At 27.1% G+C, this 248,377-nt stretch overlaps 10 protein-coding genes across 14 annotated transcripts; 4 read left to right on the top strand and 6 right to left on the bottom strand.

Annotated features, from left to right (window-relative positions):
- The first annotated feature begins 42,237 nt into the window (after nt 1–42,237).
- On the top strand, nt 42,238–61,553 carry LOC129976146 (phosphoglucomutase-1-like). Its single transcript, XM_056089570.1, has 10 exons — nt 42,238–42,701; nt 45,767–45,929; nt 48,014–48,274; nt 50,211–50,401; nt 50,650–50,804; nt 52,630–52,761; nt 53,903–54,022; nt 56,211–56,394; nt 59,114–59,248; nt 61,177–61,553. The coding sequence occupies exons 1-10, from the start codon at nt 42,453–42,455 to the stop codon at nt 61,264–61,266; spliced, it is 1,680 nt and encodes a 559-aa protein (XP_055945545.1). The 5' UTR covers nt 42,238–42,452; the 3' UTR covers nt 61,267–61,553.
- A 4,564-nt stretch (nt 61,554–66,117) lies between these two features.
- LOC129976690 (probable serine incorporator) lies at nt 66,118–86,039 on the top strand. Its single transcript, XM_056090395.1, has 12 exons — nt 66,118–66,322; nt 70,846–71,010; nt 72,945–73,096; nt 74,813–74,895; nt 76,903–77,040; nt 77,132–77,208; nt 80,086–80,185; nt 80,742–80,828; nt 82,214–82,307; nt 83,071–83,150; nt 83,487–83,625; nt 85,089–86,039. The coding sequence occupies exons 1-12, from the start codon at nt 66,287–66,289 to the stop codon at nt 85,231–85,233; spliced, it is 1,296 nt and encodes a 431-aa protein (XP_055946370.1). The 5' UTR covers nt 66,118–66,286; the 3' UTR covers nt 85,234–86,039.
- Nucleotides 86,040–86,122: 83 nt separating this feature from the next.
- Nucleotides 86,123–113,761, bottom strand: LOC129976689 (uncharacterized). Of its 2 annotated transcripts, none has more exons than XM_056090394.1 (2): nt 113,268–113,761; nt 86,123–92,483 (listed from the first exon to the last, which is right to left on the bottom strand). In XM_056090394.1, exon 2 carries the CDS (start codon nt 92,460–92,462, stop codon nt 88,590–88,592), a length of 3,873 nt encoding a protein of 1,290 aa, XP_055946369.1. In that variant the 5' UTR covers nt 92,463–92,483; nt 113,268–113,761; the 3' UTR covers nt 86,123–88,589. The 2 variants fall into 2 exon arrangements, with proteins under 2 accessions (XP_055946369.1, XP_055946368.1); XM_056090393.1 differs by lacking the exon at nt 113,268–113,761 and adding an exon at nt 112,528–112,624.
- A 4,213-nt stretch (nt 113,762–117,974) lies between these two features.
- LOC129975754 (dihydrolipoyllysine-residue acetyltransferase component of pyruvate dehydrogenase complex, mitochondrial-like) lies at nt 117,975–143,543 on the bottom strand. Its single transcript, XM_056088949.1, has 11 exons — nt 143,314–143,543; nt 140,353–140,447; nt 134,871–135,361; nt 133,964–134,101; nt 132,901–132,986; nt 130,216–130,356; nt 129,962–130,043; nt 127,267–127,347; nt 123,137–123,211; nt 122,974–123,038; nt 117,975–118,343 (listed from the first exon to the last, which is right to left on the bottom strand). Exons 1-11 carry the CDS (start codon nt 143,424–143,426, stop codon nt 118,214–118,216), a joined length of 1,497 nt encoding a protein of 498 aa, XP_055944924.1. The 5' UTR covers nt 143,427–143,543; the 3' UTR covers nt 117,975–118,213.
- A 4,662-nt stretch (nt 143,544–148,205) lies between these two features.
- LOC129976359 (40S ribosomal protein S8) lies at nt 148,206–152,054 on the bottom strand. The gene is made up of 6 exons (XM_056089887.1): nt 151,937–152,054; nt 151,610–151,716; nt 151,326–151,425; nt 149,618–149,793; nt 149,396–149,525; nt 148,206–148,356 (listed from the first exon to the last, which is right to left on the bottom strand). The coding sequence occupies exons 1-6, from the start codon at nt 151,938–151,940 to the stop codon at nt 148,247–148,249; spliced, it is 627 nt and encodes a 208-aa protein (XP_055945862.1). The 5' UTR covers nt 151,941–152,054; the 3' UTR covers nt 148,206–148,246.
- A 14,598-nt stretch (nt 152,055–166,652) lies between these two features.
- On the top strand, nt 166,653–178,148 carry LOC129975830 (tRNA-splicing endonuclease subunit Sen34-like). Of its 4 annotated transcripts, none has more exons than XM_056089063.1 (6): nt 166,653–166,924; nt 168,189–168,326; nt 169,335–169,429; nt 171,366–171,777; nt 173,310–173,465; nt 177,199–178,148. In XM_056089063.1, the coding sequence occupies exons 1-6, from the start codon at nt 166,873–166,875 to the stop codon at nt 177,387–177,389; spliced, it is 1,044 nt and encodes a 347-aa protein (XP_055945038.1). In that variant the 5' UTR covers nt 166,653–166,872; the 3' UTR covers nt 177,390–178,148. The 4 variants fall into 4 exon arrangements, with proteins under 4 accessions (XP_055945038.1, XP_055945039.1, XP_055945040.1 ...); XM_056089064.1 differs by having other exon boundaries at nt 166,653–166,991; XM_056089065.1 differs by having other exon boundaries at nt 166,653–167,022.
- Nucleotides 178,149–187,803: 9,655 nt separating this feature from the next.
- On the bottom strand, nt 187,804–192,253 carry LOC129976044 (F-box only protein 43-like). The gene is made up of 4 exons (XM_056089394.1): nt 192,136–192,253; nt 190,520–191,271; nt 189,709–189,876; nt 187,804–188,499 (listed from the first exon to the last, which is right to left on the bottom strand). Exons 1-4 carry the CDS (start codon nt 192,158–192,160, stop codon nt 188,278–188,280), a joined length of 1,167 nt encoding a protein of 388 aa, XP_055945369.1. The 5' UTR covers nt 192,161–192,253; the 3' UTR covers nt 187,804–188,277.
- Nucleotides 192,254–197,201: 4,948 nt separating this feature from the next.
- LOC129976373 (RRP12-like protein) lies at nt 197,202–232,765 on the bottom strand. Its single transcript, XM_056089906.1, has 35 exons — nt 232,548–232,765; nt 226,299–226,446; nt 225,139–225,265; nt 224,794–224,870; nt 223,879–223,984; nt 223,679–223,783; nt 223,455–223,581; nt 222,927–223,060; nt 222,302–222,394; nt 221,946–222,037; nt 219,638–219,749; nt 219,368–219,517; nt 219,106–219,141; nt 218,157–218,299; nt 217,903–218,018; nt 215,391–215,455; nt 215,255–215,305; nt 214,052–214,151; nt 212,854–213,008; nt 212,675–212,742; nt 212,473–212,566; nt 211,521–211,679; nt 210,711–210,791; nt 210,503–210,611; nt 204,090–204,197; nt 203,808–203,965; nt 203,325–203,416; nt 203,070–203,219; nt 202,715–202,887; nt 201,805–201,918; nt 200,934–200,986; nt 200,640–200,706; nt 199,538–199,611; nt 197,520–197,599; nt 197,202–197,436 (listed from the first exon to the last, which is right to left on the bottom strand). The coding sequence occupies exons 1-35, from the start codon at nt 232,678–232,680 to the stop codon at nt 197,322–197,324; spliced, it is 3,765 nt and encodes a 1,254-aa protein (XP_055945881.1). The 5' UTR covers nt 232,681–232,765; the 3' UTR covers nt 197,202–197,321.
- Nucleotides 232,766–233,033: 268 nt separating this feature from the next.
- Nucleotides 233,034–237,882, top strand: LOC129976535 (DNA-directed RNA polymerases I, II, and III subunit RPABC4-like). The gene is made up of 4 exons (XM_056090156.1): nt 233,034–233,207; nt 233,324–233,376; nt 236,349–236,441; nt 237,778–237,882. The coding sequence occupies exons 1-4, from the start codon at nt 233,062–233,064 to the stop codon at nt 237,798–237,800; spliced, it is 315 nt and encodes a 104-aa protein (XP_055946131.1). The 5' UTR covers nt 233,034–233,061; the 3' UTR covers nt 237,801–237,882.
- Nucleotides 237,883–238,192: 310 nt separating this feature from the next.
- On the bottom strand, nt 238,193–246,743 carry LOC129976534 (biogenesis of lysosome-related organelles complex 1 subunit 5-like). The gene is made up of 5 exons (XM_056090155.1): nt 246,602–246,743; nt 245,443–245,525; nt 245,221–245,350; nt 243,838–243,896; nt 238,193–240,275 (listed from the first exon to the last, which is right to left on the bottom strand). The coding sequence occupies exons 1-5, from the start codon at nt 246,636–246,638 to the stop codon at nt 240,087–240,089; spliced, it is 498 nt and encodes a 165-aa protein (XP_055946130.1). The 5' UTR covers nt 246,639–246,743; the 3' UTR covers nt 238,193–240,086.
- Nucleotides 246,744–248,377: the final 1,634 nt, after the last annotated feature.

Genomic DNA, 248,377 nt, shown 5'->3' with positions numbered 1-248,377 from the left:
TTTTTATTTATTTATTTTTCGGTGCCTTTAAGGTGAAGATTCTCTATTAATCTTTTATATTAAACGGTAAATTCATCAAACAGAACATTTTTTAATATTGCTGGGTATGAGATGAGGTATACGGAAAGAAGTTGCGCCTGCTTTTAGGTGAATAAATTCTTAACGACAAAGGTATTTTAGACATCTTAAAACTTTTATTAAAAAAGACTAAAAAATAAAACGGAAAAAGAAAAGGGACGGAAATTTATTGAAAATGCAAACATGATATGAATATAGTTAGTGCAAAGAGCAGTTGTATTACCAGAATAGCTTTATAAAAATGACAAAACTTATATTACTTAACTGAATTGCGTATACTCTCTCTCTCTCTCCGTGTGTGTGTGTGTGTGTGTGTGTGTGTGTGTGTGTGTGTGTGTGTGTGCGTGTGTGTGTGTGTGTGTGTGTGCGTGTGTGTGTGCGTGTGTGTGTGCGTGCGTGTGTGTGTGACAGATCGGTCTACTTTGGACCTAGATTTACTAAATTTGATTCAAAATACTTAGCCAAGAATGAATGTGCAAGTGTGTGCATATTTTTTTTTATTTTAATTCAATAGAAACAAAGCAACTTTTGATGGTAGCCTGTAACAACAATATTTTGAGGATGCCTGTCATATTGGCGGGCATTTATTTTTCCTAGTTTTATTAATTTCTAAAAATTATTTTTGTCCGTCATTTGCAACAGTATTTTCCATTGCTGCAGTGAATTTTAAACTATTTGCCTCTGTTCTGCAAAAATTTAAATAGTATATTTTTCTTACATTGTTGAAAACTAACGAATAAAAATTCCCTTTATTTATTTACTTTTTTTTCATATCCTAATTTTGATTATTGTGGTAAATTTTTATTTCTTAATTTTATCTCCTCTAATTTTTTGTGGAATACAATAAGAGAATATTTTAAGATGCAATGCAATATATCTTATATGATGAAAGAATATATTTATTATTCTTGAATTTCCTTATCATCACGTTTCGGTCCGTTTGACATCTATAAAGTCGTAAACTATTTTTAATCATTTTGATATTGGAATCAACAGTGCATTTTACATGAGAAATAAGAAAGTGAACCAGTAATGCATAAAACAAAGCGAAGTTAGTTACTAAATAGACAGTATGGTTAAATTTATCATGCAATTATGCAATCTTGTTAATTTACGCCACTGATGAGATTCATGTGCACAATAAATAGAATAGGTGCAAGACTGCCAAAATAACACAGTTTGATGTTCAAAAAAAACTTTGTTAGAGGAACCCTGAATGTTAAATTATTCACAATAAATTTTATTTAAATAAAATATAATCAATATTTCCGATGAACAAATTAGTCTTGAAAGAGGCTAGTTATAAAATAAATGCTTTTTTTAACATCGTTGTTCTTTACTGATGATCTTAGAATGTGAAATTAAGATAATTAAGTGCGTTTTTCGCACTTCTTACCTTTTCTGCTTGATTTATTTGCAAATTTTTATTTCTAAGAAAAGAGAACTTTTCTTAAGAGCACTTTTTTATCTGTCACACACTGTCACATAATATCGAATTTGGTATTTATTATTAAGATGCAAGCTCGAAATCTTTTACACAAAAAGTTCATAGTAAATGCTCGTCTAATATATAATAAAACGTTTATAATTCGAATACTTTCATTTGATGCTAATGGGTTGTGGAATTTTGAAGAACGCGTCTTGATGTTAAGCGCAATTCAAAATAAGGAGACACTCACAGCCTTTATAACTTCTTCTGAAGTATCAAAATAGGACAGTATGAAACAGGAAACTATATTTAACTAACTACTATATATTAACTAAATTCTAGATATGCCAAATGTATTGACAATGAGAATGGAATTAGTTTTCTGCGCAATAAATTATTTAATCATTAATTAATTTAGAAATATGAAATTCAGAAGGAAACTCCAGTATATGTTATTAGATTAGTCAAATTTTCCATATTTTACAAATCCATGTTATGCGAAATTATTGAATTCTGTACAAACTTTTTTAATGAAAAAAATATATATCATTATGTATTCATAATTCAAGAAAAAAACTACAATATAAAGTAGAAAAATGCATGCGTATGCTTCTCTGTCACTAGACCTCCTTCTAAAAGCTGAGGAATAAGAACTTGAAAAATACACACGTCATTCTGCAGTTCATTTCTAAATCAGTTAAGTTGCTTTCTATTTTATAAATAATTAAGTAATAAAATTAAAATATTTAATTAAATAACATAAATGAAACCCAACTTCTGCATTTTTTTTTTTTTTTTTTTTTTTTTTTTTGTAAATCACCTTTGATTGTCGCAAGAAAATAACTTATATATAGCCCCAAAGAACAACAATTGTCTTTCTAATGACGTCAGTTTAGCAACAGTGTCATGTTTCATTAAACTTTCAATAATTATTAAAGGAACCTGATACTGAATTCCATTTCTCCCGACTTAAGGAGAAAAAGAAATGAACACCATGTGATGTTTTTCCAATCAAGTACACAAACATCAAAAGAAGAAAATAATACCTTGAATGATTATAATGAAATCCTTGATATTGTTTTGAATTTGTAATATTACTTCCATGTTCATTTCTTTGGAAGGAAGAGAGTTTTTTCAGGTATGCTGATGGCTACTGAATGGATATCGAATCAGTAACTTCTGCCTTGGTGACAAACTTAACGACGAATTTGGCGACTTAGCACTAAAAATGAAGGGTCTGGAATATTCCAGAATTCTGGTGACTGTTTCAGTAAGAACCCGAATTCTGGCGTTTATTCTAGAATAATCGATATTCTGTCACGGAGACCATGAAACCTCGTAAGAAGGAGTCAATCAACAGACTCAAAAAACGTAAGTAATTGAGCGAAGTCTCTCCTTAGAGTGGTGATCCCATGTGTATCCTATATGAGCTTTTTATGTTGTTGCAGCTTTTTATTACTGATTTTCTGATTATAGATTGTTTTCATGCAGAATAAAGTGCCGCTATTCATTACTAAGTATATCGGACTTCCTATTAAACAGCTCACGAGGAGGTTTCGGATTTTTTTCTTAACAGTGTGTAGGAAATTCTATTGTCGTCGTAACAATGATGAGAATTTAAAATTTACAATGTTCCTACCAAGTCATTAAAAGTCTGAAAGAAAATAAAGAAGAAAGGAATTTAGCTTCTGGTACGTGAGGTCAGACAACACAACGATCAAAAAAAATCAAGAAAAGACGTGAAAATTTAAAAAAAAATTACTAACTTTCAAAATATGTTTAAAATTATTTTTATACCGAGAAATCAGGGGATATCAACTAATTTAAAATAAAAATTTCGTTACTCTATTTGAATAGAATATCAAATCTCAAGAATTAATAGGAATGTCAAATTCGGTCTTGTGAGATTAATAAAATCCTCATGATTTTTAATTATCTGGACTAATAATCACCTGATCCTGAATATTAAAATCCTAAAATCTGATATTAATTAAAGATAAAGGTGCAGGCACATGGGTATATCATAATTACGTTTTCAAATTTTTTTAATTATTTTTCAGTTTTTACAAGTGAATCTGGGCATTCAGATGCAGGGTGCATCAATTGATATCTTTATAAAAGAAGTTTTCATCAAAAGTGCAACAGTATGATAGTCATTAAATAGTATTTTCTTTATCATCAATACTATGTACTTTCAGCCAAAGACGTTTTCATCCTGTCCGGTATCTTCATTCTCTTTATTTCCAAAACCATTAATATGACATCTGTTCTATATCTTTTCAAAAAGATCTTCTGTTTTAAAGGCCTTGATTTTGGTCGGAGAATTTTTTTTATAAATTCCTATACATAGGCCAAAGCTCTTACGCTACGTAAAACGTGCAGGTTAGGATACTTAAAATGGCATCCTACAATGGATATTAGTAGGAACGAGTTTCCATATTTAGCTGTAAAAACTGACAGGAACTAAAAAAAAGTTATGAAGCACTCATGTATCTCTATCGTTTCCTTATATTAAGATTAGATTTTACAATCTAAATTATTATTTTCATAAGGCTAGTTAAAAACAAGTCGCTTCTATTCACCCCCCCCCCAAAAAAAAGGAATGATATTTCCATTCTCTCCATAAGATAAAATGAATAGAAGTAGTAATGCAGTTCTTTTAAATTAACTGATATGTTCGGCATTAGTCGGTATAAAAATATTTTGAATCGGAATACTTATAACTCTTTGGAAGTTAATAAAACACTTTTTTACTTTCCCATCCTTTGCACATTTTCGGTTGCTCTCTCATGTATTACCTAGTCCTCAGAAATATTAAATAAACTCTTTTTTTTCTTTTTGTTTCCGGACTTTGAACCACTTGGCATGAATCTTGCAAACCTTGAATTCTCACCATTGCTAAGGACGTTCCAAAAGTTCTTACATAACAAGATTTTCATTGCCATCGTTCAAAGTACAATTATCTTTCTTTTTCTTTTTTTTTTCCTTGTTTATGAACCTGATTGGAAAACCACGCACAGTGTTCCTTCTTTTTCATCTTAATTGTATCGTTTCGATGGGAATGGAATTCCATTACTTTAAATAATTTTATTTATTAATTAGAATCTTTTAATAATTAATTAAGGTTAAATGATTTATCACATAGATAAGATAATTTATGCTCTTTAAGAATTTGAAATTGCTGGAGAAGAACTAAATAAAGGAGCCACGATCTGACTTAATTATTGTTATTTACTCAAATAATTAGTTTTGAAAAAATAGAAAATAGTGAAATTGGTTTAGAAAAAAACTTCAGAAAAAATTCATTTGTTGTCACTATTGCGGATCGTTTTGGTGTTCTTATTATATACTAGCCGCCTTTGGCGACCAGCCGGTTCGCCAATCTTAATGTTCGTTAAAATTTTAATAATTAAATATTTTATGCAATTCCTACTTTAATAGCTTCTTCATCAAAATATTTTAAAACTTCAAATTTTGATTGTCATATAATTCATTCATAATATTATAAAGGCCTTCAGTCATAATGTAATATGTATCTCTCTAATTTTCTGTTAGCACCCGTAGAATTTATGCTTTAAATTAAAGTGGAAAGAATTAATCTTCAATTAATATAATAATATTTTTTTACTGAAACAAAGCATTTTTTTTTTTATAATCTGATTACTGAAAATAGAGTCACTCAGCGTTTAAACTTTATGGGCACTAAAGAATATCTTTTTTAATTTATTTAATATCTCAAGAATTTGTCAACAAAATTTTCTTGGATTCATTATGAGCAGATCGATTAATTAACAATGTTTTATTTTAAATGCATCAAACACTAAGAAAATAAAACGAATCGTAGAAAATAAACGGTTGAAACAGGTTTTAAAAAAACTATTTAAAAAACGATGTACTTAAAACTATAAGCATATACAAAAAATATATAACTAACATAAATACATTTTAATTACAAAAGCATACAACGAACCTAAAAATAATTTAAATCCAGTCTGCATCCGTTGAAAATATTTGTCAACACAATGCGGAATTCAGAACACAATGCGCATGTGTGAATTTTCAACGCCAGTTACGTAACGCAAATACGTGATTTTTTTCTACGCCAGTTGGGGTAACGCTATACGGATTAGAAATTTTTAATTTCCTTTATTCTGTTTTATTTTAATTCAAAAGTACTTCAGAATGAATCTGAAAGATCGATTAATTAACAATGTTTAATTTTAAATGCATCAATTACATTAAGAAAATAAACAGAATCGTTTGAAATAATCCGCCGAAAAATGTTAACCCTAGCCTCATTACTGTTGGGAGAAAAAAAAACTGAAGCCTTACTCATTTGGGGAAAATGGAAGATTTTTTTGGCGGAAAAGTTGGCGGTGGGGAAAATGGAAGATTTTTTGGCGGGAAAGTTAGTTTTTAATTAATAATTAAAATTCTAATTAAAAATTTGAAAAAAGGAACCCCAGGTGCACATTCCCGACCTCCAAGGTATACATGTACCAAATTTGGTAGCTGTAGGTCAAACGGTCTGGCCTGTATTGCGCCAACACACACACACACATTGAGCTTTATTATAAGTATATATATATATATATATAGTAGTTTTTGCTATGTATATGTGTGAAATTCAATTTTCTAATTAAGAAAATGTATAAAACATATCATTAAGTTGTAAAACCTTTTATTTTGTAAACTATAGAAATATTGCGTAAATTACCGTATTAACGCATTTAAAATATATCCTAATACAAAATTAAGCCTAAGCATTATCATGCCATCAAATTTTTTCTATACTTTCTTTTAAATCATTGTGTTACTGGTTTCTTATTATATTTTTTCAATGATTTTTCAAATATAGTTTTGTGTTGCTTCATTCAATTTTTTACTTATGTATTAAGAGGAAAAAAATGAATAACTTTAAGCAACCAATAGTTAAATATTAATTTATTTTTTATCATCAGTGCTTTTCCTACAATAACAAAAAATTCCAGGTGTGTTTTTCCCTTTTACTAAAATGGCTTAATATCTATTAAATTTACGTTTATCTATTGTCTCGGCACTTTTTTTTAAATTAGGAATATAATCATCATTTTCTGAATAATAAGAGTTGTATTCATATAAATGAACACTTTTAGCTTTACTTTTTGCTTTTACAAAAAAAAAAAAAAAAAAAAAAAAATGGAATGAGTTACTAAGCCAAATAGCTTTACCTTAAGAACACGAAACTCTTGGTCATCTTTCAAGGAAATTGAATCAATTACTTGGGTCAAAACACATTAGACTAATTACGATTCATCATTTATCTTTGAACAAATAAGTGTTTTTCTTACAATGCGGTTATTAGAAACACTAATAGTTGTTAATTTTTCTACCCACAAGTTCAAAAAATTCTACACTAAAAGAATGTCCTTGAATTTCAGTAAACTGTACTTCGGTTCAGAAATACTGAAGGCTTATTTTACATGTAATTGCTTAAAAATGTCATGTATCAAATAGCACTTAGCAAATAGAAGCTTACTTTTCTGTATAATACTTATAAAATAAAGTTTATAAGTATTATACTGAAACATTGTATGTACATGTGTGCGTGTTAAATACTGTTATATAATTAAATTTTATATAATACAAAAGTAAAGCATCGAATTCTACTTATAGATAAAAATTTATCTTTTCAGAGAAGAAAAATTACGAATTAATTATACTCCAAATCATTATTTTCTTGCTACGTTTGTTCTTTGCAATAATTTACTTGAAATTTCCATTTGCTTATTTTATTAGAATGTTGCATAACGTTTTTTGAAATTCTATTTCCATCCATCACCATTTTTCAGAGCATGTTATTCGACACATTTTCAAATTCCGAATAAGATATTGTTAGCTCATGTAAATCGAATAACTCATACCTTATTGTTTGAAAATTTCATTTTTTTATCCATGTTAAATTAAAATCCTATTCTAAAATGCCATGTTAAACAGGTTTTTTTTTAATTCTTAAAATTAGTCGGCGAAAAACGGTCTTAGAGAGATTATAATAGAGTTAATTGTATTATTTTTCGTTAATGAATAATATTAGATAGTTAAATTATGAGGACAGCAAAAGTTTTGAAGTTTTTAGCTGTTAATGCACTTCAATATTTCTTTTCCGATCTATTTGAAACTTCATATTCTAACAAAAATTAGCATTATTTAAAAGTCTTACTTTAGAAATCTTATAAGTGTCACATCCTTAGTACCCATAGCCCTAAAAGGCTTATCAATTAGCAAAAAAGATCACGATTTAATGAATTTGAAACCGTCTACGAAAAAAAAACCCGACTAAGTTACTAAAATAAATTTTAAAACTTATGTCTGCGGAATCCTAGCAGAAAGAATAGGAATAAGGAAAATTAGCCTTCACTTATTTATCTTACATAAGGTAGAACTGATTTATAAGCAATAATCCAACAACGAAAATCTGTTCGCAATTGTTGATGGCCCATTTTCAAGCTATTTCGAAGGATTTGGATTGGCCGAATCGAACAACTGTGGTTACGATCAAGAAGGTCCAACTATACATAGATCCTATCTCACTATCCATTAATTATACCTTCCTATTTCTAAACTCCTTCAAGTATTCATAAAGTAGCCTAGTTCTGAATCCTTTGATTTTAACTGGCATGAAGTTCCCATACAAGTAGAATATTCAACGTCTTTATATAGTTCAGGCAGTACAATGAGCTTCTGCTTAAGCACTGAAACCTGAATTAATCATCATCATCTAGATATAAATCTAATAGAACATTGAACCTTCACAGATGCTGCTGCCTTTGTTTATATCTCATCGAAAAAAAAATCTCACAATTTTATTCAAGTTTCCTTAATATGCTCATTTTTTATTATAGTTATAGTTTCGGTATACTAATTTTAAAACATTGATAGTGTAAAAACAAATACACGTAGCTTATCTACTATAATTCTCTACTGCAGAATTTTTACAGCTTTTAAAGAATTTATGCATTTTTAAATTTCTTTCTTTATAAGAACCTGTTTCTGCTGCTTGAACCTTGTTAACCTATATATAGAAGAATTTTAGGTTTTACACTCTCCTTTAATTCTTTCTTTATTTATTTATTTTTACTAAATATTGAAAAATTATTATTGATTTTTGCATATCATGTTATTCTAGAAAATATGCTTAACCAATCTATATTATATTTGTATGTGTATTTGGATTTTCCTTCTCTGGCTAAATTTTGTACTTAATACTTGCATATCAATTCTGTAATAAAATCTCCATATTTGCTCTTCTACATCGCTAGATGATAATCTACGAAAAGAAAAGAAACTGATGTGAAATAATAGTTAAGAATAATTTTGATGCTGAATTTATCGTATGAACTAAAAACAATTCTATTCTTTTGAATTTTAGTTCTAATAATTTTAAATATTTCTTCTTCCAGATTCTACTTGTAAGAACTTTTTTTTTTTTTTAATTATCGCTTTAGACCTTATTTTCATTTATATCCACCGCAAACTGATCAAGAGTGATCTAAATGCTAGGAACGAAGATGTGACGTGACATAGTAATAGTATCTACATACTACTACGAATTGAACTAAAATATGAAAGTAATTTTTCGAGTTAAAAAAGCGATTTTATATTTTTATTCATCAAATTATGCAGCTGGAAAAAACAGAAGATAAAAGAAATGGAAAATATTTAAAACATTACCTACTTTTTTTACCTTTAAAACAGCACTGAATTTTCTATTCTCACTTATTGTTATTGTTAGGGGCTGTAAATCTTAGGCGGACAGTTAATTCTCCTCTTTATAATTCATTAAATCAATAAAATTTTAAAGTTTCACGTTGTCTTAATAGTTATAATTGTATTTTTTATTAATTGTTTGAAATTAAGAGTATTTAAAAAAATTAAAAGGTAAATTTTGATTTAAAATTGAAAATTCTGGGCCAAAAAAAAAAAAACTGTTGTTGTTGACTGAAAAAAAATTTGCAATTCAAGCTTATTACCATCTTTATTAAAAAGACAAGACTGAAAACAGAGAACATAAAGGAAAAGGGAAATTATAAAAAAAGAAAAAACGATATGTATATATGTAATGCAAAGAACAATTGTATCAACAAAACAGAATTTTCGAAATAACACATGTGGATATGTAGTACTAGATTACATCGATTCTCTCTCTCTCTCTTTGTATGTGAGTGAGTATGTGTGTGTATGTATGTAATTTGTATGTGAATATGTGTGCATGCGTGTGCTTTAAAAGTGAGTAGTAATTTCAAGACTTTTTTTTTCCCTTTTGTAATATATTGAAAAATGTCTTGGCGTATTTTCACGGATATGACATGAACAAATAGGCCTATAATATGCTGAATGCTTAAGAATAATTGCTTTATTTGAAAAGTAAGAAAATCATTCAGCATTAGATTTATCCCAAATATTTTTCTTAATGTGCGCAATATCTTCGAGGGGATTTTGCTCATTGATTCTATAAAAAGTTCGATTCCTTTAGATAAGAAAGGAAACTTTCAATATAACTGAACAATTATATAAATTCATGTTCAAAATCATGTAACAAGTAAAGCCAGTAGCCTTTAGAATAGGCAAAGAATAAAAGAAAGGTCACCAAACAAGAATTATGGAAAAGAAAAAATTATTTCTTAAAAATTAAAGCATCCAACAATTGAAATTGTATTGAACTTTAATAAGTAATAATTTTGTTTCGTTTCTTTTTTATATATGATGTAGAGTATTTTGAAATTCGAAAATAAACACAAAGAACAATCACCGTTTAAGGCAAGTAACACAAAGTTGTTTTTAATTGCAAAATCCAGGGATTAAGAAATATTTAAATTGCATACTACATATCTATTATGTTGAATCAAAATAAAAGAAGGCCGCTTTTAATTTAATTGTAAAAATATAACTCTATTTTTATTCTAGCTTTAACAATGTGAATATCTTAATTGTTGTAAATATCTTCTATCAGTGTTCAAATCAATTCCTTAAAATTTTTATCCGAAACCTACTAACCAAGAGAAAGGAATTAATTCCTTAGTTTAGTTTATCATAAGGCATATGAGTTACAGTAAAATCAATTTATACTCACAAATGATACCGAAGTTCAAAAATTTTGAATCCCATTCATACCACAAAATTTTAACAAATCTGCTGGCATGGATCTGTTCTTAAATCGTATTTTAGGAACCGATCCTTTAGTTAATCTTTCATATCACCTTTTTAATCTGCAATTTTTTTTCCCCAAAGGACTGTGAAATAGCCACAATTTTCCCAAAGACAAATTCCGTTCTTACTTCAACAAGAAATTACTATTCTTCTCACACTACTTAGCATTTCGAGTACGAGTAGTTCGAGTCTCATACTGTTCAATAGCTCCAATAAGGTATACATATCTGCGTTTTTTGAACGTCAAAATCAACAATGGATGATAATATAATCATACCAGAACTATTCGATTTCAGGAGAAGCATAAGTACAACTCACCAGTTGCTACAAGCTACAGAGCTGATTTACGGTAGCTTTTGGCGAAATCTAAAACCACCATGGGTGCATATTTTCAGAATAAAGCCTTTGATAAAATTTGGTACAATAGTTTAATTACCAAACTTGTACGACTTGAATTTTCGCCTCAACCCATCGAATTTTTTCACTTTTATTTTGATTCTTGTAATTTTTGAATTCGAATCGCAGTTATTATTTCTTTTTCTTGACATGCGGCCCAAGAGGAGAGGTCTCTGCCCCTTACTCTCCAAATTTAACTCAACTTAACTGCCATTTCAATTTAGTAATCTCTTATGATGATACTTCAATCATATTTACATCTTCCAACCCATGTTTTATTCAACAAAATATTATAAAACTATTTATTCCCTATAGATCTCAAGCTCATTGACTACAGAATCAAAGTTAATTCTAATAAATATTCCAGGGACATTTTTAATAAAAGTACCACACGCCACCATTAGAATAAATTTAACTTTTGGTGCATGACTTTGTTATTAAATTTTAAATAAACAGTTGAAACTCTCATCAAAGTAGCCATCAATAAAACCAAGCGATTCTTGGCCAAAATTAAAAAGAAAAAAATGACCTCAGATTCACAGCCAATTCCTTCAAGGCATCAAGCTTATAATTCTGCTATAGCCTATTCTAGAAAGAGGCCTTCTGCCATCTTGGACTTGTAGATTTTTTTTCTATAGTTAAGAAAAGATGCAGGAATCTTAATTACAATTCAAATTTTCAAAAACTTTATTTTCCTGGACTTTTCGAGTCAATTTTGAAGCTCATTGTATTGTATGCATCCTAATCATTGGCATGAACTCTTAATTAGTACGAAAGCTTTTTATGTTTCAAAGAATTTTTTCTGTTTTTAACATCGAGGTAGGGAATCTTTCTTTCCTGTAATCATTTCAGTTTTGTTTTCATTTAAGAAAACTAGCTCAATTCATTGAATACATTTACTGTATTTGGCTCAAAATTTGATAGTTTGATTATTTACAGTATAGATGTTAAATATGTGTACCGAATTTTTTCCATCTAGCTTTCTTCCTTTTGCAATTATCATGTTAACTTATGTTCGAACAACCGGACAGACTTTCTCAAAATAGATTTTGCTCAAAAAATTATAGAATTCTACAAATTTAGTGTAAAGACTATGTATCAAATTTCGTCAGTCTAGCTGAAAGAGTTTCTGAGTTATCTTTGTCACAAACACACAGAGAAGCCATAATGGCAAAAATGTTTTTTCGATCATTCACAACTGTTTAATTTTGGATTTTGAAATTTTCATTGAACATTTTATAGAAGGAAAAAAGGCATTTTATCAAAACATAACATGAAATAAAATGAAAGATATTAAATGGCATTCACAATTATATTTTTCAGATACTGTGAGATCACATTCTATTGTCAGGATAAGTAAAAATAATATCACAAAAACCTTGTTACAGGTTATACATGCTGCTTTCATAAGAGTGCTGTACTTTTAGAGGATTTTAAACAAATCGTTCAATTTTTATGAAAGAAAATTATTTGGCAAATTAAAATATATAGTGAAAAGTTTTAATTTATAACTTCTCAAAACCTCTCTATTTATCGTTGGAATGTTGTTGGTGAGATAGCATATGAAAGAACATCGTTTTACATCATTTCACTTTTTAGCATAATGGATTCCAAATCTCATATTCAATCGTATTCTGAAGATCTACTTTAACTTTATCCGACAAAAACTTAAATCTGATCTAATAAGATTCTTTGCTTATTTTCAAAATGATTTCAAGGTAAGGAAAGCATTCCTTTTTTTTTTTTTTCAAAATTTTTGGATCCTTTGCATTATTTCTGAAAATTTTTTCAAGAAAACATTATTTATTTGATTCGTTTTCCGTTTTCTTTTCAATAAACAAACGAAAATAGATTCTCTGAAACTTTTTTGAATACTCTGTGTAAAGAATTAAATTGTCATGAATTAAATTGTAGGTGTTGGGCAAGGCCATGATATCTGAGAGTTACAGATTTTTATTTTCAGAAAAATGCCCATAAAATTTTTATGTCAATTAATATATTTAAGAAAACCAAGTATGGAATTTGGACACTTTTTTGGCAATTGATTGAATCCATAATTCAGCACAGAACTACAATTTTAGTAACAAAATCACATACTAAATTTCATTTATTTAATTTGCGTTTCGAATTATGTGTTTACATGCGGGAAAAAGTACAGAACTGATAGATGGTCAGCAACTTGATAGATTTTGTTCTAAATCTATTAAGGAACTAGATATTTGAGGCTCTTAATTTTTGTAATTGCAAGTTTAACTCGTTAATGTTGCAGTTGTAGTTTTGCAGTTATTCTAACAGACAGAATTTCTGAATAGATTTCTTTCAAAAGTATATACAAATCTATAAATTTGATCTAAAGACCACATATCAAATTTCGTTAAACTTTCTACTCATATTGAGTAGCTAATTTTCCTTGTATACAGGCAGATAATGCGAGAAACAGACATATTTCCAAAAATATGCTTTTCAGATTCAGATGAAGTATAAAACGTGGAGATTTCTCAAAATCTGGAACATTTTTTGACGATTAACATATTTTTGTATGCTTTATTTACAAGGTAGTTAAAAAATTCGACGATAATTCTGCATTATAATTAAAAAAACTATTCTATGTTTATAAAATATAATAATAAATATTCATGATACGTTTATTGATTACTTTTTACACGTCTTTAAACTAATTTAATTTTTTGTATTCACATTAATTTATTTGATTTGTCCGTTGTGGATTTATATTTAGAGGAACTTTCTCTTGAACAATGATGATACATTGAACGTGAATAAACTATTAATCTTTTTGTCACAAACCGCAAATTTATATGATCATTCCTGTACAAAAAAAAAAGAGATAAAAAAAGAACAACTCATTGACCAAAATATTTATCTACTCAAAACCACACATGGGCCTGAAATCTAATCTCAAATCAACTGATCAATCTTCTTATGTAACAAACAAGTTTAAATAAGAAACTCTATCTATTATTCCAGATCTCTACGATTCAAATGCGGAATAAAGATTAATCATCCGCATTAATACGAAAATGCAACAAAGTTTCTCCCAACAAAAATATATAGAAAAAGAGATACAAACAAGCGAGATTGGTCTTCCCAAAACTTTCTCGCTTGCTCTCTAAAAAACGTGTCATGATAGAGAATACTTGGCGTACAATAGTTACGACATATTTTTTGGCTTGAATTTAACATTTTTACTGAATCTATCGTGTCATCCTTGGCGAATTATTTGGCGATTAATTCCTGGCATGCGGTTAATAATATCCGAAAATCGAATTAGTGTTTTAGACACGTTTTTCCCAACCGATTGAAACAAAACTACTCTTGTAGTCACAAAATTGCATTCCAAATGTGATATATTTAAGTCATTGCATCTTTGAATTATAGCTTTTACCTGTTTCTGAAAGTACGGAGCGACAGACGGTTAATGCTTCGTTCGATTTGGCACAAAATTTGATAAGTGTCTAAACTATAGATGTTAATCTGCGTACCCAATTTTATTTATCTAGATATTTTCATTTTTTTATTATCGTGTTGATTTATATTCGAAAAGTCGGACAAACGGACTTCCTCAGAACAGATTTTACTCAAAATTTGATAGAAATCTGCAAATTTCGTGTAAAGACCGTATACCAAATTTCAAACGTCTAACCCAAAGCAGTTTTTTTTTCTTTGTTACAGGCAGACCGACATTTTCTAAAAAGGCGTTTTTCGAAAAATTGACTATTCTAGAATTGGTCGTCAAAATCTCGAATTCGATTTTTTTTGACGACTACTACTCTTTTTCTATACTACATATACGAGAAAGTAAAAGTATGTAAAAAAATTAATAATGGTTCAAAAATATCTAAATGCAACAAAAGTGAATTTTGGAAAAGACATTTTGCTCAAACCTATCAAAGAAATAAACGTTTATACTGGAAACGTTTATACTGGAATAAACGTTTATACTGAATTCCAGTTTCGGGTAAAAAGAGTGACGAATGACTCTGCGTGCTTAATTTATACGCATTAATGAACGAATGAGATTGCACATATAGGTAAAGTGTTTTAAATCTACATCTTTGCCTTTTGAGACAACGAGTTTGTCTCTTGGATTTGATGAAGAAAATTCTCTTAATTTTAAAAGACAAGTGAAACAGATCTTGAAATGAATCTGAAATTTTTGTTTTATCTTTTATAAACAGTAAGTTGCGCTGTTGGAGATTCGGTCGTATCAATTAAAAAATTAGATTATCTAAGCATTCATATAATTTGAAATGAGAAACAAGTTATTTGACAATTGTTTTTGAATCGTGATAAAACAAATCTGTATTAAATCGCAATTAACTCTGGTGTATAACTTCTATTTTCGCTAATTCATTAAAAAATTGTCTTAAATCAATTTCTATTGCAAATAATATGCAAATTAAATTGAAGTATAATACCTTTCAGCCTTTTCATTATTCCTATTGTGACTTAAGCATAACTTTAAACTCAACAGACAATTACTTAATCAATACGATAATTGTTCGACACGTACATTTAGTCAACATCTAAACATATAAATTTTGTAAACCTCTTTTACATTATAACTTATTAGTTAATATAATTCTCCCTTTTTATTAGAATAGATCTAATTTTAAGATATAATTCAGAATTTAACATTATGACAAAGACTTCCCGAATATTTCCATGGCAGGCAGGCAAATATTATTGTGATTAAAAATACTCGGACAATGATGATGTAAAATAAAAAATTATAAATGTATTGATCAAAGTTTATTGCAATGCATTTCTGCCAACGTTATTTATTTTTTTTTTTTTTTTCATTTTTCAAAACATTTCTTATAATCAGTTTTGTGAACCCCTTCAGAGTTCGTAGCCAATTTTATTTTATCAAATTAATGAATTCAAAACATTGATACGAAGAGGCTATTTAAATTGTAGAAATAAAAAAAGTCCCATGCTGCCATATTAGATGAACATTGTACCTTGTGGAGCTGTATCTTTTCAATATTTGATTAAAAATCCGCGAATAGTAATTGCACTTTGAGAAGGCGCATTAGCGTGGTGCAAAATCCATGACTTTTTTAATTATTATTTCAAGCCGTTTTTTGGTAAATTTCTTCTCACAAACGGCGCAAAACGCTCAAATGATGATTATATTTGATTAATCTTGACTAGTTAGTAAGAATTCATAATGCAAAATACCACGACAATCAAAGAAAACAATCATCATTATATTGATTTTCGAATGACTTAGATGTGATCTTTTCTATTTTGTTTCATTTCTCAAGCGCTATCTATTATTGTTGATCTGTTTCTGTATTAAAGCAAAAATCCAAAATCCCTCATCATTAATAATGCGTTTTAGAAGGAATTGTCTTATGAAAGCAGCTCCTGGGTTCCTGAAAACTTTTTTAATGAATTTAAAATTCTTGGAGCAACTCGAGAAGCGACGCATCATACCCCTAAATGATGTTTTTTTTATTCCTTGACGGGAACTATGTAATATAAAAACGCTCAATAACTTTGCTTGATATCAAATGACAATCTCTAAATACCCCTTCTCTGACCTAATCGATGTCTAGATCATTAATAATTTGATAGATGACTTGATTGAAGTGGGTCTAGCAGATTCTATGATGGATTTTCAATCATCTTCAAACTTTTTATACCAATCAAATATTGTTATTTTCGATAAACTGTCATATTTAAAAGCTTTTTGCATCATTTCAAATTCTTTTGTAAGAGAAATTTCATTGCGAAAAAAAATTTAATGCATGTTCTTTGCTCATTAACATTCACCATTTAAGATAGTCAATTATTTAATTTATTAATCAATTATTTTCAGACGAAATTAGCAGAAGTAGTCTCCCAGAAACTTTTTTGCTTATTCTTTAATAAAGGTTTTATCACCCTATTTCCGCATAAATTTATGGATCTTGGGTAAAGCTACTCGGCGTTTATTTTTCCACTTATGCGATTTGCGTGCTTCGGTGTATAGTAAAGAAAACCGAGCTTATGTATTAGCTGCATCATATTGGCGAACAATAATGATGTAAGATTGATCTTGGACATGAATCTGGTGTGCGATTTTAGGCAATTTTCAGTTTATTAATCGTTGATATGCTATTAGTACACAAGTACCAGAAAATAGAATAAGTATTTTGAGCACTTTTTTTCCAACCAATTGAAAACGATATTTAATACAGAATTACAATTGTAGTCACAAGATTAAATTTCAAATTTCACTTATATAAGTCATTGCATTTTATATTTGCTGCATTTACATGCCACCAACTAACGGTCAACCTATAATTGATTTGATTCAAAATTTGAAAAGAATCTCCGCTTTAGATGCTGAAACTTGAACTAAATTTCATTTTCCTAAACATTGTGGCGTTTTTCAACTATCGCGTTTATATGTGTACAAAGTACACACCGCCAGATAATTAAACTTGACGAAATTCGATACAGATGTACAATCGACAAATTCGATAAAAATGTACATTTTAAATTTCTCTATCTAGCTCTTTATGTTTTGCAGCAATCGTGTTCCCTTGTTATCGAAACGCCGGACAGACTTACTTTCAAAGGATTTTGTTCAAAATTTGATTTTAAAAAATTTACAAATACAAGTTTTAAATTCATATACTAAATTTCATCCGTCCAGCCTTAAAAGTTTTTGTATTACCCAGTTCATAGATATGATTCCAAAAGTGTCTTTTTTGACTCAGGGGGAATTGAAACGTAGATTAATCAAAATTTCGAGTCCGAATTTTTTGACGATTACAATACTTTCTGTTTGTATTCTTCGTATATGAGTAAGTAAAAAGAATTGTTTTCTACTTACAACACCTCAAATGTTATTTCAGTTTAAGGTATTAAAGCATGCTTTATGTTTACAAATTAATTTAAAAAGAATCTATTTTAAATGCAGATTATTTAAGGTCCATAGTTTACTGAAAATATTTTGCTTAATATTAAACAATAGAAAAGTAATTTAACTTTACTTTGAATCACATTTTTTTTTAATGAAAGTACAATATAATAGAGTTTTTTTTTTAATTTAATCGAGTCCATAGTATAAAGAAAGAATTCTATGCGTTTGTGTATCTTCGAAATCCTGAATTTTAATATTTTCTATAATGAATAAATGTTCGAAAAATCAAAATAAATGTAATATAATTGGAATTTTTAAATCAAACATAACATATTTAAAAAGTGAAATAAATTTTATAAATTTAGCTCAATATAATGCGCAAGCTTCAAAATAAAATTAATATAAATTAAACATACTAATATAAATACAAAAATAAGCAAAATGCACATAATGCATAAGTACCTAATGTAAGTTCAATTGCAATAAGTTAATACATAAGTACATAATATAAGTTAACATAAATACAAAAACATATTCATTTGAAGCTATTGTAAGCTAAATGGGTACCAAAAATTTGATAATATTTTCTGTGCAATATATGACTATCAGATTTCAAAATTTTTGTTTAACAATTAAAAAAAGACAGATGTTTTTTATTAAAAATTTATCATTTGGAGCTCTTGAAAACTTTATTGTCATTTTTTTAATGTTTACATATTTTAATTATTACTTTTTGCTTTTATTTATTTATTTTGCTTTATTAACTTTTCTATTATTTGATAAAAATTTTCGAAAAAGTGAACAACAATCTAATCATTACTTCTAATTGAAGAATCTAAAAATGATATGAATCAAATATTGTTTTGTTTCAGACATACTAAGAGGTCATTTCATTATCATTTCACGCCACAATATATAGACATTTCTGGGAAATATTACAGAGAATTTTAAATAATGAGAAATCTTATCAACTTATTAGCAGAATAATAATATTTAATGAAATTTAATGTTCATAAAAATACTATCAGAAAATTCTACAAATTTCAAAAATAATCGAAATGCATGTTTAAAAAGCTATTAAGCTATTTAATATTCATATCTTTCACAAATAATTCGTTTGAAAAAAAATGATACGAACCTTTGGCGATAGTTCTCTGTAATTTCATATTCGTATTCTTTTAATTTTTAAAGAATGGATTCAATTACAGATGCTTTTGTTTTTTTTTTTTCAAAAATATCGATTTACTTTAGGAATCTTATTTAAAAGCTGCCACGGGAAATTAATTTTTATTATTCTACTGGAGAAAAATGCATAAATAAGATGCCAACATTTCAAGATAGATTTTCACAAGATAGAAATATTCAGCAAACGATTAATAATTTTATTAATATTTCTAATCGTTTGGGAAAATCTTGAGATCGTTTCGTGAATTCTTATTGCTGAAAATCGATATTATTTCAGCTAATGTTCTTATTGATTTCTAATAAAATCAGGGATATTATTCATTAAAAAAATTATTGCAAATTTTAAATTTGAATTTAGAAAAATTGTTTATTCTTTTATTGAAAAATGATGTAGCTCATAAAAAATGCAAATATATATATATATATATTCTTCTAGTATAAACGAGTTTAAAAATGCTGAAAGGAAATGGAAACATTTTGCAAACGATATTTTTCAATGTAAAGTTAAATCTAAAATCATGCAAAAAGACTTTTAAATAGAAAATAATTTTTAATAAGACAAATGTTTGATGCTTCGACTTAGTGAAGCAATTTCTTCAAAATTATTTTGTAGCTTGATCTTTATACATGACTTATTTTAATATTTTAAGGAAATTTTTATCTGTCTTTTAGTTGAAGCTACAGTCCGCTTAATTTACTTTTTTTACATGAATACAAATGGCTGTGTGTTTTACCGAGTTCCATTTATATCTTTATAGAAAATAAAAAAAAAGAAAGAGAGCATTTTTTTATCCTTTAATGCATTCATTATCAATTAAGCAATTTCTAAATCAGATATCATCAGAAAATTTCTAAATATAATTCTTGATTACTTTTTATGGTGCACTAGGTAATATCAGCAGATAATGTGTTAATGAACTCGGGAAATCTGAATGATTTATTTCATATTTTTGAGAGTAAAAATTGACCAGAAGGTTTCAAATAATCTTGAAGTATGGATTTTATTTTTGCAACATTATTAGCTTGAAACATAATTTAGAGATGAGATTGCTATTAAGAATATAACTCTAAAATTTAAATGCATCGATATTGCCTTGTTTTTGATATCTTTGTAATGATACCACACTCGAAATACAGGTATTGAGAATAAATGAATAAATTCGGAGTTTTAAAGCAAAAAAGAAAAATGCTTTTCCTGTAAAAGGTAAAAATAGTATCTGAAACGATTTTTGAATTCATAATGCCGATTTGTTTCCAGAATTCAAAAGGATTAATTAGTTATACTTTTTTTAACTCTAATAATTTAACTCACCTTAGATTCCTAGGAATAAGAATTGATTCATTTTTAAATATAAAAAAAAATCATAAATTATATTTAGGAAGTAACTTTCCTACGACTTTCCATAAATTTTGACATTGGAAAATTGCCAGTAAATAAAATTAAACTGAATTCTGTTACTTAACTTATTCAAAACATAGAATGTCCGCTTTAATCGTAGCCTTATAGCTATTTTCTATTCTGTTTTTATATTATATGAAAACGCATATTCAAATTTGTCATTTTTTTTTAAGCTTGATGCATTATTACAAATTTATAACTCAGTTATAAATTTGTAATAATGCTCTAAATAAAAATTGCTTTAAATATAAATTTTTAAAAATTCTTATAATATTACGTTCTGTTACATGAGATAACAAAGAAAAAGTACTTTGAAATTAAATTATTTGAATACGAAACAAACTATTCTCCCGAAAAGAGTTTTAGTGGTCTCCCAAAAAGTTGCCTGCATATTTTTAAAAAATTTATTTTTAAAATTATTTTTAAAAATTTTATTTTTTTCTCCGACTCTGCCTCTTAAAAAATTCTGAATTTATAAACGATTGGAATTTTATTGTGACAATGAAAAATTACTGTCTAAATTATGTAAAAAAAATTGCTTTTAAAAATTTGCTTAAAATAAGAAAAAAAAATTTCGATGACAACTACTAAATTGGTATCATTAAAAGGATAATATTTTAAAGAAGTAACATTTTTTGTGCTCATTGTTTTCGAGATTTATCACTAAAAGTGGGGAAATTTCACTAAAAGTGGGGAAAGGGGGCTCAATTTTTAATTTTGCTTAATTTTAATGAAGTTTTCAAAAAATTGCTCTGAGGTACACATTCCCATCTTCCAAGGTATATTTATACCAAGTTTGATAGATCCATGTTAAACAACTGCTATATAGAGACACAGGACACACTTTTATTTATATCTTTTTGCATTCTACAGAGCAAATCCAATGCGATTTATTTTATTATAGTTAGGATTTTACTATATTAGAAATAAAGCGTGATGTCGATGTTTTCCCTTGATATTTACAGAAAACATTTAATAAAAATTATTTTTAGATTATCTAAAAATTCAAAGAAAAAACTATATTTTCTTTGGTACCAAATTTGCAGCTATTTTTCTCTCTAATTTTAATAATTTTTTGCAAGTATTTTTTAGCGTATTCCTTAAAATTATTTGCAATGAATTTAATGAAATTTAAATCATTTTCATTATGATAAATATTTTATCCTAGAATTTTCTTCTATTGCTAATAGTCAAGTTCTGACGATTTAGTATTTTCTTAGATATATTGAATAAGCTTTTTTCTTTAATTCATAGTTTTGATCAAGCTTCTTTTTTTCTTTAGAAAATTGAAATAAATCAGCTTTAGTTTCAACAGTCAGAAGTGATGATAATTTTGAATAGTTTGCCTGTTTCTGCTCTTTTCTAACATGTTATTGAATGCACAAAATATATATTAACATGTTATAAGATTAAAAATTTGATTCTTTATTGTTATACGCTAAATTAATTAATGAAACATTAAATAAAAACACGTTAAAATATTGCAAAAGTTTTGAAAATATTACTTTTTATACAAAAAATAAATAAATAAAAACTCCAATATTGAGTGATTTCATTTATTATCTTTAAAAAGGCCTGTTACAATTCAGCAAGCAATTTATTGAATTAATATTTGAAGCTAAATCATTTCTGTTTCAATTTTAGTTCAAATTTTCAATGAAAAGGCAGATAGAAAGAATCAAAGAAATGAATAGTGTAATACATAAAGCAGATGAAAAGTTTTTAAAATAATATGACTTACATGTCTATCAAAATTCGAAATTTAAAAGTACTTGCTCGGTAAAGAATTAAGACAAGTTATACATAGATATTTTTATTGAATAATCCCGACGAATCAGCTAGTCGCTCAAGGCGGCTAGTATGATAATATTTAAAAATAATTCTGAAAAGTTCATAAATGAAATAACATTTATTGCACATCATATCATTTTATGTAATATTTTTTTAAATTAAAGTAAACAAAAATGAAAGCCGTTTCATTGAAAAATGTTTAACCATCTGTCCTAGCACAAATCACTATCTTAATTTGTAACAGGTGGAGGTAAAAGTCTAAATTATAACATACCTGCCGCTATTATACTAGGTGTATAAATATGACCCCGTCATTGTTTAAGTTAAAAACGACACAACGACACTAGTGTTTTATAAATAGTAAAGATCGATTTATTCAAAATATTCACCCTTAGAAACTACAGTATTTGTCCATCTTTTGGCCAACAAACGATTTAACGTCTGATTATTTAGAAACTATGAGGCTAATTTTTGACATCTACTTAGGAACTGATTTTTTTTTTTTTTTTTTTTTTTTTTTTTCAGAAAAGGCGCTTTACATAGACGAAACAATTAGTAATCCAATGAGCAATATCTGGTGAACACGACTAGTGGAGTAATACATCCCAATAAAATAATTCTAAAGTTTCTTTCACTGGTTGGGTAACATTTGGATGTTGGAGCATTATTATGTTGGAAGATAAGATCTTTCGCCGTTTTCTAGATGTTTCTACTTCAATACTTCGTTCAAATTGATCAATTGTTCACTATTGATGGTTTCATCAAGAAATGGTGTCATGATTTATTTATTTTTTTGGTAGCTTACAATATTTTTGTCATGCGTATTGAAATCGTCATTTTTAAATCGCTGAAACCATTCTTTACAATTTGTGTTCAAAGGAGCATGTTCACCATTAATGTCGAAAAGCAACCAATGAATTTCTGCTTCAGTTTTAACATATATATATATATATATATGTGTGTGTGTGTGTGTGTGTGTGTGTGTGTGTGTGTGTGTGTGTGTGTGTGTAATGATATTTTAATTTAAACCAAATTAATTTCCAATCCTTTACCTTAATTTAGCCCATAGTAAAATATTCTCTTATTTTCTGATAGAATTCCACTTTCTGTTTAATTATTTCCACTGAAGCTATGTAAAAATTACTGCGCAATCAAATCTACGTATCAAATGAAAGTGATACTTCCGTTGCCCTTCTCGAAAGTCACCACGTGTATTGAATTGGCGCGTGGCCGGAAATCCCATGTTATATAAGACTAGTGATCATTTGTTTCGCCCCTTCTTCCCTTCTTTACTTCTGCTTTTGTTCCGCACTGCGCCTTCTTGTAAATAAATCATGCCTGTCACCCGAGAGAGAATAAAACGAAATTAAAAATACAAAATCTCCTAGAGAGAATAAAAAGAAATTAAAAAGTCTCTTCACTGCTTGATGAACCTGCATTCTGCTTCAAACAAAAAAAAAAATGTTACATATATATATATGTAAATATTTTGATTGAAGTAGAATGCAGGTTCGAAACAGTGAAGAGACTTGGTATTTTTTATTTCGTTTTATTCTATTCCGTGTGGCAGGCATAAATATATACAAGAAAACGCAGCGCGGCACACACAGAAGTAAGAAAAGGGGGAAAAAGGCCGGACAGATGATCACTAGCCTTATATAACATTGGATTTCTGGCCAGGTGTCAATTCAATACACGTGTGACCTTTGACACCTTTTGAAGGGTAAAAGTATTACTTTCATTTAATACGTAGTACTGATGGCGCATTATTTTTACAAAGGGATTAATTAAACCGAAAGTGGAATTGGATCACGAAATAAGAGAATATTTTAGAATGAAGTTACTATGGGCTAAATTAAGATAAAATCTTGGAAATTAATTAAATTGAAATTAGAATTAAAATATCATTACATATATATATATAAAACTTTTAATTTAAACCAAATTAATTCATAAAGCTTTATTGTAATTTAGCCCATAGTAATTTCATTCTCTTATTTCCTAATCTCATTCCACTTTAATAATTCAACTGAAGCAGTGTAAAAATTGCTGCGCCATCGCCCTTGCCAAGGGGCCAAGGTCAACACGAGTATTGAATTGACACGTGGCCGGAAATCCCAGGTGATATCAAGACTAATGATCTTTTGTTTCGTCCCTTTCTTACTTCTGCCTTTGTTCTGCGCTGTTGTGGACGTGTTCTGTCAGCGTCTGTTCGTAAATAAATTGCTTTCTTGGGATGGATTAAAATGAATTTAAAAAATGCAAAATGTCTCTTGTCAAAATAAGCTTACATATATATTAATTCACATTCATAATAAAAGTTGTCAAACTTTCCAAATACCTTTCACGATATATTTGCAGGGAAGTAGGACTCCTGGCGCCATCTATTAATAATAGGTGGAGTCATATTTATACAATTGGTATCGGTATTATTCCATGAAAACTGAATATCTATTTATTGAAAAATTTTCGTATGGTACAGATTTTATTTGGTGTTGTGTGGAGTTATTACGAAAATCTACCCAAGATTTTTTTATTTTTACAATTTACAATAAAAATGGAAAAGGTTCCAACAAAGATTTAATTGATTGGATTTCCAATAAAAATTTTGAAATCGGTACAGTAAATTACTGAAAGTTCAAAAAGTTTAACAAGAGAGCCTATGATATTGTAAAAATTAGAATTCTTATACCTTTTTAACTCGTCAATATACAGATTAAAATTCGCATTTGAGAAAAATCAAAATGATTATACAATTTTTTTAATGTATTATATTTTTAATTCTTTGCAAAATGTAATTTGCTTTGACTTTATCAGAACTTACATAAAACTTTTTTTTCGCAACTTTGATCGATTATGGCTGATACATCAACTAATAGTCTCTTTACTTATAATATTTTTTAAAAATCGTCATTCGGAATTAATTTCAAAAAAAAAATATTTTTACATTTTAAAAATATAATGCATTATATTTTTAATTCTTTGCAAAAATGTAATTTACTTTAACTTTATCTAAACCTACAAAAAAAATTTTTTTACAAATTTTACTCTATTATGTATCTAAAACTTCTATTAGACTATTCAATTATATTTTTAAAAAAATCTTCATTCAAAATTTATTTCGAAAAAATTTAATCTTTAGCATTACCATCCCGCCATCCCATTACCACCAATCATAGCATTATGATCTTTATACCATATTTGTAAATTTATTTAAAATTTTGAATGATATCCTTACACAGAAAATCTATCTGACGAATATAAATAAGTTAAACACAATAACTACAAAACGAAGAAACCTAGATGAATAAAATGTTATATGCAGGTTTGATATCTAAAATGTATATGCCTAAATTTCTCAATTACCAAGCCTGCCAAAGGGTTGACTTTCTGTCGGTCTGTATTTTCATAAACATACAAATGCGACAGCTCAAAAATCAAATTAAATCATATCAAATTTCATATGTGATTTTGTGATTACAACGAATGTGAATATTCAAGTGGACCCAAAAGTGTAATAAAATACGTATTTTCATAAGAGTTTTGCTTATGAATGAAGAATTCATATTTACATAAATAATAAATAAACATAATTATGTTTTTAAAGAAAATTATTTTTCTCCGATGGTGCAAATATCTCCCAACTCTCTACTAAAAATGCTTTTTCAAAGATAATTATTCATAGTTTTAATTTATTTAAACTTTACATCTTCAAAAAAAAAATATGTAAATTATTTTTCTTTAGAAATTGACAGGAAGAACAGAATTATTATCTGTATTAAAACAGGGAAAAGATGCCAAACGATATTGTTAAAATGCAAAATTTCAGAAGAATGTAAGATTAAATAAATATTCCAAAGAATATGGAAGAAATTTGAACAAAATAGATATTTAAAACATAAGAAAAGAGTTTAAAAGATTTTTTTTTTAATTAACGAGAATTTTGACATCTTTCCAAATAAATTTATATTTTAATTTAGATTAAATTAAGACAATGCCGATACAATACAGAATGTTATTCGCATGAAAAATTATTTCATTGAAATATGCTCGTATATATAAAATCGGTATTTATGAAAGAAAATAAATCAGCTAATTAATATTTCAATCTTATTTTTATTCATTTAGGATACCTATTTCGACGCTGTACTTAATAAAATACAAAGAAAAGCCATCATAAGCAAATAACTGTACATGCTCTATTATTATTTCTCATGATTTAACGGCCGGCTATTTCAATCATAATGTTTCCTGTTAATAATTTTTTTAATCAATAAGTTGATTACTTTTCAAAGTCTCTCTTTCTCTGTTTTACCGCTCAATTGTAAATTATGTTCTTTAAATCAAGCTTTAAAATTTTTTCTAAGTCTGATGTGCTTCCATGCGCTTTAATTAAAGGAGAATTGTTCTTTTCTCTTACATCCACTTACTGCATGTAAATAAAAAGAATTTTTTCTATATCCGACGAAATATTCTTTACTTACGTGAAATTCTCTATATACATTTAAAAAATTTTATCTTTCTGAATAATATTATCTGCTAAATATTCCCTACATACATAAAAATCTTCTAAAAGTATCCAAAATTACCTTTTTCCTTTCTTAATTTTTTTTTCGGCCATGACTTTGAAAGCTATTGCCTGTATCATTACAACTTTAATAGCACTCATTTTTTATTCCTCGCTATTTTAAAAACATTCAGTATAATTTCGCTTTTACAATTTTCAAGGGACAAGCGGACTAGTGGCGTGAATCAACATGTAGATAATCTCTAAGAATAATAAAAATAAATGTACATGTGTCTGCAAACGATATTTTCAAACTAAAGTTAAATCAAAAATCATTCAAAATCATTCTTTTACAATAGAAAATAATTTTTAATAAGACAAATCTTTAACATTTCGATTTTGTAAAGCAATTTCGTTAAAATTATTTTGAAGTTTGATCTTTATACATGAATTATTTTGATATTTTAAAGATATATTTGTCTGTCTTTTTGTTGAAGCTAACTTCCGCTTAATTTACTTTTTTTTACATGAATATAAATGGCTGTGTGTTTTACCAAGTTCCATTTATATTTTTATAGAAAAGAAGGACAGCATTTTTTTTTATCCTTTAATGCATTCATTATAAATTATGTTCTTTAAATCAAGCTTTAAAATTTTTCCTGGGTCTGATGTGCTTCTATGCGCTTTAATTAAAGGGGAATTGTTCTTTTCTCTTGCATGCACGTATACCACCTGAGAAAAAGGTCACTTACTGCATGTAAACAAAAAGAATTTTTTCTATATCCGGCGAAATATTCTTTACTTACGTGAAATTCTCTACATAATTATAAAAAAAAAAATTATCTTTCTGAATAATATTCTCTACATACATAAAAATCTTCTAAAAGTAATTAACCAAAATTACCTTTTCCCTTTTTTAATTTTTTTTTTCGGCCATAACTTTGAAAGCTATTGCCTGTAACACTACAACTTTAATAGCATTCATTTTTTATTCCTCGCTATTTTTAAAAAATTCAGTATAATTTCGCTTTCACAATTTTCAAGGGACAAGCGGACTAGTGGCGTGAATCAACATGTAAATAATCGCTAATAATAATAAAAATAAATGTATGTGTGTCTGCATGCTCAGAGACCATTTAACTTAGAGCTACCGAACTTGGCACATATATAATTTGGAATGTTCGAATGTGCATAGTTTTCTTAGTTAAAATTAATTGAAATTTTTCCACGATAATTTCCAAAAATATGATTACAAAAAAAAAAGTTTTTCGTTTTATTACATCATTTCAAAATTCAAAAAATTATCTTTTTAGTTATATCAATTTACGAAATATTTAATCGCTTAATTTCTTCCCATAATTGAAAATCGAGAAATTTGAAGTTACAATAGTGTAAAAACTAAAGATAGATGAACCAGGCATTTACTTCTTTAATAAAATTGTCTTGGATTTAAATGTCTTGGGATTGGTTTCTATTAAAAAGATCCTTGTATCCAATGAACAGAACATATGTAAGATAATCGAAATAACAGCGTTTTAATGTCTAACAAGTCGAAAGAATCCTGGACATAGAGTTATATCTAAACGATTTAATAAAAATTAAATAAAGTCAATATCCTCGGCGGATCAGTTGGTCGAAATAATCGACTAATAATACAAAATTTCGCAATAATAGAAAAAAAAAGAACTAAATGTTTGAGAAATGTGCTTTATCAGTATTATAGAATCAATCAATCTTTCCTTATTGCTTAGCTGAAATGAATATCCAAAGTAAATCAATTACTGATACTACTCTATCTTTGTTAGCGTGCCCGTGATCTGGGAGTCCCGTGTTCGAGTCCCGGTTCGGGAATGGTTGTTCTTCTTCTGTGTTATATCTGTGAGGTGTGAATGTGTCCCCCTGTAAAAAGGGGTTATGCAAGCGAATGTGACGCATGTAAAAGCTAAGTCGTTCTCTTGGCCCTAGTTGGCGCTACTGAAAAAACAAGAGTCGCTCACTCGGCTTAAACCGCTGAAAGGTCTGTCAGCGGGTTTGTAAAGTGCCATAAGTAACAACAACTCTATCTTTGTAATTATACTTATCTACTGTCTAAAAGAAAGGTTATTAAAATATTGCTCAAATATTCATGGAATTGAACAGTATTTAATAATAAGAGCATGCAATCACCAAAACAGCAATACATTTTCAAATGACTAACATTTACACCGTTAATGACCATTTATGTTACAGATACAAAGCACCTTAGTGTATCTTATCGAAATATGTAATCCAAAATTGATTTCTTTTTGCATGTCTTATTCGTTACCAGCTGCCTTGAAGACCATTTAGTCCGTCAAGAAAGTTTGTGTTTACTTTCAACTAAATCTCTTTTGAATAACTTATTGTTTATGATTGTTTTAAGTGTGAAAATATTCTTCAAATCAAATAAATTATATCTAAATAAATCTTCTCATCTTTAATGGAGCTCTTGCCCCGATGCCTTTACGGCTGTCGATTCAATTAAAAGACGCAACGCTTGCTAAAAAACAGAGCAGTACAGTTACAGCTTAATTTAGAAATAACAAGATATGTATACATGGAAACAGTAATACTTCGCTAGGCAACGGCGCTATTTAAAAACAACAAAACATAGAAACAGTCGCTAGGCAACGGAGCAGTTGGAAACAATTATTCAGCTCATTTTAGTTCCCAACAAATTGCTTCTGGGAAGTATTTTTAAGCACTAAATCCTGACAGGTAATAAAATCGTGTTACCTTACTTTACTTTAAGCCCTGCTGTTACCTTGCACCTGTTCTTTTCATTATATTTATGATCTCCTAATAGAATCAAATCCTATGACATCATATTGATAATAAAAATGTAACTGTTGGAATAATCTATCTTGGAATTTTTGTGCTAGTGTAGCTTCACAATATTTTTCCTCGTATAAACTTAACAGATTATTTTTTAAAAAAAAAATATTTTTCTTTAGCTTTCAACGACGGAAAAATAATCAAGCAATTTGACAAAACAATGAAAAAATTTAGAATTTCAGTTCAATAATGAAGTCTGTAAATTTATATCACTAAAGAGACGATTTGTAAAATTTTTTGGTGACATAAAAATTATTTTTGTACAATAATATAATTTTTGGACGTTGTCGTGTAGAAATGTCACAATTATATCTAATTTTTCATTAATTAAAATTTTTAAAAAATATTTTAAGCTGTACATTTCCACTTTTTAAAGTATATCTGTGCCAAATTTGATAGCTCAAAGTCAAATAGTTTGTTCTATAGAATGTCAGCAACACATCCGCATTCACTTTTATTATAGGTAGAGACTCAAATATATTCTCTACTTATATTTCACCTTCATAAAAATTATAAAAATTGTTTCCACCTAGCTCAACAAATGACTTGTGAAATATTTGTGTTGGTTGCGGCTCTATTTATCTGCAATTTTTTAATGATCGAAATGCTTAGAGAATTATAAATGAGAGAAGCACAAAATTTCAAAAATGCATATTTGAAGACTTTAATACATAGTAAGAATAGGAAATCTTGTGGCGAATTAAAAAAAAAACTGTTGTAAAGAACTTAAAAAAACGTCAGAGTGGTACATAACTAACAACAGTAGTCTCTCCGAAGCTTTTTCACATACTTCTAGTTTTCCCCACATAAAATTTCGAAATATTGGCAAAGTCGTGAACTCATGAATGCTCAGATTTTTATTTTCAGAGATTCGCAGGTCCACACAGTCTGTGTGTTGCTAATACAGTGAAGAAAACTAGGTACACATTTTGGTCGTCTTTTCTTTTTCGACGAAATGAAAACCCAAAATGTGGTACAAGATTGCAATTTTAGTTACAAAATCACATACAAAATTTAATTTATCTAAACCCCTGCACTTTTCAATTATCACAATCACCTAAATTCAAATGTTCAAACCAATAAACAATACATCTTTAACATATTTGTTTCAAAATTTAATGAAAACCTACAGATTAACTGATAAAATTGTATACCAAATATTCCAAATTAGCTTGAACGCCTCCCCCCGAAAATCTTTCGTGTTGTAACATTCCCCGTTTCATAGTACTGATAAGACCTTTACAGCCAGCTGTGTCGTCGTTGTTAATCACTAAACTCCTCAAGATAGCCAGATGGTGGATCTTTTCACCTGGGTGGTTTCGCTTCTGTTCATTAGCGACTACAGTGAAAGACCACATGTGGGAATTCCTCGTCCAAGAGATATTGAGAGTACCTTCAAAGAGAAAGGAGTGTCCAAACATCTGGATGCTAAATGTTTCTCATTGTGAAAGGACTATGATAACTCCGTGTTCCAGAATAGTCAGTTATGAAAGGTGCATGACTAAAAGGACCTTCCCACGACCGACTGGAGCCGCTGAGGGAGTATATTGCTGAACCTCGATTGGCCAAAAGAGAGCTCAAATGACCAATGTAAATTAAGAAGCGGAGATTGCCGCCGAAATAAAGAGCAGATTTTTTTTTTTTTTTTTTTTTTAGGGAGAAGAGAAGAAACGAATTGAGGCAGACTGTTGGATTACGCCCACGAGTTCGGAGTCCGAGAACTACCCCTGGAGTGGTCGTGTTGACTAACAACCTGTTAGTTTCCTGTGGTGTTGTTTCTCCGTATTGATGGAGAACTGAGTTTCAAGATAAACCTTCGACTTCGATTGCCGGGGGGAGAACCATTATTTATTTATTGAAAGACTTACAGTCATCGTCAGAATATGGGTGGTAAATAAGAGTATACATTATAATTTATTTGACTAAAATAAAATATTTCAATTAAATAGCTAGCAAACCAATTCTGGATTCAAGAGACTAAGTTGAAAAGTACTTAGAGAAAGCAGTAACACACATAAGCATAAAAATAAAATCACAAATGCCCAAAGGATGGAAAACATAGTATACTGTACAGCAATATCAAACAATGTACCAATATCTAAAATCATATATTTATCCCATTATACAAAGTGAAAAATTAGTAAATGACACAAATACGAGGTGAAAATACAAAGCAGATCTAAAATGACAAATACATGAAAAAAAGCACCACTAAAAGGTAAATCAAGAATACGAGCAGAAACATAAAAAGTTTTTAATAAATATAATCCTACTTTTAAAAAAAGCAACAAGGAGCTGCGCCAGAATAATTACATAAATAAAGAATCAATTAAAACAAGACTGCAAACAACCCAAGACACAGATCCATCATCCTAGCCTCATCTGAATTTCCTCACAAATATCTCTCACGACTTCACAAATCTTCCCCATCATCCTTAGTGAAGCCTCGTTCCTGAGTACGCTAAAAAACCAATGATGTTTGAATTCGTCAGAGAAGCGGGTGAGATGGAACTACAGTTGTAATCATAAGCTAATATGTCGATTTCATTAAGTTCATTAAGTCATTTGAATTATTGAGTTCTCAGACAGACAGACAAACATAATGCCAAAAATGGGTTTTTCGAATTCAGGTATGAAAATGAACATGAAGATTTTTCAAAATATCAAGTACGAATGCTTTGACGATTAAAGTACTTGGTGTATACTTCATATTTAATGAAGTAAAAATGCGTTATTAAGGAGGTCCAAAATTTAAAAATTCATTAAAATCTCGAGTTCGAATTTGTTTTGATGATTGGAATTTTTTCAGCTTTGTATATATTTCATGTACAAGAGAATGTAAATGGGGTAATTCTGTAATTTTTGGAAATCTTCTTAATTTCAAACATCTTAATAAAAAGTCCTTAATAACTGGCTTAGACAATCATTTTTTTTTTCATTTTTATCACTAATTAATGCTTTTTCACGGTTTTTTTTTTTTTTTTTTTTTTTAATTTTTATTCATGACCAAACCTTTTAAGTGAAAATAGATTCGTGAAATCTTTTTTTCACTTGACAAATAATTGCGAAAGAAAAAAGTTAAAGAAAACTTGACTTGAAGAATTTGAAAAAAAAAAATCAATACTTAAAGGGGTGGGGTCCAATTTTTATTCATGACCAAGCCTTTTAAGTGAAAATAGATTCGAAAAATCTTTTTTCGCTTGACAAGTAATTGCGGAAGAAAAAAGTTTTAAAAAAATCTAACTTTAAGAATTTGAAAAAAAAAATCAATTCTTAAAGGATTTTTTTTTTTTTTTAATTTTTATTCATGACCAAGCCTTTTAAGTGAAAATAGATTTGAGAAATCATTTTTTCACTTGACAAATAATCGTGGAAGAAAGGAAGAAAAAAGTTAAAGAAAACCTGACTTGAAGAGTTTTAAAAAAAATCAATACTTAAATGGGTTTCTTTTTAATTGCGAATGCATTCAAATGTTACCAAAAGCGAATTATTTGTCAAATGTTCGCAACATTTGTAAATAAGTAAAAAAAAAAGTCAAATTAAAGGAGATTCTGATTAGGAGATTCGTTTTTATATCTTAGGCAGAAATTTGCAAAAAGAAATGTTCAAAACGCCTACATTTTATTTAATGTCAATCAACAGATTTCGAACTTTGTAGAAATGAAAACCGAAGAATTCCTTTAAATCTATAGACTTTTAAAAAATTAAATTTAAGTTTCTAACGATTATGTCATTTTAGATTAAGCACATAGATTTAGACATCCTTAGGTCGGTGCATAAAAACTTTTCAAAATCTTCAATATTGACACTTTTGAAGAGAGGATAATAAGTTGGAAGTTCAAGCAACAGCGACATAAGATTGGAAAGGGTGAAATAAAGTTCTACAGATACGCCGATTCCCTTATATCTTGCAACATAATAACACGTTTGTATCACTTTGTAAGTTGAATATGATCAGGTAATGAAAAAAAAAATGATAATAATATTACAAGAAATCTGTCCTTTGAATACTCAGTGCAAACTCTAGCAAGCTCAATAACGGATAAAAATGCATTATTCCACAAGAAATCACGAAAACACACGCGAAACGTATATAAAAACAACACTTGTTGAAATCTTATTATAAAACCATAGCTCATTTATTACATATTAGCCGCCTTTGGTGACCAGCTGATTCACTAGACGAATAAAACTTTTAATTAAATATTTTATGTAACTTGATCTGCATGGATTCTTCAACAAAATATTTTTAAGCTTCAAACTTTGATAGATATATAATTCATACTATTTTAGGAGCATTATGATATTCCGCTCATTGTACTTATTTTCTGTCAGCTCCGCTAAAATTCATAAAAAATGCTATTTCTATCCTTTTAACAATATAATTTAATTCCTAACCAAAATAACGTCACAATTGACATATTCTCCATGTAAATTTTAAATATAAATTTTTACAGATTCTTCTCAGAATTAAGTAAAAATATCGTTTGCTTTTCCGAAATTTGCTTTGTTATTTATAATTGGTATTAATGTCGGGTTTACACTCGGCCAGTTATAAGATGGCAAGTAGGCAGCGCATGCGTAGAAAGGCTGAAAATTGCTGTTCAGTGGATGATAAGGAATTGTCCCGAAGGGACAACTACAAGCCGCAGCATTTTTTTTTTTTTTTTTTTTTTATTACTGCCCATGCGTTTGTAGAATTTGGCGGTTTTTAATACTTGAAAAAATTGATCACTTATTGTAAATTAATTCCAGCATGTTTTGCTCTTTGTGTTTTCTGATGCGAGGTTGCGCTTTTTATTCATTTTATTTACCTTTTTTTAAATAGTTTTCAAAATTTAGATATGTTGACCTTTTTTTTTATTTTATCATGTTTCTTTGTGCAAAATATCCATCATTTTAATAAGATACGCAACGAAGAAGAAAAATTCAGGGACACCAAAACGGCAATTTATAGCCAAAAATAGAATACCTGAATCTATCTTATGAAATGGTGGCAAACATAAATTAGTCCCTTTCTACGCATGCGCTGCCTACTTGCCATCTTATAACTGGCCGAGTGTAAACCCGGCATAAGGATAAGTTAGCAATTCGGATTTTAAAACAAAAACGAAAGTGGCTTTTATCAATACCTTTGATGTCCTTCAAGAATTCTTCATTTTTTTTATGAATTATCGTTTGTGATATGTTTGATATTCGTTCAGAATTCGTATGTTTTTTTATGTTATCGTTTCGGATACGTTTAATATTCTTTTAGAATTCTTATGTTTTTTGTTTTTGTTTTTTTGTGTTATCGTTCGTAATATGTTTAATATTCGTTCAGAATTCTTGCGATTCTTGTTGGGAAAATATCCCTGATATATTTTTTTTAAATCTATTAAATATAGGAAAAAAATATTTATACGACGAAAAAATCAATGTTGTTGAAAAAATAATTTTTTGAATTTTAAGATGGTGTAAAAATTAGTTTTGTACTGTAATAATTTCTGAAATTATCATGGAAAAACTTTAAAAATTTACTTAATTTTTAATTAAAATTCTAATAATAATTTCAAAAGAATCGCCTTGAGGTGCCCATTCCCACCCTCCAAAGTATGTATACATGCAATATCTGGTAGACCTAGATCAAGCAGTTTTCTAGCCTGTAGTGTGCCAAAACTCAAACACATATTTATCATTGTTATAAGTAAAGATAGAAACACAAAAAATTTGAATTAGAAAATTTATATCTAAATATCACACACTAATTTAGAATCTGACGATAGTAGATAGCTGCGAGCCAGTGATGAACGCTTTGGACGGAGAATCTGAAATCTGTGGTCCTATATGATGAATGAAGAGCTCGAGATGAATGATCCAAGATGAATGAAGAGCTCGAGAAGGAATATGCGGGATTGAAACCATAATTAAGCATGCATTCGTATGCTTGAAAAATAGTACGCCCGCTTCATCCTAACATAATTGTAATTATTTCTAATTAGTCATTTCCTTAATCTGAAAATGCATCGCTAATACTGGTTGTGTTTAATTTTAATTAAATCATTTATGCATAACTTGATGTTTTAAATTTCCTCAACAAAGTACTTTTAAGTATCAAGTCATGGTAAAATTTGAAACCGTGTTATGTTAAAATTTTTAATGGGCTTTATAATTATTCTATTTATTATGTATATGAACTTTCCTAAAGGAGTCAAGTGCCATAAGTTACATTATTAATAAAGATATTTACGTTCTCATTACACATTGTATTTTTCTGCTGTAAACTTCATTTTCTTACTCCTCATCAATCACCTTTAACAATAAACTATTTATCTGGAATATTGTTTGTATTTAATTTTAATTAAATATCTTATGCATAGCTTGATACTCGTAATCTCGGTATTAAATTTTATAGAAATTTAAATATCGTTATTTTAGTATCCATACACCTCACCTGCTCTTCGTTTGCATAAACTTTATGCATAGTTGAACAATAACTGAAAATTGCATAAAAATCGTAACTGCCTACATGATCTAAAATCGAATTGCACATTGTCTTATTTAGTAATGCAACTTCATTGACTGTTGATTTCAACATTAAATTTGTACTGCACAATTAACTTGTATTGTATGAGTGCGTCAAATTATAGATTAACAAGATAGAAATGTACTGACAAAAAAATAAGGATAAGTACATTCATTCGATATTCCAAATTTAGTATTTTGTAATGTACTTAATATCTTATTAGACTCGGCTTAGATTCCATTAAAAAAAAATCTAAATGAAATAATATCAAAAAACAAAAATTCGTAACGATATTGCCAAAGAATATAAAAATATGAGCATAATCTCCATTTTTTAAATCATCTAACAACGGATGGAAATGTTATGATAATGAGGATCTGCTTTTTTAGAAACAGTTGACGAAACAATGAAAATGATATGAATATTATTACAAAAACGCAGAGTAATGTTGAAAATTATGACAAAATTATGAAAATTATGACAATGAAAATTATGAAGTTGACCCTACTGTCAAAATATAGAAGAAAATGGCAGAACTAATTTGGAAATCATTTAGAAGATAATTTAAAAATCATTAAGATAAATTTTTAAAATGGAGTAAAAATTACTTTTTATGCAGTAATATGTTTAGCTGCTTTGTGAATAAAACACTAATATCTCGTTTTAATTTTTCATTATTAAAATGTTTTTTAATTCCCTCGAATGGGCCCATTTTCATTTTTCAAAATATATTTGTGCTAAATCTGGTAGCTCTTAGCCGAACAAGGTCTTACCTGCAATGTGCCAACAGACATATAAAAAGAACTTTGTTATTACAGTATAGAATAATTACACAAAATTACTCCGTCCGTTTACTCATAAGCATACGGATTTAGTTTGAATGAACGGACCACCGTGACAGCACTGGAGAGGACTAAGGTTAAGTCCTAAGGGCCGTCACCGACCATGATACAATCCTCAACATCAGAAGCACATCCCATTATCTGTAGGCAGTAGTCGCCTCGCCCTTCTCTATTTCTGTACCACACAGATATAGAGATGCATTATCCACGATTTTTTGAATAACAAATAATTTTGCTATTGTTATTTTTAAATATTTGTTCCAAATATCTGTTATTTCAATCATATTATTAATTAAAAATTATTACTTAATATTAAATATAAAATTTATTAATTGTAATTAATACTTAATTTACTAATTTAAGTAACGTGTGATTGAATTAATTTATCTATTTCAGCTTACTTCTTAAATTTGATTTTTTTCAAAACTATTTATTTAATTTTTTTTTTATTGTAGTAAACCATTTTTTGAAATATTTGAATTAAATATATATGTCATTTCTTTAAATGGCTTACTTTAGTTCTAAATTCTACCAATAGATGGCGCCAGCAGTAAACGGAATACATGCAAAGTCACAGGCAATTATAAAGGATATGCATGGAATAGTGCATCATCAAATGTGAATATCGGAAAGTCAAGGATACTCTCATGAAGTGGAGCGGCGACTTCACACTTTCCAGTGAAGTCACTGCTCCGGTAAATTTCAGTGATATCGTATCGATTATTACTTTCAATCGTGATCCAAAACCAGTAATCGAAATATCACCAGTATGATCGTATCAAGGATTTGAATCACACCCCTCTTTGAAAAGTATTGATCACTGGTATTTGTGACTTTTTGATATTGATTACGTAATAACCGCTCGTAAAATATTCTTCATCCCTACACGGATATACCGTATCACTTCCATCATGCTCGAATCTTTTCATCTTCATTTCAGATGTGCCCTTGGGTAGGAGTTACGGTAAAGAATAAGTAAACTTCTAAGATAATTACAGATTTCTTTTTCCTGAGTTTGCAAAATTGGAAAAAAAAAATCACTTGATAAAAAGTTAATGAAACAATGAAGATGCTTTAAATCTCAGAGCAACAATGAAATATATTAGTAAAAATTGAAAAAAAAAAATGTAAGTTGTCAAGATTTAGAAAAATGTCGCTCAACAACAAAAAAAAAAACTGATATCTCAAAAAGATTTTTTCCAATTTTAAAACATTGTAAAAGTATATTTCGTTAAAAAAAATTAAGAAAGCTATTAAAAAAAACGCAGCAATTTCAATTAATTTTTAATCTATTAAAAAAAATTAAAAATCACTCTGTGATGCACATTTCTACCCTCTAAAATATATCTCTGCCAAATTTTAGTACTCTAAGTTAAATATTGTACATTGTAATGCGCTTAGAAACAAACACACATTCTCATTTATTATTTATAGAGATAATAAATTCCTATCAATTACTGTTCTGTAAGTGTTATAACTATCCTGTTCAGTTATTATTTTCATAAATTTTCTAAAAGCAAGTATTTGTATTCTGTAGAAATGTTCAGTCATTTGTATTTACTGCATTAAATAACAATTTCTAGGAGGAATAAAAAACAAATTTTCAAAATAATCTCGGTGAAATGAAACCCAATCAGTAAATGTGTTTTTAAAAAAAACCATTGAAGCACAAGCTCAAGTTAAGCGTCTAAAGGATATGAATGTGAAAGTTGAAACATGTGATCAATAGGTTACCTGAATAAGTTGTTAATGTGGCAATGTTCATTGGGAAAAGAATAGTAACAGTAACATTAATAGAATTTAGAAGAATAAGAAGCATGATTTATTAATTTAATGCAACAGTTTTTAAAAATGCATTTTTATTAATGTACTAAAAAAGTAAATCGTTTTCTTTTAATAATTTTCTGCTTTTTATTTTCTCGTCGTATACGAGGACAAAATATTGTAATCGTTAGAAAGTTCCAAATCGAGATTTTGTCAAATCTCCCCGTGTCAGACCTTTCTGAGACAGAAAAACATGTTTTTTTGAAGCCCTTTCTATCTAACTTTGTCTGTGAAAACAATAACTCAAAAATGCGTTGAGCTAGATGGATGAAATTCGGTATGCCATCCTTACACCACATTTGCAGTTTTACATCAAATTCGGAACAAAATCCATTCAGAAGATGTCTGGCTGTCCAAATATAAATTAACATGATAACTACAAAACGAAGAGAGCTAGATTAATAACATTTGATAGACAGATATAAGATTAAGTGTATATATCTTTCAAAAGGGAACCAAATCTGTTAAGTAATTGGCCGTCTGTTTGTCAGTTTGTATTTTCGCAAGCATGTGAACGCGAAAGAACTAAAGGGCAATGACACAAGTACATAAAATTTGGCATGCGTTGTTGTGATTACAATTGTTGTTCTGAATCTAATTTCGGTTTTAATCGGTACTTTTAATCATAATACACATTCGGTTTCCTGGTATTATTTTAACTGCATGCCAGCGTTTAATCGTCAACAATTGTATTCAACAAAAGTTTTCGTTGTCTTTTAAAAATTTATATTATTTAGTTAATGCTAGGTAATCATGTCTAATAACAAAAAAAGCAATATGGATTGCTCCAGAAAGTATTATTACTAGTTTTCCAAATACATTTGTTGTTTTGTGATGGATTCAAGGTGAATTTATGTCAAGAAACTGTTTCTATTGTTAAAAATGAAATGTCATTAGTTTCTTATATTTAAACCGAAATTGATTATTATCAATAATATCATGCTATACCATTGTACTCCTCATTGATTTTTGGTTTAAAAAATACATGTCTTTAGATTGAAAATCAATTTCCATATCAGCATTTATTATATATTTTTTATTTCCAATTTCATTGCTACATGAATGTTTCACTTTTTTTTTTTTTTTCTATTTCTTTAACATATCGATTTTGAATCGTAAAATTTTGCAAAAGTATAAAAGTATTTCTTCCAATTCTTTATATCCTATTTAACTTATATATATTATGACCTTATTCTTGTTTATTAAATTTTGTGCATTGTATGCTTTTGTTTTATTTTATGATATTCATTTAATGTAATTTTTATCAATATAACTTTAGCATTTTAAAATAATTCCAGAAAAGTTCTGCTTTAAAAGTATATTGCTCAACATTATGTTTTTATTGGTGATTAAAAAAAACTGTTCTTTAGTATCTAGGATGTTTCTGTTGAATAAAACTGATTTCATCATTTACTTTGACATTCTTGTAATGCTATGTTTATATTCATAGTGTCTAAAAAAAATGCTGATAAAAAGGTTTTGAGTTTTTTTTAATAGATGAGTACATTGAAACATCCATTTTATCATATTTTTTCAAATAATTATCATATGTATTTTATCTATGTTTTTTTGTAAGTATAAATAAAAATTATGAAAGTATTATTTTGTTTGTTTGTCCATTAATGATTTCTACCAATTAAAATGAAATAACTGATTCATAAGTTGAATCGATTAAAAATTGGTATCTATACTTTTATATTTCATAATTTGAAATTATAAACATAATTTATTTAAAATATACAAATTTGAGTTTCATGTTCTTTCCTCTGAGCAAACTAAAACATCAAAGTCTCAATTTTAATAAAAATCATTGAATAAGAAAAAAAGTAATAATTTTATAAGTAAGCTTCAAAATCTTAACTTATCTAAGAGTAATAATTACTTTTAAAAAATATATTCATAAAATTCAACATTAAATAACATTTAAATAATATGTAAAAATGTAACTTTTCAAAAACACTGCCATTTATCAAAATATATCTTTTGGATAAAAAAAAAAAGGATATGGGGAAGTAAAGAATAAAATAGCACCAAATTAATTAAAAAGCGATATTAATTAATTATGCAAAAACAATAATTACATTGAAAATACTAATTAATATTTTAATATAAGAAATAAAATTACATTACTACGAAAATGTGGAGAAAATAATTCAAAATATTAATTTTTTTTTTTAAAAAAAAATCAAAAGTTTTTAATAATTATTCGGCTACCGTGACGCTCAACTTCAATGCTTTCATCAACGTTATCGGCAGACATCCCGACATGCGCAGAACGGTTGAAAATTGAACAGAAGCGGTTTGCTTGGTACCTGTCACGTGATCATGAATTGACCCCATTGGAAATTCTTTCGTAACTGTTAATTCCAATGGCAAGCAGATAAAAATGCACAAGAAAGTACGAGAAAGTTTCAAGAAAACCATTCTCGCTGATTAATTTTCGATTTGCAATTTACTACTGGAAACATTAAAAATCATTTTTTTTTTCTTAATTTCACTATCAAATAGAGTAATTACTGTTCATCAACGGGTTCTGAGCGTGACCTCCGACTTTATTTGGCGATTTTAAAATTACATCATGCTACACTTCGTTTCAATATCATCTATCAGCTCTATGGAGACTACAACATTTCTACGATTTTATCTCATTAAGGGATGAGACGCGGAGCGATAAGCGCAGTTCCGGTATCCACCTTTGATCTTGGATTTCCCCCATTAGATACTTTTTAGTTCATTTTTTTTTTTTTTTTTCACGTGTGTGCGAGTGTTGTGTTATTTCTGACCGCATTTTATTTTAACTCCAAAATTTCGCATTGATATGGCTAATTCAAGTGGTATAAAAGCTTTCAGGAGTGGTGCGAAGAAAATTTTACATAATATCATTAAATATTGTGACCAAGAAGCAAAAAACGGGGAATTAAAATATTGCCGAACAAAATTTAATGACATATAAAAAGCATTTTAATATAAAAAAGATCATTACTATTTTGCAAAAAAGTATTTACCAGATTTTTAGAACAGAAATTTTGCATTTATTCTTCATAATTTAATGTTTATTCCCCTTATATTAAATAAATGCTCTGAAATATTTTACTGTGCATTGATACATGTCTCCTTCTGTATTATTAATTGTCTGTAATCTTTACGTCTCATAAAATCGCGAGTCTTCAATGTTATAAAGGTAGTGAAAATTAAAAACTGGCAAAACTCATAATTTAAGCTAGAAAAGCTTTTTTTAGGAAAATAAGCGCATAATTTAAACTAGAAATTATACTAATACTTTAGTTGCTCTGCAAAATGGGCAGCACACACAACATTTCTGTGATTCCGGAACTAAATGTATTTCAGAAAGTCGTCTTGGCAACAGGTCAACATTTCTGAAAAGTGACCTTCATTCGAATTTGTTTTTCTGCTTTTATCAACTTCAAAGCCAAAGTCTTCTTTTCTAAAGCCGTTGTTGCACTTGTACCTCTTAAATTATACAATAGATTCTGGGTGGATTCACAATTTGAAGTCAAACAAATCCTTCTTTCTCTACTTTCAATCGTTTCTTTGAAATTTTAGTACAGCAGACGACAGGATGCCGCAATCATTGAAAAGTGTCACTGTTCCCACATCTCCTTTTGAAGGGCAAAAACCCGGTACTAGTGGACTGCGAAAGAAAGTAAAAGTATTCAAGCAGGACAATTATACGGAAAACTTTGTGCAATGTATTTTGACAGCGATGGGCGACAAACTGAAAGGATCCTATTTGGCAGTCGGAGGAGACGGAAGATATTATGTCAAGGAAGCAGTGCAGAAAATCATTAAGATTTGTGCTGCCAACAAGGTCTGTTTTCATTTATTTTATACCCTCTTTATTATACCCCTATTATTATAATGCAAGATGTTCAATATCTTTTGTTGCTCTTTTGTTGTTTGTTACTCTTTTTCTTCCGGAAATTACACATGTCCTACCAGAAAAATATGTTCCTTTGTGTATAGATTCCATGTGGGATGGATCGATTGTTTGCTTCTGAAGGAAAATGAATATGGAATCTCAATCGGCGATATGCTTCATTTAGTCTCTTCGGTAAAACTAAAAAACACAGTACAGATTTTTTGACAGTCTCTGCCAAACAGTAAAAAACTTGCTATATATTAACTAAAGTATGCAGTTAGTATACCAGTTGTGTTAATTTATGGCCTTTAAAAACTTACATTTTGATGATTGTGCCATATTTATTAGTTTAGAAGTGTATAATTGGGTTTGATGTACTTTCAACTTGCATTTGAGGAAGCTAATTCTTAATTTCTTCACTGTGTAGTTTATTTTATTTTATTTTTTATCAAATTCAGTGACACCTTCTATTTGGAGATGGGAAGTGTCAAAATTGATAGATAGGAATAAAGATTTAGATATAGATAAGAGATATTTCAAGATTTATATTTGTGATATATACAGTGGCTTAAACAATTGAGAGCACACCTTACTTTTACTTGATAAATCCTACGTTCAATATAAATAATACATTACCAAGAAAAACAAAATGTTTTTATTTTTAAGCATGGCAAATGGTTTAATTTAAAGCAAAAATAAAGAACAATCAACAAAAAAAACTTCTAAATTGAAAAGTTTCAAAAACATTTGAAATAAAAATATGCAGATTTTTGCCTCAAAAAATCGAGAAAATGCCAATGAAATTTTTGTAATATCTTGCATACAAATGAAGATCAATGTTGCATGTCCTTTGACTTTTATAATGGCCTCTAAATGTTGTGGTACCGATTCGACCAACTTTTTGTAGTAGCTGAAGATATTTTACCCCATTCTTCTTGCAGCACTTGTTTTAAATTGGTTTTGCTTTTAATTTTGTGTTTTTGAACCACTATTTCAAGTGTGGCCCACAGATTTTTAATGACATTGATGTTGGGGGAGTGTGGTAATGTGTGCAACTGCTGTTTACAATGAAAAAGACACCACATTTTGATGTTACAAGCAGTGTGTTTCGGGTCGTTGTCATGCTTGAAAATAAATTTCCATTCAAAACCAAACTTTTAGCATTCTTCTTTATGCCGTTGCAAAGTAAATCCTAGTCCATGGACATATGGTTCATAAAGCCATCTATAAAAACTAAATTTCCGACCCCGAAGGAACCATATTACCCGAAATCATGACGGAGTCACCATCATGTTTAACAGTGGAATGTAAATTTTTTTTGGACCCAAAGCAGTATTGGGCTTTCTCCATATGGTGCGATGGCATCACTGCCAAAATTGTTGAATTTACTTTCATCACTAAGTATTACTTTCTTCCAAAAGTTATTGGTCTTCAATTGATGAGTTTTTGCAAACTCCAAATGCTTTTTCTGACTTTCAGGGGTGTTTGTGCTCCGGGGAAACCCCGGAATTCCGGGGATTTTGAACTTCGATACCCGGAAATTCCGGGGATCGTCGTTCAAAAGGAAGTAGGAATAATAATGAATTATTTATTTTGATCTGGGTAATTTTGTTTGCTTTGAAAGCAGAAAACGCAAGGTCAGTGTCTGTGGTGAAAACTTTTCCTTTCTTTCTCCAAAGGCAGTGATAATGCGTGAAAAGGGGGAAAAAACTTCTTTTTTGTTCTTTCCTTATTGCGAGTTATGACTCATTCCCCCGGTTCTCGGACATTCTCTTCTGGATTCTTTTCGGCAAGTAGGCGCGGCAGAAAAAAAAAGGGAGAGACTTCGTTCGACCAGATGTGCGATCACGTGACCTGGGTTCAAAGGTCTTAATTTTTCAAAAAAAGTAATTCATTGAACTTTTATAATTAGGTCATTCAATACTTCATAATTGTAATTTTTCATTTCTCCCCCCCCCCCTTCTCGAAACTCCAAAATGTCGGTAGTAAGTCCGTAAAAGTTTCAGGGGATTTTTTGGGGTCCCACAAACACCCCTGGACTTTGCAAGTTGATGAATAGTTTCTTTCTAGCAACTCGACTTTTATTTCCATCTTGTCTAATTACATTTCGCACAGTTTCAGCACATACACTTCTGCCTATAATTTGAGAAGTTTCTGCAGCAAGTTTTGATAGTACTTACTTTAGGATCAATCTTGATTTCTTTCAAAATGTTTCTTTTTGCAACATGACTCAGAATACCTTTCCTTCCTCTTCCATATTTATTTTCAATCTGTCTATCATTTTTTAATTTTACAATGATTTTCTGAACACAAGTGGGGTTTCTACCAACAATTTCAACTATTTCATGATAATATTTTTCTTTTTTAAATAAAATTAATATGAATTTCCTTAATATCAATACTGGTTTCTCTTCAAAGGCGCATTTTCCAATTAAAATTTTGGCTTTAAGATCATCTAACAAACTTAATCACACAAAATGATTGTTGAAAAGGTTTAAGATAAGATTATGCAAAATTAGATTAAAGTAGCAGTCAAGTAAAAAATATTTAATAATGGTTAAAAATGTGCGAACATTCTCACATTTTGTTTTCTCTGTTTTCTCAATTTTTTTAGGCAAAACTCTGCATCTGTCTTTTTAAAATGCTTCTGAAACTTTTCAGTTAAGAAATTTTTCGTTGATTGTTCTTTGTTTTTATTTTAAATTAAACCATTTATGTGTAAAAATAGAAAGATGTTTGTATTTCTTGGTAATGTGTTATTTATAATGAAATTTGGATTTATCAAGTAAAAGTAAGGTGTGCTCTCAATTGGTTGAGCCACTGTAAAAATATTCTATGTCATTTTTGTATAAAATGATAATACTTGTGAATGACTTAATTTTACTTTGTTCTTTAATGAAATATTATTATATTCATGAGTGGTATTCAATGACCACAGTTAAATGTTTATTTATTGTTTCTGTTGTTAAAAACACTTATCAATCTTATAAGATATTGATAAATTTTCTTTTTAGGTGAAAAAACTAGTTGTTGCTCAAAATGGAATCATGTCCACTCCTGCCGTATCTTGTTTAATCCGAAAGAAAGGATGTGATGGAGGTATCATTTTAACTGCCAGCCACAACCCTGGTGGTGAAAATGAAGACTTTGGAATTAAATTTAATATTTCTAATGGGGGTATGTAATATTATTGAATTTTATAAAACTTTATTTTTCAGTTTTTTTTCAAATAAAGGTTTTTTAAAAAAATATTTTTTAGTGATTAAATTTATCTCATACTATTTTTTAAAAAATGCTTATTTTATTGTATTTTACTTCTCTTCAGATTCACGCTTATTTAAAATGAGAAAATTATAAGGGTCCTTTGCAATGTTGGCTTATGCTTCTTATGACTTCTCCCACCTGCTACTTTATAATATTATTATTGATAAGAAAAGTGGGGTATGGAAATGTTTACTTTATTGCATATTATTTATCATGATTTTTTTCTGCATTGTTTTTATTTTTTTGATGCTAAATAAATAACATGCCATGGTTTGTTAGAAATAGTGGCCATTTAAAAAGCTTCCTACAAGAATCTTCAAAAAATTGGATAAAAGAGATAATGCTGCTATTAAAGAAATTAAAACATATGTATACAAGTCACTCAGAAAAAAAAGAAGGAAAAAACAAAAGCAGACTCAGATAATCACTGTATTATTAATTCTCTTGTGACTTGATGCCGTACTACACCAACATGATTTTGTATGAAAGAGAATATACCAATAGATCTTATTAAGTAAGCATTACAAATGCTTTTGCAAATTTTTTCTTTTTTGTTTTTCATAACTAGTATCTAAATAGGTTCATATAAAGTACCCATTTATGTTCATAAAGATATTTTCATATTTAATAAGTACTTGAATTATTATTTCACTTTATTTCATACCAGAGATTAAGAACCTATATATTTAAATACTCCATGAGTCCACTGCACTTATTGTTAGATATCTTCCATTTGAAATTTGTATTATTATATAAAAAATTTAATTTCTATGAAAGCATGTTTAAATTTCAAACTAACCTTACAAAAAAGTTTATACTGATAGAAAAGTTGACTTTTCAAAAGGTTTGATTCTTTTATTCTCTTTTTTACATTAATAAGAATCAATTGTCATTTTTTAATATAATAATTATCATGTAGAATCATCCAAATGTATCATCTTATTCCAAATTTAGTGTTTAATGTTTTGATGTGGTTGAATTGTTTCTATAGCATAGAAGTTTAGAAAGTAGAGTGCTGACTCAAATATCTTCTTTTCTAACCATATCTCAAATATTTGAGGTTTATCTTTTTAACTCTTATGTAAGCAAAGAAGGGAATTTTATCAAACTTTAATTAAATAAACATCCTATTTCGTTTATTAAAGTTTTTCTGTTATTATCTAATAGCCGGCTTATAGCATCAGTTTTTTTTTTTATTTAGTTTTTAGTTTTTTTCTAAATGGCTCTTTCTACTTATTGAAATTTTCTGTGGTCCTTTATTCTGGGAATATACCAAAATTTTTGTGTCAGTTTAGTAATTAGTTATTGGCAAGTATCTCAACTATTACGAACTATTCTGTTGATTATTTTCTGATTAAGTTAGTACAGTAAGACTTACTTTGGAATGTATCTGCGATAGCTAGTGTTTGAATTTAATATCCATTTGTTTTCAAATTTTTCATGTAGTTTAACAGGAATAATTTTTTTGCAGTAATCAATAATTCAATATATTTTGTTATGAAATTTGAATTATATCTATTCAAATACTTTTGATTTTATAGCGTATAGTTATTTTTATATTCTGTAGATAATGTATATAGAAATTTTAATAATATGATCTTCATCCAAAAATTATTAAGAACATTGGTACTTGTTGAAATTTATGGCCTCTCTAATAAATTGCCAAAAAATTAAAAACATTACTAACCAAAATTGCCGCAAATAAATCACCAACAAATGAAACTTTATTGTGACCGCGTTAGGTAATTCTTTGTATCTTATTTAAAGCAGAACTTTGTATAATCTTAAATCGTCACGTAAACTGGGAAGGGAAGCTGTGAATATCACCAAGTCCCAAAATAGTTCAGGATTTTTTCTATATAATTTCTGTACATTCGAATTTCTTAAGTTTTTTTAATATTTTAATACATATCCAGTTAATTTAAGAGGAAATGCATTCACAATCCATGACTATATTATTATATTGTTACAGTACAGTTTTATTCTTTTTAAAATAGGCCCAGCTCCAGATGGTTGTACCAATAGTATCTACAAACTTTCAACTGAAATAAAAGAGTATTATATTTGTCCTGACTTAGAATGTGATATTTCCAAAATTGGAATAAATGACTATTTAATAGAAAATGAACCATTCAGAGTTGAAATTATTGATTCTGTTGATGATTATTTGGAGCTTATGAAAGAAATCTTTGATTTTCCTGCCCTCAAATCACATATATCTAGTGGGTTCAAAGTTCTTATCAACTGTATGCATGGAGGTAAGTTTAACTTTACTGAAAAGGTAAAATTATGTATGTTTTTATTTTGTTGATACAAATTTGATTGATGGAACTCTTTGCTCCCTTCTTATCATAAATATTATCAACCACTATTTATTCTCAACTAAATAGTGGTTATTTATGTATATACCCGATTGAATGATAAGACATTGCATTTATATTTGCTTCCAATTCAATCTCATTGAATGAATAATTTAAATTAATATTTGTATTGTATGTTAGCATTGGGGGACTTGACTTTCTTCGACAATGACCAAATCCTTATATACTATAAAAGAAAGTAGATTTCAATTCAATGTATAAAGATTTGGTACATAAAATATATGAAAATCTGGTATAAAAAGCATGAAGATTTGGCACATAAAACCCTAAGATATTAACAATATCATTTTTCAAGTATCATGAATATATATTTTCTTAAAAGCCTTTGTTTATACAAACAAATTGCCAAAATTTACCAGTTTTGGCAATTTAATATATAGTCTATTATATATATACACTATTAGCACTTTTGAACATATTTTGCAATATTTTGTGAACCAATAGCACTGTTGAAATGATGGAAGTGATTTTAAAAAAATCTTAGAAATATATTATTACACTGTTTTAACCCTTTAAAATTCTCCACTCATTGAAATCTAGTTCTTTAAAAATCCAAAATGGTCAAAAAGTAAAGAAGAATGAAGATTAGCATTCTCTCCCCTACATGTATGAGGTTCTTGTATAGTTATGTATCTAATATTCAAATCCTTATTAATGCAAAAGAATTATAAGCAAATTATGATAATAATATATAATTTCACGAGAAGTTCCATTTTCCACTGTTGTTTGTGCTAATAACTTGTAGTTTACTAAAAAACAAATATGATACAGAAACATAACTTAGAATTTAATGAGACATGCAGATACCATTTTAAAATAATCACTGCATCATAAAAATTTTAATAATTTAAATGTTTTTTTTAATTTAAAAGGTTTATTAATCTAGATAATTCATTATGAACAATTCAGCATGCTTAAAGAATTTTTTAATTTATTTAAACTCAAATAAATTCATTTGCAGATTGATCTGCTCAGATTTATATTAGTGTCTGAAAAAGATTTAAGTTTTTGATCTAAAAACTCAAGATATATGTAAGTATGTAGAAAATAAAGTTATTTCTAAAGTAAATATAATATTACTAAAAATTTCAGAATGACAGAGGAGCACAAGCAGTAACACAGGTAAATATTTAATTGCAAAAGATATTCTTGTGCTAACTCATATTTGCTACAAATATTGTAGATATAGTGCTAAGAGTTACAAAATTAAAATCTCTCATTTCCCTTTCAAATATCTCAAGGGTGGCACTTTGTAGTTGAGGAAGAGAAGCTTCCGATGTAGTGGCTAGTTTTTGCTTACCTGGTGGGTACAGAGAAAGGTGGGAGCGTTGGCTTCTCCCATTGATATACTTCCCAAAGGAAGGATCGTACCATGGCTGGCAGTGGCCCTTAGGACTCAACTGCAATTCCGACCTGTGTTTCTGTCACAGTGGTCTGGTGCTTCAGATATGTCCTTGTGCCTTCTGCTGTGTTTGGAGTAGCCAATTTAAAGTTTCCCTTTCAAATTCCTTTTACAAGCCTAGAATTCTTATTAAACACAAAATATAAATGCTACAAAACATATGTAGAATTTTAATGAATTGGAAAATACCTTATATTTTCTAATTAATGGGAGCTTTTAATAATTTCTTTTAAGAAATTGTTTTTTGACTTAAGAGTACATCAAAGACAAACTTCAAATTAAAGATTTTTTTTTTATATAAAATAATCATTTATCTAATTATCTTTTTAATTAAGAATGTTTCAAGTTCTGGCAGAAAAAAATGAACTATGAATGCTAAGCATTTTGAACTTTTTTTTTCCCCTTCCTTAGTTACTGGACCTTATGCTAAACGAATTTTTGTCTCTGAACTTGGGGCCGATGCTAACAGTGTTGTGAATGGAGTACCATTAGAAGATTTTGGTGGCCATCATCCAGATCCTAACCTAACATATGCTGCTGATTTAGTTGAAGCTATGAAAAAAGGTGATTTTGATCTAGGAGCTGCATTTGATGGTGATGGTGTAAGTTTGTAATATTTAATAGATGATCATAGGAATGCATGACATTATTAATTAATAAAAGTAACATTGATAAATAATAACATAAAATGAAATTCATCATTACTGATGTAGTTATGAGGTTTGTTTTGTTCAAATAATTTGAGACGTAATCTATTTTTATTGTCTAATACATGTCATAAACTGTATTTCTACTATTTTTCTTTGTTATATGCTTTTCATTTTGAAAACAAATTTTATTTATTTTACAGGATCGTAATATGATTTTGGGCAAAAAAGCATTTTTTGTGTGTCCATCAGATTCCTTGGCTGTCTTAGCTAATAATTTAGAATGCATTCCATATTTCAAAAAAAGTGGAGTGAAAGGCTATGCTAGGAGCATGCCAACTGCAGGAGCTGTCGACAGGTATAGGATTGTTATTTATTTTATTTTATTTTTTTATAAATGCTGATAATGTAATAATTTCTGTTTATCTGTGTGCTTGAAATTATTTCCTAATCATATATTTTTAAATTTCACAATAATTTTTTAATTGTTCACAGTTTCTCCACACACCTTGGAATAAATGCTTTATCAACTAAATTTTTATTAAATTTCTTTTGAAGCTATCTAAGCTCTGAATGCATTTCCACAATCTCATTTTCCTGCTATTTTCTTATTCTGTGGTGTAATTCAGTGGTCATGGATTTAATAAAGAACTCTTAATAATTGCTATTGTTCAATTCTTTAACTATAAAAAAAAGGAGTAAAGATGTGATTTCCAGTTACCTTACTTTTGTGCTTTCTTTCTCCGTGAAAACATTTCAAATATATAAAACACTTATTTTCTTAATTACTAATAATTTTATTATGCAACAGTGTTAAAAATAATTAGATAATGAATGGAAAGTCTTCAGAACATAGAATGTTATATATTTTCATTTCATCCAAATTGCCAACCTTTAATATTGGCAATGATTATTTATTGTTTATTGGTTAAAATTTATTATTAAAAATTAAAAATCGTCTGGTTAAAATGTTCATTTATTATCTTTTAAATGCCATGAAATTTGATTCCACAGAAACAAATTCATGAGATTTTTTTTTCTGTATAATATATTTGATAATAAATCTTGATCATAGTAGTATCAAATATTAGTTAATAATAATATGAATCATTCTATTCAAGATAAAAATTACAGGTTAGACAAAAAAAAAATTAGTTTATAAAATTGCAGTGTTATCTTAACTATATCTGTGTTATTTCATATAATAAATCAACTTCTTAATTATAGTAAAACTTTTTGTAACCTAATCATTGTATGTATTAGTATATACTTGTATGAAAAATTTTGTAAAAAAATATAAAAGTTGAGCGAACAATAATTCTTTTTAAGTCTCATAAAATATAAATAATTATTTTTTCAAATAGTATGTACCTTGTAAGAGTATTCAATTTCCTTTTTGATTTATAAATATATTAGCTGCTGTACCCACAGATTTATCTTCATTTATTTGTTCTTTATGTAGATAAGGAGAAAAAAAAATAATAAAACATATTTTTAGCTACTGCAAGACCATCAACTATAATTTCTTATTCTAAAGGTTTCAGGTAAATAGCACTTTTGCCCCAAATTTGGCATATATATATATATATATATATAGAGAGAGAGAGAGAGAGAATGTTCATTACAAGTATGTGTAAAAAGTAAATATGATTGAACAGAAAAATGGATTTAATATTTTGATTTAAAAAAATAGAATTTATGCAAATTTTGCTTTTTTTAAACTTTAAAGAATTGATTAAAAATTAATAAAAAAATGTTAAAAAATAAAATTAGTAAAATGTAAAAATATTTCTCTGATCATGTGCTTTGAAGTTATGACAGGAAAATGTAATATCACTTCACCCTATGTCACTTGTATTAGATACATAGAAAGGTTTTGTTACTTTAATTGGCCCTTTCAGGTCCTAAAGAATATATGCTCATTTTTTTTTTTTTTTTAATCCTTCCATGGCTGTAGAATTTTTTGTGAATCAAACAAATAGATATTTATGTATATAAATTAAAATGCAATTTCAGATTTCATTACCTTCAGTAAAATGCAAGACAGTTCAATATATAATAACATTGAGAAGGAATATAAAAAGAAAAATCTGGTATTGATGCTTATATTGTAAGAATAAGTTGTATTGGTTAAAACATTGTTTAACAAATAGTGTATGATAATTTTTAATTTTATTTTATAGAGTGGCTGAAGTAACTGGCAAGAAGATTTATGAAACTCCAACTGGATGGAAGTATTTTGGAAACCTTATGGATGCTGGAATGTTATCACTATGTGGTGAAGAAAGTTTTGGAACTGGATCAGATCATATCAGGTATTCAATTTTTATATATTTCTTATATGGAAAATAAAAAAAGGATGGATAACAAATTTAAAATTTTCATTTTCCTCCTTTCGTTTATTCTTCATTATTAAATTGTAACAAAAATGTATATGAAGCCTTGCAAATGGTGGAAAATATGGTATCATAAAAAAAAATTATTCATTCTGCTTCATTTATTAAATATTTTTACAGATGCATTAAATTCAGTGCTTTGCTCAGCAAATGAATGGAGCTGAATATTAGAAATACTCTGGAGATGTTTTGCCATCACAATTAAAAGTGCATCGCATTCAGTCAGAGGAAAGAAAATATAAATGAAATAAAGAAATGGACTTCAAACAAAATGTTTAATCGAGCGCAAAAATAGCTTAACCATCTTGAGATAAGTAATCATGGTAAGATGGTTTTAGATTAATTAGAGAATTCTTGACAAGCACATCAAAATTGTGTCAGTTATCTAAAAACTTTTTTAAAAACTGCTATTCTGGATGGATACCAGAAATGGTAACAAATGGTTTTTAGAGATTGCATAAAAATTGGTGACAAATTGTCTCAAAATATTCAATTTTGATGACCATACATTAATTTTAAATCTAGTTGCATCATTATGACTTCCCTATGGAAATTGATATTCATATTTTTCAAAACGATTTATAAAAAATTACCCTTGTATTATCTGAAGTCTTGAAAAATTATCTTTTTAATGATATCAATTTCATTTCTATACAATTTCCTCTTTTGAAAGAAATAATAATCTTAATTCTATTTGATATACTGTCAGAAAAATTTTTTTAAAATTCTATGAAGGAATTCAAACTTTACATCACAACATTCAATTACATGGTTTTAGCAATTATTAACTCAGTAGTAGGATTTTCACTTGTGCTTTTATTTTGTAATATATATATTTTTTAATCTGAAGTATACTGATTGGATTCATGTTTTTCAGTTATATCGAGTAATAAATTAATGATGTAATAACCTAAAAAGTCGATAAACTGGGTGAACGAATTGGTCGCCAAAGTCGGCTAGTTTATTCAATGATCAAATGTAGATATGATCTATAGTTTTTGAAATTTGATATGGAAGTCTTTATAGAAGCTAATTCTGTTTTGCTCTATTTTTTATACAGGGAAAAAGATGGCATCTGGGCTGTCCTTGCTTGGCTATCAGTTCTTGCAAATAAGAAGATGAGTGTTGAACAAATCCTTTTGGAGCATTGGCAAAAATTTGGACGTAACTTTTTTACAAGGTATAATTTTATTAAAATGTTCATGTTTAAAAAAATATAATTTATTGCAGCATGCTTCAATTTGATATTCCATGAGTGTAATTTAAAGATATAATAACATACATGATTCAAATTTATTTCAATTTAATTTTTTTGCATCTCGTAGAAAAATTGCTTTAAAAAAATTAAGTTTAATTTGAATAGCTAATAACTTTATATCAACATTCAAAGTGTTAGTTGCACATCCAATATTAATTATATGACATGCGATCTTTTGTACTTTTAATGACAATATGCAGTTTTAGCATCTGTATAATGGAAATAAAATATGTTTAATTTTTTTATTTAACTTTCTTATACTGAAAATGCAATTTTTTCAGGGTTAATTTTGAATTTTGTAATTTATTTTAAATTTTATATGTTTTGTACAAGTAAATCTGAAAATTTATAAATATATTATTGTTGTAACAAATTCTAAAATCATTACACAAATAATACAAAAGTAATCTTTCAGTTTTTTTAAGAATTGTAGAACTATTTTAAATTAATATAAATTTTTACTTTATTATATAAATTGCATTATTCAATTGATTTAAAAGCAAAGCCTTGTTCTGTCATGATGAAATCATCTATTAAAAATATATGAAGAAATTGGCTTTTAAAAATAATTTTAATTTATCATGGAATATAAAAAAATGTGATTAATTTTATGTAAATATGATATGGCGAATCTGAACACTTGTTTTCTATTTGACTGAGAATTAAATTGACCTAATGTTCACTGTGTGAATGCAAAATAAGTTTTCAAAATTTGCTAATATTTAAAACCTATATGCTATTGTTTAACATTTGAAAAAGAATAAACTTATTGTTATTATTTTCTTTGACAATTCATGAAGACTTCAGAATTTTAAAATTGACTGACAGTTTTGGTTAGATTTTCCCTTACTCTGTGTTATTTCTAGTTTCTTCTGAATTTTAATTGTTGCCTTTTAAATATTTGTATTTATGAAAATCTACACTGTATAGAAATCATTACAATTGCACATAAATTATTAAATATTTGCCTTTTGAATTTGTAATTAATTAGATGATACTCTTTTAATACTTTTTAATTTTTAACTCCTGTATCAGAGTACATCTAATAAAAAATAATAGTTGGTAAAGTCCTTATTACAACAATGTTAAAATTCAGAATGAAAAGATGACTTCTTTTCTTGTGCAAGTTATAAATTGATGATTTCTGATATTTTAAAAATTTAATGCACAATACTGTTATCTTACAAATAATTCACTTACTATCAGTTGATTTTCAGCAAAAACTGACATTATGCAAAATATTTTTCTGTTATATATATATTAACATAGGTATAAATAAAGTTATAAATCTGTACCTTCTCGCTCAATAACTATATATATACATATATATATAGTTATTTAGAGAGAAAGTACAGATTTAAAATATTTATTTCCAATGAATGGCAATACATAGAAACCATATGATACATCAGTGAATACAGGACTATTCAAAGTTTCATTTTTTACATTTAAATAATCCCCGTATAAAATCATTACTATTATTTGTGTCCAGTAAAATGGTAATGCCCCCCAAAAAATCATTTTGTGTACTGCATTATGCAAAAAGTGAATTTATTGTTGCATTTTAACTTGCATTTTCTTTGTAAGTGAAACAAGTATCTTGTCATAGACAGATTTACTGTTAATATAAGAAATTTGATGTAGATAATTGCATATAGAGAAGGAAAAACTCTGGTCATCCTTGCTTGACAGATGTTTAATCTATGTTTCATGCATTAAGCATATTTGAACTGCATTGAGTTTAATAACCTGGGTATAATTATTCACATGTGACAGGAGATAAACTTGATTTGATGTCTGTTGCATAATAAAATGAATTATATAAAAAACTTAAAAATGCCTGCAATATTAATCTTTGATGGTATAGATTTAATTTTGATAGAACTTCTCAAGTAAAATAAATTGCTTTAATTGTTTTTTCTGAGTTTAAACTGAGTTCTTATTCATTTTTTATGAATAATTTTAAACAGTAAAACAACTAAATGGTTTTATAAGTTTTAAAATCATACAGTGTGAATGAAATTGAAATGTTTGTTGTAATTCTGTTTTATGAAAAGAAATTCCTTTTTATTTTAATAATATGCATGAAAAACAAGCTTAATATTTCTAGGTATGATTATGAAAATTGCGATGCTGAGCCTTGCAACAAGATGATTGCTGAACTGGAAGGAGTGATGCAAAGTCAAAAATTAATTAAAAAATCATTCACATCATTAAATAAAACTTACATTGTGTCAAACATGGACAATTTTGAATATACTGACCCTGTGGATAAAAGTGTTGCTTCCAAGCAAGTAAGCTATTATAAATAAATAGGACACTTTGAATAATTGAATTTTATTTTAAAAAGTGTATTTGATTTCATATATTTCCCTTTTTACTTCCTTTTAATCCATAAGTTTTTTTAGACAATTTTTTTGAAAACTTTTCCAGGTTTCAACTATACTTCTGTTAAAAAAAAAAAAAAAAAAAGATTAATTGCAAAAATCATGATTTTTTTTTTGATAGATTATCTTCTTTTTTGTGAATTATTTGTTTTAAAAATAGTAATTGGACATTGCATTTCCTGGTCGTTTTGTTCACCAATCCTTAAGAATCACTTTGTGATTCTTTTTATATCAGTATGTCATCGTACTCGCTGTTTCACTCTCACCATATAATTAAACACTTTTGCTTCTAATAAAAAGATTAAAATCCATCCATTATTAAGAATAAAGTTATTTTTTTAAATTGTATGAATTGCTAACATTAATTTTTCATCAATTATTAAAAACTGAATCATCAGTTTCTAAAATTAAAATTAGCAATACAAGTAAATGTCAAATATATATATATATAATATAATTTTAAGGTATTTTAAAATCAAAATTGATTTTATTTCTTTTTCTTTATTTTAATAAGATTTATTTCACCAAAATTGGTCAACATAATAATAACATTGAAATAATCTCATCAATCAATTTTGATATACTACATCTTGACACAAAATCCATATTACTTTTATATACATATTAATAATACATATTACATATATATACAATAATACATATTACATATATATACAATAATACATATTCATAATACATATAAATATTATAAATACATATTACATATATACACAACTAGCCGCCTTTGGCGACCAGCCGGTTCACCAATCTTAATGTTCATTAAAATTTTAATAATTAAATATTTTATGCAATTCCTACTTTAATAGATTCTTCAGCAAAATATTTTAAAACTTCAAATTTTGATAGTCATATAATTCACTCATAATATTATAAAGGCCTTCAGTCATAACGTGATATGTATCTCTCTAATTTTCTGTTACCACTCGTAGAATTTATGCTTTAAATTAAAGTGTAAAGGATTAATCTGCAATTAATATAATAATATTTTTTACTGAAACAAAGCATTTTTTTTAATAATATGATTACTGATTTCTACGCCAGTTGGGGTAACGCTGTGCAGATTATACATTTTTAATTTATTTTATTCTGTGTTATTTTAATTCAAAAGTACTTCAGAGTTACTGAGCGTTTAAACTTTATGGGCACTAAAGAATATTTTTCTTAATTTATATAATATCTCAAGAATTTGTCAACAACATTTTCTCAGATTCATCATGAACAGATCGATTAATGAACAATGTTTCATTTTAAATGCATTAAACACTAAGAAAATAAAATGAATCGTTTAAAATAATCGGTCTAAAAGAGGTTTAAAAAACTACTTAAAAAACGATGTGCTTAAAACTATAAGCATATACAAAAAAATATATAACTAACATAAATACAATTTACTTACAAAAGCATGCAACTAACCTAAAAATAATTTAAATCATCCGTTGAAAGTGGTTGTCATGACAACGATCAGAACAATGCGCATGCGTGAATTTTCTTCGCCAGTTAGGTAACGCAAATGCGTGAATTTTTCTACGCCAGTTGGGGTAACGCTATGCAGATTATACATTTTTAATTTCCTTTATTCTGTGTTATTTTAATTCAAAAGTACTTCAGAATGAATCTGAAACATGGATTAATTAACAATGTTTAATTTTAAATGCATAAAACATTAAGAAAATAAACAGAATCGTTTAAAATAATCCGCCGAAAAATATTAACCCTACCCTCATTACTGTTGGGAGAAAAAGCCTTACTCATTTGGCGGTGGGGAAAATGGAAGATTATTTTGGCGGAAAAGTTGGCGGTGTGGAAAATGGAAGATTTTTTTGGCGGGAAAGTTAGTTTTTTATTAATAATTAAAATTCTAATTAAAATTTCAAAAAAAGGGACCCCAGGTGCACATTCCCGACCTCTAAGGTATACATGTACCAAATTTGATAGCTGTATGTCAAATGACTTGGCCTGTAGAGCGCCAACACACAGACACACACACACACATTGAGCTTTATTATAAGTATATAGATAATACATATTCATAATACATATACATATTATAAATACATATTAATAATAATAAGGCTTTCTGCTTGATTAGCTATTCTTCAAAATTGCAAAATTAATTGAATTTTATTAACTGAATTGAAATTTAGCAATATTCCTATATTTAGAAAATGTTGTTCTATACACATTTAACACTTCTTTTTGTTTATTCTGACAGGATCTTCTTATGAATGATTCTTTAACTTTTTCATTTGCCCTAAATTCTCATTTTCAATGATTTCAGTTTATAATCAGAACTATTCAACTTACTTTTTCATATTATTTATCTAATAAAATTAGTAAATTCATCCTAATTTTTCATCTATATTATTATTTTATACATATAGGTGGTTTGTTTGGTTTTTGCAAATACGTTTTTAAAAATTTAAATGCAATAAAACAAAACATCTTTTAATAATACCATAATATTTATAACAAATATTTATGTTGATTTTGTATTGATTGATATGTATTGTTGATTGATATGTATTTGCATTTATGTTGATTCTTTATTATAATTTATAAACACAAAAAACATAAAAATGTTATTATTATTGCTCTTTTTTTATAGGGACTTCGAATCCTATTTGATGATGGTTCTCGAATTGTTTTAAGATTGAGTGGAACTGGAAGCAGTGGTGCTACTGTTCGTTTGTACATTGACAGCTATGAGAAAGATGCTGAAAAAATAAAGCAACCTGCTCAAGTAATTACATTATTCATTAACTTTATTAGAACTTTTTTATAAACTTTCTTTTTCCATTTGTTAGCTTTATATTTCTTATCATTTTATTAGTTCTACATTCTAGTAATTTTCATTTGTCTTCTTTTTTAAAAGTATTATAAATCTAAAAGCAGATTTGTATTATTTGGCTTCTGTTGGTTGATTTCTTTTTTATTTCTTAATTATATTTTAAAGTTTATGATATGAATAAATTTTACAATTCATAATAATAATACATAGGAATCTTCTCTAATTGTAACTCAGTGGCTAATTTGTAAGCCATTAAATATTGATGCATGCTTCCAGTTAAAAAATGCTTTACATGATATAAAAAATTATATTTTATGCTGGTTAAATCAAAATGCACCGCTGAGAAAAATCGTCTAAATTTTAAACCACAAATTATCTCTTTTGACTAAAACTGAACCAAATTATGAAATTTAGAACTTTATTAATTTAATTTAATGAACAGTTGCTTAGAACATGCATTGCCTGTTGTTTAGCTGATCCTGCTCAAGGTGGCTATTGAAATCATTTAACATAATATAGTATATTTTTAAATCTCTTTGCAAAATATAGTTGGTTGAGGTTCAATTCTATCCCCAAATAATGCCACTTTGGTCATTGGAGAAAATTGAGATGTTTTAAGAAAATACTGATGGATAAGTTGAAGCATCAGAAGGCATTAGATAGAAATAAGATGATTCACCCAATACTTCATATAAAACTTGACCTAATAATTGTTAAATATTTCTAGGCTGAGTTATGGAAATCTATAAGTAGGGATTTTTTTTTTTTTTTTTTTTTTTTTTTTGATTCTCAAATTGAATTTTCAACATCTATGACTAATATTGAGTCTTTGGTTAGTAATATCTCTTTTTAATTAAGATTTTTTTGGGGGAGGGGATGGTTTCCACAAAACGAGACCAGTGAAAAATTGGATATAAAGACAATAGATCAATAGACTGAGGATATAAAGACAATAGATCAAAAATATCATATTATATATACATATATATAAGAAAATATAATTAGCTATTATAGAAGCATATCTTTATTGCTGGAATTTCTAGTGCAAAATCTTTTCTGCACATGAAACAAAATCATTTAAGTGTTTTCCCATAAGTTTAATTCAACAACTTATTTAATTTGTATATTGATTACTCTTTAAGATTAAATTCATTTATTGTATTGATTTAATTTTATTATTGTTTTATGTTTAAAGCAATTCCAATGATATTCATTTAAGAGTTGTGTACAATATTACTGAAATTTAATTTCAAAATTAAATTATCATTTTATGTAAAAAACTAGAACTGGTCATACAAAATACAATTCCAAATTTGGAATCATTACCATGAAATTATCCCAAAATCACTGATGTAATAAAAGCATTATGATAAAATATGCGATTTCTATTTTCACATAAATTTTATAGCATAGTCAATTTTCTGTAATATTATTTGTTAAACTTTATTTCTTAAATTAAAATTAAGCAATTTTTTATTTCAGTTTTTTCAGTTTAATTGTAAACTGTATGTAATCAGCCAAGTTTCCTTATATCTACTGATCGTAATTTGATTTGAGTAATTGGAATTCTATTGTATATTCATATTAACACATTCATCTTTTGAAAATATTGTAAAGAATGTATTTAACTTTTTAAAACTGAGTGAACTGAATAAGGTTCAGTAGTTACATATCTGAAACTTTTATAAATATGTAGATAAATAATTCATTTTAAAGGGCAGGAGTTTTCTACTTGCAAAATAAGTTTTTAAAAATTCCTGCCATAATGATGTCTTAACTTTTATCTCTCTTATTTATGTTATATAGTTTTATGTAAACTTAATAAAACTAATTTAAACATAATCTCTAAGTATATATATAAATATTTTTTCTCCTTGCAGGAAGTATTGAAGCCTTTAATCAACATAGCATTGGAGATCACAAAAATTAAAGAGTTTACCGGACGAGATGATCCTACTGTTATTACATAAATACTTCATGTATATAAAACTGTCTACTTTTTTTGTTTTGTTATTACGAATTACAAACTATTAAAAATGGAATTACTTGTTGACTGTTATATTTTTAAAATTTACTGTAGGATTGTTTATAGAATTTCTAAATTTGTTATTTTAAATTTTGTCAAAAAATATGTATTTTAAATTTACCAAATATATTACAGATATATGTTATTGAAAATTCCATTAATGTGTTCATTTCTTTCCTTTTTAAACAGATTTATATGATGGTGCTCAAATAAAGTGTGTATTCATATCTTTATTGGTCTTATTTCTCTCTCATCTGTACTGATATTTAACTTAAATACAATCTGTTGCTATGAAACATCAATTGCTTTAACACAAAATTGTTCTGTAAAGCTTTTTGGCATTGGATAATGCTTTATTAAGTTTGCATAGTATCATTTTTCTTTATATTTTTAGATTTTTGAATGTAATATATGTTTTTGTCTTTGATTTGGGCTTTTAAATCAATAAAATCTATTACTTTGCCTAAAATTGAAAATAAAAATTTTCTGCATTAAAAGTTTGGATTATCAATTTTACTGTATAACTCAGTGTTCAGTTCAAATCGGATTGCATTGAAAATATGATTTATAACCTGATTTCTATCATGGATAGAAATAATTACTCTTCATTTAAAGTAAAACTGTAAGAAAAATAAATAACTGTGTGGCACAATTCAAATATTTTAAACAAATTTATATATTTTAAACATTTTTATAATCTGTCATTGAAGTCAACAGGGTTTTAAAAGCGTTCTGTTCAGAAAAAGCATTTGTTATCCTATTAAACTTCAAGAATGATGGCAATAAGAATTTGAGGTATAGTTTGAAGTTTTTATAGTGCCATTTCTATTGTAATAAAACTGACTTGCATACTGAATATCAGATATTTATTGTTAACAAAATACAATAAAAGTACACCTAGATGAAATGAATCTTTTTATGAGTTCTGTCTCTGGAATTCGTTTGTATTCTTTGATTTTTCTTATAGATATTGACACATAAATACTTTTGAACCACTTTACTTAATGTCTTGTAAATCAGCACCATGTTCTTATTTGAATCTAGTAGTGCAGAGTTTGTTTGTTCGTTTTTTAGAATTTTTATTATAAAAATATTTTTTACCACTCTTCAAGGAAAAAGAGAACTTCACCAAAGTTCTACATAAATGTCTTTGTCCTCTTATTAGATATGTCATAAAATTCTAATTGTGTTGTCAAAATAATTGAAGTAGTGACTAGGAGGCAAAGGTTGAGTACAGATACTTCGTCATGAGGATAAAACATTAGTGTGTTTTATTACTGTTTTTTTTTTTTAAGTGAAATGTTCCGATTAAGGGTATGGGGACTAATGTCATGCCCTGGGTGCCCTGTTTTACTCTTTCTAACTCGCAATATAATAGGGAAGGGGGCAAAAAAAATATTATACAGTGGGTGCTAGTATTTTCCCTATGCTACTGACAGTATCTAGATATTTGTAATATTTCTCTCCCAACTCTAATTTAAAAAAATTGTCTTGTTAATCTGAGTTTGCATTAAAAGATATGCATTACTGTTATTTAGTACTTTGGGGGGAACAATAACTATCACAATTTCTGTCAAATAAGTAAAATAAAAATAGGTAATATTTTATCCAGACTTTACAGAACTTTATTCAGTTTAAATGCTGGCATGACTTTCTACTTTCTCGTTTACAAAGTATAGAGGAAGTATTGTAATCCTCAAAGAACTCGAACTTGAAATTTGTTAAATTTCCACTTTATAGACCTCTCTGAATTTGGAAAATGTCCATCTGTCTATGACAAAAATAACAAAAGCTCTTTCAGCAAGATGGCTCATATTTGAAATACAATCTTTACACTAAATTTTTGTATATTTTTAATAAAGTTTTAACAAATTCCATGAAGAGAAAATCTGGCTGGCCACCTGTTCGAATAAAAGTTAACACGATAATTGCAAAACAAAGAGGGCCAGATCTATAAAATTCAGTGTACAAATTTAACATCTATAGTGTAACACCTATCAAATTGTGATTTAAAACCAACAATTGGTTAACACTGTGTTGGGCTGTACTTTCATAAACATGTAAACGCGATAGCTCAAAAATGCTGTAATTTAAATATATGAAATTTGGTAGGGAATGTTTTAATGCAGAGTATTTGTGCCTCGTAGTATACTGAACAAATCTGTGTATGATAGTTGAACATCTTTTCAAATTATTTCAATATAAATCTACAATTTTGGTCATAAAATTTCCAAAACAAGTTTCGTTTGTTTAAGACATATTTTTTTTTAATATCGTAGTCACATACATACATACGAATAAACAGACAGACCATTTTTTGAGTTTTTCAGCCGTTGAGCTTATAATGCACATCAACAGATAGATTTCCTTTCAACGCATTTCGCTCAAAATTTGGTGGCAAGATCACATACCAAATTTCGTAATTTTAGCTTATTGCTATTTTCAGTAATCATATTCACAGACTCAATTCCAAATATTTATTTTTCAGATGCTGGGGAATGTTAAACGGGAAGATTCATCTAAACCGTCTGGTCGAGTATTTTGAGAGAAAGAAAAGGACACATATTATGATACCACATGAAAGCGCTCTTAAATTAACGAAAAAAATTGATGGATGGTTTATAACCAGGAAGCGATCACAATGAACACAACATAGCATATTTTGGGTAGATTGAAAATAATATAGAAAGGGAAATCAGTGGAAATGGTGTTTCCAGAATTACTCGCATAGTACTTGATAAAGGTGTTATGATCCCCTCTTAAAGTATAAAAACTGTAGGCTTTGGGCAATGCACTGAATTTCACTTTTGTTCATTACATTGATTCTCCAACTTCAATGTTTTATTCGTAGTAGTAGAGAGAAGAATATTGAATATGCATTTGGAACTCCTTTTCAAGCGATTTAAACCATAACTTGATATAGAACTACAATTTTAGTTGCAAGATTGCGTACCAAGTTATAGAATTTCTGAGATCGCGTTTACAGGTATTCATCTGTGCAGATTGACAGACAGTCAACCAGTTTACGAGTTTGGTTCAGAATTTGATACGACAGAACATTTTAGAGAGCCGGATTAAATCTTATAACGGTCCTTAAACAATACAAGTCCCGATGGCCCTTTTTGCTCTCTAACTTTCTTTATCAGATTTTGTATTATTATTATTATTGGTTTCAATTATCTAAGTAAGAAGTTTTAAGTAACAAGTTTCTATAAATTGGCAAAACATTTAAGTAAGATCCATTTCGAGAAAGAGGATTTTAATATTGTGATGAAGCCGGTCCCTCCATGCGGCTGCTTACCATTGAGCACGCGCAAGCAATTCAATCGCCTGGCGAAAGCAGAAGTTGTGAATAAAATTACGGATTTTAATCTGAATGAATTCTTGGTGCTTTTATGTCTGAAGATTAATATTTAACGATTAGACTAATGACAATCAACAACCATCTGATTACTGCAATTATTTTTTCATAGTATTTTACACTTAAAAAATATAATAATCAAAATTAAAATTCAAAAGCAATTTTAAATGAACGATAATAAAGAAAATTTAAAGCAACCTTTTAATTATATTCTAAATACTACTTAATAATAAAATAATATATAAATATATTTATTTATTTTAAAACAATATTGTTTTAGTGTTTTCGAGCAATACCTAATGTAAAAGTTAAAGGAATATTAAAATAATATTCTGATATTCAATTTGATAATTGATTTTAATTTAAGAGTTCGAGGACTCGGTCATTATAAATTAATTCAAAATAAAAAATTGATATACTCAGAATACAAAAATTTTTACAAAATGTATCGAAATTTCGAAGCCTTCTTAATATTACGGAGTCTTTAGGCAGATATCTATTTGATAATTTGGCACTGATTTTAGATATTAAACTACATGTCAATTTTTTTTATATTGAGTTTTTTACGTTTTGAAGTTGTAATGTTCTTTTGCATTTGAATTGATCGTCGTCTTCGATAGATAATGAATAGATGCATCGGTGGTGCCGAATAAGTAGACAAACAATAGTCTGTTTATCTATTAGGTTTTAAACTTTCCTGAGTGGGCTTCGTTCAAAATTTGATAGAAAACTACAAATTGATACAAAATGTCACACACTAAATTTCATTTACCGGTATCAAAATTTATCCACATATCTGCTTTGGATTGATAGGATTTCTCTATTTTGGATCCAAAATTTCATCCATCGTATTTATAGACAGACAGAAATAATTATAGAAATATGTTTTTCGGACTCAGGGATATCTAAAACATAAAAATTTATTAAAATCTCAAGGTTGAAGTTTTTGAAAATGACTATATTTTCTTTTTGTATACTTCACCATCATACACAAGATCGAAAGCACAAAAAATTCTCAAATGAACAATTCAAATAAGATTCAACAAAATTATCGATTCCCAAATGGAAGTTGAACATTTCAGGACATGCTAATTAATAAATTTAAACAGACAATATAGAAAATCTATTATCAAATATGCATTATAACAACAGTCAAAGTAATGCACTTGAAATTTGAGCAGCTCCTCCAATGCGTATTTAATTAAAGTTAGTTTCAAAACATTCATTATATTTCTTCTAGTGATAAAATAAATATTATTCTTGCTTTTACTCAGTAATGCAAGATTATTAATGAGAAAAAGTTGGTCTTTACCGTTTGATTCTCATTATTTATGTAAAACTCTAGTATGTTTAGAATTAAACAAAGCAAAAGTCTCATTGTTTATTGCAGTGAACATCGCAATTTCGTCATGTGTTTTGACATGTCACTTCTCAACTCAACCAAGTTTTCGTTTTGTTGTGGTTTTGTTCTCGAAACCTAGAGATAATTAAATCATCGAAGGAAATCTTAACGTAATTTTCCAACAGAAACTGCGTAAGCTCGCAGTAGTTAGTGTTGAAATTTAGAGCATATTAGCAAAGATAATAGCTTTCTATTTCTAAGATGGGTGCAGTTCTTGGAGCCTTGACTGTAGGGCAGGTATGATTATTTTTAATGGAGTTTGAAAGATAAACAAATATATCTTTATCTTGTATTTCATTGTAATATTCGTTTTCAAACTTAGAGATAATGCTCAATACTCATTTTTTTCTTGAGTCTTAGTTTTTCAATAAAAGCTTTTTAGATTAATTTTAATTAAGACTGGAATTTCATTATTTATTTTAGAAAATTAATCTTCCTTATGCGGGTAAACATTGAAACGCTGATAAAAAGTTGCCTTATGGTGCCATGCAAGTTTTTGTACCATAAAGAAAGATATTGTAATGCGATAAAAAAATTCATTAAATTTTTTTTATTTTTGAAAAAATAATTGCTATTGGAATGTGCTTAATTTTTTTAGGAAATACAGAAATTTATTTTATAGATATCTTTAATAAAAAATTAGAAGCAAAATGTAATACCAGATAATTTATTCTATTTATATGTTCCGAACTATAAATATTAATATACCACCATACCATTTCAGGAAATTGTAAATTACAGAAAAAACGCAAACTCGTGACATTTACATATAAGAAATGTTTGTGTGTTTGTTCAATTTCTATCAATTTGGATAATTTTTAAAACAAGTTTATTAAAGATTACTTTTTGAAATAATTTTGAGTATCTGTTTGGAATAAAATTTTTTGCCATATTTTATGTATAATTCTTTTACAAGCCTCTTTCTTTATTACATTAACCATAACAGCTGATTAACATTTTGATACTGGATTTTTATAGATTTTTTTAAATATTTCTCCAGGATCCAAATAAAAATTTAAATTATTTGTATGTAATAAAAACAATCAAATGATATTCTGAATGAAATAACAGCTATTGGAAAATAAAGTAAAAAAACTAATTTCAGCAGTTTTAAAATGATAATGATTTGATACTTTTTCATTACTTTTACAGCAGGCAAAATCTATACTAAATACATTAATTAAAAGAAACGATTTGTATTTTATTTAGTTGACAGCTATTAAATTTTACTTCAAGTATAGTAGCTGAATAAAAATTTATCACTTTTAACTAATTTTGCTGTCACTGTACTTATTACAGTGTTCATATTTATATATGTAGAAAAGTGTAATTTAACTCAAACATTTATGCTTTGCATCTTTAATTTTGAGTGTTTTAATTGTTTTTATTTTATTTTTTGATCAAAAAAACTTTTGGCATTAAATTTTAGGTTGTGGTTGTTTTATTCCTGTGTTTATGAAAGAAATTCAAGGAGGACAATTATATATCTTTTGAATATGTTTAATTCATAGTTTCTTCAAAATATTACTGATAAGCTAAACTTACTAATAAGTTATGGGATGATCGGCATAATTAGTTCTATATTCAGTGTAATTTAAATAAAATTTCTGGGATTCTGTTACTTAAGTAAAATACACTTATAATGTGGTATTGGAAGTAATTTTTCCCTAATTTTTAAAGATTATAAAAGGACTCTTATAATATTCTTTCTTGATAAGAATCATCATATCATATTTTTGGTATTTTTAATTGAAGCCTAATGACCTAGAGACATTGAATAACTATTATTTCTTGTACATCTTCATCAGTTTAAACTGTTCTGTTTGAATTATCTTTATTTATTTGCTGTTTAATTAAATTATTATAAATATTTCTTTCTTTAATTCTGTGGGATATCAATAAATAACAATAAGTATGTTCATCTCTGATAAAGGTAAAATCATGTTAAAAATTGTCATTTTTGAATTTAGCTTCTAATTTAAAGTTGAAGGCTTCTGACATTTGTGCTATCCTCGAGATGATATTATTGTACACTTACTTGTACAAAACTTATTAGCTGTTTCTAATATTTAATTTGCAATATGCTATTTCAATCCACATCCTACCGTTTTATTTACAATGGGTAAAAATAGTTTCCGTACGGGAGACTAAAATAAAAATAAACTAACATAATTTCTAATCTTTGCTTTTTATTTTTGTAAACTACTTATATTTTTTTTAATATGAATCTTTAAAAGGTGTTTCATAATAAATTTCCTTGTTTTACAAAATGCAGCAAATCTTCTTACAATTTTTAAGATAAATGATGAAGTGCTATGCAAAAAAAATGTTTCTGTATGCAATATGCAAATTCTTTCTGATGCGTTCTACAGTTGGCCTGCAGTAAATATTTGAAGTTTGATGATTTGTCAGAGTGAAGAACATGACTTAGCAACAGTTATTTAATCCAGTTTATTGCTGATCATCTTAAAAAGGAAGTTCAGAAAGCCATTCGAGAGTTAGTGATTCAGTTTGGAAAAGATGAATTATCTACGGAAAAAAATCAGTGAAATCACCAACAAACCAAAGTCTACAGTGAAGTATATTATTTAAGGATACCGTGAGCAGTAAACATTTAAGGATAGAGATGGATCCGGAAGACCTCCGTAGTTAAATTGCTTGCCTAAAAGAACTATCATGTGTAAAGTGCAAGATAATACCATGCATTAGTGTACCTCAATTTGTAGTTGATTTAACGGTTGATTACAACATTAAAGTCGTACCACAAATATTGAGAAATGTCATTAAGAAATATGGTTATAATGGACATGCGTCCCGTTAGAAGCCTATTATCAGTCTCTGCAACAGAAAAAAGCCTTTCAAGTTTGCAAAGGAGCATGCGAACAAGCCTCTATCTTTTTGGGAATCTGTCTTTTTTAATGAAGAATCAAAATGTAATATCCAGGGGTCAGATGGTCGAGTTATGATCTGGAGGAAATCAAAGCAGCATATGTTAATTAAGAATTTAAGTGGAAATGTGAAGCACGGTCATGGCAAGAATAAAGTATGGGGGTGTATGAGTGTTTCTTGTGTAGTAAATTTATGTTTTATAGAAGAAAATATGGATATGTACATGTATATTGACATTCTAAAACAAAACGTTTTTTAAAAATGCAGAAAAACTGTCCCTTGGAACTCACTTTACTTTTCAACAGGACAACGATCCTAAGCACACCTTCAAGATTTATCAAGAGTAATGTCTTTATCATGTTAAACAATTGCTTCTTAGCCCTCCCCAGTATCCTGATTTAATCCCTATAGAACATTTATGGGGAAAAATCAGTTGTGAATTTAAAAAATAGGACACAAAGAGCAAGGTTGAACTCAAAGGCATTTAAGGCATTTGGAGCAGTATTTCTCCAGAAACAAAAAAAAAAAAACTTGTGACGGTTATGCCATAACATTTGAGAGAAGTGATAAAGGCCAAAGGAATGCGTACCGATCATCAAATGCAAGTTGGTCAGCAATGAAAAGATCTTTCATGTAACATGTAAATACCGTACATAAATTTTTTTTTTTCCTTATTAGTAACATTTTCTGATTCTTTCAATTTACGCATTTAATTTTCTCAATAGTTTTTTTTAATATTATATTCACAAATAATCAATGAAACTGCGTTAAATCAATTTCCAAATTTTCGTTCTCATAACAAAATATTTTGTGGCAAAAATTAAACTTTCAGTAACAGTCATAGCTGCGAACGGAAACTTTTTTACCCACTGTATATCATTATAGACAGTCAGTTTATGTGAAAAAGAACAATCTAAAATGTTAGTTGGAAACATCATTCAGTATCCTAATATTGCAAATGTATACTTAAGATTAATTTTTAGCTATTTTTTCCTTGTATTTTATCTACTTAATGAAATTAAGATTGATAATAATGATTAATGACATTTTCATTATTATCATTTTAGAAAATTGTATAAAAATATATCAGGATTTGTTTTTATTCCCTCACACCCATGAAAAATTTGAACTGAAATGAAAAAAGATGTCATTATGTGGAAATGTAGTAATATTATTTATCTACACATTCCTTGAGAGCTCCTTATTTTATCCTTGATTTTTTGAGAGCTCCTTAATATCTTAAAGTAATTGAGAGCTCCTTAATATCTTAAAGTAATTGATATTTTATAACTATTGATAATGCTGTTCTAAAAGAAAACTGAAACTCCAATGCCATATTAAAAGAGTGGGGATTATTTATTTATTTAAGTAATGACATTGTTTCAAAAGGGAAATGTAATTGTGAACAGTATGTGTGAACAAAGCAGTGACTGGATAATTTTAAGCTATTTAAAAAAAAATGAAAAAGAATAGAAGGGTTTTTATTTAATATTTAATTTGATTGAATTATTTAATAATTTATTAGATTTTTATGTAATTCTTTAAAAAAGAATTTTAATTAAAAATTTTAAGTTTCACAATCAATGAATAAAGTCATTTTTTATGTAGGATAAAATATTAAAAAAACTTATTTCACTGAATTATTTTCTTGCTGTTATGAGTGGCTATCTAAAAAGATTTTATTTAATAGTAATCTATATATTTTTCAGGGCAAATGTGGCTGTTGTGCATTAGATGTTAATATTTTTCTGTTACAAGTTCTGTTTGAATGAATCATTTGAAAGAAATGTTTGTTTTTAATTATTGAAAATGTTTAAAAACAAACATAACATGTTTGTTTAAATAGTTCATTCGTGTATTATATTTTACAGTTAGCTTGCTGTTGTGGAAGTGCAGCTTGTAGCTTGTGTTGCTCAGCATGTCCATCATGCAAAAATTCAACTTCTACTCGCATCATGTATGCTTTGATGCTTCTTCTGACTACTGTAGTATCCTGCATTATGTTAAGTCCTGAAATAGAAAAGAAATTAAAAAGTGTAAGTATTATACTTAAGAACAATTAAGTCTGTGAATTACTACTTTTAGGAATTTTCTACTGTTATAAATAATATCATTAACTATTAATGCATAAAATTCTAATTATTTTCTATGTAAAGCATTGCTCAGAAACTAAATTTTCTGCTAATAACTTATTTTTAACTCATATAAAGTATGAATATGGAACATTTCATTAGTATTTCTTAATCTCCTGGAAAGAATGCATTAGGGGTGTAAATTGCTCCTCTGAAATTTTTCACCATTTAATTCTAAAAATGCTGCTTTGTATTGTTTTCTTTATAAGAAAATTTTTAATTAAAAAGATTTAATAAATTAGGATGTTTTTAACTTGATCTTATTTTCACTACCAAAATAATTTTAAAAAAATCTTGTCTGTGAACAAACAATTATTTTGGAATCCATATATGTTTATATTAGGGGAAAAAAAAAAAGGAAACATAATTATACAATCAAAAAGGTGCATTAATTATTATTAAAAAAAAATGTTTTTTTTTTTTTTTTTTTTTTTTTTTTTTTTTTTGCTATATTTAATATGACAAATTTAGTGAAATCTTTAACCCTTATCAGTGACTAGATGTTTTCATGGCATAACTAACAAAATTCTTGTCACGTGAGAGGTGACGTATGACTTAAAAAGTTAAACCCTTTCAAATTTCCTCAAATCCAATTCTTGCTCGCCGTCCCCATAAAAAAATTATTTGAACTTATGCTGAGTTAGAGATTAAATGCTCAGTAAAGTTCATATGAAAAAGTTAGTAAAACTCTTTATTGATGTGAATGTTTTTACAGTATTACCTCTGTGTTTAGAATATTTGATGTAAAAATGCAATAATTACATTTTTTTTTATTATTATTATTTTCAGCATTTGACACAAAATATAAATTTAGTGATCTTTAAATAGATTATTTGGAGTTGTCTTTGAGTAAATACATTATTTGGTCAATGTAATGTAGTTTTTTGAAGCATTTGTCCCTGAAACTTATTGATATAGTCACTGTAAAGGTAATGTAACGTCCTTGGAATTTTAATTTTACTTAAATTTATAACAAAGAATATGTATTATATAATTGAGTATGCTATGTTTAAAGTCATTTAAGAGTCTTATATACTAATTTTATATTTAACACAGTAATCTTTGTATTATTTAAGAAGGAGATTTAACAAACAAACAATTTATATATAATATTAAAATATTATACATGAAATATATATTAAATAATATATATAATAACACTATAAATAATATATAGAATTGGATATAGTTGGATAATGCTATAGAATATTAGTAGTCAAAATAATTTTTAAAAATATTTTTATTTATAAATGTTAGCAGAGGTCTTGTATAGTCTTACTTTTCAATGTTTTCACTATACCCTTAAATTTATGCTCACAATGGCAAGCATGATTATGGCTTGCTAAATCGTTTGGGATAATTTAGCTATATTCCCCAATAGAAGAGGTTTTATGTAATTATTTTAGACATGTTGTTTTGCAAATTCCTTTGGAGCAATGCAGCTTTTATATTTTTTATTTATTTATTTATTTTAATTGATGCCTAATTTTGCGATCTGAAATATTATAAATTTTTGAGAATCAGTTGATAACTTCTAAATCTTAAAATTCTTTTGCATTAGAGAATTTGGAGTAGTGTACTTATATTTCTACATTCAATTCAAAAAAGAATCATCTACTTCATAATAAGTTCAATTGTCATACTGAAAATCATTGTAGTTCCTCCCTCCCCTATTTTCTCATTGTGATATCAGTGAGAGAAATTAATAGTTTTGTAATGATCAGGATTCTAACAATTTTTAAGTAAATTTTTTTAAAAAATGATGTAACATTTTAATATTTAATATGTTCATTTTATTGTTTTAATTGCTTGTTAAAATTCTTGTTATTGCTTTTTAGTTGCCATTTTGTGACGAGAAATGTGATAGTGCTGTTGGATATCTGGCAGTTTATCGCCTAATATTTGCTTTGACATTGTTCTTTCTGCTGTTCTCTGCTTTAATGATTGGGGTCAAATCATCAAGAGATGCCCGAGCTGGTATACAAAATGGGTAAATATATGTATTAGTTTCCATGCAGTTTTAATTTTTAATTTTATTATATAATAAATGATTATAAAAAAAGATCATATTGATATTTTTTACATTTTTATTACAATTTTCATCTACATTTTTACATACAATTAATAGAATAATCAATTTCTTAAGAGCAAAAATTTTTATAATATGAAGTAACTTGTACTGTAGATTTATAAAGTAAATATCATGAAGATACTGTAGATTTATAAAGTAAATATCATGAAGATAATATTACATCAGTTATAAAATAAAACAAAAACAATTTTTTACTATCATTTCAAATAATGTTTTGTTTATAATTGAAATAATAGTACTGGTTTACATCTTTTAATTAAAAAAAATAGCTTGTAAAATTATTTTTGACATATATCAAAAATTTTATTTTATGACCTAGAATAAATCAGGATGGGTGTATACAGTCTAGAATATGAGGTAATAAGGGTGAGGTGATCTAAAACCAGAGCCTAATGTAGCAAGGTACATGTACACTTGCTTTTAATTTCTGTCTTCAGCTGTCAATTCATACAGTTGATGCTTAAGATTGACCACTTGTTAAAATTTAATTTTGTTCTGTGAAAATCTTGAATGTATGATGCAGTATGACATATTGGCATTTGAAGAAAAGTTGCAAATAATTTCAAAAATCTTAGAACTAAAATTAATACTGCTAAAAAATATAGGAAATCTCAAATGACAATATATTTTTTTGTTTGGTGAGAGAGATATTAAAGATTTATTATTCAGTTAAAAGATTTTGTATTGAAATCATAAACTCTGTATTTTATTCTGTTATAAAACTCTATGAGAAATACAAAATTTTTGCTATATCAGACCTTAATCAGACCAGTACTTACCTATAACTCAGACCAAAGCTGGAGAAAATAAAATAGCCATTTTTGAAAGAAAAATTCTGCGAGCTATTCTTGGTGGGATAGAAATCAACAATGTTTGGAGAAGATGATAAAACTTTGAGCTATATAAAATCTATAGAGAGCCAGATATTATAAAGTTCAAAAAAATAAATCGGATGAACTGGGCGGCTCATATATTTAGAATGGATGAGGATTCGATATTTAAAAAAAATTCTTCTACATAAATCTCTAATAAGTAGGAAAGAGGATAGACCCAAAATGAGATGGATGAAGTCAGTGGAGACTGACTTCCTGGCTAACCAGGAAATAAACTTGCGCACAAGTGTCAAAAATAGAATGCGGTGGAACATAATTCAGAGGCACTGGCCCACCCTGGGTTGTGTAGCTAAATATGATGATAAAATTACAATATGGTCTTTCAATGCATATTTTATCAACTATCTCCAAATATATTTTCTCCTAACTTTAAAGGTTGTAATGTTTTTTTTTTAAATTATTATTTGAAGAAAGAATTAACGTTTAAAAAGTTTAACCTAGCTAAAAATTTAATAAGTTTGTTTCTAAAAATGTTTATCCTAGTTTTGTTTTGATTAATATTGCTAATTGATGTTTATTTACTTTTATTTTGATTTTTTTTCCCTTTTGTCTTAGTTACTGATGTGTTTTATTGATGAAAGTCTTTTACGTACTTGTCATTTTGCACTTTTTTCGATGTTTATTTCAATAAAATAAACATGTAATAATTCCTTTTATCTGAAAATATATGACATAAAACATGCCAAATGAAAGTTTGGTGTTATTTTTATTTATAATCTAGGTTTTGGGGAATAAAATATCTAATATTAATTGGTGGAATGGTGGGTGCATTCTTCATACCTGAACAAGCTACTTTTGGATCAGGTGAGTACCAGTGAAAATATTTTTGAAATTTAGCAAGATTAGTTGTATAATTACATCTAATACAATATTGAAATTGTCTTAAAATATTAATATCCATTCAATATAACATCATTATAATTTGCAGAAGCCTTGAATATTTGAAACAGTTCTGATTCTGTTGTTGATTTGAATAGTGCAGTTTATTGTTATGAAAATATATGTAGCAATTGAATAATTAACTATGATTTTTTTTTTTTTTTGTTTGTTTCCTTGGGTTAGGAAATTATTCTATCTCAATGTAAACATCTATGATTATGATTTAATTCTTTAAAGAAAAGGACCAATTTCTGATATTTGCTACCAAATAGTGATAGACCACTCTATTTGAACATCAACAAATTTGGCTCTTCTTCAGATTATGATTTCTACTACAGGAGATAGATTAGTATTATTGTTGTATTAGCTGTAATTGTGTTGTTGTTTTATTAATTCCATCTCGTATAACTGTAAAGTTGCTTCTTTTTTTTCAGTTTATGTAGTTGATCCGCTTTATCTCTTAAAGGATATCATTTTGTTTTATAAATAAGTGTATCCGTAAAAACATTTTATTGGTAGTTTAAGAGTTATTATACAAGTTAATGGATTTATTAGATTAACATTCTTTATTTTGAAATTATTTGAATTCTCTAGGAGACAGATTCTGAATTTGAACTTTAAAGCCTCTGTTCTTAAAGCAAAAGAAGAAAAGTTATTTTGATAAGCGAAACATTTAAATATTATTTGTGATTGATTTTGACCTCCATTTTAATAATTCTAAAAATTGTTCCAGAGTAAAAAATTTTGACGGAATTTACAAACAATTTGATACTATGGTATTGAACAAATATGCCTGCATGCATATTTTAACATTTCTTTTTGTATAGACCAAATACAGTGATAAAGAAAAAAATATTGCAAATTAAATTGGACTGCATTTTATCATATGGCAAGGAAGTTTACTTTTCAAGTTTTTCAACTTTTCAGATATGAATAATTGCTGAGTTTGTAGAAACGCTTAGGGAATTGTTAAAATTTTTATAATTCTTTTCTTTAAAAATGCAGAATAAATAACTTTTAAAAGCACTTCAAATATTAAATTGGAGCCTGAAGTATTCACTTGGAGCTTTTGATTCATAATTAATTACTAAAATAAAAGTTTCTTTTGCACGTCTAGTTGCCAAAAATATTATTGTACAGACAGATTTAAATTATTAGAAAAATAGATAATGATAATCTTTAATTTATAGACAAGATAATCTTTCTCTTATTGTGAAATTCTTTGTTGAATGTGACTTCAATATAAGAGGTGATACTAATGCTATCAGAAGCCCAGTGACATAGTTGTAGCTCTTTGTGCTCCCAATGCACAGGTTTGAACATCGGGCTGGGCAAGGTCGACTCAGCCTTTCATCCCTTCAGTGGGTCGATTAACTGAGGACCAAGCATACTTAGGAACTAAACACTGGGGTTCCATGTTAGGCTGACTAGCTGACCGGGACTTATACCTCGCACACCAGGGCCCTTGGTCAAGAAAGCAGATATGGGCACTTTAGGTCTTGGTCCACATTGGGCTGTCATGCCACTGAGTTTAGTTCTTTTTACTAATGTTATTAGTGTCTGCTGACATTGGCTGTTATTAGTGTCGGCATCTTAGTACTAACGAGCAATGGAGAACTGGCAATAGGAAGGGAATGGTTCGTCGAATGTATAAGATGACTCTAACAGTATTCTCTAATTCAGAAATGTCACTTGCATTTTTATTAAAATGAACAAATTACAAATTATTAAAAATCTAGTATAAATTTTATAATTTTTTTATATTTTAATGGAACTTTTCAACTGCTGATATATATGATAAATTTGTTTAAATTAAAATTAGGAAAAAATAAATCTACTTTTCTGAAGAGATTCTTGATTTGAGTTAGTGAAAACCCTAATTCTTTATACAATTGTTTCTAATTAGTCCATATTTTCATTTTTTATTTACAGTTTGGATGTATTTTGGCATGATTGGTGGCTTCCTTTTCATTCTTATTCAGCTCATACTGATCATCGACTTTGCCCATAGTTGGACAGAGCGATGGCTGGAAAATTATGAAGAGACGCAGTCCAAGGGGTGGTATTGTGGTGAGTTACTTTGTTATGTTTTTGTAAATTCCACTTGTCAGATAAAATGAATTATTGTATTAATTTTTTTTTTTTTTCTTTTTCATTATAGCTCTAATCTTCTTTACTCTTCTTCATTATGTACTTGCAATTGCTGCAACAGCATTGCTATTTGTGTACTACGCATCAGTATGTATTCTATACTTTTCATTAAGTGAAAAAACTCATAATGTTTTTTGATTTTTTTTTTTTTTAGTGTTATTGATATGTAATAGTTTTAGAACTATGGAAAAAAAGACTTGGTTTAATTATATTTCCTTGTAGTTATTGCTTATTATAGAAAAATACGATAACAAATTCATTATTGTTTATATTAATATAATATATATATTTGATATAATAATGTTGTATTTTTTCAATGAGAAATATCTACTAAAAAATTCAGCTCATTCCTGCTCCCGTGCTTTATTTCATATTATAAAATCTGACATGATATATTTCACAGATATGTGGATTTTAACATTTTTGGACCTGAATTTTATCATTCTTGACATCAAGTATTTTCTTTTATGTAATAATTCAACCAATGTATTTAATATGTCAAGCAATTTTATATAAATATTCATTTTTTTGTGTGATTAATCATACTTAATTTAATTCCTGGTGTTTGTTTGGCATGACTCATTGTTTTCCAAAGCTAAGCTTTTGTCCCAGCTGATCATGTCTGTAAGATGTAAACTGTGCTTAAAAGATTTCAACTGTAGTTTATAATAGGCAAAGTCTGTTTAAATACCTTTTGAAATGGATTTATTGTGAATATTTGTATTTTAAGCTTAAGTTGTGATAAATACATAGTTTCCTTTATTCCCTAAATAATTTTCCATAGAGAGTTGGAAATTATGAAAATTAATCTAATTTTACTAGGGAATGAATAATAAATTTTTTCAGAAATTATCCAGGCACTTTTCATTGTCTTGTGTATGAAGCATAAATTATTGCAATAAAAAAAAAATGACAAATTTTCATTCCCCTGACCTCCCTGAGTTTAAAAAATGCAGTTTGAGAATTGTATCTAAGAGAATGCTAATTAAAAAATGCCTTAAGCTAGATGGATGAAATTAGGTTTGCTGTCTGAATACCAAAGTTTGATTGAAATTCATTCAGAGAAACTCTGGCAGGCTGCTTAAGTAAAAACGAACATAATAATTAAAATATAAACTGCCAAATAAAACTTTGATCAATGAATTTAGCATTTAAAGTGTAGATCTTTACCAAAATATTTCTAAAGTTTGGCCATCTGTTGCTCAACCTTTAGTAAGCACTTTCACATACATTTAATCATGATAATTTAAAAATATAATGACTTAAATAAATGAAATTTAGCATGTAATCTTATTATCAAAAGAAAACTAAATACACCCAAAATGTGTATTTAGTTTTCTTTACTTTACTACAATAAATGAACTTTTATGCATGGGTGTTTGAAGACCAAAATTCTGAGCAGTTCTTGACTCTTCATGGTTTTTCCCAATGTTCGCAGTTTTATTCAGGGAGTAGTGGTATTAAAAATTATTCAGAGAGTATTTAAGAAAATTTTGGATGTACTGTTTCTGCGAATTTTCTATGTTTTGTATGATTACATTTTTATGTGTCTTTTAACAGTAATTTGCTTACTAAAAGCTCTATCAAAATTTTGGGAAATATTTAAATTAAGATAATTTTTTTTAATTCATTGCAGCTCTGCTTGTTTCATTATATTTTGGTTATTTTAAAGTTAGGTAATGTATATACAAGAGGTGTTCAAATGAAAAATTACGAAATGACACTGTGGGTATAAATGAAGATTTTATTCAAAGTATACGCCATAGGCCTGAGCACAATGATTCCATTGATTAACGAGCTGAAGGATTCCTTGTTCTCAGAACTCCTGTGGCCCTGACGAGATCCAGTCTTTCACAGCGTCCTTGAGTTCTCCGTCCAAGGTCTGCTACTTGTTGAATCCCTCGATCACAGAAGAACCATGAACTCCGATGTGTACTGTGAGACACTCCGAAGACTACGCAGGTCCATCAAGAACCAAAGACTGGGACTACTCATGGAGTGTGTGGTTCTGCTCCACAATAATGCGTCAAGACGTGTCCAGGGTCACGCATGCTGAACTGGCCAAGTTCAAGTGGGAACAGCTTGACCATCTGCTCTACAGCTCGTACATTTCGTCCTGCGATTTTTATTTGTTTAATCCTCTGAAAAAACAACTTAAAGGGAAGTGCTTCAACTCGGACTGCGAACTCAAGGATGCTGTGAAGGACTGGGTCTCGTCACAGCCACAGGAATTCTGGGAACACGGAATCCTTTGGTTCATTAATCAATGAGATCGTTGTGCTCAGGCCTCTGGTGTATATTTTAATAAAGTCTTCATTTATACCCACAGTACTGTATCGTACCTTTTCATTTGAATTGTATATAACATTGTATACTTCTCTTAACTTTTTTATATTTCCAAAATGTGTCATGATTTTTATGAAGCTTTTGTTGTGTATTTGAAGAATCAATACACAACGACTATTTTGGATGTACTCTGCAATAACCATTTTTATTTCAAATGTGACATAGTTCTTTGATTTTTGGTGATCAATACATACATAAAATTTCTTCCATGTTATTAAGTATTTTAAACAATTGTGTTCAAAGATACAATACCAAAAGAGTGTCTTAAGAATCTAAGAAGTTCTGAATATGTAATGATTCATCAAAATATGATATCACATTTTTCATATTTATAATAATTTCTTTTTCTTTATTTCATATACAAGAATATAATAGATAATATTTGCAAAGGTAACTTTAAAAATTCTATTTAAAATTTTATTATTTGTAAAAAATATATATATATATTGTATTTTTGACTAAAAAAAATATATCCATCCTTCAATCTGGACCACGATGTTTCCTTTTATTGTGACCAGTTCAAATTTTATAAAATTTAAATTTTTTTGAGTTCCTTTTTTTTTTTTTTTGCTAATGAATAAAAACATTTTATTTACCAATAATGTTTATTTTTCGTAGGATCCAGCAGGCTGTGGTGTGCAGAAATTCTTTATCAGCTTCAACCTTATATCCTGCATAATCTTGTCGGTTATATCTGTTTTGCCGAAAGTTCAAGATGGTAATTTATACAATTTTCTTTGCTAATTATTAATTCTATTGTAAATTCAAATAAGTACTCTTTTTGATAGACTTCAAATTTTTTTATGAAAGAGATAATAGAGAAATTAAGTGACCTTTATATTTGAACTACAAATAAAACTTGATTTCAGGACAAAAAATACAAGTGTCATATTAAAATTGATTTTATTCTAAATGTATTTCTGAGAAGGATATGTTTTCAGAGTTTTGTTTGAATATATTGCTGGGATTATATGTTTTGCTACATTCCTCTGCAATTTTTTTTGGGTCATTTTCCGAAAAAATAAGAGTCTTAAAAATATAATAAAATTAATTTATCAGAAAATGTATGTTCTTTTAGTGAGTGTTTTAATTAATACTTATTACTGTCTTCCTTTTATTCATTTTTATGTAGAATAATTTTTTAATCAAATTTTATTTTTAATTAAGGGAGATCAAATCCTACTGACCATACTGTATCCATTTCCACATAAATATTATTATGACTGATGCCTCAAAAGTTTCCTCAAAAATCCTAAATATATTTAATTTTATAGCTTTACCTAAATCTGGACTTCTTCAGTCATCTGTTGTTACATTGTATGTCATGTATTTGACATGGTCTGCCTTGAATAACTCTCAGGGTAAGTTTATTATTGATAAAACATTACATTGATTCATAATGACATGTAAATAAGTTTTGTTCCATCATTTAACAGTTAGAAGTATTTAATCCTTAATAGTAATCATCTCTTTTATAATTTATAAATTTCTTTATATTTTGATATTTAAACTATGACTTAAATTTCTGAAAATCATCTTAATGTTAAAATGCATGTCTTGTAAAATCATATTTTTAAAGTATACAAAATATATATATATATATATATATATATATATATATATATATATATATATATATATATATATATATATATATATATATATATATTGTTTTCAAAAAATTTGAAATTGAAATTTTATTCAATTTCCATCTTCTAGAACTCCTTGAACTGGAAGAATATATTTTACGAATTATATTTGTCTGGTAACTTGAAAATGTCTTGAACTAGACGGATGATATTTAGTTTATGGTCTTTACACCAAATTTGTTGATCTCTATCAATTTTTTTAATGAAATCCATTCAATTGAAGTCTGTCTGTCCTGCTGCTCAAACATAACTAGATAACTACAAACTGAAGAAGGATAGATGAATAAAATTTAGTACAGAGATTTGACATCTCAAATGTAAATATCTATCAAATTAGGAAATAAATCCATGAAAAGATTGATTTTCTGACATTCTGTACTTTCACAAGCATGTAAATCTGATAGTTCCAAAAATGTAATGACAAATAAGTCATATATTTTTTTTAATTGGAAAAAAAAATGCAGATGGCACATTCAGTTTAACCACATCCTTGTGATTAATTGTCAAAGATTGCTACTAATAGCTCTTTTGTAACTATTGTTCTTCAATACCATACAGTTAATAATGCACAAATATATTTATTAGAGAATATACAAAAAAGGTTAAGAAGGCAACTTACATTATTTCCTTAAAGTTTACTTAATTTATTATGTATTTTCTTAAGATTTACTTAATTTATTATGACATCAAAATTCCTCAAGAATTGAGATTTATTGTTAGAAATAATAATAGTGCATTCTTATCATTGATATATTTTAATACTCAAAAATGTATTTGTTGCTGTTTACTTTTATTATTTTGTAAATATTGCTGTGTGCTAAATAAAGCAAATCAAAACTCTACAAAGAATGATATTTTTCTTTTAGTAAGATATATATATATATAAATGTTTCCATAATTCATTTCTTGATTTATCTAATTTTTAATTTTCTGAAGCAAAATAATCAGGAACTTTGTGCATATATATAAATCATTGAAAATGCTGAAATAAGCAACATTTGTGCAAGCTCTATTAACATTTTTTTCCCCCTCCTATGCGTTTGTTTCCAAACGTTTGTTTTTCATTTGTCATCAGCTTTTATTTCTTCTTTTAACAGATTGCAGACCTTCATTTCTTCAGAAGTCTCATACTTTTGATGCCCAAAGCATTGTGACATTACTTATCTGGTTTGTTTGCGTTCTTTATTCCAGGTAAGTTTTTGAATATTTTACACAATTTTAATCAATTAAATGAGAAATTTTATATTTCATAGTACTTTAAATTTAATATCAGTTTTAAATTCTATAAAGAAAGGTGACATTTTAAAGAAAGTTTTAGATTTATAAAAAAATTTAATCAACAGGATATATTTTTTAAAAATTTAGAAAGACATTTATTGGCTTATTTAGTAGATTTGTGGGAATTTCTCAAACTTAATAATTTTGTGATATTGCAAATGTTTTCCTAAAATTCTTGTACTGATTTGGATAAAAATCAGTTGCTCCTGTAAGTAACTTTAGTAAAAAGCCCTACTTTCGTGTTGTTCTTGTTAATAGATTTTATTTTAAAAACTTTTTAATATAAGATCTATAAAAGAATTCTTTTAATATAAAATCAATAATGAAAGTTGTATAATCGTTCTTTAATAATATTTTTGTTGTGCAATTGTTCTCTAATATAGTTTTCAGAATTGGGACTATTCAAAAATTTGTTTTTAGTTATTCTCTTTGAATATATACCAAATATATATTTTAGAAGGTATTAGTTATTAATATATTTTCATTTTGACTAGTTAAAATTTATACGTTTAGAAAACGTTTTGTATAACAGAATGCTTTTCTGAAAATTTTGTCAATCAAATACCAATTTAATATTCTAAGTTAATTGCCAACATTTTTTCATTATATTAGTATGACTGAAAAGTGTATGTAAAAATAATACCTTGATTTTAAGTTTTTATTTCTTACATTTTAGCATCCGAACAGCTAGCAATTCTCAAGTTAGTAAGCTGACTATGTCTGAAAAAATTCTTGTTCAAGATGGAGATTCAGGAGGTAAATTTTTCTAATTATTCTTAATGCAATAGCAATTTGAAAGACAAATTTTTGCTTCATTAATTAAATATTACTATTATTATTTTTCATTTCAAAATCTTGACCGTTTCTGGTGTTGTCTAAATGAATCATTTAAATATTTTAATTTCAAACCTATTATAGAAATCTAGAATTTGACTTATTATTTTAAATTTGTCAAATCAACAGTACTTGTCATAATTAAATTAATGACTAATTGTGTGTTTTAAATTTGAATTTCAAACAAATTACAAAATTCTGTTATTTTTTAAATATAACTTATGAGAATATCGGCAAATTAATGCACATTTTATATAGATTTTGGAAAAGGAGATGCAGAATCTGGTAAAGCCTGGGATAATGAAGATTCGGAGGTTGTATACAGTTGGTCATTTTTCCACTTTATGTTTGCTTTGGCTTCATTGTATGTGATGATGACACTCACCAACTGGTATGAGTAAGTATGAGATTAATATAAATTTTATGGCTAAGTTATTTAACTTAAGCTTTATTTCCATTAAAAGTCAGTTTCAAATACTTTATCAATTTAATGTATAGTGATAATTTGTGATACATTCCTGAAATCTTTTGGTTTTGAACAAGAACAAAAAATTGAAAAGTTGTCATGCATTGGAGTTACAAATATAATCTTATCTGTCTTGCAGTGCCAATTTTATAAAACTTTTTTTTTAAAAATCAGTCACTATGTGCAAAGGAATATAGAAATTTAACTGAAAAAGAAATGGCTCACATTAAAATATTCATCTTATGGGTATAATTTTTTATTTTTTATTAAGGTTTTTTTTTTTTTTTTTCATTTTAATTTAGGCAGTGAAACTTTTTTATCCACAATATTTAATTATAAGTACTGTTAACTTTCACTTTCTCAACTTGATTGTTTCTTGCTAATGAGTCTTGCAAAGCCTCTTAGAAATGATGTTTTCTTATTAATTTTAATGAAATTATGAGCAGTTCAGCTATTGATTTGGCATTATACTTCTATCAATAGATGCTTATCATCAAATTTTTCAAATTAACAAGATTTTCTCATGCACAATATTTCCAAAATAGTCATGAGCTGAAATCATTTCAAATATAATGTAATCATTTATCTTTCTCATAATTTTTAAAACCATTTGAAGTTTGTGAATAATAATAATAATAACTTTGCTTTTAGAATTGAAAATGTCTTCAAGGATGTGGAGATTACATTATTATTTTATATTTAGTTGTGCATGCAGTCAAAATGAATTTCTTTATTTAGTGTTAATATAAAATATATTAAAATTTTAAATAATCAAAAATTTGGGGGAAAATTGTGTGAGTATCTATTTTTATGAAATAGCTATTCAAGATCTGTTTATATTTTTGTAACACTTATATAGCTTAAGAAATGAATGTTTAATTTGTAGTATTTAAGTATTGTTAAATTGCAATTACAGTAGTGTGTTACTTAATAGTTTATTTTCATAGTATTTTGTTGAAAGTATGTAAACAAATTAATGTGTTGCAAAAAACAACGTAGTAAATAACCTTTATAAATGCATTAAGAAGCAGTTTATAACTATTTTCATTCATTAGGGAATTGAATAAATATTTTGATCAAATAGTTACAATATAAAGAAGAAAAAAAAGACATTGTCTTTGTGTACAATTATATATTACAAAAATAGGCCTCAAAATTGGGTCAAAATGAGATATTTATCTACTAGTAATAATAAATGTTTTGTTTAACTTCATTAAAATTGAAGAATACATGCTTTAAATTTTCAGAAATAAACAATTTCATTAGCTTTTATTTAAGACTATAATGGGCATATGTATTTCATATTTATTGGTTAGTGAAATCATGATTTTTGTATGCTTCATGTATATTCATGCATTGTGTTGATTTCCACATTTTTATATTTTATTTAACAGTCCACTGACTTCCATGCACGATCAACAGGCTGCTAGCAATACAGCATCCATGTGGGTAAAAATAATATCAAGTTGGCTCTGCATTCTCCTCTATCTTTGGTCTCTTATTGCACCGATTGTTTTGAAAGATCGCGATTTCAGCTAAAAAGTTCAGATTTTTCAAAAATGTTCAGTGTTATATCCCATTAAAATATTGATGGTATAGCTTTACTGTTTTGTACAATATGTGATTTTCGTAGTTCAGTATATACTACACATCAAAATAGCTGATACAGGATCAAGATAAAAACTATGCTTTTTGTGGAATTAATTTGTTTATAATTTCTTATTTATAATTGCATGTAGCAGACCATATATAAGATAGTTGCATGGGTTATTTATTTTGTGTACTTTAGTCATTCAAAACTTGGTTATGTATATAGTATTCTAAAGCACTTGTAAATATTTTTGATTCTTATCTGTAATGTACTTGTAATATTTACTTAAATTACTAAAAGTACTTTACATATTTTGTTTCCATAGCCTAGATATTATATTAACAGTGCAATTTTATTTTTGTCCTTTGAATTATTTTAAATCTTTGTATATTTGCTTTATTTTTTTTTTTAATTATGTGGAAACATATTTTGTTCCTCAGAAGAAAAAATTTTATACTAATACCCCTCCCCCTCCTTTTGTAAAAATGAGAACCATTACTTAAAATTCTTTCTAAAACAGCGCTGTAGTATTGGAACTGGAATGTGACGTTCAACTATACTTAAAGCTGATCTTTTAAAAAAGCAGTGCATTTAACCTTAAAAATGTATTGTTTTAAAACATTTTGTTGCATACATAAAGCAGCTTTATTCTAATTCGTTTCCCATAGAAGTGTTATATGTTGTAGTAGGACTGATTCATGTGTACTTTAAGTAGTCATTACTTCTGGATGTAATTAAAATCATTTTTAAACAAAATTAAAAGACTTTCTTTTTATTTCAAAACAACACTTTATTCACACAGTATTTTTTACTATACAAAGGAGAATAAATGCACAATTACATATAGTTTCCTTCTTGTAAAACAGTATATACATATTTATATGTGTATTATTTGAAATACATGAGCTTAAACACTTATACAGAGGAAAGCAAAATACATGTTTTTACATATGTTTATTTTTCAAAAGTTGAAAATATACACTATTCCAGTGCTTTGCTTCGTTAAAAATAAATTCTCCCAAAGTAAACTATAAAGAATTTAGATTGCTATATTTCATTAAAGGAAGATATTTCAAATTTCTATCAATTCTAAGGAGTTTGGAAAATCTTGCCGAAAAAGTTTTTATTACTTTAAGTTCTTTTGTTTGTACTTTTTTTAACTTCCTGCTAACTTATGAATTTAACTGTATAAATATTCAAACCTGACTAGAAAAGGTTTGATGCAGATAACTATATACAACGTATTACATAATAATCAAAACAAAATTTAAGAAAATAATATAAGTTTTTCAATTTAGACTTATCTAACTATAAAACCATTATTCAATTAGTATACCTGACAGATAGGGATAATCAATTAAAATATATAAAATGTTTTTTCACAGTTTCATTGTTTAAACAAAACTAAGTAATAAAAAGATTTAATAATTAATGAATTTGTTAATTGGAAAATAAAATAATTTTCAGATGATAATAGTCACATGAGGAATAATTTTTCAAATCTGTATTTCATGTTCCATTAGGGCAGAATTTATTCCAATATAATTTTTGATAGGATATGTCATAGAGCATATACTACCTAAAATATAAATTACAAGTCAACAGCCTTTAAATGATTTGACGTATAATTATTTTTTTATATACCATGTAATTTCAAAAATGTTATTCTATTTTATACAAAACTTGGAGAAACTATATTAAACTGAAATAAAAGCCTAATGTATTATTTTAAAAATATGATACCTGAAAACATTTGAAATTATTCAGTTAAACTACATATTTCTTTGAATCCTCCCAAAACTTAATCCTTTTAAAAAGCTTATTTGAACTGAAGTATTTTGAATATTAACCAGAAAAGGCTGTAATCATTAAGGCTAATATACAAATGCTTGTTCTTAAGAATGCTTTGAGAATCTTAAGGTGGCTTTAGAATGACATTTGAAACTGTTTTTCTCAGAATATTGTATTGCATGTAACTAAAATTTAATCATATTTTGAATTGTTAAAAATTTATATAATACTGATAATTGATTTTACTAAACACTCACTGGGCTTTTAACTAGTCCCCCACACACATAAAAATTTATTTAGACATAAACACCTGAGATTTATGTTTAAGCATGCAGTAACCAAAGCATTTTTTCTTAGTAAAATATGATAAACTAAAAAATTTCTTTAAAATAAAAAAAAAAATGTAAATTGCTCAATTGTAATATTTCGAAATTATTCTTAGACTTAGAATAAAAAAAATTTGTATATTGACTGTCACATATATTTCTTCATTCTTTAAACCAATGCAATTAACAAAGCATGAGTTAAAGAGTTCTAATGAATAGGGTGCAAAATTCCAGGGAGAAAGAAAAAAAAAAACTGTAAAAGTAACGTTACGTTGCAAAAATTCAATTTTCACATCTAACCAAAACTTTCAATCCAATACCAAATGAAATTATAAACTATTACTTACACATAAATGAATATGTGTGTTAGATCATGTTAAAATTAAAGAATATTTTCCCTCACAAAAAAAAACTGTTCATATAAAATTAAAAATTGCATTTATAAATTCACATTATCTTTTATTTAATATAATTCTGAGAAAGTTCAACTTCAAAATGAGGATTCAAAAATTCCCTGTAGCCCATTTTAAAGTTAATCTAACATTCTAAAAGAAGGGGGGATTTTAATAATCAAAAAGAGAGATTTAAAACTATCTGAACTAAGAAAAAATGAAATATAAATAATTTGATGACAAATTATTATATTTGATAGAAGTGAAACAAATATGAAAATACCTAACCTGTTTTTTTAATGGCAAAACAAAAAAGAAAAAAAATTCAATTAATCATTATTTAATACAGCATTTTTAACATCATGATTTAAAGAAATAAATAATATATTCTGACAGTAATTTAGCACAAATCTGTCCATTATTAATTAATTACTATTAGTAATTATTGAAAGCACTGACAATGGTTGAGAACTTGGTAAGTCTGACACTGCAAAGCTGTTTACCAAGCAAACACACAAATAAGTATTTATAATATTGATTAGTAGATTCTAAAAATGAATTTTCCACGGCAAATAACTTATCACAATTCATTTTAAGGAATGTAAGCATACAAAAACAATTGTAAATGAAACAATTGTACTTCATTTAGTTGTACTAGATGCCAGAAAAATCAACATCATCTACGAAAAAAAGTCCTTCAAGTTCGAAGCTTCCATTTTCACAGTTTTCTGTTAAGAATAATCGTGCACTTAACAAAAATAAGTCAAGCAGTAAGCATCTGAATAGGAAATGAAATTAAGAGTTACTTTTTTCATAAGAAATCGCAGGGTTTTTGCTTCCAGAATTTGCAGCTGGAACTAAACCAATGATCAAAGGAGCAGATTCTCGTCTAACACTGTTCGAGTTTAAATCTTTTTTTGGAAACCATTCACTGATCAATCTGTCCTTTTTGGCATAGGTCTTTTCTGATAACTGTGGCACACTCTTTTTAACCTCTTCATCACTAGGTGGTTTAATAGTCATTTTGACTTGCAGAGGACCTTTCGTATAAGCAGTAGATCTTGTCACAAGAGTTGTCATTTTATTTTCTTCTGGAGTTTTGGACTCAATTTTCCGAGGGGATGAACGCAAAGAAAAAGTTTTAGTGGAAGACAATGATTCGGGAGAAACGGTCACAAAGGATTGGACGGATGGAGTTGGAAATTTCTTGGATAGTATAATTGTTGTAGGATTGCTGGTTGTCACAGACTTATAATTGCTGGCCTCTTTTTTATATTCAGGTATACTGCATTTAAAAATTGGACCAATGGAATGAGTTCTATCTCTTTTAATATCCTGAATGTTAAATTTGTTTTCTAAAATTATACTCTTATCTTTTTTTACATCAGATATTTCTTTAATTTCTGAATACTGGTTTTTTTCTTTTTTAGCTTCACTGTCTTTATTCTCTGCATTCTGGTTTTTCTCCTTTTTAGCTTCATTGTTCACTTTTTTGGAATCTAAATTTTGATTCTTCTCTTTTTTAGCTTCATTTACCTCCTTCTTATTTTCTGCATATTGAATTCTATCTTTTTTTAAGTAAGAAATTTCTTTCTTTTCTTCATATGTTTGATTTTTCATTCTTTTATTTTCTTCCTTCTTATCCACTTTTTTGACTGCTGAGATTGTTTTTTTATCAGAAGAAAGCCTTGAATAATTGTTAGTTATCCTCTTTCGACTAATTTTTACTTTCGGTATTCCATTGGCTTTAGTAGGAATTTGTTTCACTTTTACATCTGAAGCATTCTTGCTGGAGAGGTTACTTTGTGAACTTGATGCAGCCTTTCGACCAGGAGAAGTAGTGTTAAGACTGACAATTGATTTTTCCAAGTCCACCTCATTTACTGCATGAGCTTTCTGAACATGGACCCAACACTGAGATTTATTGTAAGCTTGATATTCACAATACTTGCATTTGAAACGAGTCCAACCAACATGAATTGCCACATGCCTTCTTAAATTAGAAAACGATGAAAAAACTTTATTACATTTTATACAAAGTAAGTTTTCAACATCCATTATGTTCAAAACTTTTTTCTCGATACTTTTTGCGTTGGCTTTTTTTGCTGATTGCGCCGTTTTAGCGTTAGTGTCCACTCGATTTGCTGACCTCCATTTTAAAGTCTGACTATTAACAAAGTCTTTATGCATCTGTTTCTCTGCTCCCCTTTTAGGACGAACATTAATTCTTATATCAGAAGGAGGCTGTTGAATTTGATGTATAGGTTTAGGAAAATTTGGGTCAACCATTGCTGTTTTTGACGACAGGGATAAAAAAGAAACATTTGGCGGTGGGCTGCCACCCAAATCACTTGTGTCCGTTTTCATTGCGTTCATTATACAAAATTTTTCATGGCTAACTTGAGACGACTTTCTACCAAAAACTCTACCACACTTTGAACATTGATGCAGTGTTAGGTTTTTGTTTAATTTTATAATAGTCTTCAATGTAGAATGTTCAGCACCAATAGTTGAAGACGAAGCCTGTGCTTTGATTTCAGGTTTTGGATCTTCTTTTAAAACTACCTCTTCTATTCTTGCAGATGAAATTTCATTTGGATCAACTTTTTTCCATACACTTTTCTTTTTAATTACCTCACGTAATTTATTTATTTGCTCTTTTGTCTTATTATGTACGGATACTAAATGCCTCGTAACTCCATACATTTGAACAAAGGAGGTCTTACAAAATGGACAAGGGTAGTACAACCTTTTCTTTGAATGTATTGACAGCATATGAAAATAAAGAGTTTTAAGTGAGGTAAATTGAGTATTACAGGTAAGGCATCTAAGCTCTTGTACATTGCAGTCATCGCGGGCTGAAAGTCTTTTTCGTCTTGTTACTTGAAATTCACTTTGTTCTTTACACAATTTTGCAGATGCTCCTGTAGAATCAGAAGAGGCAGACATGATGGGATCTTTCTTTAAAACAATTATTAATTTTTCATTTTCTGATTTATCTGGTGCAACAGAGTTTTCAATTTTAGTTTTTAGGGTAATACTTTCAGATTTACTTCTCTCAGTAGTCTGGAACACAGCATGTGGGTTGCCATCAATGGTTTTGAAAATAATTTTTGGAAAGCACTGCAAACTTTTTCCAGTTGCATCGGTAATTTTTGTAAATCCTATCTTGTTGGCTGCTTTCATATTTTTCTGAATATTATCTAGCACAGTGCTATTTTTGACATCGAAAGGCTTAGGTCTGATAATTATTTTCTTTAATGGATTATTAAAAGGTGCTTCAGAAGATTTCACACTCATTGTTTCTTTAGGAACTTCATTACTGCATGCCTGATCATTTTCAGATTCAACATCCACAACTGGGGGAACTTCTGAAGTTGATGGTTGAACCTCTGGAAGAAGTGTAGCAGTTTTAGTTTCCTGTCCTGATTTACTTATTTCATCCATCATAGATTTAATACTTTCTTCCTTTTCAAGTTTATTAGTTTCTTCCTTTTCAAGTTTATTAATTTCTTCCATTCCAGGTTTATTGGTTTCTTCCTTTCCAATGCTAGTTTCTTCTTTCCCAGATTTGCTAGTTTCTTCTTTCCCAGGTTTGATAATTTCTTCTTTCCCAGGTTTGCTAGTTTCTTCCCTTCCAAGTTTGCTAGTTTCTTCCTTCCCAGGTTTGCTAGTTTCTTCCTTCCCAGGTTTGCTAGTTTCTTCCTTCCCAGGTTTGCTGGTTTCTTCCTTCCCAGGTTTGCTAGTTTCTTCCTTTCCAAGTTTGCTAGTTTCTTCTCTCCCAGGTTCATTAGTTTCTTCCTTCCCAGTTTTACTGGTTTCTTCCTTCCTAGATTTATTAGTCTCCTCTTTCCCAGGTTTGCAAACTTCTTTCGAAATTTCAACAGACATAGCTTCAGATTCATTAGATTCTTTTGAAAGTTTTGCTGCACCATCATCAGATGATTTTGAGGTTGCACTGACTCGGTTAGATGATTTTGATGCCTTTTTAGGCGGTTCATTATCAACTGCATCTCTCAAAGCCCTTTTACTGGCATTTATGGAATTCTTTTCTCTTGTTCTTCGGGATATCATAGGACTTTCATTTTTGTTTGCCCTGGCAGCTTTTTTCCCATCCTCTTCAAGTTGGTCTTTTGCCTTGGCTCCTTTATTTCTTAAATTTTTGGGCTCTTCTATGGGATTTATTACATTTTTCCCTTGAATATCAGCTTTAACTAATTTAACTGCACATTTTTTCATTGGAGGTAAACTATCACTCTCTCCAGAAGATTTTGGTTGGCCTTTTTCTTGAGGTGGTTCTGGCTGAACAACAACTGTTTGAGTCTCTTCTTCAAAGTTATCAAACAAAAGCATATCTTCACACAGATGTTTCTTGCAGTAGCATCTCTTGTGGTACAGAAAATTGGCTAAGCTGCGAAAAAGATTGGCACATATTTTGCATTCATATATAATATTGCATTCATTTAGGATAAGATCTTTAACCTCCTTTGATGCATTCTGCATACATTTCAGTATCTGTCTCACATTATTTGATCCTAAATTAAAAGGGTGTTGAAGGATTGAATGATCCAAATCTTCAAATGCGCAATGTCCATTCTCCCCATTTTTATCAGAATGATTTGAATCTTTGGCAGATCCACAGGGCATGTTTTCTCCTTTACCCTTCATTTTTTTCCCAGAATAGTTTGTCTGAAAAGGAAGAAATAAATAATTAAACATAACTACAAAGAATAGTACATTATTCAAAGTCCACAGTTCATTTAAAAAAAATCAAGAATATAATTGTTAGAAATAAAAGCATTGGAATTATAGAGAATGTGCATTGCAGAGCTTCTTTCAAAATGTAAATAAAATAATGGCCTAAAAAAAAACTTTGTGTCCTTATTTTATAAGCAATTTTGCAGTGGTACAGAAAAGTGAAATAAATACCCAATGGTTACATTTCTATTAAAATAAAAGACGTATGTGCATCAATAAATGTATGTGCATATCGATCCTTTTCAGAGCAGGCTGTTTAACCTAGATATTGCCAAATTTGATATAAATATACTTAGCGACTTTTTTGAATGTTTATTAAAATTTTAAATAAAAAAAATTGAGATTTTGTTGTTTTACCATGATAATTTTAAAAAATATTATTAAGTGATTGAAACATAATTGATTTCTATATCATTTTAAACATTAAAAAAATTGTCTCTATCATGATATCAGTTTATTTGTGCTGTAATTTTTTTCCTGAATTTTGGAAAACGATATTATATATATTTATTCATGTGCATCAAATACTTATTATTTACTATTGCATCATCTATTTCAGAAAACTAAGGAAAAAGGATATATATTCCTGTAGTTTATATAAGAAAAATAAAGCTAAACTACAAGTATCACAAAATTTAGAAGTGGAAACGACCAGTTACGTTTTTAATTACATTATGATATTTTTTATTTATGATTTTTTTTTTCTTTTTGTCGCTAAACCACAGAAAAATTGCGAAAATAAAAGATGAAGGGGAAAATTAATCTAATTAATTTTTTCTACTTCCGAATGGAATTTTCAAGTCACGGTATAAGAATAGTTAATATTTTATCAAAATCGGTTGCATATTCTCTATAAAATAGACAGAAAATACATAAAATTATTTCATTATGCAATTTCCCATCACTAATCACCATCACACTTATAAGGGTTCGGTGTATAGCATAAAATTATTTAGGTCTTAATATCAACTACATTCATTTTCTTGGTTTATGATAACACAACGCAAAAACACATTCTATTCTAAAACTAGAATATCGTTTGTTAGCAAAGAACGAATATGGAGAATTGTAACAAAAATTAAGGAACATTTAAGAAATTATTGAATCTTCTTGAAATTATTGAATTAAGAATTATTGAATCCTAAAATTTCTTGATGTATTCTTGATGTGGCGCTCTACAGGCCAGACCGTTTGACCTACAGCTACCAAATTTGGTACATGTATACCTTGGAGGTAGGGAATGTGCACCTGCGGTCCCTTTTTTTGAAATTTTAATTATTAATTAAAAACTGACTTTCCCGCCAAAAAAATCTTCATTCCCCCACCGCCAAATGAGTAAGACTTCGGTAATCTTCAAATTTCTAATCTGCATAGCGTTACCCCAACTGGCATAGAAAAATTCACGCATTTGCGTTACCATAATTGGCGTTGAAAATTCACGCATGCGCATTGTATTCTGATTGTTGACAAGTATTTTCAAGGGATGCGGACTTGATTCAAATTATTTTTAGGTTAGTTGTATGCTTTTGTAATTAAATTGTATTTATGTTAGTTTAAGTACATCGTTTTTTTAAATAATTTTTTAATCTGTTTTCGACCGATTACTTTAAACAATTCTGTTTGTTTTTTTAGTGTTTGCTGCATTTAAAATTAAACATTGTAATTAATCGATCTGCTCATGATGAATCTGAAAAAATTTTGTTGACAAATTCTTGAGATATTACATAAATTAAGAAAGATATTCTTTAGTGCCCATAAGGTTTAAATGCTCAGTGACTCTGTTTTCAGTAATCATATTAATTCATATCAAAATGAAAAATATAATTAGATTAATTGCAGATTAATCATTTCCACTTTAATTTAAAGAATAAATTATACGTATAATATTATGAGTGAATTATATGACTATCAAAATTTGAAGATCTAAAATATTTTAATGAAGAAGCTATTAAAGTGGGAATTACATAAAATATTTAATTATTAAAATTTTAACGAGGATTAAAATTGGCGAACCGGCTAGTCGCCAAAGGCGGCTAATAATTACTATGGATGTGATATGAGAGAACATTTTATTTGTGAATATTTACATAGAAAGTTTCGAAAGCATATTTACATCGTGAAAACGAAATCTGAATTAATTACATTGGAGTGGAGTTGAGTTGCAACTGGTATGACACTTACACTAACAAATGATATTTCAGTTTTGGAATTTATTTTAACAATGTGTTATAAAAGAAATATTGATGCATTTTTACTTTCTAGTATAAAAAAAGTCAAGCAATCATCAAAATATTCGAACTCGAGATTTTGATAAATCTGTATGTTTAGAACTCCCCGAGTTCGAAAAAAACATTTTTGGAAAATGTCCGTCTGTCTATCTGTTACAGATAACTCGAAAATTTGAACATAGCCTTTATACCAAATTTGTAGACATCTATTAAATTTTCAGCAAAATCTGCTCAGAGAAAGTCTGTCTGCCCGGTTTTTAAAATACACATTAACACGATAACTACAAAACGAAGAGAGCTAGATAAATAAAATTCGAAACACGGCATTAACATCTATGATCTATACACCTATCAAATTTTGAGCAAAATCAAACAAGGGATTAACTGTCTGTCGGTCTACAATTTCGGAAACACATAAAAGCAATAATTGAAAGACGCAGAGACTTAAATATATCAAATTTGATATGTGATTTTGTGATTACAAGTGTAGTTCTGTGTTAAATTTTTGTTTCAATCAGTTGGGAAACATGCATCTAAAACGCAAATTCGATTTTCGGATACTATTAACCATATGCCAAGGTTTAATCGCCAAAAGACTCGCAGATTCAATGACAGATTCAGTAAAAAAGCCAAATTCGCGTCAATGTTTAATATGTAGTAACTATTGTACGTCAATACTATGCAAGACGTTCTTTGGGATTGTGGAAGATTGTGATGAGCGAGGATAGAACCTGGGACCTTGTGGTTCGGAACCCAGTAACATACCACAATACAAAAACAATTGCTCGGGTAACGTAGCTGTTACCTGGCTTATAAGCTATTCACTACAGGATAACATTTGGATTAGAGAATATTCGAAAACGTTTTCGGGTGCCCACTACCACTGATTAGACTTAAATAACCTTATGTCATGCCATGCATTTACAATAGATGTCGCTGAATGTGATCCTTTCTATATTTTAGAATCTTGATAAAATAAACCGATTGATAACAAAAACGGAATTAAATAAAATTAACTATATTTTTATCATATCGGAGGAAAAGGGGAAGAAATACACTTAACTCAGGACTATTAATGAATTTTTCGAAAATAACAGTTAAAAATATTCATTAATTACCGTTTATCCACAAGTATTCCTTAAAGAAACTGAGGTGTTAACAACAAAAAGTTTCGAGATGTCATTTGTAAATAAAGTAGATTGTTTCATAAAAATTTTTTAGATCCGATAGAAAATTTTGGACATGCAGGATAAATTATTTATTTTAATTGTAAATTAGCAGAAAAATATTTATTTCTTAAAATATTTTTTTATGGCCAATAGAATATGTGTTGTGATAGGATAATTTTCAATTTCACTACCATAAATTGGCAAGCCCCCCCCTCCTAAAAAAATCTGAGTAAAATCACTAAAAAATCAGCATAATATAAGAACACAGGTTTGATCATTACAGTGAACTTAATTTATTACCATATTAATTTACAGTGAACTTAATTAATATGCTTATAATAAAAATTTAAAAAATACTAATAAATATCATATAACGAACATATACAAAATATGTGATATTTTCCTTGATAAATAATCTAAAAATTAATACTATTGCGCAATAAACAATAACAAGTTTCAGAAATACATGTTAGATTGATTATTAAAAGAAAATCTATAAATTTTGGACTTTTCAAAACTATACAAAATATATAGTTCTGTAATCAACGAAATGTCTTTTATTTTATTAGATTAAAATTGAAAATTCAATTTTTTTTTCTCAGTTTCCTCAACGATTCACTTATAAATTGTTCCAATTGTTGTTTGTTTTAAATTTGTTGAATGATGCAACATGTTGAATTTCAAAATATCAAATGCTTGACTCATTTCGGCGTTCGGTGGAGAATACCCTTTAAAACATTTTCAATTTTCATAGCCCATCATTCAATGTTTTTTATTTGAACTTCCTCACAAATGACCAAACGATTTTTCAAGATTATACCAAGTTGTGAATTTTTCATCTGCGCTGAGGTGTTGCATTGATTCATTTTAAATAAACGTTTATCTCTGTTAAGAATTTTATCTTTAAACCTCAATCAGTTCTTTTGTATTCATTTTGCTTTCGCAATTCAATCGCAGGCGATAGTGGTTTGTGGTTTATTAACAGATTTCAAGCCACGTCTGAAAATTAGTTGTCACTTTTAAACCAATTTAGAACACTCCAGTGTAGACAAAAAAAAAAAAAAAAAAAAAAAAAACGTGAAACTCCGTTTCATGGGAAAAATGACTTCCGAGATACTTTTTCACAATTGGGATCAGCCAATTCTCTGCTTCAAACTGATGACATGATGCTCACACTAAACATATATTTTCATTTTTTTTAATACATTTGAATACGCCGATTTCAAACCAGAAGATTTTGATAATATAAAGCGAATGATAATAGTAAGCGTGATCCCATTAAGTAGCCGTCCACTGTACAACGAATTATTATATAATTCATCAACAAGATGGTCGTGAAGACTGTGGAATTATTAGAAACTGAAATTTACATACTGAAATAATTTCAAGTATTTTCGTCTAAGGGAATGTGCTACGGGAGTTATAACTCTATTTTAATTTTTTTTAAATGAGAAGATGTTAATTTTCTCCACTTATAGCAACTTTTAATCACAATTCGAGGGCAAGAAATATCGCTGCATAGCGACATGGAAAAGAAAGAAAATATTCTTTTTAGGGTTACTGTAGAATACAATAAACAGAATAAATGCAAGTTTATTAAAACAGCAAAAGCTTCTATGTTTGTCACACTCTTATGCTTTAAAAAAAATTGTGTGGGAGAGGGGTCATGAACCCCAAATTATGCATAAGAGACTTAACAGCACCAGGCTTCGCCACTATCTATATGTTCTATATATTTGAAAAAGCAAAGTACAGATACTTATTAATCGTACAAAAAACTGGAATTGATGAAAAATTGATTAAAGGTTAGAAGATAAGTGTGTGCTGATGAAATTCATGCCAATATAAGACTAATTTTTTAAAAAAATTAAGGTAATATAAAAGCATTTTATGGCGGAAAACCTAAAATTATAAATTACTTAATCCCATTCCATGCCTTTTAGAAGCGGGCGAAGTTTTTTAAATAGCGCAGTTAACTATTCGAGGTACTAAGGAACACGTGTAACAAATTTCGTTCGATTCTATCAAAGAGAGTGTGGAATTGTATACGGTTTAAATATACAAAAAAGAAAATTTATTTTTAATTTTATATATTTAGATAGATTACAATCAATATTTTAAGCAAGCTGCTATATATCAAACAGTTGCATAATTAGAATGCCATACTACCAGCAGGCGAAAAAATTGTGAAATAAATTAGTTGCATTGAAGGTGGAAAAAATACTCGTCTTCAGCTCTTAATGTCCAGAGTTAAAATAAAATTCTTAAAAACAAAAATGATCATTCCTTTTAACTTTCTCGTACACGGAATATCGAGAGAGTTCAGCAACCGTCAAAAAATTCGAACAAGATTTTGACGAATCTCCACGTTTCAAAACTTCCTTTGCCCGAAAAGCACATTTTTGGAAAATGTCCATCCGTCTGACTGTTTGTGACAAAGATAACTCAAAAACGTTTTAATCCATACAGGTGAAATATGGTACGAAACTTTTATTATAAATTTTCAGATTTCGATCACATTTTGAGTAAAATCTGTTCAGAGGAAGTATGTCTGTCCGGCTGATCGAACATAAGTTAATACGATAATTAAAAGACGAAGAGAGCTAGATAAAATTAAGTACACAGATTCACAATCTATAGTGTAAACACCTGTCAAAGTTCTGGGTCTATAGTTCACACGATTATATGTCAGTTTGTACTTTCAGAAATACGTAAACGCGATACTTCAAAAACGAAATAACTCAAATATATTAACTTTGGTATGGAATTTTTGCGACTACAAATGCAGTTTTTTGAGTCAAATTTTTGTTTCAATCAGTTGGGAAAAATGTGCCTAAAACACGAATTCGAATTTTGGATACAATTAACGCATGCCAGGGATTAATCGCCAAAAAACTCGCCAAGGATGAACGGATAGATTGAGTAAAAATCCTAAATTCACGCCGAAAGGTAATATTTCGTAACAAGTATACGCCAATAACATGTAAGGCTTTCTCTTTTATTAGAAAGTATATGAGACCACTCCGCTGGTTTCCACTTGAATACCTCGGTATATTGAGATATTTCAAAAAGTCCAAAAACATAAACATAGCTTCGAAACATAATTTCCGTTCCGTACACAATTATCATATCTGACATTGGCAATCGAGATGCGAACGTTAGAATTTTTTTTTTTTTTAATTAATAAGCGAAGACAAAATATATCGTTGTAATAAATATAAAAGAATCACACGAGCATATTTCATAAAACTGAATTCATTCTATTCAACAAATCATCACATAACAAAAAAGAAGAAAAAAGAAAGAAAGAAAGATTAATGTTTCGAAGAAATAGTTGATAAATTATCTGCAATTGCAGTAAACTTAACTGAACTGAAAGAGAAAAACCGAATAAATTTCATTAATAATAAAAATGCTCAAAACAGATATTACACACACAAGGAAAAAAAAAACTGATGTGATGAAATAATGAATTTTTGATGAGATATTCCTGCCACTTTTTGAGATTAGAATGAATTTATTTCGTTATAAATCTGAATCCGAACACCATAAAAAAAATGATTCCCCTCCACTGCATAATTTAAGCGTTGAACTTGAAAATGATTTCTTCATTGGGACTACAACTTTTATATACCGATTCAGTGTTCATTCTTAAACTATTATCATATAACTGCTGTATAGTATTTGACATTTAATAATTAAATGAATAACTCCTATACAGTTACATGATCTGATTGGACTGCTATACTGATATAAAGTTAATTAAAATTCAAAATATTTTCAAGTACTCCTTCATGAATTCTTTGTTTTCCTCTAAAAATATGGCGCATTCTAATCTCGCAACCTATTTAATTTCAAAATAATTTTTTAAATTTTTAAAAAATTAATTTAAATTTCTTTATTATTTAGCACAAAAAATAAATATTTTAACCAGTATTCTACACAGATTTTTTTTTTTCCAATACTTTCTATGACTGGATTATTTTTTAAAAATTTAATTCGATGGCAAATTTTGTTTTTGAATGCTTGAAATATATTTTCTTTAATAATAAAGTGTCTTAAAAGTTTGTGTGAAAGCTCGCCTTGGTTAAATCTTCGCCTTAATAACATAGATGGCATTTCCCTTTGTAAGGGATATTATAATGATATACCATAGAAATGTTTTTAAATAGTTTTAAAATTGCTTCGAAGATTTCAAAAAAATCTCGCTACGTTTCCTTAGGAAATGCTTGATATATTTATGCTTTATATTTCTATAAAATATGCTTAAATGAGAAATTCGAATAGTTATGTAAAACTTTAATTATACTATATAACGAATATGTATTTCATTGATCATGTTATGAGTCGAATAAGTTTGCAAGGGCCCCTACGTATATTCCTGATATTCATGTTATTTCTCTGAAATAATCACTTATATATATATATATATATCATAATATTCTAAAATGTAATTTTAAAGGCTTTTATACATTTAAACTATGTATATATATATATATTTGCAAACAATTGCCTTTATAATTGCTGTATTATCTATTTTTATAAACAGTTTAATTAATCTGTATGGATAATTAGATGTATTGATTGAATATTAGGGCATATTAGTACAAAAATGTTTTAAGATATAGTTATTTAGAATTCACTTCAACATAAAGCTTTCCTAGAAGGAAAAGAATACCTGGATAGCAGTTTAAAAAAGAGGAGAGAGGCGAGCTGTTTTGTTACTTTCTCTAGGTGTCATTTTATGTAGGTACGTCTCAGTTGCCAAAGGTGGGTAATCTCGACATATAATATTGAAAACCTATTTGTTACTCGTTTGTATGTTTGAACATTTTACAATTACACACACACATCTGGCGAATTACACGAAAATTTGATACTCATGTTTCTTTAGATCTAGAAGGTTTTACTGATCAATTGAAAAGTTTATTTAAAGAGACTGAAATAAATCATAAAAGAAATTACGGTTATCTGACCCCAAAAATTTTAAAAGTTTAAAAAGTTAGTATTTTAGTGACATAAATTTTATTATAAACGGATATTTATCTGTTTTAATAAATTTTTAAATTAATTTAAACACATTTTAATCAATATATATATATTTTTTTTCATTGAAGTATTAAGTTACTGCTTCATTACAATGATCATTCGCATATTTTTACCAATGCAGACGATATTTTTTTCGGACATTTTTACTTTTATTTTTTTTAGTTGAATTTGTTACGTTATATCTTTTAATACGCATTTTAAAAACTGCTTTTTAAAGTTGCAGCAGTTCTTCTTGCTGGTTGACCTAATTTTGTCTCATGTTTTAGTAATTTTTAAATTTTAATACATCCAATTAGAATACCATAAATCTTTTTCCACTAGTTTTTAGTTTGAATTTATTGAATAATATTCTGTTTGAAAATAAATAAAATGAATTAAAATATATTTTTTAAAAATTTATGTTTACATATATGTGTGTTGGCATTCCCAACACTCACACTGATTCTTACACGGTGAAAATTATTTGCTTGCCGATTATCTTCATTATGTATTACCTGGAATTCTATTTTAGTAAACTGATATTAAAATGCATAATTATTGCAACTAAAAATTTAAATATTTCAGTTTTATCAAATTTATCCATTGATTCCGTTTTTACGATCGAATCTTTAGGGCACCGTCAAGCTACTGACGGCTTCTCAGTTCCAGAAAAAATAATTACTGTTGCTAACAGAACAATGTTTGTCTTTTAAATCTTGAAAAGATTATTTTTCAAACCATAGAGTTATTCAAAGAATACCTAAAAATTTAATAAGTGAAAAAAAATCTTACTAGTATCAACTCCAAGGCATGTAATATTTCTTGGAATCATACGATGGATATTACCAGAAAACCTTACTTCAAAATGTGAACTAAACTAAACAAAAAATTAATTTTTTCTGATCTTATTTAATAATTTAGACTAGATCCTAATTTTTACGAAGCATGAAAAGGGCACTGACCATATTCTCTTGAACTGTTTGAAATATTCACCTTATAGAACAAACCTATGAAACAGACATAATCTTAACCATAAATTAATATCACCTGTGAGAAATTGTCTCCAAAAAACAGTTCTTACAAATTCCAACAAGCCATCTGCAAATTCTTATTCGATCATTAAAGAGTTTTGACTTATATTAATTCCAATTTCTTGGAAATCATGACAATCGGATTTCTTTTCCTTTTTTTTTTTTTTTTTTCTAAAAATTGCAATCAGTATATTTAAAAGAAAAGAAACTATTAAGTATCTGAGCCAAAACGTTTTTGTCTGATAATGGTTACTATTAAAGATTTAAAATTAAAATTTAATCTTTTAAAAACATTACTAAGGATCTAGAAACTTCATGTTTCTCCCACTGCCAATCATATGTAGCCAGATTCAGGGAGGGGCATTAAAAAAAATTTTAATGTATAAATGAAACGCTCACACTAACACTTTTTTTATCCAGATTTTTTAGAATAATAATTATTAAAGTTGAGAAGCGTAGGTGTTTAGATTTTTCTTATATACATATAAAGCAAATAGATGCAAGCGAAGCTGCGGGTACAGCGGCTTCGTTCGTATGCATAAAAATGCTACGCAAAATTCCTATTTCCGAAGGTCACTTCCACTGCTAATGAGTGGAAAAGCTGATTTTATGGCAATCATATAAAATTTAGTTTAGTTTGTATTAACATCCCATTTTAAAGTAACACTACGGCTACATTGGAGCGGACCTCGTAATTCTGAATTGCGGTCAAATGACGTGGACGAGACTGATCTGGCACCTTCTTCTCTAAACTTCCGCCCTATACCAGGGGGAGAACATTTAGCACAACGGATTTGGTGCGTACCACACCCTCTTGCACAGCTCTTTTTCGGTGGAATCCGGTCTCGAACCAGGAATCCTCCGATCCCAGTGGTATACCTACATGAAATGGCGTCCACAGCAAATGCTAAGATTGCACTCCCTTCTCTATTTCTTTTGAAATGAGATCATAATTTTTTTTTTTTTCTGATCTTTTACACTGAGGAGTGCAAAGATATAAAGTGCAATTAAACGAAAATTATAGTATTATTTTTGATATTAGTATATAGTATTATTTTTGAATTGATATGACTCGCAAATTATGAATAATTTCACAGTGATTTCAAAAAAAAAAAAAAAAAATTATTTGCAAAACAAATTTTTAAAAAGTATTTGAAAATTTTTAACAAAATCATGCTACATTATTTATTTAAAAAATTTTAAATTATAACATAGATTTTTATTGCTTATAATTGCCAAAAGAAGCTCTTTCATTTTCAATGAAAATTAGGTATTAATTAGCAGTGAAAGGGCCAAAACTCGCCAAATGTAGCATCAAAACGCGATAACCTACGAGCGCTTCTAACTTACGAGAAAGAAATAACCATCTGTTTACGCTATTTATAGAAAGTTTGAAGAAAGAAAATCCTATTTTCGCAATCAAATCGCCAATCCCTCACCGATAATTAATAAGCAAGAAGAATTATTTCCAGTTTTTTTTTGCATTCATAAACATAATTCAAAGGATCAATCTTCCAGAATACTTTAATTCTTTTCTTGCTGACTAATAGGGTTTCTAATAATGAAAATAAATTATAGCTTTCGGAATTATTTACATATAGTCTGGTGCTGCCAGTATTTTTTTCCTTTCTTCTAACGTCAGTAACAATAAAAAAAGCTGTAAAATAAAGTTCCCAATCGTTATTTGGTATTTATGCTTTGGGTTTTTTTTTTTTTAAATCAAAACTGTATTTTTTTAACATTCATAATTCAATTTTTAGTTCACTTTTCCAGTTTATTCTAGTTTATTGTGACACTTGAATCAGCGGGTGTTTTTTCCCAAAACTCTCTAATGAAGGTGCTATCTCAGAAAACAACTTCCATGAAATTGGTGAACAACAGCAACAAAATACTAAACTTTGACGTGGATTTATCGCGTCATTCTGGGCGAGTTATTTGGCGATTAATCTCCAGCTTACGATTAATAGTATCCGAAAATCGAATTAGTGTTTCAGGCATGTTTTTCTAAACCACATGAATAAAAAATTTGACACAAAACTACACTTGCAGTCACAAAATCCCATACGAAATTCGATTTATTTCTCACTTGCGATTTTGAATTATCATGTTTTCATGCAAGTACAGATCGACAGATAATCAACCCGTTGTTGGATGCGACTCAAAATTTGACATGTATCGAATTATAGATGTTAAATCTGTTTACCTAATTTTATCTATCTAGCTCTCTTCGTTTTGCAATTATCGTGTTGACTTATATTCGAACATCCAGATTTCCTGTGAACAGATTTTACACAAAACTTGACAGAACTCTGCAAATTTAGTGAAAAGACCGTATACCAAATTTCAATCGTCTAGCTCAAGTCGTTTTTAAGTTAACTTTGTCACAAACAGACAGACTTACATTTTCTAAAAATGTATTTTTCTAACTGAGGGAGATCTAAAACGTGGAGATTCGTAAATATCTCGAGTTCGAATATTTTGATTATTATTATACTTTCTCTATACTACGTATACGAGAAAGTAAAAATCGATTCTTTTATGATATTTTATATGAAATGTTATTTTTAGTTGAAGATTTAGAAATTTATACAGTATATACTTATACTGTATTCGAATGTTCGTTGCTTTCACCAGAATCAGAAAGCAAAACTATTGCTTATCACAAAAAAAAAACAAAAAAAAAAAAACTATCTATTACGAGTTTCGTCAAAATTTACTCTGATTAACACATAAAATAATCAATTAGGCAAGCTTTTGGCTTTACTTAAACGTATCAGTTTTCTCTTACTTTGTTGAAACCGTTTTCATTTTATTTTTTAATTTTGGGAATAAGAATTTCATTAGAAATCTCCTTTCTTTTTAAATATAATGATTTAATTCCTTAATTTTTGCGTCCCCTAGTAACTAAGCCCAAGGCACGTGTCTTGCCTGCCCACCCTAGTTACGCCACTGTCCAGCCCCGAAGCCGAGACCTTACCACCAGGCCACTGCGGCCTCAAACACATAGGAAGAATAATTGTAAATATATATATATATATATATATATATATATATATATATATATATATATATATATATATATATATATATATAGTTTAATTGATATTTGAATTTTAATCTGGCATCGGAATAAAATAAACATTAAATCCCAAATGCCCCAGAAATTTCGAAAATACATAATTCTATCAATTGCTTTTTAGTAAAAATATTGAGAAAATACAATGAAAAAATTTTGATATAAAGCGTTGCACCAAGTTCATCAAGCATTTATTAACGAATATTTAATTAACTTATTTATAATCGTTCAAAGATACACGTGTGGAACAAAAGATAGATGTATTAGATCCTATTACACAATATGGAACCGTAACTATAAATATCTTCTCCCATTTATTTTGCCTAACAATTTTAATTATAACTTATCCTTCAATGTAATTCCCGGAGATTTTAGATGAAGTGATTAATTTTGAAGACAAAAATTTAAAAAGAGACAAATTTAAGACTTTATAGAAAGATCATTAAATAAAAGAAACGTTAAATTTTAGTGCAGTTCTTATTACTTTACAAGTACTTTTTTACTTTCTGGTATACGTAGTTAAGTATAATAATCGTCAAAAAATTCGAACTCGACATTTTTACGAATCGCCACGTTATATACCTCCTTGAGTTCAAAAAACAAAATTTTTTTTTGAAAAAAATCTTTTTGTCAGGGGCAAAAATAACTCAAAAACACTTTGAATAAGATGGTTGAAATTTGGCATATAGTCTTTTCAACAAATTTGCAGATTTCTATCAAATTCTGAGTAAAGAGGAAGTCCGTCTGTCGGCTGTTGGGATATAAGTTAACATATAGGTATAAATAGAATAGAATAAGTATAACATCACGTTAATATAAGTATAAAACGAAGACAGCTAAATGCATAAAAATCTGAACATTGATTTAACATCTATAGAGTAAACACCTGTCAAATTTTGAAACAAAACCAACAACAGGTTGACTGACTATCGGTCTGTACTGTCAGAAACATGTTAACGCGATAATTCATAAACACTATGATTTAAATATATCAAATTTGGTATAAGCTTCTGTGATTATAAGCGAAGTTTTATATTAAATGTTTGTTTCAATCGATTGGGAAAAACGTGCCTAAAACAAAAATTCGATTTTCGGATACTATTAACACATGCCAGGGAATAATTGCCAAATAACTCGCCAAGAATGACAAAATAGAGCCAGTAAAAATACTAAAATGCATGCGGAAAGTTAATATTTCGTAACTACTGTTCACCAGTGACATGTAAGGCGTTCTCTGGCATGACAAGTATATTAGAATAACAATTAATTAACATTTGTTTTGGAAACACATCAATTAATTAACATCCACAATTAAACACACAGTATGTCTTTTTTTCATCCACTGATCACAAATTACACTACATTTAGTTAATGAAATAGAGCCAGAACATAATTTATATTATTTAAATTTGAGTAGGAATAATAAACTTGGTATTAGCAAAAAAAAAAAAAATCAATTTTACTATTTTTATAATATTTTAAAAGTAATTTGCTCATGATAGAGCTCTTGCAATGCAGCAGTTGTGGCAACCCTACAATTATTTTCGAACTTCATTTTATTCTTTTTTTTTTTTTCAATATTTGTTTATATTTATGAACTGAAATTTTAATATCTGAGGAAATTAAGCAGAGCAAGCATTTATTATTATTATTATTAAAATCTTCTTTTATTACTATCACAACTTTCTATTTATTACCTAATTCAAAATTTCTTTATTTTTCTTATCATAAATTATTAATTCAGATAATAGCCTATTGTTGCCTAGAGAGGTGTTTCGTCACTCATCATGCTCCTGCAGCAGAAAAGAATAAACAAACAATAAAATCTGTTTAACATTCTGAAAATGCAGACAATATAAAATGTCAAAGAATGCAAAAATTTTACGTCAGCAGAATTTAATTTCTAATATTATTTAGCAGTATTTTTAATTTTTGAGTGGCCAAGTGACAATTAATAATCTCATATATTAGAACACATTTAAAATAGTCTTTTATTTTCAATTATATTCCAGAATTTTATTTTCAAGAATGATCTAAGCTATAATAAAAACGAAAACTGAGCTTATTTATAATAAAAGCATTGTTTCAAACAATATATATATAATTAATCGAAATATATTGACAAATAATATATATATATATATATATATATATATATATATATATATATATATATATATATATTGTAGCTTCTGACAGATTTAAAAAAATTTTTTGTGATATTCGAGTTTTGATTTTTGTGAACCCGGAACAAGCTAAGAATCCGTTCAGGAGCATACGCCGGAAAACAAACCTCATTCCTTCCTTCCTATATATATATATATATATATATATATATATATATATATATATATATATATATATATATATATATATATATATATATATATATATATATATATATAATCGTCCACCATCGTCTCAAATTCTGTTTTGATTACAAATAGTGACTAATGATTTATCGCTGTGCAAATAAACCTGAGCATAAATAAATAGAAAAAATCAATGAGTTAAGTCTCCCATTTCATTATTCTATATGGATGGCGATTTATTAAATTCACTCTTCAGAGATCAAATAGAAGATAATCGCTATTTTCTTTCAGATTTAATCGCTTTTTCTTTTATTTTCTCATACACACAGTATAGAACGATCAAATCTTCAAAAGAATTCGAACTCAAAACCTTACCGAGTTAAAAAAAAAAAAAAAAAAAAAAAAACTTTTTTGTCTATACTTCCAGAAATATGCGAACGCGATAACTCAAAAACGCAATGACTTAAATATATCACATTTGGTACGTGATTTTGTGACTTTAATTGTAGATTTATTACAAATTTTTGTTTCACTAAGCTGGGGAGAAGACGTCTGAAAAAAAATACGATTCATGGATATTTTTGATTGCATGCCTGGATTAATCGCCAAAACATTCGTTCGCCAAGGATCACACGATAGATTCAGTAAAAACGCTAGATAATTCATGCCAAAGGTTAATATTATATGTATGCTTAGGGGTAATCTAAACACCCCGAAATAGCTTTTTTATTTTTTCAACTTTCACTCAAAAATAGCATTTTTAGCTCAAATTTTTATGTATATCTTTTTAAAATTTCATAGATAAAATATTTAAGACTTTAACCCTTATCGTAGCAAAATTGCTTTTTTGAAGAAAAGAAAAAAAAATGTATATAGGTAGCTATACATTTTGTATATTATACCTCATTTGTATAGCATCTCATTTTGTATAGTATACCATACATACAACTTTATAAAAATTATTTTATAGAGGTAGTATATTTTTATAAAGTTGTATGTATGGTATACTATACAAAATGAACACAAGGGTTAAAAATTCTATCAAAGACTTAAAAAAGATTTTGATTTATTTTTTTTTATGAACAGGGCACAGCTTTATAACTTTAAAACTAATAGAGCTTTAAAGTTATAAAATTGTTGAACCAATCAAAGTTTAAATTAAATATAAAAAAGAAAGAAGAAGAAAAGCGTGCTGAATTAGTTTAAAAATAGTCAGTAAATAACAGAAGACCCTTTTTTTAAACTGGCAATAAATAATGAAAAAAAATGTTAAATTGTTTTAGATATATTGACAAAGATTGTTCACTGAAAACTTCTAATTAAAAATCTTTTAGTTAACATAGCAAACTAAAAGAAATCGTGTGGTATGAGAAAATGTAGATTCCATCTAGTTATGAATAATTTTCCACAATTAATCATTCATATGTAAAGAAAATTATTTTAAAAATTTAACGGATGGAAAAGAATTTTTGTTTTTTTAAATTTCTCTGCCATAAGCATTTGTTTTATTGATTTTCATGACATAAATATTATCACGAATTGTTTCAAATTTATCAAAACATAAAATCATATTGCAATATCTATTTAAAATCCTAATTCATGAGTTATTTTTACATAACAATTTTATCATATGCCTTGTATTAAGGTTTTGTGAAACCTTTTACAGTGAACTTTAATACTGATCCTATTTCTAAGAGAAAAAGAAAAACTATCACAACTCTTAAAAATGAAAGCAATTACAACATAGATTAATACAAAGTAGTAGTTAATCAAATTATAATAAAATATTTTAAGAGAAGAACAAATTTTTAACGAGTTTCATTCACAAATGTTAAAGAATCTCTACAAACAAAGACCTATTTTAATCTATGTAACCAATATTTTAAAGTATCATATTTAATATGTCAATAAATTATTTTCCAATATCAAGATTTTTTATACTCTCTTTCCTTATAAAATATAAATAAATAAAAAAGTTTTAATTAATTCCATATTTTTTTTTACAAAATATTGAGTTTCTAAAGTCAGCTAAAAAAAAACTATTGTGAAGCAAAGCTTAAAAATATAAAGAAAATTACAAAAGGAATTATAAATTTAACACACACACATACACACAAAAAAAAAATTCGAGCATGATCAACTTTCACTGAGTCTTTAGAATGTTACTTCTAACTCAGAGTTACTTTATACTTTTTAATATTTTTTTAATGTTTTTGATAAAGATTTTATTTTATAAAATCAATCACAAAGACACTTCAAGAAAAGAGAAAGGAATTGAAGGAGTTCTAAAAAGAGATTCTTTAAAATCTTGAAATAGAGCATTTTGGCCATTATAATACTTTCTCTCTGCATATTTCAAATTACATCTGCTGTGGTGCTTTTTAATGTGAATGCACTTACTAATGCTCCTTAAGTAGCTGTATTCATTAAAACATATTTTATTCAGCATTTGAAACACAATGTGTGATACTAGAATCATACTATATGATATATTTTTATTTAAGTTGAATTTTGAAAATTAGCCATATTTATTTATTTTAACTTCTTTTGTGATCTTAAACAGGATCACAAAATAATATTGGACTTATATAAATTTTGAAAGCACCACCTGTAAGACTTATCAAAATAATAATTTTCAGATACAAAAAAAGATTAATTCAAACATTTAACAATTCGATATTTTTTTAATTATTTTTTTTTATTTATCATTAGTTATTTCTTTATTTTGTTTTCAAATGTCATGTCATAAAAAAAGATATTTGATGCTATGCTTCTGACAGTTCTTACAAGATCATTAGAATGAAAAAAAAGCACAAGAAAATGTATTATAAATGAATATATTCAGCAGGAGGAAATAGAGACAAAAGAAAACAACAATACTCAGCGAAGACTGGATACAGAATAATTTCAGAATTACACAATTCCACCCCCACTCACTCCCAATTCTACTATAAGTGCACTTTTTCTATTATTGGAAATATTAAAAGAAAATTGAACTAAATTGTTACATGATTTAGATATTACACACAAACCCAAATAAACAATGGATGAAATTTAAACACTGACAATTCCACAAACCTTATAAGATCACCCCTCCCAATTAAACATAATAATTCATGAGCTTTTTTTTTTTTTTTTAAATCTATGGCAGCAGTCAGAATTATATTACATTAGGAGATTAGTATTGAAAAAAAAAACAAAAAAACTTCCATTTAAAATGGCTAAATATTGTAAACTAGCTGGAACAATCTGACTTTGCCCTGAAACAAAAAAGTGTATTGGATGTGAATTGAATATCCATGATTATCTAGAATATTAATTTTTAATTAATAAAACATCAAAAACAGAAATTAAATTTAATTCTTATTAAAGTAGGTAAAAAATAGTTATAAGTAAAAGTAAATGAATATTCCTAACTTTTTCTCTACATTTAAGAAAGACCAGATTAGATAATGCAACTATTTTTTTTTTCTTTTACTAATTTTACAGAATTTAAAAATATTTTAAATTTAAATAATATATCCCTAGCTGTCCTTTTTTTTTTAATTCATATTAGTAAATAAGTCAAATTATAAAAGAAGAGAAAATAGATTTAAACTTTTGAAGTTAGCATCTTAAGATTTTTTCCCAATTTTATTTAAAACAAGGACATGAATACGGATGAACTACCTGGAGGGAAAATAGAAGTAATAGCAAAATAAAATTTATATGTTCCTTTATTACTTCCTGCTCTTTAAAAAAACAATTTAGTCATCAACTGTTTCAGGATTTAGTCTTCTTTTTCGTTTTACTTTTAAGATTTTTACAAACATCTTTCTTTTCTGTCTTTTAATCATGACCCGAAACTCGTTTAGAATATCAGGAAACTTATTTTAACTAAATTCCAGGTTAAAAAATTAAAAATAATTAAAAATGGCTGCCAACCAGACTATGTAAAAAAAATATTTCTCTGTAATGAATAATGAAAGATAATTAGACTAATTTACTTACAGTCACAAAGGAAAAGTAGCCATCTGTCAAGGATTTTTAAAAAAATTAAAAATTATCATTTTTAACTCTTTTGCCTTAAACCTACCTTACCCCATTAAAATAATCATTTTCCAATAAATATTTAAAAAATGAGTTAATTTTTTGTAAACAGTTTATCTTTGCTTACTTTAAAGATGTATGTATTCTTATTGTGAATTTTATATTTACATCTGATAAATTAAATAAATAAAATTGAACATACTACTATATTTTTATTCAAGTATTTTTTGGGGGGAGGGGGGGTAAAAATGTTTTAAAAACTAAGAATAAAATACAAACATTTATAAAATACTAGCTTGAATTTGAATATATATCAAAAATATGAGATAGATCAGACTTCGATATAAAAAGGTTTTTAATGGTATTGGTAGCATAAGAAGCAAATATTTCAAGAATTAAGCCAATTCACCTTATATTCAACAAGCCTAACATTCATCATAACAGCCCATATAGAAAAGACTCTGTTGTAAAATTATCAGTCGTGAAGAAAAAAAAATATTATGAATTTTAGGAACAAATAACTAATTATCAAGAAGCTTATACTTTTATCATAAGATATAATTCATACTTATTTCAGAAGTAAAACTAAAATTCATGGTTTTAAATAAAACAATATCTTTTATCAGCATAAAAATATGAAATAAAATAAATACGTTTCAGTACATAGCAAAAATTACAATTCTGATATTTTATACAATAATATTTTTTATTTGATGTGCAATTAAATTATGCTCAGTCTCATTTAAGTAAAATATTCTGTATATGCAATTAAAAGCAATGTAAACTGTAGAACTTAAAATATAAATATTTAAATATTAAAAATATGCCCCATTTTCTGAATCATACTGATTAAAAACCTATGAATTTAACAAGTTGAAAAAAGGATGAGCGTTTTACAAAATTAAATACTTTCAAAGAATAATATATATTCAAAATATTAAAATTAATAATAAGCAACATTATTATTCGTTCAAAAAAATTTAACATTACTCAAAAACTGTTTTTAGGACAATATAGTAAGACAAAATAATAAAAGCAATAAATATATTTAAAAATTTATTTAACCATTTTTGAAATAATACCCCAACTGATATTTTATTACCATAGAGCTTTAACTAAATATCGACCTCATCCTTCAACTGCGCTTTTGGAGTAGCCATTATGATAACAAATACAAACGTAAATAAGACAAAACTCCCCACAATTTACGAACTTCAAGAAAAATGGCAGTCAAATTAATCCTTCAAATAAGCGACGAATTCAGAAACCATATTTACGGCACGTGCCATAAATTTGTCAATATATCAAAACAATAGCCTTAGTTTTAGCGTGTGAAAATGAGAATGAACAAAATTAAATTGCTTAGTTAAAATTTATTATAATTTAAAATAGAATTTCAGACACACACAAAGGTTGCGCATAAACGATCTTACTTAATAAAGATATAAATGCGTTTCGTCGTACCCATATATACAATATTTAGGAAAGCAGCAGGCAGGGCAAACCGATCAATACAGCTTGATTGTTACATGCTACAGAGCAAAAATAATACCACCAAGATATTCCAGGTAATTAGAATTTCCACAATTAATATATCTTATATGTATTAATAGTTATATATGTATATAAATATAAGTGCTAAATATAAGCGTGGGATGCGCCAGAGAAACCCTATAATAAACGTGTAGTAGGAGCATTAAGACAAAAGACGGGGGAGAACCATTAAACGGCACAACAAGCTTCTTCAAAAGAAGAACTCCTTATTTTTAGAAAGTATTGTAAATGATAATCTGCATTAGATTTAAAAAAATACAATAAGAAAGCAAAAATAATTTAAATTACCTGTTAATACTTCTCCATCTTGGGAGCTTAGTATTCTTCGACTCGATCTTGCAGCGTCAGAAGGACGAAAACCCAGATATCACACCTCTGAGCTTCAAGAATATGTCAAAAAATCTCAAAACCACTGAAGAATATCAAAACAAAAACATCTTCTCTAGTTTAAAATATTTTTCAAAATATCTTTTCGTTCTTAATTGGTTCTTAAATATCAGTCGAGATATTAACGATCATGTCCCGATTAACGGAATAGGACCGCAAATCTCACCACTAGATGGCACTACATGAAAAAAGAGCTGTGGTTCCTATGCAATATACTATTCTCCACCAGCAGTTCTCGATTATTACATAACTATAACTATAATGCAGTAATAATGGAAACTATCGCTATTCATCACTGTACGACATTCCTACTTCTTTACATGATAGATTTTCTGAAATATTTTTTTTAATTAAATGCATTTCAGCAACAAACTGCAGGTTTTACGCGTCCTTGAAATACTGCGATGTAAAATCTATTTTTGGAAGTAGAAGTGTTTTGCTAGAACTGAATATATAACAGTAAATTTTTTTTTTCTAACTTAAATTTACACGGTACTTACATAGAATCGTAATGATTTACTCATAAAAATTCTTAATGCTCGAATTTTATGAAAACAGTAAACTAAAAGTTCATCTTATATTTTTTTTAAATCTTAGACCATATATAGAAGATTCATGAATTTTTAAAACCATGAATCGCAAATAATTTGGAAAATAAATATGATCGAATTAGTCCGAAGTAAATTTTTTCAAAATGCCTTTATTCTTTCTATAATTATGATATATTTATTGCATTTTTCTCCATTTATCAAATTTGTTTTAACATGCCCTATAATCCAAGAATTGATGCAATGATTTAAATGTTGAAAATGTTTTTCGTAGACAAATATGTAAAATTATATATATGAAGCATTTAGTGTAAGATCTTTATACGTAAAGATATTTTCATATTCTGATAGTAAATATAATATTTCAATAAACAGGATGATACACTCAAGTTCACTTGAAGGTATTTCCAATAATGCACTGATCTGCATTTGTGAGCATTTTTGTATTTATTTTACGCATAATAATCTGCTGTACGTTACAATATATATTAGATTGTATGTTTCCTGAAATCATATTCTTACTATCTTGATAAATTTCAGACATATATTCTTGAAAAATAGGTTTGAATGTCGAATGAGTGTTTGAAATAATGTCGGGCTATAACAATCCAGAAATAGTGATAATGGAAGAATATTCGAGAAAGGGATAAGAAGATTAGTGATTCAAAACTGAGAATGTAGGTATGCAGGTCTTAAAAGTTTTTCCAAACTGTACTCACTACAAACATTATTAGTGAGCGAAAGAATATGAACTCCACATCAATTATAGCTATTGTAAACTGATACTTAAATGCACATGGATGTTGATCCTCATTTGAATATATTATTTTTAGAAAAACTAAAAATTGCAAAGAAATTTACGAACATTTAATCGAATTTTTGTTATGATATTTTCTATTTTTTTATTTAGTAATATAATTATTGAAGCAATTAAAAGGATTATGAATTATTTTATGAAAGAATTAAACAACGAAATAAGCACAAAACAATAAAGGTACATAATTAAGATTTTAATATTATAAATTAGTAATATAAATATTATTAATTTTTATTTATTATTTTATGTCAATATCTTTATAAACCATTAAATGTACAAAGTCTGAAAAAAAAAACATTGTATTTCTCAGAAAAAATGAGCAATAACAAAAATTGGTTGTGTCATTTAATATAAAGTCTTTCATGTGTTAACAGATTAAGAGACATCAGTTCTTCTTGCATAAATTACCAATGAAATGATGCAGAAATATTGATGAATTCAAATATAAAGAAAATACTTCAAACCTATAATAATAAATTTCGAAATGTTTACAACTTCTCAGATCATCACAGTACTTTGTATTTCACTGTCAGTTTTATGTTTTTCAAATTTTCTTGCCAGATATTTTGAATTTCAGAAAAGAATAGGTATTTAATCCGTACTATTTATAAGGCCGTTTAGTTCATTATGTTGATGCGCCTGCCTTATTACCAGTCTATATGTCTTAAAATTTGAATTTTAATATAAAAATAGAAACAATGCAAAGTTTAATCCATATAAAGTTTTTTGGTGAAGTCTATTAGTGATCGAGTTAATATTTTAGAAAAAATTTGTTTACTAACTCATTAAAAAAGTCAACTATTGTGTAATGTAAAACAACAGGCTGAAAAATTGATGCAATATTTTGATTCATCACAGATATTCATGGGAATCATTTTTATTAGATTCGACTGAAATACAGATATTTTATTTCAATTAAATATATGTATAGCTTCTTCTGTGTATTTCCTTTGTGCAAGGTATTTTAACTCCACACTAGATTTAGTATTTAATTCCATTTAGATGTATGTACTATTTTAGAAGTTCATCTGCCATTTTAATCACCTAAGAATATTACTTTAATGTATAAGCAAAAATAATCGAAATTCGACTAACAACTAATGTTAGTTGGATTGAAGAATAAGTAAAAGAAAAGAATATTAAGTACAACATACAGCAGACTGCATATGTATATTCAATGTCTAAGAGGCTTTTACTTATAAAATTTACAAATGATTAAATAAAAAAAAAAACAAGAATTACAAAAACAAGCAGCATCTTCATATATTATAACTGGCGAAAAATGTGAATAAATATTTGAGAAAATAATTAAAAAATAGCATGAATTTCATTACAACAAATGAAATTTTTGTTGCAAATTATATGTAAATGCATTTTTTTTTAAGTTATAAGAATTAAGGGAAAAAAATGTAAAACAAAATTTATATTATTAAAAGGATAATTTTTTTTTTAATTTTAAGAAGGCATAAAAATTATTTCTGTTCATTAATACTTCTATAATTTCACAGCAGAAAACAGAAAAATTCTGTTTAACTAGCTAAATAATCATTATTAACTCACTGAAATACAAAACCAGCCTGAGTTCACATGGCAGTTTTGTAGAATACATTTGTGTCAAATTTCATAGCTGTATGTCTAATAATCTTCTTTATAAGCACTAACAGAAAGATATATATATATGCTTTTATAATTGGAAAAATTATGTCTATATAACAAAAATTCATGCAAAAAAAAGGCATTTAGAAAGATGATTTTTAAGTAAGGGGGGTGCACATAGGATTTTTTTATTGTATTTTATATTTATTTATTTTTTAGCCTAATATTTGCAAACAAAATTCCTTACTGAAATTTTCTTGATCTTATGTAGTCAAAAATAAAAAAATAAAAAGTCACATTCTTAATTAAATTTAAACACTCCCTTCAAAATGTCTTTAAACAGCTATATATTCATTTCATAAAAAATTTTTAAGTTGTAAAATTTTGAAATTATGATATATCTAATATGCCCTTTATACTATGAAATCATTTATTTGTCATTTAAATAAAAGTCAAATTTCAAAAGTTAAAGCTAATTCTGCCAACCTTCTTTTTATCATCTTAAAATTATTTTAAAAAATTCTGTGAATCGTTACATTGTGATTTGTAAAATTGCGATTTTATTTTATCACCTGCAAATATTGGATAAATACATAATATTAATAAATAAGTAAAATACAGTTAGTTTAACTTCCCTTTTCTGGGCAGAAAACTATTGCAAACTTCAGATAAATCTTATGTAAAATAAAGACTATCATGTTTGAGAAATATTTTTATTTTAAAATTTCTATAAGAAACATATTATTTATACAACTGAAACATATGTACTACTTTTCCAAGCAAAATCAAAATTAAAGTGCATCAAAAAGTTAGCTATAAAATATTTCTTTAAAAATTCTAATAAACATCATCAGCAAAAAAGAATTAATTAATTAAATTGCTTGTATAATTAACTATTCAAAAAGAAACAAAAATTCAATTATTTTTTGAAAATATCATATTTGATGGATAGACAAGAAAAAATTATATAAATTTTAACATACAATAGAATTTTAAGCATCCATATTTAGAGGAATAAAACTGATTCAAATGATCTGCTCAGAATAAAGGTACGAAAAACGTCACAGAAAGAAGAAATTAAATTTTAAGTCATGAAATTAAATTTAACCAAACTAAGCTGTAGAAAACTCACTTAAAAATGAAACTATAAATTAATTCTTCACTGTATACAATATCAAATTGGATACATTCTTTATTTTTCAAGTTAAAAATGAATAGAATTTTTTTTTATACAAAGGAATTTTTTGGGAGTACCCCCCCCCTTTTTTTAGAATTTTTAATATAGAAATTTAGTATAGAAAGTAGAATTTATAAAATAGAAATTTTTCTGTTGTAGTATACAAACTTCTCATGTCAAAAATATTTTTTATTTAAAAATTTTTAAAAAAAATGTATTTTGGAAATAAATCTTTCATAAATATTTAATATTAACATACATGTGTATGCATTCATAGATAATTTTTAGTTAAACCTCCTTTGGTAGGGAAAAGAAATGTCAAATCCACTGATTATGCTCACATTACAATTTTCCCAATTTTGGCATCTTTCCTTTTTTTCTTCAAACAATTCAGAAACTGGAGTTCTACTGTTGTTAAATATGTGAATAAAGTTATTTTATCATAGCAAATATTATTCAAAACTACAATATTTCCAGACACAACAATAAAAAATGAATTTTATTAGAAGATGATATACAAGGTTTCTAATTTTGATAAGCCAACAAATATTCACATGACATAATTTATTTGTACAAAATAAAAATCTATATTACAAATTTTGAATGACTGATGAAGTACCCTTAATTATAAATAGAAACTGAGTTTCAATTGTCAGTCGAACATAAAAAGAAGCATTATCAAGTAACCACATATAATTCAATAAATTATTTATAAAAGCATAAGTTCTGGTTGTTCTAGTAGTTTCTTAAAATGGGCTAGCCACTGAGCTCCAACAGCTCCATCAACAACTCTGTGATCACAACTTAGAGTAACACTCATCACTTTTGCAGCTCTAAAACTATAAAGAAACAAATATTAGCTACATTATATTTAATACATTGATAGTTTCAATTAAAATTCTATGGCAATAAATGTAAAATCTTCTTAAAATTTAAAAGGAGACATGTTTAAACAAACTATTCAGGAACTTGTAGCATGGTAACATTTTAGGCTTGACTTGTCTATCTTTATATAATTTTTACGAATTATATAGCAAAAATTTTGTACACACGTACAATGCATTTCATATTGTTATAATGTGAATGTATAAATCCAGTACTAAAACAACAAAAAATGTTAGAATAAAATAAACTTTAAACTATTTTTTTAATTTATTAAAATCAGAAAAAATATTTGCATGGGAATAAAATTGGTATTATGAAATACTTACTTTTTTAAAAGAGATATTTAAAAACTTGTTTTTTTGTATAATACATTTTCAAAACATTAAAATTGAGAAAATTTAACTTGCTTTCACCTACTAAAAAAAAAAATGCTTTATTTGTCGGTTCTATGCTCAACAGTTGCACTGTAATGTTTTGAAAGAATTTTTCATCATACATATTACATGATGCAACTTATGCATAATACATCAGAATACACATTATCATATTTTTATTTTTAAAGCTAATTTTTTATTAAAGATCTCATATAATATTAAAAATATAGCATATAAGATCAATCAATGTCATGCAACAGGGTGCATAGACTAATTTTAACTTAAGATATAAGCACTTCATAAATACTTTTTAAGCATCTTTAGAGAAAAAATACGAACCAACGTCAATCTAATATTCTTTATTCTAGAATTATAAGTTTTAATGAAAAAAGTTAAGTTGCATTTTAATAAAATGTCCAATTTAAAAAAATTATTATAACTTTAAACGAGCAATTCTTATGTACATATATAAATTTATCTATACATATATAAATGTCATGTATCTCAAAAACAGCTCTAACAATTTGGATCAAATTTTGTATTTAAATAAAGTTTTGCTTTTTAAGTTTATTACATAGGTGTTTTTACTGGGGAAAAAAAGGCAATTTTACACATACTTATACACACAGAAAAAAACCCACACATTTTTTTATAACTAACTATTAAAACCTTTTTCTATCTGCTCTTATGCTGACAGTGTCATATAATGCCACCTCTTACATTTTTGTGATATTTGCATTGGTGCCATTGATGGATATGAGATGAGATAAGATTGAAAAATATTCACATATAATCAGTATTTTATTTGTATCTAAATATTTTCCCTGAAAAAACAATTTTAAAAAACAAAAAAACTGTAGAGTGAAGCTCGGTTTCCCAAGATATTATATATGTTACGCCCAAAGCCCGAAGTTTGGCCAGTTCGCAAATTGGCTGGCAGACCTGCAGCCGAATGCGTTGCCAACTAGGCTAACTCGCACAAGAGCGGTGTGTTCCAAGAAATGTTTCATGAGTGATCGTCAGTCTTTTTTCTGTCCTATAGACCTAATGCTAAATTTTCCAGGTTATATTCTCTTCTGAAATATCAATTCATAAAATATGATTTTTTTTTACAAAGAAAAAAAAAAACAATATTAAGAGTAAATTAAAATAAATATGACATTTATGTATAAAATATAATTGAGGACATGTTGTAGGTGACATTCGACAGATGGCGCAAACAAAGAAATGTCTTTAAATAATATTAGCAACAAAACTATTTTTTTTCTTCATATTTGCTTTAATTAGCACTTATATTTGCTATCTGCCTTTGCAAAAAATTTCATATTTTTTTGAAGCGATATTTCAGGAGACAATGTGATCTGGGATCTTTAACATTAGGTCTATGGAGTAGAAAAAGACTAAGGATCACTTTTAAAAGTAGTTGACAAATTGAGTACTCAATTCATCTTTGTATTCATACACAATACGCAAAGCATTTGCTCAAGATATATATAATTCGTCATTTTGAAGGGCGCAAATCTAATATTCTTCACACTATCACGTTGTTACAGCATATACGTTCATTAAATAATTTTTATTATGGCTTTAATATAAGAACCGAATAATATGAGATCATATTTTTATATATTACAAACTTATTTTTAGCTCAGAGGTGTCACTTATATTTGAACTCATTTCTGAAACAATTGTATAAAAAAAAATCAGTACACAGAAGTACTCATTTTTAAATACTTCATTATTAACAGTGTATAAAACAATCTGCTCTTGATTTATTTCTTCCTATTTTGGCCGACTGTCCCAAGCCACTTCGCGAATTGGCCGGCCAAAGCTCTATGTGGTTACAGATTACAAACTGTGATACATGATATTTTTCATTCAAATTTCCCATTTCAATATCTTAATCCAAATCTCTTTCAATAGATGTTTATACACAAAAAAATAATTAATTTTCAAATTTTTTAAATTTATGATCATCAAATAAAAAATTAAAAACATCTCATCCATTTTCATAATTTTTCAGACAGGAAAATTGAGTAAAGAAAATTTGACTAGGAAATAATCTATAAGCTCCAGAAAATACATCTTCATACCGTCTTTTATCTGTTCTGAAGAAAGTACTATATAGAACATGATTCATTTTTTTTACTTACTTGTTCTCTGTGAAACAACTTTTACCAATACAAAATTTATTGAATTCATTATGTATTCCAATATTTTTAAAACAAGCTACAGATAATTCATACGTGAAAAGCATATAATATTACTGGATATTTTTTTGTGGAATGTAGATTCATTGGTAGAAAAATTTACTAAAGAAATAATTTCAAATGGGATTTTTTTTTAATTTTAAAAAGGACAATTGTTATTTAACTAACTTGTATAAATCATATACATAAAAATGCAAAAGTGGGTCATCCCTGATCTATTTGAAGAAATAGCTTAATGCACTGCAGTAAAAATATGTGAAACCAGCTGTGAATGTCCCACTATTGCTTCATTGCATACCTCCTAATGAAGATTATGTCTCCCTCCACTGCCATACACATTAGACTTTAAGCAAGGCCATGAATGCCACAAATACACAGATTTTTATTTTGAGTGTCTCGATATAGAAAGAAAAAAAAAACGAGTATACTTTAAGACTTTGTAGAATAGCGAATTAAATCCAAAATTTAGGATAGAGCAACAATCTTAGAAATAAGATAGCATAATAAATTTCATTTATCTAAATTGTGTTTTTCTACTACAGTGTTTACATACACATGAAAATACAGACCAACATATGGTCAATTCATTGATGGATTTGGTTTAAAATTTTGTTATTGATCTATACTTAAGATGTTAAAACTGCTATTTTACCAATGTTTTGCAGTTTTAAGTTATTCTATTCACTTGTACTTGGAAAAACAAATAAACAATAGGGAATGGATTTTGTTCAAAATACGATTGAAATCGACAAATTTAGAATTAAGAAATTCCAGATTAAAGCAGTTTTCAAGTATTGTGTTCGCAGATAGACATAATATCAAGAACGTGCTGTTCAGAGGTTTGAATCATGAAGATAGAGTAAAACAGCAAGTTCGAATTTTTGGTGACTAAAATTCTTCCTCTTTGAATAGGTCATATATAAAAAAAGAAAAAAGGAAATTTAATTGACATTAATTTATTTTTGATATCTTTTGCAAGAATAAAAAATGACCTACCTACATGTAACATTTTGCTACATCATGTGTATTTTGCTTCTTTTTTTTTTTTTTTTTTTTAAATTTTTGGAAGCTTTGAATCATTTAGTGTATTTACTTTTAAAAGTCCATAATGAATCAAATGTATATTTTTGAAATATTGTCAAAAAGTTCTAAACTTTTGCATAAAAATTAACTGAAATAAACACTTAACTAATATTCTACAAACAAGTAATCACATGCAAAAAATCAAGGATGAGCTTAAGTTACTGTTAAAAACATTATATGAATATCCAAAATTATTTCTAAAAATATAGGAATTTTCCTTTATCTAAACAAACAAAAGGTGATGAAAGAATAATCAAGTAAATCAAAAGGATATATTTTCTTCATTCTATTATTATGTCCCTAAATTGAGGTAAAACCTTTTTCAGTGAGATCCGGATAATTTAAATCCATTAAACATTGAAAGATCCGACATCGCAAAGAAAATATAGCCTATAATAGGGCAGACCTAAGTTGCGAGATGATTTTTTTCATGGGAATAAAAATATAAGTGCCTGATAAAAAATAAGTACTTTAAAGACCCTTATATATAAGAATATTAAAAATCTGTAGTTTTTAATGATTTTTAAGGACACTACACGCCCTATATAAGCTTAAATCTGAAAAATAAACTGAAAGAGCTATATCTTTGGATACATATTTTGATATATAATTATAGAAATTAAACTAAAATATAATAATTAAATTTTGAGAATGAAGACAAATATATATAATAGTAAACAATAGGCAAAATTTCTGTGCATAAACTAATAAGAATATCCCCTCCCAATTCCTCTGCAACTATGTAGTAGTTATAAATTTATAAAAAGGCTGGATAAGTTATCTCTACTTCCTGCATTCTTTTTATATTCATTTCTGCATTACATTTTCATTACTTGCATTCATCTATTCAGTTAATTTTTAATTTCAAAAAAAAAAAAAGAGAGAGAGAGAGAGAATCTATAAATAAATGAACTTACCCTTTTTCACTACTTTCATCAGGAATTAAAGTACTTTCAGTATTTCCAACAGCAAGAATACAGGACTAGAAGTAAAATTTTATTTAGGCATATGTTATATTTTGAATGACTGTACCAAAAAAAAGAAATTAATATATTTTAACTATATTAATTTGAAACTTACTTGAGGTGGATTAATGACAGCTGAAAAATTCTTAATTCCAAACATTCCTAAATTTGATATAGTAAATGTTCCACCCTACATAAATAAGAAAGGCAAAAATTATTAACCTACAGTGGGATTAAAATATATTTTATCATTTCATATCGCATACCAGAATAAACTTATTGCAAACAACAAAAATATTTATAATAATTTCTTAAAGGCAAATGATAATCATACTTTTTCTTTTGAATATGATTTTTTGCTTTACTTAGGTACCACACGATATAAACAAAACAATTGTTCACCATACAGAAGAGAATACAGTACACTCCCAATTATCCGCGGAATTGGGTGGCGCGGCCGCCGCAGATAACAAAAATCGCGGAGAATCCGAAAAAAGCTAAAAACGGGTATAGCAAAAGAGAAAACAGTCATTCCAACTTTGAAAAATCGTTTTATGTACAATAAAACGTAAAATAAACAGCAGGAAATGTTTAACTAACGCTTAATATTTCAGTATATCAATCAAAATTAACCTAAAATGCATTTTGTTAATGAAAACAGAAAAGTGCTTTGAACTTACGAGAGGCGTCAAGGATACATAGAAAAATTAATACATATGTACTGTTTTAATACTGTAATGTATTATGTAATTACAAAAGCATAACTGCAAAACTACACCTTTTTGAAGAAATCAATCATTTGTGTTTGCTTCTTGGGGGTTTGCTTGAGGGGAAGGTTCCGAGAAGGCCTGGGATATTTTTGCTATAAATAAGCATGATGTTAGCAAATTTAACGTTTCGCTCAGTTTGTGAACATTTTTATTTACTTTGCTTTATGCTTGTACAAAAACCTTTGTGCGGCAGGCGCGGATAACTCGCCGTGGATAATCGGGAGTCTACTGTATTCATAAACAAAATGTGCAAAAAATCTTCTTATGAATGATAGGCATTTTAAAAAAATGAAAATTCATAACCAAATTTTGCAGTTGGAAAAAAAAATTATGATTGCATAATTAAATTTATCTGCAGAATGTATTTATATAAAAAAGAATACAAGACTTACATAAATGAATAATTACTGGTGAAGATTAAATACATAATTACCAAAAAATGAGGCAAAAAAAAAAAAAAGGAAAGCAATAAAGAACATGCATTACATCAATATTATTAATTTTGATTTCCAATTTTATGGTAAATGAAGTAAGTTTATTTATTTTCAATTTTATGGTAAATGAAGTAAGTTTATTTATTTTAACAATGTTATAATCAGTATTTTAAACATTTTTTTTTTTTTAATTTTTATATACTAACTTGGAACATTTCTTTGTTTGTCATTGTTCTTTTTCAGGTGAAAACTAATTTCATCCCTCAATACTTTATTTGATTCACTTTAAATAATTGGATGTAATAAAGTTATTTATTTGCAACAGCAATAATTCGAAAATGTAGTTATGTTTGAGATCAGAGTCATGTTCATAGAAAGTTTACAAACACTGTAATTATCACTTTATTTTTTAATGCTCAAATACATATGTTTATCCACAAAAACTGTAATGAATTTCATTTTTTCTGATAATTTAAAACCTACACACACCAAAATTAGCGATCTTTAATCTATATAGCCCAACTCTGCAGAATCTCTTCAATTTATAATAAAATCCATTTTTCTCCAAGAATTATTTATGCATTTAATTGACACAATTTTTGCAATTGAATTGATTGAAATATAATTGAATTCATTTTTGATTCAATTGTAAAGGTAAAATTAAAACATAGAATTAAATAAATTCAGAGGGTTATTCTATACTAGAGGAGAGGTTTAAATTTTTTGCTAAATTTGATCTCAAATTATATTTTATCAAACTTTGATTTGAAAAATGTTGTACTTTATACAATGCCTTACATAACAGACTTTTTATACTCATTGTAGACACCTCATTTGCCCAAATAAAATTATCTTTTTAATAATATATATGACAGGGTTGTCATTTAAATCTGAAAAGAAAATCCCCAGTTTTTACCTGTATTTTCCCTGTACATTAATGCAATATAAGAGGAATTTTTTTGCAATGCAATATAAGAGGACATATTTTTTTTTTAATTTTTAATATCAGATCTAGCAGAATTTTTTAAAAAATAAAGCTAATATTTGAGGTAAATAAGCTAATATTTGTTGACAAGATTGGTTCAACAAATGACAATTTTCAAAAGGATGGAGATATTTAAAAATTTACACCACAAAAGAAGTCACTATAATGGAAAACATACAACTTCAAATTAAAATGTCATCAAACTAGATTTCCCATGATCAACTAATTAATTACCATCACAATAAATAATCATCAAGTAAAATCCTTTTCTTTTTCCATTCAAGAGATGGAAATCAAGGATGGATGGAGAAAAAAAAAGAGATCAAAACAACATATTAGTGAGAATGATTAAGTGCGTAATCTGCTAAAGGGGCTTCAATAAGAATAAAAGCAGCTGAATATCATATATATCTTTCATGTGTATTTTCTTTTTTTCCCATGTCTGATGCATCTATTTCTTTTGTGCATACTTTATTCTTATTTTTCACCAATTGGAAATCTATAAGAACCCATAAAGGAGTTAAACATAAAGTTACCAGGCATAACTAATATAAATTCTTTGCTATTTAGAACATTAAAAGTAAAAGAAGTTCAAACATTCTTCAAGTTGCAAGAAGTCTGTCATATTTCGTATTTTTTTTCCTCTTTCAGAATAACCATTCCAATACACAGAGGTACCCATTGTTGAAGAAAGAAGTGGGAAAAAGGTTATTAAGCCTTATCTTAATATGGAATGAAACTCATAGATCCTTTCACCAAATTCTTCCCTTCCATTGGTTTCCTTTCTTGATACATCAAAGACAAAAATTTATGGCTGTTTTCGATTTATCGTATTCGACATCTACAGAAAAAAACTTGCACTTTTTGAGAAAATAAGAACTTTTAAAGACCATTTTTCCAAAATTAAACACTCTAAAGGTGCTTTAAAATGTAGCACTTTTCATGGTGCTATAAAACCTGAAAGTCAGGATTGATATTTTTATCTGTATTAAATATGTATTTTGAATAGCTCATTACTAAAAAAAAAAAGATCTAATCCAATGTGAATAACCTCATGATTTCTCAAATAAACAAACCATTAATACATGAGTGACTAAACATCACTGAAATTCCCCACCAGAGAAATTTGTTGTATTCTCTAATGCAGTTATAGCATTCTTGCATTCCTCATAGCTCCAATTTGGGATTCTCATGGGGGGAAAAAAATAACTCTGAGATTGAAATTAGACTGATCTATACAAGAAAAAAGGGGAGCAAATGGGAAAAGGGTGGATTTCTGCGATTACATAATTTGTTTTGTTTTTGGTACAATGGCTACAACTTTTATTCTTGCAATGTTCAGAGATCAGCATATTTTAGACGAAAGACAAAGGTACTAAGAAACTTAAAATTCTCTCTATATTTTTTTTAATGGAAATTTTCAAATTTCCCTGCATTTTCCTTGTTTTCTAGATGATTCTTTAATGTCCAGGATTTTTTAGTTTTCCAGTCAACTGGTGGAGTGACAACCTTGATATGATAAGTAAGAAAATTAAAAAAAATAATTAAAATATCTTAGAATGTATATTTTACTGAGATGGCAAGTAAACATAGCAATAATAAGGATATAACAAACTGTTTTAATTTATCCATTATTATTTCATAAATTCCATGGGAATTAATGAAAAAACATTTGATCATAAAGCTTTCTCCTATTAATCGGACATAAACAAATAAAAATATTGCCATATCCAGAATATTTACCTTACTAATTATTAGGATAAGAAATTATATAAAAATTTATACTCTAAAAATTTGTTCAACAATATATTTTTAATTCAAACAACATAAAATTCTTTATTTCATCAAAAACATTTTTTTCAATTGGAAATATATACTTCTTTTTAATAGCATAGAAATTAGAACTAAGCCACAATTAGAATGCATATCCTGTATATAATTCAGAACAAAATCTTATGTCACAATTAATAAAATGAAAGCAAAAATCTACGCAACAAGTACAATAAAGAAAATTAAAATTAATTTTTCATTATAATTACGGAATTTTAAAAAGTACCTGAAATTCCTCTGGCCGTAATTTGCCCTCTCGTGCTTTTGTTGCTAAGGTTTTAGTGTCTGAACTTATTGTAGACAATCCCTAGAAAAAAATTATTTCGAATCTTATTGCGAGTATAAATTTGGTTAATGATAAACAACATATCAAACTGATAAAATTTTAAACTAGTTAATATCAACAATGAAGTGAAAATTTGTTAATTGTTATTGTTTTTATGTAGTCAGCAGCATGATACTTGAAAAAAAAATTCTTATTACTTTAGCAAGAAATATTTTATGTCTGAAAAAAACTACTACTCGATACATAAGTAAATTATACCTATCAACTTCTTTCACTTTAATCATGGGAATACACTTCATAATATTGCAATAATAACACATATAGTAAAACAGCAATCAAGTTAAAACTAAATTTTTGAGCTACTTAATATGGCCTAAAATTCCGTTAAATGAAAATCAATTATTGTAGCAGGAAAAATTAGAGATTTAATTATATTAACACCTCATCCTTAAAGCAGCACTAGGGCTACATTTTAGGATGGACCTAATAATTTTGAATCCCAATTAAATGATGAGGATGACATCTGAGCTGGTACCCTCTCCTCAAAACTTCGATAATGTGCCAACAGTAATATATTTGGCTCTGATGCATTAATAAAAAAAATTATGTGACAAATAGGGATTGCAATACCGGGATACCGAATACCGGTATTTTGAGCCAATTGTACAATTTCGTAATACCGGTATTCACAAGTTTAAATACCGGTTTTTCGGTATTTACTAGAAATTTTTAAAATTGTCTCCACTATATGTTCAGGTATCGCGAACATAGCAAAATAATATACGTTTTTGTTTTTATGTCTCCATAACGGGCGAAATTAATTAGCTAATTAATGGCTTAATTAATTGCTTAAATCTAAATTAGCGAAACATGGATTATCCCTGAAAGAAAATATTGTATCCATAACGACTGATGGAGCAACAATTATGAAAAAAGTTGGAAAGTTGATTGGTGCAAATCAGCAGTTGTGCTATGCACATGGAATTCAATTAGGAGTAATAGATGTGTTATACCGAAAAAATAAAGAACAGAAGAATCCAAATACTGCAGATATAGAAATGTTGGATTCCAACTTTGAAAAGAGTAAGAGTGAGAGTGATATTGACAATGAAGATAATGACAATGTAATTGTTGAAGAAGATATTGCTAATGAGGATGAAATATTAACCTATCAAGAATTGCTTCCTATAATTTATAAAGTTTGAAAAATTGTTAAGATATTTAAACGTTCCCTTATAAAAACGATATATTACTAAAATATATACTAACTGAAAATAAAACAGAATATATGTTAATATTAGATTCTAAAACACGTTGGAACAGTTTACTCCTAATGATGGAACGATTTTTGAAACTGGGAAATCCAATCAAAAAAGCAATAATCGACTTAAACCTGTAAATTAATTTTTCAGATAGTGAATTCGGCGTAATATTCAGAACTATATCAGCTCTACTTCCAATAAAACTGACTATTGAGGCATTATGTCGGAGAGATTTTAATTTATTAACAGCTAATGCAACAATAAATTTCATGTTGCAGTCACTGAAAGAACAGCACACATCACTATTTGAAGAATTATATATTACATTGAAAAATCTCACAGAAAAAAGGTATACCGAAATAGAAAATGTCTTATGGTATATGCATAATTATAATGATTTTAAAAATGAAAATGAAAAAGAAGAAAAGAAAATAACCAATTCAAATCTGATTAAGTTTAGAGTAAATTTTCTTAAAATTGTTTACCCACAAACCTATCCACATTCGGAAGAATTCGGTTCAATTATTGAAGATTATGATGTCACTACTGTCGATAGTTAAAAGGAATTGTCTCTTGAACAAAAATTAGAATTAGCGATAAATAAAATTTCAACGAACCAAAAATACAATACAGATATCAGTTATATCCAAAACCATCCAACGGGAAATCGATTTATTTGAAGATAAGGGATTTAGAGGTAAATACTTGGAAAAAGTATATCGTGCATTGCTAACAGTACCACCAACTACCGTAGATGCCGAAAGAGCGTTTTAGACAGCTGGTAATTTTTACACAAAATTACTTTTCAGGCTTAATGACAGTACAATGGATGCATTATGTTTTTTAAGATCACATTTCAAAAATTTGTAATAGTACCATAGACTGAATAGTGATATTTACACTTTTTTTGTGATTTAAATAAATAAGATGTTTCTTTACTTTTTTGTGATTATATGCTGTTATAATTTATAAGTTACAAATTATTTTTGTGATATTTACACTCTCTAACAAAGCCGGCAAATAAAATAAAGAAATACCTGTGTTTTCTTTCTTTTTCTAAAATTTCTAATACCGGTATTAAAATCGATATCCCGGTATTAAGATTTAAAAAATACCGAATATCGGTATTGAAATTTTGGTCCGGTATTGCAATCCCTAGTAACAAAGAAGTTGGGAAGATTTTCTTATACATTATTCCCATTTATACAAAAACATATTAAATATTTAAACAAAATGCCAATTAAAAATAATTCAAAAATAAATAAATATATAAATACTAAAAAGGTTACAACCAATTAATCTTTACAAAGTCTTCTTTATAATCACATTTTAATATAATATTAATAAAAAGAAGATTTAGGACAAAAACTTACTTTTGCATCAGCACGGAATACAATCGGTGTAATGAGACCAGCATCTGTACTGACAGCAACACTGACATCAACAGAGTTGTACCTACAAAAATTAATTTAATAATAATTATTATTTTCAAAGGAATTTTAAATAATACCATTATTGTAAATTAAAAAAGCTTTAATGAAAAATTTTATGTCTCAAATCAGATAATATGCAAATGCATTCACAGAAAAATCCATAATTAATTGTATTTTCAATCAATTTTACTTACTGTCGAATAAAAGTATCCATCCATGAGGAATTCACTTCAGGCACTTTTTTACATGCCAAGGCAGCAGCTTTAACAATAAAATCATTTACAGATAATTTTACACCATCTTTTTTTAACATATCATTTAAGTCGGCTCTTAATCTGAAAAAAAAAAAAAAAATTGAAGGAATTAACGTTTATTTTAAGAACAAATACACTAGAAAGTAATAAATACTTCTCAAAATAACAGGAGTATTTAAAAGTAAGTAATCTACATAATTTTAGGTATTTCTAAAATCTAAAGGATTTCATAAAAGGACTTAAGAATAATACCCATAAAATTAGTCCTAGAATTCTAACTACACTGAACAACTTTGAAATATATGTATTTGAGAAATATACAGAATTTGAGAAATATATAAGGACTCAAATTTGAAATAAAAATAAAAATATAAAATATTTTATAGCTTTTGAAACAAACTTTTGAGGTTAAATTTTTTATATTTCTGAAAGAATAAACCAAATCTCAAAACTCCAGAATTAGGAAATCAATTAGTTTTATCAAAAACACAATCATTAATTATAACATTCATCAATACAACTTAAACTCCATGCAATATGTATAAAAAAATGAAATAAATTATAGTTAAACCCACATGTATCGATTTTTATTTTTTTTTAGGAATCTTGATGTGTCATTCAAAAAAAAAATCCTAATACTGAATAAAATGCTCTATAGTAAAAAAAAAAAAATGCTACCTTTTGCAGTTAAAAAATCATACTTATTGCTGCTAAATTTATGCATAGATTTCACTTATAAGAAAGAAGTTGAATTCAACAGGAGAAAAGGAGTATCATCAATTTTTGTAGGAATTCTAGATGCTTCAGAAAGCAGTTCAGGATAAATAAATATATGTGTTTGCCAATGAGTTATATGATTTTCTTCTTTTTTAACAAATCCTTTTTTAAAGCTGAGTAAGATTTTTTTTCATTTAAAATTTTGTTTAGCTTTAGATTTTTACAGTGAAAATGAGCTCTAAAAGAAAATCTTTAAATGTAAATAAGAAATTCAATTTCATAAAAATGAAAAATATTTCTAAAAATTAATAAATATCAAAATTATTTTTTCTTTCTTGGGTATGTATAAATATAGAATTGACCATTACTGTAAATAAATTTGTAAATTACATACATATTTGTATGTATATATATATATATATATTAATTTCTTTGATAGTTTTATTTCTTAAATTGTCTTTCACAAAAAAAATTAACAATGCAATGTTCTTTTTATGTAAGAAAATGGTGAAACATTTGCAATATATGTATTTGCATAAGTGGATAACTGCAAACTGGATAAAGAGAAAATAAGATAATGTTCTGTAAATTGGATAAAGAATTAGAATCATCAACGTTTTAATATCTCTTCTTTACAATCAAGTGCTTTATTTTTTTTTCATTAAAATATTAAAAATTAGAACTCCAATGCCTTTTAATGACCTCTCTTTTGTTCAATATCCTTTCACAAAATTTCTACATAATTTTGGTTTCATATAACTTTAATTATTAAATTATGCATTTATTTACTCATTGTTCAAAAGTATAAATATAAACAGAAGACACCCAAGAAGGATATTTTTGAATACAAGTTTGACATTTTGAAATAATTTATTCACTCATACAAATATATATTATTCCTGCATTTTTACAAAATATTTCATTTATTTACTGATTTAATCCTTTTCACAACATGAAACACCTACTGCACTAACTTCTCAAACCATTAAATCCAACTATAAATATAAAATAATAGATTTAAGATTCATTTTTAACTTTCCGTTTTAATAACTGAAGGCAACACGAATCACACAAATTCAGAATGTTTAGTTACAGCACACTTTTTTCAAGGAATTTTGACTAAAAAGATTGTTCGGGAAAAAAAAAACAATTTCTATGCTTTTTGTTGGATGAATCTTAAACTATTTATTCTACATTTCTTTAAAAATTTGTAAAGAAAATTGCATATGTAAAATCGTTTTAGGTTTACTAAATTTTTCTGAATCACTGAAAATATTTCAAGAATTACCATCAGACAAGGTTCACACTTCACTGCAATCTTTATTTTACTGCACTTTTCATTATTTTAATGGCACAGTATTCCAGTTGAAGAGCAAATATAGAATCAAAATATGAAATTAAATATCTTCATGGAATTTTACATGACTACTCTTTAACGCCTACACTGCCTACAACTTTTTTTTTTGTTTGTTTCTGTTTAAACAGTAATAAGGGTGAGAGGGTTCAATGTAAAAAGCATACCATATTTTGGACAAAGCCTGTGATTTAATGATAAGCTCTGCCAGCAGTTTAAGGTAAACTTATAAGTACCAAAAGACTTTTTCTTTTGTTTATCTTTATCAGAATGATTTTCTTATTGTTATAATCATCCACAATTACAACAATAAGAAAATCATTCCAATAAAAAAAGAAAACTTTAAAAAAAAAAAAAAAAAAAAAAAACGAATTGTAAATAAAATTTCCTTGCTCTTCATGCAGAAAAAATTTGTCAGAAAAATTTGGGCAGAAGAAAAAAGAATTTAAAAGAATGATTATAAATAATGAAAAAAAAATCTTCATTTTGTTTTAATACTTAAAACAATAGCAACAGTTTAAAACCTTATTGACATATGAAAAAAAAAAACTTACCGTAAAATTCTATCCATCTGAACATCAACAGAAAGATAGTAGTGAGGAATTGTCTGCTTAGACTGCAATAATCTGCGAGCTATCACCTTTAAAGTAAGACATACAAAATAAATTAATAGACAGCCTCTCAAATAAATTTATACTATATCCCCAAATGAACTGATTAGTCAAAAGTTAATTTTAATATAAGTTTTTTTCTAAAAAAGAAGGAAAATCTCTATTTAGTACTGTGGTGAATAGCATATAAGCCAGTTAACAACTACACTGCACAGGTAATTGCTTTTGCATAATGGTTATGTTACTGGACTGCAAATTACAAGGTCCCAGGTTCTATTTCTTGCGCATTTCAATCCGCTACAGTACAAATTAGATTAGATTCATAACTTTAAAACTATATTTTCCAGCTTTTTTTTATATATATAAATAGAATGGACAGTTTTCATAATAGAATATTTTTATGAATTCAAAATTTTTTTTGCAAATTTCAGATTTTTCATTTTATTCAGAACTTGAACATAAAACCGTCGAGTCCATTTTAACAACATTAACACAACTGAGAAATAAAACTTCAAAAAAAGTCAAGATCAATTCTCATTTTTCTCTTTAAAAGAAATTCAACATGTTAATTATTCATTTTTAATTAATGCTTAGCAGCAAATACTAGCTATAAATATGAAAACCTGAAAATTGTTATCAAAAAGTAGAGTGTAATAGAAATATTTTACCATCAGAAAATTTGTCACAGTATTCTTCAACTTATATAAACAAAAATAATTTTTGAAAAATAATCATTATTTAAAAATATTCATTGAAATTTCCTCAGGTTAAAAAAAAGGTCAACAATATCAATTCTCAATATAATGGTCTCTTATTGAATTTCTTTTTAACAAACATTAATAATATTTTTTTAAATTTAATTTTGAATTCCAAGGTTGTGGAAAAGTTTTATTGAGAAAAATAAGGTTAAATAGATTTTTTTCCATCAATAAAGATAACAGAGGGGGAAAAATTTTTTAAAGAATTCTTTACACAAATTATCCTATGTTGAAAATAGAGAACCAACCTGTCTAATATTTGTCATTGGTATATCGATAAACTGAAAAGAAGGAGCAGTAGCTGGCATTCCTGCAGGAGCAGCTGGAACAGCTCCCTCTAAATCTTGAGCCCTGATACGACCACCAGGACCAGATCCTTGTACACTCTAATATATAACAATTTATTTTAAAATTTATCCAAAATAACATTCTTATTCACAAGCAACAAGTTTAAAAATTGAGAATATAACCATGAAGCATTGTAAACACATCAAATATTTCAGTCTTCTTAAAATAAAAAAAAACTATTATAGATTGAAAATTGTTCCAATACCTATTTAATGCAAATGAATTATTATAACTATTTCGCCCCAACTATAATTACTTGGTCAAAAGTATTGAATTGGTTTCAAAATTATACACAAAGAATAAAGAAAAGAAAGCACAGCAAAAGTAAACTCTTTAGAAATTTGTCTTTTTCTTTACGTGTAAGCATAAACGTGTTTTAATGTTCAAAATTATGTTTCAGTCTTGTCTCTTGAGGAACATAGTAATTTAAAAGTGCAATAAGCAGTATAAATGAAATTTGGCATATGGTTTTAACATAAATATTAAAAATCAAGTATGGCAAATTTTAAAAAAATAACTGTCAACAAAAAAAACCCACTTTTCCAAAATACAAACAAAATTTTTTTTCATCATATTATGAAACTAATAGAATGGTATTGCAATTATAGATATGTTTGTTAAAGACATATAAACACACACAAATGTATTTTCAATTATTGCATTTACTTGGAGCACATTACCAAAATATCCTTTGTTATCGCATTTCTCTATCATTTCAATATTTTATACCAAAAACAAATTTTACTGTAATTTAAAATGAAATATCTATTACACTTTTATAGAACTTATTATATAGCCAATACTTACACTTAAATCAATGCCTTTATCTCTTGCAAGAGACCTGGCGAGTGGACTAGCAAATATACGAGAAGCTCCAGAGCCAGGAGATGGAGCTGACGGAACTGGCTGTGGAGGATGAACAGGTGGGGCAGAGGACACTGGTGCAGCAGGAGGTGGTGGTGGTGGTGGTGCAGAAGGTTTTGCAGCAGCTGGCTTTACAGCTTCACCCGAATCAACAAAATCTTTAAATGCTGCTATGTCAGCCTCATTAGATACAATAATGCATAAAAGCTTGCCTAGTGGTACATCTTTGCTACCAGCCGGAACTAAAATTTTGGCCAAATATCCTTCCTCGGGAGTTTCAAACCCCATTGTTGCTTTATCTGTTTCAATTTCAGCTAAAAGATCACCTTCGTTTAATTTGTCTCCTTCCTTTTTCTCCCATGACACAATGGTACCCATTTCCATTGTGGGAGAAAGTGCTGGGAGAGGAACACGATGGTGAGGTGGCAAGCCATCTGCAAATACACATAAGACTCCACAATTAGATGAAGAAATACAAGTTGCCTAAATTTAAATAATTATAATTAAGAAAAACACAATTAGCAGTTACTCTACATATCAATAATTTTTACAATTTCATTTACAAGAACTGTGCAGCATTCGACAATTAGGATAATCATATAATATTTTTGACATATATCTCTGATACAGATTAAATTTATTAATTATCCAAGTCTTATTTCTAGATATCTGTCTAAGGGCTGCAAATAAATTCCCAGTGTTTTAGTTGTTCTCTATTGTTCTTCTTAGGAAAAATTAGTTTACAATGAAAAAAAATAACAACTTAAAAGCTTAAGGCAGTATGCCAATCTAATTTCTGAAAAAAATTTTAAGAAAATAAAATATAATGCATGTTTAATAGTACAAAGTAAAGTAATAATGATAGAGCAGCAGAAATTTTATAAAATAGATTATATATAAATTAAAATTTTTATCTTGTAAATATATTGACAAAATTCTCTTATATAAGATAATTTAATTATCAGAAGCATTAAAAGATGTGGGGTGGAGAGTTTGTAACTTTTAAAATGCGCAATTATAAATTTATATGATTTCCTTTTGTGACTTAGAATTATTAATCATAAAATAAGAATTAAAATATGAACAGTAACATGAAATACTTAGATTCCTATAGCTTAATGCAAGAAGAAATGAATTTCCAAATAATATAAATAATATTATTTATATCGGTTGGTAAAAATAGTAGATAAATATAGAAAATAGTAGATAAATATAGAAAATAGTAGATAAATATAGAAATGTTATTACTGTCTATTTTATTTGTTATAACAATAAAAAAGAAAAACCTGTTACCTTTGTCATGAAATTAAAGGTCTCCAATTAATTTAAAGTTTTAATTGAATGCTAAATGTTTATTATTAAATAACTCCAAATGAAATTCAATAATATTCTCCGATAAAGAAATTGAGTAACATTGGCAACACTTTGAATTCCTTATTATTTAAAAAACATTTAAGCATTAAGGAGTAAAGAGAAAAGTACTTTTTACAAAAATGTTTGTTTTTAAATTTAACTCCATATTGATGATTTGAAAAGTCTCAAGTGATAAGTACTTTTATGTTCAAGGAAGCCTGTATCTGATATACAATTATACTAGAAAGGAAGGAATTCTAAAATAAATGAAACTGGGGATAACAGCCTTTGCTTTTCTAAATTCCTCAACCTATTTCTGAAATGAAACAAATGTAAGGATTGACTCGATTCAGAACTGGTTGCCTTATTAGAGACTTCTATCTGACTAACTATTATTTCCTGGCTTTATGCAATAAAAAACTTAGCAGCATTTACAAAAAAAAAAAAAAGTTTTATACTGAAAAATTACTAGGATATTGAAGCATTGTAATGAAAGTTTAATTATTTTGAAAAATAAGAGGTAAAGGGCTGCTTAAAATGGTTAAGTCCACCTAATGTCTCATATTTTCAAAAAGTTTTAGTATTGAAGAATGGAGCAAGGGATAAAATCAACCTTAAGACATTAGTAAACAGTTGAGCATACTATAAAATATTTTATTCACTTTTCATTATATAAGACATTAAATAATTAAATAGTTTAAACAGCTTCCATTGATAGTTTAATTCTTAAGATGAATAGATTGTTTAGAACAATCTGACAAGTTATAAATTATTAAGATACAGAATTAAAACAAAAATATTTATGAAATAAAAATTTTATCAGCACTTTAATGTATGAATTAAAAATGCAATGCTTTGCTATGAATAATAAATTAATCATCAGCAATATTAAAGGAATCAGTGGCTTCAGAAACAAAATTATACCACAACTTTTTTAAATTCCATAATATCTCAAATACCTATTTCAGTACATGGTTAATAAATGAACCAATTAATGTAAAAAAACATTTTTATTATAATACAAAAAAAAAAAAAAACACTTTCTCTATTTTGATTTCATTTTTAAAAAAGTATTTAGGCAATGAATTTCAAGGTTCTGTAAAAAGAAAATGGAAATTGCTTAAAACTAATTAATTAGAGAAAATTGAACCATTAAGAATAAATAATAAAATGCTTTCATAAAAGTCTCATAGAAACTAAAAAGAAAAGAGAATACACTCCCACATTAGTGTGATTAAAAAAAACACAAAGTGCATTTGATTAAAAATATAGATTTTAGTATACTTCATTAAAATTATGTTAAAAATATCAGAATTAAAATAATTATTAAAAAAATAAATTCTGAAAGAGTGGGTTTTTTTGGGGTGGGGGATATAAAAAAGCAGTAAAAGGCTATTTAAAAAATTTTTTTATGCAAATAAGTATTAAAAACGATTTCACAATTTCTTCCATTATCTCAAAAGTAAGTCAAAGAGAAAAATCAAAATGATGATACTTTGAATTTAAAGCCTGGGTAATGGGTGATACATACTTGAATGAAAATTGTTTAGGAGATTTGGAAGATTTTTAATTTTTTTACAAAATTTATTGAAGCAATATTCAATTCAAAAAGCATTCAATTAGTCGGGATAGTAAAATGTAATCATCCTATAAATAGATTGATGGATAATAACTACAATTGTAGTCAGTTACGTTTATACAGTACTGTGCAATTTAATTGGGACAAACAGAAAAAGTTTCACCTTTGTTGTTTAATTAGTATAGATTGGTTCACTTACATGCATGGTATAGCAATCTAGTAGTAAATATGTCCTCCTGCATCTTTAATAAGATTCTGTACATGTTTTAACGTGGATTTCACTAATCTTTAACATACGTTTTTGATGTCATCAAAATGAAACCAAACTTTTATGACATTCTCAATTGTATTTCTCTTAGTTTAACAGTCCATTTTACTCACATGTTTCTGCACAATGCTCCAGAAATTTTTGATGAGATTTACATCTGGGGAATTACCAGGTCAATCCAAAACTGTTAATACCTTTTCTTGAAAACAATTCTTTACCACCTTGGAATGATGATTTGGAGCAAGATCTTGTTGAAAGACACCAACACCACCAGCAAAGATTTGCATCAGAGGCACTATTTTTTCTTCTAGTATTGAAATGTATTTTTTAGAGCTCATCATCCCTTCAATTGGTACAAAGCTACCAGATCCTACAATTGTAAAATGACCCCAAAATATCTGCTTCTGAAGGTACTTAAGATGTTGTTCTCTGATGGGTTTTTCAGGACTTTGTCTGACAAATGTTGATTGAATCCCTTGCACAAAAAAATGTTTTATCACTGAATACAACGTTATTCCAGTCTTGTGCAGTCCAGGATTGATATTTCCTGGCTCAATACAAACGTTTTCTCTTCATTTCAGGTGTCAACAACTGTTTTCCTACCCATCACCCTGCTTCAGTGAGCCTTCGTCATATTTTTGATGAATTAATGCTAACACTATTAGCTAATAATTCTCTCTGAAGATCTGTACTTGTTTTGCAAAGGTGCATTTTATTATTTTTTACAAGAAATTTGTTTGTCAGGTGTTGTATTGCGTTTGCATCCACATGTACTCTTTCATTTTGGAGAAACTGCCCCAAACTTAATTTGGTGATTAATAATCCTTGAAACACTCAATTTTCCAACTCCAGCTGCTGCAGCAATATCCCTCACTCTTTTTGAAGTGTGCTGACTAAGGATATCAACTTTAGTCCTTTTCCTGGGAGTGATATATACATTTTTTAATATGCATTAGAACTAAAAAAATCACAATATCAACCTCCTGCAGCAACTAAAACACAACTCATTGTAAAATGCTCTACATGTGATGATCACAAGGTCAAAACCAGTTTAGACTAATCAAGAACAACCCTTTTTTGTAAGAAAATGCAGTTGAAATCGGTTTGAGGCAGAAAATTCCCAAGAAATGAAGAAATTTATAAAAAATGGAGTTTGTTCCCAATTAATTTGCACAGTACTGTAAATAAGTCACAATGAATTCTCTTAATCAGACAATGAACATTCCTGAAGAGGAGTTTTATGTTTGAATAATAAACACAAGTTAAACCAATGCTATATATCAGGTTTGTGAAACTGAATCAAAAGATCATCTACTAATGCTAACCAAAAAGGAAATGAGCAATTAAAAGTGAGACAAAAGTTGGTTACAAAATTAGTTAATAGAAAAAAAATAGAAATTAGTTCATAGAAACAATTTAAAACCATTACTTTTTTCTTTTCAACAAGATAATCCAGTATTTTCTTTTTATTTAAATTTGTACTTATTCCAATATTTATTTTACATGATGATATTTATAAAAATATCATTTTATATTCACATTTATCATTTCATATTTATAAAAATATCATCATGTAATACCTTGAGAATTTATTAAGGAAATGTCCAAATTTCAATAACTGATAAAAGGAATTATTATTTTCTAAACATTTCCCAAATGATATTTTAAGAGTATTCTAAAAAGAATTTTTTCCTGTTCAATAATGAGAAAATTTTCAACAGTACTATTTTCCTATAAAAATACATGAAATTTCCTCAAATTATTCCCAATATGCTTAAAATGTTTTTTGTTTTTTTTTTTTTTTGTCTCTCTACATAACTTATACAGTTATATATTTTTTTAAAAAAATCACCTCTCAATAATGATATTTTTAAAGTGCTTGCGTCTTGAAAATTCATTTCAATGCAAACTTCATTCAAACATTTGTTGATTTTATCAAAAAAATAATAATAAATAAGCACAATATGATTTTCTGGCACTGGCTCTGTTATCAAAGACTTAGGTGATCTAGGCCAGGATAATTAAGGTTCTACTGTAGTACTAAATGAAAGTTTTTATTTAATTTATAAATTCAATAAAGCTTTTAATAAATTTATAATTACTAATCATTCATAATATTAATATCATACAAGCAATAATTTGAATTTCGATTAATAAAAAATGGTAAAATATAGTTAATAATATAAGAAAAACACATTCAATAAGTGCAAAATAAAATAACTAACCAGATGAAAACTGTCTTATAGATGATAGAACAAAAGGTGACCTTTTTAATTGGTTATGATACAGGGCATTTGTACTGTAACAACTACATGCTAACCTGCAATAATAATATCATTATTAAAGAAAGAAATTTTGTATTTTCAAATAAATTTCTATACTTTATAAAGTATAATAACTGATTTATTACGATGATGATTCTAAATACTACTACTTTTGTGACAGGTAACACTTCATTAGAAAGAATTCAAATAAAAAATTTACTCAATTCATAAGATTCTAATAATATTTTTATAAAAGATAAAATTTAATATTATTGAGCATAATTTTGATTTCAAGGTTAAACCTAGACTTAGCAATATATGTATTTTACTCTAATTCTACTCAACTTCATAATCTTTAATTGATAGTACCATTTTTTATTACAGACATTCAACTTCAAAAACACAGTTTTGCTACAACAGCCCAAGAATACAGCCACAGGGTGCATAGACTAATTTCAGTCAGTGCAAGCTACTGACAATTCAAACTTGAAAAACATATATTGTTATCGGATACTGCTTTTGTAAAATGCAAGTATTTCAATAATTTATCTCTTCTTGCACCTTCACTCAATATATCAACTGCAGAGAAAGATAAACTGTTAAAAAAAGAATCAAACTAGCATTAATGATTTATAAAAGAAATAATTTCAAATGAGAAATTTTCTTCCAAAACTTTAAAATGCACAGTGTTTTACTAAATTATATTTATGATACACACAAAAAAGCAAATTTGGGCCACCACTGATATATTTGAAGAAATGAGCTAAATGTGCTCTGCTGCAAATACATGCGAAACCAACTGTATAGAAAGAAACACCGAGTCCTAATATAGAAAGAAAAAAGGGAGAAAAACCAAGAATGCTTTAGAACTTTTTTGGACGACCAATTAAATCCAAAATTTATGATAAAGCAACAGTTTCAGAAGCAAGATAACATGACAAATTTCATTTATTTAAATTGTATGTATGTATTTTTGCTACAGCGTTTAAATGCATATGAACATACATACCAACATATGGTCAATTCATTGATGGATTTGGTTCAAAATTTTGATATTGATCTATACTTAAGATGCTAAAATTTTGTGCCACATTTTACCAATATTTTGTGGTTTGAAGTTAATCTGTTTACTTGTAATCTGACAAATGGGCAAACAAATAAAAAATAACAGGAATGGATTTTGTGCAAAGTGTTGTTGAAATCTGCAAACTTAGTATTAAGAAATTCCAGCTCAAAATGTTTTTCAAGTATTATGTTCACAGATAGACATAATACCAAAAATGTGAAATTTGGAAATTTAAAAATCATGGAGATATATCTAGTTCACATTTTTTGGTGATCACAATTATTTTTCTTTGAATAGTTCATATATGAAAAAGTAAAAAAGGGATTTTATTGACATTAATCTATTTTTGCAAGAGCAACAAACAACGTAAAAGTCATTTCTTCAATGTACAAGTAATTTCTGTGCATCATGAATATTTCATTTTATTTTTGATTTTTGGAGGCCTTGAATTACTTAGTGTATTAACTTTTAAAATTCCATAATGAATCAAATGCACATATTCTAAATATTGTTAAGAAATTCTAAACTTTTGCATAAAAATTGGTTGAAATAAATACTTGAATAATTCATTAATAGAAAGTTATTAGATGATATTGAAATATAACTAACAAATACTCCAAAACGAGTAATCACATGCAGAAAAGTAAGGATGAGCTTATGTTACTGTTAAAAACATAATATGAATATCCAAAATTATTTCTAAAAATATAGAAATTTTTCCTGATCTAAACAAGCAAAAGGCGATGAAAGAAGAGTCAAGTAAATGAATAGGATATATTTTCTTCATTCTATCAGTATATGGAAGCCTGGTGGCACAGTGTTTGCGCTTCGTGCTCCAACACATAGGTTCAAGGTTCGGGCTGGGCAAAGTCGACTCAGTCTTTCATCCCTTCAGGAGGTCGATAAACTGAGGAACAAGCATGCTTGGAAACTAAACACTGAGTCCGCGTTAGGCCGACCGTCTAACTGGGACATATGCCTTATACCCCAAGGCCTTCGGTCATGAAAGCAGATATGGGCACTGTAGGCTTCGGCCCATATGGGCTGTTGTGCCACTGAATTTAGTTTCTTTCGGTATATACCTAAACTTAGCTAAAACTTTTTTCGGTAATCTCCAGATTCCTTATATACATTAAATTTTGCAAGATCTGATATCGCAGAGAAAATACAGCCCATAATTGGGCAGATCTAGCATGGCGAAATGATTTTTTTTTCATCGAAAGAAAAATATAAACACTTGGTTGGGGGGAAAAAAGCACTTTTAAGGCCCTTGTACACAGGCCATCAATAAGAAGCAGTTTTTAAGGACTTTTAATGATGCTAAGCACCATGGGCCCTGTTTGTCAAACAAACCTTCTTGTTTAAATAAAGAAATATCTAATTATATATCTTATTATACTTCATTTTACACTATACCATCAAATGATCAGTGCTATTTTGGAACAGAAGTTATCAAAAAATATGCATATTTTTTGCAGCATTTAACAAATTAATTTTGCATACATGTAAAAGTGTGATTTCTTTTTATCATTTCTGGGAAATCATGTCAATTTTGAAGAACATTTCATTGACACAAATTAATACAAAATTACATCGGCAGAGAGAAAAGAATATGATTAATTTAAATTACAGATCTGTCATCAATTATTTTCAAAAAGCCGGAGGGTAAGATTGAAACATAATTCGAAAAAATGATTTTTTTTTTTTTTAAGTAAAGCATTATTCTATTAAAATAAATACTTTTCTCCATTAAAATCTGACTAATTGAACAGAATAACATTTGCGGAAAGCTTGAACGTAATTAATATACATAATTTATATAAATCATTTAAATACTTTTGATTTCTCTACTTTACCTATTCACAGAAGGTGCAAGCCGCTGATGCCGCGTCAAATTATGTAATTTGGAATCAAATCTTTTACTTCCATTTCGAATGCAAAAAGAAACTGCACCTTTAAATCGAAACATTCTCTAGATCCAAAAACAATACTATATTACGATCATCGAAATTTAGCGGACGAAACTACTGCTCCAAAAGGTCAAAACAGATATACCCTTCTGCTAAAGTTTCACACGATGCCAGTGAGCAAAAATAAAAATAAGAAAAATAACTCTTAAAAATATAAGTAGCAGTAGTTTTAAATGCTTTGAAACTTCACAATCTGAAACATACGCTTCTTTTAGTATTTTCATAAAAGCATGTCAACAACATTATTAATGGTTCTGTATTGTATAGCAGATACCAGATTGTAATCCAAATGATTTTTTTACGACCCAGAAGTTTCAACTCCAAGAAAAACTCGTTTGCCGTTTTGAACATTATCTTCGATCGGTTTGATGAACACGTGTAGACACTTAATTCTTGTCGTAAATCTAAATTATTAAATATATTATTTAGAAGAAAACAAACTTCGTCCAGGTGTAATTAGTCATCAATTTTTCCTATGTTCCAAAATGCATCTTTGAAACCTAACACGTAATTTTCTAATAGCAAATATTCTATCCGAAGGAATGCTTCTTACAGATGTGAAAAAACTGATCCGGACCTGTACTCCTATATCCTTTGATTTTTTTTTATAAAATTCTAATACATATCATTCTTCCATGCTTACATGAATTCGGAATCTCATAAATGACCGAATTAACTGAATTATGGTAAGGTTTTGCGAATTCTAGGAATCAACCAGGACTCTACGCATATTGATCCATGTTCCAAAAAATCTTTAGAAGATTTGAAAAGTTTCAGAGAATATTAACCATATTACACAGAAAGCCTTTTCCAGGCATCTTTCGTCTACGTCCTAAAATTTATTTTTTACCCATCCGTCCTTCATTCGAATTACATTTATCATCTTATGGCTTTAAAAACTCAAAAGAATTGTTCCCGTGTTTTCAGACTGCGTATTTTTGCATCTTTTGTCACATCAAAATTTTCAATTTTCCGGAAACTGAGATGAAAATAGATATTGGGAACTCGCGACTCTTTTCCTGCTCTTGCTCACAAGATATATTCTTTATGAACCGGAGTTTAATTTAGTTTTAATATTTTAACATCCAGTTGAAAACAACACTATGGCTATTTTGAGACGGCCCTAGTAAGTTTGAAAACAATGTCAGACGACACCGGAGTTGGTACCCCTCACTAAATTCCTTAGAAAGTCAGCGGGAGGACGTATGACTCATAACGTCGGATTTAATGTGCCCCAGACCCCCTTACATGACTGATCTTTAGAGGAATCGGGTCAAACTTGGAGCCCTCCGGCCCCAAAACCTTATCACTAGACCTTGCCTTACTAAATAGCTGTGAACCTGAAATTTCAGAGGAATTTAGTAAATTAATATTTTACTTAATTAGATTTTTATGTTCATTTCTTTTCCTCCATTGTAATGTAATATCTTCTTTGAATTCATCATTTTATCCTTTTTAATATCCAAGTTTTATTTTAGTTTATGTAGATTCGGATTAACACATATACAACTAATTATAGGGCCTCCATTATTATTTTTGTTATATAATTTAAAATTTTGCTTTTATTTGATTCATGAACCGTGTAATCACATTTATGGAAATAAAATCATATAATATTTTAATTTCAGAACACCAGAATATTCTTCATGTTTTCGATTTGAATGCCATATTTTTGTAGTTTAATTTGTCTAATAGCTAATTTACTAACTCTCAAATTGATAGGTATCTGATTAACTTTATTACGTTTGGGTAAAAGCTTTGTAAATTTTTTATCGTTATATTTAAAATCATTTTGCGCGATATGCAGAAACCAATTCTTTTAAACTTGGTCTTCAACTATTTTATTTTCTATTATTTCGTCCCCCACCCCCACATACTTGTTCTGCAATAGCAAAATATTTCTAGGATAGACGTCAGACTTTCGCTGTTCTCGAAAATTTCTCCCAAGAGGTCCTCTGTTTTTCGCCGCATTAGAACAAAAATTAAAACTCAAACAAGCGTTTTAAGCGTTTAAGTCGTTAAAATGTAGAACTCTCGAAGCGCGTTATGGCAAACCAGCAGAAGTTTCACTTGAACGCACTAGACGCTTTATGTATGACGAAGAGGTTGAACTATATGGAGGGGATATTGGGCATTTATATTTTGCTAATACAGTTAAGACATTATAGATTAAATTTAGATCATTAAAAATATTTGATTTTGGAAGTGTAAATTAAGAGCTACTGCTTAAGGGTCCCAACAAGGCTTATATGCAATCTTGAATTCTATACTGTTGTTTCATTTTCTTAAGGCATCACAAAACCCAGAAAGAGAACCTTCGAGTGGCGCATTTATTTAAACCACAGATAATCTATTAGAACAAGAGCGTTTGAACTATATTGTTCCACTTACAATTGACACATATTCTACGAAAGTTACAAAACAAGTATTTCAATAAATGAATGAGGAGCGTTTCTGGATATATATAAAATGCCACGTCTAATTTTCGTCAGGTCACTTCTCTGTTTGACATGTTAAGTAATAGCTAAACCAGATATCCAGAGTAAATCACACCTGAGGACAGCATTGATAAGTAGTGCCTTTTAGTCTAGTATTCATTAGATCTCTTTAAATAACTGCAATTAGATTTAAAGTTAACATATTTTTTGAATACCCGCTTTGTAACTTAGACTTTGTTAATGAATTAATAACACTGAATAATATCAAGTAAATGTGATCATAAGACCACGAGTTTGAATTTCGATATATTTGATATTAAAAAATATGGTTTTAGAAAAAACACTGGATATTAACCCTTTAAAGGGCCATTTTTTTCTAGTCATATTATGTTAAAATATTTTGAGGCTTGAAATTAGAATAAGAAAAGGGATTCATTTAGCTTATTAGATAAATTTAATTTCATTAATTAATAATTAAGTAACTAATCAATACACATTATTTTGTGTAAGATAAAGAACTGAAGCATTTAAGTTTGTCTTTCTAAAAAAATTTGCCAGAATTTATGCCAACCGACATAATTTCATACAAAAATTTACAAATTTGGTGGGAAGCATACTTCCCATAGCTTAAATATTGTAACTGAGAGATACTTAATTTCTCTAGGAGGAAAAAAAAAAAAAAAAAAAAAACCAAGATATCACAACTCTATAACATAAGACAGCTTTGAGACATCAAATACAAGACATATAGTAAATCAATTTAAATATTTTAGAGAATAAATGTGTTGAACTTTTCCCAAAATATACTAATTAGGTAATGTTTCAATTTTAATGTTGTGTCAAAGTATTCATTTTGTAGTAATCATTAGTAAAAGGAGGGAAGGTATTTGGTTACCTCTCATATTTAGAAGTCCCTTTTTGACAAATTGTAGTTAGATTATTCAAACTGATCGTATATGAAAAGCTCCGTGTGTCATTATCAGATAAAAAGATTTTAGAAACAACCTTAATGTCTTGAAAATTAATATATCTAAATATGGAGAAAAGCATGAACAACATACCTACTCTAGTTATAAAAAATTTCTATTCAAACTGTTCTTTGAATTCATCTTTGCTTTTTTTAGGAAATTCCAAACTGGATCTTGGAACTTTCTGAACAAGCAAGGAAAGTTGAAGATAATTAAAAACGCCCTATTTCACATAATACTGCTTTGTTTAATATATGTAGATTTATATAAAATGAAATTAAATAAATTTTAAACAGTAAAATTTTAGAAACTGTATTCAAATAATTTTGTTTACAGTATTCTTCATGTGTATAAAATACTGCCAGAAAATATCTTTAAAAATTTTTTATTCTTGTAATATTTAAAGACGACATTTTGATAAAAAAAATTTAAATTCTTTGTTTCATAGACGATTTAAATTCCATGCAATTCTCTGGTGCAGTGACAACCTGCTTATGTTTACACCAAAAGTTTTAATTGCAAGAAACTATCAGATATCTAATAAAAGTAAATATGTTACATACAATAAGCATACTATAACACTAATTTTAAAATTTCTTTAGTAAAAACAGACTGCTCTGACAAGTGCTTTAACATCTTAAACCAGAAAAATTCCTATCAAAATGTTATTTTATACAATGTTTCATTTCTGAATCATGTCCAAAGATTTATTCCAAAAATGACAGCCACTCTAGAATTGACATAAGAAACAATTACATTCACGATCAATCAAATCAACATGTTGTACAAGTTCCATGTTACAAAAGTTCACTATAACATTCAAATAAAATATATAACAATTCTTAGCAATTATTTATAAAGCCAACAAGTGAATTTGATTATAAAATTAAATTTCAAGCCTCACGATTTAATTTCCAAAGCTTCATCACTTGATAAAATGATTCGACTTGATGAGAACTTGAACACTTCATATCTTAATACCTCAACAACTGACTTAGTAGTGAATATCAGTTCAATGAGTCTCCAACCAAGCAAGAAAAATGTTAACACTTTGAAGGGGAATAAAAATAGAGGGAGGTTTATATGCACATTGTAGTTTGTATTAACAATATGGAAACTTACACACATAATCTTCAAGGATATCCTAAATTACAAATTTTTTTAAGAGTCAAATATAGTAACATACTTTGTAGCAAGTAATTCAGATGATCTGATTACTTTTTCCTTCATGAAATTAATTATTCCATCAACTTTTGTTTTGGCTACTGATGTATTTATTAAGAGTCAAATAGCACTACTTCTCTATTATAGAAAAACAAACTAATCTAAGTTCACCAGCTAATAATTGAAGGAATAAAAAAGACAAGATGTGTACAGATTTTTTAATTTTATTTTCACTTCTTACAAATAAGTTTATTTCCCTTTTTTGGCCTTTATTTTACGTTGGTAGAATTCCAACTCTTTTCCTTCAAGAATGTAACCATCACATCTACCACATTGGCCTGGTCTTGACGAAATACAAGCTGCAAAAGAAATCAAAAAATATTTAGAGATCCATTACATAAAAACAAATAAACAGCATCATTTATCAATTGAATAGTTAATACAATTTCAAGGATATATTACAATCCTATTAATGCCATAAATTTACAGTACCTTCAATATTTTAAAACAAAATTAAACAATCCAACTCAAGAACTATTATAGCATATAAAACTAATCATACTAAAATCTTTTCATTAAGAAAAGCTTTTTTCCCCTTCCTAAAAGTAGCGGGAAAAAACAGCATTCAATGGGAAAACAAAGACAGGTTTACAATATGATTTATAGAGAATTGCTGAAGATTTGAGAGGATTTACACTTAAATAATCTAAAACTGATAATTCACTATTTAAAGGCTAAAGATTTCAACAGTTTCCATCAGATTGGAATGATAATATAATTCTTTTAAAAGTATAGGATCAAACATAAAAACAAATTTTAACAATGTTTTTTGAATGGCATCAGGAATAGAATGTTTCTCAGCATATAATTTCAGCCGAAAGATGGTGATAAGTGTTACATCATGTGCCATTCAAAAATTACACACATTCATGTAAATAAGGAATTAGAACTGCATCAGTCAAAGATCTGTCAGCATATATCATCAGCCGAAAGATGGTGTTAGATTAACATCATTTGCAAAGCTAAATATTAAAAATAACAATTTTCAAATGCATATATTTTATACAAAACAGAAACCATTATTAATCTTGATAGAGATAACATCAGAAAATATCTTTTCATCAAATATTTCAGCCGAAAGATGGTGAAAGATTAAAATCATCATATAAAGTACTAATTTGCCAACAAAATTTCAAATTCAAATCATATACAAAGAAAAAAACAATTCTGTAAAGCATCAGATAAGAAGTTTTTCATCACCAATTATCAGCCGAAAGATGGTGTAAAATTAACATCACATGCTTCATGAATAAATTACAATTCAAACTTTTTTGCATGAAAATATATTCCAACTTAATTAACAATCAGCAAGCAAAATTTTTTAGAATAACTTCATACCTAATATTCTTCCTGACATGAATTGATCTTCCATTGCTGGGTCAACTTTCGCCAGCTTTTGTCTATCTTTATATTTCTTTTCAGTCTTTTTACTACGTTTTTTATTCAAAATTGCGTCCTCAGCTTCCGTCTAAAGGGAAGAAAATTTATATGATAACAGCAAGACTAATATATACACACACACACTTTTACACACAAAAAATAATTACATCATTAACTTACAAGTTTAGCTCCCTTCTTGCGACCAAGGGGCAAAGCATAGTGAGCTTCATACCACTGACGGAAAGGAGTAGCATCAATTAATACAATTCCATTTTTTACTAATGTCTTAGTACGCACCAATTCGTTGTTGCTGGCATTGTAGACTGTATCTACAATACGTGTTCTTCGAGTGCAATCTAAGGGAAAATTACATTGAGAAACAACTTAAAAATAATTCACAGAACTACAGTATTTAAAAATAATACAAGCCTGCGAGCAATCAGAGTAACTATGACTTCGTATCACATAGCATGTTTTCACAAGCTATATACAGAGATTAAACTCATCATTTTGCACAAAAACTTCACTATGCAGATTAAATATATATTCAAATTAAAAAAAATTTATATTTAGTTTCTAAACTTCAATGTACATGTTCAAAAAAAAAAAAATTACACATAGTAGAAATATTCATTTGCATGAAATGATTTCAAAGAAATCCTGAAACATTCCAAAATAAAGCAGATTAAATTAGTCTAAGTCGACATTTTATGATACAAATTCTTTCTTCAAGAATATATTTTACAAAAAATAAGATTTAATCTGCACAAAGCATCAGAAAAATTAGTTTATATTAATGTGTCGACAAAAACTAAAATTAACAAGTTAACTCTTAGCGAATGGTTTACTCCAATTAAAAAAAAAAATTCAAAATTGAAACATTAGTTTAGTAGGACTTTATTTTTATTTTTGTAGTGACAATTAAAAATATATATAAATCAGTAAAAGCATAAATGAAAATTGCTTTATTTTCAATGTGGAAAAAACACCTCAAGAATACAATACCATAAAACTTTTTAGTATAAAATAAAATATGATTGAGAATCATTAAAATGTGATATCAATAACAAGTATATAACTTGTATATCAATGAAACAACTGATCAGAGTAACTATGACTATTCATCATACAAGCTTAAGAAGCTTTCTGCAAAAATTTATCATCCTTTCAGAAACCATTATTAATCTATAATTAAATCGGATATAATTTCTTTCAGGCGAAAGATTCGCATCATCTAACATATAACAATTAAATAGAAAAAGGTCCTAAGAACAGCATAGATTCAAATTTCGAAAAAAGGAAACAAAACTAGCAATCAGTATTAATGAAGCCAAAATATTAATATGCCCAATATCTAATTGTAATGAAATAAATAACATGGTCATAAATGATCAATCAAATCCATGAAATGAAATTTATTACTAACTTGAAATTCTCAATGATGAATTTTAAAGGTAATTGTTTTGAAACATTTCAAATTTAAAAAGTACATGGATAGATTTACATAAATCAAGCCATAAACACAAGAATGGACTTGATATATTTTTGTTTTAGATTATTCAATTATAAGCTAAAGCGATAAAATTTTTCAACTATTAACACCATGTACACGCATTTTCCAAGCTTTTAAATATGTCACATTGTATGGATTTAAAATTGCAAAACATGAACATGTAGCATTCCACAAAAAATATAAAAAATACAATCACGTTGGATAAACGCATGGACTAGTTCCTGCAATCAGAGTAACTATGACTACGCATCACATAAGCTGAAAAAGCTTTCTGCGAAAATTAATCATCCTTTTGCAGTAGACATGATAATAGTAAAATTATAATAAACATTCGAAGTTAAATTTCAGAATATTATGGATATAGGAAATGCTTACGTTCGGAGGCCCATGCAAAATTTCCATGGTCAAGCCTTAAGGCTCTATATTTTTTATTACCGCCTCTAGTTCGTACTGTATGGATTCTTTGAGGTCCAATCTGCAACAAATTAAAACATTAATACTAAATTGGATCCATATTAAGGAATTCATCAACTAGAAATTTATTGCCAACAAGATACGATTAAAGAAAATGCTAACAAAAGTTCAGATACTAAAATTAAATGCAACCATTAAGTAGAAACACTGAATTTAAATCTTAACTTTATGAATATAAAACTTACTTTAGTGTTAGCGGCAGGTCGGCCGAGTTCGAACTTCCTCTTCTTTCTGATGGGCTTCCTTTTACCTCCGGTCTTCCTACGTTTATGCCAATGATCACGAGAAATACCTAATAAATATTATAAAATGTTAGAGAATTTTTGCATAGAAATGGAATTTTCATGCTCACAACCACTCTTCTCATAGGAGATTTAGGTTTTCAACGTAAACCAATTTTACATCGAAAATTATAACAACACTGATCAGATTAAACAATTAATATTAGTTATACATAATCTTTTTATAAACTTATAAATTTATCTTTAAGATTAAAAAAGATTTCAACTTACCCATCGCGAACTACGACACAGGCCTACGTTTAATGATTACTATTTGCACCAACCTTGCCGAGTTTTGTCGTTGCCATTAACTTTTTGTAAATGTAATAGCTTTCTTTCATTTCAGTTCATATTGAACAAAGAGCGGAATGGATATATTTATTACAGCTATATTATAATTAATCTAGAGGAATCAAGATGTATTATTTAATCATTTCCTTTCTTACCATTAAGTGCTAAAAATATTCTGATATTTTACATTGAAAAGTAATATATTAGAGTTTGTGCTAGTATAGAGCCCTTAACTAAAAAAAAAAAAAAAAAAAAAAAACGTTATTATCAGCACATTTTTCTACACAGTTCATAAGAAAATGAAAATTTTTTTTAAAAACTTGGCAGGTATTGTTTTCGCCAATAGGTATAGCATTTTTCAAATTAGTATTTTTGACATTCATCAATCAAATTATAGTGTAATTAATTGTAGTAATGCGTAGAGGCACATTTTCAGATAAACATGAGATTGCATGGTTTTTAAATTGCAATAAATAAAAAGAATCTTAAACTTTCAATTCTTTCTTCAAAGTTGATGTAAATGGAGTCAATTCACGATCACATGTCAGGTATCAAACAAACCGTTTCTGTTCAATTTTCAACCGTTCTGCGCATGTCGAGATGTCTGCCGATAACGTTAATGAAACCATTGTTTAGTAAATGTTACGCTAGCCGATAAGTTATTAAAAACTTTTGATTATTTTTAAAAGATATTATTTTGAATTATTTTCTTAGTTCTATAATTTTATTTCTTATATTAAAATTTTAATTAGTATTTTCAATGGAATTATTGTTTTTGCATAATTAATTAACATCGCTTTTTAATTCGTTTGGGGCTGCTTTATTCTTTCCTTTCCCATATCCTTTTTTGTTTTCCCTTTTTTATCCAAAGGATACATTTTGACAAATAACTATGGCAGTGTGTTTGAAAAATTACATATGTTCTTTTTTACATATTATTTCAATATTATTGAATGTTGAATCTTATGAATATAGTTCTTTTTAAAAATAAATTATTACTCTTAGATAAGTTAATAATTTAAAGCTTACTAATAAAATCTTAACATTTTTTTTTCTTATGTAATGATTTTTATTAATATTGAGACTTTGTTTTTTTTTTCAGTTTGCTCAGAGGAAAGAACATGAAACTCAAATTAGTATATTTTGGCTAAATTATGTTTACAATTTCAAATTATGAAATATAAAAGGTATAGATACCTTTTTTTAAATCTATGCAACTTATGAATAAGTTATTTCATTTTTTTAATTTGAAGAGATCATTAAAGGAAAACAAACAAAATTACGCTTTCATATTTTTTATTTACACATTACAATATATATATATATATATATGATAATTATTTGAAAAAATATGATCAAATATATATTTTAATGTACTCACTAATTCAAAAAACTAAAAAACCATTTATCAACATTTATTTTTCTAGACATTTAGAAAAAATATAAACACAGTATGACATGAATGTCAATGTAAATGATGAAATCAATTTTATTCAACAGAAACATCCTAGATAATAAACAACGGTTTTTTTTTATCACTAATAAAAACATAATGATGAACAATATACTTTTAAAGCAGAACATTTATGAATTTTTTTTAATGTTAAAGTTACATTAATAAAAATTACATTGAATGAATATCATAAAATAAAAAAAAAACAGTAATGAGTACAGTAATAACACAGTAAATTTAATAAACAAGAATAAGGTCATGATACATATATATATATATATAGAGAGAGAGAGAGAGAAGTTAAATAGGATATAAAGAGGAGTTGGAAGAAACACTTTTATGCTTTTACAGAATTTTATAATTCAAAATTGATATGTTAAAGAAATAAAAAAAAAAAAAAAAAAGAGTTGAATGAATGAAGTTGATAATAAATGGTTGAGTTGGGAATAAAAATTTTAAAATAAATGCTGATATGGAAATTGATTTTCAATGAAAAGACCTGTATTTATTAAAACAGAAATCACTGAGATGCACAATGGTATAACATGATATTATGATAACAGTCAATTACAGTTTAAATACAATAAAATACTGACATTTCATTTTTAACAATAGAAAAGTTGTTTGATATAAATTCACTTTGAATCCATCACAAATCTGCAAATGTAATTAGAAAACTAGTAATAAGGCTTTTTGGAGCCATCCATTTTGCTTTTTTGTTATTAGACATGATTACCCAGCAATAACTGAATAACATGAATTGCTAAAAGATAAAGAAAACTTTAAGGTTCATAATAAAAAAGTAAAACCTCATAATGCATTTTATTATAATGCCAAAAACTAAAAATCGAATGCAAAAAATATTTGACGTTAATTAATGGTTTTTATACTTAACTTATTTATATACTTAATTAAATGACACGTGTTTTCAAAACTTAAATATATATATATTTCTTATATATAGCATTCAATTTATCAAATTAAGAGCACTTTTAATAAAATACATCAATTATATATATATATATTATAACAGTCAATAAGAAAATTCGTTTTTCAGTAGTTAGTAAAGGATTCACTTATTAAATAAATCTTTAAGAAATTTATTCACTTCCACCGAAGTTTAGCATTATAGCAGTTGTTATTTTTGCAGCAGGAGTTTGTTTACTTACATTAGTTAAATTTGGATAAGTTTGTTTACTTACATTAATTAAATTTGGATAAGAGTTTGTAGAAAATGCAATGAAATATTCATGTAAACTTTTTAAAACCTTCTAAGCATATTCAAAATTATCAGAAATTTCATCAAATGTGAATAAAGTAAATTAGAAATGCTCTCACGATTTTGTTTGATTGTTTTTGTTGGCAAATCGCTTACAGAATTTTTTTTTCAAAGAATTTTTCTAAAAAATTACTGGAACATTTACGATTACTGGAATTCCATTTATGATTTAATAAATGGGCATACACTGAATGAATTCTTCAAAATGATCGGATCATATCACCGACTTCGAAGGCTTGAAAAAATCTATACCAAAGGTAACAACCCAAGTCAGGATTGTTGAAAGGAAAATATGAAAATATTTTATCATGACAGTCACTCTTGTGCTTCTCATTAAAGTATCCATCAGCACACCAGTATTTCCTCTTTTAACACATAATAAGAGGAAAGAAAATGACTCAAAAATTTTAACTTCAAATGTAAACAAAAAATCCGCTTCATACTTGGCGGAGAATGTTAATGGCAGACTAATCGACGAAAGCGAAGAGTTGTATTTCCTTAGGAGAGCCCGCTTCTTCCAGAAGCTATCTCCTGTAGTGGCGGTATTTGGATGAAAACTAGACTTGGCGTTGTTGAATGCCCGGGACTTTTGTGGTTCTTGGTAATTGGTAGGTGGCAGATGTTCTAGCCCTGCTCTGGTACGCAGAGCAGTCCTCTGGTGGAGAGGGAGAGGAAGGGGGAACGCCGAAATCGACGAAAGCAGTGCGTATGAAACTTAAATGCCATGCGCAGAAGTTCATGACATGTGACTTTAACGTCACATGAATTGACGCCATTGGCAGTGGAGCAGTAAGATTAAGTCTGGAACATTTTTTTTTTTTTTTGCCTCCGCATCCTTTTTATTGCTATAATATTCCCTGTAGTTCAGCATTCGTGATGTTCTGAAGGTTTTTGTCCTGGGCATTTTATTACTTGTTCCTCCTTAGTTACTACGATGGTAATTTTCAGGGATTAAAACTTGATTATAATTCTATTACACTTGTGCTTGGATGTTCGATGTTTTTCTGATCAATAATTGATTTCTTTTCTAATTCAATAATAACATTTATGAACCCTAAACTTCTACCACTTCCCTAATTCCTCGAAACTGCAGTTGGAAAGCAGTCATTAGATCGATGTCGTATCTTTAATCCTGCATTTAATCATGTATCCAATCCTTTAATCCTGCAAAGTGTTGTGACATCAAATTCTATGTATCTCAATGCAATGCTCCCGCCCTTCCCGAATAACAAAAATTTTTAAGAGAAAGTTTAAATTAATTAAGAATAATATAAATTTTTCGTATTTTTTCCTCATTATTACAAACATATAAAAGACGTTTAATTACTTAAAAGTGAATATTTTCATGCATAGCTATCCACAGATTAATTTGCATATAAAATGCAATAGCAAATTATATATATATATATATATATATATATATATATATATATATATATATATATATATATATATATATATATATATATATATATAATGATAGAAATAGATGTTATTATATGATAAAATAAGAGTGACAGAAATATCAAATTAAATAAAAAATCTTTAAAGTAAGTTCAACAAAGACTTCATTTATGCTATTATTCAATAATTTTTAAAATATATTGAATGAAGTCAAATGTATTAATAATATTTCAAGCAGAGTTAAGGCTTTTCACAACTTTTTTCTCATTTTTATATTAATGTCTGAAAATGGGTCTTAGAATATATCTGTCGCTCAGTCTGTCAGTATGTTTGTGAACAAGACAGCTCAAAATCGCTATGAGCTAAATGGATAAATTTTAGTATGGAGTCTTTAAATCAAATTTAAAGGAGTTTCTATCAAATTTCGCGGGAGATCCATTCCCAAGGAATTTGTCTATATATCTGTTCGAATGCAAGTGAACCCAATAAAATGTAAAGAGCTATATGAATAATATTTGCTGTATAATTTTGTACGCTTAGAGGTAGATCCATATCAAATTTTAACGAGATCACTCAATGATCGTTTATATATTTGTATACATCAAAATGAAACCCCAAAACTTTTTTGCATATGTGTAATAAAGGTGTTCTACAAGAGAACGCCTTCCATGGCATTGGCATACAGTGATTAAGAAATATTAATCTTAGGTGTGAATTAAGCATTTTTATTGAATCTATCGTCCATCCTTGACGATTAATCCCTGAAATGCCAAATACTATCTGAAGATCGAGTTTGTGTTTGAGAACAGTTAACCAACAGAAACAAAAATTTAAGACAAAACTACACTTATAGTCATAAATTCTCAAACGAAATTGATATATTTAAGTTACTTCGTTTACACCTTTCTGAAAGTACAGACCTACAGACGGTCAACACCTTGTTGGATTTAACTCAAAATTTTATAAATGTCTAAATTATGGATCTGTGTGCTGAATTTTATCTATCTTGCTAGCTTCGTTGTGTAGTTATGGTGTTAAATTATGTTCAAATAGCCGGATAAACAAATATCCGCAGAACGGATTTTGCTCAAAATTTAATAGAAATCTGCAAATTTGGTGTAATGACCGATATCAAATTTCGTCCGTCTAGCTCAAAGCGTTTTTGAGTTTTTCTTGTGCAGATAGACAGACGAACATTTTCCAAAAATGTGATTTCGAACTCAGGGAGGTCTGATAGGTGGAGATTCGTCAAAATCTCGCGTTCGAATTTTGTGAAGATTTTCTACTTTCTCTATATTATGTATACGAGAAAATAAAAGTGCAATGCCTTAGATGAATGAAATTTGTTTATAATCTAAAATTGTAATTCTATGTCAAGTTTGTGTTTTAAACGGCTGACAAAAATGCGTACTCGAATTTCTTCATATGCTACATAGAATGAAAAGCTCATGAACTCAGAAAATAAAACTCTGGACACTCTTATTGTCCTCTCCCTTACTTAAGGTTCACAATTTTTATGCAAGGAAAAGAAAGGAGGAATAACATCTTTATAGGCAATAAGTGAGAAAATTTTGGCAGATCATTCCCACTGGTTCATCAACAAGATTTTGATGTAAACTTAGTGACTGAAAATTTTTCAGTGAATCTCAAGTATATGTAGGAAAACTAAATGACCAAATGAAGTAGAATTTGTTTTATTATTAGGCGAGTCTTGACGGTATGAAGGAACGCTATGACAATGGGAAAGCTTTCCATTAAATGAAATTGTTAATTGTTCATGGGACTTCTGATTTTCATAAAACAATAGACATGTAGGAAAACAAAATAGGGAAATGAAGCAGAATAAGTTTTATTATTACACGAACACTGACGGTTTCAGAGAGGCACTATGACCATGCAACTTCTTTTTTCATAAAAATTCTTCACCGTTTACACGATAACTCAAAACCTAATGGATAGAATTACCTGAAAGGCAATTCCAATACAGGTTTCAAATAAAATGAGAATGAAAGGACATAAACATTTTGTAGTTGGTGAAATGCGATTTGATTACAAATCTTTAGTAAATTAATGGGGGGGGAATTATACACATTTCCTTCCTAATTTACTTGCATTTTAAAATTTTTTCATTTCATGGATAATTTCCCTCATAACTTATTTGCAATGAAAATTATGATTGTCACATAACATTTTGGTAAAAAATGCTAACAATATTGTTCAAATTTCATTAAAATTTACTGTTTAATAAATTGTTGAAATTTACATCTGTTTTTCAAAACTTATTATATTTAAAAAAACACTTTTTCATCATTTTTATGTTTATGACTGATAATGCATCTAAAAATAATAAAAAGCTATTTAAAGAATCGAAATTTTCAAAAAAAAATTTCCGAACATCGGAGATTACAATATTTGCGCAATTTAGATGAATTAAAAGTGAAGTTACAAGAAAACGAAATTTAGAAAATAGATGAATCGCACATTTTTCCTGATCTCCTTTAGAATTTAGACTGATCTCTTTAGAATAGTTCACATACACAATGAACAAACATATGTAAGGCAGTTAAAATAACATGGTTTCAATGGTAAGGAATCTGACAGAATGATAGACATAATCTAAATGACTTAATTGAAATTAAATATTATCAGTATCTTCGGTGACCTGTTAGTCTCCAAAGGCATCTAGTTGTCTGTATGAATTTTCTGAATCAAAAGAAATCCTCTGACATTACAGTGTCATTAAATTCCCGAGCAATTGCAAATTATTAAGAAAAAAAATTGGGAGGGGGGAGGAGGAGACCTTTTTGGATATACAGGGAACCACTGAATATATATATATATCATGCATACATATGTATTTAGAAAAAAAAAGCATTAAAATAATTCTTTAACCTTTGAGGCAGTTAAAAATTTGATTACCGACTAAAAACAGGAAAGTGGACTCTGAAATTTTCTCGATGTTGTTATTTTCTCTCTTTCTCCGCCTGAAAATTGTGTATTTTGCACAGGACTATAATCGGCAGAGTGCTCAAATTTTTATTTTCAGGATCCTGCTCATGAGCGTGCTGTCCTTCATATATATATATATATATATATATATATATATATATATATATATATATATATATATATATATATATATATATATATATATATATATAGGCAGAGTATATAGAGAAGGAAACCAAGTCTGCATTTTGGACACATTTTTTCAATGATTTGAAACAAAAATTTCGCTCAGAAGTACAATTATATTAAGGAAATCCTCTATCAAATTTTATTTATTCAAGATGTTGCACTTCCGAGTTATCTTATTTATGTGCATGCGAAAGTACAAACTGACAAATAGTAATCAATTCTTTGATTGACATTGGTTCAAATTTGAAAGGGATCTGCATTTGAGATGTTAAAAGATATATGCAACAAATATTATCGATATAGCTCTTTCCATTTTAAAATTAATGTGTTCACTCATACTCGGGCAGACAGACAGAAAAACATTTTTGGGTAGAGTTTGTCCAAAATTCGGCAGAAATTTATAAATTTGGTGTAAAGACCAAATCAAATGCCATCCTTTTAGTTCAAAGCGTTCTTGAATTAACCTGTTTGAAAACTCAGGGACAGACAAAATTCCAAAAATAAATTTTTTGGAGGGGGAATCATAGAGATCTGAAACATGGAGATTCGTCAAAATTTCAAACTAGAATTTTTTTTTCAAAAATACAATATTTATCTCGTATACATAGCATGCGAGAAAAAAAATGTCTGAAATAAATTTTGTCAATTTCTGCAACAGAAAAGAGATGTCGTGTCACAGAAAACTAATTTTTCAGCATGTATATCTTAATTGTAACGTTTAAAAAATATGTTATTCCATTAATAAATGTTAGGAAATTTCGGCATTAAGGTTATAAATTCCAAATTATTTTGTCTCCCGTACTTTATTGAAAAAATGATGCAATGCATCTTGAACCTGCTTTTGTGCGTCATTAGTATGAATAAATCACTTCACGAGACATTAAACATTTAACTATTTAATCGGTATCGCATCTGATATTTATGTAACCTAGCAACTGTTGCTAATATAAAAATTTTAGAATTAAGACATGATAAATATGTGTCGTTATGTTTGTAAGATGTTTTGGTTCGGTATTGGTCTCAGGTCCTGTAATGACCGTTTATGTTTTTATAAGTTTTCCCCGTCATATCTGTAAATAGTTCACCATGTGTTCAATTCTATTTCCTCGTAATAAATTGTATTTAAATTAAATCTTTCCTTTTGTCGGACCCAATCTTTGGAGACTTTTTATTCATCATCATTTCCACTGCAATACTCTTAATATCAAACTGCTGAATTCCCAGCAGTTTTATAAAATATCATTGTAACAATAAACAATTTAATTGAAACTTGCAAAGCGAAGGTATGCCATCTACCAACATAAATTTCATTCTCCTTTTATTTCCTTCTAAAATGCTAAAAAGCCAACTTAACGCTTCTGTAAACCAATGAATAAAACTATACCAGAATTAATCGTCCCTCTCCGCATTCAGAAATGAACTAGAAATGGGATATGTCGTTCAATTGAAAAATTCGATTCAAAGTTTTTTGTTTTACTCGTTCGTTTCAGGTCGTTCGCGAACGACCGACTTGGCGATTGAGATCTTACTCTTTCGGTCGAACGACCGAAAGAATTTAATTTATTCATTTGCAACAATAAAGATGGGTTCACACGCGGCCAACTATTGCGAGTAATAGAAGATCACTCCTGCTTCAGGAAAATGACGTGCCCGCAATGGGGCAATGGCAAATGGTTGTTTCGACAGGACAACCATTTGCCATTGTCCCGCCGACGTTGTCTCAACTTTTCACACCAGGACAATACAGGTGTGGAAATTGAGTTGGCTAGATTAGAATCTGAGACCTTGTGGTTCGCAGCCGAGTAACAAGACCATAAGACAAAAGTAATTACTCATGTCCCGTAGCTGTTAGCTGGCTTATAAGCTTCACTACAGTACTCTCCCTCAAATGAGTGGGAAGTGAAGCGAACAATATGGCTGTTGAGTGGTGATGTTAAGTCTAATGCGCCTGTACCCATTTAAGTAGCGCCAAGCGTTATGGCGAGCATGAGTGAGTTTGCTACTGTTGCGTCAAGTGAGTCTAACGACTTTGGGTTGTTGCATCAAGTGATTCTGACGACTTTGGTTGCGGGTAGATGACGCCACAACAGCTGTACGAATGTTGAAGGTTCATCGTCCGAGGTCACCAATGGGAAGGTTGAATTGGCTGGAATAGAACCTGAGTCCTTGTGGTTCGCAGCCGAGTAATAAGACCACAAGACAAAAGGAATTTCTCATGTCCCGTAGCTATTAGCTGGCTTATAAGCTTCACTACACAGGTACAATAGCAGAGAGACAATTATTGCGCTCAACAGTTGGCCTTCTGTGAACCCACATTTACCCTTTCTATGTACTTACAAACCGCAATAGAGAATAGCAAGGTCCACACAGTAGCTCTAGAATGGAAATAGTAGGGTCCACACACTAGTTCGAACAGGAATAATTTGATCCAAACAGTTGTTCCCGAACGAAAGTAGTTAGATTCACACAGTCGTTCGCGATAGAAATTTAAAATGACATTTAAAAAAATGGCGACCTGAATAGATCATTCACTTAGATGACACAATTGTTTAGATACGTTCGTTATCGAATGATCAACTCCTAGAATCAGACACTAGCGGATCTTCCCAATAGTGGCTCCCTATGAGATAGGATCAGTCTATTAAAACCGTAGGTGGGGAAAGAAGGGAAATGGTGATTGCGCGCGCATGTGGTGTTTGTTGTTTGAAAATCAAAACATATGGTTGGTAGAAACTTACGCGATTTTGATAACGTTTTTTTTTTTTTTTTTTTTTTTTTTTTGGCCCTGCTTCGAATTAGCTAGAGGTGCAGATTTTTACACCAGCGGTTTGAAAATTAATGCTGTTTTAAAATTCATTGGTTTCATCTGTTTTTTTTTTTTTTTTTCCTTCTTCTTTCTTCTACTTTTTTTGAATTGTGATTAATTTTCTTTTTTTACACTGCACAAATTATTAATACTTTAGAACATGAACTGGAGTAAAACACTTCTTCCTTTGATATAAATTATGGATGAGGATAACAATATGAATCATTCAGCAGTAGGAATTAACATCCAAGTTAAAGATCCGTCAGAATCATCTGGCATTGTTTGTTATGAGTATGACATAAGTTTTTCAGCCAGAAAAAACTTGCATCGTCACCAAAGAAAATTTCATTCAGAAAAAGAATCTTCCATTATTCTAAACAAAGTTTGTCTTGTTTGTGATGTTAAGATGAGAACAATTGTAGATTTACATAAACATCTGACTGAAAATCACGATGATATAAATTTGAAACCAAAACTTTACATACCGATAATGAATTTAAAGAGTGGAAATCAAGTTTTGAAAAGGATACAGTTTCTTCTTTTATCTTAAAAGACTCTTTCAAAGAAATGGATGGGACTGTATCTTACTATGAATGTCATAGAAGTGGCGCATCAATTCTAAAGAATGACGCAAAGAGATTTAAACATTCCAATTGTTCAGGATCAGTTAAAATAGAGAAAACTTGTCCTGCTACAATGAAAGTAACAAATCAGACAGTCGATGAAGCTACACAAATTATAGTGAAATACCATGCAACTCATGTGGGTCATGAACATGAAGTGGGAAAATTAAGATTGACAAATGAAGAAAGAACAGGACTCGCTGATATGCTATGAAATGGAATTCCATCCAGTTTTGTGCTTGACAAAGTCCAACAAGAATATTACCCTACCAAACGAGATGGACTGACAAACAGAAAAGATATACATAACATCCGAAGAGATTTCCGAATTGAAAAAACCATAGAAGTAGTCTGAAGTAAGACCATAGTCCATAAAGAAGATGCAATAACCGTTGACATAATAGTACAAAAAATGATAGCAGATGATTATAACCCCATCCTTATTTATAAACCTATAGGTGAAAGTCTGTCTGATTTTCCACAAATTGGAACAGAGGAATTTTTACTTGGCTTTGCTACAGAGACACAAATGAAACTTCTAGAACTGTATGGGGAAAAATGCATCATGTTGGATTCAACCAATGGTACAAACCAGTATGGATTCCAGCTAACAACTATTTTTGTTAATGATGACAATCATGAGGGTATACTTATAGCAGCTTTATTCTCAACTAGTGTAGCCTGTGAAACTTTTGAACCGTTTTTCAAGGCTATCAAATTGAAACTGAAAGAAGACTTTAAAACAAAATTATTCTTAACAGATGATACAAACTCATTTTGCAATGCATGGACAAACATATTTGAAGATGATGCCAAACAAATATTGTGCGCATGGCATGTTTTAAGAAATTGGCATTCTAATTTAAAGGGAAAAGTTTAAGATGAAACTTTAAGACTTAAAATGAAAAATGATATGGAACTATTTTTACATGAATTAGATGTTGCAACATTCGAAAAATACTTAAAAGAATTTACTATTAAATACGAAGAAGGAACTATTTAAAAATATTTTGAGGAACTTTACATGAATAGAAAAGAAAAGTGGGCATATTGTCATAGAGCTCAATTGGGTGTAAATACTAATATGAAAGTTGAGAGATGGCACAGACAACTGAAGTATGAAGAAACAGGTGGGACAATAATGAAACGATTGGATAAATCAATTCATGTTGTTCTGAAAGCTGTTACAAAGAAACTCCTGGGGAGAATAATATTAATTGAAAGAGGAAAATTAACACACAGAGTAAGCTTAATAAGGAAAAGGCATCTTGTTGCTCAAAATTTAGATGAGAACATATAATCTGTCTACGAGGTGAAAGAACATCGATGGACAGTGGTCAAAGTGGAAGGGTCATCCATATTCACTTATGATATCAGCATAGGTAACAGAGATTGCAAATGTAATATAATATGTTCATACTGTGGGATATGCATACATGCATTAACTTGCACCTGTGTTGATTATAATATCAGGTATGTTAAATGCAAGCATATTCATTTTTTTTGTAAAACAGTTAACTTTTCCACTAAGACATGCTGTCAGTGTCTGCTCAAATGCAGATGATGTTAATGAAGGAGAACTTGCCATTGCTGTAAATGAGCATAAAGAGCTTCAATCATTTGAAAAGTCTGCTATTGTCAATCAACTGCAGAGAAAATCAAGAACTGACATCAGTGCTCAAAAGGTTTCATTAATTTTAAGGTTACAAAATATTAGTAATCAAATACAAGCACTGGAAGCTTTGGAAGACTTAAATGGTGCAGCTGAACTTACTAAAACTTTAGAAATTTACTTACAAACAATTTCATCTAAGCATTCATTACCATCTATATCTGATGAAGTAAAAAATACAGCTATTAATAAGGTAATTGATCCTCAAAGGAAATTTACCAATAAAAAAAAAATATACATGCAAATAATCCTTTTGGCAATGCATTTTTAAAAATAATTTCTTATGTAATAAAAACAATTCTTTTTTCTTTTATTTTTTTCAAACAACAAGTTCTCATTTGAATATTTAGTTATCTCAATTCAGTCTACAATTAGGTAAAAGTTAATTTGTATTTATTAGCTTTAAAAATATATAATTTATAATATAGGAAATGTTGCTGTCGTTAGAAAAATTATAATGTTGCTTTATTGCATATTCAACCTATACTTATAATACATTTTGCCCTTATGCACACAATTATCATGTATAGTTAAAAAAAGCTGATGTTTCTGATTCAGCACAAAATTATTGTTTAATTCAAACCATATGCCTAAGTACTCGTATTATACTGTATATATTATGAAAAAAAAATCTGTTTTTGCATAATATGTATAGTTTTATTTGCTTGACATACTTGTATTATACTTTACTTATTTCTTTTGGAAAATTTGCCTGTTTTTGCATTATATGTTTAGTTTCATTTGCTTGAAATACTTGTATTATTCTTTACTTATTTCTTTTGAAAAATTTGCCTGTGTTTGCTTAATATGTATAGTTTCATTTGCTTGGCATACTTGTATTATACTTATTTCTTTTGAAAAATTTGCCTGTTTTTGCATATGTATAGTTTTATTTGCTTGGCATATTTGTATTATTCTTTACTTATTTCTTTTGAAAAATTTGCCTGTTTTTGCATAATACGTATCGTTTAGCTTATTTCATATGCCTCATGAATTTATGTTAATGTCTTTTATGTTTTAATTATTATTCTAGCTGCTGATAGAGAGTAAATGAGCAGTTTTAAAATCTGTCTTAACATGTAATTTATAATTTTTTGGGAGGGGGGCTTGGTTAAAATTCTTAATTTAAACCTTTTTTGAAATTTTATGTTTTATTTTCACTATAAATGCACATTTTTTTCCCTCTTGGCGTTGTTTTTTGGCATAATAAATACATTTTGATTTATTTTATTTCATGTAGCTGATTTATCTGTGTTAATACATATTACTTTCGAATTACTATATACAGAAGGAATTAAAAATTCTAAAATTAAACATTATCTAGCATATAATACTGAATAATTTTACTAATAATCTTAAAATCTGATCCTTAATTATTTATTCTTATTAGATAACTGTTTAGCTCATTATAACACACAATTTTATCGGCTAACCAATTTTCTAAGTTTTAGGTGCAATTTATTTTCATTTTCACATGAAGATCGGTTAGCTAGTAAAATTGTGTAATATAATGAACTATACAAGTATCTAATTAATAGACACAGTGTGCTATAATTTTATAAAAACCTAACACAGTAATTGATTAAAAAATAATGAAAAGCCTTGAATTGGAAATCTTGTTTTTTACATATTATTTCATTTGCATTAGATTGCAATCCATGTACAGAATTTTCTTCAATTAAATCTGTTCTCAAAGAGTTAAAATTAATACCTATGAAAATCAAGATTTATTAAGTATAAAAGAAATCTACATTATTTGGCGATTTTTCGCTTGCGCCCGGCTAACGGAAATGTACCGAAATTTTTTCTTCCTTTGATATGCCAAAGACTACAAAATAATTATATATATATGCAGCGAAGAAACTTCACTGAGATAGTTAACACTAAGACTTAAAATGGAAACTTAAAACAATATAAATGCAGAGTAAAAATTAAATTTAAAAAAATAGTAACTAAAATTATTATACTTGCACTCTTAAGAATTAAATTTGCTCGTATTTATTTTTATATTTCTTTGTCTCCGTACATCTTCTTTCAATTTATCTGCCCTGAATTCAACTTCATCTCGATGAAAATGAAAATGTGTTAAAAGAAATTTTGAAAACCCGATTCTCATCTCTATTGAAAACTCTAGCGCATGCCGCATGCGCGCGCAATCTCCATTTCCCTTCTTTCCCCACCTAAGGTTTTAATAGACTGATCCAATCTCATAGGGAGCCACTATTGGAAAGATCCGCTAGTACCTTTGGGAAGATCCGCTATTTAGAAACAGTTGTGTCTCTCATTAACGTGTCTCGTATTTCTTTAAAGTTTGAACTGCTGAGCAGCTGAATGCATGTGTGATTTGTTGATATATGTCCATATTTTGTGAAAAGCATTGAACATTGATGTTTCTTATCTTCGTTTTATAAAGTCATTTGTCTTCTTTTTTTTATTCGCTTTGCTTTCATTCTGATATTTTTTTCCTATTTATTGGAGTACTTTTGAAGTTTCTTGAAAGCATGATTAACCTCTATTTGTGTAATGGAAAAGCATGTGTTTGGAATGTGAAAGGCAAGTGTGCTTTTTCCCCCCCCTACACCATGTGATGATGGAAATATTATTCTAGCATCTTTCTTCAGTAAAATATTCTCCATTTCGATCTTTTACTCGTATGATTGGTCTCTCAAATATTTAATAATATTGTCTTATGAGATATGCCATTCTAAGAATATTTTGGTTTATATGAATTTAAATAAATTGATTTGTAACTTATATGCTTAAAGACGCCCAGGAAAATGTAATTTTTTATTAATTCATTGGTGCATTATTTCAAAGATGCTTGCTTTTAAACCCAAAATTATTTGAAATTTCTATCATAAGAATACTATTAAATGAATGATCATTTTCTGTATTTTTCAAGTTTATTTTTTAATGCTTTTTATGTTGCATATTCATGTGTTTTACATTACTAAAGTTATCAATAAATCGTAATATTAGATTTATCTAGCATTTATAAACTATTAATTAACTGCAAGAAAAGCTCATACATACCTATATAATATATTTTATGACCAGTCGTTATGAACTTTATTATTATCTTCCTGCATTTACCCATTATTTTAGTTTATATATAAATATGCATGATTAAATGTTGTCTCAATCTTCCAATTCTGCTATACAATTGATAATCAATTTTTTTTACCTCAGAATTCTTCTATTTCATCATAGGTATAAACATTATTTTATAGTAATATATATTTTATATGACTTTCTGCTACTAAATTTTTCTGTCATTAAATTTTTAAAAGTCATTTAAAAATTGTTATTTTATTACTTTATATAAATTTTTAAAAATATTTTCTACTATCTATTCCCTCTTGAAAGGAATAATTTCAACAATTCTATTTTTGTGCAACAAATTTAATTTCAAGAACTTAACTCTGAAGATCAAAAAATGAAACTTAGAATGAAAAATTATGGTTAAATATTGAATTAAATGAATTATTTTTAAATCATTATTTAAGAAGCTATTATGAAGGATTTATAGTTTTTTAATTGATAGATGATGGGCAGTTATACAAACTACCTGATTAACAAATATTGAAGCTCGTTAAAACTTTTATCATCTAAAATTTAATAATAGAAAATGGTAATTGAATAGACTTTATCTTAAAGTGCTCCCTATTTAATTTTTTATCTTTTGTAGTTTTTATTCAATGTTTTTATTGCATTTATTTTTAAAATTAGTTTTAAATTTTGCTCTGAATATTCTGAAATATAAAGCAGAATGCAAAAATCGATGTACTTTTATTTTATTATTATTATTATTTTGCAGATATTATGACTTTACGTGAAAAATATCGTATTGTAGGATATCTGATTGGAAGCTATCCAGAAAAACCATTTCAGCTTCAGGCTAAATGGTTACCATTAAAATTGATGTCTGAAGAAACAAGGTTATTGATAGATAAAGGTAAACTAAACATTTTCAATGCTATGAAATAAATATTTTAATTTAGGGGGAAAAAAATAAGTATTTCATTTGAATATATGTGCTTGTGTAGAAAAGTTTATGCTAAAATATGGAAATATTTTTGCATAATCCTATATATATATATATATGTGTGTGTTTGTGTGGTTGGAATTGTGTGGCATGTGTTTGGAATTTATGTATGGAATTATGCATATGCGTAAACTTCAAATTCATAATTGTCTTTTTATTTATTTTATATTTATTATATAATATATTATAATTATTCAAACTTTGAAGTTTATTAAGTTTGATAATAATTTAACAATTTCTTTAAGGATTATTTTTAACCTTTTTATGTTGTTACATGCAATGTTTAAAAAATAGTTATTCACAATTTTCCAAGTTATATAAAATAGTATTTTAAAAGCCATTAACTTATCTTCTATATTTACTGAAGGATTTTAGAAAAGCAGCATTTCATATTTAATAAAAAATGGAGATAATGAAGAGATGATATCTATCTATCATACTATTTTTCATAAATTAAGTTCATTTTCCAAGGTGGATTTAAAAGAAATACCAAATTCTATTTGTGATAATTTACCATTTCTTCTACTTTTTTTTGGATAATCTGTTGAATTGGAATTAATTCTTAATTTGGAAAACACGAAAAGAATCTTTTTTAATACTTATGTATCATGCAATTTTTTTAAAATAATTTTATATTTCAAAGTACTTAAATATAATAAATATAAGTATTTTTTTTTAACTGGATTCCCATGCTTAATTGTCAAAAAGAATATCCAAAGACTGTATGGTAGTCATCTCTTTTTTTTTTAAATAATGTTTGCTAGTGGGATATGGTTAATATTAAAATTACCCAATTTCATGGGGTTCATTGTACTTAAAATTTGAATTCTGTAACTACCTTGCATTTTATGAGTTATAAAAATTTTATGTGCTGTACACCTTCAAATATTTAATGTGGATTAATGTTTATTATTGCAGGTATTGCTCAATTAGTTTCACTTTCCAAAGACCTGCCTGATTCAGCAATAATTCAGCAGTTTTATGAACAAAGAGATAAATTATGTGAAGAACAGGTGAAATATTTTACTATTGAATTTTTATAAAAATATTTTTGAATTGTTTGGATAATGACAAGCATATTCTTTACATAATCATGTTTATCTCATATTCTTGCAACTTATTAAAAAAATTTAATAGAATTATTACTCTGAAAATTTTAGTAACATTTTTTAATGAAATTTAAATGTATGAATTGTGTCTTCAACCAAAGGAATAAATAAAAATATTAACTATAGTTATGATTTTATTTCTAAATAGCAAGCATTCTTGTATCATGTGGAAATTCGTGTGTGAAATCCAAAATACCTTGCACATCTCTTACAAAATATAACTGTAAACTTGCTGCATGATGTACTACATCTTAAAATCTTCTCTGATTTTTTTTCAAAATTTCAGTTTGCTTTTTGTTTTTACTAGGATCATAAACCTGATAATGTCTGTGATCATATAAGCATGCGAAGCACAGAGTACTATGTTTCTTAGCATAACAACTTATGAATGTCTGTGCTCCTTGTTATTGTGTTTATGGCTTTGTGCTACTATTTGTTGTCATGTTATCAATTTAATCTCTAAACTTTTTGATAATTCCTTGCTGATTTTGCAGCATAATTTGTTTCTGAGTTGATGAGGCATATGTAGATATTTTTATTCTTCTGGAATTCATTAATAAACAAAATAGCTATTTAAGTTTTATTGTATCTAAATTATTTTTATTTCATTTTATCTTAATAAAATTGCTTTTTCTGATTCATTGCTGATTATTTTATTTTTCTGTTAAGAAAAAAGATGTGTTTCTATTTTGCAAGATGTGTTTTATGTTATTGATTAGTTTGGAAACATCTATCCACAAATGAAAATTGTTCAGATCTAACAATCACTTTATTATTTTATGAACTGAGAGAAATATAAATTTATGAGAATGTTTTTTGAATCTTATGTAACTGGCAGAGAGCTGCAATCCAATTTGCTATCAACTTACCCTGTGATTAAAATGATTTGTTTCAATTAATGATGAATTTATCCATGAGTACATCATTAATTAAAACCATTTAAAGATCAGAAAAGCTTGATGGCACATATTCTCCTTGGATATTAATGGCAAAAAAGATAGAATGAGCTAAATATTATAATATTATGCACTGAAATTTTTTTTTTTTTTTTGGCATAGTTGATCTTATTGATGCAAGATGAATTTTTGACTAATCAAAATTTATTTTAGCTCTCTATTTGTTAATTTATTTAAATCAAAATTCAAAACAAAGATTGATTGAGCATAATAATTTAGCATTCAGTTTAACTGATTGCAGTAATCTAGATGAATTGCACCTTAAAAGTTTTACTACCACCATTTATTGTATCGTTTCAATTAGTCAAAAGCTAAATTTTACAGAATTTTGTAAAATTTATAAATAATTGGTTAACTTTTTTTTGAATATTTTTATTTCCAAATAATTTTTTTAGTTTATTAGATGCATGCATTTTTATTTTGATGGGTGTTCTAATTTTAAGTAATGAACAATATTACTTTAGTTTATAAAGTCGTTTACTTTATGCAGAGTTTATTTTGTTAAAAGATGTTGTGTTAACATTAAACTAAACATCCCCTCCACTTCATAATTCAAGCACAAATCAACTGTGCTGAGTAAAAGGATTTTTCTACCACGCATATGTATAGAAATGGGGCTTTGTATTAACTGCATGCTGTTGGAGAAGTTTAGGCTTAACTGCAAATCATTGATGAATGTAATCAATAGGTTAACATGACATCTTTGGCTAGTTTTTTTTTTGGTAGATAATCCCTGGTTGCAATAAACCATCATCTTTGGCTATTAAGTGCTGACATGCATTTTATACAGAAGTGTCATGGAAAGAATTATTTATTAATTATTTTTGGAAATGTAAATATATTTTTTAAATCCTTCATTATTAAAATATTTCTTATATTTCTAGATTTCAATATATAAAGAAAATAGAAAAAAACAAATTTTAGAAAAAGCAGATGAGATTTTTGAAGGGAAAAAAAGAAAATATTTAGAAGCCCTTGAAAAGAAGAAAAAAGCACAAAAACTTTCTGAAACTTCTGCTGTTACTACTGCTGAATCGTCATCTGTACAGGAAACAGATGCTGAAAGTAAAAGTTTTCAAGGTGAAAATAGCTCTAACTCAACTGCTGTTCTTAAAGAAAATGTAGAGAATGATCCTGGTAGAGATTCTGCTATAGAAGGAGAGAAAAATATGTCATCTGAATCACAAGAATGTAACTCAGAATCTATAAATATTGACAAACAGGCCATAATTGATGCAGAACTTGCAAAAGTAACTTCTATTAGCAAAGAATTGTGTTTAGTTCAATTATTTACTGGTATGTACAATTTTTGTATTAAAAATTATTTTTATTGTAAGGAAACAAGCTATTTACAAAATAATTTTTCAAAAGTTTATACTGTTTTATACATTTAAGATTTTGGATGGATTCGAATAATACTGTTTTGTGATGTTTCCAATTGTCTGCATTAAAAGCAATTTTAGTTTCTTAGTTCTTATTTCGGAAACTTATAGCATTGTAAAAACATTTATATTTACTCATTAGACAAGGAATTGTTTGATCATATGATTTTTAATGACTTAGAATAATTTATATGTATTTTATTAATTTATTGTGCTGTTTTTAATTGAATATAAAGCAGAGACGTTATTTAAATGAATCATCATTTCTTTTTATAATAAAAATAGGAAATTTTTTCTTGATGAATTATTGAAAGAATTAGTTTACACTAAGAAGAATTTTCACATAAGAGTTTTGTTGTTGGCTTTGATGTTATATAGTGCTTTTTATTAGTTACTGTAAGATTTAAATGTGCTTTTTATGTTGTTGAAAGAAAATTGATCTAAATTTGCATCTCATTGATTTGACTGAAATTAGAGAATATTAAATGGTTATCTGAATATCTGTCATCAAAAGTTTTTTCATTATTAAAGTTACCTATGTAGTATTATTTTTTAAAAATCTTTTTAAATGGAAAAACATTGTCTGAAAAACATTTATTTACACTTTCAAACAACATAAAATTCACAATTTTTATTTAAATTTAATTATTTTTTTATAGTTATAACTTATATAAATTTTGAAGATCTAGATTAATTTTACTCTAAATTTTGATGATGTTTTAACCATATAGTATACCGCTTTGAATGGATTTCTGTTATTATTAAAACATAGCTAAGTCTACATTTGCTTGCCTTGGATCAAATATTACAAATTTTCTTGTTCTAAGAAACATCACTATTATTAGGATTTTAGATTAAGATCTGGAAATGCATGTAAAGCATATCAAAGAAATAAATTATTTACACACATATAGGAATAATAATATTTTTTAAAAATATTTGGAAATATATTTTACTTATTCTCCACAGCATTGATAACAACATTTCTTTCAATAACAATGTTTAAACTTTTCAAGATCTGAATCCTCAAAAAGTTTAGATATACAATTGAAAGTTAATGTAATAAGACTGATTTCAATCATATGTAATATTTTCTATAAATCAATAATTTTGATTTTTTTTTAAAGAAAATTTTTTATTGTTCTTGAACATATAAAAAAATGCAACCTTAAAGGCATTATTTTTATTTACTTTTTATATTTTCATGGTTTTATTAAACATCATGAATAGTTTTATTGCCATTCTGTAAGAATTATTTATTGTAATTTTAATTAATATTGTAAATGTAATAAGTATATTCTGGAGTTGGAGTTGGATTAAAATCCAACCAATACAGATAAATACAACCAATCCAATGTATTTAATAAATTTCGTAATTATTATTTTACTATTTCAGAGCTCTGTATTATTTTAATATTTAATGTAATATATATTTATATTAATTAGAATGCCCTTGGAAAACAAAATTTGATCCAGTTAATTGGAGATATCCTTCGACAGAGAGAGAAAAATTGAGATGCACTGTTTACAGAGATCTTTGGGAAAAGAAATATTATATTACATCTGGTGTAAAATTTGGAGGTGATTTTCTAGCATATGAAGGTTTGTTTTACTAATATATATATAAATTGGTATGAATATTTGCTGAAACTCTGAATTTCTTGTCTGGTCTAGTTTTTTTAATTGCTAATGCAGTGGAACCTCGTTTAACGAGCATAATTCATTCCAAATACTTTTGATGCAAAACACTGTTAAGCAAGTAATTCTTTTTTCACAGGAATCCATGTAAAATAGGATTCTGTGTTCCATATACATATATAATGTAATTTATTATTTATAATGCATATATAATATTTATTTAGGAAAGTTGTCTAAAGACATTTACCTTATGGCTATTATTCCAAATTTGGCAAAAATGTCACAGCATTATCTTGAATAAATTTTTAGCGCTCATATCTACTACCTTAATACAGTGATGTTTCTCGAGGTATGATGCAATAATTTCCCATGTTTTCAGCATCTTTTTTATTTCAATGGGAGGTTGTTGCTGTGTTGAGTCTATTATTTCCTCCTGACCAAATTTCCTCTGCAGCTTTTTGCTGTGATACAGAATGCAGCTCAATAATTTCTTCAATAGTTCTGGTTATGTTCTTCCACCAGCTAATTGATGTCACAGCTGTTCCCTCCTTGCCCTATAATCTTGATGAGAGACACAGATCTTGTTGATTATGACTCCATGAGCGATTGCTTAAATCCCTCTGAATTGTGTTCAGCAACACTATCTGACTAAAACTAATTCCATGTAGATATAAGGGTTTTCTGCAAATGCTCAACACAGGCTGAAGCAGATCAATTCAGCATTTGGCCTCATGATGTCTCCTCGCCATTCATTCTCCAAAACATTGTTCATTAAAATTCTTTCTATATATATATATTTTTTTTTTTGCTTGTTTTGCAAATCACTAGTTATGAGAAGTACTTGTTAAACAAAGTTTTACTGTATATAGTTTTCTCATTAAAGAATTATGTGTCTGTATTACAGTTTTTGTTTCATAATATCAATACTTTCTTATGTATGAAGATCTTAAATATCAGTTATTATCACTATATAATTAAAAAATTGAATTAAAGAAGTATTGGTTTTGCACTTCACACATTATGTGTTGCAATAAGAAAGGAGCTTTAGACTATTTATTGTAATTCATTTTATACAGAAAAGTATCTTTCTTGATGGGTATTTTATAGTTGAAATTTGTATTTGCAGAATACTTAAATTTATATTTATGAGTGAATGAAAAATATAAATGTGCAGCTGTGGGGGAGGGAGAAAGCCATCCAGCTTTATTTTGGCATTTTCATTGTACAATCACAAAATATATATCATTGGTAAAGGAATTTACATACATTTAAATTTAGATTAACATACACTTAAATTAGAGATTTTTTAATTAAAAAATTTGTATGGGTTCATTTATATATTAAGAGCAAACCTTGAATTTTCCAATGGCAACATTAATTTTTTTTCATCAAATTATGAAACTACATCTGAAGTTATTTCCAGAAACTATTTCATTAGTCTCGATCTATTTGTTTCAAAATTATGAGCTAGTATAATTTTGACTTTCTAATGTTTACTTAATTTTGATTTTTTAAGATTTCTACCTTTGAAATGACATTTTTAACTTTTACATAGGATGATCAATAGCTGAATAAAGCTGGGTGGATGAATAATGAATGTGGAGATATTAATTAGATCTCTAGGTTTCTAGAATTTAGAAAATCGGAACAATCTTAAATTGGATTCAAAGCTATTTATTAGACACTTGAGCAACCTCTTTTGAGAAAATTTGGTTTAAAAATTGTTGGAGAGTGTGAGGTTTGTTCTCAATTTTCACATCACAAAAGTATCATAGTTTTTCAGCTCCCATAAAAACATATATGGTTAAAATATATTGACCAGATAATTTGATTCTACTGATAAGGTATCTATTGTCTAATACTGAATAAAAAGAAAGTGATTGTACCATCACATATGCAAATTATTGCATTTAATCATTTGAATTCAAATTATGAAAACTTATTAATTTCTTTAAAAAAATTCTATTGAATAAAATTATATTAATAGTCAATTATGCAATTATTCTTAATTCTTATAGTAAATGCATGATTATTTTTAGAAGAATAGACATATAACTGATTTAGTAAAAATTTGGTCTGATATTAATTTTTCTGTGCATTATTATTGATTAAGGATAGTTTAAACAACTATATTTGGATTAAAAGATGTTATGGCCCATAAATACCAAATAGTTTAATTAAATAAATATGAAACAAGATTTCCCATAGTAAAATTCTAAAAGCAAAATCTGCCACTTGATTTCTCATGTTAAATAAAAATGCTTTTAAATGCCAAATTGCATATTATTGTATTCAAAACATTGACTGGCATTACAAATAAAGAATTAAAAAAAACCATAGTAGCTCTAAAAAAATATGACCAAGAATAATTATTACAAATATAAGAAGTGCTATCATGCAAACGAAATATTTTTTAACTGCTATGTAATCATAGGACTACTGGTAAAATTCCATATTGTTTGCCTTGCTTTTATTTCATTTCAAAATTTATATGTTATGATTCCATTTCAATTTTTATTTTCTTATTAAATTTCTTATATAACATGATATATCATAGTTTATAATACATGCTTTAAGCTTATCAAGTATCTAATAATGATATAGCAAATGATTGTTTTTGGTACACTTTTTAGGGTACAGACTACTGTATTTAGAACTATCAAATTTATAAAAAAAGTATTTCAAAGTGATTTTTTTTTTAAAAAAATTATCAATTCAAGTAATTTTTTATGATAATTTAGAAAATATCACACAAAATTGACTTTCGTTCCATCTTATGATTCATAAAAATAAAATGAAAAACTAATTAGCTTTCATTTTGAAATGGAAAGACAATTTTTTCAATTTAATTGTCTTGCAGTTTTCTGTATCTTCATTGGAGATGGTGAGAGGCTTTAAAATTTTCCACAATAATTGTCATTGTTCTAATGAAATTTAAATCATTGTCATTATTTCTACAAATTTTTCTTTATTGTTAAAAACTATATTTTTTTTTCATGCTTAAAATTTATTGAAAAATGCGAATTGGAAATTTAGCATTAATTAAAGATTTTAGACATTGCTATTTTCCTATATAAAATATATTAACACTTTGTTCATCTTTCATATTGTAATTCATAGCATTTTTTATTGAATCTGTTGAAAAGCATATTTGAAATATTGCATGAATTCTGAAACTTATTCAGTTGTATAATCATAGCTCTAAGTAATTTTTGTTTTATATATATATATATATATACACACACATCATTGTATTATTATATTTATTAAATTTTCACTACTCAAACCTTTCTGTTAAGCTAGATTACAGGCCGTAATTTAATATGTATGGATTCAATAAACTAAGCTTTCAAAACAATGTAAGGTAACTTCAGTAGTCATTTAAAGCAAAATCAAAAAATATTGGGGAAACAATAAAGACTTTCTGGTAAAGGCATTTAATTGAAAATTAAATTCATCATTATTCCATTTGAACAGGCTGGTTTTTAAAAGTGGGTAATAAAATGAACAAAAATTATTAAGAATTTATTCAAACAATTTTTACTAATATACTTTGTTTCATTATTTTATTTTATCTTATTAGATAAGGATTTTTTTTTTAATTTCTTAAATTTTAACTTGGCAGAATCATAAATTAATTAAAATACATTCTGATATTATTCATATATATTATAACATGACTAATTTCTCTTTGTAGGAGATCCTCTGAAATATCATGCTTTGTTTATAATAGTCTGCAAGTGTCATGGAGAAAGATTTCAAGGCAGTGATCTAGTAGTTTATGGAAGGTTAGGACATCAAGTAAAGAAAACTGTCGTTTTAGCTACTCAGAATGAACAAGGAAAAGTTGAATATATTTCACTTAGTTGGGAAAATGAGATGACATGAATCTGTTTTGCTACAGGGGATGGAAACTTCAGCTGTATATTTGTAAAATATTCTACAATTTTTTTTTTCACAATATTATATATTTTTCAATTGCAAACATTCTTGTGCTGTAGAACTTGCCAATATTTTCCTTAATATATCTAATTTTTCTTTAATTTTTACAAAATGAACAAAATTTAATAAGAAATAATTTTATGAGTAAGATTTTTGATTGAATCTCATTTTGAATCATAACAAAGTTTTTTTTTTAAGTGCTAGAATTTAGGAACTTTGTTTATATATATGTATATAAATTGATTATAGGAAATATGGAGAATCTATGCTTGTTCAGAATATGCTAATATAACAGACAAAATTGTAAATTGAGCTCTTAGAAATAACTTTTTAATAATATCCAATTTGTTTAACATTGTTAAAATTTGAAATACCTATAATTAATATCGTATTTGGTTGATAAGAAATGGCCAGAAACAAATTTTTGTTATTTCATCATTCATTTTGACATGAAGAATACTTTTATTAAATATAATAAAAACTGAAAATCAATTTGTTTTTTTGTTTGTTATCGCATGCATTATTCCAGGTTACCCCCCTCTCGCAAATAGATGTATTATTTTAAAGCTATATTTAGATTATGAAAAGATTAGAACACATTGTATTGATTGACCCAAAAAATGAAAATTTAATAAAAAAACTTTTTTATGTTTTAAACGAAATGAATTATATCATATAATCAGATGATGCAATTCTGATACAAAAATTAAGCTGTAAATATATAAAATTGATATGATAATAAAAATCTAATAATTTTATTTTCCTAAATTATGGATACATTTTTATAAAATAAATAAAATGAACAAAATAGGTTTAAAATCATTTATTCCAATATGAAAATAATTAACAAAACATTCATGATCCATATAAAAATACATATACAACATTAAAACTTATGATGTCAGTTTCAAGTGAATAACAATGAGTCACAAACATAAATCTTAAATAGATAGATTATTCCATAAAATTATCATATTTCTGTGCTTTAAATGCATAGAAAAGAATTACATGGTTTAATACATTTTAATTGTATAAAGTACTACTACTAGATCAAACTGTTTCAAAAATAGAATATACTGCTGTACAAAAATAATGTATATTTATGAAATGCAATAAAAGATGCATGCAATATATATATAGAATGAAACTAAAAAATTTTATGATCAAAAATTACTATTTATAACAAGAATGCATTTAGCAATGTTAAAAGATGTGAGAAAAAAAAATATCTATAACAGATGCAAGACAAATAAGAGATTCAGAATCCAAAGCATCATAAGGTTTTAGGTTTCATTTGTCTATCTTTATTTAATTTACTTTTATTTATATAAAAGTACTGATATGTACACAGAAAATATATTTAATATTTTTGATTCAATACAATGTTCATAATAGCTTTTTTAAAATTAGTGAAAAAAATTGGGCAGAAATAAAATTAATATTAGAACATTGTTTACATTTTAAAATGTCAAAATAATTTTTGTGTAGTAATATTAAAATCATTTGGTAAAAACATTAAAATACTAATTAATTTAATTGAAAATATAAATATTTTGAAAAACACTTTCTTAGTAAATATGTAATATCCAAGAAGTAATTATGTGACAGATCCAATTCTACTGGTTTGTCCTGTAGAAATATTTAAAGGGCTTTTTTTTACTGAACATGTTGATACTAATTTACAGATAGCGTACCAGTTATAAACTTGTTATTTATAGTATGATAAATCCATTAAATAAAACAAATATGATTCGAATGCAAGCTAATTTTACATACTCATATCTTTAAAATAATAATTATTTAAGTCTTACCTTCTTTAAAAACTCCAATAAATAACACACATTCATAAATAGATTGGTATATGAAAAAAAAAAAAAAAAAAAAAAAAAAACTGTAAATATATTAATAAAAAAATAACAAAAGTCATTTGCAAGAATAGATTTTCTTATTTCAAATGACCATAAATTCTATAAGCAAATGCTGTAATATATAACCTGTAATCAGAACTTTATTTTTTTAAAATCTTTTATATTATATTATTAATAATAATCTTTTATTTAAATCTATCTTGTAATATTATAAGTCAGAATATCATATTAAGCAAAAACAGAATATTCTAAATGGTATTTGACATTTTGAAATATAGATTTTTAACATAATGTCTTTGATAGCATCAGTGAATTTCATTTCAGTTTGCATAAACATAAAATTCAATTTTAATTCTTTTTATTATAAAAAATATCAATTTCATTTTTCACATTACTAATTTTTTCACAGATTTAATGTATTTCAGTAAAGCCGAGTTTAAGTTTGCTTTTGATTATAAAAACTTACAAAAAAATGTAATAAATAAAAAAGGCTATTACATAAATCTATATACATTTACACAATAATAACTATGTCCAATGAAAATTTTTAAAAAAATGCTAATTTATTTATTTTTTAATTAGTCAGGAGTAATAATAAATCAAGTATTATACTCCAATATAATACACATTTTAAAATCTAATTTTAAGAAGTGAAGTCTTACAACAGGACTATTTCTTAAAATGATATTCAAATTTATCATATTTAAAATCATTAAGGCTTGTAAAAATAATTTATGCATCAAAAATACAATTGTTAAAAAATGATTCATTTATGCAAGTAACCACTTTAAGTATTTTCTAATTGAGTTAAAGCTCATTTCATTCAATACACTTCTCAATATAAGATTTATCTATATATAAAGATATAGAGTCAAAGTAGTGAAGGAATCGATTACTTCTTTTTCCACTTTTTGTCCGCCTTAATAGTTCATCTCGACACATTATCTTCAGTGTACTCAAATAGTCCACATTAAAAACAGTCTTATTTAATATATGACTTGCCGGAAATTCTGTAGCTATACTTTTTAACTGCATGTTAACTTCATTTCTATCATCACAATTCATAAAGGGATGTTCAAGAACCAGTATTCTGTTATCCTTTTTAAATTCAGGATTTGAAGAATATTTATTCTGAGCAAGCTGAAGTCCTAGTATCTGCACAAGAGATATCATGTCTAAAATTGCATCATCAGTGTAGCATTCATTTTCCTCACTACAAGCTGGTAAACCCATATTCCACATATGTATTCTTTCAGGTTGAGATATCCATTTAATTTGTTTATAAAAATCTCCCTTTAATGAATCAGTAAAGGAAAAGTTTTCTAAAATATTAGAGAAAATGAATAAATGATCTGAAGAGCTCCCCTTTTGCAATCTCTGTTTTTTAAGTTCAAATATTTTACAAGCTTCTTTCCACAAATCAGACTCAGCAATATCAGTAGCATTTTCAGGTGTCATGTCCAATTCTGTTACATCATCACAATCATGATTAATGATTCTTTTTGTCACTGATGACCATGACTTTGCAATATTGGATATATCCATACCATTTAGAATCGTAAATAGATTACTATGAAGCAAATCGTAACCAATTTTATGATATCCTGATATCATTGAAAGCTTATTTGGAAATTTATTTTTTAAAATGAGAGAAATAAAATCAATTGCAGAAAAATTTAATGACCCTAAAAAGAAAGTATTCATACTGAAAACCTCTCCATTGGATTCTACAGATGAATTTAAATTACAAGGTTGCGACCAGAATTGCGCATGCAGCAAATTTCTTCTCACATCATTTGAATTATTATGAAGCAATTTTATATTCATATTAGAATTTTTTCTGTCATGTGTTTCATATTGGTTATTAATTTTCTTTATCACTATTTCTTCAATCATTGGTTTCAAATATAAAACTCTGATATCTGAATCTAAATTTGCCTTTACTACAGCTAAATTACGACTAACAGTAAATATTACTGGTTTTTTCGATATTTTTAGAAAATTTCGAATTGTACTCCATAGACCTTCATCTTCTTGAAAAACAACATCAATATCATCAAACAAAATTATGGTTCGAGTTGAAATTGCTCTTGAAGATGAACTAAACAACGAATCACTGGGATATGAAGTTGTAGACAAATGTTGTTTGCTAGCAATTTTCTCTAGTGCCTGACTGCCATTGGATTTTTCAGTGACTGATTTTACTTTGAAAAAATTTTTCATGGTTGTTTTCTTTTTCACAATTTCACCTTTATTAGTTTTCTTTTCTTTTTGCAAATAATCAGCATTGCCCTTTTCAACTCTTTTATTCTTCTTAGGTTTTGATAAAGCACTATCTTCATCACAGGTATCTTTCTGAAAATTCAAATCTGTTCTTTTTATGTTTTCTACATGATAAGATTCAAGGGCTTCTTTCAGTTGGTGACTAATATTACGACCACTGCGGCATGAAGAAGCATTAACTTCTAAGACTTTAAATCCATGATCATTTGCCAAAGAAAATACTAAACTAGTTTTGCCACAACCAGGAGGTCCCATAATGATAACACTGTTTGATAACCCTTCCATTTCTGAATCATTACTATCAGTAGAAAAACTATCAAAGCTGTCATTACTATCACTGTGTTTAGCTTTGTCATTTTTACTAAATCTTGATTTCCATTCTGAAAGCCACAAATTCAATTCACTTATAGTAGATTCACTTATTCCTTCTTTAAGGTTGTAATCATTCGATATATCTGTCCAAAGGATGTTATTGACTTTATCAGTATGTGGTGTTTCAATAATTTCATTAAGATTTTGAACTGATAGAACAATATCTCTTGCAGTAATACTTTTTATATCAGTCAAACCAATTAGTTTATTCCAAATAGGAACAATTATTTCATCTGAAATATCCTTTTCCTTCAAAGAATATTTAGAAACACTGGAACCGAATTGGTCATCTAAAGCATAGCATTGAGAAATAAGAGGAAAAGGTAGAGAGGGAATTTTTGGAGATAAATTACTTTCCTTCTTCTTGGGCACTATTTTTGTATGCTTTTCTAAGATTTCAATTTTATTCATAAATTCTAAATCTGCTAATTTTTTTGACTGTTCAACAGTTTTTATTTCGATTTTTAAATTACTAGTATCAGCAATTTCAACAACAGAGTCGTCATAATTTTCTAGTGTTTCTTTATCAGAATATTTCATTTTCGAAGTTTTTCTATTTTTATCCTTTCTGTGATTATTTTTAGTTTGTATTTTCCGATTATTTGAGTTAATTTCTTCAAATAAATCATTTACTGAATCAGATGCAATAGAAGTTCTTGAAGATTTTGAAATTTTTGTATTCTTTTTTGCAGAAGAATTTAACTGTGAAATACTCTTCTTTCTCACAGAAGCTATTTGTGATTTAGAAAATAAAGGAAAAAGTTCTGTTGTGTTAACTTTCTTTACATCATTGTTCTTTTTTTCAAAACATGGACGACTTTGAGGTAGCAAATTTAAAGCAGTAGTTTTCATCTTATTTCGATTTAACTTTTTTATAGCACCACTACATTCCTTTGCTGTTTTGTTATCGGATTTTGCAGAAGACAAAGGAGTGGCAATATGGCTTGTATTAGAGTTATTTCTCATTGTTTGAGATCGAGTAATTCGCATAATAGAATTGACTGCAACAGTATCATTAGATTTATTTAATTTTCGTTTCCGGCGAGTACGAACAGGATGAATTATAGTGGAAGAGTCATCATCAACTGTTGTTGTAGTTTCTTCAAAGTCCCTAGTTATTATTTCTTTTGAAGGTTTATGAGATATTGCAAGTGAATTATCTATTATTCTACTAGCTTGCTCACTTTGAATACAATCTGTAATATTATCATATAACTGCTCTGTTTGTACAGCTGTAATATTATCAGATATTTGCTCAGTTTGCAGATCTGTAATATTATCAGGCAGTTGCTCAATTTCCACATAGTCTGTAATTTCATCTGATTGTTTTTCAGTCTGTACACTGTCTGTGATAATATCATATATTTGCACAGTCTTCTGTACACAATCTTTACTATCACTGAACAAATCAGTTTTTTCTTTAGTTTCAGGTGATGATTTTGAAGTTTTTACTGAATTATAAGAATTACTGAATATTGGAAAAAACTTCATATTTCCTATATGTTTTGTTATAATTTTTACATCATTATTAATTTCTGAAAAATTTGATTCAGTTGTGGAATTTGGATCATCTTTGGTTAAGTTTTCAGATGTATTTTTAATTTCACAAATGGAATCAAATTCATCAATATTGCCTTTCACATTCTTTTTTTTCAATACTATTATTTTATCATTCTCCAAAGAAGTGTTGTTAAACTTGCAAGAGTTTCCATTAGTAGCATAAGTTTCTCTTAATTTGTTATCTGAATGCTGTTTTAGTTTATTTTTGGTATTTATTTTCCCAGGCTCTATAATAATTCGATCAGTTTCTAACACTTCTAAATTCTTAACTGTCCCACCATTGATGTAGTTTGTTGAATGTGCATCAGAAATAACTAGAGAATCTTCTTTGTAATCACCAGCTTGTTGATTTTCTATTGGAGAAAGACCATGTTCATTGCCCCCTTCTGGTTGATTAATTTTATGTATTTTTATTTGATTAATATGATTATAATTTTGTGAAGAATTTTCTGAAAGTTCAACAATATCAATTTTTGGTTCTATATTAATTAAAATTTCTTCAGGTGCCAATTTCTGCTGACATCGCATTTTTGGGGAGGATGTGAATATGGGGAAAAGTTTCTTTTCAGGATTAGATATTATGTTTGTTTTTATTTCACCCACCTGAATCTCACAAGGAACGAGTTTGTCTTTTTTTCTAATAGATCTTTTAGCACGTTTTTTGGGTCGCCGATCTTTAGTAGGAACCTCGTCCATATCTAAGAATTCATCAAGTTTTTCATAGCTGTCTGAATAACTTTTAACAGCAGACGATCGTAATTTACGCTGGTCTGGACCAATTTGTATTGCTTCCATGACTTTCAAATTAGTCTTTTGGAGATAAACAAAATATTATTCATTACATTATACTTTTCCACATAATCACAATTATTTGCATACGAAAGGTAAGCAATAATACAGTATATTTGTATCAACACGTAAATTCACATAAGGCGGGAAAATTTCTTGTTTACCTGAAGGAAAGCAAGAAGTTTAGTTGTACTCGATTCTAACATGCTCATTTCATATAAATCACAATGAGACTTTTGTTTATCTTAATTCCAATCAGAGAAGAAAAATGAAATAAAATTCCATGCAAGATATCCACATGAGTCAACGAACTATTAATAATATTTTTTTTCTGGAATTAAATGTTTTACTTTTATCTAATCCGTAAATGTCTAAATTACATTATTTCATCTTCAAATCTGGCACACAAGTACAGTTCAAGTTTAATGATTTTTGAAACAGTAATGCGAATCTATCAATTTGAATCGTCTTTTTGATATAATCTTCTGATATAATCTTTAATTTATTCTTCAAATTTCTTAATTGTAAACTTGTATATGACTTCCAAAAGTTAAGTTACAGAATTGTTTACATTTAGCTCTTTGCAAATCATTAATAAAATAAATAAATTTAATTTTTGAAAACTTACAATAATATATTTGTAATAATAGAAGTAACATACCTATCACTAGATCATTTAAAAAAAAATGTAGTATGAATAAAAGGAACTATGCCTAATAAGACCTAGTTCGAAAAACAAAGTTAATCTTAGAATTAAAATTATTTCTATATCAAATGTGTCTTTCATAGGAAGGAAGGAATGGAGGTTTGTTTTCCGGCGTATGTTCCTGATTAAGTTCTTAGCTTGTGCCGGGTTAACAAAATCAAAACACGAATATCACAAAAAATTTAAAATCTGCCTGAATGTGTCTTTCATATAATTTGGTAAGTGAGTTCAGAGAAACAAGGCTTTTACAACTGATTTACACAGAAATGAATTGTATAGAAATCCTGTTTTCACTATTTTGATGGATTTTCAATAAGGAAAAGTAATGTCGGTCTAGAACGAATGAATAAGAAAGTACATACCATTTTCTAAAAAAAGATTTTTTTTATCAAACCAATGATATATTTTTAATTGGTTATTTAATTCCTAAATTATACAATAAATTGATATATAAAATTGTCTAGGTAGATTTCCCTTAGTATTTTGCAGAATTATTAAAATAAGTATTTTATCTTCAAGTCTGTGAAAATTTTAAGACTGTAATTTATTATCAATAATATTAAGTTAAATGGGGCTCAAATATAAAATTTATAAATATTTTATATAGATATTTTTTTCCCTAATAATCCATTTTAAAATATAATACTTGTGTATTAATTGCATGCCATTAGTAAACAGTTAAGATTAATAGACTTCTTTGCTGATTTATCAATGCTTGACACATGACATTTTTAAATGTTGGCCATCAGTTCATTTATCTATATATATATCTATGTATTATCGTCCTATTTTTAAACCATGTAACAAACATTTGGTTCATATACTGGCTGATTCTAAAATTCACAATTCTCTAATTATATTAATAGAAACCTCAAATACAAGAGGGGAAGGAAATTTGAATTCTTATTACTTCCAACAATTTAAACTCGTTGAAATTGATTTGGGGTTTTAAAATTTTTATCACTTAATTTTCTCCTAGGTCATATGCTATATTTCTTCTTAATTGTTTATTCTAGAATGGAATTGAATAACTTTTTGAGATTTTCCGAAATAAAATCAAATTTTTTTTAGCTGTAACTGTCAGAATTCATTTTAGGTATTCAACATTTTCAAAACATAATCATAAATGATTAATTTTTTCTACCATCAATAATTTTTGTACTAACCACACTGATTTTTTGTAAGTATTCCCATCAATATTTAGAAAATTCTAAAAACTTCTCAAAGCCAATCTAACCTTCATCCATTTATTTTATTTATTCCTAAAACAAGTTGACTTTACAAGTCAAAACTTTTGTATTATAAAAATGATTATCAAAAATTTTGCAATATACGCAAGTTCTTCAATGGAAACTAAATTTATAATAAAAATATGTTGTAAATCAAATATAGACAATTTAATTTTATTATATAATTTGAAGGCAAGTTGCTTATGGAAAGTGATAAAATGTTTGATAATTTTTTTTTTTAAGCTCAACTGTTTCAAATCTCATCTTTAATTATGTTCATGTTGTTTCTGTTCAATACTTTATCTGGATAACATTATGAGTGTAAAACTTGCAGTTCAGCAAAGACAGTACACTGGAAAAATTTTTTATTAAACATTTCAAAATTTAATTTTAAAATTTCTATTATATCACGATTAATACAAAATCATAATCTTTGCCAGTAACTGACTACTTGTTGTATTAAATCAACTCACCATTTTCCCTATCAATAGCAAATATTTTAAAATAAAAAGATGATAATAGAGAAAAAATGTAGTGTTAGCAAACAACCCCCCCCTTTTTTTTCCTTCATTAAATTGGAATTTCAAACAGCGTTACCAGCGGCGATATTCTGTTTGGTGTTGGTTGCATCATTATTGGCGACTTTATCGCATGCACCGGTATAATGGAAAAGTATCAAAATCACTTTTAAGACAAGGCACCTAAATTTAGATATTGCCTATTTGAAGTCGGAGTTCGACATGTTTATTCCAGTACTTCAGGAAACATTGCACCTCATTCAATTTTTTATAAATGAGTATTTTTTCTTTTATGGATTAGCAAATTAAATTATTTTTTCTCAATAAAGCAAACTAAACGGCATTATATTTTACATTTTAAAATTAAATCATCTTCTTTCCAACACATTATTATATTCATCTTTTATAATTTCTATGTTAGTTACTCCGGAAATTAATGTGCTTATTAATATTCAAATATTACTTATGACCATATTAATTAGTATTTATTAATACTATGTTCTTAAAGGAGGTTTTGATAATATACATCTGATGAGGCAATAATAATAATAATAATAATAATAAAAAAACGTCATTAAAAGTTAATGGAATTGGACAAAACTTTTTTTTCAACTAAGAATAAAAACTTAAAAGTGGATGACCTTGTAACGACAGAGATAAATGTACCTATCCAATTTGAGACAATATTCATGCAATGTGTGTTTGACAAAATTGTTTGTGATTCAATTTGACAAGCATTTAAAAAATGAATATGCATCTTTATTAATGAACAGTAAATTCTTTTTTAAAAAAATTGCAGCTTACAATAACTGCATCAAATTTTAAGTACATTTCTTACAAAATATCAAGATACATCATTTCCTTAAAAGACAAAAACATTATAACAGATAAACATTTTACAGTATTTCACTTACAAAGCAAGAGAAAAATTACTAACATTAAAAATAACACAGTTTTAAAGAACTTAATTTAAATTTGCATCAGTTTTTTTTAGAATGTTTTGTTATTTAAACAGATTTTTTCATGGTAAAAGATTGCAAAAACCAGCAATATTTTTAAATGTTTTAAATTTTTATTTATTTCTTACAAATTAAACTTTTTTTTAAAAAAAGGCCACACCACACTGATTAACCTTTTTAATCATATCACCAAATCATTCCAGTTATTGGTTTGGTTACAATCTTTTACAAATTGTATTTACTTCCTAAAAAATGTTAATTTTGTGTGAAAAAAATTTAATTAACTTTAGATTTATAATATAAAAACACATTTTGCAAATAATCAATAAAACATTCAATGCAGAAATATGCAGTTGTAAAATGTAAACAAGTGTTATATACATTCTAAAAAGTATATACATTTTTTGCTTTAACTATTTTAAAACATGAGAAGGACACTTTTATACCTGCACTATTCAAAATGTTTGTTTTACATTCTGACTAGAACTCATTGAACAATTTGATGATATGTATTTGTGTTGTAACGGCAAACAGAAAGCGCAAAAAGCTTTCACAGACGTTTCAGGTTTTTCTTACTTTTCTTGCTACCAATTATTATTGACACAGTTTGTTTTGAACAGCTATGATTTCTCCCATTCAAAGGATTAAGACAATTTCCACAAAAAGCATAATCACAGTTTGTACAAGAAAATTTATCAGTGATTTGACTTTTAGCTGCATATTCACATTTAGGGCACTTTCTCAATATTCCATTCTTCAGGTTTTTCCCTTGCTGTAAATAAACATAAGATAATATTAATTTGGTATTTTCTTCACTGATATATATCAGATGCAAGGGGGAAAAAAAAAACATATTTAAAAAAAATCTTCAGATATTTATCCTTTATTAAACAATTAAAAGCATTTGTGATTTTAATTAAATAAAGATTTAAGGATTTATTAAATTTCCCAAATATGTATTACTAGTATTTTATAGAAATGCAATATTAATTTTTTCAAACAAAACAAATTCTCTTTTCCATAATGCATATATATACACAGGGAGGCGACAAAAGTCCTGGAATATCTAAAACAATGTATAGGACCTCCTTTTGCCTGGCAAAGTGCAATTATTCAACTTGGCATGGACTCAATAAGTTGTTGGAAATCCCCTGCGAAATAGTGAGTCATACTGCCCCTAGAGACATCCATAATTGCGAAAATGTTACAAGTTCAAGATGTTGTGCATGCATTGATTTCTTCATTATGTCCCATAAATGATCAATGGAATTCATGTCGGGCAATCTAGGTGGCCAAATCATTCACTGGAATTATCTAGAATGTTCTTCAAACAATCACGAACAGTTTTGACCCAGGGAGATGGCCACCACCAGCTTGCACAACACCTTGGGTCCACGGTTTTATGAAGTCTTTCACCACATTCAAACCTTACCATCAACACTTACCAATTGAAATCATGACTCATATCTGACCAAGCCACAGTTTTCCAGTCATCTACAGCCCAACCAAGATGGTTACGAGCCAAGGAAAGGTTCTGTGGGTTGGGAGCACTAAGTCCTACTACTACTACGTCACCGAGCTTCAAACTGTATAATTATCTCCTCATAAATTTGGACTTTAAGTATAGGGTATTCGCTGATCCTCACATAGAGAGGATGGAAATTATAAGGGCAAGGATAAAATTAAAAGCTGTTGTTTCTATTTATTTCTAAATGCTTCTATACAAGTTAAAACTTTTGAGCTGCTGTTGTTATCTATATCATCTTTTATCAATATAAGAATTATATATAACCCACTAGGTTTGTTTCCATAGAATTTTCTGATGCTAGCTTTTTAATTTTTATTACAAATTATTTAAATGATTACAGAAATAAAATCTAACTTTATAAATTCTCAATTTTTGTTTAGGAATTAAAAGATTCTTCCATTTTTATCTTTAAAATTAATAATCAAAACCAAGCATAAAATATTTTTTTATTACCTCAATGAAAGAATCAAACTTTCTATTTGATTGGTTTGCTAGAGGCTGTTTAGGTGGTGTTTTGATATTATTTATATCAGAAAGCACTGTTTTATACAATGAGACAGGACGCCTTGTTTCTCCTTTATGATTAGTCTTCAATATTGTAGTGAGATGCTGATGGTTTTCCTAAAATTACAAAAAAAGTGTTAAAAACAATAAAGTAATTAACTGTTGATCTAACTATTGCTTTAACCCTAGAATTTATATGTTACAACATAAATTCAGTCTCCTTATTAAATTTTGATTTAACATCAAAAAGAAATATACAAAATAAGCTACAAAAGGTTTACTACTTCTACTTTATTGGCCATTATATAAGTATATTCATTTATAAGAACTGAAAACATAAGATTTAATGCTAGAACATACTTTTTTAAAATATGATATTCTTAAGCATTTTGCATTCCATAAAAACGGTTTTTTCATAAGCTTTGTTATTTACACATTACATCATAAGTTTTAATCTGAACTATGCCTAATATATGAAAAGTCTGTCCCAGTTTGAATGTATTACAAGCATCCAGAGAACATACTTGGCATATTAGGCCTGTTTTTATTTAAAAATATGATACAATGTATAAATATCAAAAGATAAAATGGTAAACTAAATAAAAAAGATTACTGCCTCACCAAATAATATTTAGAAGGATCCTAAACTGAGCATAGTTTCAATGAAAACTTAATTATTATTAAATAAAATATTCTTAGGTTAATGCTTTCTTAACTAATTCTATACTAAAAATCTTCCAAGAATATTGATGAGACATACCTTATGATCTTGTTTTTCTTTCAGAAATTTCTTTCTTCTAGAATTTGCTTTAAAATCATTAATTACTATTTCTCTCCACTTTTTACTCACACAACATACTTTGGTAAGATCAGCTGCTGAGAGAAAAGTAAATATATGCTTCAAGGTTGAAATGCAATTAATTTTATCTAGTTCTCTTAGAATATCTATCTTTATATATTTTATTCTACGCAATGTATCATCACATTTCTGAGAAATATCAGAATTAATGTGGTTTGTGGAATCTTTATCGGAGTAACATTGTTCTTTATTATTTTGGTTGCCTACTACACTTAAATGCAAACTGATATCTTTGTCCTGCTGCAAATATTGTGTTGCTCTCTCATTAGTTGAAATAATCTTATCTTCTAGATCATGTATTAAGAATGAAGGAAATGAATTTTGATTTAGAATTTCAGCATTCTTAGAATTCTCAACAAATGAATTACAGGAGCTTAGAGATATGTCATTAAAATCAATTTCTTTTATAAGTTCATCAAAGTGAAATTGAAAATCTTTTAAATTAGAAGTGGAAGCACAGTCTTCTTTAGTAGAAATATCCGAACAATCAAGGCTTAACAATTCAGAAAAATCATTTGCTCTCTTTTTAAAAGGTGAAGATTCTTTAATAGGAGATAACTTATGCACAGTTTTTGTCAATGATGATTTGTTATCACTTCCAAAATAACCACTGTCATTCAGTGCTTGCACAGGTGTACTGGAAGGTAAAAAACCTATAAAGAAAAGGTTGATTAGAATTTTACTTATATCATACAATATCTAAACACACCTTAAAAATTATTACAAAATAGATTAGATTTCTAAAATATGCAAATAGAAAAGATTACTAATATAAAAAAGTGTTAATTTCATTAACACTGACATCTTCCATTGGAAAAGAAATAAACTATCTTCAAGGTAAAAATTGTAATATTTCAAGGATTTCTTTAAAGAACATGTATAATAAACTAATTAACTTAAGACTAAAATGGTAAAATTATACCTGTGAAATTAATGTTTTTAATGCTAATAATTAATATCTAAACTAACAAAAAATTGAAAATAAATAAAAGTATTTAATTGCTTTTTGTTAGTCCAAAAAGTACAAATACGGTACAGACACCAACCTGTGATACATTGCATACATACAATTGACTACATCATTAACGAAGAAAAGCAAAATTTCAGTAATTCTTAAAAAAATTTATCCACCTTGATTTACACAATTAAATGATATTTACAATAAATATACTTTTTGAAAATGGATGTTCTACACATCAGTAATTATTATTTTTGGAGGGAAACTTTCAAATGAATTTCTCTGAGCAGGACGAGAAAATAAGTGATCATTGACAAATGCTAAAGGCTTAAATATTTTTAAAAAATAAACACAAATGGCTGTAAAATGAAGACAAAAATATGTTGGTATAAAAAATCAAAATATTACATCGACTACTTTTTTTTGCCATAAAACTAACTACCCATTTTTAGGACTTAAAAGAGAAAATTACTAGAAGCCAAATGTCGTTACAGATCACAACAATCTTAATAATAAACATTATTATTCAGAGAAAGGTCACCCATTTATATAAAAATACCTTGTTTCATAGGCGTTGAAATCATGTCGTCTTTTTGTATAAAACTTTTAAAAACAATACATTCCCCACCCCGCGAAATATCAACCCGCGAACAATTTCATATCTTCAAAATTCCCACATCGGAACGATTTTTTTTAAGATTCCAGATACCTAGCCAATGAGAACGTTCCTACAATAATCGATATTTGGACACTATTTAATGAAATAATCGATTGCTTTCCTATGATCTTTACAATAGTTTCTCTTATTCGTAAAGCTAATTATGATATAAATACTTTTTAAAAAAGAATTAAATCACTGAAAAATTTTAAAGCATTTAGACAGCCTGCACAAATTATGAATTTTTTTTAAGCATCGTTTACCATGTTGTTCTTTAGTACTTCTTGAGAGATGAGACTTAGCATCCGTGATATGAAAGTTAATAAAACTTTTCAGTTAAAATGTAATAGTTATATATAAAATTTGAGTTTAGAATTATTATTATCATCCAAAATCCTGAAATGTAATTTGAAAAAATCTCATTAAGTCATGAGAAAAGTAACTAGACTCATTCAATAAAAAAAATTGTTTAAAAAATTTATAGAATGAAAAGAGCTAGATAGATAATACACATATTTAACATCTATAGTGTAGACATCTATCAAAATCTGAGCCAGATTCATCAAGAGGTTAGCCGTCTGTACTTTCAAAAACATGTAAACGCGATAACTCAAAAACGCAACGATTTAAATATATCAAACTTGTTATGGGATTTTTCGACAAGTATAGTTCTGTATCAAAATGCGTTCCACTCGGTCAGGATAAACGCGTCTAAAAATAAATTCGATTTTCGGATACTATTAATGCATGCTAGAGATTAATTGCCAAAAAATTTGCCAAGGATCACACGATAGATTCAGTAAAAATGCTAAATTCACGTCAAAAGCTCATATTTCGTATCTATTGTATGCCAATGCAAGGTTCTTTCCGGTATAACAGGTTTATTTGAGAATATGAGAAAAAGTTTGGGGAGACTACTCCCACTGTTTTTTTCATAGATCGAAGACAAATTTTAGTAATCAGATTATATAACATATCTTATTTATTCATATCTGTGCACTTTCGAAAAATCTCATTTATATATATATACGTAAGTAAAAACTGATAGATGATCAGATTTTTGATAAATTTGGCTCAAAATTTATTAAAAGATCTATAATTTAGATGCCGAAATTGTATACCAAATTTCATTTATCTGAACCATTGCGTTTTTGAATTATCCCATTTACTAGTGCGCGAAATTACAGACTGGCAGACGGACAATTACGAATTTTGATCAAAATTTGACACATAGTAAATCTATGTATTAAAATTAATTTATCGAAGTTTTCCAGATTTTGTGTTATTGCTTTTAAATGTATGCGAATATATAGACGGTTACAAAGCTAAAATTTACAATCATAATCTGTATACCAAATTTTATTTATCTTGTTCTTTTTGTTTGAAGTTATCGCCTATATTTGCACTCAGATAGACAAACCTTCTGGAATGGATTTGTTAACATTTTGTAGTTAAAACAACCCAATATTTTCAGATTATTTTTAGTCAAATTCTTCCAGAATTTAATTAATAATTTTCAAAAATCTTTCTCAGTCAATTATTAAAAATTCAAAAATACGAAAGTATATTGCAAGTGCAAGGAATTAAAGGGAAAAATCAACCGTGCAGTTCCGCATCATATTATAAAACACAATAAACTGTAACAAACAAATATGAAATTATATAATCGATGCAAAATAAGAGTTTGATGAGAAACATTCAGAAATTTGACAACTGACAATGCACCATTAAAAAAAATTATCTGTATTAAAAAAGTATTTTATAAGATCTCAAAAGTCACTTTTTTTTTTTTTTTTGATGATAAAAATCTTTCTTGATATTCTCAACTGACTCAGGTGTCATTAAGGTCTACAAGAACAGAAAATTGAAAATTTTGTCTCGTAGAATGAAAGCAAGCATGCAATTTAGGAAGATTGTTATAATCCCTCACACTGACTATTAATTCTTTACTTCATCCAACAGGCTGTATACTCACAGCTGTAAAAAATGGCTCGAAGATATACGAGGTAAATAATGTATTAAAGTAATAATAAATAATGTAACTTTCCCTTTTTTCTCTCAATATTTCTAAATTAAATCCTGCTACATGAACCTTTTTTAATTTGCAATTCCATGTACTTTTTTTTTTAAATTTATGCTCAATATTTTGTTCTGCTGCTAACTATCAGTTTCAGCTGAATGGAAGATGAGAGACTACACAGTATAGGCGCTTTCAAGCTCCCTCCCCACATCAGTCAATCAAGCATGGCGGTTGATATTACAGAGACAGAATTTCAAACATAATTTGGGCTATTAATTAAATCAAATAAATATTTAAAAAATATTTGTCACTAAGCGATATAGTTAAATGTTTCTTAGTTTTTAAATGGTTATAATAATTACTGGGCATATAATCTCTCAAGCGTATGGTGAAAAATGAATGAAAATGCATTTCTGATGAATACGACGCTTAGAAATCTTTCAGGTATAAAAATAAATAATTAGAATTTTTAATACTTCACCATATTCGTGGGTTGTCTCATTAAAAAGATCTTTTAACTTATTCCCTAAATTTTTAAAATGTACTCCTAGGCAATTGAGACTTATAAGACTTGAATCAAACTTTTATATATGACGTCTGCATCTAATATAAATTTAATATGATTGCAGCACTTTACGACATTAATGTAAAAGACAAACTATCCGTAACGATTTCGTATTCTGCTCGCGATCACCAAGCTTCACTTTGCTGCAACATTAATTTAATAAGAGAGTTACAGAACTTCTAAGTCTTTCGAGAGCTACGCAATGACCGTTATGCAATCTGGCTAGTTCGCCAATTAAAAATTCTTTACTACAAATACTCATATCACCTAATATCAAAATATTCCTATAAATTTTTTATTTAATATATTACTAACATATTATCATCAATTCTTTGAGTTCCATATAATTTCATCGAGAATTCTGCATCTTGTATATTAATTATACAACATATGGAAAAATTCAAATTATATTTAAAAAAAAAAGCTTTGTATTTTTCCGAATATATGTGTTGTATTTATAAAAATACATGCAATCCTCATGTATTGAATTCTGAAGAAAGTTGTAATTGATTATCATTTTTTAAAAATAAAATATGAAATAATAACTGTGAATAATTTTGTTTGACAATTTTTAGTCGGCCCCTTAAATTTTCCTATGGCCGAATCGTCACTGTAAAGTGCGAATTCAACTTCTTTACAAGGTCGTACTTCCAAGACAGTTTACCTGGTTTCTTTGGCGATATTTAAAACAATGTGTAAATCCGAAATGCCCAGAAACTTTTGATCATGTAGTGTAATTGATGCATTTCTTGAAACAATTCCTTTTCATATTATTTTTCTGTTACCTAATTGGGGTCTGAGTAAGGAGATGCTTAATTAAAAAAACTGGCTGATCTTATCGAAAATCAAAAAAGATATATTTGAATCGTTTGTAATTGTTTTTAACTATGATTCTTTATGAAAATATTATTCTAATACAATTTTTACTTCCCTTACAGCAAGTAATTTAAATAAAATGAAAGAAAAAAAAAGTTATAAAATCTGTCTGAATTTTTGCGTTATCAGAATTTATTGCTGCAGCTTGATAGATATTATATCAACTCCTCATTTATAAACATTTTGTTTCTGACCATGTTTTATGATTTGCCATAAGAATCCCCCTTCCGCTTTCAAACAAAATGACCAAGAATGGATACCATTAAAATATTCACTGATGGACCCAAAAATGATAAAAAGACAGGTTTGGCAATGGTAGTATACTTCCACAGTAAGAAAATAGATAAAAAGAAAAAAAGGTTCCTATTTCTAAGCATGCAACAAATTACCAAATCGATGTCTTAGCAATAAAAATTGCAGTTGATTATTAAGGAGTTGGAAGAGCAGCATAGATGCTCTATATTCTCAGACTCTATGTCTGCCCCTCAGGCAATACAATTCACGAACAATAAAAATAAAGATATAAAAAAAATTCTAGAAAACTCGAGAACGGCTAAAGGGCAAAGTCAATTAGATAAACTGGATTAAGGCTCACATCGGTAATGTGGAAACAAGAGAGCAGATGAATATGCAAAAAATACAATTTAGAAAGATCAAATACATATTGTAGCCCCAAAATTATTCCAAATGTTAAAGAAGCGAATTAGGAGAGGGAGGATTAAGCAGTGGCAGGATAGATAGATAATGTCATGCAAAATATGCATAACATATAAATTCAGACTGGGACTAAAAATTAAAAAAATATTTCACCTGATACTAGTGCAAATGATATCACGATATGGAAGATTTCCCGAATACTTCTACAGATTCGGAAGGATGCAAGGCCACAAATGTATATAGCCTTGGTTCAAAACTACGTAACAAAATGAGTCAAACTCAATGAATTTGGAGGAAAATTTATTATGGATAGTGTTGATTTTAACAAAATATTATACCATGCATATTTAATACTCTGAATATTTAAAAACATTATAAAAAAATTATTGAAAAGATGTCTAGTCTTTTACTAGTCTACAGATTCTGATAGTCTGAAGATTTTTTGAACTTTTGTTGGCCATTGTACTCTTATGCAAAAGCTGGATAGTTAATGAGAATAACAGAAAGTCAAAAAAAAAAAAATATCCTTGCTTTATAGGTCTTAGTTTAGTGGTAATGGAGTGACAGGCTGTAATTAAAACCTTTCATCTAAAACTTATTATTAAAAATTTTTTTCCTTTTTATTTCAATTACCATTAAAGCTAGTAGAAATAATTAGACTTACAAATCCTTAAATGAAGAAAATGTGGTTAACAAATTAAGATTCCCCAAATAAAATTTTCTTAGAGTGGAAGAGGAAGTAAACCAATGTTTCTTTAAGATAATTCTCCCTGATAAGTAGCTCACTTCTTCAGTTCTATAATTTTAATTTGATTAACACATTGTTTTAATAATTATAATGACAAAGTATTAATATACATTAGCTTTATTTGTATGTTTAAAACCTACAAAGCTCTTATGGACATTATACAAACAAAAATTTCAATAAGAGTTCATTCAATAACTTAATGTAACAACGTTTTGTACAGTTTAATTATTTTTCCTTCTTCTCGCTTGCCTTGCCTTTCTCTTCATACCAACTGAAGCTCCACGTTTTGCGGCATTGACAAAATTTTTAAACTGTCCTTTGACTTTCACTTGTTTTCTGAAACGATATAAAGTAAACAGGTAAGTACAAAATAAATATATTTAGGCTTTAATATGGAAATTACAACAGGAAATTCTTACCTTCTGTTCAAAGCTTGTCTATTAAGAGGCACATAAGCATAGGGTTCATATCTTCCTCTTTTAATATCACCACCAGCTTTCTGCAATACCAACAAAAATTTGATCAGAAAGAGTGTGCACAGTTGAAGTTTTTAAAAAAATATTTCAAAACCAGCGGAATTTACTGAAATGTTTTCGCATACTTTCCTATAAATGTATTTGCATATTATTAACTACATGGCAAACAATCATTACAAAAAGCCAAATAGCATGTTATTCCCGGTGATTAATTGTTTGTATATGGTTAATACAAAAATACTAGAAAAACTGAATATGACTTTTGGATTCCCTTTTCCAAATGACCGAAATCAAAATTTGAAATAAAATTTCAATTAAAGTCATCATTTCACATATCAAATTTCATATACTTAATTCATAGTGTTTTTGAGTCATTCAATTTACATGTTTGAGTAGAAGTAGATTTACAGACAAACAGCCCTTTGATAGATATGGTTCAAAATTTGATAATCTAAATGTCAAATGTTAAAGCTGTAGACTAAATTCCATTTCCCTATGTTATGTTTTGAATAATTACGTTTATATGCATTTAAAAGAAAAGATGAGGACCAACTCTTTGATGGATTTAGTTCAAAATTTGATACACATCTGTAGATGCTAAATCAAAGAGAATTTTATTCATCTCCTTTTTTTGTTTTGTAGTTATTGTGTTCATTTGTACTTAGACAGCCGAAATTCATCTAAATAGATTTCAATTGAAATTGGAATAGAAATTTATGAATTTGGTGTAAAGAGTATATATGGAAGGATATAGTCAAGGATTCATGGTAAGTTGCCTTTTTGGAGAACTTTCAAAGCAGATAGCACCAAAATTTGTGCCTCACATGGTGTCAAACCTATAACAGCAAGTAAATTACTTGCTAAAATGCACATATCTAACAATTTTTTTTGTTTATTAATCAGTTGTTGGTTAAAGCACATCCCGCAGCAAATATATGATCTTTTTCCAATTCAAATCCCTTAGCCATTTCTTATCTTAACAATCGGTGTCAAAATCCTATTCCTAATGCTATCCTGCTTTGCTTTCAATATGATTCATCACACTAATTTAAAAGAAATAAAAGAAAAATTTTGAAAGCAAAAGGACAAATGGATTAGTTATACAGACTAGAGTGGTTTAGAAGCAACAATTTTAGAAAATCGCTGAAAAATATAGTTGACATAACTATAACTCATGTATAGACAGTAATAGCAATACTGAGACAAAGCATGTTCTATATGAAAAATGAAAAGAACTATCATTTTTTATATCTTGAACTTATTGCTATATATACAAATGCCACGACTCTGGTCTTAAATTTATGGGAACTGCACTACAATGTTTTTAGACATTATCGCCATGGCAAAGTTTAAAAAATATAGACATACAGTAATTGGTCTAAAGCTTTCTATATAATTTAAATGAATTTGATTCTAATTGGAGTGGATTTGAAATGTGTTCACAGAAAAGAAACTACGCAAATATTTTCTATAACAATGTAATGAGAAAAAAAGGACAATATTGTGAGATTATATACAAAAAAATAAATCGTGATATAATTTTTAATTTTCCCTTCCTAAGAATTCTGATAGCACTTTTAAATATCACTAATAGAAAATTATGACACAAATTATACAATTCATTCTATGAATGAATAAACCATTGATACAATTTTTAAAAAAATGTTAAAAAAATGACAGCTAAAATTTATTCAGAAGGCAAATTTTTCAACAATTGATTCAGATGAAGCTCTTTTGCCTCTACCGAGATAGTATTAAAAAAAATTATGTATCTATAATCTCTTCAGCTTCAGCAAAATTATCAGGGCATAGGAAATTTTAACAAGTAACTCTGGGTAAAAGAGAAATGCTTCTAAATTAATAAAAAGGGGAAAAAAAAACAGAATATTCCTTTAATATTATTTATTTAGTATAGCCTTTTTTATTTATAACTAACATGAAAAAAAAATCAAAATTATTACCTTAGCCTTGAATTCTTCTCCGGGATTTTTCCTTTTAGTCTTGGCATTCAGATTACGATAAATACCCTTTGTTACTGTGAAAAATAAACATATTTTAGTGACAAAGAGAATGAATGGTTACAAAATGAGGTTTTACCAAATGATATACATCAATAAATTGTATATAAGGAATTTAAAACAATTTTGATAAGCTAGAAGTAATTTTAGATGGCCACACCCCCATAATCTCAGTATTTATGAAATAAGACAGAAAAATCATCAAAGTGAACAAGCTAATTTTTATGCATAGGAGGAATTTAAATTTTAATATCCATTTATCTACATGTACAATTCCATTTTTTAATCAATATCTCATCTATCGCCATCTGTAATGTTGGGTAGAATTAAAAATATCTCCAATATTTTAGTCATTATCAGATTCTAAATCCCAATTTCTGTTCAGGCATCTGCTGTTTAAATTGACTGATTTATCAGTGTATGTATAAAATAAAGGACGAATAAAAATTAGTCATGGGATCAAATTTTATTTTTTTAAATGCTGATGAGCAAAGATCAGTGAGCTGAAGTATGCAATTTTTATTATTTTATATTCAAATCAATTTTTATTATAATTATTAGTTTTTACAGTGTTCAAGAACAGTATATAGAGAGAAAATCTCACTGCAAGGAAGCAACATTTTTAATACATATGTTTATATTTGAAGTATAAACAATAATAAAATAAATTCTTAAGCACTTTGCCAAGGTGTATAAAATTATCTGCTGTAGTTTTCATTAACTAATGTATAACAATTGAATCCAAGATATTGTTAAAAAGATAACAACCCATCTAAGTAGAAACAACTTTTAGTTACCTTAATAAATATCATCTAACAGATGTTTGGTGAAAGATTTATGCCCAATTTAGGAAAATGATTGCATTATGAACTATTAATATTCTTTATAAAATTATTTTCTAATTTTTTCATGCAGTAAATAAGTACAAAGAAAAAAAAAATTCTTATAAATAATTACAAGCAATCCAATGATTAGGGTCCATAATATAATTAATTAAATATAATTAATTCATTTATAATTTAAAAAAAAAGGAAAGTTAACTTACCTATTGAAGTAGAATCTTTTTGATCTTCATCATCATCATCAGATTCTTCAAGTTTCCTTTTATTTTTCTAAAAATAATAATTACAAAAAAAAAAAAAAAATCATTCAATATAAAACTGACTATGCAATAATTATATGCAATTCAACATTTATAAATTTTGCACCATTAAAGGAAAGTTTGGTGAAATATGAATATTCAAATAACACAACATGAAAAATTGCATACCTAAGCATTTAATAAATAAGCCAATGTAAATAATAAATAAGTTGACAAAATATTTTTTTTCATATTTACCTTCAGAGATATTCCTAATCCAGAAAGAATATCATCATCGTCAGTTTTATTCTCTGCAAAGAAGTAAAAAATATACAGAGGAAATAATGAAATTCATACTAATTGGACAAAAATATGAATTTCCTCTTCCTTAATTTCTTTCAGAAGAACTTTATATTATAAAGAGGAATACAATTTATTTAATATATTTAAAATGGCCCACATTCTCCAGAAAATATGATATAAAACAACTTACTTTAAATATTTAAATCAGATTTCAGGACATCCATTTTAACGTTGCTAGAACTTTCTTTTTTACATTTCAGAAAAGTCTCTAGTATTGAAAATCAGTATTTAAAATAGCTAGCAAAACCAAAGAACCATCGCCTTGTCTGAATCACTGTCTGATTTTTGCAAATTTTTATTTGATATTAATGATGACTTCAAGATATATTACACAGAAAAAGGTTTTGGAATATTTAACACACAAATGATTTGGCCTACAATATCTGATCATATGAGAAGCAGACAGAAAACTAAAAAAAAAAAAAAATTATTTTCATGAATACTTCAAAATAACAGTTAATGTATTATCGGAAACCACACACACATATCTGGTTTAGTTCGTCATTTTTTTACCATACTCACTTCCTGAGCTTCCATACTACATATCAGACAAAAAGAGCTGGTTCAAAGAAAATACTTACTGTGCAACAAGTTAATATTTGGTTGAAATAAATCAAAATGGATTTTTTTTTCCCCAAAAATTGTTTTGCTGCCAGATTAATAAAGTTTCATAGTAACAAGTAAATAAATAAATAAAAAAAAAGCTTACAGAGGGGGGAAAAAAAAAGGCTGAAATAATAAGATATCTAGATATCAAGATATTTACTTTTTTGTTTAGGTTTTTCTTCTTCATTTTCTTCAATAATAAGTCGTCCATCTTCAGATACCTTGAATTCGTCGTTTCGTTTTCTGGGTTGCTTTTGTGTGTTGTCTTGTTGTGCTTTAGAAGGGGAGAAAATATGCAAGATATTACATTTTAGAAATATGCACAGTTCCTGTTAAGACATTTAAAAATAATCAAATTAAGTAGTTTCACAAATTAAATGGGGGGGGGGGGCATAAAAATTACATGTTAAAAAAATATATATTTGACATGTTAGTATTGCACAAATATCCAGCATAATAGTGCATTAATCAGACAAAAATTCAATAACATGTTTCATGCCTTTAACTGACTAAATTTAATTGTAGCAAAATAAATTGTCGTTAGCAGTTTATGTATATTACGATATGAAGATAAACATACGTGCTTTTAAAAAATGTAAAGCTATCTAATATAATTTTCATGTGTAAAAATATATATTTGTAATCGTTATCATATATATAATAAAGATTATTAAAATATAAAGAAGCAAGAATTCATATAAAATTCGAAGAAATGGCTAAAGATAAAATGATGTTTTTAAGATATTTTCTTAAAGATGATACTCTTGAAATATATAGTCTATTTGGTAATTCAATTATTTTATAATGGCCAGACTGATACCAGTCAAAGTTACAATTATTAGATTTTACAAAGCATTGGAAATTTATATATATATATAAGAAATACATGGAGAATATTTTTAATAGTAAAAATTTTATTTAGATAATGCTTCTTTCATCATTAGTCATTTTGAGCATACTAAACTCCAAAATAATAACAAAGCATAAAAGAAATTATTATATAAACAATTTTATGTATTAACCTCTTAATATTAAAAAGTAAATAAATAATGGTTTTACAAGACACTAACTTAACAAGCGCTTGCCAGCAGAGGGATCTAGTAAATCAACAATGTCATCCTCAGCATTTTCTTCAAGACATGGAGCTTTTATCTTTTTAGTACGTGATTTAGGAGCTTTTACTTTAGCATCTTCATCATCCAAAAGTATGTCATCATCAGAATCAGCCAAAATATCAGCAAAACTGCATTAGGAAATAAATAATATTAACCTATCTAAAGTTCCAAATCAAAATTTTATAATATTTCTTTTTTAAATAAATAAGTACAGAACATTTTTTTTTAATAAATAAGTATAGATATGAGGAGAAAATAATAATAATAAAAAAAAACCCAAGTAAAATGTGGGGAGAAGAAAGAAACTCACTCATCAGTTTTCTTCGCAGGACCATACATTTCTAAATCACTGTCATCATTCCTCATATCCTTCTTGCGCTGCTTACGCGCTTCAACTTTTCGAATATTAGCCAACTGTTTCTGATAACTCTTTGGCATCATTTTGGAAATCATTTCATAGCTAAAGGAAAATTTTCAATTAAATGCAGTTCATACTTAAAGGGACCAATAATTTTGATACAATAAAATATTTTTTTATAAAAGAAAAAGAATCAACGACATTTACCCAAATTTCCGAACTAATCTTGTGAACAGTTCTTTGGCTTTAAACCTCAAAGACCGTTGATTACCTTCAGCTAAATTTGTTAAACCTGTAATCTAGAATAGAAAGATAATAAATAAAATTTCAAGTTTTTATTAAGTAAGTTAATTTGACACATATTTAATAAAAATTCCCCTCCCCATCATTAAGCATCAATAGAATAATATTAAAGAATAGGATCATAAATCACACAATAGTAATTACAATTATTTAATATAAAAAGAGAATATTTGTTAAGTACATGAATAGATATATAATAAAATTTTTTCCCTATATTTTAAATATTTTTTTTTTCTTTTTTAAACTTGTTTGCATATCATATATCATTTGAATTCTTACATACATTATTCATATAAACATTCTGAAATAGAGAATATAATGTATTTCGAATTGATATTCAATTTTTTCATTTAATAATATGTAGCTTTCATCAAAAAGAAAAATTACCATTGACTGGATATGTTGTGCAAGGGTATTTGTATCCAAAGCAGCAAATAAAATCTTGAAGAAAGATAAAGTAGCCACAACAATTTCTCGTGTTTGCGATTTAACAAGTTCACACATCAAATTTATTAAATTATTTAAAATTTCAGGATTCAACTGATCTAAAACATAAAAAAAAAAGTTTTTATTAACGATGAAACAAATGGATAACAAAGTAGATACTTTATAGTAAAATAAATATTAAATAAAAATATTAACATTAATAAATGGTATTTAAATTCTTACCTTTAAATACATATGAAACTCTTCCAAGAGCTAATATTGTTGCACTTACAAAATGAGGACTTCCAGCAAGACCAGCTAACAGACATGTAATATATTCCTTAAGAGCATCTGAAGAGAACAAATTATTTAATTACAGGAAAAATATTCACAAAAGTTTCAAAAAATGCTTCAAAAAAGGACTATATCAATTGCAACAATTCAATAAATCTATATTTCCCCATTTTCTTAAATAAATTTTAAAAACTGGCATCAAAGTTCATACTCTCATAAAAAATATAAAGAACACATTTGATTAATGACGAATATAATAGTAATATTAACCTAAAACAACAGAAGGTGTCAACTGAGCAATTAGATAAGTAATTTATTCATCAAAATGTAAAATAATAATGATATTCTTTTAACAAATATATTAAGAACATCAAATAATGAAATTGCAAATATATTTAATAACTGTAATTAAATAAACAAATTATAGTTATTTTTAAATAAGAATTTCCCTACTTATTTAATAAGAAATCTTAAAGAAAAGATAAGGATAAATTTTTTAATTAGTATTCTATACATATAGGAATATGATCGAAAATTGAAATATTTGACATCTTATATTCATTGATCCAGTTGGCTCTGAAGTAATTAAAAATTATAATATTAAATGTTTTCACTATTTTTGAGTTAGAACTTGTTTTATTATTTGCAGATTATTCTTCCTTAAGGTAAATTTATTTATAGGGCACTCCTGTCGTATGCTAATTAATGTCATTGTTAACTTCTAGCTTATGGGCGGTTCAACTGCTGTATTATCAACAAGTTTGGATTTCGTTTCCCTACTTAAACTTTCCAGTTGAACCCTAATTGTCTCAAAATCCCTCCCCTACTGTGTAATACCCTTTAGGGTCGGAAAATTTCGTCCTTGTTGTAATCACTATTGGCGATAGTGAATTTTGTAACCCATGTTTTGGCAGCATTTCTTTTTAAAGTAAAGTTTCTAAGGAGTATGGAATGAGTTGGCATAATTTCACTTGTAAGTAATACTCGATTGAAAACGTTCTTATTTTCCTCCGTTCCTTAATTTCTTAGTATTAGAAATGGCTGGACGCAGCAGAAGGCTTACACAAGCTTTGAGAACTCCAACAGAAAATGACAGCAAGTTTGTAAATATTTTGCCATTTGTTGAAATGTTGGTTTGAATGTAAATGTCAACTGTTCTTCTAGTAAAGTTGACTTATTTAAAATTTTCTTCACAGAAGAATTATTGACAATGATAGTTGAAGAAACTAAAAGATATGTCCAGCAGATATTACAGCTAAAACCAGCTGATTTAGTGGAAAAAAAAATGAGGCATTTATATTTCTTCATGGAAACTAATGGATATAGATGATATTTTTTGACAGTTTTTGGATTAATCCTTTTAATGGGACATATCGAAAAAGATAATATACTGGAATACTGGTCAACATTTGAGCTGACTGAAACTACAATTTTTTGGAAGATCATGCCTCATGACAGATTTATACAAAAAATACTTAAATTCCTTCATTTTGCTGACAACAACAAAAAAGTGAAGAAAGATGCTCCCGATTACGATCGCCTTTGGAAAATGCGAAACATTTTTGAATACTTAAATAAAGTATTTAAATATATATATAATCCAATCGAAAACTTATCAATTGACGAAATCATTGTCAAATTCAAAGGAAGGGTGCCATTTAAGCAATATATTCCAAAGAAACGGAAACAGTGGGGCATGAAAATATTAAAATTGCTGATATGACAAGTTACACCAATGACATGAAAGTTTATTTATATAAGGAAAATGGCCAGCAAAACCTTTTTACTTTTTACAACCCAGTCTGTACAATGGCAGAATGCATAAAAAATAACGGCCATAAACTGATTATGGACAATTATTTTTCATCTTCAGAATTATTTAGAGATCTTCTAAAATATAAGAAAATTAATTCCTGTGGAACTGTTCGACAAAACAGAAAAAGTTTTCCAAAAGAATTAGTTTCTTCAAAGGAAAAGCTGGGGGATGTGGTCTTAACATTCTGCAAGGAATGACTGCATTATGCTGGAAAGATAAAAGAGATGTATATATGCTTAGTAACATGCATATGCATCAAAAAGATTTTGAAGGGAAAAAAAGCAAAAACAAAAAAATTTGAGCATAATGAAAGTACTTCCTTCAAACAAAAAGAGGTGCTACCCAAGCAAAAAAAAAAAAAAAAAAAAATCGCCGATTGTTATCATCTTCATATGGGTTATGTAGATTTAGGCGATGGAATGAGTACAAGCTATTCATTGAATTGAAGGATTCAAAAATGGACTCAAAAGTTCTTCTTCCATTTGTTAGACTTGACAATAAAACGCATTTATTCTCTTAACAAAAAAAGGTGCTCTCAAAAAAGTAACACACAAAGAATTCAGAATGACTTAATTTCATCTTTGATTGGAAGAAATCTGCAAACATCTTGTCCTGCTGTAAGCAATTGTCACTGGCCGTTTGATGAAAAAAAAGAGAAGAAGGTGCCTTGTGTGCAAACAAAATGGCCTGCCAAGACTCTCAACAGTTATATGCAAGACTTGCAATGTAGCTCTCTGTATTGATAGAGATTGCTTCTTGAAGCTTCATACAACTTTGTTGAATGGAACTAACGCTGGAAACCAAGAATGATTTTATTAAAATACAATAACAGCCCAAAAGATGTTTTTCTTATAAATTTCAAAGTGAAGCTCAAACATGTCAGCAAGTATGTTTCAGCAATGTTGTGTATCTGAATTAAATTTAATTGGAACAAGTTGAAAAATTTAAGAACAATATAGAGAAAAAAAAAATAGCTAAAAAGAAACAGCTAAATTTCATTTGCAATAAAAGTTACTATTGTAGCAGAACTAATTAAATAAATAAAAAAAAAACCCAGCTATTTTTAGAACCAAAAAATGAAACAAAACTCATCTCAGATAAAAGGCTATTTCCAGAGCAAAAAATCAAAACAATTTCTGAGAGAGAGAGAGAGAAAAGAAACTGGGTATTTGCAAGGTTAACATTTAAACCAAACATTTTTCTAGAAATAAACACTGCTCTTCTCAAAGTAAAAAAAACTGAAGTTTCTTTGAAACTAAGACAAATTAATAAAAGCTTTTTTCCAGAGTCTCAAAATAAAGCAATGGCTCAATTCAATGATAGTAAAATGTGGCATAGGTTTTCTTCAGAATAAAAAAAGAAATGAAGGAAATGAAAACTTTTCTTAGAGAAAAATATTAAAATATATTTTGAGAGAAAAATAAATTTAGAAAATTAACGAAACTTCTTTTTGGCACTAAAAATTAAACAAATAATTAACTACAATAATAGCAAAAGTTCTTTTTAGGGAAATAAAATAATTTATTCTTTTAACTGATAAAAATTAAATAAAGTATTTGCTTTCAGAACAAATATTAGCTAAAGGCTTCCTTGGTCACTAAACAAAAATTGTAAAAACTAAGAAATTTTGGAAATTTTTTTACAACTTTATAGTAATATGTGTTTATATTTGAGCCCATCTAATCAAATGATAAATATTTGAACCAAGAATTACTTGATGTTTCATATGACGCAGTGGTGTAATGAAGGTAATCAGTGTCCAAGACAAAATGCTACTTCTTACATTTTTTTTTTTTTTTTTTCAGTTTTGATGTTTAAATAAACTCTTGGCTTTATCATTATTTTGAATTATTTATGTCAATGATTGATTTAATAGTTTATAATTAATCATTCAGTAAAAGGTAGAACTGTAATTTTAAAATATTGTAGGAGATTCATAAAATCTATCAAAATAATAATTAGTTAGTTTTTCTGTGCATTCAATATCAGAAGAGAAGTATTAAAATACTTATACCTTCACTTAAGTCCACTGAAAAATAACTAGACACTTAAATTATTCCAGAAATATTTGCCTTGAAATAAAACAAAGTAGCTGCATTAAAAAATTAGGAATTCTAGATTTCATTTTAAGCATTTCTCAAAGATAATCTAAATCATTTTCTAGTAAAAATACTAATATTTAATAATGAATGCTGATAATTGAGAATGCCACACAGGAAAAAGACCTTCAAAAAATAAAATTAACAACTTTTTAGCATAATATTTTCGGAATTAAATCTTATGCATCGAATTCTAAGTAAACCATATCTAGTCTTTCTTAGGTTATTGTCTTAATTCTGCTGATTACTTACTTATTAGTCAATTTTTGTGCAAAAAAAAAAAAAAAAAGTTTTTATAATTCAGCCATTGAATATCTACAAAACTGAGCATATTTTTCAAAAACACTACTCTGCAATGAGTAACTGAAATTTTCAGCAAAGTTTTCAATATAAATATTAAGCATCGGCCAAATAATGGGAAAACACTACTAGTAATTTATATTACAAACGGTTCGAATTATGTTAGGAATAAAAATTATATTCAATTTCTATGGGAGCAATATATTATTATAAAAACATTTAAAGATGTTTTCAATTTATAAAACAGCAGAGAATTGTTATCTGTGTGATGCACAAAGAGATGTGAATATTTTTAAAAAGAAAATATAAACAATTAGGATCTTTAATACATTATATAGAAATCGTTACATTTTATTAAAAGTGATGAGTTAGAATTTTAAAAATGAAATGAAGTTCACAATAATGCGTTCAAGTGTTGTTAGCCAAATTCGCAGCTTCAGTAATACTGGAGAAATTCATTTAATTTTAAATATAACTGAAAAAATTTTGTTTAATGAGCTAAATAAATATACAGCAGATATTGCATTTGCAATTTATTTAGTATCATAATATTTAATGCAATATTTTCTCCTACAGAATTGATGAAATAATTTTCAGGAAAACAAATAAATGAAACTGTGATCAAAAACCTTCTCTAGGGTTTGGACGAGGCAAAACCGGGGGGGGGGGGGGATCTGCTTACTGCGGAGCAGAAGATGACCCATTAACTCTACGGGCAGTTGAAATCAAAGAGGTTATTTTCAACAAACACCTTTAAAAGAAAAGGAAAGCATCTTCCAGTTTCTCTCACTGAAAGCCTGTATTCAAATTAACTTTTCTGAGTTTGGGTTCCCGAAGCTTAAAGATTAATATGGTGTTGTCAAATTTGTCACTCAAATTTTGCCACTCAAAAATTTATTCATTTTTGGTAATCCATAAAAGATAAGTTATAATAATTTTTTATGACATAACATATATTTTTTAACTATTTGAACATATGTGAAAATATTTCTGATATATTGTTTAATACATAAAGGCAGCAAGTTTTAATGCCCATGAAAATTCAGCTTGTTCTGGAATTAAAAAAATTATACGTCGGTTTATTTTCGGACATTAAATTTGACGTTTTCAGATTTGGTGTGTCATCCTTTCCAGTATTCCTTTTAGATACTAAGTCCAACATCAATGATGACTCTTTTGAAAAGGTAAGCAGTCTTGTATGTTTTCATGTTTTGGCATAACTAAGTGCTGTTTTCCCATATTTATTCGGCTTATTACAAAGCGAGCAGTGCACAACAAATGAATCTTGTGGAACTTCTCGAAATCATTCAACCAAATCAGGATTAATTTTTTTAAATATAACCAATTTGCATTAAATATGGATTTTGATCAGTTCATTGTTTAAAAAAATTCTCTAATCCACTTTGAATAAGCTCACAGTTTCTCAAATAATAAACAAACCATTCGATAAACTCAAATATGGTAGACTTAAAACTATCATGCTCTTCCGCAGATTGAATGTTGTTGTTCCTGTCAGAGAAATGTATGTTATTGTTTCACACAATTACAGAAGATTCATGAATAATAATTAACAGTAATTCGGGAATCTCTTGTAAAATGTCTTGAAAATTGAAATTGGATTGATATATATCTATATATATATAGAGAGAGAGAGAGGAAAAAAGAGAGTAGAAAAGGCATTTCCACATTACAAAATTGCGACTGGTATTGTTTCATTTTTGGAGACTATGACTTAAAGTTCTCTGTGTTTTCACTGTTCCTGTATTTGCTCCGTTATACTTTTATTCATCTAACATTGGTAACCTCCAATTACATTAGATGACTGTGAATCTACTACAGAATGAGTTTAATTGCTTTCAATTTTGTAATAGAAATCAATGATGCAATATAAAAACCAAATCTAAAATAATTTAAGAATAACTATTGTTATAAATAAGTTTAAAAAAAATCTAAAATGACATTTTCCTATAGCTGATAATTTAAAATTAAAAAAGCCCTAAAATAAATACAACACCACAATATAAAAATACTATGCATATCAAAATGTTTTATTATATATATATATATATATATATATATATATATATATATATATATATATATATATATATATTAACTTCGAAATAAAAAAAAAAGTTGTGACTTACTCTTTGGATCATCAGAAGAAAATCTTTGTAATGCCTCACCAATTTCATCCAACAGATTATAAGCAGCTTTTCGAGCTCTTTCAGAGTTTTCTTTAGTGCAAAGAACAGCCTAAGTTGAAATATTATGAACATTTTTCAAAATGTCAAAAAGAATTTCATAATAAAAATTCAGAACCTAACAATTATATAAATTTTATTCCTCCTTTACCTCTGGGATGATATCTAGTACAGTAATTTTTTCATTCAGAGTAGATTGTGATACCAGTTGTTGAAGACAATTTAGGCGTAACTAAAAGAGAAAAAATTATTTGAGTATTATACCAGCTTATATAAAAAATTATTCAAACTTAACTTCAGTGTACAGGAAACATGAAATTTGAATTTACAAGACAATTCTGCGATTTCCAAAATAAATTAATTTTCAGAGTTTGATGTACAAATTAAATGTATTGCCTTAATCGAGTTGATTTACTTTCGAAACTCAAATTTGACGAATCATAATATTTTAGCCTATTTTAATATTTTGATGCTTTATCAGGAAAATGATTTTTCAGGAATTTTATCACTAAGAACATGATATAATATATATATATGTCAGAATAGAATTTCAATATTTGTTCTATTACATTTTTTAAAACATCTATTCTAGTACATAATATAACCATGTTTATAAAATATTTTTTTCTTAGTCAAGGTGTAATCTTTTAATTATAGATTACAAATAAATTAAAAAATAAAACTAAATAAATAAATAAATATTTATAGCATTTAATGAAAGCAACACATAACAACTTCATCTCTAACACCCTCTTACGGATTTATATACTCTTTAATAAGTTCATGAAGAAATTTTAAAAACCTGTTGGGATTAAAAATACAGGGCAATGCTTTAAAGTTTTAACAAATAAAAATTTTGCAAAATATATTTTCACACACCTAATAATGATAATTATAAAAAGTAATAATTTTGACTATGAAATTAAAGTGAATATAACAATAAAATAACATCATTTCTTACTGCTCTTGTGGCTGGAGTCAAACCACTAATAGCTTCACTGAGTAATGATCTTAAGTCTTCAAGGTGAGATTTCACAAAGGACTTACATGCTTCAGAATCACAGCTACAGATTTCTTTGATTACACTATAAACTTTCTTTTTAGTTTTATGATTTTGATTCTAAAAAAAAAAAAAAAAATTGTTATTCGTTAAAACATATTATAAATACTGAAATAATAGAAGCTAATTAAAATAACAAGTCAGAATGATAAGAAATGATATTTATTAAAGCAAGTATTTGAGAGTAGAAAAGGATCTGATTTCTATACCGATGATATCATACCATTAAAATTTGTTTAGCATTCTGAATTAATCAACTGATGTTTGGAAAGAATATTTTTAAAATATTTTTTGAATTACGAAGCACATTAAATATTTTAATTTTTACTTTTGATGCAAAATTTATAAAAATAAGTGAGGGAAGCCTGTACATCTTCATTAAAAAAAATGCCAGAATTATATTGACATTGAACTCAAATAATACCACTGCAGAAGTTTTGCTATATTAGAAAACTAAGAAATAAATATTTATAAAGTAAATAAAATAAAGTATATTGTGCAGTGGCATATTTCCAACATAAGAAATCAGCAAAATATCAGCATTATATATTGATTAAGTTGTTTACTGTTTTTTTTTTTTTTTTAAATTTCTTCTAATATAACAAATTAGCAACTTGATGAAGAATACTCGAGTTTTCAATGATAGTTAAAGCAATCAGAAACCGAATTAGTCAATAGTTAATGATTATAGCAGTACATAAAAATGGTAAGAATTACAACACAAATTTTATATTAGCAAAGAGAGAACAAACAAAATTTGATTTATCATTACAGAGAGATTCTTATTTAATAAAAAAAAACTATTTAAATATGCAAACACTAATAGTTAACATAAAAAATACATGATTGTTACCTGAATTAAGGGTTTGCAATAGTCATATAATTCTTTTATTTCATATTCATCTACACAGAAAATCATTGCTTTACACAAATCGGTACATCCATGTCTGGAAAAATGATATCAAAATTAAACTCACAATTTGAATATTAAAAAATTTCTTTTGAACAATAATATATTAGTTTTAACTTCAATGGTAAAAATAGCTATTACTCACAAAATAAAACTGTCAGGTTCTGATGAACGTAATTTTTCCATAGCAGTTTTAAAAAATGCTGAACAGAGCTAAGAATAAAAAGATAATAAAATGAATTATATTAAGGATAAAGCAAAATATTTTTGCATTAAAAAATATAAATACTATTTTTAAATTGTAAGTTTCAAAGGATTTATTACCTTTTTATCAGAAATCTGAAGATATAATTTACAAGTTTCAAAACAAGAATTCCGAACATCTTCCTCTGCTTTATTTTTAGCTTCAGTAAGATACAAGTTAAACAAAATGGGGATATAATTTTTTGAATATACAGCAACATCATCTTTGTGTTTTTCTGTAAAAGAAGAATTACCAGTTTGACATTTTTATATAAAATACTAAGCTAAAAAAAAAAAAAAAAAAAAAAATACAAATAAAGTACTTATAAACATTTTTTAAAAAAAATCTCAGCATAAATTTTGTAATCTAAAAATCTAGATTATTATACCAGTTACTAATTGTTCAGCTGCAAAAACGTTTAAACAGTTATTTAATTTAATTAGTCTTAAAATTAATAATTTATAATTAGAAAAATAATTTTTTACACCCTTTTTTAGAATTGTTTCAGTGAAAAAAAAAATTGTATAATTGTCAAAATGATGATTAATTATCTCACACTATTGTTTTTTAAAAAAGTACAATTAAACAAATATTTTTTATATCATTTATGCCTACATAACATATTAACGGAATTTCTTTAAAGCATATTGATGGAAATATGTTTTAAATGGACTAATTACTGTAACTAAAAAGAGTGAACAAACAATATTAAATAAATTGTAAACTTGTTATTTTTAAATCAAGATTTCCAATATTTCAATTTACATGGGCATAAAATTTCAATTTAAGAATTCAAAATTCAATTTTTAACTCAATAGTTATTGACTAAAAATAATCCTTCTTTTAAAATAATAGAGGATTTGTCAAACACAATTATTCAGAATTATGTTCAATGCTTTTTTTTCATTATTTAAAAAAAATATGCAATTATTCAACTTTTATTATAATGATTCAAAGAAACTTTTCAATAACATCCAACAATTTTTACAGAAAAATGAAATGACAATTCTTTTTAATTTGATGTTATATTTATTTTGAAAGAAAGTCACAACATTCTATAGAAGTAAAAATTAGGAAACTTGTTTAAGAAATTTAAAACTGATGAATTTATAAAATTAAAATGATAGTAGATAATCTGTAATTTAAAATCACCGATTATCATCTAAAATCCATTAAGGTATGAAATAAGATTGATTAAAGTAGAACCATTTGTTAATGGAATAAAAAGTAAAATTGAAATTATTTTTCGTTTCATAAAAAGTGCCATTGAAAAATTACCATTTTTAATCAGTTCTCGAATAGAACTCAGGACAACTAATCTTACAGAGGGTTCATTTTTGAGCATCTTTCCTAAGATGGGTGCAACTTCTTTCAAACACTGAAATAATAAAATGTTTTCATTTGTTAATCAACATTTACATATAATATGCAAAGATCTTAATCCTTTTTTATTTATCTCTAGTAGACCAATTTAACATCAATATCAAAATATTTACTGTAACATGACAACAAGTTTTTACAACTTGAGAAATATCAATAAAAAGTTTTGTTGATTCTTTTTTTTTTAACATTTGAAAATGTTTCATTATTTAGAAATGTACCTTTCTTTTTTGCATGAAAAATTAGCAAAAAGAACTTTTTTTATACTTAATTTATATTTCAGATCTATCAGGATTACAAAATCATAAATTATAAATCATAGGAGACAACATAAATCATTTTTTGGATAAAAATTGAATCATCTACAAAGTTTCAAAATTTTTGATTGTCATATATGTGTAAGTCTCAATGTTTTTGGAACATTTTTTTATGTTACAAAGAACTTATCAGCAAATTTTGTTCTAAGAAATCATGAAATACTTTTACAAGTGGAGCCATTAAATGCACTGCTAATAATAAGATTCTTTTAAAACGTATGTAATAAAATAAACTAGAAAGTACTAAAAAATGTTTTGTTTCTAATAAAATTTGCAAAATAATTTGGAAAAAAAAATGAAACATTATAATCCTTTCTAGTACACCATGGAATAAATATACATTTCACCTTTTCTTTTTAATTATAAACCAAATCTTCCCCATGTTTTTTAAAATTCATGAAATGATTCATTCAAAGGCAGAGAAACTATTCTTTTCAGAATTCTGGAAATGAATTTTTGCCATTCATGCAAAAAAACCTGGGAATAAATTGCATTTAAAAGTAATTAAATTTATAATAAGAATTACAACATCTCTTCTTCACTGACAAGAAAAAGGAATGAAAATCTGCAGCAATGTTCTTTCTATTGTAAAAATATATTGTAAGATTAGAATTTTTAAAAATTTAAAGCTTGAAGATATACACAAACAACATAAGGGGGAAAAAAAAATTCTTATTTAAAAAATATTGCTAAAAGGAAGCCAGAATAATAGATAAATTGCATTTTAATACTTATCAAGATTGATATAAATGTTAGTTTTAATACTGATAATGCAAATACTCACAGTTTTTAAATCTGTAGGTTCTGTGCAAAACCCAGGCAATAGAGACCAAATCTAAAAGGTTGTGTATATTTAGTAAAAATTTTCAAAAAGACAGCACTGACATCAATGAATAGGAAACAGAATTAATTTTACTTACTTGAGAACACACTACATCAAACAGTTTGCTTTCTACTACTCTTTTTTCTTGTTCCAAAACTAAAGCTGAAAAAAGGGAAAAAAAAATTCTCATAAGAGAAAATTTTTGTACTTGATTAGATATAAGTAGATTTAATGATTCTAAAAAAAAAAAAAAACCAGTTCATTCATATGATATGAAATGGGAGTGAGATATCATCTGAAATGAAATTAACATGTTTAAGGAGCACAAATTTTTTCATGACAAAAATGTATCGCTTTTTTACAATACCGAATTTTTTTCCTTTAAAATTAAGCAAAAGATACTTATTACAAAATGTAGAAAAGTCCTAAAAGTGTGAATATTAAATCATAAGAAATTATAATTATAAAATATAAATATATGGATAATAAACTGTTTTAAAGACATTATCCACAGAGCTATCTATTTTTCTGCAATAATGGAATAACCATATGGATGATACAGAGATTACCAATATGATTTTTATCATTCCATTACAATAAAAAATGTTTTTTGATATCATTCCAAACTATTTAAAATAATTTCCATTGGAAATTTTCTTATTAGCCTAAATATCATTTTATGAAAGAGAGATATTAATCTTTCAACATTGCCATGAATAAAATAAATGCTGTGCATCAAGAAATAAAAAAATTAATTAACCAACCAACCCCTATTTCTCTTCATTTTTAATTTAGTAAATGCAGTTTTAACCCGTTAACTTCCAATTAAAATCAAGCGTGAAAAAAGTCAAGATTCACAAAATGTTTTGCATTAATTGCACTGCAAATAAGGCATTTTTATTACAGAATAGATCCTTTTAATGAATATACATAAAACTATAAAATATAGAATTTAATTTAATAATGTTGCAATTTAAAAGGCATACAAATTTACAAGCAGGGGAAAAATTTAAATAAGGGGAAAAAAGGATATTAAGATGATCTCAGATTGTTTTATTTAAAAAAAAAAAGCATTAACAAAACTAAAGCATTTATATGTAAAAAAAAAAAAATAAATATCGAAAGCCCATAAACATACCTGAAAGTATGAACTGCTTTAAAATTCAAGACAAGAATAAAAATAAATCCACACTTCCAGCTATAAATATCAACTAGGTGAAGGTATTGTAATGCAATACTTCAGTTTTCATCAACTGAATTTAATTTTGTAAATCAGAAATAAGAAATAAAATTATAGGATTATAAGCAGTAATGCAGCTGTATACTTAATATTCCTGGAATCCTCTGACTAGGTTGTGTGGATGAGGGGGATTAGGCATAAGAGATTGAAAGGGCAGGTGATCAAGAGGGTAACAAGAGAGATCACTTCACAACAAAATATATTTTTGCATTTTAAAATTCTCTACCTTAATAACAGGACTGCAGTCACATAAAAAGAATATTTTTACACTTTATAACTTAAATGGAAAAAATAACATATATGGCTACTCAGATATTTAGATGGTATTAAATGAAATTCAGATGTACATAATATAATCCACTCAATAATGCTTTTAATTACTATATTCTGAAAGTTTTAGATATTTAATACAATCCATCTCAATGAATTACCATTTTTGCTTGATAATCCCTTTGATATTGTATCATTAAAACATGCATAAATTGAATTCGATTATGCTAAAATTCTGTATTTGAATTTGCATACAACAGAAAGTTCACTCTAATCAAGATCTAATAATCAATTGCAAGACCAGCATATACTTCCAGTTAAAATGATGTTTCTGTGCACAAATCTACTTCTAAAATTTTTTTATTCAGTCCTTTAGTCTTATTACTCATATACAATAAAATATATTTGAGGTATTAAAAATTTTAACAAAATAATTTATTATTTTGAGATAAAAATTAACAGGATTGTGAAGTTTTGAATTTTATCATTTTAGGCCAATCAATGTTTCCTTAAGAACATAACAGTCTGAATGTTGATTGCAGTTGCCATTGAGATTGTCTGAAATATTTTCTGTAGTTTAAAAATTTGCTAATTTTAGACACAAATGAGTGAGATTTTTTTTTTTGTCTAAAACTTTAGCATGATAATATAATTTTATCCAATATTATTATTATTAGGATCAAGGACAATTATATTAAAAGTAAAATCATATTTATATTAAGCATAGAAATAAAGCATTTTATAAACAATATAAAATTTAATTTTTTGAAATGACATTTAGGAAATTTTTTTCATTTGCAAGCATATATCTAACCCCAACATTTTAGAAATTAGCTGTTTGGTCATGAATAGTGTAGACATGCTGTAAATACAAACCTAAGACATACAGATTAAAAGGTGACATTAAAATCTCTACACAAAGTTAGAATAAGAACTATTTAAAATTCATGGATATTAGATTTAAGTGAATTAAACATAAAATAACAAGTGACATTCTTTTTTGTAATTATATAGATGCATATTTAACAATAATTCTTTATTATCAATAATAATCAGTATAAGTATTTATTAAATATAATAAGTTAAACATGATACCAACCTCTGTTTTTCATTTTGACAGCTAAATCGAAGAAATAATCAAAGAAAAATTTCAGTTCTGTTCTTTTTACATTATCTCGCAATAAAGGCAACATCCAAGACCTGGGAAAGTCTGGCCTGCAAATACAATTAAAGACAATTATTCTTTCTCTCAAAACAATCTTTTCATTGAGAAAGATTTAAATATTTTAGCAGAGTTCCATGAAATATGTTTAATTTAAAAAAGAAAATTTTAAGGAAGTAATCAATACATACTTAGTACCATCAGCTTGAAGAGGAATGGCTTCTAATACAGTACGAGGTCCCATATGTTCTATAGCGGTTCCAATGGCTTTTTCCAGAGCAGGAATATAAGGGAAATTATAGCTGTCATGTAAATCTCCCAAAGATTGGAGGCACTACACGGTGAACGAAAAATATTAAAAAAAAAAAGAAGAAAAGAAATGCATTAAAAAACGAAACAAGACTAAAATTAATAAAATGCCAATAAAAATTGAAAAAGAGTTCATTCTAACAAACAACTTCCTCATATTTGACATATGATGGGAAACCAAGTTCCCACTAGTGTAAAATTACTGTAAAGTATTTCTTGGGGACTTTTTAATATTTAACTGATATTTTATTTTAATGCTTTAAAGTATATTCAGGATATATTTTGGTAATATCCCCCGGACATATATCAATTCTAAATAATATATAGGGTTTGACTTAAAAAATAATAACTTAAGGGTATATACAAACACATATTATATATATATACACACACAATAATAATCAAAAATTCTACTTCCACTTTTAAGAATTTTGCAGTTTTCTTCAATTTTTTTGTTACACAGTATGATATTATATATTCTTTCCCATGAAAGTTAAAAACATACCAATTATTTGCAAAAACAGTAAAAACTTAGTTAAAATATGTTTAACATTCTTGATCAAAATTAATTTCTTTTATTTAATAATAAATCATTATAAAGCATTGCTGATATTTCTGTCTGCATAAATATACAAATACAAAATGTAAATACATTCAATACTAAAGAAGTACGATTAAATGTTCAAATGATTAAAGAGGTAAGAGTAGCTTCTCTCATATTTTAAAAAAACCAATTAATCTATAAAATATTCAGTAACAAATATTTCCATGTATGAGAAGAAAAACAGTATCAACAGTTTAAGCATATGTGAAAATGAAATATATAAATACCTTCATCATAATTTCTTTGTTATGCTCTCCAACAGTCTGAAAAAAAGAAGAAAAAAAAAATTACAAAAATAATATGGGAATTCACTTAATAATGAAACAATAAATTTTTTTGTATATAATTATTCCTATAAATCCACAAAATTAATATTTCTATTTATTTGCATGCTATTTCATTCAACTGTCAACAAATCATAAAAGATCTAATAATAAATTTTGTTTTTTTTTCCCAGTGTGTATTTATAAAAAGATTTAAAAAATGAACCTCAAAAAATGCTCCAAGGATTGAAAGCACATGATCCCATGCTTTATGGTATTGATAACCCAAAGCTTCTTCTACAGAACGGAACATTTTGTGTACAGCATTCTTTATATGATCTTCATCGTTTTGTTTGAAACAATTACGCAAAAGACTCTGAAAAGGAAAATTTAAAGTTATTAATTTTTAAGGAGACTTAAAAGCAATAATGCTTAAAATAATATATATATATATATATATGCTTGGTTTAAAATTTAAAAATTAATTAACATTTACTTCTAATGAAATGGCAACAGTCAGCATGACTTCTTCAGATTCATTCAACAAACATTTTACAGCAGCAGAGAAAAATTGTGGCAAATGAGCAATGCAAAGTTTTTCATCCAAACTGAAAAGTAATAATAACAAAAATTTATTATCCACAAAGAAGAAAGTACATGAGCTCAGTTTATTAAATTTGCAAGAATTTAAAGCAGTGTTTTTCAATCTCAAAGTTGAAACCTGTGTTAAAAAATTATTTTTGAAGTATAGAGATTAAATTACAATTAATAAAGTATGCTTTACACAATTTAAAATCTGATTTTTCAGATATGAAATTTATTATTAAGAATTTATTCAGTCAATTTAGTGTTTTGAGGTACGTCCCTCCTCCCAGAATCCTAGCATAACACAATACCAAATAATTCATGGATTTACAAAATATAGAACTATGCAAAAAGGATTATAACTATTCAAATTTATTATGCTAGTTGTTACAATAGAAGAGTATTACTGTATGTTTTGTTCTTAAAGATCTCAGTTGGGAGAAAATTGTTTCTTTATAAATAAATGATTTAATTGTTTTTACTTGCTATCAATTCAGCATTTTTTTTTTTTTTTACAAATATTAAATGTATGATAACTGTATTTTACTGTATTTTTATAGTTATAAAAATACAGTAAAAACCTTATTTAATGAGTATAATTCATTCTGGAATCTTATTTGTAATGCAAAACATTAGTTAAAGGACAATTTTTTCATATGAATCAATGTAAGATAGAATAATGTGTTCCATTCGGGGGGGGGGGTTATAATAATATAATTTATTATTTATAATGGACCCTTAATTTTACAAAGTTTCTAAAGGCACTTGTCTTAAGCTATGCTTCACAGTTTGATGAAAACAAGACACAGCATTATCATTAAACAAATTTGTAGTGTACATAGTTACTGTTTGATTAGAATGATTCTTCTCAATGTGTGAAACAATAATTTCCTAAGATTTCAACATCTCTCATATTTCACTGGAAAGTTTTTTTCTGCTAAAGCTATTATTTCCTGTGTAGATTTTTGATATAACACAAAATGCAATTTCATATGCTTTCTGGTCCTTATAGTTATCTTTTTTCACCATCTCATCAATGCCAATTAGTATCCACCTCTAGTCCTATAATATTTATCAGTGACATAATCTTACCAATTAAGGTTCAACCACTTCAGAATTACATTTAACAACACTATCCGGCCATGGCTTCTTACCAGCAGAAATAAGGGTTCCCTTCAAACAAGCATCCAACATAGATTGATACTGAAGATACAGATCAGCATTACATGCAACATCACAATATCTCTTGTCATCACTCACTGAGAGACCTCCCCCCCCCAACATTTTGTTTTGCTTATTATACGAATAATTCTTCATGGGAGATGCTTGTTAACTCATATGTTCATTTTGTATAGTATACCATACATACAACTTTATAAAAATATACTACCACTATAAAATAATTTTTAACTAAGTTTTATTAAACAATTTTTATTATACGATTTTTTTTTTTTGATGTTTTTTATAGCGTAAAGAAGCTACCTATATACATTTTTTTTTGCTTTTCTTCAAAAAAGCAATCTTGCCACGACAAGGGTTAAATGAAATATGACAGTATTATAATAATTGTGAGTGAAATATGAAAAATGTATAATTGTGATTTTTTTGTTCATTATTTACATATTAATAAAGTTAATAGTTTGATTTGATTAAAAAAATTTTTTGTTCATAGCACAAATACAGAATAATGGGACAATCAAAACAATATCACCACTGAATATTCCATGGAAATGAGACTATGAATCATATTCACATTTAAGTATCAGCAAATGTCTTCAACAAATTGCACCAAATTTATTCTTTTGCAATTTCAAAACTTATGGATAAGGAATTAATGAAAATTTGTAATTACAGAATATAGAGAATGCAGATTATATTCTATTGCATATATTTCTGTAAATTTTCTAATTTAATTCTAATAAATTATTATAATATTGTACATTTCAATAAGGTAATTTTTTTGTGACAATATAAGAGATATATATACATAAAAATACTTAAATATATAAAGTATGTTTTGAATTTAAAGAATATACACTGAAAAAAAATTTAAAAGGTGCTTCATGATGTATTGTATTATGTATATCATGATATATATCATTAGGTGCATTATCATAAAGTTTTAATGTTAATCTCAAAATTTAATGCTTTTTTTTAATTGAAAATGATATTTTATCAAAGATATATTTTTACAATGGAAAATGTATAGCCTACTGTACCTGTACAGGTTGATTAATGCTTTTTCCATTAATTGAATCCAGCAAACTAAACAATCAGAATTTTTGGTATTTGGTTGATAATCATACAATGCCTACGAGGAAAAATATAAGCATATTCAATATAATTAAAGTCAATTTAAAGGCAATTAATACATTCTATCACTTTATTAAATTTATATATAATTCACAAAAAGAAATAAACATGCAAAAGTATAAGCAGTATTAAAGAATAAAGTATAATATTAAAGTATGAAATATACAATAAATGTATTATTATGTATAATTTTATATACAATATGTAAATGTATAATTTTATATAGAAATGCTCAATAAAAGATAAAAGTAGGTTATCTTACTGTAATAATTCGTGCATTTAAATCAGCAGGCAGATTTTTATGGTCTGAATCAAAAAGACCTTGAAGTGCTTTAAACCCACATAAGGTCACCAACTACAAAAACAGAAATCTGAATATCAATATTTAAGACAGGAAAAAACAATTTCAAAATTATCAGTACATTAAAGATTACAATTATACCTAAATAATTAATGAAAAAAATTTGCACAAACATTTAAGTATTCTTAATATACAGACATTGAGAGAAATTGGTTTCTGCGATTTTTGACAATTTTTATTATTTAGGTATGAAAATATATAAAAATCAATGCTTTTAAACTGGTCAATGTTCCTTAATAAAGAGCAAATTTATATCCTCATAAAATTTTCATAATAAGAGCATTTTTTAATTTCATAATGAAGTCATTTATGTGAAGAGAAATAACTAAACTTTACACTTTCAAAAATTAAATTTTTCCAAAGGTAAACAAAAATGTATTATATTAATAATCAAGATAATTTATAACATATATCTAATTGTACTAGTGAATAAAAAGAAACTTTTTCGGTATGTTATAATGGAAGAAATATTTTTTTAAATAGCACTTAATACTTCTATATACACAATGGGGAGGGGTACACTTACGGAACTACTCAATGTCATAATCTTGAAAATTGTTTCACAACACTTTTTTATACTCAAAGTTGGAAAAGCACATATAATTTCTTGAAGTAGTTGCATCACATGGAAAGTAACTCTCGGAGTTGATTTTCCTACACCTATGAGAATACAACAATATGAGCTAAGCAAATCAATTAAAAAGATATGAAATTGTTCACTGTTTTTCAATCCCTTCCCTCAAATTTACATTTTTATTTAATTTAATATTATAAAAAAGAACATACCCATTTTTGTTTTAATAATAAAAATAAAACACATGCAGTTCAAAATAATTTTACCATTATAAAATGAGTTTAAATAATAAAAGAATGAAAATAACATTTTTTTTCAACATCCTTTACAGAAGACAATTGGAATATAAATAAAGACCATATCATTTCGAATAACAAATATTCTAATAACTTACTTGGGCATTCATATGTTAAATGTAACATGTTTCTAAAACTTAAATACAAATTATAAAATAAAAATTCAAAAGCTTAATAATAATACCTGCACTACTTTCAAGCTTTTCAATGCAAAATTTTGCAACCAAACTAGCACAAGGATGAACTTTCGAAGATTCTGGTTTGTCATCCATCAGAAGCATCCGGATTATATGTTGAGCCATTCTACGAACCTGAACATTTCAAAGTTATTAACATTTAAATAAAAATCCAGAATTAAACTATACATAATTTTTTCAAAATTTAAACAGAATAAATTATGAAGCTTACTTTAGGTTTGTGATGAGTTACAAATTCCAGTACTACATTTAATTCCTGAGAAGTTTCTGTCCAATGAGTTTTCACTTTTAGAAGGGGATACATCACTTTTAATAGCTAAATGGGAAATAAATGGAAAAAAAAATTCACACACACATAAATATACTTGTTATTTAATGACCTGACAGTTAAAAAAATAATAGCTTACTTACATTCCGTAACAGAGCACAATGATCTGAATTCATGTATTTGATTAATAAATTAACCAAAGTCTCCATCACTTTTTTACTTTGTGATTTCAAAACAGATTCATCCATTCTATCAAATAAAAGTAAAAGAAGCCATAATAAAACTAAATGAAGAAATTCAAGAAAAAATTTAAATATTCAAACCTATAATAAAGAAATCATAGTGTAATAAAGTTTTCAGTTTGATTGTTTATAAAGTTATAAAAAATATTATTTATAAAATTTTACTCTTATAATTATAAGAAAAGTAATTTCATGCAAAAGAAAAAATGTACTCATATGTTTACAGTAAGTAAATACAGTAATATTGTAAAAATATTAAAAAAATTATTTATATTTCAAAGTATTCTTTTGAATTTTTTTTAATTAAAGAAAAAATTATTAGGAAATGATATTTATATAACTAAAAAACTAATATTTTCAATTTTAAAGTGGTCTGAAAATAGTTTTTGTAAATAAAAATATATTTGATTTTTTTAAATTAGGGAAAAAAATTATATGGCAATGATATTGATATTAATTTTTAAAACCAATTAAATTACAATTTAAAATTGGTTAAAAAAACCCCAATGTTTTGTTTGAATGTTAAAGTGATGTAAAAATGGTTTTTGTGCATTAACATGGCCCAAAGTTTTCAGGTAAAATGTTAACATTTTAATTAAAAGTTTAATTTAATTTAATAAAACTCCCCCTTTTTTAAGTGAATACCTGATACCCAAGGTATAATCATATGCCAAATTTCATAGCTCTCAGATTGTCCTGTAGCATTTTTATTTTTAAGTATGTACTTAGCAATTTATAGATAGAATGGTAGTTTATAAATATTGGTATATTATATAAATAAGTATTTTATATATATAAATAAATATTTCATATTACCTTTTCACAATTATAGCAAGCAAACATACTATGGCTGTCATACTTTCATCAGTATCAACACTTTCAAGACTAGTAATCTAAAAATAAGCAAAAATTAAAATGTATCACAGAACCATATAAAACATTTATTAAACAAAGAAAATTGAAGGAAAATAACGGCTAAAAATTAGTCAAAAAGTGTGCATGATTATTTATAAAAATAATTTAATTTTGGAAATAAAAATAAATGCAAAATACTAATTAACAGAAAATACTTTTTGAGTTAAAATATTAATATTAAAATTTGATTAAATTCTCACAAAATCTAACAAAGCTTTTCATATATATATAATAATTCATACATACTAGAGATGTAAAGTAATTTGTTTCAGTTTCTTCCATTTGGTTTGCTTTTAAAACTTCTGTAACAGCAGCAAGGGCTGCGATCATTTCTCTGTGTATCAGAGAGCGAGGATTAAAATTTTTCTGTAATCTATTAAATAAAAGTAAAAAAACTGTTAATGTATTTTAGAAAATTACATCAAATAAGTTAATACATATACTCAGGTTAAAAACAGTTTATTTTTTAAATCAATCAAATATTTTTATATGAATTTTGAGTAATTAATATTGCAATAAAAGATGAATAGAAATTCCAATTACATGATTTTTCTGCCTGTAGTAACAACATACATGTATCTTCCTTGATTTCTATGATGATTCTATTTCATTACATGCAACAGCATTTTTTAAATAAAATGTTTAAAAGCACACATTTATAAAAAACTTCAAAAACAATGTACAAAAAAGTTAACTTGTAAATGTCAGAACACCACTCCAAAGTCGTTCTTGCTTCTCTGTTTCAATTTAGTTTTGGTTTCTGCTCTTATTTGTTCATTGGCAAAATGTTCTCAGCAAATCTTTGGTACATCTCTTTCTCTTTTTTAAAGTCATTCTTGTAGTAGTACCAAAAGCTGGTAACAATATATTATTTTAAAAATCTTACTTCTGCATGTGTGAGATATTTGTTGCCTGAGTAATCTATAATCTACATTATTTTTATGCATATTATTCCAGAAACGATATAGTTTAGCTACACTAAAATCCAGTTTCCAGGTAACATAAGGAATATTTTTGAATGAGCTTCAAAATTTTGAGTTATGAATGAATAATGAAGATGGCATTTTAAACGGCAATCTTCCTCCAAAAGTCTACATTATAACAATGACAAGACATTTAATCACAAAAGATTCAATATACACAAGGGCTATGTATGTATTGGATTTTTGAAGGAATCAAATTATATGCCAGTGGTCACATTCCCATAATGCCAAGACTCAGTTGTCTGTCCTCATAAAGCTTTCTATTCAAAGGATTTTATGCAACTTCAAGTTAATTTTTTAAAAGAGAAATTAACAAGAAAGATTGATATGAACATAATTAAAGTGTAAATTAGTTGTATTTAATGAAAGACTTAACCCACATATTTTATATGCACCTGGATATTTTAAAAATAAAACTCTGACCTGTTAAAAGTAGGCAAAGAACAGTTGGTGTAAGCTGTTAGTGCCGTTTCTCCACCTACACTCATAACATCTTCACTGCCATCACATATACTTTCAGAAGTAATTTTATTATGCTGTGCTAGCAGCGCTTCAGTGAGATTACCATCACCTGACGAAAAAATATATTAAAGCATTAAAATATTTTATATATACATGATACAAAAAGCAAATGAATAAGCCATTTAAACTTGCAATTATAGCAGCTTTATCAAGAAACAATAGCATTTTTAGTGCTACATAAACAATTTGTTTAAAATAAGACACATTTCTTTTTTATTTAAAACAGTCGCACACACCAACATCACATAGAAATGATTACATAAAGTGATAGAAACAAGAATAATAGTATTACAATATCCTACCTATTGATTAAAATAATAATAATATTATATTGAAACTTGCACAGAAATTTTAAGAAAAATACAGCATTTCATAACCATTTCAAAATGTTTGATATGTGGTTATCAGTTATTTGACAGATATCAAGTTAAAATTGCACTATACTAGAGTCAATTGCATTTAAGATTCAATATTTTAAGTGGCTGATATCAGTTATTTTTTCAACACATACAAGGTTACTAGAAGAAATTCAGAGAGGCAAAATTGATTGAGTACACTGAAAACTTAATATTGTTATAAATTCAATAAATTGAAATTCTGGTTTCTCGGCAACATTTTTAAATCCAAATTTGGTGATGAGGTGACATTTTTTTGTGACTTGATGAAAATTTTCCATTATTTTCTGGAACATTTGGGAATTGTCCTAGGGTATAAAAAATCTTCCTCCTGCTTATTAACATAAAATGTCAAAAGAAAAAAAAAACATTGCTAAGATATCTTTCTGATATTGCATGGCATTTAGAATAACAAACGGTATTATGAAGATATATAATATTTTGTGCTAACAGGGCATGCTTTTTCTGAATAAGTATGGCAAACAACCCTTGGACCAGGACAAAATTGTTAAAAGTCGGATGAGAATCTAATCTGATATGCTGCATAGCTTCATGAGTTTTCCTACAATCTATTAAGTTAGCTACTTTATATAGTTTTAGACTAATGAAAACTGAACTGTTTGTGCTTTATTAACTGTAAATATTTAAATATGACAAATATAAATAAATTTCTATATGTGCAATCTTTATTAAAGACTAATCAATTTAAGAACAAATCAAAACTGTACTAATACTTTTTATAATATTTTTGAATAAAATTTATTAATTTGTATAAAACCATTTAGTAATCTTATAATACTTTTTTCATTAACCCTGGATTGCACTGATAAAAGATGGTAAAATCAGAATGAATCATTTATTATCAAAAGCCTTTTGGGTTAGAGATGTTTTTAATACTTTGAAGTTTTATGTCATATAATTCAAATGAAATGACAATATAATGCTCTTTATGAATTAACATGATCTCTGCAGTTCAATGCAGTGAATGCTATTGTCAACAAATAAAACAAATTAGCATTTCATTGAAAATTGTGTTATCAAGAGATATAAGGCATATATAACTTCAGTATTTGTGTTCTGTGAATAGAAAACAGCAATTCAAAATGTGAATCAAAGTTTCAGCCACTTATAATGCATTTCACATTATCTTTAGATGCAACAATCCAAGCTAAAGCAAACTTAACCAGTTAATTGCCATCTTTTCATAAAAAACAACTTTAGTAATGATTAATTAGAAATTTTAGTGTAAAAAATATTGCTGTGAAGCTGCTTATCATCATAAAAATCAGTGGAAAATACATAAGAAGGGTTCAAACTTTATATATGAATGATGTAACAATTCCTCATTTGATGGAAAGAAAGAAAGAAAGAGAGAACCTCTTCCATTTCCAGATTGGTGTGATCAAGAAGAATGAGAGAAAAGTGGCCAATGTCTGATGGTGGTGATGGCATCTTGCTATGAAGACAATTTCCAGTAAAAGTGTTTCAGCTGGATTGATTAATAAATTCATATTTTAATGTTTACTTATGTCTCTATGTACTACTTGTGTTATTCCAGAATAAAAAAAATTAAAAGTTCACTATACTGCCATTAAGTGATCAATACTCTTTGAATTTTCATCTCCCATCCTGAGAAAAAGAAAAATTGTTCTCATACCAAGAATATCATTTTACAAGTTACAATGTTTAAAGTTTTTTTTTTAACCCTTTCACCTTGAGCGAAAAGAAATTTAGTATCATATAATGAAATTTTAGTGCAAAAAATATTGCTGTGAAGCTGCTTATCATCATAAAAATATTATTACTATATTAATCACCTTTGATAATCAGCTGGTTTATTGAGATTATTAGTTACATAAAATTTCAACAGCATCTTTAGAATGTAAGCTTTCTCAGCAAAATATACTATAAATAAAAAATACTATAGTCCTATAAGTTATATTATTTTAATAGCTTTATAAAGTTATATACAGATCTCTATTTTTTGTCATTTCACCAAAAATTAGAAGTTTAATTTTAGATATGAATAGATTACATTTCAACTAATACAATAGCATGCTTGCTGAAACAAAGCACATTCATTAAAAAGTATAAGGATAATTCAAGATTGAAATTTCAAATATACTCAAAATATAGACTTATAAAATATATCAGAGAACATCCAATACAGATTTCTTCTCCTTAATAAAAAGAGCAACAATATAAAAGTGTTTAAAAATGTGCAAGCAAAAACAAAACAAAAAAAAATAACCATTGGGTTTCATCAGATTTTATTTATTTATTTATTCTTTGATTATCAAGCTTTAAAGCTAATGAAAATATTATAAAATAAACTTTAAAACTAAAAACTAGGAACAAAATAAAAAAAAAAAAAAAAAAAAAAAAAACTAAATTGATATTATTTAAAAGTTAATTTTTTTAAATTTTAAGACGCTGTAAAATATATTTTTGTGCTATAATATTTGTGTAACTTAATGGAGAAAAATGGCAAAATCCAGTTTAATTTATAATTAAAAAAATTCAATATATAAGTAAATCCCTCTGAAGTGTATTATACTCTGCCTTTTAATGTATATCTGTGCCAAATATGGTGGTTCACGTATATCCTGTAAACTACCAACACTCACATGTACTCTTCATTAAAAGGATACTATTTATATCTTATCCTTAATTTTTATTTAATTCTTGCCCAGAGGAAAAAAAATATGTGTGAACTTTTACTTGATAAGCAATATCATATGAAAATATATTTGTGTTTTCTTAACTAAGAAATATATTTTCATTCAGTTGTTAAAGAAATCGAATAGACAAATAATCATCAAATCATAATTAAATCAGTATTACAATCTTGGTATAATTAATTCTTAATTGACATCAGATACAAGATATCTGTTTAAATTAAAATGAAAGTATAGCCTAAATCTAAAGTATATATACAATAATATATAAAATATTGTAAATGGAAAGATTTCTTTGGGGAAATAGAGAGAATAAGAACATTTACTTTTTTTTTTTAATATTGGATGATATTTATATATTTATTATGATGCTCCAGGAAGAATAAAAAGAATTTTTAAAAAATCTCTAGATATACAATCTGTTTTATGTAAACGTTACTTTTTATTGACTTATTTCTGAATACAAGAAAAAATTAAGAGGATGCAATATGTATTACTTGCATTAAAGATTATCCTCCACCACTTTATAAGAGATTTTTGCTCCTCATACTCCCCCTCAATTCAATAAGCTGATTGTTGGTAGTTTTTCACCATTTTTTTATTACTGTATACCTTTACTAATAAGATTTCTCACAGGCAAATGCAATAGCTTATGTTTCAAGATATTATCCCAGTTTTGCTTTGTAAAAATACTTTTATAATAGGAAAGAAGAAAAAATAACAGGAATTAAAGAAAAGCTTTTGAATTTTGAGGTTTAAAAGCTAAAATGATTTAGTGTTAAGAATAGTAGATAATTTTTGATGGGGCATAAAATTTAACTTGCCCTTTTCATTTTATATTTCAATAGCTAAATTCTGTTTTGTTTTTTATAAAGGGAAAAATCTGGCAAAATTGGTCTAATAAATAATTTGCAAATGGACGAAAGCATTAAAAAAAATCTATCTTACTGAAAATCTATTGCTTCAAGTTAAAATATCATCATACTAGATTTTACACACTCAACTAAAATATAATTGCACACCACAATGAATTAAAATTCAACATTATACAGTAAAATCCTGTAATAGACCATTCAAGGAATTTCTCCAAATTTCTTCTTAACAAAAATGATGACTGAATGTTTAACATACTAAAGAGGCTACAATGCAAGTTTTTTTTAGTGTAGCTTCTCCAATGTGTGATATATATTTTTGGTGCACCAAATTCATTCTACTATATTCTTATTTTCTACTGATCAGACCTATTTGTATATTTCTCTTAACACATAAAATGTTTAACATATCAGGCATGATAAAATTCTTCACCATCTAAAATACTGCAAATTTAAATGTTTTATGAATCGTAACAAGTATGATACAATATGTACTTTATATCATTACTTCAAGATAACCATTCCGAAATTTCAATAAAGCCAACACAAAATAATAATTATAATGTATAAATATAATAATAATAAATGGCTAGTTACTTAAGACTGAAATGGGAAATGAAGAATTTACCTGGTTTTTGAATAACTGAAATTTTTTATAATAAATAAAAAAAACTTCTGTAATGTATGGATAATATAAATTAAAGAAAAGAATGCTTTATTGTTTCACATAAAAATATTACACAAATTATAAATCTAATTAAGAAATTATAATGAACACTTATTTCAAAATGTGTTATATTTTGACTATCCAACATAACTCCACAATATTGCTGCAAAAATCTATCACCTAATTTTGGCAACAGGGAAAATATCATTGAATGTTTGCAAGTGTGAGAGCTATATAAGTAAATTCTGTTCCCCACAAAATACCATTTTATTCAACTTAGTCGATGTACAATTATTAGCCTTTGTCTAATAGGAGCATCCACATTTAGAACAACTAATCTTGTGAGTATTACAAGGACCATTGTGTTAAAGGTTTAAACAACTAAACAAACTTGGGAAGCAGAACAGTGGGAAGAAGTCTAAGTTGACCAACGGACACAAAGAGCTGAAGAGCAGAGTTATCAGAAAATTTAACACTACAATATTATAAATAACCTAAGAGATGAACACTCATGTCTACAACTTTACACCCATCTCATATTCATAAAAAGCTACAACCATTTATAGCATAGAATTTATCCTAAAGCATCGGAGCTGCCATGGAATGTTATGAAGTAACTACAGTGGTGCCAAAACCAGTAAAAGTTATTATAATAACAATGGAACACAAGTAATCTGGTCTGATGAATCTTTGTTCATATTATTTTGGCCTTTAGATGCATTTTGTCTAGTATGTTTACAGCAGAAGCACTGAGTGCCTTAGTCATGTAATTAAGCATTTGCAATGATGTGGGACTACTTGGAATTGTTTAGTCACTCATAATCCTGAAGGAAAAGATCATAGCTAAATATTATCATAGTATTATCACTGATTCTTTCTTCCAAAGGTTTAGACATCACTCTCATGAGAATACTTTCTATTCCAAGATGACAAATGTAAGAAATTAAGGTTATTAAGAAATAAGTCAAATAACAATAAAAAGAATACCAGAAAAGTAAAACACTCATTCAGAAAAATCAGTAAGTGTATTGTGAAGAAAAAAAAAAGATAATTTTTATAAATAGAGATAGCAAAAATTAAGGCTGATTTACTGTAAAAGAGAATAGAATATATGATTAAAAAATCAAATTTTGGCTTGGCAAAGTAGTTTATATACGCATCTTATATCATTTTAAAATAAAGTGTTCTTTTTATACTGTCATTAATGGATAAATTAAAAAATACTGCCGATTACCATATGAATAATTTAAAATGTCTCAGGATATTTTTCAAAGGGATACATATAAAAGATTTGACTAAATTTAGACACTTTACAGGATAAGAATTCATATGAAATGCATGTATAAACTGGTCTTTAATGTAAAATGACATATCCAAATCTAATATTCAATACATAGTTACATTTAGGTCTTTAATTCACTAGGAAAAATTTCGTACTAATTATTTTTTTAAAGCGATCTCATCCTTCTTTATACTTTTAACAATAATAATGCAGAAAGAATAAGAGTAATGCAGTAACTTTCAGAAAAAAATGATACCTCTGTTTCCAAACATTGGCCTTTTTTTCGCTTCTTGTCTAAATTTATTAATTTCAGGTTTAAAGACGCAACTTTGGCCTTTTTTCCAAAGTTTTCCATGTCCTTTAGTTGCTTTTCTGTTAGCTTTTTTCATCTTGAGAGTCAAATTCAAGAACTATTAATTTAGTGAAAAGTTCAGATCAACGTGCACATGTCGCACGGTAGAAACGTGAAAGAGCTTGCTTCGGTATTCAAAACAGTCAAAAAATGTTACAGTTAATTATAGATTGGATTCGAATCGGCTATATTTATATTTACCTTAAATCATTGCCGTTAAATTAACATCAATATGCATTCTTGATGAAAATAATTAAACAAGTGAACTCTAAATTTTTGTTATTTTATCAGACATAAACTAGATTTATTAATTATTTTTTTTTAAATCTCCAATATATTATTATATTGTTTCCTTAACGAAAGCGTAATTCAACTCCACTTCTGCGCAGAGCACGATCAAAGCAAAAAAATTAATTTCATGATTGTAAGTTTGAGATCTTTTCAAAGCAGCTGGAAAGAAAACTATAGTAAGATAACATATTTTGAAGGCATTGATGTTTTATTGAAATCTCTTTTTTATGATTTTTTCATTTTAGATATACTACATTTTCATCATCTTTACATGTAAGCGTTCTGAAAAATGTGTTGCTTTGTTAAGAAACAGTAGTTACTGATTAAGTTTATTGTTTTAGTGATAAAATATACTCATTGGTGTTATTTCATAAATTTCTTTATTGCAGCATCATGGATGGTAAAGATACCCAAAAAACTCCTATGATATATATTTGTGGAGGTAAGTATTTGTTTTGATAAATTTGTTATTGAATAAATGACATTTTGAATTACGTTGTAATTATTGTTTGAACAGCTTACTTGTAGTTTATATTATATATTTAATGTTTGGCATAATTTGGCCGATTTGGCAAATATTTAGGTTTATCATATTTTTAAAATCAGGTATTTCCTTTAAGTTGTAAACATACGCAATTTTCGGAAAAGTAAAATTTGATTAATTCTTCACAACTTGTGTGACAGAATACTTTATTTCAATTTTAATTTTTTCGTTAACAGTGGATTAAAAGTTAAAGAATAATCTTGCTGGCTTGATGGAAAAAAAAACACAACCCGTATAAATACTATTAAAATACTCATAAAATACTATTGCTACTCATTTGTGCAAAAGGTTGCATGTTCAAATCACGTTCGGGTCACTAATGTGCAAGTTTGAGGTTCCTACTCATTTGTGCAAAAGGTTGCATGTTCAAATCACGTTCGGGTCACTAATGTGCAAGTTTGAGGTTCGAACTCGCAACGTTAGGGTTCATTGTCGAGTAACAAAGCCACTAGACAAAAGTGTACACTCTTTTATGGAGGTTGCTATGTGGCTTATGAAGTTACCACTACACATTCATAAAATACTACTACTGCTACTACTAAAATATGCTAATAAATTTGGCAAATAAAACATATCTTCAAAATAAGTGTATAAGAGTTACAATTTGTAATGTATGTGAAGTTAAAGAATGCAGTATATATTTTTCACCAACTGCAGAAGAAGTAATAAAAGTAGTTAATAATATAACCGATTTCTTCACAACAATATATTCATCTTCATGAATTTGATTAAGTTTTACTATTGCAGAAGAAATATTAATTCCTTTTATAAAATCATAAGTATAATATAAAATTTTTGTATTTCTATTTAATGTGCATTATAGGTCTTTCTTTAAAAAAATGTTGGTTTTGATTTCAGTCTATTTTTTAATTTAATCTGCATGTTAATGATTTATTTTAGGTTTGTATATTATTTTAGCAATTTTGTGAACATTTATATGTTATTATTTAGTATGATTGTTGATTGCGCAGCACTATGTACACAGTTATATTTAAGTAGTTGCTCTTTGTTTATGAATATCATAATAACTAAATGAAGGTAATGAAGCAAAATATATTAATGCGAGTAGATAATAATTTCGTCAATTATACTTGACAGAATATTATTTTTCTTCTGTTTCATAATTCATTTGAAATCTACCATGTGCCCCTTTACATTGCTGAGAATTTCTACAAAGTAATAAATGTTCATTTTAACAAGACATAACAATGTAGTTATTGGATTGTTAAAAAAAAAACTATTTCACTTGCTTATTTGGTTACCATATTGGTGATAAACTCTTAAGTGTCCATAAAAGTAAATTTCAGTCAATAATTGATATATTTTATATTTTTTGCAATTTAAATTTGGTAGCGGATTGCTAATTTTTATTGATTTGATTGGGTTGGCCTGAATCCAATAGCTCTAAGCAGTTTCATAGTTGGCAGTCAGAGTTCAGAAAATCTTATTTCAAAAGTCTTGAAAATTATGATGGAGTTAAAATTTAACATAATCTCATTTATAATCTGCAAATTATTAATATGGCATTCGTATATGGCATGCTCACTCACATATTTATTTTAATGTGAATCTCTTAGTGAAACAAATATCCAGACTTTCTCATAAGATTTTTTTTTTCTGAATAATTATTATATTATTTTTTTATTTTTTTTTTGTAACTGACTAAAAGTTCAGTATGACCAATAAAATATTTTGATATAACTGCTTTTTATTTAGCCTTTTGAATGTTAAATTAGAAATAATATGCTTATAAATTGTGCCTTGAAAAACTGTTGAGAAGTTTTTCATTTTTATTATTCATAATTTAGCAAATTAGTCCAATTTTATCTGTTGTCAAGATTTTCTTTATTCAAGTGTAGTGAGGGCAATGTAACATACCAACCAGGAAGGTAGAAAGCAAGAAAGGAATCTGTGAAAAAATATTCTGGGCATATATACATACCCTCCTATAGCTACAGAAATTAGGTGAAAACTACGGATTATAGTAAAAACGGATATATAGTATGAAATTACGGATATATAGTAAAAACCTCAAAAATCCCCCCCCCCCCACACACAAATTAGTAAAAAAAAACAACATTTTTTTCAAGATCAACAAATTTTAATCTGCGCTAATTTAAATTAAAGCATCAAATGCAAATCAATTAATCTCCACAGTAATTGGAGATTAATTGTTAGGATATAGAGTCTTTCGTAGTACATGAAACAAACCTGGGGGGAGGTGGTAACTGAGCAGTACATCTGGGGATTGGTGAGCATCAATAAGCAGGGACTGGAATCCACTAGTTACTTAAAATTTTCTTGCTGCTTTCATAGGAATGGAAAAAAATTAATATTCATTTAAACTTGATGTTTCCCACCCCCTTTTTATAAAATGTGGCTTCTTTTTAATGGTTTGACATATAATGTTATTGTAAAATGCATTAGGTATTGGTACCCATAATAGAATTTTATAAATGAAGAAGATTTAATTTTATTAAGTTATCCTTACTGAGATTTTTTAAAGGGAAAAAAAACTATCTTCATTCATTCTAATAGGTTTCATTTTTAATTTACTGAGTGTATTTTTAACCTGATTTTGCACAAATTTATACTGATCTTTAAAGTGTTTATTGCATATTATTTTATTTGTCAGAAGAATGTTATTATGTTTAAATAGGTAAATTTTAATAAACTATTCATTATACAAAATATTGGTGCAGACATTTTTAATATGTTGAGAATAAATTATATGAACTAAATGATGGTTTAGTATACAAGTTAGAAGGTTTTTTCTTATTAAGATACTGATTGTCAGTTTTTTTAAATTATTGATAAATCCATGTCATTTAAATGTCTCTGTGATATTTGAAATTAATTTTATTTTTCAGAATGTCACCATGAAAATGAAATTAAACCAAAAGATCCAATTCGATGCAGAGAATGTGGTTACAGGATCATGTATAAAAAGAGAACTAAGAGATGTATCCTTTTTTTTTTTTTTTTTTTAAATAATTATGCATAGATAATTACGAATTCAAACATTTTTATATAAAAGAAAACTTTTGATTCAGCATGGAAAAATTTTATGAAAGTATCTCGGTATTTGACAATTTAACATTTTATTAACATTAAAAACACTATTAAGCAAGAAATGGAAAGGATTGGATAGAAAATTTTGCAAATATCATAATTTGAATTTTTATTTCCACTTTTAAATTATGTTAGCATAACAGTATTGGAAGATTTCCTCATTTGTTTTCCAATCTGTGTTTCATTTTTAAACCAACTTTCCAAAATATAATTGTGTAGCTATTATAGTAAGCAGTGTAAGGCTTAATTTTTGTTATGTATGATCTTTGTGTATACGTCATTTAGGTATGCTTATTTACAAAAAATTTCACTGTTGTAGTGGGAGGAAACCAATTGTTTGTAAATATTCTAGTGAAGATGAATTTTTTTTCATCTGTTTTACTTAAAGGAGAGAGGACAGGCATGTTCCTTATTTAAAGAAGAGGGGGGGGGAGAAGATTTATTGCATTTTTGAATCTGAATATTACTCCCATGATTTCTTATTTCTGTTTTGGAACAAGTATTCATAGAAAATTTTATTATCTATCATGAAATGTTACATAAAATCTACCTTAAAATTGTTTCTATCATTCCATTTACCTTTATAATTCTTCCTCAACATTTAACCAACTTTAAAGGAAGTATCATCCATTTTATATAAAAATTATACTGTCATGAATACTTGATAAGACTTTCTTTAATAATACTGAATCTTTAAACATATAATTATTTAAATATGCACATTAATTCAGTAGTTAATATATTTTTTTAAAAATGCCCTTTTTAATTGCACAATGCCAAATTTCAATAAACTGATTGCCCTTGAACTGGTCATACTAACTACTGAGTATTTGTGAAGAACTGAATTAATTATTAAAAATTAATATTTTTCATTCAGTAGGAAATTGTAATTTCTAATTTTAAAAGTAATTTTCCAATTAAAAAATCATCTAACTTGAGAAAATTACTTTATATTAAACATTGCCATTATTAGAAGGGTTAATATAAAGTAATGGAAATAATAAACGTTTGTGATAATATATACATTTGTACAGATTTCTTTTTTGATTAACATATTTCTCAGCAGATTTCCTTGATATTTAGTGTCCATCAATAAAATCTTATTTATTGAGACAAAATTATTTCGAAGCTAAATGTAAAGATATTATATGGATAATGTGTTCATTTTTAAGATTTAAAAGAAAATTAATGTTTAAAGATATTTTATTTCTTTAACTAAGATTTCAGTGGTGGTCTTTGATGCACGCTGAAGGAACAGAAGAAAACTTGGAAGAAAAATGTAAATAGATTTTGTGATTGTAAAGAAAATAAATCTTTGTTTTTGTAATTAAATTGGATTTTCTTAAAAATTATTATTAGTGCATAAAATAGATTGGTTTGTGTCATAAAGTAAATGATGTGATTTTAAATTCTTCTAAACACATTGAATAGGTATTTTTAAACAGTATTTATTTTAAATTATTTTCTCTTAAATGTTTTATTAAGATATCAATTTTTGTAACTTTACAACTTATAAATCATAATAAAATTGTTTTTGTAGGTATTATTATATCAAAATGAAGACATTTTTCTAAATCCAGTGTTCATTATATAAAATGTTTTTATTTTATACAATAAAAAGAAATACAAAAAATTAAATAACAAAAAGTTACATCTTTAGTGCTGCAATATGTTCATCATTTACATAAAAGAATATTTTTAATTTGCAACATCATTTCATAATTACAGAGTTGTTAACATCCTTTGCAAAGTTTTTTCAATTTGTTTGCTATATACATCAATCAAAATTAAAAAGGAACGGGAGAGATCATTCATACATTTAATTTTCCTCTTCATTTAATTACATATTTTGTATTTACTTCTTTTCTTTGAAATCAAGGAGATACATTTTTTTCAGATACTTGAATTTTGGCAAGTAAAGTTAAGAGATATAAATTAAATGTGCATTTCTCTAATAAGGTATAATATTATAGAATTAATGTTTACTACAGAATGTTGCAGAATACTAAAATGATATTTCATTATTTTATTCAAATTTTAGATTTTGATAAAACTTTGTAAATTACTATTATATTGGGAAAAAAAAGTACTGGAAATATATAGATATACAAAAATATGCTAACTGTAAGACAAGATTAATAATCACTGATCATGGTATTTTTAAAAATTATTTCATTGCACATTTTAAAATAAAGCTCACTAATTTTATTAAAAACAATATCTCTATCAATAAATATTTGGGGTTTAAAATTCTGTATCTTTTCTGATATTCAAGATTAGATTTCAGCCTGCTTTCTTGGTTTGGTCTTCATTTTTTCTATCTAAAAGAATGTGCATTAGCATTTTTTTCAACATATATATGTATTTTGTGAAATTTTTCATATATATATATATTATTTACATATATGTGAGACAAAAATTTCAAATCTTCCTTCCAATGCAATTTAGATTCCTCTATTTTATACAATAGTAATTGAGATTTTAATCATTTAGAAGTTTGTGAATAACACTTCTGGGAACTCGCTTATTTTTGCTTATATTCATCTTATTGAGAATCTGATAAATCCATTAATCAGTTTGTAATTTGGTTAAATTAAAAGTGGCTTTTTTTTAAATAATTGTTATAATGCATGGCATAAAGTGTGATACTTGATACACATTTTGAGGGAAGAAAAATTGAAGATATAATTGGTAACAACATTCTTTTGATGTTATTGTAGGCAATAAATTTTAGAATTGAAATTTGAAATCTAGTACATAGATTTGAAGTGGGAAACATATTTTTGGTCTAATCTCCAAGCTTTATATTTAAAAAAATTGTGATATGTTTTTTAAAAAAAAATCGTCACAATGATAGCCCCATTTCCACAACAAAATGTCAGAATATTAAAAAACAAAAGAATAAATACACCAAAGTAAGCATTACATATATATTAAGTCGCAACATTTTTACTTATCAGCACAATCGGAAATAAAAGAAGAGAAATTATAATTACAACTCTCTCTTCCAATAAAAATAAAATTTATTTAGAATTTAATGGCAATAATATATTTCATATAATGTATCAAATGAATTATTACTAAATAAAATCATGAATTAATTATTCAATTAGGTATAATATAAAATATATCAGGATGAATATTACATAATTAAACATTAAAGATTGTTAACTGATACTATGCAAAATATATAAAGGACTGATACTATAGAGGAATTTTACAATTGAAAGTCATAAATATCCAGAATATATATATTTTAAATATTTATAAAAATTTCTAAGACAAGCAATAAGTTAAATAAATCAAGATAACAGTAATGGTGAATTTTTAATTTTTCCTCTGAGTAATATTCATTACATCTTAATTTTAATAACTGTAATATATGTGTATCCCAATAAGTTAGATAATAAGTATAGAATCTACAGAAGCTCTAAAGGAGATCAAATAAATATAAAAAATACATACATTCGTCACAATAAATAGACAAAAATTTCATATGCAATACATCTTATAAAATATTTTTACAAAGAATAATATTAAGTGCTGTGGTCGGAATGTACGGGGGATATGTGCATAGCTTCTTCTAATTTAGTATAATAATTTTTAACTTCTTCCTCTTTGTTTGCAAAAGTTTGATTCACTGCAATATTTTTATTTTGGATGTCATCAACAAAAGCTATCCATTCTTTCTTTCTCTGTTCTCGTCTTTGCTCCAGATATTGCTTCTAGAAATAAATAAATGCAAACATTATTTATTGTTGTAGCCAATCTTTCACTGCAAGACTATTAAGTTGAACATATTAATCTTCTACATGGCCAAAACAAGAAATTTTAAAGTTTTGAGAATATTTTATTCGTGAAAGATTTAATTGAATACAAATAAGTTCAAATTATTCATTTTATAAGTAAATTTTTTAGATCTTAAAACTATTAGATGAAAATAATAAATGCTTAGAGAGTTAAATAGTTTAAGATTGAGTTCACATTATATATATACATAAGCAACATAAAAAAAGAGAGAGAGATAGGTGAGCTAAGAAGAATTTTACTTACATAAAAATGGCTACTAATTTTTACAATATTATTTCCTTTTAAAATCTGCATAGATTTTGAAGCATTATGAAATTTATGTCAATATTGTATTGCTAGTTTTGATAAATGTATTTTACAACCTGTTCTTTTTAAAATGCTCATTTTTTTTTTGTTTAATTACATTATTAACTTTATAATATTTATGTTAATAACTTTTTATATCCATTTTGTCACACTATTTTGAACTATGGTTCATTAACATCTTCTGGTTAGATAATGATTATTTGAAAAGCTAGGTAATAGATGAAACCCTCAGATTACTTTTAGAAACTGAAATAAATCAATAAAGTATTTTTAATTACTTATATAAAACAAATATATATATATAATTATGCATATTTTTTGAAAGTAGAGAGCAAATATGCAACTAATTTTAAAAAAGATTTTTTTTTATCTATTTAAACTTACAATTAAATGCAAACTTTTTTATAAACATTTTTGTTGAATAACACAAATAAATAGGACACATAGCGTCATGAAAAGTGTTTAAATTTGAAAACCTCTGTTAAGCACCTTAAAAATATTTTTGAGAAAGAATCCTTATAAAGTGTTTAATTTTCTCAAGAAGTACAAAGAAAACTATTCGTTTTCACAGATATTGAATACAAAAGCATAGTCAAAAAGTCTGTTTGCCAGATGTATCAAGAAAGAAAACCAACAAAAAGGAAGAAATCAGAATAGGAATCCTGAGTGAGACAGAGCAAGGAATGCAAACACATATCAAAATGAAAATGACTTTTTTACCCACTCCCTCTTCTTTCAACAATGCATGTCACTGTTTATTGAAATACTGGAGTGGTTTTTTCGAAGGGGCAGTGCAAAATATGTACTGTGTTCATTTCTGTTGCGACTCAAAAATGTTCAATTTTTAGTTTAGTGTTTTAGATGATGAATTTATTTTAATTATGCCTGATAAATATATGTATTTAACCTTTTATATACTCTTAAAGAATAATATGCAGATTAATCTGAAGATAAGAATAAAACAAGTCAAAATTGATTCACCAAAGAGATATATTGTGGTGAATAGCATATAAGCCAGTTAACAACTACGCTACACGAGCATATGCTTTTATATCCTGGTTATGTTACTGGACTGCGAACCACAAGGTCCCAGGTTCTATTCTTGTGCATCTCAATCCCCTAAAATATCAAACAAGGAAGAAACTCCTCTATAAACACTTTCAGTGAAGCATCTCAAATATATTACAGATTTGATTATTGTTTTTGTTTATAAATAATTTTGGAGAAATCCCTTGAATGATCTATTAAAGAACTTTCACTTTACTATACTAAATTGTAATTCACTGTGGCATATAGATATGTTAGTTGATGTAAAATCCAGTATGATGACATTTTAACATTCTTTCTTCTCCATTGTGACTTCTTTCGCAGTTTTTTTTTTTTTTTTTTTTTAAATGTTCCTATTCATTAGAAAATTATTATTTATTGGATCAATTTTGTCAACCTTTAGTTTTTATTCTTAAAAAATCCTGTTAAATCTGGTAATTTTTAGAGAAATTTTAAAAAGTTTTTCAAAACTTTTATTCTTTAGGGCTCAGATTCTATCACTTTTTGAACAATTTTTCTTTTTGTATAAAAAGATTTGTTGTTTTCCAAAAAAAAAAAAAATCTCTCTGCAGGTTTGTCTTGATTGATAGAATAATGTGCAGTATAAACCACTGAAGTGAAGAACATAAAATTTGGTAGGAAGTTACTTCTTGGATACTAAAGCCCAGTAAGAATAGATTTTTCAAAGTTTTAGTTATAAGTTTAAAATATTTTTTAGTTTTTAATTAATTTTTAATAAAAATAAAATTTTCTGTCATAACATCAAAACATACTGTCACACAAAAATTATTTCTATACCACCTTAAAGATTTAAAAAAGTAACTTTCCTTTGAAATCAATTTTGTTTGAGTAAATGCGTTTTTTTCTTTAGTTTAAAAAAAAAAATTTAAAAAATTAGTTTTGGATACAAGCTGTAATTATTATTTTTAAATTCAAAACAATATCATTACTTCATCGAACTGTTGGCATGTGATTTTACAACTGTTATTTATGATAATTTTTTAAAAATTGCTTTCTATGTTTTAATTTAAACTTAAAAACTTTAAAGCAGTTCACAGAATAAGATTCTTCTTTTGAGAAATGTTGTTAAATTTTGAGGCAATAAATTATCTTGTAATGCTTCAAAAACATTTTTTTTTTATCACCTGGCATTTTTTTAAAAAAAATTTCATTTTGCTTCTAACTACAGAGCTAGTATTTTTTAAAATTTGAATCTAATTTCATTATTTAAGAAAATTAGGAATTATTAAATGATTTTCTTTTTTCTTTTCTTTTAAATATATATATAATCACATTTTTCTGTAATTTTTTAGAGCTAAAATAAGAACTTTTCAAATTTATTTTTGCATATAGGTTAAAAAGCAGATATTTATTAAATTTTCAAAATATGAAACCTTTTAATTCTTTTCTATAATAAAATTTGATCTAAAAAATTCAATTATAACAATATTCTATCAATTTTATGGCAGTTTTGTCAACCTTATGATGTTGGAATGCTCTTGGTTTCACAAGGATGCAAATAAAATGTTCTAGATTGCTAAATATGGTGAGTTAGCACAGGTTGAAATTTACATTTTCCATCCCAACTATGTCAAATTTGTTGCTGAATATATATGAAAATCAAATACAAAATTTTTAAGCAAGCTATATTTCTATATTAATGTCAATATTTTCAGAAATAATGTATCTATGTAAATTAATTGGCAATTTATTAATTTTAAGAAATATTGAAAAAGATCACATTTTTTATTGTTATTCTTATAAAAGTTGAATTAATTTTTTGGTACTGATAGCTTTTTTATTTTTATCAAAACCAAAACAGACAATTTGTTTTACAATAAAAGACATTGTGCAAACATTATATATATATATATATATATATATATATATATATATATATATATATATATATAAAGTTAATGAAAAAAAATTTCTTAAACTTCATGTATTGTTAGAAAACATTCTATGCTTAGAAAATAAGCAAATTTACATAAGCATGTATATGCAAAGCTGTTTTATTTATTTATTTTTAGCTTAAGGTGCTTAGAAAGAGTTTAATTTTTGCAGCAGTTTCTCAGTATTCTCTTGATAAAGCAACAAGACCACTTTTGATAAATAAATTACCTTTTTATCTGATTCTTCTCTTTCAACTATATTGTTGCACATTCTAAGGGCAACTTCAACTGAAATGAAAATCATTATCATTATCAAACAATCATTAAAATAAAAAATCATTGGAAAGGGGGAAGATTCTAACCAAAGTATAATAAATAAATTTTAGATGATGTAATTGGGTATTTACAAAATTATGCATGCAAAATGTTCTATTTTTCTAAGAATAAATAATACTGATAAGTTTTTTGATACTTATAATTTTCATTTATAAACAATCCTGGATTTTCTGGTATATTTTACATATAATTAAAAAATGAAACCATATTTTCTTCATGAAAATAGTAATGTAAAATAAAATGATAATAAAGCTACGACTTCTGGTGCATCAAAGAAAAGTAATAAAGATTTTTTAAATAAATATTTCAAGAAAATGTGAAAAAATTTTGTTAACATTTTTCTATTACATAAGATAATGCAAAAAACATAGAAGTTCTAATTAATAAATAAAAATTTTTTCCTTTTAAGTAAAATTTCCAAAACATGCAAGACAGCTTTTCCTGACTAAAATATTTTGTGGTGTAACTTTAATTAAAAATTGCACTTCAGTATTTCAGCACTTTATTAAAAATTTAATTCTGTTTATTCAAACACTTATAAATTTTTATAAGTATAATTATCTTTCAATGACATATTAGCAAGAATTTTTTAGTAGATACAACAATCAATTTTCGCAAATAGCTATAATAAAAAGTCAAGAAACAGACAATTAGCTGAATGACAATAAGGCAACTGATAACAAGACCAGAGAATAAGTGTAATAATATGTAATGCATGAAAATCCGTTTCAACTGAATTTCCGTTGTGTAAGTCAATTAAAAAAAAATTAGATTAGATTAAAAAAATATTAATCTGTTTATCATACTGAATTTAAAATTTTATTCTCTTTAATAATCTAAAAGATATAAAATAACTATTATCTTTACTCCTGCACAATTTATTCTCTATAAAATTATCACTTTTTTTTTTTTTGTCAAATTTACTTTGCTGGAATAAATAAACATTTTTAAAATTCTTTTTTTTTTCCCATCCATTTAAAGAATTTCTTTTAATAAGTTATCATACATATAAATTATTCAAAAGTTTGAGTACTTGAAGAACATTTAGCAATTACCAATAAATAAAAATAACATTTACTTTTCTGAAATTTCCTTCTATTGTACAAAAAAAAAAAAAAAAAAAAAAAAAATAATAATATGTTCAAGTTTGAACTTTATTACTGAGTAGAACATACAAAATGATACTCCCACTATAACAAGAGCTAAAATAAACTTTGAATTATGATATAAATTGAAGTCATCAAAAATATTCAATAGAAATGTGGAGCAGACTTACAATGCCCAGTTAAATTGCATAAATGCATGTCACCAAGTTTAACAGCTTTTTCAATTTGAGTTTCTTTAATTTCTGTGACCATTTCAAGCATTTCAAACATTTGCTGTACTTCTCTTTCCTTACGTTTTTCCTAAGAAAAATGAATTCAGATTTATTTTTAATACAAATGTATTATTGAATTTCAAATAAATTATGGGTTTTGTATGATAATTAATTACTTACTTCAAACTCTCTCAAGATAAATTTGGTTTCTCCTTGTACAAAAGGTCGATGGTCAAAAAGCCTGCTTTGTACATCTCCAATATCTTAAATGAAACAGTAAAAAATTGTATATTACTATAAAAAACTATTCCAGATTTTTAATATTTTAATAAGTAAAAATTTCTATTTCTAATAATTTTAATAAATAAAAATTTCCATTCCTAATATTTAATAAGTAGAAATTTCTGCATTTTTATCTTTATTTTAGTAACAGCGTAAACGCACGCCAAATATAGAAAATGTATGTGTCATTTCAACACAAAGTAAACTTTCAATAACTCTTATGCAAAACAGAAACTGCTATTTTACAACAAAATTAACACATCAAAAATAGCTCTAAAACTAGATTCATTTCATTTACACTAAATATGACCTTTCAAGTCGACTAAGCGACCTTTCAAGCCGACTAATCACCCCAACTAAAAGTATTTAAGACTAATTTAAGCATCGCAAAAAATTAGAGACACTTAAAAAACAGATATAAGTGGAAAAAGAAAATTAAAAATTTCCACTGGATTTACTTCAATCTGGGGAAATGAACAAATAATCTACTTTTAATAGGAACATTGTTAAAAACATATATATAAATCATTAGGATAAAGTAAAATAATCATTTTTAACCAAACATTAACACATTTAGTTTTAATTTAAATCAATCAATTATATTTCATTTAATGAAATTTTTTAACTGAATATCAAACTATGTCACATTTCAGTAAAACTGATACTTATATTTTGATGCATTAAATTCATTTATTCACAAAATATTTATATCTCAATATTAAAATAAAGTTAAGAAAGCAATTACCAACAAAATAAATACACTTTCATTAAGATGAAATAAAAAAAAAAAAATAATTATATTTTTTTTACTTTAAAAAAAATGTATCATTACATCATAAGTTATTCATATGTAGATATCGTGTTTATATATATATATATATATATATATATATATATATATATATATATTAAATTATATTTTTCTAAGGGGGCCAAGTAAATATTCGCATTTGAAACAAATAAAATCATTAACAATAAAATGTTACATATCATTTCTTCACTATTCGTAAGAGGGAATTTTAAAAAGTACTTTATAATTGATTAGTATCAATATTACCTTTCAAAACTCGATCCAAAACATTTCCTTCTGCCATTATTTTGATATATAAAAACGAAAACACCGTCAAGACAGTTTAAAAGTCACAGTTGCAGTTTTATTGACATTTCTTGCTAACTAAAAATGAAATTCCAATTTATTTTCTGACCTTATAGGTGAAATCGCAATTTGCTTATATTTTCAATATTGTCATCAATATCTCATAAGAATATTAATTTCTGCCACAATTTTAGTTTTCTATTAAATATGGATAATTTTATGGCTGGATTCAGAATTTCAGAAATAGCTAAAAACATATCTATAAAATAACTTTATCCCAAAATAAGACTAAATTTTGATCATGTTAACCGGCGAGAATGTTGAATTCACATTATTATTATTTTTTTAATAATAAACATTTTTCTGTTGTCATTTTCAAAAATCTTTTCCAGATGATTGTTATTTCAATCACACTTTGAATTTTAAAAAAGTCTCGCAAAATATGATGAAAGTATTTTGGAGGAAAAAATAAAATTATTATTTTTTTCATTTTTTAAACACATATTTGAAAAATCTCATGTTTTGACTTTTATATTCTATCAACAGATGGCACCTATAGCTAGCTCTACTTTTCGAAGCAGTATCAGAGGTTACAAATAATGAAAACGAATTATCAGTACTAAACAAACACTTTTTAGTGAAATGCGATTTCGAATGATTATTGCGATTTTGTTATTCGAAAAGCTAAATAAATAATTGTTGTTTTCTCCTTTCATTTGATTCAGAGAACTCACCGTTCTCTTTTATGGACTAACTGTTAACATTCAATGGGAGGGGGCTCATGTTTCAAGAATACAGTCTTAAGGTATAAAACCCATGAACTTTATGGCAGTATTTCTTACAGTCTAAAGAATATATTCTGAGAATAGATTTTATATATAAGAGAGGATCATGATTTCCAAGGCCTTTCCATTGTATCCTCCCCAGATGGAAGAAGATTCTTTCCAATAGCAAGTTGAATGCATTATTCTTCCTACAATTATCAACGATTTATATTGTCTCGAAGCAGGACTATCTATTCTTTCTAATCGTGCTGAAAAGAAAGTCTTTTGATTGCTTTAAAGGGAGAGAGGGCTGTATATTTCCACAAGGTAGTGGTAAGAATGCTTGAATATCTTTTCTTATGAAGAGAATTAGCAATGTCTTTCTCTATTTGCATAAGTTATTAAATGATATCTTCACGAGGTTATACGTACAATATTCTCCATACTGTGTAAATCGTAATAATACTGAAGAACATTGTGTGATGGTTGTATTGAAAGGGATATTCCCCTACATCGATTGTTTGTTCCTAAACAGGATATATAAAATCGGATCTTTTTATCGATTGAATTCCTGGTTCAATAACTATAATAGGAAAAGTCACCGTTAAGTTCTTATCTATGTTTGATCCACACTTTTCTGTCAGTAGTATACATGCCTGATGTGATATTTTTGATAGTACGTAAAGACCAATACGACTTGTCAAATATCCATCATGCCAATTTACAGGATGTTGCCATCATGTCACATACGCAATTGTCGTGGCAGGATTATCAAATGAACAATTGTCTAGCGGCCCCCACAACTTTTAAGTGTCCTGTTGTTTCAGATTATAATTATCAATTGGATGTTTTCTCAGATTAATTTGATTTTATACTTTCATTTGATTTAAAAGGAGCATTTATCGGATTGAACTTTTTCAAATTAAAATCAAGAATTGTTTTAATTTCAGAATATCATTCTTAGGATTCTTTT

The sequence above is a fragment of the Argiope bruennichi genome, chromosome 7 (assembly GCF_947563725.1).
Source record: "Argiope bruennichi chromosome 7, qqArgBrue1.1, whole genome shotgun sequence".
NCBI lineage: Eukaryota > Metazoa > Arthropoda > Arachnida > Araneae > Araneidae > Argiope > Argiope bruennichi.
This window is presented reverse-complemented; position numbering and strand designations above follow the sequence as displayed.

Bases quoted from the DNA above. Each gene is read 5' to 3' on its own strand.
- LOC129976146 (XM_056089570.1), top strand. From the start codon at position 42,453: ATGCCGCAATCATTGAAAAGTGTCACTGTTCCCACATCTCCTTTTGAA. The intron at 56,395-59,113 runs GTAAGCTATTAT...CTTTTTTTATAG, and splicing joins AAAGTGTTGCTTCCAAGCAA to GGACTTCGAATCCTATTTGA. The intron at 59,249-61,176 runs GTAATTACATTA...TTCTCCTTGCAG, and splicing joins AAATAAAGCAACCTGCTCAA to GAAGTATTGAAGCCTTTAAT.
- LOC129976690 (XM_056090395.1), top strand. From the start codon at position 66,287: ATGGGTGCAGTTCTTGGAGCCTTGACTGTAGGGCAG. The intron at 71,011-72,944 runs GTAAGTATTATA...ATTGCTTTTTAG, and splicing joins TAGAAAAGAAATTAAAAAGT to TTGCCATTTTGTGACGAGAA. The intron at 77,209-80,085 runs GTATGTATTCTA...TATTTTTCGTAG, and splicing joins TATTTGTGTACTACGCATCA to GATCCAGCAGGCTGTGGTGT.
- LOC129975754 (XM_056088949.1), bottom strand. From the start codon at position 143,426: ATGTTTCGATTTAAAGGTGCAGTTTCTTTTTGCATTCGAAATGGAAGT. The intron at 130,044-130,215 runs GTAAGTAAAATT...TAATTTTTGTAG, and splicing joins ATGGATACTTTTATTCGACA to GTACAACTCTGTTGATGTCA. The intron at 123,039-123,136 runs GTAAGTTTCAAA...TTTTACTTCTAG, and splicing joins CTGTCATTAATCCACCTCAA to TCCTGTATTCTTGCTGTTGG.
- LOC129976359 (XM_056089887.1), bottom strand. The intron at 149,794-151,325 runs GTAAGCATTTCC...ATTTTCCCTTAG, and splicing joins TTTTGCATGGGCCTCCGAAC to ATTGCACTCGAAGAACACGT. The intron at 149,526-149,617 runs GTAAGTTAATGA...TCTTCCCTTTAG, and splicing joins GCAAGAAGGGAGCTAAACTT to ACGGAAGCTGAGGACGCAAT.
- LOC129975830 (XM_056089063.1), top strand. From the start codon at position 166,873: ATGATTAACCTCTATTTGTGTAATGGAAAAGCATGTGTTTGGAATGTG. The intron at 166,925-168,188 runs GCAAGTGTGCTT...ATTATTTTGCAG, and splicing joins ATGTGTTTGGAATGTGAAAG to ATATTATGACTTTACGTGAA. The intron at 171,778-173,309 runs GTATGTACAATT...TATATTAATTAG, and splicing joins TTTAGTTCAATTATTTACTG to AATGCCCTTGGAAAACAAAA.
- LOC129976044 (XM_056089394.1), bottom strand. From the start codon at position 192,160: ATGATTTCAACGCCTATGAAACAAG. The intron at 189,877-190,519 runs GTATGTCTCATC...TTGTAATTTTAG, and splicing joins AAGAAAAACAAGATCATAAG to GAAAACCATCAGCATCTCAC. The intron at 188,500-189,708 runs GTAATAAAAAAA...GTTTATTTACAG, and splicing joins AGTTTGATTCTTTCATTGAG to CAAGGGAAAAACCTGAAGAA.
- LOC129976373 (XM_056089906.1), bottom strand. From the start codon at position 232,680: ATGAAAAAAGCTAACAGAAAAGCAACTAAAGGACATGGAAAACTTTGG. The intron at 223,985-224,793 runs GTAATATGAAAT...TTTATTTGATAG, and splicing joins CTTGCTATAATTGTGAAAAG to AATGGATGAATCTGTTTTGA. The intron at 219,142-219,367 runs GTTCATTTTTTA...TCTTTTTTTCAG, and splicing joins TCCTTGGAGCATTTTTTGAG to ACTGTTGGAGAGCATAACAA.
- LOC129976535 (XM_056090156.1), top strand. From the start codon at position 233,062: ATGATTGTAAGTTTGAGATCTTTTCAAAGCAGCTGGAAAGAAAACTAT. The intron at 233,208-233,323 runs GTAAGCGTTCTG...TCTTTATTGCAG, and splicing joins CATTTTCATCATCTTTACAT to CATCATGGATGGTAAAGATA. The intron at 236,442-237,777 runs GTATCCTTTTTT...CTAAGATTTCAG, and splicing joins TAAAAAGAGAACTAAGAGAT to TGGTGGTCTTTGATGCACGC.
- LOC129976534 (XM_056090155.1), bottom strand. From the start codon at position 246,638: ATGGCAGAAGGAAATGTTTTGGATCGAGTTTTGAAAG. The intron at 245,526-246,601 runs GTAATATTGATA...GTTTCATTTAAG, and splicing joins TTTGGATCGAGTTTTGAAAG to ATATTGGAGATGTACAAAGC. The intron at 245,351-245,442 runs GTAAGTAATTAA...CATTTTTCTTAG, and splicing joins TTATCTTGAGAGAGTTTGAA to GAAAAACGTAAGGAAAGAGA.